Consider the following 249217-nt stretch of genomic DNA (forward strand, 5'->3'; position numbering starts at 1 on the left):
ATCAAAGGATTAAAAATCAAGGTCTTGGATGAGAAAGAAGCTATGATCGGAAGGTATGAGAAATACACACTTTTTTTAGCCAACATTTTTCTACTCCATCAAAAAAGAGCTTTTCTCCTAGGCAAAATCCAAAAACTCAATTGTGCAAAGTTCTGAAACCTCTCAGACCATTTTTGAGTGTTATTAAATTACATTCTAGAGCTGTAAAAAATGGTATTCTTGGATCAAAATTGACCATTTTTAGGCTTCTTGTAGCATCCCTAATATTATGCTAAGATGGAAAAAAAAATTGATTTATCAATTAAACATTTTTTACATCTTGTTGTTAATCATGTAAGGGATCTAATACGTGTACAATGATTTGTAGTTTCCTTTGTTTTATTAAACATACAGAGCGGTCCATTACAATCAGAACACTTTGAATTTTAAACTAACAATATAATTTCAAAAAATCTATACTATAAATAGATCTGTGTCTGAGCTCTCTTAATCATTAGTGTAATCCCTATTTGAAGCAATAATAGCTTCCAGGCGTGGGAAGCCCTTGCACACACTTCAGATATAGTCATCTGTCATGGTGCCTCAGTGTTGGAGGAAGGTTGCTTTAAGCGCCTCAGTGTTTGGATGACGGACACGGCAGATCTTCCCCTTGATATAGACCCAAAAGTTTTAGTCGAAGGGGTCAGTATCAGACCTGTAGAGAGGTCAAAAGTGTCAAAATACAATTTAAAAGAGTCTTGCAAGTAAGGAGATGGGTTTTTTTTATTCCTGATGTCAAAAATGGCTTCTCCATTCTCACAAAGCTCTTTCCATTTACTTTTTTGATAGTTCTCTAGACAGTTTGCTATATTACCCTGAGATCTCTTGCATGGGGGTTTCGGACTTGCCGACGTTGTAGAAAGTGGTATTGGAGACGCTCAACTGCTAAAAGAATGGAAATTCGTTGATTACGTTCAAGTGAATTAATTTAAATAACTCAACCTTTTTTAATTATTGAATAAGCCAGTTTCATCAATTCAATGGGCCGCCAGATAACACGAGATAATATTCTTTATTTTTGTTCAACAACTAATTTTTTCAACTATGGTTAAACTTTGATTTCCTGTGCTAGATAAAATCATTCAGCACGTCATAGGCCTGACCCTTAAATGATTTGATTAAAAACAAAATGTCATTTAGGGTGTTTTATTTTCGACTTTTTTCGTGGTTCGATTACAGCTACTACGGGAAAGCTGTGATATGGTATGAAAGTAATAATTATATTGTCCTAATTGGTCGCACATCTCAAGCAAATTATGAAAAAAAAGGCAACAACTCTTTAATTAGTCAATATAGATACTAGAAGGACATTTTTGTTATTTTGTATTTAATAGTTTTAATAAATTTGATTTCTCACCTATAAAAAGTGTTTACAAGTTTTTTTCTAGTATCGTCAACAAAAAGAGAAAAAAGTTTGAAAAAATTCATGAAACATGTATAGCGCGCATATCCTATTTTATTTTCTATTTATAGTCAATAGGGTAGCTTTAAGGGGAATTAAAATCTTTAGAATAATGTCTATATAATTAATTAACACAAAATAATGCGTATATTTTAATCATTTTAGACAAAATAAAGAACTTTTGTCTCCTTTCAAACTTTAAACAAGATATATTGTACATAAAGATGACACCGTAGGAAAGTAAACTTTGCATAGTTCATTTTTTAACACATAATAACTTTTCCAAACTTGCTCTAATTGAAAATGAAAATAAATAAATAGAAAGCAAGCCATATTAATGTAGAATGTGTTTAACTGATGGACCGAATAGTAAAATATACAAAGTACATCTTTTCATTCATGGTATCATATTTTGGGGAGTACAAGAGACGTACAGATGACCTATTTGGATTCAATGATACTATTTTGTTCCAAACTAAAATGATCTGTACCCCACCACAATTGGAATAAAAAGGACTCAAACTTCCCCAAGTTTGTACTTGATCCTAGTAGAAAAGCTCTTCCTGCAGGGGGAGTCAAATATCAATCCGAAAAAAGGAGTGTACATACATTTACCCAAAAATATGTAAATATAATTAATGTTTTCTTTAGATACAAGATGTTAGATCACGAGCCAGCTGTTCCGGATGAGCATCGATTACAAAGACTTGCTCATGCAATTGCTGATATGCCATTATCAGGCCTAAATAGTCTCCATTTTAAATTGATAGCCAAGAAGGAAGAACTCTTATATTCTAATATAACCGTTGATCTCCTCTTTTCGGAAAGTAATTAAAATGCTTCAGGAAGGCTCAATTAGTTGTAGAATAAAACTAAATGCAAATTTGATGACCTGACTTTCCACACAATACAAAATAAACATTTTCTAAACGTAGACCGCTTACATCCCACACACTTATTTTGTTATTTTGAGATAGGGGCGTTTCGCTCAGTCCTGTAACCAGGCCATTGACACTGGAATATACAACGGTGGTCTAAAAAGGTTCAAAACTGTTAAAATAGGAGCATTCGGAATTAAAGGACTCAAAGGAAACAGCGGACCGACAAAAACTTAACGACAACAACAAAAATATAAGAGAAAGAAATAAAGTCTTCATCTACAGCTATTGGACCGATCGATACATAATTGTTATTTTCTCATGATTCATATTTTAAAATGTTTATTTTTTATTATTATAAATAGTTGTTAATACTTTGTTTTATGATCTCAATTAAAGAATGTAATTAGAATTTTATTTTTTTAAATTAATATAAAGTTCAAAAAGAACTTAATATACTTTTTATTATTAGATACTTAAGTGAATTTTACAATATCAAGTTTTAAATAACATTTATAGGAAATCATAAATTTAATTAAGTCATTACCTATAACTAAATATGGCCAATAATCATGACATGAATGCACTATTTCATGCATACTTGCACTTTTTCTAGACCGGACATTACTCCTCAGTCTACTTTTTCTAGACCGGACATTACTCCTCAGTCTACTTTCTCTGTTCGTCTCATTTGAGAAATTTATGTGTGTATCTTAACTCAAACTTGGAAATCATTTCGAATAATTTTTTTCTTAATGTTTTGACAATTAGGTGGGGATATATTTGTTACTTTTTTTCAAGTAGATTTTGCAGGATTTTGTTTATACTCCTTATATAATTAATTGTTTTAATATCGTTACAATAATATCGCTTCTCGGCTTTAATAAATATATATTTTTAAAGACTTCCCTGATACACGTGCCTAAAGATTGGCCAGTATAATCTTTTAGATCAAGGAGTTTTGAATATAGATCTATATAACTGGTGTCCAAAATAAAAAAACAGGGACAGTAAAAAAAACAGACATATGTCTTAATTTTGTTTAAAATATAGCCATCAATATAATATAAAATATCAGTTTGTGGTTTAGACAACACAGTATCTTCTTGTTGAAGAGAAGTTGTTTATTGAAGAAAGGAGGCATTATCCACTTCGTCTGAATTATGTCTACCTTCTTTTAAATCATCTAAGAAATCGCTAAAATAATGGCCATCATCATATTGATAAGTTGAAGATCCCTTCTTCTTCATGAACTGACTTAAATAAATTATTCTAAAATTATTATGAGCCTCTAATCATGTTGTTGTTGGGCTCTTGTACCGAATAAGACTGAAGAAATTTTCGACGCATATTGCCTAAATATTCCAGTTAAAATGAATTAAAATCCTTCATGAAGGAGTTGAATGTTCCACTGAAGGATATAATTTAATTTTCACGTCTCTCACACAGTAAAAAATAGTTGATTATGCAAACTCTTAAGTCTTTGGTGGGAGTCCCATTGGCACGTTTGATGAGATTGATCCACAACTTCCTTCGATTGATGTCGCTAGGAAAATTAAACATTTTCATGTGCGATAAGCCTGGAGGTTCTTTACTCGAAGTTGATCTATTATTATAATACACTGCAGTACATGATGTCAATATAAAAATATATTGCAATTAATAAGTATTGGCTATTTTTGATAAATATTTAAAACTAAGCACACAAAATAGTATATAAATTGCCTTCAAAACCTTTAAAATATATCTAATGACAGCGGAAAATTTGAAACCAATCAGCAAACAGAAGGAAAAAACATATTTTTCTTCTACTGAGTGTCCACATTTCCCCTTGAGTCCACATCTATCTAGCATTTGTTGCCAGTTATTCATCAATTTTGGACGTGGAACTGTTATGTGTGAGTCGTTTGAATGGATTGATATGAGTGTTTTTATGAAAATGAGGAAAACCAAGTATTCAGCTGTCTTTAAATATTTGTTTTCGAAAGTGTAATCTTTCAACAGATTCATATAATCGCAAACATACAAACGCTTGTTAAATTAAATCCACCCAATATTAAGCCAATCCAACTTGAAGTAATTGAGCAAAAAACAAAAAGTTTCATATGAAAAAACGCCGTACTGTTTGGAAGGGTTTACTGAGATGGGGGCGTCGCTGGGAGAAGTGTTTGTAGAGTTATTAGGGGACAATGTTGGAAAATTAAAATAAAAAGCCAGAAAAATGGTTATATCTTTGTTAGGGCGGTCACTTTAGAGACCAGCCTCGTATGCACAAATTATTTAATTATGAGGTCATCAAGTAAGTATTAGGAAGGATTGGGTATGTTTGGCCTTTTTTACGACAATGACACAGTCCTATATTCTAGTAGGGAGAATAGCTGTCATTATTATATTTGTTTGTAGGCTGAATAGCTTGAGATTACATTTTATTTAGTAATTATTGTAATTTTTTGATGAAATTATTAATGATAGAAATTATGTAAATTTCTATCATTAATAATCTCATTTTCCATGCCTAAATATTGGTTTTATTTTATGGAATAAAGCAGAGCAATTTTGATATACTTTTTAGTAATAAACTAATATAACTTTTAGTGATATACAGAGTGGGGATCTAAAACTTGCAGTAGTTTGACTAAATTACAGAAATTCTAATTTTTACGGAATCAAAAAAAAAAAAAACTCAAAACAAATTTGTGATATGTTTAAATATTATATTTACTTGCCCCCTGGAGTGTCCGTCATCCAAACCACTGTCAGCCAGTACTGGGACACCATGACAGAGGACTACATCCAGTGGGTGTCAGGCCTTCCACCAGGAAGTTATCATTCCACTAAGGGCGGCAACACTAAGGATTAACTGAGTTCAGAGACACATTTACTTACAGTATACGTAGGCTCCTTTATATATTTCTGGCCTAATAATGAAAATGTGAATATTTATCATGAAAATGGTTGTATTGTTTTTCAAAGTATTCTCCAGCATGATTTGTACACTTTTGCATGCGGTCAAACCAATTGTCGAAGCCCTTTTTCCACTCCGATTGAGACACCTTCAAAACATGGTTTCTAAAGGTTTCAACAGCATCTTCTGGCAACAAAAATCGTTGACCACGCATTTTTTCTTGATGTGCAGTAATAAAAAGAAGTCATTGGGTGCTAAGTCAGGGTTGTACGGCGGATGACCCATCAATTTGACGTTTTGGCTTGTATGAAAGATCGCATTGTCATGATGTCACGTATATTTTGTTGAAATTTTATTGTTAATTAATAAATTATTGTTTCTTTCAGTTGAAAATTCAAAGTGTTCAAATTTAAATACACTACTTGGAAGATCAATTGGCTTGCAAGATCTTATAAGTTTAATTAGGGGTCTCAAGACAATTGTTATTCAAATTCATACAAAAGAGGAGCTTAGGTTGTCGACCTGGATTGAGTAACACATTTAAAATCTATTTTGAAGTTTTACAAAATTAGGTTATTTTACATAACAAATTATTTAAATCTGATCCTAAAAACATGAAAAATATTAATTTTCATAATAAACCTATTTATATTAGTATTGATTTGGGAATGTTCATAATTTTTGGGGCTAAGGTTCCTGTTCAGTAGCCTGTTTCCCTTACAAAAAGTTTTCTTTAGGCCTTCTTAATGACATTACTATTACATAAAATGGCAACATATTTTTTTCTGAGCAAAATTTAGCGAAATTGTAATTTTTAAAAGAAGTATAGACAATATTATAGACACTTGCTCCACTCAATTTTGTACTACTAGGAATAAACTACCGTTGCTAATATGACAATATTACAACAATTATAAAAAATATTTTTTTGTATGGTAAAAAACTATTTAAAAATATAGTTTATTTTCCGGGTGTATTAAAACTATTTCCCAATGACATTAAAAAAAGCTAATATTTAAAGGTTGCGTTGCCCAATTTCAAAAAGTTCCGACGAGAGTTGACATGCTGGGTTCAAGATTTCCTTGATTTGGTTATCGGCCGGGTACAGGCTCAAGGCGGCATACTAAACTATGCAGTTAAGGTTCAAGTTGATCCTATGGGTCAAGACCGTCTTCCTTAACCATAATGTGGTTGTCCAACAGGATAGAGTACCCGCACATACCTCAATAGTGACCCAATCCTTTCTCCAGAAGAATATGGCTTTTTTGGACAAGACAATGGGGTCACCATAATCACTAGACGTAACCCTGTTGGATGTGCCTTCTGAATAATGATAATGAAGAACAAGGGCATTGTCAAACACAACCCCAACACTGACCCCCTGAAAACCTCGGTCAATGAAATTTTGGACAATGCGGAGAAGAATTTACTGGAGGTATTGCTTTGTATTTAGACCCAAATAATGATTATTTTTCTACGGCCCATTTCTTTTACCTACTTCCCTGCATAGCAGCTGGACTATACATATATTGATAACATAATTCTATATATTTAAGCCATCCTAGCTTTAATCTTATTAAGTTGTTAGATCACCTTCTGTCTCTGAAAACTTCTAGGATAACTTTATGAAGTCTTCAGTGATACATCCTTCATCTTTTTTTACGATCTCCATTAATTTTTGCAACTAATCTAACGTTATAGAAAAAAAAATATGTTGAACTTCTTTACTTAAGTTTCTGTTTTAATTACAATCTTAGTTTGAATATAGGTATATCACTAAGTTGATAAAAGATTTCCTTTCAATGAGACTTCCCTCAAAAGTTGTAATATCAATATCTAATTTTGTATTTATGTTACTTATTCATAAATTAAATTTTCCTTTCAGGTCATATAAAAAAATTATCGATCCAATTTGGAAACTGTATAGTATTAGATCCAAAACATATTTTTTCCTAATCTTTTACGTTTGATAAATAGTTAAATATACAAGCTTATAGATAAGAGTAATCAATAACATGTTTTATATTGTTTTTTTGTCCCTAACATTGTAATCTAGGTTTACACAATACACGTCACTCACTTAGGAGGCGCCTCGAAAACTATTTTGATGGAGTCTAATCATTTCATGACAGATAAGGGTATCTCCTCTCAAAAATTCTTCTAATTGTCCATATTGATTTTCTGTTAATTACTAGATGAAGGTGGCTTTGAGGGCCTCGGTGTTTGGATGGCGGACACTACAGACCTGCCCCATGACATACACCCAAAAGTTTTAGTCGAAGGGGTTGGTATCAGGGTATATGGGGGCCAAAAGTTTGAAAATACAATTCAAAAGAGTGGCAATGATTGCTTCCAGGTAGAAGGTCTGACACCTGCAATGGTTTTATTTCATTGCTGGTGCCAAAATGTTGCTTCTCAACACTCATAAGACTATTTTTACTCCCTTTTTTTATGGCTCTTTGGACAGTCTGGTGTGAAATCCCAAGATCTCTTGCATGTACTCTCATGGACTTTAGGGGATTGGCTTGGTATGTTTTTATTTACTCCTTTGTATCCAGTTCTACCTCTATGAGTGAGCCCTTCTTCTTCTCCAACGTTTCAGACTTGCTGACGGAGTAGACGGTGGCCTTAGAGACGCCAAACTGCTTGGAGTGCATGAATGGAAATTCGTCAATCACGTTCAACTGCCATTTTCTATGCTTGTACGTAAGCATGTTTATTTTGTTTTGTAGCTAAAGGTTTTTGCTTTAAAATTTCGAAATATTAATTAATTTCAATCACTCAACCTTAATTAATTATTGAATAAGTAAGTGTTCAGATTTCAATGGACTCCCAGTATAACCATAATAAAAAACAATAAGTCGAATTTCATTTTGTTGTTTCCTATATATATTCTATGCATCCTTTTCTTTCAGGAATTCATTCACAGACTGTGTATATAGCCTGAAGATTAGGGAGTTTTTTATTTTTTGTAAATGTCCAAATGGCCAATTTCAAGTCAATTATTTTGTTAAGAAACACAATTGACTAAGTTTGTAGACAATTGAACAATGCTTAAAGGTAATACAAGGGTCGTAAACTTTTAAGAATTGCTCATTTTTCGAGAAAAATGACTTGTTCCTTGATTATTGCGGAAACCTTTCACAATCCAACTATATTTGTTCTACAACTTCTAAAAGATGACTTTCTTTACTCTTTGAATTATTTCTTTCTTTCTGAGAAAAAAAAATATTTATAATTTGCATTACAATTCATAATACTTGAAAAATAATTGAGTACTTGTAGAATTTGTTGCGGGCAATATTTTTACATATTACTCATTTCCATCCTGTGAAACATAACTATGTCTTTTAGATTTATCAATCCTTAATTTGGGAAGTACAGGCGGTCCATTGCAATCTAAACACTTACTAATTCAATAATAAATGAAGGTTCAATGATTTAAATTAATTCATATTTCTATATATTAAGGCATAAATAATTAGTTACAAGACAAAATAAACTCAAGCTCTCTAGCTTACGTACAAGTCAAGAAGATGACACTTGAATGTGATTGACGAATTTCCATTCGCGCACCCCAAGCAGTTGGGTGTCTACAGGATCCCAGTCTACGCCGTCAGCAAGTCTGAAACGTTGGAGAGGAAGAGGGGCTCTATCAAAATGGCCAAACTAGACCAGGAAGAGTGAAAGAAAATATCCTAGGTACATCCCCTCAAGTATATGAGGGTCCATGCAAGAGATCTTGGGGATTCATACCTAACTGTCCATAGGGATATCAAAAAGGGGTGGAAAAAGCCTTGTAAGGGTGGAAAGGCCACTTTTGACACCATCAATGAAAAATACCTTATCTTATCCGTTGTACGACTCTTTTGAATTAGTCTATGAATTCTTTTGAACTCTTTTTTTGAAACTTTTAGCCCTACTACAGCCATGATACTATCCCCTCGACTACATCTTTTTTGGTGCAAGTCGAGGGGAAGGCCTACAGTCTCTGTCATCCAAACACCAAGGACAGAACTGAAACACCATGATATTGGCCTTCATCTGGAGCAGGTGTCAGAGGTTCCTTCCCCTCCTGGAAGCAAGAATTTTCGTGAAGGGCAGCTACATAAATGATTAATAGAGCTTAGCCACACATCTATTCATAATATTAATTTTGTTGAAATTCTATCGTTAGTTAATAAATTATCTATTTTTGAAGCTTAAAGGTCAATTGGTATAGATTTTAATGGATCACTTAGTAAAATATGTACCAGTTAACACTCCTTTATGGGTGTCTCGAATTTCAAACCCCCCTATTGTAGATCCATTTCAGCCTCATAACAGGAACCTTGAATCCCTTGACATTCTTAGAATAAAACATGATATGTTTTATTTTTTAAGTTTTCTGTTAGTCACATAATATGTAGTTATACATGCCTATTGCTTGCATATGTAGTTACAAATGAAGATGCGGGAGGTGATATTGAATTGTTTTACTAAAAAGTGTCTGTACACAGTCACTAATTAAGGTGAAATACACATTAATCATTTTGCACTCCCAATTGCAAGAAACAATGAGGCTTAGACAGTTGGAGGGGGAAACATTGGATAATGAATCAAACGTTATACATTCAAGACAGAATGAAAATATTCATAAAATCAGAAATACAGTGTAGAAAATAAATGATACATGGTTTGGTCGTACATCACACTATTCTCTATATCTCGAAAGTTGACAACAGCGGCAGCGGATGGATACAATTCAAACCTGCCAAACATTTAATAATAAATAAATAACTTCGTAGTGCAAATAATATATTATTGCTTTGTTAAACATAGGGAAGTTAGTTCCTGACTGTTAAAAGGTTGTCATACTTGAATTTCAACTATTTTGCTGTTGCAATCTCCAATTTCGAGATAGAAAGAGAAAGTATGAGGTTTTGACAAACTTATACAATGTACCAGAAAAAAATTATTTCATCACTTTCCGAATTTTTTAGTTTGACCACTGACACGAAAAAAACAGACTAAAAATGTAACGATAGGTTAATTTTAACAGTGAGAGACATTATATGTAAATGCTTTGTAAACGAAAAATCTTAAATATAAGCCCTAGAACATCATCCCCACTGTCAACACCCCCTCCTTTATTGCATCACGTAACCTTTCATTAAAAAAGATACAGATAAATAGTCCAAAATCAGTTGGTAGTTGGCAAATTATTCTGAACAATGTAACTTTTATTCAATAATTGTTGGGGACAGCTTAATATGAAGTAATTCGTAACTAATCAATCTTTCAATTTCTTTATTTTTTATGCAAAAAAACATTTTTCAACCATATCCACATGACATTTCAAAATTATAAGATAAAAAACAGTCAAATATACTTGCATATGGAGGTTATAAATAAGAAACATTGAATAGTATTATCAACTACTTAGAATGTTATATAGAAGGTTCATACTTAGAGCTGTAAATATATCACATTAGACAAGCACGGGACTTTTTATATTTGCAACCTGAAAAGTGTTTTTTCTTTACCCTGAGCTTTAATTATTATTTTTTTTATTCTTGAAGAGAGTATTTCTAATTACAGAGGGGTTCAATTAAAAGGAACTGTTGTACAAATGAATTGAAAACAATAATCGAATTTATATACAAGCGTAGAATCCGAAACTAATCTCCGTTTTTCTTTCAGTCAGCTGAATTCTCAAGTATCTGGGAATATTGTTTTTCGTGACTATTATCATTCAGAGTGATTTTACCCATAAAACATCACCCACATTAAAAATAAGATTAATGAAAATGATGTAAAAGTGTTTTGTTTTGTTTAAAAGTGTTTTTATTGATTCTGAATCTTGATCTGAACTAGATATATTTCCATTTTTAGGGTGAAAAATGATGAAAAAAAACACTCCTATTTATACCTTTATAACTTATTCATAATACAAAGGGATCCCATATTTTAAGGGGATATATTTTCAAATAATAGTAGTAAGGAACGTCATAGTTTTTATCATAATAAAATATTCAGTTTATAATTAAAAAAAAGATCTAGTTTATAAATTTAAGGATGTTTGTTCCATTTTGTATTTTTAAAATGATACCATTTTGTATTTTTAAAATGATACCATTTTGTAATATTTAAATTCTCTACTCATCCTGAACGGATTGCTATATTCTTTCGATCCTGGGATCTTATTCTCAAGGATGGGTGTTCACTCTACTCCCTTATAAGGTTTGATAGTTTTCCTATGATAAATTATCCTCATGTCGTCCCTCGTGGAATTCAGAATCTGAATTCGAAAATTTCTTGTGATGAATGATTAAGTGTGATCTTCGATGTCCTCAATCTTCCTTGAAATGACATTGAAATGGGGGAAAATATAATGATAAGGTTGAATATTTGCTAGTACACCTCAATAAAATATGGGATCACTACAAAATAGAACAAAAACCCTTGGAGATGCATATTTATTTAATAGATCTTTTTTAAATACTATACAAGTATAGTGTATACATATATATGGATATGCTAAAGCTTACAGAAAAGGAGAGAATGAAGGTACATACCAACAGGCACATATGTGTTTTTTCATTAAAGAATACTCTTATTTTATCAATTTTTAATGTAATTCATAAATGTAAAGATTTATCGGATTGAACTTAAAAGTGTAAACTCAGCCTTGAAATATTTATGGGTTCACATATAATGTAATGAAATATTTAAAGTACAAATTTGACTTTAAGTTTATCTGTAAAGGATTTTGAATAAGTATTCTCCCCCCTTATACGATATTAAAGTTTGTTTAATTATATGTAGGTAGATTATATTTGTAAATAAATTGAGAGTAATTAGGATATTTAGAATCTCATTATCATTTAAAAATAAGAAATGTTATTTATCATAAATTTGCATACATTTATTAAACAATTATTTGGTATCCATTTATGTGGATAACGTGAGGTAATATCTTCTGGTCTGGGCTATATTTTAATCTTATTTAATGATATCAGGCTGGTAAAATATTCTAATAATCAAAAGGTAAACAAAAGGTATTATCTTAACTTGTCTTTATTTTTAAGACACTAAAAATAAAATTTAAACGAGAGGTTTTGTGAGGACAATTATTTGACCAAATCATTTAAAATTAGTGTTGGCACAACTTTTATAAAATACTTGAGGCCTCAACTCTAATCATTTCCTCGTTATAAGGCCTTGACTATGTAGTAAGACTCTCGCTTTGTCCATATCTTCTTGATGAAACCTTCTAGAGACTGGACAATCTGTGTGAGGAGTAGCACACACCCTCCCCTCCATACCCACACATTTCTGACAGATAGCTACATTTTTTATTACTTACCATGCTAAGACTGCTTCAATAGCTGAAAAAAACAAACATCCATAAACTGAATAATTATTCTTAGAAATAAGAAGTTAATGTAAATATGTCTTAGTTTTAAAATAAAAACAACAGCTTGAGAAAATAAAAATAAAACATTGTTTAAGTTCCAAATATTAAATAAACTTATATTTACAACTCTCCTTGTAAAGAATGTTTAATATACAACAATGTCTGCTAGCTGTTGTTTTGATAGTAAAGAAATGCCCTTAATATTTTCCTTATCAGCAGATTTAGTACAACTGGGGCATTTTAATTAAACTGTGGTTCGAGAATATTAGCCACTGACAAAACAAGATGTTCTTTCAATCTTAGAAAATAGTCTTCCCTCTCAGTCATACTGTTGAAAGACAATATTAATATAATGTTTTCTTCCTGGAGCTTAATTTTCTCAGAATACTAGTATAAATTGATGATTTTCAGTAATGGAATAGTTTTAGGTACATAATTCTTACGGTTGGTGGGTTAATAGAGTCTGATTCTGGCATTTTTCACCAAATAATGGGTTAGAGAAAAAGTAATTTCGATTTTTTTGCTTTTTTCAATGCATATAAGAAATGTTACATCATTTGATTTAAGTCAAGTATGCCCCGTTCAGTTTCGTAAATTGTTGCCAACGAGACTCCAACTTCATAATACCCTTCCTATAGAAGTCCTAGTCCCTATTGGCAAAAAAATCAGACAACCATTTTAAAGACCCCTCTGTTGAGGCCAAATTTGTACACCCAAGCGCGTTAGCTATAGGTACAGGTGGTAGTCACTTGGTGTCAGGTCCGAACTGCGCGATGGATGCATAAAATTTAATTTAGGAACGTCTGGCGCGTTCTCAAAGATGTGTGTGGCATGGCGATGTTTACTCACTGAACCTTTAGAGCAATGTGTACATGTTATTCCAGGATGTAGGAACATTGGTGTAAGATGACAGGAATTTGAAAATGTGAATAGAAATTGTATTTCACGTGCAAGTATCATTTTCTCGCCTTGTACGTAAGCTAAAGGTTCAGGTTTACTTTGTAACTAGTTGTTTATGAAAATAGTTTTTATTGTACTGGTACTTTAACTGTCAATCATGTGTAATTTTGTTTCTTGGATTCCTAATGTTGATGCCAAAGATGTAGTACGATCTGAAGGGCCAATTGTTGAATGGATACCATAATGGAAATTGTAGAGTCCCACCATAAAAAAATAACTTTTTTGATTCCAAAGGAGATAAATGTTAATGAAGATATATATTAACTAGATATGCTGAATAATTAACATAAATTAGTGTTACTTCCATTTACCAATATATTTTGCCAGTGAAATAAATCGAGTATGAATGAAATGTCACTGAAAGATGTGCAAATAAATTTAGCATACATATTATTTTTATCTAAATGAACTACAAACTAATTCTCTAGTAGAAATATAAGATAAAATATATATATATATATTTCAATCCTCTCAACCATAAAAAAGCTACACTAAAAGCAAATAAAATCCCTTTGACCTTTGAACTTGCAAAATATGTATATACATATAATATTGCACAAAGACTTGAGACATAACTAATATTTAATTTAGGTAACATCATTGAATTAGAGGAAGAAGGGTAACCTTGACATCAGCCAATGTACTATCTTTTTAATTCAAACTAGTAGCGTAGTTTGAATTACATTGGCTCTAAAATTATGTAGTTACAATGTAGAAAAGTAATTAAATAAAATTATGGTTCGTTTTTTTAAAATTATTATTATATAATGTAACTAAATTTTGTTTTACTTGTCGTTGTACCTGGCATTGACAGAATTTTTAAGGATCGTCGATCAGACAAATTTTGCTCTTATAATATACAAGGGCTTCCAGCATTTTTATCAACACCAAAATATAATTACCTTTATAAATACATAGATTTATTTTTAAATATGTAATAAAATTTATGAGGGTGGCTTCAGAAACGTTTGGGATTGTTTAAGACGGGACTGTAAAATCTGAGTCTGGAGCTTTTTTTGTTGTTGATAGAATCAGAGTCGGGAAATGTGTACCGACTCTGGCTACGATGTAATTATTATTCATGTAATTATAATTTATTTAAAATTTAAGGCTTACATTAAGTCTTTCTAAAGTAGTGTTTATCATCTATGGTTATAAACTATGAGTTAGTATTTATTAAATACTATTAATTTATTACACTAAAAATTTAAAACTAATTTATAAGCTCACTTTACGAATTTGTGCTCCATAGTCTATACAATCACGATTCCTGAACACTTGTTAAGTTTAAATTGTTACGTTACGTCGAGCGTAGGGAGTAGATATAGAAGTTGATAATTTATTATTGTGAATGGTCAATGTCATCAGTCACAAGTGTAGCTTTGCAGTGAGAGGCTGTGTGTGTTGTTGATCCTGCTTACGAGTGCATAAATTAGGTTAAGAAAATTATGAATGAATAAGTAATAAATATAAGTCAGATTACTTTTGATCCATTTCATTTGTTGATCATCCTGTTAAATATCTTTTATTCCCAATATTTTTTTCATTCCTGCTACATTAATTTTATAATATAGAAGATAACTCCTCAAGAAATCCTGTGTGGTACTTATCATTTTTACTTAATACTTACATGTTCTCTTTTCGAGAATGAAAAATAATAATACCAGCTTTTAAAAAAAAGATGTTATGATCGAGTTAGTACTTTTATCTGTAAAGGACTACCTGATTCAGTTTTAACTAAAAAAGCTTGTTGCTTTATCTCATCTGACGTCACATTCATTATTTTTTTTATTGTACTTCTTTTCTTTTTAGATATGACGCACAAGCAGATGCTACAGGGAAAACGGCTAAAAGTTTTATTTATATGACTTCATTTTTATTTTGTTTGTAGGTCAAAACGTCGACCGACAAATATCTTAACTTATAAAAAAAATTTCTACGATATTTTACTCCAGACATTTCCCGCCCGCCCTAGATATTTACACCAACACCCCTTCATAAACTACAGTAAGGAACCCTACCAAACCCCCATTTATAATGTCTGCTGTCATTGCGCAAAACATGTATTCTGAAGTATATATAAAAATGTTTTGAAGGGCCAAAATATTGATGGCTCCAAAAAATTTATGATATTCTTTTTTTAGGTGTTGCAACATTTACTCTTCAGATATTTCCCGTTCAAAACATTCCCCCACCCCTTCATCTACAAAAGTAATTACCCCTCAATCCCCCCATTTAAATCCGGAAAGTTGGGATGCTTTGATGAATCGCTTGGTTACATAAGGGTGAATCCAACATCTGTCAGATAAGTTACCTTCAAAGGCCTCTCATAACACATCAATTTATACCCAAAAAGTTGGGGCTGCTTCAGGTACCGTGCCAGTCCCCCAAACGAGAGTATAAAAATTAAAGTTCTAAACTGAATGATGATATCCGATTTTTAACAAATAAAGAGAATGGCAGCTAAGAATGTAGAAACTGATAGAAAAAAAGCTAAATTTCAATCAAAATCTTCTGACTTGTAGACTTGGACCAATTTTGTACTTTTTGATTGTGCCTTTTCTTTTTATATGTTTTTAATGTTTATTTTGATTAAAGTACTAATAAAATGCAATTTCTCTTACAAATATATAACCTCATTTTTGTTATTTTCCCTAGCAAAATACTTTTAAAAACTCTTTGTTTTGGAGCAAACCACTATAAGAAAGCCATTCCATATAGAATAAACTAGGACCCATATTGGAAACGCGTGAGCGCAGTGTCTGTCCTACTTACAGGAGTCCTTGGTTTGAATGCTACAGTGATTGAAGCACCAATCTGTTCTCCCTTTATTTTCACAATTTTTGTGATCTCTTTTTTACTCTTTTACTTGTACGTTTTAGAGTCCTTTGCACTTGTTTTTCTTTGAATTGACGGTAGTGCAAAGGAACCGTCCTTATTTTTAGGACAAGTTATTGAAGAATGATTTTGATTTTGCATTTCCTTTACATTTATGGCATTCTTTAAAAGAATTGTAATCAGGTATGAATGGATCCAGACACTTAAAACAACACTTGTTGGCTATGCAAACTTTATTAAATTCCATTTCTGTGATCCCAAATGCACTGGTACATTTGTAAATAGTATGTTCTTTTTTACATAATTTGTAATTTAATTTTTGAGATATAGCAATTTATTTGCCGTAGATGTCTTTTCTGGACCTTTTATATTAGGAACTCTAGTCCTATATAGGTTTATCCATGTATTAAAAGAGTTCAAGTTCTTCACTCTTCCTGAAGTCCATAGAGGTAATTGAGCTTCAGAACTTTTGTTCTTTTCAAAGTCATAAGAGTATTCTTGTTTTACTTTGAATTTATAGCCTTTCCAATCTGCTTGCATACTAGGGGAAATGACTCCAAAGAAAGAATGCATCAAGGAAAACTCAAACATGTCTACTTCTTGACTTGTCAATTCTTCTTTTAGCACTTTGAGTGCTTTAGATACTTTTAAATAGAGTCAACCGTAGATTTTTGTCTTGTGAAGGGTCTACTGCCTTTCGTAAGTATGATTTCGCCAACTTAATAGGATCCTCGAATACTGATGTTAGGCATTTGATGACTTCCCATATGCCATGGAGGAAGAGGTGGAAAATACCGACACTAATGATAAAGCTGATTCCACAAGGGACTCTTTTAATTTTGAAAGAGAATAGCGTCAGTATATCCTGGCATATCTCTCATGTCTTTGGCCAAATTTTCCATGGACGATTTCGGATTTGAAAATTTAAAAGAACGTACGGGTCTTGTGGATCTCCGTGAAATTTATTTATAAGACCTTTAGTATTAAACTGTATAGTACTTCTTTTAGGCTGAAGAAAAGTTACGGTTGTGTTGGATGTATCATCGACATTTTTATGAGATCATTTTTGTCTAATACAGGTCGGAATGAAACTTTGCATTTCCATCTAGAAGTTTCAACAATTCAAGAATTCTTCAAAAATATCAGAATATTTTTCCGTGAAGGGATATTTTGTAGGTTTATACTAGAGATTTGATGTTCGTAAAAAAAAGAAACTTGAACTTTCTTAGGCAGGGACGAATCCCAATTCTGAGTCAATTTCGTGATTACTCGACCATTTATTTCTACACTCGTGTCATTTTTAGCCTTGTTTTCTAATATTTCCCTGTGATTGTTCACTTGTGACAAAAAGCTGCATGTTCATTTGAATGTCCTGTCTCAGAAGTCTTTCAAAACGCCATCTTTTCGTTATCTTTTCCTTCGATACGAACATTTCTGCAGCGAATTTAGCCTCTAAGACTGCTTCCTCATTCTGCGGTTCTTCATCTTTGAAATAGCGTTGCCATGACGAAAGGAGGGATTCTAGCTCTTTCTCTACAGCTATTTCTTATTCTGGAGATCTCTTTTTGTACAGTTATTTCTTCCTCTGGAGATGGAATAACAAGTTCCGTTAATTGGGAAGGATCAAATTTAGATCCAACCTTACTGAAATGTATAATTATAATTAATTTATAATTACATTTGTAATGGCTTAGTGAGTTTTACTCTGAACTGCCGTATTAAACTTAGTTAATCTTTTACTAGTTATAATTAACTACACTCAAGTAGTTATAATATAAGAACAGAATAATTTTTTAGTCAGAATTAATTATTATCAGACACTTAAATATGTTAAACAAATATTATTTAATATGAATATTTGTGACGAATTGTGTTCTGAGTGTTTGTGTGTAAATATAAATGTATTATCTCTATGTAGAAACCTTAAGAGTAAAGTCTTAAACGTTAAACTCCCCAATCTATAAGATTACCAACCTCTTGTTAACTATGTAACTATCATGAAAGCTACCCTTTGACTGAACTAATGTTCAAACGACAACAAACGGTCTTTTTATAATTACTTGTGTCTAAATAGAAATAAATATAAGTAGAAACCGTAAGAGTAAAATCTTTCTCCTTGGATTTTCAGACCTATAAGACTACCAACCACCTGTTAATTAGGCTACTATCACGATGGCCTCTCCTTGGTTGTCCAATTGTTCAAAAGACAACAAAAAGATCAGTAAATATGATATAGAAATCGAAAAAAAATAGGTAATATATTCAAAAAAATTGAATTTGTGAACGTCAATTTTATTCTTATTTCTCGTAATGTTTCTTTAATTGTGTCTAAATAAAAATATATCTAAGTAGAAACCAGAAGAATAAAGTCTCTATCGTTGGACTTCCCAACATACAACACTACCAACCGATTTTTAACTACGTAACTATCACGATGGTTACCTTTTGGTTGTCCCGATAAATATTTTTCAAAGACACCATGAAAGATCAGCCAAATACGATATGGAAATAAAAAAATATCAGGTCAATCCTTCAGTATATCAAGAACCCACAATCCAATCTTAGGTTCTAAGTTGGCTGAAGGACCATGTGAGGGTCTAGGACTCTCAATAACCAAGAATGATAATAAGTGGACTGTAATAACTTTTTAATTAAATATAAGACGCAAAATAATAACAATGGACGTGCATATAGTTTAAGCTTTATATTTAGATTGATTTGTACAATAAAAATAAAATAAAAAAGTCTTCCTTTTGGAGGGAAAAAAAAAAGTTGAATATAATCAGTATTGCCAATAGCTGTTTATATGACCAGATATACAAAAGACTCAGACTCCAACAGGGGTCATATATACATAAGAATAGTGATTTTTAGGAGTTTAAGAATCCCATTGCATTATAAGTGACGGAAGAAGCAGTAGTTGCTCTTAATTTAAATGTTCTTTACATATTTTGTCATCAGTTCTTGTAAGGAAAAAGTCTGTATCGTATCTTTTCAGCCACAACCAGATTTCACTGGTTTCAATCTCAGTTGTAAACACAGTTAGCTTTGTGCCTAGATTACTGCATGTCTTACAAGAAGTAACATTAAACTTGTTGAGAGTTCTTAAACAATTTCCAGCAAAATATTGTAATTCTTGATTCTCTGCAACACATAAAGATGTGGACAATATTTACAGATTTGAGCCATGATATCTGATCAACAATTAAGTTGCACACTCGATTCTTTTATTCTAAAGTGTTACATCCCAATATCCTTAGCAAATTAAGACAGAACCCTTCATTCACGTGGAACTTTGGGCCTGTATTGATGAAACAGCAGGTAGTTTGAACTTAACCGAGAGAAATCTATAGTACGATGAACTTTTGTAGCAGACACTGACAGCAAAAGTCTTGAATTTATTTGTAGGAGCATTCGGTCTTTCTGACTGCATCACGCGGCTGATGTTGCAGTTTAGAAAGGTATGGCTGCATTGAAGAGAATATGTGTTTCACATTTGTCAGAGGGGCTAGTTTTGCCTTTTTTCATGCTGCTTTATTTTTATTGCCCCATTTTTTAGATAGGTATATTGTCTGAAATTTAGCATGAGAGAAAGTTGTATGGATTTACCGGGAGCAGAGACCATGCAAATGTTATCTGCAAACAAATGTTTTTTGAAAGCTCTATATCTTCTCATAAGTATGTATATATCATAATCATACCTACTGAATGGCTTTCAAGTAAAGTCAAAGCTTTGGGCTCTTATCTTGAATAAGTCTAAGACTAACGTTGTATGACTCCCTCAGTCTTCCTTTTAAATTGTCTAAACGAGAATTCATCTTCTGCAGATATCATCGTTAAAAAAATTATCTGAAGAAATGCAAACTGCTGGTTTTTCAATTGTTGCAAAAATTTATCGACGCACAATAAGTTCTTCATTTTTAATTAAGACATTGAAATGTAGATGACCTAACCCTTCTTTGTTGATGTAAAGAAATGCTTTATCCAGGCATTAAAATGTGGAAGCGATATTAAAGTGTCTTTTAAGGGACTTAAAGTTTATTATAACCAACTTACCAATTAATGTTCGTTGAAATATAATTTTTTGAAGATTTATTTACTTATCTGCCTTGTTGATACACAACAAACGTTTGGAGAGTATCGACTGTCGCATATTATCCAATAGCACTTGTCTCTATATGCTCGGCGCCTAATATAATTTATATTTTGAATTGAAATTATTTAGTGCATCATTTATCCTTTAATCTTTTTTTTTTTTTTTTGAGGGGGGCAAGGATACTGATTTGGATATAATTTGTTGGAAGACAACTTTGTATAAACTATTTTCCTTAATGACGGTATGGAAAAACTTCCAAGGTGAAGGGTTCTGGCACTTTATGGAAGACTGAAAAGCCATATGCCAAGAATCTAATAAGTTATTTGTTCCAGGTAAACCTACTTCCGATCTTATATTCATATTCCATAATGTTGTTCTATATTTTGGCTCTCTTCATGTTTTTCCCATATATCTACCGATGCAATTATCTTAAAATTTGTCTAAATCCTATGGAAATATTTCGGGGAGGATCTCAAAAGCATTTATAATTCTATCAGGAGGCAGGAAAGATAATGCAATAAAAATCATTATTTTAGTTAGTATATCTTTGTTTCCAATATAAATTTTGTCGTAGCCTTGACTTTTGAACTTGCCTCCACAACGACTGATCGAAATGAAAAAAAAACATGCTACATCCTTAGTTTTGGAAATGGCGTTTAGTTCAAAATCAACAAATACACTGGTTGAATTATATGTAACCTCATTAATCCAACCCAAAATCTACTGGATGTCTCACAAATTTTGTTTGAAAGAAGGGCATATACATATGAAGTGACTGTGTCCATGACTTGTACGTCTACCGTAAATATTCGAAAAAATATAATAGGATTCACATTAAAAGTTATATTCACAAACCAATATTAGTATCTCCTCATTATTTCCATACCCTTTTTGATTGAATAAATAATTATTCGATTTTCATCCATCAATCCAGAATCAAAAAATAAAATTGATTCTACTGAGTTTGTAACTCTAAGGTTGGGTGGGGTTTCAAATTCACGCATAGACAATAGCGATGGAGAAGTACTGTTCTCTCTACTTATTCGCCTTTTGGTTTGCAATAAATTTATAATTTTTTATAAGGAAGTGGAAGCATCATCTCCGATATTTTGATCAGTACCCTTTATATGTCCCAAGGTAGAAATATTTCAAAAAACTAAGCACCCAAGATATAATCCTGCAGACCCCCCTGATATTGCAAATCATTCAATTATTCTACATTTGATAAATAATTAAAAATATTATTTTGTCAAATTATGATTGTCATTTAAGTATAGTATTTTTAAATTTTTGTCATATTCGAATTTATAAGCCTTCTTAATGAGTAATTCCTAGGTAAAAAAAGATGAATAGAACCTGAAGAAATTTTTTGAAAGTGCTAATTTGTATAACTCAATAGCTCTTAAAATTTGGAAAACCTAAATAAATCATTTTTTGTCTTCTTAGCTATTCCCCATTATTTTAGATGCAAGTTCCGTTTTACAAGCGCCTGATGCATTCTTTTATTTGGATATCAAATCAATATAAAATTGAGAATGGGTTCTATTGGCAGCAGAGTACAAGAAAATAAACCCTGAATTGATTATTGCAATCTTGAAAAATACATGTATAATTCACGACAAAGCATATTGAGCTTTTCTATAAATTGAAGATAAAAAAAAGTAATACAGTAATACTTCGAATTAAGGAAACCATTGAGGCAAAGCCATCAGTCCGTGATTGAACAATTATTCACGGAGAAACCGGATTACTTGGGGTTCGCTGGGAAAGTGGACAAAACTTAGGTAACAACCGATGTATCTAACTATGAATGCAATGTACAAATATCCAGCAGCAATGTTGGAAATATCAATAAAGGCACATTGTTGGAAAATTCACGAGAAGTGAAAAAAAATTTATAACGAAATGGATAAATTAAGTTTTGCGAAGGTCATTGAGAATGTTATTCCTGAATGGAATCCTTTCATTTTGGAAAATAGAAACAAAAGAGGAGTCTTAACATTTGAAGATACTTTAATCAATGGATTTTTTTTTGTCATTACTAAATTCTCTAATGAGGATATATTGCCTCATCTCGTCAAATTTTATAATTATTATTATGTAAAATACATATAAAATCAGCTATGACTAAAATTTTGATTTCCTTGGTGTATTTGGTAATAGAAGTATAATTTTCTTAGTAGGGTCAATTCATTTCGAGGGTTGTGTATCATTTCACAACTTCATCAGAAGATGTAATCAAAAAGGAAGTACTTGGTCATTTTTGTTAGATGTTTCAGTATCCTTACATATTATTTTCTGCTGCCATAGGTTTATTGTGCCTGAGAATAAATATATAAATATTTTATATCGCACTGTGTTACATTAAAATTATTATTTACTAAATTATTTTATTTCAGTAAGTTTGATAAGCTTGATTACAGGGAATTTTACTTACATACACTTTACAATACAAACTTCCCTATGAGGAAAGATCATTATTATACCATGAATAGATCTTAATTTGTAAAAAATTATGTGACGCATAACTTAATTCATATTTTTAAAATTATATATTCTCTAATTTATTATTGGTTCTGTCACACTGGGGAACACAAATTTTCAATTATGAAACTAGCCAAGAATATAATTTATCTTTAAACATAAAATCCAAACTGGATCTCAGTTTTTCTTTGAGTCGTCCGGTTTCATAAATATTTGAGATTATAGTAATTATAGACTATTATCATTCAAAAATATTGTACAAAAAACAGGGCACATACTCAATTACTATTATTACCTATTAAAAACTATAATAATACCCTAAACTAAAAATAAAGTGATTCTAGAATATGACTACACATAGTGTAAACAAAACTGTCGACATAATAGTATCTCTGAGCATTGCTAAAAGATTTGAACGTATCTTAATTCTACATAAGTTTTCAAGAAGTTCATTTCTTGTTGAAGTTATTACGATAACTAACGGTAGTTGAGTATTTACTTTTATTATTTTCCTGATTTAAGGTCATATCATAATTATATATTTTTAGAGATATGCAGACATAGTAAGTTTTGTATAATGATTGTGATATATATCCGACAATATAAATACTATTATTTGCTGGTGTTGAAGATCCTTTAGAGAAAGCTATATAGCAGGGAGATTTCCCCATAATGTTCTCAATTTGCATATCATATTGATCTACTTTCAGGGATAAGATTTTAGAAATTATTCTTTCTTCGGCTTTGTATGGATCGACTTGAACAAGTTGAATTGTGTCCTATAAGGAAACTATTTGCGTTTCAGTAGTTTACTTTGAATATTTGTTAAATTAACAATTTTTCACTGAAATATAACTAAGTATATTCACTAATTTATTTTTTTTGATATAGGAATCATAGATTGATAAGATATTTCAAGCTCCCTGAGGAACCCCACATTCATCATGTTGTTCTTTGAATGGGGTTTTCTGAGTTCATCCCTCCTCATGTACCCAACTTGTGGTCTTTTTATATTGAGAACGTTCCAGTGGTTTCTTACGTACTCAGCAAACTTAGCAGTTTCCATGAACTCTGTTTTCTCATGGGAGTATAAGTTGAGTGGCCCAATGGTGGACTCATAGAAAATGGCATCTACAAGTTTGACACTAGTCTTTTCGATGGACTCCATGGATTTAGGATTGAGTGCCATGAAAAGAAAGCTTGTGAGCTTGTTTCACTTTAATTGTGGATTCTAACGTATGAATTTCTCTGATGTGGGCAAAGTTGGGCGCAGAGGTGGTGATCCAGGAAAGTAAATATTTGTACATACCAAGTTCTGAAAACAATTATAAATGTTCTTAAAATTGTGGACCATATCGGTGAGGAGATGAACTCGCTTTGAACTATCTTGAGGGTGAGGAATTGAGGTCTGAAGGTTACCTCCACACAGATTATAGATGTATAACTTTCTATTTACTGTGTGATTGTCAACAGATAATGCCACAATAGTGAAACCTACTCTCCAAAAAGTCATCATGATGGGATAATACTTATTAAACAGGAACTCCGCTGTTAAGTTTACCACTGGGATGAGAGCAACAATGTCCATGTATTTACTCGAGGCTGACTTGATCATGAAGGGGAGGACAGTTTTAGAAGTTTGATTATTTGTAGTTCCCACAAATTTTCCTCCAACAAACTCTACTCTTTGGGCCGAATTAATCTCGTCCATCATCAGTGTGAAATTTTTTTCTATGCTCTTCAAGCCTCTAATTCGTGCTTTTAAGTACTTTGTCGTCGATGAAGGTAATCCTGTTTTTACCGTAATTACACTGGATTCGTATCTAAGATATCTTGGAGTCAGGAGTGACAGAACATTGGACCTATATATTTGCTCGTAGAGGCCAGAACTGACATTGTGGAATATTAAAGCAACGGATAGGAGTCCAGAAGAATATCTTCTACCTTTAAGCTGTTTGAAGAGATGAAACATTTGCTCTGTTATGAAAGCAAACATGGAAGATTGAATTTGCTACATTTCTGCGAAGTTAGAAAAATTAAGGAGCTGTTCACATATGTTGTCAAAATGTCTCTTTCTCGGTCTGACCGTCCGTGGAAACCAGAAAAGCGGCAATGTTGATGGCTTCAGTGACAGAGTTAATTTTATTTTCTGAATTTATGCAATGTGATACTCAGATATTATTTAGCTCGATGTTGTTACAAAAATTTCTAAAGAAGAGGTCTTCTTTCACCTCCAGGCAAGAGCAATGTCTAGCTCTTTCATATCTGTTTGTTTGATTTTTAAAAATACAACTTTTGGAGATTTAAGCAACAAGAACCCCGTGGGCAATGATTTCTGAAGAGAATTTGTTATAGAAATCTTGTGCTGAAAGAACGATCTGAAATGCATACTTCAGAGCTTTATGTCTTTCATTCTCCAAATGCACTCTATTGGTGCTAGTTGATGCCTGTGTTGGTCTTGGAGGTGGTAAGGGTGATGAGAAGTAGCTTGCCAGATTCGGCCACTTTGATGGGAGGGCTTCCTCTTTCAACTGCCTCGGAATATATATCTTTTTTAAATATTATTGATTTCTGAAATTACAAGGGAAGAAGTTGCAATATTATATTAAAGTGCATAATTTAGAATTTGAAGGAAATGCTTCTGAATTAAGCTATAATTTCGTTTTCCAGACATTTGACAAGCATTGGACAGTGCTTTAAAAATATTTGATAGGAAATTTAGCAAAATCAAGCCGTCTCTGATATTCACAAGCAACTTCAAATGCAAGGAATTCTTATAATGCAACATGTGTCGCATTTGATGAGAGTTTCTGGAGAGTTCACTGTCAGCACTTGCATTAATAATGCCACGATTAAATATCTGAAATGTAGAAGTGAAAATTTTAATCCGATACAGAAAAATGAATATCTATTAATTGACGAAATTCACACAGCAAAGTAAGGGGACTATCGTAACGGTATATTATATGGATTGAATGAAGATCTTGTAAACTTTTCGACAATTACAGTGCAAACCACAAATTTGTATTCGAAAAATTACTTTCCGATTCGCCATTGATTTATTATATTCACTGTATAGAAGGAGAATCTTTGAACTTTTAAGAACATATCAAATAATTTCGTAAATAAAAAAATTTCGAAATGTTATAAATTCCACGGAATTGGATCACCAAAGCTTAAAAATCTTGAGTCTCTATACAACATTGAAGTCGGCAAGTGAATTAAATATGCCTACAAATTGACGGATAAAGTGCTCCGTCTAAGTGCAATCGAAAAAATTAGTGTCAAGTTAGCTGATTCTCTGTTTCATCACTATTGATGCCCTGAAGATGTACTCTAAAATACATGCTCATTTCTTGAAACAATACCTTTTCTAAAACTGATTCGTAATTATTGGAGCATATTGAATTTGAGATTACCCGTGGTTGATTGTGGGAAAAGGGTTAACCTTCAAAATCCCATACAATGTATGGACGATGTACAAATCAAATTTTTGAATGATTTTGAAGATTGGATAAAGACATGGGAGTTGAGTAAAAAACCAGGACTTTCGAGGGAAATTTTCATTGCTGTGAATTACTCAACTTTCGCTTATATAGAGCTTACTCAGGAATTTCTATGGTTTTCAATTTGTCATTTTAGGTGTTATTAAAAGTGACTTCACTAAAACAAGATTTAGAAGGTATAAACAGTTGTCTAGTGCAAATTACTTTTTGTCTGTGAAGAATTGCTTAGAAGGAAAAAAAAAATATTCGAGTGAAGTCACTTATCAAAATCTCTAAAATGAAAATAAGGGATATTAAGGAAGTGTTGGTTAAAGTAGATCCAACCCATAGTAAGAAAAATTCGATAAAGCTTCTGTATATGTTAGACAGGTTATTTTAATGGAATGTAATTAACTTGATTCAAATTTATTATTTTTATAAGTGGGGATGTAGCTCGAAACCTCAAGAAATGTGTTTCATGCAACTGTTGTCAATCCAAATTTTGTTCACTTCAAGAAATTCTCAACAATAATTTTCAAGAAAAATTTAAGGATAATTAATCTCAAATAGTCAAAGATTCTTCCATCAATATGATAAATCGAGGAGGCCTTGTGTATCTTTCAGGTTCTATTTATTTAATCCGTATCGTTTCCTGGAATCTATATGAAGCAATTACACAAAATACAGACGCCAGAGCAATATTTTTAAATTGTGCTAATCAAAAAGATATATTTGTATCCATGATAGAAATTATTTATCATGAAAACTGTGAGTCTTTTGATAATATTAAATTTATGTGTAATGTTTGCACCAATAATTTAGACTGCTATATTACCTAAATTTTTGGCACTATGTTTAATATTTTATAAAAAATTTTAAAAATGAATATTATATCGTAATTCATAAAACTAAAAAAAGAAACCCATTGGCCTTAAACAAAAATAACTCACACAAAAAAATAGCAAACATAAATTAGAATTATACATATTATTATAGGATTATTTAAATGATTTAGAGAAAATTGTTCAATAAAGTATAATATGGCCTACTACTATTTTTTTGAGTCATTTTATATTAATAATACAACTTCACTACATATGATTTTGGCCCAAACATGCATGAGTTAAAAGATAACGCTCGTTTCATATACATAACAACAAATGAATATTATATGTCCTCAAAAGCAGGAGCGGGTTTTTAAAGTTGGTAATCCTTATAACACTAGAGCTGTTATCATAATTTTTTCATTCTTGAGGAGAAAACATGTAAAAATTCATGATCATTAATCATATATAAATAAGTTACCTGTAACTACGAACTAAGTATTGATTATTTTTATAAGTTTTTGAAACGTGTAAAGTTGATTCGTGATGAAGTTTGAGATAAAGTATTGACTTCAGATTTGGTTTATGTAATAATTCATTACGTTTCTTGTGATGTGTTCGTTGGTCCTTTAGATGGTTATTTTTTGGGTCGTCCTTATCTCATTAATTTGCAAAATATTACCAAAGCCGACAATAAAACTATTACAAATGTGACCATAAAAAGTATCAGCAACGTTCTTGGCTCAGATTTAAGAGGCGAAAGACTGAAAATATTCATTATACATCAAGGATACATCGAATTGAGAGAATTGACACCTAAAACTATCAATCACGATGGCGATTTTTTTAATACAAAAACACTCCTATTGTTAACTGTGATTATGAGAGAGTTTTTAGTGTGATGTCAGACATAGATATACCAAAAAGGTCCTGTTTGACGGAGGGTCATGTCAAGGATATTATGATAGTGAAATGGAACATTGATTTATGAAGATAGGTAAATGTTATCATAAATCATACAAGTATTATTATTATTTACGTAGTTTTATCTAATTAATTTCTTATATTTTTAAGTAGTTAAATTTTAAAATGGAATCGTCTTAAAATGATGGATTTAAATGTAATAGGTATGTATAATTAAAAAATTAAAGTAAATTTTTTAAATATTATATTTAGAAATAATGAAATATTTCAACTATCCTCATAGTTAATAACAATGTTCCATTTGATTATCATATTCTTGACGTGAGCCTTCATCAGAAAAGATTTTTTTCTGGTACATTTATGTACGACATCACGTTGGAAAACCTCACGGAATGAAATTAACGATAGAATTGTTTTAGTATGCTAAAAACTCTATATCGTGATTGATAGTTTATGGTGCCAGTTTTCTAAATTTGATGTATCCCTATAATCTACAGACATTAATTTTGAAAGGTTCAAGTGTAATATTTTGGCATAGATTTTCTACGATAATTACACTTGGGAGTAGCGATAAATTATCTTTCAAAGCTTTATTGGTTACCTGGATTGGATTTAAATTGTGTTGGATATACATTATTTCATATAAAAGTGGATCATTCTTCAAAACATCTTTTGTTTTATAGATGGCATCATAGTTTCTATACATCACATTCATATACTCTTTCACTGAATTGAAGTGCTTGGCGTAGTAATCACCTGAATTAAATAAATATATATTCACTTCAGAGATGATAGTGTTTGTATTTTAAAAGAAATCAGGTCAGAGCGCTGTTATCCTGTTCAACCTATGAGCAAGACAAGTCATTAAACAACATCATTGGAAAATGTTGTTTAAGGTTTTGGATTGCTTTAATACAATATGAAGCTCCGTTGGTAATGAAAACCTTCAGTCTTTCGGCTCTGAAATAAGAGGCAAGAACCTTGCCAATACTTTTTATAGCAACACTTGTTATCATTGAATACCTTCCAAATTAATGAGATAAGGACGATCCAAAAATTAACCATATAAAGTACCAACCAACACTGCAGTCGTGGACCGCTGTCGAGTGTCAGTAGTTTCGTCCAATACAAGAAATATTTCCTTCCCCTCAAGCTCTTTAAAATCTTGGCCAACAATACTTTACTTTGAGAATCCATTGACTTGGTGATGGAGAAGAGAGAGGAAATTTCTTTTCCAGTGTAGATTCTCATAAACTTAACAAAATTTGGATGATTATAGGGAGGGAATATTGAAGGAGACAAGCATTTTGGTTATATCTTCTGTAAAATTGGAATGTTCATAATTGGAATTAATTATATGACTTGAATACAGTTCCAAATTCATTTCGTGAATTTGGATTTTACTGAGTTGTTCTACTTTGAACATCTTCTGGACTATAATTACAAGGATGGCATGCCCAAAAATCTAGAATCCTCGTCGTAACTCCATATATTTTTACATAAATTATCAGCGATCAAATAATATTTATCTATTAATTTACCCTTTAAAAGCTATTATATAAATATGAAATAATTTTGAAATAAAATATTGTTAACTAATTATTTGGACTTTTATTTTAAACAAATTATACTTTCTTCAATAGAAAAATAACTAATATTGGACTTGTAAGTACAATGAAAAGTGCCTTTGAATAAATACAACTGATATATATCGGTAGCTGCCTAAATCCGAGGACTAATTTTTAAACACTTATATCTCTAGGTTCCGTGATCGTAAATAAAAAATTCTACCACAAGTAACTCGGTAAATCTTTTGGCTTTGCTTTTGTTTTTCTTACAAGCATTACACAAAGTCGTTTAAGATGAATGACTAGCCAAACGTCATATGGTTGCCACTCTCCTCTGCGCCGGTAGGTCTGTCAAGGAGCTAATCAAGGACACTGGACTATCCAGGACTACTGTGTTCAAGGTCCAGAAGCTTGTCAAGGACGGAAAAGATCTCAAGGAGGGTGTTCGGACCGGCAGACCACGGAAAATCAATGTGGATGAAGTGAAGGAGGCCTTCACAAAAACATTTGGCCACCTCAATCACCTGATTTGAATCCCCTTTACTACAGTGTGTGGTGGCAAAATTGAGAAGAAGGCCTGTGCTACCCGCCACCGGAATTTGGACTCATTGAAGGCCAGCGTCAATGAGCAATGGACAGCCATGGAAAACCATTACATCATCAATGTGTGCAAGGCCTTCTGCGGGCGCTTGGAGGGTGTCATAGCAGCTGATGGCGGTTATATTCAGTAGTTATATTAAATTTTATACCAGAATAAGTTTTCTATTTTATAATTCTCAAAAAAAATACGACATACGAATTTTATTACACATTTAATTATTTGCCACAAATAGTCCGCGTATTTATGCAACTACCTGTATATATATATTTTTTTTTTTTTTGAAAATATATGTATTAGTGGCATTATACGATAACATTTTATAATTATTTTAACATGCGTAAAGGAGGATTACAAACTATCAAATTAACATAAGATATATTTTTAACTAGTACAATAAACAATTTATGTTTAAATTATGAAACTCGAGTAAATATGCGACATGAATAAAAATTTCAATAACGTTTTTATAATTTTGTTTGTCCAAACGATGACAATGGATATTATTTCTTCATAATATTGAATCCGATTCTTGGCAATAACAATTTTTCAATTAAGAAGAACTAAATTATTAATGGTATTAACGCAAATTATGTAACAAAAACGTGCCGATGACTTAGGATTCCATAGATAAATTGTAAATAACAGTTTCTTGTGAATAAGATCAACTCTCTGCATACCTTTGTTCAGAGCTTTGCCATTATACATGAATTACTAGATAAATGGATGAGTGGAAATTTTATAAGTCAGCAAAATCTCAGAAGCTCACCTTTTTCTATTAATAACAACGAAGGAAAAATATGTTAACTCTTTAGTAGTCCTACATAAATATATTGAATGATGACATAAATAAATAGCTGTATTTGAATTTTTAAACAGGGAGTGAGCTATAAGTCTGACATAGGAATATTTTGGATTTAAAAAATTAATGCAAATATTTATAAACAATATAAGTATAACTGACTATAATTATCTGTTTAAGACTTCTAAATTAATTTTATACTAAATTGTATAACAGTATTTTTATTAAAAAAATAGAATAGAATAGAACATGAATAGTTATATCTTATAAAATTGGAAAAGTTGCTTGAAAATATGTTAAAGAGATTTTCTTATTCTCTTTTCATCGATTTCCTAGCAAAAATGGAGAGCTTTGGAAGTAGAAATTTATGTATTGTTTTAAATAATAATATTAAAAGTTAAATTATTAAAAAAACTTTATTACACAATAACTATGAAACACAACCAACAAGAAATTTTAACAATATATTTCAGTTTTTAAAAATTGTATTATAAATGTATAAAAAATAATTATCACTATATCATACACAAATTTCTTTATTTCGTTAGGTTTTGCGGTTTAAAATCAAATAATCAGAGACTATTTAGAACAGAATATGTAAATAGTAGGTTTATAGTTGAATGAATATAATATTAACATTTTTAAAATGACAATACGTTTCGTTTAATTGGATTCTATCCCCTTGTTCCGATCGTGTATAATAGGTATCTATATTTCTCAGTAGTTGGATTCTGAATTGGCATCTAACTTTCCTGAAATATTGATGAAGCAAAGTCATAGCAAGTTTCTTAATAACTATGAAGTTCAAGCAAGCAATTAAATTTACCTGTCACAATGTCTATTATTTTAGATGAAGATTTCAGAAACCCTAAATCTGGAATGTAATAATCATCTTAATACAATAACTCAAATTAAGGAGCTCACAAATACCATAATCTGATAACCTTCAGTAATGGATTTTGCGTTTTATCTTAAGCTTAAATTCTATACTATTTGAAAAAGTTGAAATGTCAAATTTATAGATTATCTATCAAGACGTTCCGACTCATAAGATACATCCATATGAGGCTTATGCCCTGTCAATGATGGCATCAACAGTAAAGGAAACGAAAAAAGGAGTTGCCATATGAACGTTGAGTTTTAAAAGTTTTTGGAGTCATGGCCAAAGGATGAAAGTAAGGTTTGGAATGAAAGGGAAAATAACTTAGGAGGAGTAATTGAGAGGCTTATTTCATTTGTGGCCAGGGAAACCATCCCGCCGGACCATCGGGAAATCCCTATAACTTTAAAAGGCTATATATGAATAGAATATGATATATCTTCGTACGCTTATGCTGATAACTCTTCCTTCGTACGCTTATGCTGATAACTCTTCCTTAAAACCCTCAATGTGTTTGATCATTTATAAGATACAGTAGATATAATCATATATGTTGACGTTATAGTATACAAATTAGGAAAACTCGTGCACTAATCATCCTGAAATGTATCCAGCTACATAGATTATTTTATCCCTCCTTGATGAATTTTAAGGTCAAAAAAGAACATCCAAATTAATGAGGGATCAGATTGTTGTTTTTTATCTTCCTCTCATTTAAGTCTTTCCCTAAGGAGGAGATATCCTCCGCCACTATAACTAAGGAAATACACTTGCTGTCAAGTAGTAACATTTGACATCTTGAATCCCATATGACGACAACGAAGTAGATACTTGTCCACCTCGTGATCTGAAGAAGAAATAAGGACTTCCCAAGACTTGCTGCTGTTCAGGAACTAATTCATTTACTTTTTAAGAGTCATACACATATAATTAATGGCATCATAAAGTCCTAAGCGTCACAACAGTAATAAACAATATCTTTTGAATAACTAACTGAAAAAGGTGAGCTTCAGAGGTTGCGTGATACGGAGTATGATTTGTGTTTTCTTTCTTTCTTGCCGACTCTCTCATAGCTGCTCATAGCTAATCTAATAAAACGTCATGACAGCTAAGCTACTCTACTTTCAAAAATTCTTCAAATTGTGAGGGTTACCACGTTTATTTTCGGTTTCTTTTTTATATAAAATACCGGCGGCACATTGAATATTCATCACTGTAAATAACGTACTCTTTGCGTCAACTCACTTTAAATATTATTATTTTGGATGTACACAAATGGTTCTGGAAGTATAGTTAAAAAAAAAGTTAAATCCATATCCAAAAAACCCCCTATCATAACTTTTAAATCTGACACATTCAAATATAAACATTGCATGATTTTAGTTACCCATTAATTATTCCCTTTTTGCAGGGTGGACTATCTTATTTTTCTTGGAAATGTGTACATAATTTAAAGGAGTATTTCGTCTATGGATATCCGTTGCTTATATTAATTGAAAATTGAAGTAAATAAGAATAAATTAATATAGATTCTGGAGCCGAATTCAACAACGGTAATGAGAACAGTTTAACTTCTACTGTCTGTTTGTGTTTATTTGTTGAAATTTCGATCTATTTCCAAGAATATATTTGCTTGCTTTATAGCAGAGGTGGGACTAAGTCCATATACAGATTGCAAGTCCACGTTTTTGCCCAAATTCCAAGTCCTTTAATATTTTGATCGACCCCCCAAATTATGAATTTTTTTGTTAAAAACGGTCATAAATCCATTAAAAGCTCAAATTTTAGCTTTCAAATTCAAGTCAATTTGCAGGTCTTTCATTGTCAGATCAATCGAGTCACAAATTTTCAAAATATGGACTCAAGTTTGATTTGCAAGTAGCGAGTTCAAGTCTGTACATAAGGAGTGAAGATTATGTATTGGAATAATACTTTACATTTTACATATTTATACTTAATGAATTAGTTAAGATTCATAATATAATTCATGTAATTATATCACTCATGAATATAATTTGTTATAATTCATCATTCAACTAAATGTATTTTAGGCTAAATATTGATACAATGTAGTCCAGATTAATAGTTATAGGATAACCTCAGGATACCTCTAAAAGTCCTCCCAATCCTGAAGGACATAATCAAATACTCTTCCATGACTCTAATAATACTTTGGCTGTTATGACTAATCCATTATACCCATGAATATACATAGTCTAATTTTCATTCAAGGTATGCTTCGCCCCAAAATCATGTACCCCAATGTTCTTTATGTTATCTATTATTACGTAAAACTGTAAATGGTTGAGTTGGAAGAAATAGTTGAAGTACTAAATAAATTCAGCAATGAGGTCTCACATGTCAAAAGAGGTTAGCCATATCTTCAATTGCAAATCTGGCTGGAACTTGTTGGTGCTTCCTGGCGAATGATCAATATTTTTGCATCATTTAATGATATCGTTTTATAAATCGAAACTTAAGGATACATGGATATTCGTCCTCATTTTTTGGTTGAAGGTCGATATGTTCATTGTCTCAGTGCAGACTAAAATCCAATTTTACTGTATAAATCAAAATGGGGAATTGATATTAATAGTAAAAGTATTACTTTGTCTTCTTTTGATGAAAATGAGTATTGAATCCATAACCTTGACCTCTTCCTCAAATCACTGGATTGAAAAACAAAAGGTAAACATTTTCTTTGATAATATTGGATATAGGTCCATCGATAAAATAAATCTGACGATCATCTCCTTTAGCACATCTTCAGATACTCATAGCAAAAATTTAATGTTTAATGAGAATATGGCATCCTTGCCCTATTTTCTCTTGTCTACATTTTCTTTTATTTATAAATTTGATATACTTTTAACTTGTAACTTTTTTGTCAGCTACAACTCTCTGTAAAAAAATGAGAGTCCAATGTCTTGGACTATTTCCTTAGAAACTTTGTTCCTGGAATTTTTAAATGAGTAGGCAATGTAATTTTGACATTTTCTGTTTACATTTAAAGAATAATATTTTTCGTCAAAATTTACTTTCACCACCAGTAGTTTTAGTAATCTGTGTACGACACTAAAATTTCTCAACTACTGAGATATCCTTTCTAAGAGGACTCCCTTTGTACGTAATACATGAACACATTATGTACATAAAATTATTATTGTGACTTTTCATATTTTTTCTCAGATATGAATAATTTTTTTAACAATTCCTCATTTATTGATATTAGTTTTTACTCATATCCTATATCCGGCATTGCCCCAAGTAATAAAATACATATTTTACTTTAATAATTAAGAAGATTACTCCCCCAACAAATCCTCAGTGTTATTCTCCGTTTTTCATGAGCAAGCTCACACGTAGCACTCAATACTTACATGTTCTTTTCTCAAAAAGAAAATAATAATAAAAATAGATTCAAATTTTTTTTTCAATTTGACGTGAGGAACCAGGGAATACTTTAGTCTTTAGAGGACTGCCCGGATGGATGAGCTTTAAATAAACACATTTGTTGTTAAAAATGAGTCCTAAACTCTTTTTTAAGATACACTAAAAAGGACTGTAAATAAAAAACAAACATACAAACTTTGCTTTATAAAGACATATGATATAGTGATAAAAATCATATGTATGATAGGCATGTAAAAAAAAGAAACCAAAAACAACATGATAACCCCAACAATTTGAAGAGATCAGCTACAATCAGCTGCGACAAGGGAGAAGGAAATAAACAATTTCATTGGCAAGAATTACTCCGATGTCAATTCCCAATTCTACTGAGTCTAACAAGGACTCACAATTATAACTCCCCAACTAATCATCAGGGTTACATCTATTTAGGAAAGGATGTTCACTACTAAGGAATTGAATAATCAGGCTTGTGAACGAAACACAAAATTGAACGGAGTTCCATGGAACGTACGTTCAATGAACGGAACATTTTTTTTTTTGAACGATGAAAGCTAAAAGTGAGATTTTAGCGTTCCTGATATTAATATTCGTGTATATGGGAATTAACCACTCTAAAAAAGTACATAATTATTATTTATATCCCTTTTATGCAGTAATTATTTAATTTCTCTTATACTCAATGAAACGAATTCTCACGCTCTTAGTTTTTTATTTATTGTTGTAAGATTTCGTAGGAAATTAAAGTACTTCACATTGAGTGGATATTTGAGTTAGATATTATGTTTAACGTTACTGGTTCCAATCAAGGGCAATAATATTTCTATTCATCTTGTCTGCAATGTATTTTTTAGAATAAAAAACTATTTACTTTTATCAAAAATGCACGAATCATATATACAAAAGTTCAATCATTTATAAAATTTATAAAAAAATGACAGGCAATATTTCAAAGAGATATTACGGTCAATTATAGCCATTGAATTCAAATTTCTGAGATAAATTGAAATACCCAAGATTGTGAACTGTAGTTTTCTCTACCTGACTTAGTTTGGCCCAATTTTGTCTTAGGCATATAATTAATTAATTTCCTAGTTCTATAAATGTGGCGGTGAATTTTGGCTATTTTCAGTACAATTAGCAGTGCCTTAAAAGGATCAGAATCATTTGTTCGTTAAAATGAGCTATAATTTGTTGGAAAATTTATTTAATGTTCCATTATGAGAAAAATTATTCTAACTTCCTTTTGGGTTGACGTGCTACAAATATACAATTTAATTACAATGGCTCAGTATTATTAAGAGTTGGTCATAAGTTAAATATAATAGATTTTATTAATTAATTATGACTTAATGCATCTATACTTACATATGGGATTAATAGGAAATCGATATGAATCAAAACGGACAAAGCTATTCTACTTCTATGAAAATAAAAGATTGTTATTTTAGTCGGTCTTTTGAACTTTAGTTCGATTTTTTTTTTTTTTATGGTTCCCATTGACATTTTTGACAAAAAAGCTTTGGCACTCCAATCATACATGAAAGCGTTCACGTTTTTCTACATTCAATTTAATCAATCAATTTCATTTGGAGTATCCGACTTTTTTATGCCTCTAAAGCTCTACAGCTTCCTTTAACGAGTGCTCTAGTGTATATATGTATACTGTACAAGCCTCGTACTACCTAATAATTGGAACGCGGAACGGAACGAAAATAATGACTGAACAATGAACGCTGAACAAAACAAGAAAAATGAACGGAACGCCAAAATAGCGGAACGCTTACAAGCCTGTATATAATAATGACAAATGATAGGAAAATAAAATTCATTCTTCAGATTACAAATTCCAAAAAAATTGCCCATCTAAAAAATTCTATAAATTTATATTACTATGTATATATTAGAAGAGATTAACATTGTTATTTCTTAGAACAAAAATGACTACATATTACATCCTATTTTTTACTCTCTAGATGGCTCTAGAAGTTGAATCAATGTTACTTTTTAAAATTACTAAATTTAGTTATGTTGATGGTTAAATTTTGATTGTTGTTTATTATCTTATAGTTTTTAATAATAAAAAATTTACTATGATCCTCCTTTATTATTAAATTGTATTTAATTTTATATTTTTTAATTATTAGCGAAAATCCCTTTACAGTTTATTAAACTAATGAGACCAGGTTTTTTGCACTATCATGTTCTCTTTTTACATTCTGAAAATCGACTTAACCAAAAAAAATACCCTGGACATTTTATGTTAGTATTAAAAAAGTACCCCGGACTTTTTGGATGAAAGGTTGCATGAGACAACAAATGTAACGCCGTAACCGCTTATCTTCGTATATTAGATATTATGTAGAATGCAGACGCTGTTTACGCTCATAAGAGTTAAAATTTTATCCAAAAATTTGGATGAATAATTTAGGATACTTGTGATGGTGATAATGTAAATATTGAATATTTCATATATGGTCGGTCAATAAATGTATTTTTGATTAAAATTATGATTTCATAAGCATTTTGTTGTACATGAGATAATCCAAGGCTACACAGTTCCATTACTTCTAAATATATATAAAAAATTTGGAGATTTTTAGGGATGAAAATGAAACATTAGTTAAATTAATAGTTGGTAATTCAATAAATAATGTTGTCATTATATAAAATGTAAAGAGGTCTACAAATTGTAACTACAATAATATAAAAAGTAATTTAACCATAAAAGTCAGAGACAAGATGGCAGGAAGGGTAATTTCTAATATACCTAGCAATAATAACGTTAAATTTTTAAGGTTATTTAGTACATTAGTTGCCCGTCAACACAAAAATAAGCTAAAACGATCTTTTAAAATTCAAAATTATATTTATACTCCCTCAAAACTCAAAAGAAATATTACTCCAGATAAGATCACCATTCACCCTACAGAACGCTGATCATCTCAAATCCATAATGGAGGACGCATTAGTTCAGATGTCAAGGGACATAACCTTACAGGCAGCATTTAACAGCAAGACCCTAGTGGATTTTTGGATTTCGCTAGCGAGGGAATACACACAGCTGCCACAGACCACTCCTGATTCCATTTGGCTCCACTTACTTGTGCCAGTGACCTACGTAAAAAAACCTGAGGACGAATATCCATGTATCCTTAAGTTTCGATTTATAAAACGATATCATTAATTGATGCAAAAATATTTATCATTCGCCAGGAAGCACCAACAAGTTCCAGCCAGATTTGCAATTGAAGATATGGCTAACCTCTTTTGACATGTGAGACCTCATTGCTGAATTTATTTAGTACTTCAACTATTTCTTCCAACTCAACCATTTACAGTTTTACGTAATAATAGATAACATAAAGAACATTGGGGTACATGATTTTGGGGCGAAGCATACCTTGAATGAAAATTAGACTATGTATATTCATGGGTATAATGGATTAGTCATAACAGCCAAAGTATTATTAGAGTCATGGAAGAGTATTTGATTATGTCCTTCAGGATTGGGAGGACTTTTAGAGGTATCCTGAGGTTATCCTATAACTATTAATCTGGACTACATTGTATCAATATTTAGCCTAAAATACATTTAGTTGAATGATGAATTATAACAAATTATATTCATGAGTGATATAATTACATGAATTATATTATGAATCTTAACTAATTCATTAAGTATAAATATGTAAAATGTAAAGTATTATTCCAATACATAATCTTCACTCCTTATGTACAGACTTGAACTCGCTACTTGCAAATCAAACTTGAGTCCATATTTTGAAAATTTGTGACTCGATTGATCTGACAATGAAAGACCTGCAAATTGACTTGAATTTGAAAGCTAAAATTTGAGCTTTTAATGGATTTATGACCGTTTTTAACAAAAAATTTCATAATTTGGGGATCGATCAAAATATTAAAGGACTTGGAATTTGAGCAACACGTTGACTTCCAATCTGTACATGGACTTATACATATTCTTGGAATCACTACTGGTTAACGGAGGTCTTCGGGGCATCAATATTCGGGTAGCAGACTTTGCAGACCTTTTTCTCTATTTGCCACCAAATGGAGTAATTCAGTGGGTTCAAATCTGGGCTCTGAGGGGTTCAAAGGTTCTTGGACCAGAAGTTTATGTTACTACCCATCCACTATTGTACAATATTAGCAGTATAGGCCGGAGCCCTGTCCTGCTGAAATTCATACGTGGGATTGTAGGACTTCTTCTATGGAACCACATTTTCCTCCAACACCATGAAGTAGTCAGCCGTGGGTAACCTATATCCAACAAAAAACCAAGTTGGAGACATTTTTTCACTAGTTGATTCCACAACACCCAACATAATAACAGAGGCCGAATGTTTGGTCTTGGTGACTGTCCCGATACTGTTGTAAACCTTGCCAAAGCATACCACCGACCATTTTGCTTGTTGTAGATGGGATCACCAGTATAGGTCTTTTCATCAGAGAAAAAAATTACTTGGTTGCTGTTGTTCTTCTGATCATTTAAAAGTTGTTGACATCGCTAAAGACAGTTTTTTTTTACTTTGGGATAGAAGTAGCCTCTCAATTCTTCTAAGCGACCTTCCTCCAGCCTTTTGGATGGCCCTGCCAACACTAGACCGATGCACCTTGTTATTTTTGGTGTACTCCGTCATCTTCATCATTGGGTTTACCTTAAAGGCCTCTATGATACCTTCAGGCTTCACTTGTGGGTCTTCCACTCTTTGGGCTGTCGTTAAGGTTGTCCCCATGAGCCAAACTATTTCTATCTAACAGACTGTGGCCTTGCTGATTTTTAAGGCATTGATGATGTCCGAAATGGTTCTCCGGGCGTTGATTAAATTGCCAATGATTGCTTTTCTTGCCTCCATCGCATTATATACATAATTTTTGTTTTGAAAATGGACATCAATCAAAGGCTTAGAATTTTAACTATTCAAAAATAGTCGAAACTTTGAGATTTAATCAACAACACCCATTAAAAACTGTATTTTTAAATGTCTCATTACTTTTTCTACAACCGGTAAATATATACGAAAAAATTTTACTTTTTATTTTGGTTAATATGCACGTCTAATCAAAAACAAAAAGTTTCTCCTTTTTTCCTATCCAATTTACATTATTAATTATCTAGAGCACGATATGAAAATGTTAATCCCACGAGCAGTTTTTCTTGTGCTGTTCTCAACGAGTTTTTATGGATAAAGTTGGTCGAGGGAAGAGACGAAGATAGGGAGAGAGGAAAACAATAAAGTAAACTATCTTTACAAGTGTGAAGACTCGAGTTCTACGAATAAAAAATCATTTATTAACCAACCTTCGGATTAAAAAACTGAATCATCTCATATATCTTTCTTTATTCTCTTTTCTTATGAGAACAATGTTACTGAGACGAAATATTATATCAAAGTTACATATTAATTAGTTTATAGTACACAAGGGAACAATTAGTGGGTCAAAATTACCACCAACGATATTAAGCCAATATTATAATTTATCTTTGAGAGCAAAGTCGAAAACTGATCTCCGTTTTTCTCTGGGTTGTCAGTTTCAGAAATATTTGAGATTATAGTAATTCGAGACTATTATTTTTCAGAGACATTTTTCATCAAGACAATCACCAAATTGAAGTAAGATGAATAAAACTGATGTAAAAAGGTACTTTATGATTATAAAAGTCGGTATCCCCTACTGAACTCGACATATTTCCATTTTTAGGCTGAAAAATTATGAAAAACGACACTCTTCTTGAGACCATTATAACTTATTCATCATTCATAGTGATAAGGAGTAACATAGCTCATCTTATAAATAAATATTTCATCTTTTATTTAAAAAGATAAGGATCTCTAAGGACTTAAGTTAGATTTGGTATTTTTTGAGTGATTTCATTTATTAGGGGGGTGAACTAGCAAATCAAAAAAATGATCTTAATATTGTTTACGATTTTAATGTTCTCATATTGACGTCAAATCCCGTAATAATAATATAAATATGATACCATAATACCGCACTTCGCACAAATTCAAATAAAATAATTATTAATGAGGTATATTTTGAATATCAAAATTATCTACTCATCATAAATGGAACTCTTCACTCATAGCTGACTCTATGCGACTCATACCTTTTTTCTGCGAGCGTATTGAGCCATTTTCAGCCTTAATATATTCTTTTCAGCTTACTAAGTAGATCCCCTTTTAAACTCTGGGCATCTCAGTCGTGCTTATCAGCCTCCCACATGCAACAGGGAAGCTGCCATCTAAAAACCAAGCCAACCAATCTACTTGTATAGGCCCCTTCAATGGTCTGGTTCAGGGAAGGCTGGGATTGCCTGTCCATGGCAGGACAATAAAAACAATAAGTCATGATTCATGAATGACATAACTGCCCCATATAGCTATGTGTTTGTCACCCTAGTTACTTTGCACACTTAAGGGTGGGACTAGTACTGAGCTGGTATTACTGATTATTTTTATATGCCCTCCTCCCGGTTCTGTTCATGGTCGGGCTATAGTATCCCATCTTAAATTTAAAAACTGCAATTTTTTATTTCTCTTGAATTCTTAAATAAAAATATACATTTTTATTTATATATATACATGTATATTAAAATATATCTTTGTCTTCATATTATAAATTTTCTTGCCTATTAACTCAAAATAAAAAGATCATTAAAAAGTTACATGTAAGTGATAAAATATGTATGCTGAATCGGTAAATGTCAAATCATACATCCTCTTCGAGATACTACAATTCTAATTGAATAAAACAAAAGACTGTATGTGACATATGGAATTATAATTAAGTAAAATATTTAGGTGTTACCCCAACATGAATATTATACATAAGCTACAATTATAAAATTTAAATATATTAAAAATAATAGTAAAAAATATTTGAGCAAATGGAGGGAAAAATTATAAATATTAAAGTGCTTTTCATTTGCTTAGATTGATCTTCATTAATTAAAGACAAAAATTTCTCTATGAATTAGGACAAAAGAAGAGACTGGAGATACTTTATTCTCAACAAGAGAGGCTCAAATTCCAATATCTACGTGAGTGTAACAGTACGAAAATTTAGCTGAAGAAGTAAGCCGAACAAAACTAAGCTTCATACTAGAGTAGAATCCACTCTTTATTTTGGTGGGAATCTAACCGTCCATATAGAACAATGAATATATTCAACGTTTGAAACTATGGCATGATCCATTTACTTTCAGTTTCAAATAAATTGCTCTAGATGTGAAATATGTATTAATAATTTGGTAATTAGGTACTACAACAATGAGAAGTTATAGCCATAAAACTAAAATGTACTACAATTTGAAATTTAAACACAATTTTACTTTGGCAATTTTTGAAACCCTACGATTCATTCATGAATACCTGAAGAAGTGGACTTTTTCATTCTCCAAAGAAGATACTTCTAACATGTTCATCCATCTTAAGAAATGCCCTTGGTCTTATTCGGAACTCCGTATTCTACGAGAAACGACGAGATGAAAATTCCTCCGAGAAAAACTATAAAACTTCATAAAAAAGTAGAGGACTCCTTCATTGGGAAACAGAATTCCAGGATATAAGCAATGAAGAGATCCATTGGAAGCGCGGTATTATGGTATCATATTTATATTATTATTACGGGCTTTGACGTCAATATGAAAACACTGAAATCGTAAACAATATTATGATAATTTTGTCGATTTGCTAGTTCACCCCCCCCCAATAAATGAGATCACTCAAAAAATACCAAATCCAACGAAGTCCTTGAATATCCTTATTTTTTTAAATAATAGATGAATTATTTGTTGAAATAGTCTCCAAAAGAGTGTCGTTTTTCATCATTTTTCAGCCTAAAAATAGAAATATGTCAAGTTCAGATAGGATACATACTTTTATAATCATAAAATACCTTTTTAAATCAGTTTTATACATCTTATTTCAATTTGGTGATTGTCTTGATGATGAAAAATGTCTCTGAACGATAATAGTCTCGAATTACTATAATCCCAACTATTTCTGAAACCTACCGACCCAGAGAAAAACTGAGATCAGTTTTGGACTTTCCTCTTTAAGATAAATTATATTCTTGACTTAATTTCAATGGTGAAAATTTGTATTCCCCTGTGTTAATCATGTTTTTACTTCAAAATATTATAACAATCCTTATATTAGTTTTCTTAGTTTAAATTGATTGGAATTATGAATTGTTTATAAAGGGGTTTTCAATAGGGACGCTCACATTTTGCGTTGATAGATTTCGAAAACGACGTCATATTTGTTATTGTTTCTTTGACAGCTGTGCTTAAAAATAGTTGTAGTTTTATCATGGAGCAGTACACCATCGAGCAACGCTCGCAAATTATTAAAATTTATTACAAAAGTGGCGAGTCTTTGATCCAAACTTTAAGAGCGTTAACGCCAATTTATGGTCAACGTAATCGACCCGCAAAATCAACAATTCAACGTTTTGTGAAAAAAATGGAGTACACATACACACTAAATAATGTTCCTGTGACAGTGAGACAAAGAAATGCACGAAGTGTAAAAAATATTCCTGCCGCAAGCGCATCAATTCAAGAAGACCCAAATTTGTTCTCGATCGTTGGGCATCTCTGTGACATCGTTGTAGCGAATTTTGCGAAAAGATTTTTACCTACACCCGTATAAGATCAAGTTGACACAAGAACTGAAGCCGCTTGACCACTTCAAACGTCGGGAATTCGTAAAATGGGCTAAAGGAAAATTAAAAAATGATCCTGATTTTCAACGTAAAATCCTCTTCAGCGATGAGGCACGTTTTTGACTCAATGGCCTTGTTAACAACCAAAATATGCGCTATTGGGCTGGGAGAACCCACACGTGATTCATGAGGAGCCATTACATCCCCAAAAAATTACTGTTTGGTGTGGATTGCATGCTGGCGGTGTCATTGGGCCGTACTTTTTCGTCGACGATGACAATCGCCACGTTACTGTGAATGGAAATCGTTACCGTGCCATGATAACGATTTTTTTGGCCTGAATTGGAAGATATGGACTTGGACGATATGTGGTTTCAACAAGACTCACACACAGCAAATGTTACAATCGATTTATTGAAGAGTAAGTTTGGTGAGAGTCTTATCTCCAGAAATGGACCAGTCAATTGGCCGCCTCACTCGTGCAATTTAACACCTCTAGACTATTTTCTTTCAGGTCACGTGAAAGCCTTGGTCTACACCAATAATCCAAGAGCTCAGAACAAATATTCAATGCGAAATTGCTGCAGTTTCAGCTAATTTATGCGGAAAAGTAGTCGAAAATTGGGTTCAACGATTGAACTTCGTAAAACGTGCACGTGGTGGTCATTCAAACAACATCGAATTTTATTCATAAATTAACTTCAATGTATTTTAACGGCAAATAAAGAAATCGTCGATATCTTAAACTGTTTTCGTTATATGAATAACAAAAATATATCAGCGCTGTTAATGAAAAACCCTTTATATATATATATTAAGACAATCAAAATATTGCCATATTTTGAGAGTGAATAATAATCATAAAAATAAGTAGTTATAATATTAATATCTATTATAAAAATTCAGCAGTTGTATGACATATTCCAACACCAACTTCAACAGTTGACATGCCACTCGATTAATATTACCATATATTGTTCTAAAAACTCAAAGGAAAACTATTTACGTTTCCCTTATTTTTTTCAGGATTTCCATCATTGATCCAACTTTATCTTGGAGACTATGAACATTTAGCGATGTGATAATCCTTAATTCGAAAAATTAGTTAAATTAATTTTATGAATATTAGAATAGATCAATAACTTACCTCTTTTTTACAGATGACGCTCCTCTTTGATGACAACTATATACAATTTTTATCAAAAACCAAAGCAAGAGTTAATTGAATACTCATAAAAACAAAAAAATTATATTTATAGTATTAGCTACTTTTATATCTATCATGTTAATCAAATAAAGACAACCCAGAAAATGGTAATCCAAAGGATCTATAAATATAGCTGACATTGACAATTCCCAATTGTCTTAAGTCTATGAAAATATCTTTATCCCTAATATTTGTATTAATTTTGGAGATTTCCTTTTTGCGTACAGCCTCTATAAATCTAATTTGAGTACGGTTAGATACGGTTTTACTGGCATATTTCTCCAAAAATTTCGAGATATTAGGGTACTCAACGGTAGAAAAATCATCTTTAAGAGGTCTGCGTTACGGTTGGAGTAGCCTCCATCATCATGAATCAAATGCTGTTTTAATACATTCATGAAATGGGACGACCGCATTGAGTTACGATATATTATAAGAAAAACAAAGTCTTATACAAAAGGTAATTTCAAACTTCCTGGCCACCATTAATTCCAATCCAGATGTAGTTGGAAATTTTTATCACAACAATGATTTGGCATAGAATAAAAATAAATTGAAAAAAAGACAACCGTACAAACTTTTTTTAATTATCTAATCCCAAAACTGGTATTTTTCTCGTCGTTTCCCCAAGTTATAGTCACAAAAGACATGCTCCTAGGATTATTTTTAGTATCAATCCACCCATCAAAGATAAGAACCATTCCACAGAATACTTATATCTCTAAAAAACGAACAACTACATAAACTAGAATCCTAAACAGACTGAAAATGCAATAATGGTAGTTTTATTAAATTTGAATCTATGATACATTTTAAGTTTCAATAAAGATCCACAAATTTGTACTGAAAATCAATTATTACTAGTCTGTTTTTCTGTTTTCAAAATTTGCGAAGGTTCTGAAATAGATAGATCAGGTGCATTTAAATTTTTAACTTTAGCAACCGAAACATTATTAGTAGATGATAAATCTTGGGATCGTGAAACTGTTGATGGTATTGTATGATATAAGCCACCTGGACTTAATTGAGGATAGCATTGTATTTCTACATCATCTGGTTTCTGTATTAATCCCGAGACACAGGTCAAGGGATAAGATTCTGGGGGAGATATATGGACTATAGTATTCTCAGAACTAATTTCTTCATAACAAGTTCCATTTGAAGGGACAACTGAAATATCCATACGGTCAAATTGTTCATTTGATAGATTAGTCAGAACCATTTGCCCTCCTGGTAGAACGAGTAAAGCTTTAAAAGAACCACAGAATTGTTCCGAACTAACCATCGTTCTTGAATTTGAAATCGTATTATGATCAATTGATAACGAATTTGATTGGTCAAATTGAGATATTAATTGTTGATTTTCTCCGCTCAGTGTCACAGGAATTAAGTTATCAATTGACGTCTGTTCACATTCTAACTGTACTATCGATGATTTCTCAACTGGCACAACGGGCAATTGAAGAGGAAACCCATCTTTATTTATTAAAATTCCAGTATTATGATCTAAAATGAATTCTTCCGTCATCTCGCTATTACTTGCCATAGCATCATTAGACATATTATTAAAATTAAGACCATCTGTCACTTTCTTTATCCTTCTTTTTTCTTCTTTACTTGATAAATGCCGACATTCTTTTTTCTTCCGAAAGCAATAATGAAGTTTTCCATTGTTGGTTGACGTTTTAATTAAACTATATCCATTAGGTATAAAAGCTTTCAATCCATTTGGAAAATGGGGATTGTTCTGTATTGGCCCTGTTAAATATTTTTCAGATTTATCTACTTCATATGAAGGAAGAATCTTAAAAGGTAAAATTGATAGACCAGGAGGAAGTTTTTTATCACTAATTCCTGACTTAGATTTAGAAATAGGGGGAAGTGATTTTTGACATGAATAATATTCTTCATATGAGGAAAACAAATTTTTATTAGAATGCCCTAGAATATTGTAGGACATAAATTCTGACTGGACTTCATCACCAAGAAGGCCATCTTCAACAGCGTTTAACAAAGTAGTAGTACAACGATTTTTCCCCAATTCTATTGTGTTGTTTTTCAAAATAGGAGACTCAAAGCAAAAACCTGGTAATATAAGATGAAATTAATTGATTCAACATTTAAAAAAGTTATCATAAGCATAAAACTATCATTTACATTATAAAATAGTAACTTAAAATATGATAATTGATTTACTTGTTAACTTAACATGTTTTTTACGTATAAAGACCAAAATTATTTCTCAAGAAGCAAAAAGATACTTATTTTCGTCCCATAATAACAATTCACATTTGAAACGAATATATTAAACTAAACTCTTAAACATAGAATGCACAATCGGTTGTTTTTTTTGGTTTTTTAAATATTGAAAGCTATTTTTTCTATCTTGCTGTTAGTTAGATAGTTGATAATAAAGGTTGAATTAAAACAATCATATAATGAATGACTAAGGATTTAAAATAATTTGTTAACTTAAATATTTTTTATTTATTGTTAGAATAACAATTAATAAATGAAGTTCTTTTAAGACCTAAATTAAGTGCATTTCCTAGTTGTTCCAGAAACACTCTTCTCTTGTGGCTCTTGTGAGACATCCAGTTCGGATTGATCTCTCTCCTAATTACAAAGAGGAAACGTCAAGGATATTGTGAAAGATGGACAGGGGCCAGCAGGCAATCATCCTTCTGCAATTGTATGCTCCAATTACCATGTCTAGATTTCCACACCTCCTTTGTTTCGTTTGTAGTCCATAATTATGATTGGCTTTCTATCTTCACGATCACTAATGCTCCCGTCTCTGTGCAGTGTGCTTAGAATAACTACATTTTTTCTTAGGTAAATAAGAAACTAAAGTGGTAGTGGGTGTGAAGGCAAATTTTGATGAGAAGACTTCTCTCTTTTTTTTATGCAAGCAGTGCGGGTGGGACCTCAGGCTTGTTTTTACGAACCGTACCAACCATGGTAATCTTCCTCTTCAGGAGCTGTGGTCCGAGTTGATAAGAGGTAAACAAATTATCACAAGTCACATTGTGACCCCTCAGTCCCTCGGTCAGATCAAGTACAACACGCATTCCTTGGTTTTTTTCTGGGTGTCCATCGGCCAACTTTCTTGTATATACCTGGATTTTCCTAGCATAACTTGATTTGGCATCGCAAGCCACCCTCCTCCAGCCGTCATCTCCTTCCAGTTCAGAACCAGTTTTCCTCAAGAATGAGATCGAAATCTTCTTCAGAAATATCACGCACACGCATATTGAAAAAATGTAAATGCAGTGAATTTTAAAAAACCAACCACCTTTATACCCCCTTGAAATGCACAGACAAAGAACAAATATTGCATTGTCATTATGTTATTACGCATAAGAAATTGCATATTAGAGAGACTAATCAAACAAAGAAACCTTTTTTATTACGTAACTACTTTTGTAAGTTTCAATTATGTTAAAATTTTATCATGGGTCATTTTGACCCGGAAGACAATCTTTGAGCATTTTTTCGTACTGCTTACACAGAAATGTTTCTGGGAATTTTTTTTTAACTTTTTAAATATTCGGGACAAGTTAGGAAAAGTCAAAAAAAATCAGGCCGAAAAAACGTTATTTTATTGGTTTTTATGGTTAGTTAAACTATGCGATGGGTCATTTTGACCCGAAGACAACAGGAGGGTTAACTGAAATATCTGTCATTTTCAGATTTTTAAAAGAAATGCCACAAAACATTTTAGACATAAAATTAGATACTCTCAATGATTTGAGAAATATTTTCAACTTCCGGAACATTTTTTTACATAATTTTTGCAATCTTGGCAAAAATGAATCAGTTATCGATGATTATTTTTTCTACAACATTATTCTTCATAACTTTTTTGTTTTTGAAAGTATGAAAAAAAATATTGGTAGGTTCGTGTTTCTTTTACGCTTCCGATAATGCTATTAATTTTTTTTTCCAAAATTAGTGCAAAAAAATTTCTTTGCAAGTTATTTCCCTCTCCCTCCTTAGCCCGAGCAACGCCAAGTAATCCTTAGCTAGTAGTCTTATAAGTCTGGTTGATTAATTTTGAATTTTAATTAACTGTGAGAGAAGAACGAGGATTGCAAAATTATGTGTTTTATAGTACGAATGTGTATAAAACTTTGGGGCAATGCATCTAAGACCTCGGACGTAATTTACAATGCCATTAATTTAATCATGTCATTAATAAAATAATCAACAATTAATAGTCAAATTTCCAAACCAATATCATGCAAACATTCCAGACATTCATGGTACTTGTCAGAAGAACTTGTAATCTCACTTTTATTATGGTCAAGTAAGTTTGTCATCCAAAAGAGGATGCTGAGTTCTTTAAAAATAAATAATAGTGAGCAACAACAGTTCTATGAAAAAGATGTTAACAAAAATTTAGAAAACTTTATCACAGATAAGACAATAAGATTTATGAAAATTATGGAGCTTCTTTATGGATTTTTAGAAGCTGATCCTGCATTATGGAATGATAGGGATTATTTCAAGCAAGCATCAAAAACAATTGGGCCTATCAATGTTATTAATGAGCTTGTCAAAAGGGGAGTTGCGCTCATACAATAATTAATGACTATTTAACAGATGATGAATCCCAGCTGCAATTTCTTTTAAGTAGTTGAATTTCATAGAAGATTGTATCCTAACTCAAAGAAGAAAACTTTAAAAATATACGTTAACTTTTTTTTAATATGAAATAATTATGAAAATATTAATATTCTATTACTTGAAAAAAAAACACTTGTAAAATTACCGTATGAATATTTTTGATTTGTTATTAAATCATTAAATATAAGACAATCTGACACATTGCAATATTATTTATTAACTTAAAAATATATATTTCTATTCGTAACCCGTCTTTGTTCTCGGGCACAATCATCTAGTCTGCCTTCGTTGGAGTTAGACCAAACTCCTTTAGGATGATTTCCTTGACTTTGCTTCTGAATAAAGTTGTCCTATCACCCTCATAAAATATATGTAGCGAGGTTTGCCTCTCTTTGCAACAAAAGGAAAATGTCCTCTCTTATTCGTTCTTTTTAGACTTGTTTATAAAATTAATTCCTACTAAATTTTCATTGTACAAACACTTTTCTTTATTTATTTTATAAAACTTGGATATATAGATGTTTTTCCTCAAAAAAAAAAAAAATCATTTAGGTTAAGGTCATCAAAATGGTAACTTGTTTTTGTTAATCTAAGTAAAGAAAAACGTATTAGCAATTTTTTTAGATATCAGTAGCCGCTCATTGGCTATGATAAGCAAGTGAACTAACAAATAGGCAAAAATTCATTTTAATATCTTTTTTGTTCTTTAAGACACGTAAAAAATGATTTATCATAAACATTTATAAAAAACATTTGATAGAAGTTTAACTTAACTAAATTAATTAATTTTACTAATAAAATATAATGTGTAGTATACGGATAATATTTAAATAAAATCACGTTTTTCCCAAAAATATGTAAAATTTCAGAACTTTAGGGGCGTTGACCTACCTCTAAATATTCATAGAAATTGTTTAACCTTCGTCAATCGTATTTTTTTTTTTTTTTTAAAGGAACGCATTTGACTCATCAATTTTTTACTTTAACGCAAAGTGATTTAATTGCCAACCAAATGGTCTTTTTTTCAACTTTTTATATAAATATAATGTTAGAAGTACTTAATAGAAATAATTCCATCTCAATCTATTTTCTTTACTTTATGACACTTTCGATCAATACTTTCCTTGTACATGTCTTCAGCCACATCCAAGTCGACACAAACTATTTAGTTGCAACTATCCTATTTCCCTATTAACTATGGTTCTTTTAACTACTAATACATATCCGCTGACAATTCATTTATATTCAAAATTGAAAGAAAAAAATTGAACTATCTTTTCATATATTCTAATAAGATTTTTCGTGGAATTCGTACTTGTTCAAATTACGATCGGGTTTCTTGAAGTTTAGATTCTTACGTTTTAATCCTTTGATCTTTTCATTGTCTTTCTCGTCTAGTCTCATAAATAAAAATTTAAATTAAAGGGTGAGGACTCAAAAATTAGAATATTCTACGCCGTCTACCCTCATTTCTAAAAGTATGACAATTATGTATTTGGTACCATTTAAATGAACTAACAACAAGCTACAATTTTATGTTTGTTTTGTTTTTGTGCGATAAAAAATGTCCGAGCAATAAGCAAAACGGCAGAGGATGTTCGATCTCCTCCGTGCACTAGTCGATCTCCAACAAGAAAAACAGCCCCAATTCAAGAAGAAAAAAGCACTTTTTCATCACTTTGTCACAAATCACTGATAACAATGGCAAAATTGCTTGGATTAGGCTACGAATTGCTTTCCCATCCACAGTAATCTTTAGATCTGGATCTCAATGACTCAAAAGAATGCTCAGTGTAAAAAATGCAAAGATGATCGCCGAAACTATATTTTAATATATAGAGAAATTGTACCATGAAATGGCATTACTTCTATAATCTTTTTATTGCCCCAAAGATAACTACATTGAATAAATAAATCGAATTTCGCTATATTTATCTGTTTTAATATGTTTTGAGCTAACCTGGTACACTTATTTTCTTGGACTAAAGGCTTATCTATATTTCAATTTAATAGTAAGCTGACAATGAAATTATTGAAATCAATAACAAATATATATATACGTCCACCAAAACAAAAAGATAAGAAAATTTAATCAAATAGATGGAATATTCTAAACTTCATATATCACGCAAAAATAAAAATATAAACTTATCAAAAATACTGAATTGCAGAGTTTTTTTATAAAAGGACTAACTTTTTTAAAATATGAAGATGAAGTTTTGCAACAGATAAAACACCGGAGGTTTCATAGTCTAAAGAAGCACGTTTCACATAAAAAATATTATAAACATTTGCAATAGCTGCGTTAACAATCTTCTCCATTTTTCCAGAGTGAAAGGATCAGAAATCATCTTTCTTAATGTTATAAAAAAAACCCATATGTTCCATTATAAGTTCGCCGAGGCAGTATATACTGGACAGAGAGTCTCGAATTCAAGAGAAAGTGATCAATCCTCTCGTCCTTGGTTCGACAAAAGTTACCCTTTTCAGTAAGATTTGAGAGATTTCCATAAAATATTAGAAAGACATGACGGAAACACAGTCCTATTTCAGAGGATTATCTTCACCGATATATTTTTTTCGACCTCATACACTTATTTTTCTATTCAACGTATCCTCCTGCAGTTCCAATAACGACTTCTAATCGGTGACTGAGTGCACATCACATGCTAATGATGTACTGGCTATTTATAGTCTCCAAATAACATTTAATTGTCTGATTTATGGCGTTGATATTCTTGTAACGTCGTCAACGGGCCTTGGACTGGATTAGTGGCCAAAAAGAATAATCTAGCGTGTTCAGGTCTGAGCTGATACATTTTCATCAAGTAAATACATGGTAGGCCATGTCCTGTTGCAGAACGTAGTTTCCAACTGGGACAATCAATCTTACTATGTACTTTGATCTTCATTTTTCCTAATATTGAAAGAACCATATTAGAGGCATGATATGGTTTTTGATGATTTAGAGGGTCTAGAATGACTAAACAATATCTCCATTCATACTCAAGTAGATATCTTTCCTTCTGTTCCTACATGGTCATCTTCCCCCAGATCAGGAAAAGATTATTATTTGTCGAAATGACTACTCGAGCTTCTTTAAATAGTAGTAGTCTTTATCAACGTTGCAGACGAGTTGTTTTTATAGCTGATGACAGAAGTGGATCCTTCTTCTTCCTTTTTAACCGAACTTAAGACAGTGGAAAACGCCACTCCCAACCTTGAGGAGTATGTCCAAATGGACACATTCGGGTTCGTCCTATAGAGAATATACATAAGTAAAGACTACTCTCCTCTTTACTGGACTATCAGAGAACGACATATGAAAAGAGGAAGAGGAATTAATTTGAAACTAAGCGCTTTAATAAATAATAATCTATTGATTATTTTACTTAAGTGGAACAAGCCAAAATGGTTCGAAGTTGCTGTGCAATAAAATGTAGTAATTGCCATGGATCGGACAGGGTGTAATTAAACCATATTTTATTTTATCGGATTCCACAAGATCCTCAATTAAGAATTGAATGGCTACGGGTAATTTGCTGTGAAATTTTTAAGCCATCACTATACACCTATTTGTGTTGAGAACATTTTAAGGAGTCGGACTTTGTTCGTGTTGGTGTTATACAAAATAATTGTCGCAAACAAGGAGGTATTCCGTCAGTATTCCCAGGTATTACGGATAGACTATACCCTCCTAGTCCAAAAAGACGCCGACTTCTAGTTCGTAATGCTCAGAATGAGAGAAAGACGAATGAAGATATGCAATGCAATTCAAATGTTCCAGAATCAAATAAAATCATTGAAGTAATGTAGTTGTCTATTTATATATATATCTTTGAATATACATTGCATACGTATTAAAAACTTGAAAATCTCATGCTTACATATTTTACGTTTTTTTTCCTAGGATTTATATAAACATATCTTACACCAAATTGTATGTAAAGACCACTCCTATGCTTTCCACCAGATACAACGCAAGAATATATACATCTTGAATGCGATCGCTTAAAAACTATATTAACGACTAAAAGCAAGATTTAAGAAAACATTCGCAATCGTTTGAGTCGTACAAATAAAGCGAATCGGGAATTGAGAGATGTAAGGGTAGATTTGCAGAAAAATAATTTATTATCTTCAGAGGGAGTAGTAGGTTTGACTCATTTTGATGATTTAAGACTTCCGGCAGTGAAGGAGATAGTTGAAAATCACAGAAAATATCACCATTATTCCAGCATGCTCAAGATTTTGCACTAACTATAGTCATTTTCAAATTACTATATAGATAAAAAAAACGGCTTTTGAATACTGCAGCATTTCAAACATACATTTTTTTTCTTTTACACCAAAATACTACCAAGATATGTCGTCATTAGAAAAATGGGCTAAAAATGAATAGGCTGTTTTGATAAATTTACACGTTTACATAAAACTAAGAAGCATAGCCAGTCGCATTATGCCAATAAAAATATTAAGTATGCTTGGACCACTTAGAAACAAATTTGAGACAAGATCATATTCATATATGCTACCTGTACAAGGCAAACAATATTACATTAATTCAAAATAAAAGGCACAAATTGACTCAGATCTAAGAGTTGTTATTCTTTGCATTTATAAAGATACCTAATATTTTGTTTCGCGGTACCAATTACCAGTGATGCTAATCGGGAGCATTTTGGGTATGTTAAAAAAAGAAAACTAAAATAAACACTGACATTGTCAGGATGACAATTTGCAGAATGTTTTTGAGGAGAGCAGCTTATCTGTCATGACGTTTGAATAGATCAGCTACAATCAGCTGTGACGAGAGAGGAGGGGGAGAAGAAAATAAACAAGGACAAAAACAAGAATTACTCCTATTTTGATTCTCAATTTTACTCAGAACCATACAAGGAGTTACAATTTTAACTCTGCCGCAAATCCTCGAGGTTACTCAACATCTTTTATGAACACAAGCAAATTCTCAATCCGGTTTCGTAAATATCAATGATTTATTGGATACAGTAGACAAAAAAAACTTCACTCCTCAGGAATTAAATATTAATAACAACAGCTTAGGAAAAGAAAATCCAACCTACAGTTTACCAACTCCAAAATAACACACGAGCTATAAAAAAATAACCAAATTTTCATCACTACAAATTTTTATAGAGTAATTATTTTTAACAGGATATTTTGATAACGCTGTGGAACAAAATTGAGGCCTTAGATCAATCATCGGCTAAAATCCAATTTTTTTTTTCGTTATTTAATCCGTAGAATATTTGAGTAACAAAACTATAAAGTTCGATACTCTAATATGAACTTAAAAGTGAACACTTAGATATTTTAGTGTGTGATAATTTTAAGATAGTTCGTCTGTATTTGGTTATATTAGAACAAGGATTACTAAATAATCAGGAATTTCCCTGCTACAAGAGTTGTATTTTGAATTTTATCCACACAAGAAATTAACATTCAAAACAACTTTTGCACTCGTATGTATATTTTTTTTTCAATATTTTTCCTATTTCATGGTGTTCGAAATTAAAAATACTAATTTGAAACTTGTCCGAATTTATGAATTTAGGGCGTTTTCTGACTGTGTTATTAAATCTTTAGTAACCTCTTTATTCGATGTTTCAATGAAAATATTATGATACACACTTCTTGATAACATATTTTTCAATGTTTTTATATAAAAAATCTCAAATATATGCACTATGTCTAAAAAAAAGTACATGAACGAAAACAACACTGTGATGTGTCAGACAATGCGTAACTTACCTTATCCTGTAAAAATATAGTATATGAAGGCAAGAAGATTAAAACCATTAAATTGGTTTCCAATTTCCTGGTTTTAATCTTCTTGCCTCTAAAATATTAATTCATTATTACAACTAGTAAAATAATCGACTTAATTAAATTAAATTTCGAAGCATTTTTCAAGAAACCTTACATTTTTTACTTAATAAATATGTATTTCGTGAGAAAGTTATAAGTTAAAATTTATCCAAATCTACCTTTTTTAAGGCATTTTTTTAAATTAAGGTTTATTATTTAGTTATAGGTATAATATTAAAAAATATTAACTTTCAAATAAGATCCTTCGATCTTTTAGAAATTTGTTATCATGATAATATTAATTTCTTATATACTGCAATGTTTTTATCAAATGATTTTAACTTTTATTTTAACCTAAATATTTATTTCACGTCGAAATATGGTTCTGAATTGAAATTACACTGAAAAAAAACATGATTTTTTTAAGAAGGATCTAACGGGGCAAACTTTGTCGATTGAAGATTTTAATGGTCCTTTTCGTGTTTTACGACATAAATGACAATAATAACTTAAGTTTTCGCAGATAGGCAAAAAAGCTGTTGCATAGTATTATAATTAACCTTAATTAGTGTATTTTAAAAACGATTAATTGAAATATTTATTTAATATAAATTGCAAGGACCAAAGAATAGTAAACTGAATTCATCTGAAGAACAGTCGTACATGCATTTCTTGTTTTCATCTCATATTTATGTATGCAATAAAAAAATTAAAAACAAACTGAAAAAATTAAATTATCATGATTAATTCTTTAATTTTAGCTATAATATAAAGTAGTTAAAAAATATTAGCTTCTAAATAAGATTCTTCAATTAAATCGATTATTTTTATTGAAGACATTTTTCAGGAATTGTAATCAAGATAGCTTAATACAATATCCATTTCAAATGCTGCAATGTTTTTTTATCATGTGTTATTAGCTTTATTTTTTATCAATATAGTTCTTGCACGTCGAAATATGGCTCTGAATTAAACTGTAAAAAATTGATTTCTTGAAAAAGGCTCTTAAGGTCTAACCTATTTCTAGAGATTAAATAGCAATACAATATATGGTCTTTAGTTCGCGGGCGTTCCAAAACTTGAATTTTATTACAGTGTTTTCATACTTTAATTTTACTAGAGTGTGGAGAAAAAAAACACATCCTTCCTACTTCTTGAGGAAATGCATCTGCTCAGTTTTATAATTATAACCTTACCTGACGTGTTATCAACTTTCTCCAAATACAGATCCTTAGATACTTTTTCATAACAATTGTAAGTTCTTCCCTTTTTTGCTTCTAGACTATATACATTATTCATTTGACTGTCCTTGCCAAACGGTTTCTTCTTGGCATGAACACTAGCGAAATACACACTTTCCATTTCAACATGAGAATAAGGTTCAAACATATTAAGTTTCTTATAATCGACTGAATTCCTAAGTTTAAAAATGTAACAATTTTAAACATATATATATAATTGCACAAATTCTTTAACTTAGTGTTAAAGATAAAATTCAGGTTTATGACAAGTTTTTTTAACTATATGAAGACTTAAAAATTAATAGAAAAAAAATCACCTGGGTTTGGTGTTCCTTGAGGTACCATCAGTTATCCTATTTAAAATGACTTTTGGGATAAGCCATCCTCTAGACAATTGTTCCTTAACTATATCGAAGTTATTACTCTTTAAGAATTGTGAGCAATTATTGATATCATTACCCATATTATAACTCTCAGTCAAAATATTGTCATCATAATATTTGATACAGTTTTCAGAACGTTGACAACTACATAAATTCAAATGATCGCATTGAGCGTAATGAAATTTGTCTACTTGAGTCGACTTTACATCTTGTATGACTGTGAGAGTTTGAGTTCCTTGGTCATTCATATACTCGTATAACTGTTTCTTATGTAGAGGAGTGTAATCTTTTACATTTTTATGGAACTCAACACCCAGTTCAACTAGGTCATTAGCTTCTTGAGTAGAAATTATTTCATTATGATCACAAATAGAGTGAAAACACTTTTTAAGTGGAATAATATTTTCAGTAAAATCTGTCTGAGTAGATTTAGCACTCCCAACAGAAAAAACAGATGCATTGTTATCTCTAGGATCAGGTGCCATATGAGATAATTGTATTTTGAGATTCTTTGATATAATTTCTTGATATTTGGAAATACAATATTCGTCTTCTTCACAATTTAATTTTTCTCTTATTACAAGCATGAATTTATCATTTTCCTTCCTCTTAACCGAACCTTGGTCAAGAAAGAAAAGTTTTTTGACTTGACTAAAATCCAGCATTTTTTGGGCTGCTTTAATCCAAATGGATTTTGTATCCGGTGGAAGGTTACACCATTCATCGTATATATTGTGCCTCAAATCTGAAAGAGAGGAAAAGGCTCGGGTCATTGAATCCTCATTGGGGGCAGCCCTACCCTGGTCCGGGATACCACTCCGGCACAGTAGCCTTTCCAGGCTTGATGTCCATAAGAGCAGGCCCAGGGAAGACCTCTTTGCACCACACACGTCTCTCCCCTCAAACACACGCCCTCCGCCCTCATAAATGCAATCCACAAGGAAGTCCATCACAATCTCCACTCCTCTTCTTCACACACTCCCCATTCGCAAAACAACTCACACTCTACTCAAACTCAATACTTCCCCACCACCACAGATTTCCCAAACAATTCCAAAATAAGAGAATCCAAAACCTAAAAAAGGGAAAAAGAAACTTCATCCAACGAGTTCTAATAATATCTGGAGTGAGCAAGGCTTAGTCACTCAACCTCCTATAGAAGTTAGGGATGCTAAATCGTTTCAATGAAAAAGCTCTTAATCCAACATTTAAGGATAAAAACAAATGTGAAACTTTGTGACATCATATTTCATGACAGTACAACAAGTGGCATGCAGTATTATTATGGAAAAGGGCAACGTGAATTTAAATATACTCTTCATTTTTTTTTAATCATAAGGAAGTGCTGGAATATTATAAATGTTAGGAGCTCCAGATCTGGAAAACGCCAGGAAGACTGGACTCGAGAGCCTTTCACATCAACAGACTGTGAACAGCTCAAATTTCTCAGAAAATTTGTATCATGGATTCAATTCTGGTTTGAGGAGTCAAAGAAAATAAAATTAAAAATTTTTGACTAAAGAAACATTTCAGGCAATCTATCAAACTTCCTCATATTTGGATGCTGCTGCATGCTACTTACTAGAGAAAAAAGGGTTTGAATTTGTTTTGTACGGGAAATTCCTGAGTGATTGCATTGAGCAGAGATTTTTCCAATATAGAAGCATGAGTGCCTGCCATTTCTATATTACAATCCTACAATTACTTCAATCAGAAAAGACCATCAGACTTAGGGACATTGTGAAGTACACTTCGTTGTCGATTCGAGACCTTAAAAAACATCGGAAGAGGCTATAAATATAGCTTCGTCAAAATGTATAGAAGATATTGCTGTTTTTCTTGAATATTTGGATGACATGGTAATTCCTATAACAATCAAAGCCGAATAAAAAAATATATACTTTATTGTTTATTGCCAGATTCTCCTTCAGATTCTTTAGATCTAATTGTAATAGTTATTAATATTTTTTATCATACTATTATGATCCACCAAATCCTTTACAATATCTTAATCAATTCTGAGAAAATTCAAGAATGATTGTCAAATAGGATCTGCTTTTATAAATTCGATGTATATTTTAAATTTAATATGTATTAATAAAAATTTGATGATAGAAAAATAACCATTTGACTTCATTTCAGACCATTAGATGATACAAAAAAAATGTATTAGGTGTTAGGGATGCTTCTTTTGAAGGTGAGATTTCAACTTAGGGGGCCAGTCAAAAATCTGGGGTGGCAAATTAAAAGAATATAATTTCTTATCCATTTTGAATTTAATAAAATAATTATTTCCTTATTTTTATATATAAATTTTCATTTGGCCAATAAGTAACACCACTGCCTTTGTCGTCTTATGTAACCTACTATAGGTGTTTATTTATAATAAATAATTCTTTATATTCTCTTCTACTTATTTAGGTACGTTTCTTTTTGTTATGACGGCTCTTGTACGCCTCCTCTTTTAACGCGTAGTCCTTTTAATCATATAATCCTAGACTATATATATATAATTTCAAACTAATATAATAAGAAGAAACTCGTAAATGTCGATATCATGAAAGCTCTTTAATACTTAAAGCAACAGTCATATAATATTTTAAGTTAGTAAAGTCTAGTTTTAAAGTCAGAGGTCACAGAAAAAGTAAACTTCTTCTAATTTTTTATTTTAATTTGTGTACTGGGGTGTCCTACTTTTAGGGTTACCTATTAATTCGATTTTCTGTTATATTTTGATGAAAAAGTAAGGTTTGTAAAGTTTCAAAGAGCGTTTTTTTTTTACCTCTGTAGCCCCTTGGAAAAAAAAATTGATAGTTATGAGTCAAGAAATACTTGGAAATTTACAACAAAATATTAAAACATCAATATTTTCTTCCATTGCACAAAAGATCAGAGGGCACCAATTAACTTAATACTTATATTTTTATGAAATGTTTGCAAATAAATTCTTGATAGATGTTATCGTTGCTATTATTTATGAGCTAGAACGTAATTACTCCGAATAAAAATTAATTTGTCTTTCTTCCAATCCAATCCTCATTCAAAACGATAAAAGCTCATCACATTCTTCATTAATCGTTCTTTTGATTAAGGAACCCTATTCCGAGGTTTGCACTTCTTCTACATTAGCATCTATTTGAAGATGATGAAGTCACTCAAAACCCATCTTGCAACTCTTTCCGAAGAAATAGGAAAACTGAAACTAGGAGACCCATACAATTTATTTTGATGCACAGCCAAGTCTTGGTTATCTTTCAAAGTACAAATGCCTTGATCCCCTCTGCTGCGTAAAAACTCATTTAGTAAATTATATAGAGAATAATTAAAAATATTAAATATCTGACAAATATTTAGAACAGGTCATTTACTTCGACTTTAAATGATTTGTATTAAACATATCATTGGACTTATTCTTAATGAAACATTAGTTATGAATGACGGTAATTAAATATGATTAAATTAAAAATAGAATTTTACTCTACAAAAATTTTGTTTAGAATAAAATAGTAACCTCCCTTAATTCATGTATATTCTATATCAATCGAGCTTAAGGCATCATTACAGGATACTTGCTATCAATTCCCACTTTAAACAGCTGTTACATTGCCACTGGCTATAAAATACAACTTCAAGTATAACTTCATTTTTTAATTGTGATATATTTAATACATTTTTTTTTTAATTCTCTATTTTGAGCTTGACTAAAAAAGTTTAATTGATGGAATAACACTTTTTAGATATATTGACTAAGAGAAAGTCTGCAATGTATCAGATATTCCCTTTTGCACCTGTGATGCATTATTTTTCTAAGAGGATCCATGGTGATTAGTGTAGGTCGATTTTGAAATTAGGTCATTGGACAGGCCTAGAAAGTAGGCTATTGATATTGAAAAAATAGCTATCTACTTTTCCCTTTTCATTATGAAGTCATCATTTGAGGAATATCAAAAGATTACGACAAGAGTAATCCTCGATCCTTAGAATAATTTAAGCTATCGGAGCTTTAAAAAAACTCAATTCTCGAAACCTCAATTTTTCTAGTAAAAATATTTAAGAATATTAAATAATGAATAATTAACGATGCAAATGTTAAATGATACAGAAAATAAACAAATGTAAACCCTCACGGATGCTTCATTCTGTATTGTGTTTTAAGAATGTATAGACATTTCAAAATAAAATGGTAAGAAAAAGAAATACGCTAACTAGAAGTGAAAGTTTAAAAAAGTTCGGTGGTCATCCTAATCCTCTTGATAAGACAGATACTCCTACCCTCCGTCAAGTTATTCAAAAGGAAACTTCTAATTAGGAGCTGTAGATAAAAAAACAGCAAAAAAGACCAAAGACGTGCAATTAATAATCAAAAATTGCAAGACCAGATTCAAAGGCCACAGAATGATTGTTCGGACACTTTTGAGGGTACTTCATCACAAGATACTGAATTAGAAGATGAAATTTTTTAGCTATTGAAAGTGAGGAATATAAGCCTTTGAAAAGTCCAAGTGGAGCGTATAGTCTGTTGAAAGTTTTTAGGTATACCTTGGAGCTGATCAGGGGAGATGTCATCTCCAATCTAGGAGCAAGTCTGGCTAATATATTTTTGCTAGATCTTAAAGTTAGTGGTTTATTGAAGGAAGAAGATGATGTCAAACATTTTTTGTTAGACAAATCAAAAATTGACCAAGGAAAGACGGGTGTTGAAACCAGAAGTGATGAGAGGCAAAAAATAGATATAGAAAAAGTAATATGCATCGGAGTAAATGGAAAAATTGATCAATACACTTTAACATATGAAGAGGTTTACGATAATAGTGGAGAGTTTAAGCTAAAAAAATGTAGTAGGCCTGAACACTATCTTACATTTACTATAGAGTCCAACCAACAAAAAGATTACAAAAATTGATACAGAAGCTGAACACTGGTCATATCTAATCGATTTATCACAGCAAGGTATTTGTGAACCATCTTAAACTGGGAGTTTGACAGATAAAAAAATTAGAGAGGCTCTCTTAGAAGGGTCAATACTTAAAGCATCTCATTCTGTGTATGGGAAGAATCTAGACATAAACATATACTTGTCAAACAATTAGGCTGTCAGATGAGAAATTTTTTTACTTCTAAGGGCCACTACAAAGAGAATTATAACATTATGGAATTTTAAATATTATATTAATAATCTAAAAATAAAATACAATATGTATTGTAAGCTGTTTTACATGAAGACTTTATTACCATTTAAATTTAGGTAAATTATTAAAACTTATTACGAGTTTAAAATCTTAACACAAATTCTCTCAAAACAGATTTTTTTTAATATAGCTGATATTACAAATGTTAAAATATATAATTCAAATAGTGTTATACATATATTCTTCAAGGTATCACAAATAGATGGATGCAAATTACCTATTACAACATATATATAATTTCTTTCCACTTTTCATATATTTCAATAATACATATTTCCTTGATTAAAGGATAAATATAGCCGATCCTTAAGGGAATTTCCTCAAAAAAACTATTTGAATTATGGATTAATTTTTTTTTCTTCGTTATCATATGAGCAAACTCTCACTATCAGGGCATGTCCAAAATCGAAATTTTAAAAAAAAGGTAAAATCGACCAACCCTAATGGTGATATGATAGCATTAATATTCATTATCTTCATTCAGAAGGGATAACCCCTCATCTAGCCTAGGTCCTTGGACGTACCAAATTGTATATAAAGCGATTATTCTGCAAAAAAAGTTATTTCATATGGTAGTCAACTGATAGTTACAATGTAACTTTGATCGACTGCATTCAAGTCATTTATCGTTTACCTCGCTAACACAAAAATACCAACTGCATTTTGTTGTCAGCTGTTGATTCCCTCCTCTTCCTTGACACGTCATGGCTATTTCATAATCTATTCTTTTGGATAAATAAACAAAGTAATTAGTTACTCTATACGTATGCTCCGTTTCTTAAGGAACAGTTTCTTGTTGAACCCTCGTCGTTTATAATGTAAATATATTGCCAATTTTATTATTTATATGAAGAAATTTTGGCTATCATATAGAAATACAAATTTATAGCTACACTTATAATACAAATATTACTAAGCAATATTATAATACGCTAATACAGTATAGAATAAACTACAATGTATATTTTGATATTACGAAATATACATAAATAATACCAATTAAAAATGGTGAATAAGTAATATGACGGTGATAGTCTGGGAGTCATCAGATCCCTATAAGAATAAAAGAGATATAGCAATTGGTATGATTGACTTATTTTGCTAACTACTGTATGATTTTGGGCCTTTTTCTGTTTCTTTTCAGAGTGAAGGTTGCGCAATACAATAAAGGTAACGACGTGTTATGAATATGTTCAATATATGAACATAATTTTTTTCATAATAGGTATATTTTTGTAACAAAAAGTTCATCAAAATAGTAGAGAAATAAGTAATATATTAGGATTAGTTGGATATTATGTAATAATCATTAAATGATCATGTGAAAAACAAACTAATAATATGATCTTAATTTGTCATTTATCCTGAATATAATAAATATAGTATTCAAAATAATGATCGTGCTAACAAAACTGAATATGATGTCTTAAGTAAGCCTTATAATTTTGACTATTATTTCTTTTGAGATATATATTTTGGCAAATATTTAAATGATACTCAGGAAATAAAATTTTCTAAAGCATCCCTATATTTATATTGCTTGAACGGTTTGTACCACAGACCAATAATACTTCTACAACTGATAAGATTAAGAATTTTGATTACTCGCATGAAATAGTATTTGGCTGTCAAAATAAAGTTGAAGGAATCAATAAGATACAAAAATAAAACAACGGATAACTTATAAATAGGGAATTACATTTTGGGGAATATCGTTTATGTTTTAATTTATTTGTCCAACCCAATCGTATTATTATTTTGTGACATTTTAACTAATTTCTGTCATAAAAGACATTATAATTAGCTCTTATGAAAAACATAAAGAAGACAATCTTATGATAAATATTAAATATAATAAAACACATTTCTCTTAACTCTATTAATTTAGTTTCTTGCAAATTAAGAATTTATTGATGAAATAGAATGCACTGTTCTTAACCAATATAATTTGGCATATTGTTTAAATTTATGTTGTTGATATCGTAACAACTACTTGAATGCAGCACTATAAGCATAAGACACATCATTACTCCAATCACGATGCTAATGATTGTTATACTAATATAATTAATAATTTAAAAATATATAATTAAAGTAATTATTCATTACCAGGGTGGTATCCGTTCACCCTTTTTTCGTTTCAATCGTTCATTTTTGAATTATTTATTTATTCATTAAATATTTATCTAGTATAAAAAGTCCAACCTACAAAATACTCACTAATATATAAACAACTGTTTGTTTTTAAAAATATAAAAATGAGCCTCAAGGACGTAGATTATCAAAAGCAAAACATGTAATCTCAGGGGTCTTGAAATGTATAGGGCTCCAATGTACTTGTAAAAATGATGCTCTCAATTTTTATGAAAGGGTGTTCAATTTATTATTGATATATATTTTTTTTCACAACCTCAAAATAGCCTCCCGGGAGGGCAGGCTCAAAAATTGTTTTCATACATTATTTTTATTCAAGGCAACCTCCAATTATTTTTTAAACCATCCTCCTTCAAAAACAACTTAACAGACATATTTGTCCAGAATAATAATATTTACTAGCAAGGCCGATCCGTAACATAGACAATATAGGCAAATGCTAAGGGTGCCGTTCATTCAGGGGGTACCATAACGGGTGCAAATAAAAAAAATATATTATAATTAATGCTTATTTATGATAACAGTGTACTAAGGAGTCAAATGGGTCGAGTCTTAAGGATCACAGACCGTTCATTCTATTGATTTTCTTTTTTTTTTACCCTGACGAAAAAAATTCTACTGCAATGCGTAAATTCTTTGGATTTTTTTTACCTAGGCGCCCCTGTGGATTGTCCAAGGTTAGTAGAAATACTAGGTTATTCCATAACGCTTTTCCCACATTTTTCAATTTGAATTGAACATATTCATAACAGAGTGACCGTAATAAATAATTATCAAACAAGATTATCTATTTCACAACTAATCCTAGAGACCTTCTAGATACTTCCTAATCAACCTTTCAATTCATTCATACAGAATTGTAAAAGTCCTTGCTCTAGTTATTGTCTAACTAACAGGAGGATTTTATATATACAGTGTATATGTATTGAGAATTGATGTGAACAGAAAATTGATCATATCTAACCAAAAGAAGTTCAGAAATTTATTAATTGATTCCTTAAACAAATCATCATGAAATACAATTTCAAAGGCCCTTAACAGTTATATAAAGGAAACAATCAATGAAATTGAAAACTGTTTTTTTATTTTATCGATCTCCTATACATTGAGAGGAGAATATAAATAAGCTGGAACCACTAAATTATTCTGAGGCATGCTCCTATTTTGAAACCTACGTATTAGAATTAAGGTTTAAAGAATTGTGATTGTTAGCTTGATTAAATTTTCTATTTAATTTCTCAAAGTTGGAATACAACGTAAAAACTCAACTAACAAATATATAACTAAGAAGAAGTAGTAATCCCTCAATAATTATCCAAGGCAAAAAAGTCAAGACAAAACACTATAAAGCGAAAACGGCCCAAGGCGATATTGTTAGAAGGCGAAAGCGTCACACGGCTAAAACGTCTCAATCTGAAAGTGTGACATGGCAAAAGCGTCATAAGGCTAAAACGTCTCAATCTGAAAGCGTGACATGCCGAAAGCCTTAAAAGTTTAGTACGTACAAGGCAAATTGTAAAATACAAAAACGTTCAAGGCAAATCCTCCTAGAACCGTACTCAAGTATATCTGTAGTAGGGTCGTGTAATGATTTCAAGGCTTATACATCAACTTATTAAATAATGCCAAGTCTCAATGATAACTCTAAAGATCTACACAAATTTCATGACGAGGTCATGCTCATACAAAGATCTCTAAGGGGCAACAATGCTTGTATTTATAACAAAGATACAAGAAAATTCATTCTGCCAATTTTGGAAATTAGAATCTCCAGGTATTTTAGATACAAATGGGAGAATTTTGTTGAAAATAACTCTGAGAAGGAGGTTACTATTGAAGAATTTTTACATTAAGTAATGATCTCAGCAAGGGTCACTGAGCATTAAGATCCAAAAATGGAATATGATTCCAAATATTTTAGGTCAAGAGAAGTGCCAAATAGTAATTTTTTGTCAAAACTGTGCAAGTAATTCATATAGGTAAGGTACATGTGAGGCTTTTAAAGAAAAGTAAATAGATAAATGCAAGCGGCAAGTATATGACGAAGATGCTTGTCTCAATTATCTTAGTTTGGGACACTCGGAGAGTCAATGTCAATCTTATGGAAGGTGTTCCAAGTGAAACTCAAGGCATTTTGTTCCTCTAGAAAATAATCAAAATTTAGGACACTGTTCTGATGAGAAAGTGTGTTAATGACAGCTCGAACTATTGTATTACATCAGGGGTCTTAATTTGGGGTTCGAGTTATATTTGATGAAGGTTCCCAAGTAAGTCTAATTTTAAACAGTGTCATTAAGGCTCTATGCCTGAAAGGTCAAGAACTTTAAAAGCCAAACCACCCTTTGCCTTCTTTGACACGTTTTACAATTGCAGAGCCTTCACCCCCTGCATTGCTTACTATGGTGCGTAGTGGTGCTTCTAAGGCAGTTTTCATAATGTTCTTGCCTTTTTCTATAAGTGGTGTAGATAACATGACTGGTCAAATTAATAAATATTATCGACATGAATTCACAGTTTTGACAATTTTCTGCATACGAAGTAAACAATTTGTCTGATTATCATATGGAAATACAAAGAGTGGCCGTAGACTGACCACATTTAATAAAATTACCTCTAGCAAATAATATCAATTGACCTGGAAAATTGGATATATGAAATAATATGATGTTTTTATTTTTGGTGAATAGCTCCACAAGATTTGGTACTCATAATTAACAAAATGGGAGAAATTCGAGGCTTGCCTGGGTAATTGGTAGCTATTTTCTTAGAAATAAATGTGAAAGACATAACAAAATGAAACGATGATCCTAATTTAAGGCGTATCTGGGGGACGGAAGAATTTGGAGTGAATCAAAGGATTTACTAACCATTAATGAAAAACGAGTTGAAGATATTTTTGAAAAAAGAGTTAAAAGGCTCGTAGACAGAAGAATAGAGGCTCCCTTACCTCTGAAAGAAAATATAGGTTTAATTGGTGATTCGAGACACCAGGTCTTTAAAAGATATAATTTGTTGGAGTCTAGATTTTGAAAAAATAGAAAATTGTGTGAAGAACATCATAATGTTATGAAAAAGTCCATTGATATTGGTTTCGTGGAGAAGGTTCCTTATGAAGAATTAATGAATAAAAATCGGGTTTTTTACGTCCCACATCATGCTGTAATAAAGGAGTCATCGTTAACGATTAAACTTAGATTAGTTTTTAAAGGCTCAATTAAATTTGATTCAGAACTTTCACTGAATTATGGTTCATAAAGGACCAACCAGACAATTAGATCTCATTGATTTACTTTTTAAGTAGTCCTTTCATAAAATTGATCTAGTGTCAGATATTACAAAAATGTATAGCAAATGGGATCTCGATTTACTGAGGTTTTTTTGGAGAGAAAATTATAATGGTCCTATAAAAGAATTTAGGCATACATGTCATGTGTTTGGAACGGCAAGTGCAGCCCATTCTGCATTTTGGGCAGTTCAGTGGAATTAAATTAAATATAAAACAAAATTTAAGGATGCTTTTAAGATAATTGTAGAGTATATGTATGTTGATGACTTTTTAACCGGGTTAAATAGTACTACAGAAGGCCAGAAGTTGGTTGCTGATTTGATGGAATTGAATCAAAGTGGTCAGTTTGTACTTAGAAAATGGCAGAGTAATTCAGAAGATATTTTGAGTTTTTTAGATGAAAAGTTAATTACTAATAAAGACCGTAGGTTGTCGATGAATATTTCTATAATATTAGAATATATTTGGGATCCGAAAGTAGATACACTTTTTCTTAATATTGAGGAATTTATTCGAAATAAAAACTTACTAAACGCATCATCTTATCAAAATAGGCTAAATTTTATGACCCAAAGGGATTTGTTAACCCAGTATTATTTTCGGCAGAGGTCATACTTCAATTTCTATGGAAAGGAAATTATGATTCTGATACAGAAATTCCTGTGGAGATATAAAAGAAATGGAATATTTTGAAAGACGATTTAAAAAAAAACTCAGAAATTTAGCATGCCCAGAAGTGTATCTACAAACATAGATAAAAACACTAAACTCGATATTTGCATCTTCTGTGATGCGTCAAATAAAAGCTATGGAGCTATTTCATATCTTAGAGTGCGTGGTTTAAACGAATAAGTTCATATTCACTTTATTGTTAGTCATACAAGACTAAGGCATGTCAAGGAAGTTACTATTCCTATGGTCGAACTCGAAGTGGCAGTTTTGTCTTCAAAAATTATCGATCACTCTTTTTTACCAATAATTCCATATAAGGCTGATAAAGTGGATACTTGAACTGACTCTACTGTTGTTTGGCACTGGCTGCAATCTGAGCCAGACACATGGAAGACGTATGTGGCCAACAGAGTGAAAATGGAATTCAGGAAAGAATTCCAACATTATGTTGGAACCATGTCTCTGGAGTTGATAATCCAGCAGATATGGCTAGCAGAGAGATGTTGCAGGTTGGTTTACCAAAAGAACATTGGCCTACTTCATAAAAACAGTGAAATCAGAAGAAAAAGATGTATCAAATATCATATATTATTGAAGAAGATTATAAAGACTATACCGACTTATATATTATTTTATTTCTTGGACAAAGCTTTATAGAGCATTGTCCTGGATTATTCGATTCAAGTCTTACCTAATATCAAATAAAAAATTAAACGTTGGAGTTTTAAGTATAGATGAGCTTAGAGAAGGAAAATTTGTTTTGTTGCGTCATCCAAGGTTAGAAGGACTAGTTTCTAGGATTAATAGTTTGTAATTTTCCAGGTTCTGATAGATTAGTAAGAAGCGTTAAAATTAAGAATTCTAATGATAAAGTATACCACAGACCCTCAAATATGTTGGTATTAATATTATCTGCTGATTATAACTAAAGATTTGCTCATTCCAGGGTTGATGTTACTCGTAAACGAGTGAGTGTTTTGTAGGGTAGGGTTTGTGTATATATATATATGTATGGCAGCACTGGGTTGTAATTGGAAGAACATTAAAATGTATTCTCTTCACTTCTCTGGCATTAGCGAGTATATTTATCAATGTGCAAATTGACTCCTGTATGATAAAAAGAGAATATAATTTATCTAAAAATAATATTGCATATTATTAATTAATCAACGTTCTACCCAAAAGAAAGGATGTAAAGCAGGCGAACATGCTCTAACAGTAAACATCCAGGAATTTTTAATATCAAATAGAACACAAAGAGTTATATATTAACACACTATAGGTACTCGAGTCAAAGAGAGAGATAAATACATACGTACATAACATGAACACTTAGTATCATTATAGCCTCTTCATGTAAACATCCACGAATATCAAATACCAGATAGCACAAAAATTTGATGTGATGAGACAAATCTATGTATATATTCAAAATTAACATGCCCAATTCTTTAAGAATCCGTTGTCAAAGTCCATGGAAGAAGAAAAAAAATGAAATTTTGTTAACCAGTGCGATTACAAACTATTTAAAGCCATATGAAAGTGGAGATGTTTTAAATAACTTGATTTCCCGAGTATTATTCAAATATTTACTAAAACATGTATCTCTCAGAAGAGAATAGTATCAATCACAAAGAAACATAGGCTTATTCAATGGATCATATTTGGTTTTACACCGAACTCCATATTTAAGATAAATGACAAATTAAGATATTATTGTAAGTTTATGTTTTTCACATGAGAATTTCATGTATTGTCCATAACATTCACTTATTCTTTATTTATTATTGATTTCTTCGCTATACTGATGGTATTCTTTATTAGAAAAATATACCTAATATTCTCTAACTAAAGAAAATTGAATTATTCTCTTAAACGATTTAAATACAGTTTTTTAATGTTACAAACCAACTAATAGTTATCCCATCATGTAATCCGGCTAGTTAGAATTTTCAATTTGATGTACCATACCTTCTGCTACACAAGACAGACAGATATGATTTCAAAGAGAAACACAGCGATACTCTAATAGTATTAGTCAAGAACGCGATATATTGTAATAGTTCTACTCTTTGAAGTCACTATTAAAGAGCGTGGTGGAAGTCAAACATTTTTAGGAAAAGCGTATCCTCTTTTTTCATACCTACAGGGCTATAGTAGTCCCAGACATGAGTTATTAATTATTATTAGACTTACGATTTTTTGGGCCAAAATGAGCACCCAAAATTTCAAAATTGAGCAATTTCTATTTAAAGAAAAATACAGTTTTTTAACAGTAATTTAAAGTAATTTGTCTTATTTTATATTAATCTTAATTTATTCATAATTTTTTTTATACTATATTGACATTTAACCAAGATTTTAGAAAGATTTTCATTGAGTAATTTTTGCCTTCCATCAGTATTGGTAGTTTTAAACACGGTAAAATATGTCCACATTAGTAGTTGAAGGAAATTTGATGTTGGCAAAATCTTCAAAGTCTTGTTAGACGGTTACATCTCATCATCACTGCTACTTATATTACGTCCAACCTGCTGCATAAATGGAAGATCAGGTTTAGCAGTTTGGTGCAAAAATATTTTCCATTTGTTGCAAGATTCAATGGAGATTATTAAACAACCAATTTTGGGCCAAATTTAGCCTTATTCTAATTGGCTGTTGTCCGAATATGGATCCATAACATATGTCATCATGTAATCATAACCTTGGTTTCATTAAATACATATTTTACCATTCATATTGAATGATAAAGCTTCTGTACCACACCTCTCAATATACAAAAAAGAGTTTGTTATAAAATCCTAAAACATAAAAAGTTACTCGAACTGTACTCAACAATTCCTTGACTGCTCATTTTTGCCTTCCCACTCTATACACTATGCAAACAATTTCATTATAGGAAAACAAAGTGCATCATGGAAAGGGATGATGATGATTGCAGTAGTTCTTGAAAAATTGAAAGAAAAATACATCTAAAAAAGTCAAAAAATCTAGCTACTACATATAACCTTTCCATTCTCTATTTACGAGTCATTAACAGACCTACCCATTTTATGTGTAATATATTAGTAAGCAGGGAAGTCCACGTCCTTCTAGAGGAGGGACGGGAACTTCCATCATAAAGAAGGCCAAAAAATTTCATGACTATCATTGGAGGACACATGACCACGCACTTCAAATAACTGGATATGATTGACACTACAAATGATTCTCAATAAGAACACATATTATATGTAGTTATATCTATATCTTTATTACACAAACATAAACTATTTTCTACATATAAATGCAGTTTTATATGTCCTGAATAAGCAACAAAGACAAATATTTGCTTAAAAAAGTGCAAAAAAGAATTTTAACTCCTTCATATAAAAAAGTTTGCTTTAAAAAAAAAGTGCAAATAGCTGACATTCAATAATAGCAACAATAAATGAAAATAATGAGAGACCTATGGTTTGGTTAGCTGGCTCACAATGGATTGCATGTCAATGTTAATTTTTGTGGTACCAATTTGCATTAATTGAAATAGAGTATTTTACCTCGACATGATCGTGGATGCCAAAAATCCCGTGTGTTACTATGCGTCTGGACAAAGACATAGCTTCAAAGTATTTAACCATGTTATTGTCATCAAATGCTTTGGCCATTTTCACTGCGCACGTCTTAACCACTTCCCCATCCAACAGCTGCTTCGTTACCTTTGTAAGTTCGAGTGCCACATGATAACACGCTGTGATGGCTAACTCTTGAAAGGTCGTGACTTTTGTGAATATGTCCTGCTCTTGACATACTTTAGAATGGAGTTCTGCTACTGTAACGGCTCTGGCAGCTCCAGTGTCCTTCTCAAATTTAAGTCTATGCAAGGTATTGTAATGGCGATTTAAGTTGTAATCTTTTAGGCCTGTTAATGTCTCCTTGAAATCTAGATAAATATATCCCATTGTTTCCCTTTGAACTTTGTGAAGAGGTACTCTTTTCCCCCTTTTGGCTGAAAAATACGATTTCCTCATTCAAATTTTCTTTTTTTCCTGGTGCTAGTGGACACGACTCTTGAATTTTTTCTTCTCATATCCTAAAGATAGTCTGGGCCCTAATATTGTTTGCATAGGGCACCCTCTATCAGTTATAATAACAACTTTTTTTTTCTTAATTATTATTGATCTATTTGCCGGCCATACAGAGTAAGGACGAGGGTCGTATACGGCCCCGGGCCGCCAGTTCCAAATCACTGTTCTAGAGTTATTCCTAGATGATAATAGACATCCTTGAAAATATTTTTATATTCTTGATGATTGTTGTTGCTTGAAGGTTCTTCATAGTGAACGTGAGATGAAGCTATATCCAAATATTCCAAGTTAATATGCTTCCAGATTTCATAACAAATTATCTTTGGAGTCCAGTCCATTAAAGTTATAGACACCATAAAATTTGAATTAACCATTCATTTTTCATTGATGAAAAAAATCCGGAAACCTTCACTTCTTCATACATAGATGGAAATATACAATACGAATTCCAAAAATGGTTCAATTCGACTACAAAACTTATTCAAACAATTGTGATCGATAAAATTATAACTCAATTCAGTGATACTTAATTATACTATATATTAGGACATGGATTACTTAACATCTGGATAAACAATTCACATTTAAAATCACGCATATCTCCATTACAAGTATTCATTACAACATTCTTTTATCGTTAATTTGTTATTGATAAATATTTTTGCATATAAATTGATTATTCTTCCTCCACGTGAAATATGCCTTCAAATTGTGGTGTTCCTTGTTGCCACATTGGTGAAATATCTGATCGAAAGCTTAAGATGAATAAAATCAGAACTTCTTTGCATAAAGTTCGATATCATACTTGGAAATTCTTAATAAATGGAAATCAGCTATTCCAATAAATTAGATACCTCGTAAAAAATACTATATATATATTTTAATGATATTTGATGTGTGTTTATAGGTATACAATTATTATTTTATGTTTATATAGATGGTAAGTTCGTTGATAGCTCTAAAATAGTTGTTTTTTCTTCATTTTAAACATGAAGATTTTTAAACAGAAACTAAATGAAAAAATGGAGAACTAAAAAGACGTATATTAAGAACAATTACTATACCATCTCTAGGACTAAAAACAAAAGTGACAATAAAACAAAGGACCAGTATAATGGCAATAGCTGAGGTGAGGCGTAAACGAAAAGTGATGAAATAAAATTAAAGGGCCCAAAAAATTTTAAGAAAAGATTAATTTTCAAATTTGTTGGAGCTCAAACAAAAATTGGATATCAATTATGTGCCTACAAAAGTAAGAGTAGATTGAATGGAAGATGAAGTTCAATTTCTGTAAATATAATTTTGGTAAAGAATACATAAGCGTGCGAGGAGAAGAGAATAAATACTTATGGCATCATTGATTAAATAATATACATCTTCTTCTATCAAGTACGTTATCATTCCCGCCTTTATTATTCAATATTAATATAATATTAGATGCTGATAGTCGATAAAAAACTGAATGAAATACCTAAAATAACGTCACCTTCTGTCTGGATTTCTGAAAATGGCGGCCGATTAATTTGGAAAATACTTACCGGATGAGAAACAGATGGCTTGTTGGATTTGTCGATATAAATGTGACTTTAGTCCCCGATCTAGAATGACACGCCACTCATTATCCTTATCTTATATCGAGAGTATGGATATTCATTTATAAAATCAAATTAATAAATAAATACATCATGTCAGACTTTAACTTTGATCTCACAAAGATGCATATTTCATTTGATGTAACCTTATCCATTGTTAATCATCCTACGTTCAAAAAATTTATGGAAAAATACACGGGTAAACCCCTCCCTTCCCGAGAGACCATCATTAAATTAATGGAGGATGTTGGTAATGATGTAATTTATAGAAATACCACCATGGTAAATTAGTTAATATAATTTTCAGCATATTTAGAGTCATCTATACCAAATTACGAAACGGAACTCTGAATTTTGTACCCTCTAACAGTAAGTATTCATGTTTTTTTAAATATAATCATAAAATATGATTCTATTTTAGCCAAAATTATCAAGAATAGTGATACACAACTCATTAAATGGCAAAAACAAGTGCTTAAATGTTCACAAAAACGGGAGTAGTAGCTTTGGATGGTTCGTAACTAGTTTGTCTGACATTAGTTTCTTCACTTAAAGACTTGTGTATTATCATTAGGTTTTCCAATATTACATAGTCAATAAATATTACTTGTTTATCACTTAAGGATTAGTTATGGTTGATAAGCCCCAAGAAATGGTGTTCAGAAAACATGTTATTAGTTATATGATTCCAATTGTTTAATGTTGTATATTTAACATAAATGCATGATGGTATATTTTTTAGTATGTAGATTAAATTTAATTAAAGCCTTAGTTTTTAAACTTGGAACTTCAAATATATTTCGAACTACTCTACATTGTCGTTTCATTAGCTATTATTCTGAGAATATGGTTCATAATGAATTACAATTTCATGGAGTGTGACGTTTTCAAATCTACTGTAACGGATAAAAAATGTCTCAGTCATTTATACGAAGTATATCTTCATTAAACATTTCGCTAATAAATACTTTCGTTATACCCTCAAAAATCATAATAAAGCAGGCAGCTGATAATCACATCAGTATTTTGAACAATGATACCATAAGTATTTCTCCCAAGGGGCGATAAAGGTTGAGTAATATACTCCAGCTTACAGTCAGCATATGTTCAAGGAAATGATACGGAAATATTATACGGGTGATGTCTTAGATTAGAGGTATCATGACTAACTCATCTCGGAGCATGAGGAATTGAACTCAGAAGCATGATTACTTTTTTTGAAAAAAATATGTGCTAAGAATCTCTCTGCGACTGGGATGATAAGAATAGTGTATTACATGCGTAGGAAGAGGTCAATTAATATGTAAATAGATATTTGTATGTATATTATGTCAATCAGGAGATAATTATGGCCTTAAGGTATTATAACGCATATTTCAGTCAGTTTTTTGTTCGGAAATTGAGGAAATGACTATATTGATAGGAATATTGAGAGGAAATGACTATATGGTAAAGTGATATATGTTTGATTTAGTTTGTAAAGTGATAGAATCGTCTCCATGTATTGCTATGAAGTTGGATACCGTATGATTAATCTGATAAAATAGCAGGAGGACACGAAGGCATGGTAACTTGGTACCTGGGAATCTTTAGTTATGACTTAAACTCGAGAAAGATTGACTCTACTACAGCACATGATATTAAATTCAAATGAAGGAATGTTCTGTTTTGATCATCTAAGGAATTAATATTATTAAGTCAAGAAGAACATCATTTTCTTCTCCAGTGTCGTATTTTAACAGCAATTTTAGTATTCATATTAATGAATGACACAAGTTTGATTTAGGAAGAGTATTGAACTGAAATGATCAAGCAAACGGCTATAATGAAACGTTTATATATTTATTCATCATATATTTTAATAATAAAAATTAAATATTTTAGAGATATCAGATACCAACTACTTATTCAAGAGTTTATTTAGAAAGTTTCTTTATTCATCTTTTACTGGTGGATTATTGTTTGATAACTCATCATGGAGCTCAAGACTTGCTATAAAAGATGGTTGAAATTAAAGTTTTTGTTTTCCAACAAAATTGAACGAGAAGTATTCACAGAACTGTAAAAACAATATTCTTAATTTATTTTAATTCCGAAAATTGAAAATTGGCGTCCTTTAACCATCGTCAGCGAATCTTACAGAATATTCGCTTGAGTTCTAGCAATGCAAGTGAAACCTTTCCTCAACAAAAGAGTGAACGTTGAGAAATAAAGCTTTTCAAAAAAAAAGGAACAAATCACCAATATTTCTAGAAATATTTAAACTGCTATGGACTCAACGAGGAAGAAGAATGTTCATAATTCATCGGGGCTATCTCAACCGAAAGGATGGCAGCTCACAGAGTCAAGTGGAGTAAATTGCCTACCTACGACTCAAACAGTACTGGAAATATTATTAGACAAAAATATTTAAAAAAACTCTTCTAGCACCTGAAGAGTTAGAACGATTTTCATTGAGGGATGAAGTCATGACACTACATGACATGAGTCCAGATATTTTTTTTTTTTTTACTCCAAGGTTTATTTTTTCTCTGCAAAATAAGGCAGCATTACATCTGCCCCTTGTCCCTTGGCATTTAAAATGTAATTTTAAGCCACTTGGACCTGTTGATACAACAACGATTTGTACTATTATATCTCCAAACTAGGCGTACCACAAAAATGGAGAATAATGGTATTAAGGTCATTACGTGGTATCTATGATGGAATGAAGTTTACCTAACAATTTCAGATTTCAACGAGAACAATCAAATTTTTTTATCCCTGTAAAGATTGCGGCAAATTATTTAATGACGAAGTGTATGCTTTTGTAGACTGCCCTGCATTGGAAATCTTGAGGGAACTGATAAGGTTAAGCATAAAAGTTACTGACAAGGGCAGCTAAAAGGCCACGGCGTTGCTTGGGGTGGAATTGAGGAAAAGTATATTATATGCTGCATCGAGATACACTGCATTCTCATTGAAGATTCCACGACTGCAGGACTCGGGGTGGGAATATTCCGGTGATCTAATTAAATATTTTCCTTCTGCCTCAAAACGACACTTTAAAACCGTGGAATTTATTATCAGGCAAGACAAACATCATCGTAGTAAGGTTATGAAATGATCACTTTTCTTAGGGATTTGTGGTATCCTTTTTTTGGAATGACTGCATCAAGACTTTTACATGGAAATTTTGTCTCTGGGTCAACATCCTTTGCTTTTATGTTATTTCTATATGTCTACTTTTAAATCATTTTTACGATATTTTCGTTGAGTGTTCCTGTTTTGTTTTAATTTCTATATAATTATAATTATATGTACTGCATGCCTTCGATTTTAGTTGTTGTCTCAACTATATAACTATTAGCTGGATTTTCGTCGTGATCAATGTTTGTGTGTGCTATATATATATATATATATTTATATTAAGTCATATCCCTGATGAGGTGTTTATATTAGAGGTCTAAAAAAGGAAATTAACTGTAAGCTATAATGCTTCCTTATGTTGTATATGAATGCAAATTTTGTTTTTTTTTATTTACTTATTTGTGTATGTAAGTATACGTGTAATGTGGATGAATAAATACCTTGAAAAAAAATTAAGAAATCATAATCATCCCAAAAAGAAAGTCATGACATTAAGATTCACGTTTCTTTCTAACTGATTTTATATTTAAAATTTGTTTCAGTCACCTTGTATGCATCAATTTGATTTCTTTGACTTCCATATTAATAAATCTTATAATAAATTACATTAAATTTGATAAGAACAGCTTTGTATTTTAATTTCCTTAAGTTTATCAGTGCATTCTTGAGTGGTGTGATAATTCAGGTGCATCACTATATTGATGTACCCCTACTAGTTACTTTTATGTTCTTATGGATGGGTAAACAAAGAAAGAATGTGTTGTTTCTTTGTTTACTAAAGTAATGATCTCTATATATAGGATACCTGGTTCTTGTCTAAATTATTCTGTAAGCTTTGTATAATTGTTAATTTATATACCATATTATTATTAAATGTACTTATTTTATTTGTTGATTGTCCACTCGACAAATGTTAATTAAAGTTAACTGTTTGGTATCTTAGTCTACTCTTACGATAATTTATTTAACATTTGCAAACATGGAAAAATACTTGAAGTCGGAACATTTAAACGACAATCTAAGCTCATCAAAGGCAGACCAAGAATGGGAATATTAGATTAAAACTTTCACGTGCGAACGTCCAAACTTGCCTTAAAGTTGGAAATACTCAATAATTATATAACCCCAAAAAATATTTCTCTTATATATCCGAATTCGAAATATATAAAGCGGCGTTTGGAACATTAAAGTCAATTTTTGTGAAAAATAAAACTTTCTCAAGATACCTCTTATCTACCCGAAAATAGAATCTGGGTTAATATATAGGTTTTGAAGCTTTTGAGTCAAAATTGTGAATTGAAAGATGTTAGTGCCGAAAAATCATAGAACAATTTTCTAAGAGATGTATTTGTCAATGGTATTTCTTCACTTCACATTCGACAACGGTTGTTAGAAAATGATAAAACTTGTGAACAAGCAAAGTCATTAAGAATGACCGAGGGACATGCTAGTTATTATCTAAAATCAATTACTACTCCCATAATAAATGCAGTTTTCGAAAATGAGGAAGAAGAATTTACTCCTACAGTGGCTGCCGCTGTTATGGAATCTTTTATGATTTGTGGCTACTCAAAGTATCCTCGTTATAATTGTCCTTGGTTATACCATAACACTTTTCCCATTGATGTTTGACTTCCACCATGCTTTTTAATAGTAATGTCAAATAGTATATACTATTATCTGTCTATTAATAATATAATTTCTAGTATTATATGGTGTTAATATACTGTTTTATTCTCTATGATGTCACAATCTGTCTGTCTTGCCCAGCAGTCGGTATGGTACATCAAATTATTAATTATAGCAAGCCTGATTACATGATAGCTTAACCTTGTATTTCTATTAATCTTCGTCTAACCTTTTATTTCTATTAACGTTGGGTATGTCTAAAGCATTTAGGTATACCCACAGAGATTATAACGGAAAGAGGCGTCATGTATATCAATCAATAATTTTTTTTCTTATCTCTAATTCTGATTCGTCTAAAACTTCTGTATGTGCTCTCTTTTCATCTCTTGTGCAGTTCATTGTTATTACGTCTCTTATAACATTAATTATAAATCAATTTAATTTATCTCATTATAAGGGTGATGTATTTTGTCTTTAATTACATGAATGAGTGTGAAATCTACAAATTAACTTCAAGTTTTACTCCTCCAAGAATGGCTTCCTTTAGAAAGGCAAAATTCGGCGAAAGTTGTCAGTTAGAGCTGCTAAACTTCCAAAATGTACTACTACGGATCATTCAAGACATTTCAAATAAGAATTCCTGCTAAATTCAATGTTTACTTGAATAACAATAATACTGTTTCAGGCTCACTTTGAAGATAATATGTTTCATCGTAGACACTTAAAAAGACGATGAATTCTAAAAATTATAAAAGTTATTTTAAAACAAAACTAAATAATTTTCTATGTTTTTGGATTGAGGTTATGTGAATCCTAAACATAATTAATATACATAGTTTTTGTTTTCTTAATATTGGAACCATCTTGCCTCCTCTTTCCCATTTAGTTTAGACATACTTTGAAGCATGTGTTTTGGAGTCCACTGTCCATGTATAGAGATGTCCTTGCATTGAGCGGTCCATACTATTCCATGCGTAGGGCTGGTCTGAGAAAGAGAAGGAGAAGAGGAAGGTGAAGTAAGAGGAAAGTGAAGTGAGAGGAGGGAGGAAGGAGGAAGGAGGAAGAGAGGATTGGCTACTGGCTATTGTGAATTGTGGAGTGGGTGAATTGTATGAGCTGTGATCCCTTGGGTTTGTTATTGTGAGAGGAGAGGAGAGGAAGAGAACTAAGTGTTTGGAAATGTCCTCATCGGAGACGATCTCCGAGGAAGTGGGCTACCCTTCCAGGGCCATGAGACCATCGGTTGGGGAGAAGACTTTGGGAGGTCATTACTTCGTAGATGAGAGCACTGGACAATATTACTACCAGGAAGTGGGAGGAGAGGGATTGTCGGTCGTGGAGGAGGAGGAGGAAGAGGAGGGTGCCTCGGGTTCCGTGTCTGGTTCGGCAGACAAGAGTGGGTCGAGTGGGGCAAGTGTAATGCTCAACGCGGGTGGGGATCAGTACCAGACGGTGACGATCGTTCCCTCAGACACGAACCCTGGAGAGGTGTCCTACGTGCTGATTGTGCAGCAACCCCAAGAGGAGGAAAGAGTGGAGGCGGAGCTCAAGGAGGAGGAGGAGCTCAAGGAGGAGGAGGAGGAGGAGTCAAAGAAGGGAGGAAAGGCATTTCCTTCCGTCTCAAGCGGAGAGAAGCAGAAGAAGAAGGTTGTTGCTCTCTCTTCTCTTGCTTCTCTTGTTCCACTAGCTGCTCCTCGGGTTATGTTGAGCGAGTGTGGAGAGGGTTCTGTGGGTCCTGGTGTATACGACTTTGATGAGGGGAACGAGTTTGGAGGGAGTGGAGTGTTGGAGAGTGGGCAAGAGGGGGAGGAGGGAGGGGTGGAGCTGGAGGTAGAGACTGTGTCGGATGGGAAGAGGAAGAGCCTCAAAGTAAATAAGCGTTCCCAGTGTGTGTCCCAGGCTCACATGTGCAACTACTGCAACTACACCACTCCTAAGCGTTATTTACTTTCTCGACATATGAAATCCCACTCAGAAGAACGTCCTCACAAATGCTCAGTCTGTGAACGAGGTTTTAAAACTCTTGCATCCCTACAAAACCATGTCAACACGCATACTGGCACTAAACCTCATAAGTGTAAATTTTGTGAGTCTTGCTTTACAACTTCGGGGGAGTTAGTGCGTCATGTAAGATATCGTCATACTCACGAAAAGCCTCACAAGTGCTCTGAATGCGGATATAAGAGTGTTGAATTAAGCAAGCTTAAGAGACATATGAGATGTCACACGGGAGAACGGCCATTTCAGTGTCCTCATTGTACATATGCCTCACCTGACACCTTTAAACTGAAAAGGCATCTGCGAATACACACTGGAGAGAAACCCTACGAGTGTGACATATGCCATGCACGATTTACACAGAGTAATTCGCTCAAAGCTCATAGGTATATCACTTGCCATTTATCATCTTTCACGCTTATTTACATCTGTGACTTTCAGATATTTGTAGGTTATTATGGGATTAATTCGTAATAGCCATGAATAATGTGATATCTTTTCTTTTTAATCTTATGGAAGGAGTCCGTTTTCCTTACTTATAGTTTTTAGCATTAGTGGTGAAAATCGTTTAAACCTTAAGTTTGTCTACAAAGTTTTTATACCTTCTTTTAAATTTTTTTTTTTTTTTGGGATAATCACTTAACTATGCAAACAAATTCTCCTAAAATTCCAATATCTTTAGTTTTCAAATATTATTAATATTAAAAATTACGACTATTATATGTTCGAGATCAAGCTAAATGTCTTGTTAATATTTAAATTAATATTTATTTTACTGATGTAATAGATTATATATCAATCTCAATTACGGTAATGAAACAATATGGAGATACGTTACAAAAAAATCAAAAATAACTCTAAGGGTACTTGCAATGTATATTGAGTGTGGAATTTTATTAATAAATTTAAAATGGTATCTGGGCGGGGAAAAAATTAATTAAAAAGGAATACCCTTCTAAATTTATATATGTTGTGCCCCTAACTATATACTGTCACACTACCTTTCGGAATATATATATATACATATATTTAGTTTCCTCGTGCCCCTTTGTATAAGATTTTTAAAATGCTCAAAATGAAGTAGTAATAATTAAATACTAAATAAATATCAACTTTTATTAAATGTCATGACCAATAAGATATTAATTACTTCTTATTAATATAAAGGAATTGTGTTGAGGATTTTAAAAATTTGAAGTATTATAATGATGATATTTCCTTAATGCTTATATTTTAAAAGTGTTTGAAATCAATAATATTTTTTTATGTAACCTTGTCTTATCTTTTTAGATTAATACATACAGGTGATAAACCTGTGTTTCAATGTGAATTTTGTCCTACTACTTGTGGTCGTAAAACAGATCTTCGCCTTCATGTACAGAAACTTCATACCTCTGAAATCCCGATGCATTGTAAAATGTGCGGTAAAATGTTCCCTGACCGCTATACTCTCAAAGTTCATAAAAAGACTCATGACGGAGAAAAATGCTTTAAATGTGATTTGTGCCCGTATTCTTCAATATCACAACGGCATCTTGAATCTCATATGCTCATTCATACTGATCAAAAGCCCTATTTATGCGATCAGTGTGATCAATCTTTTCGTCAGAAACAACTATTAAAACGCCACCAGAATTTATATCATAATCCTAACTATGTACCTCCTGAACCTAAAGAGAAAACTCACGAGTGTCATGAATGTGGTAGATCTTTTCGTCATAAAGGTAATTTGATTAGACACATGGCACTTCACGATCCTGAGAGTTCTGCTCAAGAAAAAGCTCTTGCGCTTAAGATGGGCCGCCAAAGACGAATTCAAATTATAGATGGACAACAAGTTGAAGTACTTACTGGAGATGAAGACGACGAAGTAGGAGAAGATGATGTTGAAGCAGTTGATTCAGAAGAAAGTGATAAAGTCATGTCAGTAGAGAGTCATGATGGTTCTCAGTATGTTGTTTTGGAAGTTATTCAATTAGGAAATAGCAAGTCTCATAGTGAAAGTAACAGTTCAATAAAAATTATAGAAGGTAAAACAGCAGCTATACAAGACAGCAACATTTGTGATGTATCAAGCTTGAGGGCCCCGAATGAGGAATATTCTAATTTAGCGAAGAAAAGAAACGACATGGCTACTTGCTTCGGATTTGACGATGTAATTTTTCTTATTCATATATATTGTTCTTCTTCAGGAGATCCATACCTTAAACTAATATAATATTATTTATTTATTTTAGGATGAAGATGATTAAGGTCGAAATTTGTTCTTGGGAATTAAGGCTCGTTTTGACCTTTCGGCGTCTCGTAATTTTTGGGAACTATTCTAGAGTCATCAATACAAGGCGTTTTTCAAAGTTTCATTCTTGTAACAATCTTTTTCGTAAACAATTAACATCAGTTTACACAAAATCTCCTATTTTGAAAAGAAAAATGTGATTGTGTGGATTAAAATATAGTCATTAAAAACATTTCCTTTGGGCATTTCCAAAAAATAAAAACGCAACGCTGATTGATGTGGAAATGAGTTTATAATATATAGCTCTTAATTTTAACTTAAATATATATTTTTTAATTACAAATACATATGCAGATGGGTAGTCTTAAGTGTTATGCTAATTCGTTCATGTTGAGTACAATTTTTTATTATGACAGAACGAAAAATAAGGACATAGATATCTTCTTTTTATACATAGTTATTTATCTTACGTTTTTATTTTTGAATGATAAGTGGTAAGTATTATTTTTTATCAGAAAGATTGTTCAATATATTTATTTACTGTCGAAATTGTTGAATTTTGTACAAGATAATTAGTTTACAAAGAGATGGATAGCGTGATTAAAGATTACATTGGATCATTTGGGAGGTGGCAGTTTATTACCTTTTTCGGGGCATCAGTTGTTTCAATTGTTGGAAGTATGAGTACATTTCTTCTCTCCTTCACTGCTTTCTTGCCGCATAATTACAGATGTCTAATTCCTGAGTGTGAAACCGTTGAAAGTAATCTATTCACAGTTTTCTTAACTTGTATTATACATGTACTTATATAGATACACAATATAATTTGAGTTTTGCTAAGTTTGCTATACCGGAATGGGAAGACAAATATAACGTTAAAGAGCGACGGTGCAATCGTTATCGATCTTATTCTAACAGTTGTGAATATAGCAACTTCGATACATCAAACTCATATGCCTGTATGCAACATGTTTTTGATAACTCACAATATCACAATTCTATCATAATGGAGTTTGATATTCCTCCTTGTCTTGATATACCTGATCATTGGCCTCTTAAACCTTCTATTAGTAGAATACAATTTCTGGGGTTCGCTTTTATGTTCGGTTTATTGATCGGTTCAGTATTAATGGGGGTTATATCTGATAAATTTGGAAGGAAGAAAACAATTTTTGGAAGCTTAGTTATATCAAGTCTTCTAATAATTGGTGGATATTGGTCTAAGGATCTGGAGTCATATTTTATATTAAGGCTACTTAATGGGATTTTTAACGTATCATTGTTCACGAATAGTTTTATCATTCTGATTGAGATGGCAGATCCGTCAGAACGGGCATTTTATGGAATAATTTTGAATGTGAGTAAAATATTAGGTTATATTATGCCGTTGTGCTAAAGATGCGTTACTAACCTTTCACTTTTAACCTAGCATATTTATTTGATACTTTAATTATCTAACAGATACCGTTTGCTGGAGGTGAAATGTTGCTGTCTTTTTTTGCTTTCTTTATACAAGAATGGCGTTATTTACACATTTTTGTAGGAATTCTTACAGGTATGGCAATAATGTGTTGGTTTATCATCCCCGAATCTCCTCGTTGGTTACTTTCTTTGGGTAAAAAAAATGATGCAATTAATATTCTACTGAATGGTGCCATATTGAATGGCAAAACAACATCATACAAGACATTGGATAACATAAAATGGTATGACGAAATTACTCGAGATAAACTTGAGTTGAAAGAAATTTCGAAGAGCGTTACTGTGATAAAAATATCTCTCAGTGAGTACATAATTCTACGATACTGAAATAATTTTCCCCCCTAATTTTCTTTTTTTAGTCATGTTTTACAATTGGTTCAGTATTACTATGGTTTATTATGGACTATCATTGATATCTGTTAACTTAGGAGGAAATATTTATATAAACTTCTTCTTATCTGGTTTGGTGGAAATTCCGTCTTATATAATTACTTTTCTTCTGTTAAGTCGTTTAGGACGTAGGTGGCTGCTTGTAGTATATAGTTTTATGAGTGGAGTTATGTGTATATGCGCCGGTCTATTTGAATATGGAATTATTATGTCAATATTTTCACTTTTCGGCAAATTTTGTGTCTCTGGTTCCTTTTCAATTTTATATCTTTATACGGCTGAGTTGTATCCCACAGAATTACGTAATACTGTTGTGGGTATAGCTTCAATGTGTGGTCGTATAGGTGGAATATGCGCTCCTTTTATTGCTTCTTTGCAAGATATTTCAATGTATCTTCCATTTATTCTCATGGGTTTTTTGGCTATTATTAGTGGATTAGCGTCATTTTTCCTTCCGGAAACATTGGGATCTAAACTTCCAGAGTGTATTAATGATATTAAAGAGTTATACAGTAATTCTTTGCGCAATAGTTGTGTATTTAAGCCAAAGAGAGAAATAATCTGTAATGATGAAAAACATTACGAGATTGAAAGATCTATTATCAGCAAAACTCGTGTGCCAGATATATATGTTGAGGCACCTACTCCAAAAAAGACTATTCATAGCAGAGATCGGTGTTTAAAAATTTATAAAGAAGATCGGTTACAGGGCCACTTAGCTAAAGATTCGTATTTATCAAGAAGTAATTCCCCTTTAACCTTGATTCATAGAGAGGAAATAGATGGTATGACTAAAAAACAAATTTCTATTGGTGGGTTTAGTGAGAATACTTTCATTGGTTCGAAACCATTTTTATTTACCACTGAGAAAGATGGTGCAGTACACAAGAATATTGCTGGCCCTACGTTAGTTTTGCCGAAGGGCGCTAGTCGTAAATTTAGTCAACTCTCTCCTGCGCCCATTGATAGTCCTGATGCGAAGCGAATAGGTTGTTTTGTTATGATACCAACATTAAAAAGTTGTTAGATTTATCAATTATTTATTATTACTTTTAAAAAAAATTATAATGAATTCCTCATAATGCATATTTTATATTATTTGTCTAAAAACATGAGACTGCGTTGAAGTAGCACCTCCAATAAACTTTTCCATTTACTGTCCCTCTTCTTTGCACGCCATTCTGAAAAAATCGAAATATATTTGTAAGAGAGCATTTAATTACGTATCAATTTCATAATCATATTCAAACAAGTGTAATATAATTAATTATTTGTTTATAGTACTGATTAAGTCTGGGGTAGAAAGTGTTACATGTAGGGGTGGAAATCCTAAGAGTTTTTTGGGGTAAGTTTTGTTGTTGTTGTGTAATGTTCTACGAACACCACCAACAGACGGAAGTAACGGACCGGAGTAAAGTCAATAAGAACACCTTTGGATTGGGGGTACGATCATACACTAAAACATATATTCAATAAGGGATTACATTTAAAAGGATGTACATACATATGACTATTAAATATACCAACTCGTAAAACCGAAGGTACATTACTATCTATTTAAAAAAAAATCCCTACGTCATGATCTAAAAGTAAATAAAAGACAATACTTAACATGGTGGTAGCCTGATTAGTTTTTATTATTTTCTAAAGCTATTATCATTATTCTTGAGGAGAAAATATCTAAATATGAAGTGCAACAACTAGTGTGTGCTCATAAATGAATGGCAGGGAGTAAAGCTGAGAAGTTTAAAGAATAAATCTTTGTTGTAGATTTAAGGATTGAAAATGGAGTAATTCCTGCCAATGTACATACTGGATTCAGAGAAGGACTTGTGTTTATTTCCTTCATCTCACGGCTGCTCCTCAAATATTTTTCAAATTTTCTGGGGGGGGTAGTTATAGCAAAAATATTTACGATTTACAGCCCTATTAATATCTGTTTGGAGGGGGCAAGGGGAATTTTAGAGAAACATGTAGTCGGGGTTGCTAGAATTTTCAATCTGATGTATTGTACCAACTGATGAGCAAGACGACTTTGACAAAACACGAAACCACTCATTTACTATGACTTCAATATTAAAAGTGTGGTGGAAGTCAAACATATGTCGTAGATACCTTATGGTATAACTTTGTATTTCTATTAACTTGGGTTCTACTAAATTATATTTATGAGCATATTTAAAATATCAACAAAAGTTCTCTTAGGTAATGGTGTTTCATATCACTTTATTCATGCCAATAATTTTTTTTATAATAACATAGGTATTAAATCAGGTGTTTTATGAACTTTTTCCCTTTAGTACATATTCTTTTACATTAAGTAAGGTGACGAAAACTGCAGGGGGCAATAGCTGAAATAGAAGTGTTTATTGAGTTGAAAAAAAAACAAATATACTTTCTACCAAGATTAATAAAAATACAAGGTTATTCGATAACGCATGTACATGTGATGTTTGACTTCCACCATGCTTTTAATATCGACATCTTAGTAAATGAGTGGTTACGTGTTTTGTCAAAATCTGCCTGTCTTGCCCAGCAGTCGGTACAATACATCTATTGAAAGTTCTAGCATGCCCAATTACATGATGGTCTAGCCTTGAATTTATATTAACCTTGCTCTCTGCTAAGTTTTTTTGTAAAAATTTTCATTCAATTTTTTAATATAAATTACATCTTAAATAATTTAACTTTGTAAATAATAGTCTCATTTATTTAATGACTAATGAGTTCAAACCAAAGACAAAATAGGTAATTTCAAGGACTACTAGAAGAAAAGGACTAGAGACAGAAATAAATCGGCAGACAGCTGCAGTCCCATATTCATGTTCTATTCTTGTGAAGTTATACTTTACTGATGGAATTGTGTATGTTTTTTGGACCATGGAAACTTGTACATTATTATTCTTAGCCTAAAATTCTAGAGAAGATTACACGAACGAAGACTGAAATGAGGATAGGATTATTCTTCAGAGTCCTCATACAAAGGAGGGATTCAATAAGTTAAATTTAACTCCCAAGTCCCAGGCATGAAACAAAATTCATTTCAAAGGTAGAGGATCCCGTTTAAGAGGGAAATCTCTCGTATCTTCATACTTTGGGGTTATAGTCAAGTCTTTGTGTGTGGATTCCGTTGGATTGTAATAATATAAAGAGATATCGGGATAATAATTGTTCATACTGAGACTTCATTTAATCAACTAAAACAAAAGAGTTATTATGTACATACACACTACGCAGGTAGCAACAAGAGAATTAATATAAACAGGAACAAATAATATATAAGAACAACAACAATATAAAACTATAATCATATTTACACAGATTCATATTGACATAATAATAATCTAAAAGATTTGGAAGAAGAATCTAAATATAGATTTAAAAAAAACACGCCAGCAATAAGAATGGAAGAAGTCCTAATCACTTAATTATCCGTTATCAACTATATTAGTTTTTAGAAATTATGGATTATTCATATTGGAAAAGATTCATGGATAGACGAAAAAGCATAACGTTAGATTAGGTAAGAGCAGTGATTTCCACTTTGTAATGAGGCAGGATTTATCAAAACAAGAGGCAGGTTGTATGTGTTGAAACACATCACTGAGAGGATTCGGGAGGCACTCAAAGGTTGGATCGTTGGAGAAAACGAGGAAATGAGAGATGTAAGCGAGGAAAACTGTAAAGCTCACTACACTTGGAGGAATAATGGTCTTTATGTTTCTATTACCAATATACACGCAAATCTTTGAAAATTAATTGACTATTTAAAATAAAAGAAGAATTGGTCAGGGGAAAAATAGTGACATAACTAGGAGATATTATACCGATAAAAAAATAATCAATAAAAATCGAATGAAATTTATCTATTATTAATAAATAATACCTATTTTGTCTCTGGTCCGAACTCATTAGTAATTACATAAGTGAGATTATTATTTACATTAAATAAAGAAAGGCGGGTTTTTCGCTTAGTGAGCTTGTAGATGCAGCAGAAACCCCATTCCAATTAATTTGGAATATGTAATCGCTAAAGAACTCGACGTTTTGGCAAATTTCTACGAAAATGGTCGTCAATTCAGACTTTTAAATATTTGAATTAAAAAAATGAAAAATGTGAAAAAATATCATAATCAGTTATATAATAAGATAAGATAAAAAAAAAAAAATCTAACTAATCCCATTAGGATAAATTGGTGAAACTTTGAGTGTCAAGAAAGCTCACATTGGAAAATTTGCCTTACGAAAATTTGCACGTGATTAATCGGCCTGAAAAAAATCGCCTTGGATAAAGCTTACCGGGCGGAAGAATCGGTTTCCTTCATTTATTGTATATAATAATTTCATTAAAGTTATGAGTTGGGCCTCCCTTTTTGTTGTTGTGTACATTTGTTTCCGACCCATTCTTATGTGAATTAAACGCAACCTTTCAACTTTTATGTTTGAATGTTTGGAAGCCCACCTTCCCGTTTATTCTAAAGCTTGAGTTCTCCAACGGTGGTATTATTAAGGACTGAATAGTATTCATTAGTTCATTAGCTGTGTTGCAATCATCCATACGCACAAGTATTATTCTGGGCATGGACTTTCTATATACTAATTTGACATCTTGAATTATACTGCATCCATAGATTGTAGATGGGAAGGGGCGTTTGTGGGGGAAGAACACTGGCTTTACATTGGAGAGTCTTATTGGTGGATGAGATCCACAGTTGTCCATAAATAACATTATATTTTTATTTTGCATTTTGTAGCTCAGATAGTTCAATCAGCACAGAAATATGTCGGTGGTAATTCAGGTTTTTTTGTTGGATTCATACTTGACCTGTCTCTTACTTCTGGAACGTTGCAAGAAGTATCCTGGATTTAGAATTTTTCCTATCACTAAAGGTTGCAGCTTCTCACCTGACATGGAAGCTGTGATGCGATATTTGGCCATTTCCCCATTTTTTGCGCCTTCTTTTTGTGGCCATAATAGTGGCTTCGAAGTGTTCAGAAAAAAGTCCAGTTTCGTCACAATTGAACGCATATTTAGCTTGATAGCCTTCCAAGAGTACAGACAGATTCTTTTTTCATTCTTCAATATTCTCTGGTTGAACTTCCACCCCTTCACCACACAAAACAGCACTGCTGAGTTGGTTCCTTGAGAAAAACTTCTGCAGCCATCCCTGAGACGGTTCAAAGTCATTCAACCCCATATCAAAGCGAAAGTAGCTGCCTTTTCCCTAATGAGAGGTCCAGTTAGTGGAAATTTTTTGAACGACAGGCCATAAAACATTCTATTACTCTTTTATTTAAGGAACAGTATTTTGAACGACGATCCACGAGTAGTTTACGCTTACCAGATAGAGTACCAGAATTAGAATCACTTAGGATTTTCTCTTTATTTTTTAGCGTTTCGCCAACACCAAGAATGTTTTGAATTTTTGTAACCTTAAGATAATATAAAATACATTCATATTCTTTATTAAACTACCTATGTATTGTGTGCTCTACAAACTTTGTGACCCTCTTCATTCAGTTTGATGCACTTCAATCGTTGTTCGACCGTCAATACAATCATCTTTTGTGTATTCTTTAACGACATTTTTCTAAATTCTAAACAATTTTCTAAGTAAACTTTATGTGTAGACTTTATATAAATATTTATGAAACAAACAACAAGCTCATGGGGTGCTGTATCATGTTATCTGTATTAACTAGTTGATGCCAAACTAGATACATAAATATGTGTTGTTTATGCATCTCATATTACGGTTTTATATATACATATGTACTTAAAATTACTCTTCTGGGGAGACATAATTTCAGTATATCGAATGGGTTTTGACCATATTGTACCTCAAAAGGCTTCAGGATTAAGGATAAAGGAATTTCTGTTGTACGAAGTTAAAATTGATATAAAAAAGAAGTCAAATAATTTAATGCAAGAGAGTTTCTTCCACGTAACGGAATTTTCGTTTTAGAGAATTGCGTAGTTCGGAATATTTACTGTATATTAAGGTTTGAAGAATTGTTATTGTCTAGCTTGTTTACATTTTTGTTTCTAATTTCTCAAAGCTAGAATGCAACGCTAAAAACTCAAAAAAATATATAACTAAGAAGAAGTAGTATTCCTTCTATTATTATCCAAAGTAAAAAAGTATTTAGGAGAAAACGATGCAAGCCAAAACAATACTTTGCGAAAACGTCTTAAGGCGAGAACGTCACAAGCTGAAAGCTTTACAATGCAAATACGTACAAAGGAAAAACAGAAACGACGATAATGTTCAAGGCGAATCCTCATGAGACGGAGTATTATAGCCAGATATGCAAAATACTCAGATTCCAACAACCCCAGCTACATCTTTGAGTGAATTTAAAGAATTAATTTTAAATTATTGTTGCACATTTATCACAAATAGAATGTATTTTTTTCTAATACACTACTAATTATGCTATTAGTATATAAAGCAAAATTAATCAAAAAATGAAAATGGTATGGACACAATATTTTATAATATAATATTAATATTACCAATAAATTAATCACCTTTCATCACTTAGATCCTGTAGTTATCTTTCTTAATTAATTTTGTATTAAAAAATACTTTATATATATTGTACATCCTTTGTCAAAAATATGACTCCTAACTTTAATGAATAAAATGTTCAATCTAAATTCATATTATATTATTCATTGTTGTGTTTTCTACTTATAATATTTTATCATTATTCATTGTTTTGTTTCCTACTTCCATCCATTTTGTGTTAAATAAAGCCTACATTTGGTAACTTAAGTCATTTTCTTGTTTCTCTAAACTTTATTTTTGGTAATTTCATTGTAATTTACATGTCGAAAAATGTTTAAGGTAATATCTGCAGTAATCCCAGGTTGAAATGCAAGTTTTTTTTTAATCAAAAACTTTTTTATTCCAATTCAAAAATGAGGTTTTTGTGGAAGAGATATTAAATGTAGTACGTGACTTGGCAAAGATTATCTGATGATGATGGAATAAAAATGGTATAATAATATACAAAGTCAATTAGGTTTTGCCATTTGATTCTAACGTATAAAAAATACACTTTCCCCAAGGTTAATAGAAATACAAGGTTAGACCATCATGTAATCGTTCTTGCTTTTATTTTCAATATGATTTATTGTACAGACTGCGTTGCAAAAAAGGCCGATTTTGACAAAATACGCAACCACTCTTTTACTATGATGTCAATATTAAAAGCGTGGTAGAAGTCAAAGATCTGCTGTGCATGTGTTATAGTATAACCTTGTATTTCTATTAACCTTGACTTTCCCCTACATGAGGATATGAGATTGACCACAGAGAAAATACATACATGGTAATAATCTATGTGATTTACCCTTGGTCCAGTGCAGATATTAGTAAAACTCATTTGAATCACCTTTGATTGTTTAGTCATTGGTACTTGAAAAAAACAATTTCTAGTCTTTCGAACGGGATGCAAGGATCAGTCTTCAAAGAGGATAATTACTTATCAGAGAAACTGTAATAAATAATTATCAAACAAGATCCTCTATTGCGCAATAAATCCTAGATATCTTCTGGATACTTTCTAGTCAACCTTCCAATTAATTAATAAGGAATTGTAAAAGTCCTTGATCCAGGTATTATCTAACTAACAGAAGGATTTTTTTTGACACATGGTATATGTCTGAAGATTTGATGCTTGTGTGTAAAGTAATAAGTAATCGTTCCTATGTATTTTTATCAAGCTGGATACCACCCAAGCCGGCATATTCGTCTAATTTTATTATAGACTTCCACTCTGAGTCTTATGAATAAGGGTGATAATTTTGGTAAGAATAGAAAAGCGTGCGAGGAGAAGAGAAGAAATACTTATGGCATCATTGATTAAATAATATACATTTTCTTCTATCAATCATCAACGTTATCATTCCCGCCTTTATTATTCAATATTAATATAGAGATACTGAATAAAATGGCAAAAAAACGTCGCCTTCTGTCTGGATTTCTGAAAATGGAGGCCTAGGAATTTGGAAAATACTTACCGGATGAGAAACAGATGGTTTGTCGGATTTGTCGATATAAATGTGCCTTTAGTCCCCTGTCTAGAATTACACGCCACTCATTATCCTCATCTCATAACAAGAGTATGGATATTCATCTATAAAATCAATTTAACGATGAATACATCAAGTCAGGCTTTAACTTTGATCTCACAACAATGCTTATTGCATGTAATATAACCTTATCCATTGCTAATCATCTACGTTCAAAAAATTTATGGAGAAATACAAGGGTAAACATATCCCTTCCCGAGGAACCATCATTAAATTAATGGAGGATGTTGTTACTGATGTCATTTATAGAAATACATATAAAAATGTTTTCAGTCATCCACACCAAATGACGATCAAGTTATCAGTAAAAAGTATTTACGAATATCAAAATGGAACTCTGAATTTTGTACTATCTCGCAGTAAGTATTCAATTATTTTTTAAATCTAACCATAAAATATGATTCTATTTTAGCTAAACATATCAAGAATTATGATACACAACTCAGTAAAGGGCAAAAACAACTGCTTAAATGGTCACAACAACGGGGGTAGTAGCTTTGGATGGTTTGCAACCAGTTTGTCTGAGACTACTTACTTTGCTTTAAGACTTGGGTATGATAATTAGGTTTTCCAATATTACATAGTCAATAAATATTACTTTTTTATCACTTAAGGTTGATGGGCTCCAAGAAATGGTGTTCAGAAAACTCATAAAAGGCAAAAACAGCTGTTTAAATGGTCACTACAACGAGGGTAGTTACATTGGGTGTTGCATTATAATTAATAATTGTGTATATCCTTCATGATAACAGTATGTTGTTATATAAGCATAAATAACGGGGAAAATATCTGTTTTGATGCTCATAATAAGGAGTAATATCGCCGGACATTACTACATAATTAGCTTTTGCTCTAAATCTTTACGATGAATTTATTTATAACATTTTTTTATTAATATATTTATTGTCTAATTTTATGATATTGACATTTACTTTATTATTAATAATTAGTTAGATCTCATAGGTAGAGATATATCTATCCTGTGCACAATTGTATATAGCAACTTCTACATGAAGAAGAGGGGTGATTATCTTTTTGATTAAACTCCACGTCTCGCTCGTGTATTGCAACCTAAAGTTATGACATATTTAACTGAATTCCGAAGTTAGAACAAGAAAAAATTATCTGGATCAATCAATTATTTCAATATTCTGTATTTATAATTTATTATTATTAATAGTTATATGATTTAATGGTTTAATTTTGTATATTTAACTTTAATGTTTAATGGTTTATTTTTTAGTATGTAGATTATATTTAATTAAAGCCTTCTTTTTTAAACTTTGAGCTTCAAATACTCTACTTTGTCGTTTCATTAGCTATTATTCTGAGAATAAGGTTCATAATGAATTACAATTTCATGGAGTGTGACGTTTTCAAATCTACTGTAACGGATAAAAAAACGTCGAAGTCAATTATACGTAGTATATCTTCATTAAACATTTTGCTAATAAATACATTCGTTATACCCTCAAAAATCATAATAAAGCAGGCAGATGATAATCACATCAGTATTTTAAACAATGATACCATATGTCTTTTTCCCCCCTTCTCCTTGCACGCGTTTTTCTCTACAATATTATCAACTATACTTATGAATCACACTTAACTCGGACAAAAAAATCATAAGGACTTTAGAGTAATCCCGGAATCGTCAGACAAACTTAAGTTCTGAAAAAGGGGATTCCACAACAACAAATTATATAATATTCACATGAAGGAGTGTTCTGATATATGTGCTTTGGTCTTTTAAAGATTTATGTGTATAAAGTAAAGAAAAATATCGTTATCGCCTCTACTCTATTGTTCGAGATATATCGCATTTGTGAAATATCCGCCAATATGGTAGAGTATATTTTCTACCCCTTCAACTTGACTACTATTTAACAATTCCAAATTTGATATCATACGAAGAAATACTCTTTTATCAACTTGAATGATATTTGTGTCTACCACCCTTTTGTTGTACAATAAAGTATCCCGGAGAGAAGAAAATTACTAGATATTAGTCACCAATAAACAGTTGATTCTGATTTTCTTTTCGCTTTCAAGAAATTGTCCACAACTTAAGAAATACTTTCCTCTGCAAGTGTCTATACCATCCAAAGCGCCTATCAAGTGGGTCACAATTGATCTTCCGTAATAAAATAAACTTGGATTCTGTCTCATTTAAAAGATCCAGGGCAATAAAATATACTAGCTTCATGATTCCATGGAGAAATATAATACATTTATATGAATTGATCTCGCCGATAATAAACGTTTCGTGGCTAAACCAATTAAAACAAGGAGTTTTATTTCCAAAAGTATCCAAAGGTCCTAGAAAACAAGAACAACCATTTTTGATGGACATTTAAATTCCTTCCTCTTCTTCCACATCTACAACGTGAAATGATGCATTTCTATAGTCGTATCTCAGAGATATCGCTAACAAATGAAGATGAAATCGGGGAACTCATGATAATATTAAATATAACTAATCAACAGAATGATGGAATCTAAGAATTGAACAATATTATAAACTAAGATCTTGATTTTTAGAAAACCCAGTGAAGAAACTAACCATACCAACATCAGTTGGGATTCTTTCATATAATGCAATTTCATCCTTTGTCATCTTTGAGAGACTATATCGGCTTCATCGATACATTAACCTTTATCAAATATCCATTTAAATTAAACTAAAGATTCTATTCAATAATAGCATGTCCTGCTTTTGTGAAATTTTTGAGAAAAAGTAATAAAATTTATGATTAAAAGAATATTATTTTCTTTATTATGAAAAAAAAATAGTTATAAAAATAAAAATCAACTTTTCTTCTTTCCTTCTATTTCTTTTGCATTTTCATTTTTTTATAATCACAAACATTATGAATGATATCATTTATGTGCATCTACCCAAGGAAATCTTCATTTAGAGAGAGGGACATCTTTTTTTACTCAAGACCAATGGATTTGAAAAAGAAAAATTCAACTGTTGATTCTTATACTATTTAACTTCTAAAAATCACTTCATCCTAATATTTTCCTTATTTTTTATGAGGCCTTAGAGGTATCATGACTTAGACCCATATCAGACTCGGAGTATTGGGTATTGGACTGTGAAAAAGTATGTGCTATACCCGTCTGAAGATATATTTGCCATCGCATGGTTGATGTATTACGTGCATGGCAAGAGGTCGATTCGTGGGTGAATAGATCTTTGTATATATATTAAGTGAAGAAGGAGATAATTACGATCTCAGAGCGATAAAAGAATAACAAAGCCTAAAGCTGTGGTGACATGGTTCAAAATCTTTACAATATCCTGCAAACATACCCACGCGCAAAATACTTCTGCATAGAGAGGCATGATAAGTTAGTTGACTACTTGGACTTGAAGTTACGCCGTTCAGGAGTGCAGGTTTTTAAAAACTAATTATAAAAAATAGGGGAGAAAATATTAAAACCAGATCTTGTATTAGTACAAGAAGGGAATGTGCACATCTTGGACCCAACAATTGGTGGGAATACAACTGATTTAGTCTCGGCCAGTAGGGTAAAAAGGAATTTTTTTTTGTCAAATGACTTACTGGAATCTATTCAGCTAAAATACTCTCTGGAGAATGTAGTTATTGGTGAAGTAGGAGGGATTGTCATGAATTGGAATGGAATCCTACTGATCAACTCGAAAGAGTTACTTAAGAGATTTGGCATGTCAAAAAGGGAAATTGATATCATGGTAGCCAGAGGCATGAGGAAAATTAGATCTATCGTTAAAATATATTTTGTTAACTAATTGATAATAAATATTGTATTATCCAATTGATAATAAATATTGTATTATCCAATTGATAATAAATATTGTATTATCTAAACAAAAAGTATATCCTAATCTATCAGATTAATAAATTTATCATTTCTAATTATAAGACTATATACTTCTAATATTCCCTATCGTTCTGCAATGCGATCCTCCCATTTAACTTTTATATGTGGCAATTATATGAGACTAGTTTCATTAACAGTCTGGATGTAGTAAGTCAGTAAATTTGTATTTAAAAAAAGTAAGAAATTAAGCCAGATTAAATATCCACTATTCATTTATAGGATATATAGAAGAAAAAAAATTATTTTCTGAACCTCAAATTTGCTAATAGGCAAAATTCATACCTATTTAAGTTAAAAAACAATTCATCAAACATTTCAAAATTTTACTTTCAACTATCAATTTATAAATAAACAAGTGAATTATTTATGAATTAAACTCTGAAAGCTAAATTATATTTTGAAAATATAAATAAAAACAATATCATGCCTTGAAAAACGACACATTTTAAATTATATTTTTTGTAAATAGTGTCAGATTTTGGGCCAAAACACTTTGATATATGGGAATTCTGTTATTATTACAATATTTATCAGAGAAAACATAAGAATATTTCTATTTCATAATCCATAAATGCGGATTGCATTAGGTATTTTCTTCTTGTATGACAGGATATTATTTTAAGTCAAAATCATAGGATCCTGGAAGATACAGTAATATGCAAATATTATGTGTCTCAATTATTTAGGGAACTTGAAAGAAAAAAGAGTTACGCAAGTAGATACTTCCTGTCAGAAAGCTAAATAGAATTTAACAGAACTGGGAAAAATCCTTTAATATTAATCAAAGTCCTTGAATATTTTGTTCATTTATGTTTTGATAACAGTTCAAGTCCATAATTATAATATAGCGTCCAAAGAGTTTAAGCTTTTAGTGAGTTCAGTATAAAATAGTTTTCCAGTCGCTAGTCTTAGCTATTGAGACCAAGTCCAGTCTTGAGTCTTTGACTGTGAGATCTAGTCGAGTTGCAAGTCTTTAAAATATGGACTTAAGTTCAACTCGAGTCCCAGGGGTCCCTCTAGTATTCAATTAATTCACATCATAATGAAAAGCCACAAATTAATATAATTGAACAATGGATTTGAGTTTCGGTGGAGATTGAGTTTTTTCTCTTGAAATCATTTCTAAAGCTTTTTTATTCCTCGCACTTAAAGAAGCCCTTCCATTAAATGTGGTAGTACCAATTACGATATCTTAACTTTCCTTTAAATTAGTGGGATATTATCATAATAGTTAACCTTAAATATCGGGATTTTCAGTAGAATAATTGAAGGATTTATCAAATACAAATTGCAGAGCAATAAAAATGAATATAAAACTGCCCTTGGTTTATTTAAAGGAGAAAATTTCCTATGGTCTTTTCTTGTATTCACACACAAATTATATAATATTGAAATATACGTCAGATAACGAGTATTGGAAGTGACAAATAATGTAGAAAATCAACTTTGTACAGTCCATAATTAGAATTCGTGGAGATCCAAAGTATTAACTGACCAATGTATTATCACTCGAGGTGGGAAAATGACTCAAGACTTTGGACTCAACTTGGACTTCAGTTCATATTTTAAAGAATTTGTGACTCGACTTGACCTTAGTGTTAAAGACTCGCGACTCAACTTGGACTCAAATGCTAAGTTATAATGAACTAAATAAACACCTTAATGCTATAGACCTTATATTAAAAATATGTACTTGAAATGTCTTAAATTAGCTTGAAAGAAATCCGGCAATTTGAATTAAACTCGATAAAAAGATTCCAGAAATTTGAATTCTTAGCAAACACTTGAGACTAGACTTCCAGTATAAGGACCGTTTCCCAACTTATATAGTTATTACTGCATGAAAAAATCAGGTATAGGAAAGCTGGCCTACGGAAAATTTGTCTTGGAAAAGTTTGCCTGAGATTATTTGGCCTGGGAAAATTCGTCTTAGATAAAGCTCACCAAGCGGAATACAAGCTTTCCTCTACTTAATGTACATAATAATTTCCCTTATGTAACGACCAATGAGTTGAAATTTGACAAAATAAGATATAACAACAAGTATAAGATTAAATGAAAATAAACAAATATGATAGTAATTCCAATTGAATAAATACTAATCACTTAATGATCCGTTATCAATTATAGTTAGACTATAGACAATGATGGATTATTCATATTGGAAAGACTCATGGATAGACGACAAACATAATATCAGACTAGGCAAAAGCAGTGATTTCCTCTTCTATATTAGCTAAGATGTATCAGTAGAAGAAACAGTTGGATGTGGTGAGGAAAATCACTGAGAGGATTCGAGGAGGCATTCAAAGGTCAAGTCGTAAGAGAGCACGAGGAAATGAAATATGTAATCGAGGAAAACTATACAGCTCAGTACATTTGAAGCAACCTAGAATTAAGGTGGAATGTTCTTCGTTTCTTCATGAACCTTCTTTCTTAGTCGAAGAGTATGAAACATACTGGATTACGTTGTCCCTCTAAGGACTGGAATCCTCAGAGTTTTATATCTAGAACTGGGAATTCATACCTCCAATGGATCTCAAGCCAAGTTATGAGAACCGAGACGAGTGACTTATAGACTCCTTCATTGAATTTTGGTGGTTTTTTTTTGATAATATCATACAATGACATTGGAATCTGTAATAATAGTCTTCAGTGATATTTATTGAAGTATATTAATAATACAACTTTAGATATTAATTCATTCCAATTCAGAATGGCAACGCTACTCCCACTTCATCAATTTGTATAACTAATATTAATATTCATTCCTTTCTCAATGTTTTATTCCACTGATTAGTTTATTTATTTTAATAAATGTAAATATATATTTGATGACTAGAAAATCGACCCTAATTTTTTTATTCCAATGTTCATGTAGTTAATTAATTTGGTTAATTGTGGTACCAATGGTTGGGGAAGGTTCTAGCTCCTCCTACATATCAGGCGCTTTATATTTCTCTTAACGGTATTGCATTTTTAAATTGTCCTGATTCTATGACTACGATACTTTTTAGAAATAATTCCCATAAATTTTTGATGATATTCTAAGAACTATTTTCTTAATATTTGAGTATAATGTCACGTGATATAGTAATATGCTTCCATAAATATTCAAATAATAAATGTAGTTGAAGACACATTTAAATTAGATATGATCCACGTTGGAAGTACTTCATTGTGTTTTATTTAATAAATAATTATTTACTCACATATATATAAGGTAATATTAAATATTAATACATAACTAAAAATAATGTAAATTCCAATATATGGATTATATAAGTTATATTGAGATGTGACTCTTTGAAATATTTTATTACGGTTTTATTTACTAGTTTCATTGCTGTAATATTGCCTCCTTCTATATCACTTTTTTCCAAAGCTATTCTATATTGTTAAATAAATAAGACTGGGACAACATGCAAGTAAAACTCTCGATATAACAATGATTTTATTAAAATAAATATCTCACTAAACAAACATTAAGTAATCGAACATTAGTGATGTAACGGTAATTGTACGGAATACTACAACTCCCCATTGAAGCCTTTAAGTCCTAAAAAAATGAGGATTCTGAGCTTTACGCCGACTTTTCCTCGATTCATGAGTTTCACAATCGGACACTTCATCTAATTTTTTTTTCTAGACTTTGAATACGTTTCTTTGAGAATCTTAGGTTTCTCAAGTATGTTCCTCCATTTGTTCACTAGACGATGTAGGTTCTACCATTCTTCCTCACTGATTTGACGATGCCAGTAGTATCACATTCTCTTGAGATTAGATTTTGAATTGCAACACATTCACCCATTTCTAATTCAGGAAGGAGTCATACATCAACAGGATATAATCTCTGTTGGCTTTAGATTTATCGTTGAACACTTGTCTTGCGTTTGTCGATTTCTTAAAGTTATAAACTCCAATACGATTGTATTATGATTTATGGGCAGGAATAAATGTTCTAATTTTCCTTTCGAACAACCACTCTGCTGATGAGATTCTATCTTGCCTGTGAGTATTTCTCCACTCCAATAAATCACTATGGAAATTGTCTGTCTCCAACTTTCCATTTTTCAAAAAAAGAAAGAAGTTACTAGTCTTTTCATCGGTTTAACTGCAGCTTCTACGTGTTCCTTACTCTGGGGATAAAGAACACTCAATGTCTCATGAATTATATTAAAACTTTTACAAAATTCGTTGAACACCACAGAATTATACTGTGGTCTGCCTTGCGTCATTATTATATTAGGTATACCAAATATTGACATATGACTTTTAAGAGAATTTACAATATCTTCTGAAGAGGGAGATCTTCTGTATTGTGTAAGCGATGGGCAACCACTGTATCTATCAATGTATACATGGAAGAAATTGTTACCATATTCAAAGAGATCTGCTGAAGTTGATTCATATGCACGAGGACACTCATCTGTCTATTTTATTGCTTCTCGGGTTTGACTAGCACTATAATTTTTTGACATTGTTTACATGCTTGGACTACCAGCTTGATCTCAGTTTGGAACCCTGTCCAATAGAAAAGAGATTGAATCCTCCCCACCGTTCTAGTCATTCCTTGATGACTGCTGTGGACACTTTGTCTAACTTTTGATCTTAAATTCTTAGGTATAACCAAACGATTTGCATTGAATAATGTGATCCATCCTTTATCATTCTCCTCCTAGTATAAGTGATCCCAGACTCTTACATATAGATTTGTATAATAATCTTGAGGAATCTTCTTGAGAGGCTTTGACTTTTTCATCATCTTGTAAACTCATTGATAACTCTCGTTCTCTCTTGCAGCTTTGTAAATGGCTTCAATGTCGATATCTTCTACTTTTTTGCTATCCGCATAACTTTGTTTTTTGCATTTCTTTTCCTCCCATAAGGATGAATTCTTCCACATTGAATACAGTTTTGTATTTTTCCCCAAATTTGCTGTGCATTCCTCCCATTCTGAAGTCCTATTCTCATGTGGTAGCTCAAATTCAGTAAGTATATCTCTAGCTTCCTCATAATGTGAATACAGGAAGTCTTTGTGTATAATTGCTACGTTGACTAACAGGTACAGCGACATATTAGTTCGTTAACATGAGGAGTTACATAAGCAAAACAATTGACTTGCCTGATCTGAATCTTAATTGATAGATTCACGATTCCTTCAAATTTTAATATGATATTTCCAGGAGCTACTATTCCTACTTTCTTTTGTTGATCGATATTCAAACCAATTTCCCTTATCATGTTCAACGGGACCAGTGACTCGGTTGCTCATGTATAAGGAATCACATCAACGTATATAAATTTACCACTCTCATTCTTTTTTTTTGGACCGAAACTAACTTTGATAGATAGTGCAGCTCTTTTTCGTAGTGACATATAGTGTTAAAAAAATGAAGTAATACACAAAATAAAAATAAAAAATCTTGGCCACACCATTACACCCATAAGCTCATTAACAATGTAGCATTAAAAATAATTTGTAAGTCCAACTTTATAAGTGTCAATTCAAACTCCCCGAGAGCCACTCCTCTATTTTTGGTGAAGGTCATACACCCCTTAAACACACTTTAGAGATAAGAGTCTGGAGCTTGCACATAAACTTCCACACCAATCGTAGTCCCTCGTTGGTTCTTTGGAAGCCGTATAGAAGCTCATCTGGATCAGGGTGTCTTCCTATTTTCTCCCCTACACCCTTCCTCACATTCTGAAAGATGTCCTGTAATGTTCCACAGTCTCGGAATATATGAGAGATTATCTTGACTTGCTTACATTCCACACAGTTCGCATGAGCGTCATTAAAATGCCTCCTTGTAAAGCAAACCCTCGACGTTATCCGATATTTCAGGTACATTTCCGTTGGATTGTGGACCGTGTCCCAAATTGTCTAGAGATTTTATCTATATTTTCCGTCTTCACCGTTACCATAGTAAACTTATTTCTGAAATCGTCCTTCGCCAAATTGATCCTCATCTTTCTATTTAGGATGTTGCCTTGCCATGGAAATGAGAAAAAGTAGCGGACATAATGGAACCTATTTCCAATCTCATTTTCGGACCACCCTTTATATCTATAGTCGACTATTCACCATCTAATATATTACTCACTGCAGCGCAAAATATCTCAGGAAATTTTCTTTTCGTAATATCTTCCATTATAAAGAAATGCTTTATCGAGTCGAAAGCTTTCTCTAAATCTAAGCATATCAGCGCCAATTCATCTCCATTTTTTTTCACCTGTCCTACTATTGATCTCAAAGACATGGTTACATCTTCCATTTGGTGCTCGGAACGAAAACCAAATTGTGTGTTGGGAAAGAGGTTTTTTTTAATAATTGGTTTTAATCTTTCACATAAACAACCAGAATAAATTTTATATAATATTTCCAGCAATGTAATTGGTCCCCAATTTCTTATATTTATTTTATCTTTTCCTGCCTTCAGATGTAGTATAATTAACTCTCATTTTTTCTCTCTCGACAAACCTCTTCCGAAGAAGTTATGATTAAAAAGTTCTGTAAAAAACCAAACGAGTTCTGGGAACTCTATAAAATTTTGCTGTTAATCCTGAAAGAGCGGGCATCTCATCAGTTTTAAGCTTTTTGTTATAAGCTTCCATATTTCTGATGGTCTAAAAATCTTAGTCAGTTCCTTCCTGTCTTCGTCTAAAATGTCTCTGGCATATGCTAAAATGGGATGTAAATAGATCTTAATGAAACTTACCAACAGACCCAACTCTCTTATTTATATTCGCATCATTATTATTCTCTATCTTGATCTCACTTATAATAGTAATTCATAGTAGTCATGGTAATTTGTTTTCTCTACATGTTTTAAGAGATTTAAATTTTCAGATTTTTTATTTCTATGTAAATTTCTTGCTCGTACTCGCGCGCCTTCAGTTTTGAATTCGATTTGTCTTTGTAGTTTATTGCAATTTCTAGTCCTCTTTGTTCTCAATAAGTATCCGCAGATGTTTTTCTCTGTCTCTTCTCCTTCCACTTGCCATTCTCCCAGCGTGTATCAATATATTTTTCATTGCCTCTCGAACTGTCCATCCAGCCTCTATATCTGTTGGATACCCTATATTACACATTTGATAGCATTTTTTACCTCTTCAATGTGCAGTGGTTTGGCATTCAGTTTCCATCTCTGTGGTTTCCTCTGATTTTCACGTTCTATTAAAACTACCTCTAAGAAAAAATTATCTGAAAAGCCATTTGGTGTTAATCTTTTCATCTGATATTTATTAGAAAGCTTCAGAGATATAGACATGGTCTATTCTGATCCTTGATAACCTTTTGCATTTTGCCTAATGAAGGTTGGCTAGTAGTTGCCCGTTACATCCACAACATCATTAAATTCATTTGATATCTTCCATGCTATAAATTTGTTTCCGTTTGAGAAACCGTATTCAGACGTAAAATCCCTTGAGTTTTTTCTACCACATTCAAATCTCCAGCTATTATAACTTTTCTCGGTTTTTGTATTGCATCTTAATTCGGTTAGCAAAGTTTTAAAGAATTATGTGTCCCCAGATGGCATATAGATAGCTAATACCTCAAAGGGCATTTCCCAAAAGTGCACTTTTGTGACTACATAATTTCCCTTTTTATCTTCATCAACCAGCGTTGCCGAGATATTTGTTCTTACAAGTATTGTAGTACCAATTGTTGGGTAATTTTCTCGAGTTAAAACCGCATTGCAAGAGTAAATTTCATAATAGCTTTTAATAAAGGACTACTCACCTGCACTTCGCAGCCTTGTATAATCTAAAAAGACCACCTCAGGGAGATCGATTGCAATCAAATACTTTAGTGAACTATTCTTCTTTTTTGTTGTTGGATGAGAGCCCATTAATATTGGCTGCAATATTCGTAGGCCTGTAGTTTTTTTTTGATACATCCATATCGGTATTATATAGATTGTCGTGCTTTTTTACTTTCCTTTTTTGAGGGGGTGGTCCCTTCGTTCGACGATTGTTTATCCCTTCTCTTTTGTGTTTTTGAGTTAAGTGTCGGATTTATTCGAGGCTCCTTGTCATTTTCCCCTTGTTCAATGTGAGTTTCATATATTTTTCGGCTGATTAGCAAAACTTTTTGCCTCTTCCTCTGTATTCCTGCTTCCAAACTATTCTTTGCTTCATGTAAGGTATCCTTGCTTGATTCTTTAGGCATTCTTGAGATAGCTGGCTCCTCTTTTTCCTTCTCCATATCTTTTGGTGTTTTATGTTCATCTTGGATTTCGTTTTCCTTTACGGATAAAAGCATCATATATTCTGGTTTTCTGATGATTATTTTGCAAAATACTCGAATCGTCTGAATATACAGTATGTGGGATTTTCTCTCCCTTTTTATTCTTCGTACCAACCATTTTCTATATTCAGGTGGTAATTTTGGTTTATTACAATATTATTTTGCAAAGTGACCAAAGACATAACAGTTGGCACACTGCTTGACTTTTCCTCTAAATCTAAGGGTATAATAGGTTGGTTAATCAGCAGATAACACGGGATATTTTTTGGCCATCCTGTAACATTCATAACTATGTGCGGAGTTTGAGATGTGGTTCTTTCCTTTATTTCTTCTAGCCAATCTTTTACAAAATCAGAGTTTGATTCCACAAAGTTATCTTCTGTCTTAGTCTTTCATTCGATTCAACCTCAGCAAATAGACCCAGGCAGTGCTTCCCCACATCTGAAGCAATAAATCCTTTGACTTCGGGAACTCTAATCTCAAAAGAGATCAGGGTATCCATTGTTCTCATTATTTCTCTCGATTCTACACTGGCCTCATATGACCTTCCATTTTTATTAAATAAACTATTATTACAAGGTAATTTAAATTTAGAAAGAAGTTCTTCCTTTTTTATTCCATGTCTGCTGGATCCAATCCTAGTACCTTTGTCCACAGCATACTATAGGTCATGTCATTTTATGTAATTCTATGATCGTCTCCTATTTGGGATACATAGAGTGGGATCATAAACCATCCTCTTTCATTGTTGACTTCGTCCTCTTTGGATGGCTTGGAGTTTTTGATTGGGAAAGGATTCAATTCCTGTAGTCCTTTTCCAGTCACAGACATATAGGATTGTTTTGCTACCATTATGGGTAGATTATCCTTCGGGGTTTCCAATGAGACTAGTAGCTCATATATTTTTGGTTGTCCATTACTATTTAATACGACCAATTCCAGGAGTTTTTTCAACTTTGGCGGCTTTGTTTGGTGGTTCTCCTTTACTGGAGTTCGCCCCCCTGTTATAGTGGCAGGGTGTTTGCTTTTTCTATTTCTCATATGGAATTAATTAGTTTTCGCTTCGAAAGGTTGTGTGAATTGCCAGTAGCAATAATAAACATTGTTCAGATTACCAACTTCAAAAAACATTGCAAGCGTTTGAGCTGATATTTTCTGTAACTCTAATTGCTCCATTCATAGACATTTAATAAGAGGAGAAGGGGATCAACACAAAATGAAGATAATTTAAGAATATTTACTAATTATAAAATTTTGCATTATTTATTGTAAATTATTGTATTATTCAAGGGCTAACCTTCAATAAAGAAAACATCTAGGATCAACGGAACATGTAGATCCATTATTATATTAATGGATAGCTTCATTAATTTATTAGCCACCTACACCAGCTAGGCTCTTTGGACCACAACTTTGAATCGTAATGCAATTTTTGGGAGCTTCTCTTTTTACATAATAATATGATGTAAAAACTAAATATAAGGTAGTTCAATTGTATATCACTAAATTAGGATTCTCTAGACATTTATATACTTCGGGCTGAGGACTACATAAAAGTATTTGACTTCTATTAAACGGACGGAAACGTATGCGTTTTGGATTAAAGCATATCTATTATTAATTTAAAATGAACATAAATTCAATCTATCAACAAAATAAAATCGTGGATACTCAAAGAAAAATGGTTCAATTGTAATGGTTTGCATAGACCTACCAATATTTGCACAATTTGATATGACAAAGGAACTATTTTTTAATTTCATTGAAAGAAATGAACGAGTTAAGATTCAAATCAATGCAATTAGTTTTGATTTAGGGAATGGAACATTTGTGTCCAATTGTTTCATTTAACAGCCCCATGGATCCTAGACTTCAAATTTATTCATTTTCAGATTACCTTATTTGCGCAAATTGTTTACTTGATCATGGCTAGAGCATTTTTTGGCCATCAGGACTCATTCATAATTAAAAGTAATTTTCTAAGCGCCTCAACCGAAGACAGGTACAGATTAATCTTTTATACTATTTTATACATCCATTTGAGTACATTTGTGTTTTTGTAGTTCTGCCAAAGTTACCCGTAAACTAGTTTCCATGAGCAATTCTTTTTACTCTTGTTTCTGTCTTCCAATGGGTTCTATCTTTGTCTGAATTTCAGAGTACTCTAATAGTTTGGCCATCAAATATTTTCTTTCTCTATTTTTCATTCGTTGATCTCTATCAGAACCCTTTTCACTAGGACTATTTAGATTCCCTGGAATATTGTACGATAGAAATACATCCTTCATCAATTTTTTTTTGGATTTTACGTTTAGATGCTCATCCTTTAAATTTATTTAAAAAATCCTCAGAATAAATGTTTATATCACATATCCTAGCATTTTTTTAATTGATTTTGTCAGAATTCCAATATTTCGATATCCCAAGTCACTAAAACCTCAGATTTTTATTTGGAATACAAAGATATTGTTTACTAAATTTATACAAATATCAACAACACAAGCACGTTTTTTACCTCTCCGAAAACCTATAATCCTTAGGAAACTACAAAATAATTAATATTGAAATATAAATTTGACTCCAACAACATCACGACAACTGACACATCTGAATGCCTTTGATACTTATAATTAACACACCACAAATATAGTCTTTTGGAGAATACATTGCATTTTAAAGGTATATATAAGAGCTCAATTATAAAAACTTACAGTTCCTTTTAAAGCAGAGGTTCTTAAGCCTTTTACTCTAATTCCCCCACTTTTTAGTGTGCCAACTCTTCATTTCCCACCACAATATCGGTTTTTGACAAATTTGATTTTAACCCATACACTGTTCAGTACGTCATTATACAGTTGGTTTTTTTATGAGCAATTTCATGGCCTTAAGTTTTGTTTGTATATGTCATATTTTTTAGTAATAGTTATCATATGGAAATAAAATACATATGAAAAGATTCATTATGTTTTTTCCACAATTTATTTGGCCCCTAAAAAATATACCAACAAGGAAATTCTAAAAAATCACAGGTTAATTAGATATTTGCATTTTTTATCTTGACAAGTGTCTCAATGTTCGGTTGCACTATTGAAATGGCAGAGTACAAGTCAGAATCAAGGTCAATCAGGCAGTATCCGCGATTTGATTTTGATCCTAACCAACTGCTCGAAAACGCCCACTCGCACATGTACGTGTAGGTAAATTCAATCAGAGTGTGAGCCCCGCACACTAACACGAGGATACGAACCTTGCATAGTAGCCCAAAATGCCTTCAGGCTTTTCTCCGTAAAAGCAGTCTTTTGAAGTAGGGAAAATAATGCTGAAAATCTTGCTACAGGCTGTTGGGGTTGATGATGGCTTCGTTGTTGTGGACATTGCTAACGCCCACAGCAGTCTCACTTATTCGTTGTCGATGTTGTAAAAGTCGTTGAACTGCGGCCAGTCTCAAACCTTCTTCAGATGCATTTCGCGTTCATTCACAAATCTTAACCCTTAACATACAAAATCATGAAAACACACTCACACTAAATAGAATAACAATAATAATTCATACATATATGAGTAATTACATAATAGTACGAGCACTGTTACCCAATTGTTACACCAAGGAGAGACACAACATGAGTGAGTTTACCAGGAGCCGCTGTTGACATTTCAAACCCAAAAGTATAGTCACTTTTACACAAATATGACTTACAATACCTCATATATTGTTTGTTTTTGTTATTAACATGGTCTGTAAAGGGTTGGGATTTGAAATTGAGGACGCTTCTCATTCTCTCTTTAGGGAAGCAGCTTCATCAGTCAAATACCATAAATGATCACTAAGTTTTTTCAGGTAGTTTTTCGTATTGTTTTGTCCATTTTTTTGTAAGCTTTTAATGATTTTAACAAGTATAAATTATTATATGGTGTATTGACTGTTAAATTACATTGAAAGCAATGCTTAACGTATATTGAAACATTAAATAAAGATATATCTAATAACGCTATTTTATCGTCTTTATTAATTTTAAGCTTGTAACTTAACAAGGATTTTTTTAAAGAGTGTAATTGCTCTGGCCATCCAATGAGCTTGGTGCATGGCACCTGTAGGTCTATTTTTTCTTTACCACTGTTTCCACTTAAAAATATAATACATAGTTCTATGAGCTCCATGTAATCATTTTCCATAATTTCTTTTCATAGGTCACTTCGATAATATTCAATAAACATTCACCTTCTAAAAGTGATAGGTTACTTTGTACTAATGATCGCAAGGAGTCCATTTGAAGGAACCTATATTATTCTAATAACCTTTTAATTTTTGAAGAAAATTAATATTTGCACTTGTTATTACATTTTTTATTTTCACTTGGAAAACAGTTTTTTAAATCAATTCATGAAGATGTAGACGACCAGTAAGTAAAAACGTTTATGTTTAAAAAATTTCCTCCAGCAGCATAACAGTAACATTAAGACGAACATTGTTTAAACCTGTGGTATCACAACAAAGAACTTGCACATTTTCTTTGAGTTCCCAGTCTAGGATTGCTTTCCATATGTAAAGAAAATCGGCAAACTTTCTTCTTTCATCTTCCAGTTATTCAATCCAGGTAGTAATTTTGCATCCGAAAGTAAAGCTACAAAATCTGGTACTTTGTCTTTAAAATCAATTTTTATGTCGATCTCCAATCTTTTCCTCTATCACTCCTTATCGTTTGGATAGAAGACTTACTAATAGTAACTGTATTATTATACACATTGTATACATACATTTTATGTTTTATAGGTACTATATTATAATGTTTGACCCCACCGAAGGGGTCTAAACATTCAGGTCTATCTCAGGGAGGACAGACACTTTGATCTTCTTGTCCCTTTTTTTCTTAGAATCATGAAAATGCAGTTGCCGAGTTTGTGAAAATTCTTAAGCATTTTGGGTACCACTACAGTGGTATGTTGATTTCTTAGATAACTGTTGACTGCCGCTTTCTTGCTTTTGTAACAAAGCCCTGTTCTCTATGGGGATACTGTCCTTCAATAGAACCTCCATTTGCAATCGAACTGGCATCACACCATAGTTGGAACTCTCAATTCTGTGAAACATTCCATCTTCCTATCACTCGATCGTCTGTTTTAATTCATGCTAGGACTTCTCTGAGCATCTTCATTGACACAGCTCCTGACGAACCTCAACATGCTTCCCCCTGAAAACACCTCTTTATAAAACTAGTTGCGGTCCTAAACCTTCCAGCAACAGGATGGTGTCCTACTAGTCGACCACATATTGAAAACAGTTTATGCTTCGTCAGTTCGTTGCTATTGATGTTGATGTCTTCTCCCTTAGCCTTCTCTAAGTGAATCCGTTCCTTCTTTTTTCATATCGGAGTCCCGGGACTGTTCCATTCTCGAAAGGTACGTCCCCTTTACCCTTAAGGCCGTATTTTTCAATCTGGTCACAAACGTTCTCTATCTTCACCTTTCAAACGTCCATAATTCTATCATCACAATAGCTATTTGTATCCTCTTCTATCACCTGGTTTCCTGTACAACTGCTTTCATGATCTCTGGGACACAATTGAGCCCCAACCCCTCCCTCGAGAGCTTATATGTTCGATATTTCACTTGGACTATCAAATAATTCTTGCACGACTCATCTTCAGTTATTTTAATGTATGCATCCTTAAAATCCAGCATCACACAGTCAGGGGACCATTTGCGCCAGAGTCTTATCTTATCGTCATAAACATCTGCATCTATGCCACAAATACATTAGGTTTCTATATGCTGTTCCATCTAAGAATATTTGAATATATGGAACACATGATCTAAGGGTTTTAGTTTCTTTATTCCTTCAAATATATTATTCAGTCCTTATGGTTGTATCTATGTAGTAGACGTTCTTGGCTTAATACAGCTTCATTTCAAGGTTATAACAAACACCGTCAAAGTCTATGAGTTTTTTAAATACTTCCCTCCCCACAAGCTTATGGAGTTGAGACAAAATCTGGCGAAAGCCTCAGTTGCTCCTTTAAAAAGCTAAAGGAGCATCCTGGAAGTAAGAAATAAAGATAAAAATAATCACATTAACTTACTAATTACCTAATATTAATAATAATTTTCATATAATATTAATAATTTTCATCTTAATAATAATATTAACCTTATTTCACTTATTGTGCCTTTCCTTTTTTACAAACTTTACTTTCACAAGCACCTTAATTTTTTCGTTAATAATAGTCATATAAAAATATTAAAGAGGAATCACGTCTAATAGTTATGTCATTCATCTTCAAATGTTTAGTTTATGAGAATGTCTCTGAACTGAACTACACTTACAAGAAGCATGCCTGAATACATCTATGCTCAAATAAGTGTCGTTAAAGGGACACTTGATGAAAATATTATTGCTCAAATGAATACATCCCTATATAAGTATATTTTTCAACACAATTCTGCTTCTTATATTTTTCAAATTCATAAAGCACAATTTACCTAAACCCTTGAATTCTTTCTCTGGAATATTTGTTGCAACCTCTCCTTTTTTTTCTTTAAGCACGAACTTACCTCAATAAACAAAAAATTACTCTGTATTTTGTTGTCATTTTCTATTCTAATAATTAATTTGTGTTCTGAACATTGATTGGTTGGGTTGTAATTATGCTCGGAAAATATTGGCATATTTGTGAATTTTGGAACTTATTCAGATTTTTTAAAGTTAATATAAATTAATCAATTATTCATTTTATATTTTTATTTATAATAATTGGTTTGAAGTACATTAAATTAAAATATCATGTAGATTGTTGAAGGTCTTAAAAATAATTGTCCAAAAATGAATTTGCCTGCCACAAATTATAAATTTGGTTTTTTAATACCTTTTTTTGTGTTGTTCTCGAGGTAAAAATAATAATAACCACACAATTTGAATCTGGGTAACAATTTGTGTACTAGGTTAATCATGGTATTGATTATAGTGTATATATTTCTGATATATTTATTCAAAAAATAAATTTATAACTAAATGAAATTGATATTAAAATGTAGAAACAAATATCATTAGGTCATGTATTTTCCACATTTAACAGATAAATTAAAAATATTACTACGTATATCCAATCATTTGTAGCAATGTATATAGAAATATATATTGCATTTCATGTTATATTTTTCTATTTGAAAAATATCACAATTTAAATTAAGCTTTTTTTATATATTCAATCTTTTACATATAAAATTATAGATAATGTCTTTATAGTTACCCCAGAATAGTTCGAATAATTTAAAGGCCCTTGTACTTGATGCATATTATTCTTTGGAATAATATTTTCCATATTATCTACATTTTTAATATTTTCCAATGATATTCTTTTGTTGTTTACAGCTCTTTGCAATGCAAAAAGAATTTTATCTAATAGCAATGTTGACCTCTTATTTGATTTTATCATTCTCTTTTCAAATATGTTTTCGGTGTTTCTTTCATGGATGTCCTTCTAAAGAATTAAAAAACACATGTATTTATACCAAAAATAATATGTAAAAATAAATTATTGATATCTTATAATTATTTTCTCCTTTATTGACATGCATTAAGAACATTTACATTTCATATATAACAATATACCATACCTTAAAAACATAGAATCCGATTTATAAGTTATCCAAAACGTTAAGAAAACAAGAAAAATAAAAAGGATGATAAGAAGCAAAGGACGTAAAAGCTAAAAATCATAGAAAAAAACAAAGTTTTTTTTTTTTTTGTTGTTGTGAGACGTGCGTGAAATACAAAAAAATTAATTTACTCGTTTAACTATAATCTAAAGACCATCTGCATCTGTTGAAGAATAAGATTTATTTTAATGCTACCAGTGGAGGACTTTAATCTTCTTTTGCCCTTCTACATTTATTTTGATTGATTCTGCCCGTAGCACAAATATTCCCCTTCAGGTGGGAAAGATGGTAGTAGGATATATAATTCAAACGATAACATTGAAACTTTTCTCGGATGAGAACCCAACGACAATATCTTATATTGCAAATAGAAGCTGAAGGCTACTTAATTTATGAAGAAGTGATTATCTGTACTTTGACGAGGCAGAATTAGCCATTCCAGAGAATGATCTCTCCCGCCTCAGCTCTGAAATAAGCCCTGAAAGGGAACTCATAGACTTAAAAATGCCTCTCGACATTACGGTAAAATTCAAGGATATTTTACTTCCTTTGAAATGCCATTAAATATCCTTTGATAAAATCTTTCTAGTAGATATGAAAGTTTTTAAAATACCATAACCCTCAGTCGCTCTAAATCTTTGCACCAATAATCCCAAAAACGTACAGTTAAAGTATCTGAAACTGACTTATTGGACACATTGTGGAGTTTTATTTACTTGGTCCAGAAAATGAACATAATGTGAAGATAAATAGTGTTGCTGTTTATCCTACTAATAAAGGGCTTGAAAACACCTTTGGATCTGGATCAATAACATATCAATTTAAAAATAACTCGATAAAAAATCCTGCTCTAGTTCTAGTAAAGGATTCAATAATAGAGCTCAGTTTTCTAAAGATTAAAAAAATAATGCTCAAATTACTTATGTAAATGCTATGAATTCGTTCCTCCTTGTTACTACCTTCGTAAAAATACGACAGTGATGTCTTTTCCCACTCATCAGTAGAAAAATAACCAAAATTTACCTAGAGGTAGACTTTTGTACTCTATTTTCTACGTAGATGACATTTCCATTTGTACAGTTGGTTCTACAAAATAAATTACAGGTGCCTTTGACGAAATTGGAAGCGTTTTGAAGAAAATTGGCAACAAATATGACTTCAAGATCAATATCAACAAATCTGAGATACTCTGTCCCATCAATAACACCCATAAAACTCAATTATATCCTTCAGATAAGTTGATACTTTAAATCTCCTTGAATTCAACATATTAACTTTACATAAGGCCCACTTCTTAAAAGATAACTACAACATCATGGTAGTTACTAAGCTAAAGAGGCTACAAAAGTGGGTCGAACTTATCTTTCCATGGATAATAAACATCATAGGTTTGTGCCATTTGGAACTAATTAAAAGATAGATAAACTTAATGAATTCTGTATTTTTTTATGGTAAAAAAGATACATCTATCAAGATGAAATTGTCGGACCCAATCAAAGCTGAATATTTGATGAATAGATACTGAATCAATGAAGAAGTCCTTCATTTTTAAAGTTGGCTCAAGAAAATCATTAAAAGTCGGGACCACTAAGCCAATAGTAATTGAGGATAATTTTACGAGTTAGAGAAGGCAGGTAGTTTGCAACAGGATATTCTAAGTCTACCAGAGCACGTCAGTATAGCCAAGAAAGTGGAACTCCACTTTTCTTCTAGATTCCAAGAACTCCCAAACTATGATTCGCGTATCAACTCAAGGGGCATGTTTCTAACTGTATGCCATATAAATTCATTTGGAAAATTACAAACTTAGAAATAATAAAAAAGAAATTATCTTAATTTCACATTAAAGGCCAAACATTGCTCAAATATGGAGTAGCCACTTACTCTATACTTAGGAAAAAAATTGTTGTGGGCTTGACTATGAGCACTTTATACAAAAAGGACATAGATCTCTTGATATATGTTTTATATTCATGTCCCTTTGTCATTCATCATAGTTAGATTTGGATAAATTCTTGATAATTTACAAATCTCCAACCCCACGAAACCAAGATACAGGCAAAAGAAGACAAGTCTGTGAAGGCATATGAGTATGAATAGTTAAGTATAATGTTATTAGCGTTTTTTGGTATATACCTTTAGTGAGCTATTTCCCACAATAAATACTTTGGATTAAAAATAGCTTAAAGTATGCATAAAGGTTAATTGTACACTTTAAAAAAGTTTTTTAATAGTTTCTCTGTTTTGTGAAGCCAGTTGTGAGTTATAGTGTTCCAAAATGGAAGTTTCTTAAGAGAAAGTTCTATACATTCATCAGTATCACTACGACGAAGGTAAAAAGGCGGAGCAAGTAGCCAAAAAATTATACTATTTATGTACCCAATACAGTATCGAATGAAAGAGCAAAGCGGTAATTCCAACGATTCCGTTCAGTTAATATGGACGTCGAAGATTAGGCACACTTTAGTAAGCAAATCATCGAAAATGTCGATAAAATAATGGAAATCGTCGAGCTGGACTGGCATGTGAACACTTATTCAATTGTTCAGGAACTGAAAATTAGCCAGGATATCGTTTAAAATCATTCGCACATGGCTGGCCTGAAAAAGATGCTCGATGTATGGATCCCGCACGAATAGGAGTAAAATAATCTTTTGGATGGGATTGATGTTTGCGACTCTTTGCTAAAACGTAACGAAATTGATCCATTTTTTAAGTGTATGGTGACCGGCCATGAAAGTTAGATTACATACGAGAACAACAGCCAAGAAATATCATAGTTAAAGTACGGTGAGGTGGGTCAGATGATTGCCAAGCTCGGATTAACGACCAATAAGGTAAAAATTTTTTTTGGTGGAATTGGAAAGGAATCATCCTTTTTGACCTGCTTCCATAGGGCAGAATACTCAATTCAGACTTAAATTGTCGACAACTGATGAGATTGAAGCAGTCGATTGACCTGAAGTGGCCAGAATTGACCAATAGAAAGGGCATTGTATTCCATCAAGACAACAACAGTTCACACACATCTTTAACGACGCGTCAGAAGGTCTGAGAGTTTGCATGGGAGGTTCTATTGCACCTGCTGTATAGTCTAGATCTGACTCCAAGCGGTTATTACCTTTTCAAGCAGTTGCATAATATACATGAAGATACAAAATTGGCCTCAAGCGAGACTTGTGAACATGAGCTGATCGATTTTTTTACCAATAGGGATGAAGACTTCTTTAATCGTGGAATTATGAAGTTACTTTCAAAATAGACAAAAGTTATCCAACAAAACGGTCCATATTTGTTCCAAATCGGATAATCCTATCTGTACTAATTTTATCGTGAAAATAAAGCAAAAAAACGCTCAGAACTTTTTACTTCACCTATTATTTATATATATATATATATATACACAAGTATATGATGTGATATTCATGCTACCCATACTTGGTGTTAAAAATGAGTTATAACCGGACAACAAATAGAAAAATCTTGTTTTATATTAATAAATACTAAATGAGGAAGAAGGATCACGATGAAGGAAGGAAAAAAATAAAGAAATCAGAAAATATTTCTCTATATATGAAACTTGAAAAATTGTTATTTACTCAGTTATTTATTTTCGTATATGATATATATAAATAGAAATAAGTGATTTAAATTTAAAAAAAAACAAAAAACAACACACACACTAAGATGTAATTTGATTTTTTGTGTTGTATGAATCATACAGCATTTGAAGATCTGCAAGCTATTGTCTTCACCCTAAAAGTGGCTTTCGCAGGAAAAGGTTAACTTTCAGGATCCTCGAAACGCGCCCGTAACACACTAAAGTGAGGAAATAGTAAAAAAGGTAAAGTAGATAAAATTGATTAATATTTCAGAGCAAGACTAAACTTTTTTTTTTATGTGTTCAAAGGTTCTCTTTAGGAATGCAGTCCTCATCGATATCCTTTGCTTAACAAAGAACAACAATCAGTCCTTTTCATCATTAGTTGGAGAGACAATAAATAAAGAAAGATGCGACACAGAGCATTAAAGTTATCAAGAATAAATATTTACTGTTTCCTTATAAATAGTGTTGTGTCGATCCTTATCTATTTGGTTCTGTCAAGTCCTAGAACCGGTCCTATCGGTCTTTAGGACTATTTATTATAGGGATTTTTCATAAAATATCGAGGGTTTATTTAGTGAAATAAGATAAATGAAATATATATTAAGGTTATTGAACATATTTTTCATTTTTTTTTCATTGTAAATATAAATATAAAAGGGACCTATTATATTGTTACTTAGTTATATAATTTATTTTATTATATAAGGGAGTTATAAACAAGGAAAACCATCCTCATTGATATCACGAGGGATCGATTTTACCTTCTTTAAGGACCAACAAGTGGGATTTGACTAGATGTCCTCGGTCCCAAATAATGACTTATAAATGGATGAAGAATCGCCTCCTTCATGAATTATAGAAAAATTGAAATCCGCCTTCTTCGTTTCCCTCAAGTCTTCACCAATATTTTCCATAGGATAAAATTCTTGTAGGTCCTTTTTGTAAGCTTTAAGGAAAACGAACTCAAATAAATTTAAAATTCGTAAATAAACTGACTATACTAAATTTTAGATGGTTATCTGTTTCACATGTATAATATGTGTTTTTCCTTGTGCTTTTAAAAACATACTTAAATATCTGTTAATATATTACATGTATGTAATAGATTTTTCCGTTAAATTCTAGTCAACCCCCCCCTTAAGAATCTTCCAGTGTAAAAGTAAGTATGTAGTATAAAGATATTCAAGATATTTATATCATTAATGCGAACATCCAACGAGGAATACAAGGCTAGTCTACAATGAGAGTAAGTTGCACCCCCGTTGTGTCTTCAATTTTATTTTTATGTTCAAGTTCTATCGTAAGAAGAAAGAAAAAGAAAAGGGAAGAGACAACAAAAATGCCCCTTTCTCTTTTTTTAAGTCTTGTTTTGTCGGTTCTTGGAGGATTCACACTGAACATTTTTGCCTTGAACGTGTTGCCTTATACTTATTCGTCTTTTAACGCTTTTGCCTTGGGTTCTAGCATCCCACGGAGAAGATTCTCTTGAGGTCTTGGGAAAATTAGTTGACCATTTGTACGATTTCCTTAAGTTCCTTATAATTTCGTAGTAGCCGATGCTCAATGTCCCATCCTAGTCATGAACTCTCTAAGTTTTTATGAGTTTGAAATTGACTGTGAAATAATAATTATACTTAGTATTATATAAGTATATGATGTTCCAACTTAAAACCTGAAACTGTGAAGATCTGCTTATCCTATTCAATTCTCAAAGCTCAACAACTCTATAAATCAATTGGGCTCTTGTATTTACTCGTTATTAACAACTAAAAAGGATGCTGTATTTCAGAAAGGGCCTTGAAACTATCCTTTTCTTCCATTTGTTTGGATCCAAAATCTTCACAGTAGTAGAAAGATGGATCATTGCAACATGGAATCACAAAAAGCACACAAGATATTAAAACACAAGATTGCAAGATAATTTACTCCTGAGGTGGAAAGCACAAGTGAAGTATCGAAGAGAGCACAGCAAAATCTATGATTGTGATAACTATTAAGTTAATGAAATATGTTATATAAATATATCATAATCACAAATGCATGTAGGCGTTAATGGATGAGGTCCTCATCTTGATCTATAGCTCTAGTACAATCTTTGATGTAGTTATAGATTTCAGTATCTCTTCATGACTTATTGATGAACAAATGGGCTACACATGAATGCCAATGATTGTTCACATTGGACCGTAGAATTAGTATTCCGTCATTGCTTCCCTATGCTTGAAACCTACGTACTAAATTTTGAAGAATTGTCATTGTCTAGCTTGTTTACCTCATTGTTTCTAATTTCTCAAATCTGAAATACAACGGTAAAAATTCGACTAACAATAAAATAAATAAGAAGAAGTAGTATTCCTTTTTATTATCATCCAAGACAAAAAAGTCTCAGGACGAAAAAGTTCCAAGACAAAACAGTTCAAAAGTGAAACCGTCTGAAGGCGAAAGCGTCACAACGCGAAAACTTTTGAAGGCAAAAATGTTCAACGTGCTTTGTGTTCCTCATTGGATGTTCTTAATAATTAATTAAGTTATGCAACACCATTCTGGCCCGCCGTCTGAAACTTACAATTGTTATTATTATTTAAGCTGTAGAACACGAAATTGGTCAATAAAACCTTTAACTAATATAGGTTTAGCCTTTACAGTCCTTTTAAAAAAATCACATTTTTGAGTATAATTTCGATTCATAACTATATTTCGGCGTGAAAGAACTAAATAAATAAATAAAAATTAAGATCAAATTGAAAAATCATTGCAGCATATTAAAGATTAATTAATATAATTTTTGACTTTATTTCCTAAACAATGTGTATACTAATTACAAAATGAGTAAAATAAGGATTTTATTTGATAGTATATATATATTTTTTTCAATATTGTAACATTATAGCTAAAAATAGAGAATAACTCTTTTATAAATACTTAAATTTTTACCATATAACTGATTTAAATTTACTTTTACAGTTCATCTATAAATTTTAATATGGAATTTTTCATAAAGAAGTAATTTAAGGTTGTACAAAAAATGCCCCAAAATAAAAGGTAAGTAAGTCAATTATTTGAATAACTGTAATATTAAAAAGTATAGGAATATTTGACACAAAATCTTATTTAATTTGAATATAAGGTCTATTTTTTAGTTTACATATAATGTAAAGTAATTAAACAAAGATATCATCTTTCAAATGCCTTTATTTTACTTTATTTTGTATTTTTTAAGAATTGTAATTACGCTAACATCGATAGACTTTATCTTAATTTTGATTTATAAAAATTTTTCAGTTCAAAACATTTTTATTATAATCTTAATTATTATTTTAAAAAAGACCAAACTTATGTAAGCTGGAAGTTGTAGTTGTCATTTTCGTATTTCACGGCTTAAATAACAATAAAAAATGTTGGTTTAGGTTGTTGGGCACTTGTTTCAAGGTGTTTTATCTTACTTCATCTTTACCTCAGACAAGTGTAATCTCTTTATTTACTATAACATAACTGAAATCAAATACAAAAGAAACAAGGAAGGGATATCTTTTAATAAGCAAAAGAGAGTTTTTTTTCGCTCGCCTAGAATCGTTCGCACTTCCGCTCATGAAACTTGAGTGCTTCTCTCGTAGACTTTTTTGGTACCCCATTGTGACAATCCTTTAATATCATAATTAAGGTTATGGCAATCATTTACGCTGCTACTTACAGCAATATTTTCTTTCTGTCAGGTCTCGCCAGTTACGTCAATTAAATTATACAGCCCAGCCAACACATTACGTAATATTAACGAAAGAATATGGTTAAATAAAGGTTGGTTAGAGCTTTACCAGAAATTTATGTTATATTTACGTTGACTCATGGTTATATGTAAATATAACGAATAGATTCGTTATTTTGATAACCATGAGACAACTTAATATTAACATTCCCCGATCATACTTAAGTTAGTATGACGTTGTTTCACGGTTATGAAAATAACAAAAAGCTAAGTTATTATAACTTTGTATCATGATTATTAAAGTATCTAACCCAAAATCGATGATATGATTACCAACGATTACACAAGTATATGATGCTCAATTGCACATTTCCTAAAAACTATTGTAATTTACTCATTTTTTACCCTGAATCCAAATCTGGCATCCATTTTTTGATTTGAGGAGCCAATTTGGAGAAAATTGTACCTATACAAATTTAGAAATTTGTCCTATTATTGTATGATTATGTGCTTGGGTGAAAGATAGAGGAAAAATTATTAGAATGACTTTTCTACACTAATTCAGGGAAAAATTATCAGTTTCTTATCCTTCCGTTGATTGAAATCAAGAATAATATTTTTAAAAAAGAACGTAAAACGTCGAAAGGGAAATGCTCATAATTTAGGATTCATTCGTCTTTGATAATTATCAAAGTTAATTCTTTAGCAGATTTTAATATTAGTAAATAATATTTAATTCTAATAATTGTCAAAATAAACTTCAATCATCGGAACCGGTTTAATAAACTTCTGCACCCACCCCCACCCTGGGTTGTAAGTTTGTAAATAGATATATGTTTGTCGATGAACAGGATAGCAGAAACAGGTTAAACCTCTTTCTAGGCAAACATGTTGTTACCTAAATATATTATTTTCTTTGATTGAAACACACAGACCAATAGACGAACAAATGTATTTGGTACACAAAAACTCTACGGGTGTTCGTCCGAACTTTCCAGCAATGAGTCAGAAGTGGTTAGCCAGACAAGCCACAGCAAGAAGTGGAAGAGTGTTTGCCAATAGATGGAATCTGTGCGAAATGAAATGAGAAGATAAATACTACAAGAAAACAATGTACTCAACGTTGAACAGCTTGAACCGAAGCAACAAGAATTTGGGACTCTAATAATGAGGATTCCTTATTGTTATTGACAGATACTGAGCCTGAGAATAGGATGACAATTTGAATAACATTAAGTAAAAGTGTTTTTCCTGAGATTATTGAAGATATAAATACTATTGAGTTCCCTAAACTCTACCGTTAAGAATAGTGAAGTGCAAAACTCTCTCAAGAACTTCTTACAACACTGGGCTTTGAAACACAATACTAAACACCCGGTACTTGATTATTTTCTTGATATTTCTTATTTATATTATATTAATATATATATGTGTTATTCTTTTATGAATACTTAAGTTTTAATTATTTCAGTCTTGGTGTTATATGTACTTGTATATAATGTTAATATTTTCAATTTAATAAAATATAATATTGTGGTACGTAATATTTCGTGTATTAGAAAGTGTTTTCATTACAATAGGGTTATTAAGGAGATGAGCTCTACCATTAAATATGTAAGTGATAACGTTAGATCAACGTTATTTGAAAGTTGTTTTTAACCACCAACCAAACAACTATGATATAACGTTCGATCAACGTTATTTGAATATTGGTTTTATCATTAGATAACGTTAATACAACGCTTATACAGCTTTCCTGCGCCAACCATGTATTAACCATAGAACAACTAAAATTAACGTTTTCACGGCGTTCATACAACTTAAGGGTTACGTTAATCCAACGTTATATCAACACTAAATTGTTGCTTGGGAGCTATGTATATAAGTTTAAGGTTGGAGAATCTTAAATTATAAATCCTTTTGTTTTTGAAAATGTTAATTACGAACAAGTTTTTTTATATTTTTTAACAATAATTGTCGGTTTTGGACTCTTCATTATCATTAATGTTAGTTTATTTAACCTGTTTCCTTGATATTTTTCTTCAAATTGTATATTACTCGCTTTTAACATTTCTAATCTTTAATATCTAAATGTACTATTAACAAATAAATATTGGTGTTAAAAAAAAAGTAAAGGAAAAGTAAAAATAAATGAGGTTGTGTTAAAAGGGGTGTCCATAAAAAATGGAAGGGGAAAAATGGCAGGAAAAAAAGAAAAAAAGTGACTTAGTGGAAAAAGTGACAAAATTCGTTTAAACTAATAAAATCCATGTCACCAATATAATATATATTATGACAGGGAGCACTATATGAATGGAGAGTGCACTCATTTTCAGAAAATACATAGGGTGACATAAATAATCATCTTTAGTATATCTACGCCAATCAAACGCCAAGTAGACATAATAAAGGTGCTTGTGTATGTCAATCCAAGGTAACTAGAAATACAAGGTAAGTCAATTATGCATATTTGGATTGATGTCACGTCGCTATTTTTATTGTATCATGCAAACTTTCAGCCAAAAAGAAACAGAAAATATGCCCGAAATCATCTGTAGTTAGCCAAATAAGTTAATCATACCAACTGTTATTTATCTCTTTTATGCTCGCAGACTATCACTGTCATATTATTTTTTAACCATCTTTAAAATAAATTACATATTATTAAAATCTAAATAGTATTTTATTCGATACTGTATTATAATATTGCTTAATAATATTTATAAAAAGAGTAGTTATGATAAGTTATTATACCATTTCTATGAAGAAATAGCCAATCAAATGGTCATAATACCGGCAAATATATTGTACTACTTGACTATAATTTTTATTGATTAGTATACTGAACGTCATTGAAGCAAATGTTTAAAGAAACAAAAACTAGTACATATTTATATATTGAAACTTAAATTTAGGTCATGGTTAAGTATACACGACAGCAAAATGAAAAAAATATCCACCAACTTAACAACTTTTTGGACTTATCTCTAAAAATCTTGAAATTGTTTGCTCAATTTGTGTTCCGATATAGAGAGTTCAACATACATTCTGCCACGATATGAAATAATTTTGTGAGTAAATATATTAAAATAATGCTAAGAAATCCAACTTTATTAACCTCGTTTATCGAGGGTCTTCTATATTAAACACAAATCTAACTGATTGGAATATCATATATACCAAATAAAACTTTTTAAATCTGAAAGCAAGAAACTGTTTCCTCGCGTTTTTAATATATTTCATGAAAAGATAATTGTTTTTTTGGTTATATAAATGTTCAGGAGTTGATGATTGAATCACAATGATACAAAATGAACCCCTGGAGTTATAAAATAGAACTTCTTATACGTTGACATCATTATGGATAGGTAAACTGGACGTTACCCCGTTCTTGATCATATATTCATGTATAAATTCACTTTTGCAATACTAAAAAAAAGTATGTTAAGTTATCCAATTTATACAAAGGCGTCTGATAGCTTAGGACTACGATTGATCCTGATGTTAATCGGTCTCGAAATATGACAAATAAAAAAGCTGGAAATATGTACCTTGATTTAACTGCAAAATATTTTGGAATTGATTATTTCTTACTAGTGATATGTTAAATAGAATGGCTGAGAGATAAAAAACTAATTTAGGAAATGTTGATACGATTTTTTTTTCAAGTTCTCCTTTCATTGACATAAATTTTTGCTTCTTGTTCTCCGATTGGAGGATCTTAGAAGTTTCCTGAAGATGCTGATTTTTTTTCCTAAGAGATTTGAGTTCTTGAGTCAGGATACCTTTTTTTTCCCATTGTTGATCTAGATATTTTTAAAGTCAGGGATCTGCACACTTGTATGTATTAATCGTTCGTTTTCCCTGTATAAGTTTGAGTCGACAAGTGGTATATTTTTACTTTGCTACGAAACGATGTGTTGAACTAAGGCTTTTACAAATTTAAGCTCAACATCAAGAACAAGAGCAAAATAATTGGGAATTGGAGTTGTTTCTTCATTTGCCTTCAAAACGAAATCGACAAAATCCTTTCTTTTCTTCTTTGCTTCACTTTTGGTTGGTATCGACAGATGTTTTTCTCATGGTACAAGATTTTCGGAAGGAATAGCATTCGATTTTAATTTTTTTTGTTAAAGGCAAGCCCAATAGTTTATTCCTTAATTCTCTCTCATAGTCGTTTTCTTCAAAATGATTTTCACAAATTCTGGGTGTCTTTCCAATGCAACTCTTTCGATGGCAGGCTCTTTCCCAAATTTTTATCCTTAAGCAATGCTTAGGGAAATCGTGGTAAACCACAATATTAGGTGAGCCACAAATGGTAACTGTACAAACCCAAGTTTTATTGCAGGACTCCATTGCCAGTTACAATATAAATTTATAAATGTAATATAATAGTAGTTTATTACTAATTACTATTAAAACGATAACTAAACAATATATTATTATCGAATCTGACGTCACAAAAACAATTCTTCTATTTAGGTTGACTAGCGGTCGTTACCGTACAACAGTTTGAAAAGGAGTGCTGGCCCGATGTATGTTTATGATGTACCTTGTATTTCTAGTTACCTTGTGTCAACTTATGTATAAGAAGTGCACTCTCCATGTATATAGTGCTCCCTGATTAAGATCAAAGAAAAGTAAACAAATGCGACAGTGGTGCGAATGGAAGATGGGCTAAACCCTTAATTCTCCTGTTACTCATGGATTGGCAAACAAGCATTTGTATAATATTAGACAAGAGCAGTGTTTCCACTTTGTTATAATCCAGGATACATCAGAACAAGAGGCGGTTGGCTGCAGTGCAAGAAACCACTGAGAGGATGCGGGAAGGCAGTCAAAGGTGGAGTTGCTGGAGATTGCGAGGAAAGTTGTAAAGCTCAGTACAATTGGAGCAATCTGAAAGTGTAATAGAATGTAGGTAAAAAGTAAAAGTCTAAAGAACGAAACTGACTGCATTACGTAGTTAACTAAAGGAATCGAATGCTTAAAGTTGGATATCTAGGACTGTGAATTCATACTTGCAATATATCAAACAAAAGTTAAGAGAACCATAACTTATGACTTATAGACTGTTTCATCGAATTTTTATGTATATTTTTCTAGTATGAACCATGACATTTATATGAATATTATAGTTCTTTACATTAATTCATTTCAATTTAGAATAAGAATCCGGCTCCAACTTAATTAATATTTAATCCTTTCTTTTATTTCCATCAATTAATATGATTATTGATTACATGGAAATATATATTTAATGACGTCAAAAATGGCTCTAAAATAATTATTCGACACTCATTCAAATATTTAAATTGATTAACAGCAGTATGAATGGTTGGGGGCTAAATTTATGGGAAGGTTTCAGAACCTCAAAGGTTTTTTTATATTTCTCTTAACTGTATTGTAGTTTAAAAGTTGGACATTTGTGAAATTGTTTTATCTATCTAACTCAAGACAATAATAGAAAAATACAATTTTATTTATTTATTTTGATCATGATGGGTATTAGTCCATTTCCGGTTATCTTAAATTCACTAATTAAGGCGTTTAAAATGTTGTTTTATAAATAAAATATATATTATCAAATTAGTGATTTCCTAATTATGGATGTTTGAAAAATGCGTAACTTTCAACAAATTTAGATAAAATATAAATCCATCCAAAAAAATCAAAAAAGTTGCTAAAGAGAATCATAAAAGTTACATGTATCAATTTGTGATAAAATAGATATGTTGAATTGGTCGATGTCTAATCATACGCCCACTTCCAGACATTACAATTTTAATGGATTAAAATAACTTAATTGATATCCTACATGTAAACATAATAAAGTAAAATATGTTTATTAGGATTATCACAACATGAATATTATACATCAGTTATTATCTTAATGTTGAAACATATCAAACACAAACATTTGGATAAATGAAGTGACATATTTTTAATTTAGATGTGCATCTCATAGGCATAGATCAATTTTAATTCATTAAAGACAGAAATAATTCCATGTTCTATAAGAATTAGGAGAAAAGAAGAGATTGGAGATCATTTATCCTCAACAAGAGATGCTCAATTTGAGATTTCGATGATGTTGGAATGAAAATTTATCCTAAGAAGTCAACCAAACTAAGCTAAGCCTCATACGAGAGTAGAGTGGATTCCTTCTTAGGGTAAGGATCTATGCATCTATATATAATAATGAATATATTGAAGGGGTGTAAGTATGACGGGATCCATTCACTTTCAGATTAATATATAAGGCTCTGAATGTGAAATATGAAATGTTAATTACAAATACTAATAGGTACTACAACAATTTGAAGATATTACCATAAAACTATAATGTATCAAAATAACTCAATTGAACCATTCTAAGATTGACAAATTTGATATTTAGAATTGCTTTTAATTTGACAATTGCTAAGGCATAAAATTATTACTCAATCATTGACACCGGAAGAAGTGGACTTCTATGTTCTCCAAGAGTTAGCACCAAAAGAAGATAGAGGAAATCGTAGTAAGATCGTTAGGAGATTGTTATTTGACTTTAATAGATAAAAGCATGGATTACCAGGGCTGCCAAAAAGTATTGATATCATAAGGTATTACGATACAATATCAATGCATATTGGTATTGATATTCAAAGAAAATATCGATACAGATTAAAACTGGTTATTACGAGGAGTTATTGAAAATAAGTGACGGAATAGATCATTTTTATGTGATATGTGTTTTATGTGATTTTATGGACCAGCTAACATTGAGAAAGATGTTAAGTAGTAATAGCATAATTATTAGTAATAACTTAATTAGGTATTATCAACAATTAATTTAAGTAGACTCCGATTGCTTTTATAATGGAAATTCGAAATTTGATTTTTTTTGCGTAAGTTGGATAAGGCATGGATTACTATTCGCTTTTAAAATCATGCAACCTCTTTATTAGAAGTATTTCTATTTGGATTCAATAATTTATATAAATATATTCTTTTAACATCAATCAGCTATAAATAAATATAATTTTGCATAGAAATTGATTATTCTTCCTAGGTGTTAAATATGCCTTCAAATTGTGTGGTTCCTAGTTGTCACACTGGTAAAATATCTGATCGAAAGCTCAATGATAATAAAATAAGAAATTATTTGCAAAAAGTTCAAATATCAAGCATGGATATTCTTAATAAATAGAAATCAGCCATATCAATAAATTAGATACCTGGTAAAAAATACTATATATTTAATTTAAAAACATTTGATGAGTGTTTATATACAATTATTATTGTTTATATAGATGGTAAATACGTTGATAACTCTAAAAAAGTTTGTTTTTTCTTCTTTTTATACATGAAGATTTTGAAACATAAACTAAATGAATAAATGGGGAACTTAAAGTACGTTTCTTAAAAAAAAGTGTTATACCATCTTTAAAAACAAAAGTGACAATTAAACAAAGGACCTGTATAATGTCAATGACCAATGAGAGGCGTAAACGGAAAAGTGATCATATAGAATTAAGGGCGCAAAAGTTTTTAAGACAAGATGATATTTCTAATTTTTCGAAGCTAAAACAAAAATTAGATATCAATTGTGTGTCTAAGGAGTAGATTGAATGGAAGATGAAGTTCGATTTAGGAACATAACAATTTCAGATTAAGGCATTTTACACAACACACAAAATTAGTGAAATGATAACTCTGTTTTTGTGAAAATAATTAATTATTATTTTGGTTTAATAACTATATTTTTATTTAATTAATGATTGATAACTAGTTTTAATTCATTTTAGGTTGCCCTTTTCTTGGATTTTGTGTAATAATTCAAAGAGACTAAAATATCAAATGTGGAATACTGCAGATAAGATTTTAATTAATGAAATAAGTCATTGGTGGTTGTAGAGTGAATAAATACATGTAGGTAAGTTCTAAATTTACTTGCTTTTTTGAAGACTAAGTATGAGGATATTACCAAACGAGATGCAATTATTATAATTAACAGCTTCATTCAAATAATTTCTGATATAGCTCAATTGCTTACTTATGAAAAAATATTATTTATTTCCAAACAATACATGATAGGATTTTCAAATAAAAATAATAATTATAGAACTGAGCAAGAAGTAAGTTTATTTGTTACTTTATAGGTGAATTACTCCACATCGAGTGATAAATGTAATCATGAGTTATTCCAATTAAAGATTCAAAGTATTCATATCCAAAAATACTGTAATACATAAGCATCCAGAAATAAAAGATGAACTTGCTGTCCCAATAAATCATCAGAATCAATATGAAATTAAATAAATATCAACTCAACTTCATTATGTGCCATATTTTTAGTTTGAGTAGTGGCGATAATTACGATTTGTTGCATTAAAATAAGCAAAATATGGACTAACGTATGCTTAACATGTTGAATAATTCGCACTTAAGTTCTGTACCCATAATATAAGTTAAAAATTCCTGAGGTTAAATGTACATATTCACATAGAAATTGTCTATATATTTATACAGGATGAAGCATCCTCTATAATAAACACTTCAAAAATGAACTACAAACATAATCATCTAGGAAATCAAATCAGAAACACTATTTTCAAAGTATTAGAAAGGGAAGATCAAATCCAAACACAAGAGGTGAGACGAGAATTACTTAATGTGAAGCCCTCTTTTCCAATACAAGAGAAATATGAGAGAGATATTCCTTCAAAAATTTATCGCTTCGATATGGTTTAATACGAGTTCCTTCCTCCATACTCACTAATAAAGGAAATCTTTTATAAAAAATTAGCACTCCTTCGACAGGGTTGAATCATACTTGATCATTGCTTTTAGAGGACTCTTTCACGTTTCACCACCAAAAAATGAAATTTTTGACAAAATCTTTCACCAAACGATCCACAATTATATGCTTCATTACTTCAATCACAAATGAGGGTTTTCAATGGACGATCCCTGCGTTCATGATTCATCACTTTTTTCCAAGAATTAATTATTTTCTTCTACAATTGCTATTTAATAGAAGAATTGTATATTATTTATTTTCAAAATTCTAATAATGAGGTTGCGTGGGTTGTGTATATCCAAATATTAAGCAATCCATGGATAATGTGAGTTTTCAAATAATGGGTTGAAGGAGGTCGTAGGTCACAAATAGTCTAATTATTAATTATTCATTACTTTTATTTTTTACTCTTTCTTTTTTATATTGTTGGTGACATCCCCGTTTGATGAGAATTAAATAAGCACTCCTGCATTAATGCCCGTTAAAGTACAAAAAGAAAGACTTAATTTTGACCATATGTAAAAAAGCGAAGATCAAATAATTAAATCGAAATAGACTGAGAATAATTTAGTATCATGAGGGATTCACTAATAACCTATCGGCTATTTCTATTTAGTATTAAAAGTTCCATGGGACAATTTTGTAAATTTTTCGGATTTCTGAGCTCATTTAAAAACAGGAGGGCGTATTTTTTAATCAAGTTTCTAGATGATATGTGATGCAATTACAATAAATCAACTTTAAAAAAATATATATATGTAAAAAGGAGAAAAGCTGGTTTTTCTATTTCTATCTATTTTTGTTTCATGAGAAAATATAAGTTTATTTTTGTCACATAAAATTTGACAACTTTTAGAAAAAAGTTCTAAAAACTTTGTAAAACCCCCGTATTGTTTAATTGTAATTCATTTTTTTAAAGTATAATACTATAGAGGAGCTGCAATAACCTCTTAAAGATTGTACAGCATTCAATTAGATTATATGACAGAATAAAAATTTATTTTGGTAGGATTAGGTTCTTAAGCAGGTGATCTGAATTTATAATTCTTCTTATATTTTCAATTTTTTGACCCATTGTTTTAGTGATATAATATATTTTCATCATGAATTTTCCGATCTATTCTTAATCTATTGACGATATCCCTGATATCCGAACTTCACCGAACAGAGACGTCACATTTGGTGATTTGGATATAGAAGGAGGACATAGAATTGAAACGTATCTCAAAAATGATTGTTCTTGTTCTTTGGGACTATTGGATCCATTAGGAAACAAAACTCCATGTTTTAATAGATTTGATTACGAATGTGTTTCTTATCGCTGAATATATGTCTTTTTTATTCCCCCATTGATTCATAAAGGGTATGTGTTTGGACATATTGATGTCCTGGATAGGGAAGATCAAAATTCGAAAGTAGTCAATGAGTGAATGTATAATCCACCCCTTTTCTATAATCAGAGACTCATCTTGGAATTTTGATTGTACAAATAACTTATCAATCCATTTTGATCTAGAACAAGGATTCTAGCACGAATCTACACCTGATGTCTTTAGATCACGTGAAAAAAGAAAGAAACTATGTTTTAATGTGAAGGGTGTGATTTGTACAGTAAATATTTGAAGGTATTAATTTTAAGGAAATGGGATTCGGGATACTTTATTTTATATGAAGGAAATAAAGTGTATAAGACAAATACTACAATCAATTTTTCTATTGTTATTTTTGTTGTGATGTCAACAAAAGGAAAGTTTTATTATATATTTATGTTATTTAACTTTTATCATATAAAATATAATATTAAGTTGTAATCAATAATAAACCTAACATTAATTAATTTATAGTTGTTTTATTTTGAAATTTATATTTAATTTTTGTTTTATTTTGAAATTCATGTGTAATTTTTGTTTTAATCGAACAATATACTTATTCAGAGATGTGAAATACTCCTTAATGAGTATTTAATCTAGGTCAATTTAGTTTTGTACCTAAAGGTGGGGAAATTTCAATTATATACCATACTAAAAAAATTATGTAAATTAACTTTGCACAAGATTGCAGATACTTTCTGTTCTAGGCACAGCTATATTCTATTAATTCCAAACCAAATGACTTAGCACAAATTTAATTGACGAATTTGAACAATTTTGGTGAAATTTCAGATGTTTTATAGGGCAGGTCAACTTAAATCTAACATGTCTTGTTGTTATTCCTCGCATTTATAGTTAAACCTCCCATTTCGTTCAGCTGTACCAATTATTATAGCTGTATTATTTTGTTTATAATTTCCATAATTTGCGCACTTGGCAGTCGGTTAATTAAAATATTTATATAATAGAAATTACAGAGTACTATGCAAAGAATAGTAAACTAACATCATCTCAATATTAAGAAAAATAATTGTTTTTTGTTTTATTGTAATTGCATCAAATATACAAATAAAAAACTTAATTAGTTATATAAATCTTAATTTTTAGGTACTACAAGAGACAATGTGCTAATAATAATCGGGTAGTTCGAGCAAATCCATTCATTTATGATATTCCCTCGTTCATGTGTACCGGATTATGAAGTTTTTTGAATAAATAAGATGTATTTAGGTTATAAAGACCTTTTTTTTATAGAAAAAAGGTCAGAAGATACAAATTTAGGGTAAATTAACCTGTTTTGTGTATTTAAAGTAATAAATTTGCCATTGTTTATGATTTTGGACACATAAAATTGTAAATATGGATGATATTTTTTTTAATAGCGGATAGATAGACATTTTGCAAAAAATGCATTCATGGGAATATTTGCTCTTTTTGAACAATTACAATCAAACCTTAGAAAAAATTATAATATTTCTTGGATTGTAAATTTATTGTGTTATAAAGTTTGTTGTAACACAAAAAGTTTAGTTGATATTAAGCTCAAAATACTTTTTTTTTTAAATCGTAAAATTTCAAAACTTTGGAGCCATTGAACCACCTTAAATATTTTTCAAAACCGTTCAAAATTTATATACAATCTTCACCCAAAAAGGAAAAATTTGCAACCCTCGCAACTCCACGTTTCTGAAATTTAAAAAATAAGCTCCATCTCAAGGTTAATATAAATACAAGGTTATAACACAACCCGTGTACGACTTATATTTGACTTCCAGCAAGTTTTTAATATTGACGTCATAGTAGATAAGTGGTTGCATGTTCAATCAAAATCTTTTTTTTCTTGCAAGCAGAGGTACGATAAATTAAATTGAAAATCCTAGCAATAATGATATCATAGCATATGGGTGGTAATGTGTTATGTCAAAATCTGCCTATCTTGCCTAGCAGTCGGTACAATACAACACATTAAAAATTTTAGCAAGCCCGATGACATGATGGTCTAACCTTGTTCCACTTCAGCTCGTACACTTATACACTTTTAAATGATGGCCCTTTATACGAAAATGGTGTACTATAAACATGTGTGGACTGAAAGCAATCATCAATTCTTCATCTTCTTGCGAAGAACTAATGAATAATGAATAAGGTTGATAATTTTGGGTAAGAATAGAAAAGCGTGCGTGGAGAAATAAATAAATACGCATGACATCATTGATAGAGGATAATATACGTCTTCCTCTATCAACAACGTTATCAATTCCCACCTTTATTATTCAATATTAATATAATATTAGATACTGATAGTCGATAGAGAACTGAATAAAATGCCTAAATTAACGTCTCCTTCTGTCTCGATTTCTGGAAATGGAGGCCCAGGAATTTGGAAATACTTACCGTACGAGAAATATATGGCTTGTCAGATTTGTCGATATAAATGTGCCTTTAGTCCCCTGTCTAGAATTAAACGGCACTCATTATCCTCACCTCATATCAAGAGCATGGATATTCATCTATAAAATCACGTTAATGATGAATACATCAAGTCAGACTTTAACTCTGATCTCACAAAGATGCTTATTGCATGTAATATACCCTTATCCATTGCTAATCATCCTACGTTCAAAAGTTTATGGAGAAATACACGGGTAAACCCGTCCCTTCCCGAGGAAATATCATTAAATTAATGGAGGATGTTGGTAATGATGTAATTTATAGAAGTACCCCCTTTGTAAATTGTGAAGTTGAGATAATTTCCAGCATGTTTTGAGTCATCCACACCAAATTGCGATCAAATCTATCATTAAAAAGTATAAAATATTTACTAATTTCCAAATGGAATTGTGAATTTTGTACCATCTAACAGTAAGTATTCTTTTTTTTTTAAATCTAACAATAAAATATGATCTTATTTTAGCTAAAAATATCAAGAATTATGATACACAACTCATTAAATGGCAAAAACAATGGAGGTAGTATTTTTGAATGGTTTGCAACTAGTTTGCCTGACACTAGTTTCTTCATTTAAAGACTTGGGTATGATCATTAGGGTTGCCAAGATTACATAGTCATTAAATATTACTTTTTTATCACTTAAGGATTAGCTATTGTTGATAATTCCAAGAAATGGTGTTCAGAAAACTCCTTAAAGGCAAAAACAACTGCTTAAATGGCCCCAATAACGGAAGCAGTTGCATTGGGTGTAGCATTATAATTGGCAATTGTGTGTATTCTTCATGATAATAGTATGTTGTTATTTAAGCATAAATAAGGGGGGATATTTTTTGATGCTCTTAATGAGGAGTAATTTCGCCGGACATTACTAGATAATTAGCTTTTGCTCTAAATCTTTACGTTGGATTTAATTATAAATTTTTTATTAGTATATTTATTGTCTAATTTTATGATTTTGATATTTACTTTATTATTAATAATTATTTAATGAATACCGATGTCAGACCAAGAAAATATTATTTGGACCAATCTATTATTTCAATATTCTGTGTTTATAATTAATTGTTATTATCAGTTATAATAATTTCTTTATTTTTGTATATTTAACTTAAATGTATGATGGTTTATTTTTTAGTATGTAGATTATATTTAATTTAAGCCTTCTTTTTTAAACTTGGAGCTTCAAATATACTTCGAAATACTTTACTTTGTTGTTTCATTAGTTATTATTCTGAGAATATGGTTCATTATTAATACAAGTGTAACATTTTCAAATATACTGTAACGGATAAAAAACGTCTAAGTCAATTATACGTAGTATATCTTTATTTATTTATTTATTTTCTTTGACAAATATCACTTAGTATTTTAGTAAAATTTAATTAATTACATTAACCGAGGCTGTATTTGAGTCCATTTTTTCCAAGTCTTTATATTCAGAGGCCAAGTCAAGTAAAAACCCACGTTCAGAGTCCAGACTCAGATAAAATATTTTTTTAACTATAGAAACATTTTTTTTAAACAAAGCAATCTTAAAAAGAAAAAGAAAAAAGGGAGTCGAGAAAAAAACAACAACAACCTCACCTATAATACATAATAATAAAAATAAAAGATATCATCTGACTAATTTGTATAAAATATCTAATTAAAAATACAATCACAACACGCGTGATAAAAACCGACATTCATTAAGGGCAGCGTAGGCTATATTTTTGTGAAGTTTAATGTTTTCATAATGTGACCTTGCAATCATGTTGTGCAATTTCGCATTGGATTTGGATCCAATTCTGAACGGAAGAGCCATGTTGTTGAAGCCATAAATTTTCTCCCTAGGTAGTGAGTCAGTCGTTTAGCCATTACAAACCATATTCCTTCTAAATATTTACAGTCACAAAATGCATGGGCGAGCGTTTTATTTTTGTTGCAGTCTTTGGAAGGTGTGTCTCCCTATATAATACACTCCAAAGGCGACCCGGTATCTCAGGTAGGACGGTTTAAGAGTGAGTTATGGATCAAATAATGACCTCACATATTGTTTCTGGATCATTCTATCCTTTATTATATCTATATTAAATTTTTTTGCTAATAAATACATTCGTTTTACCCTCAAAAATCATAATAAAGCAGGCAAATGATAATCACATCAGTATTTTTAACAATTATACCATAAGTCTTTCTCCCCCTCCCCACCCCTTCTCCTTGCACGCTTACCTATTAAGAATCATTGACCTAGTGTAAAGGACTCTATGTAAAAAGTGGACGCTCAAGGTAAGGAAGGTAGGATTTAGTAGTTTTCAATTCTGATTGGCTTAAAATTAGAAGCTGCTACATGTTCCTTCATCTAGGTACGCAGCCAGTGGGGAGGGTGTGTGTGTGTGTGTGAAGGAGTGAGTCTCCCCCCTAGTGAATAGAGAAGAATAAGGGCGACTAAGCTAGGAACATATTCTTCCTTGTGTTTTAGATTGAATTGTTTAATCTTTCCTTGACTGCTCTTTCTCTAGAGTCTTTTAGCCTAGCTAAGGACTCTTGTAAGCAGGACCGGGCACGCGCAAACATGAATTCAAATACGCGTGCAACATGGGTCCACTGAAAAAAAAAACAATGCAACGTGTTTGGTAAGATAATAAGTAATAACTATTATTTACTTTGTGGACTCCATCTTTATTGTGTTTTGTAATTCCAATCATGGCCACTAAGTGTTGTGCTCCAGGGTGTAGAACGGGCTATGTCAACGAACCACAACAGTCTGGTGTTATGATCCATCTGTGGACAAACTAAGAGAGAACCCCGGACTTGATACTGTTTGGCTGAGAGCCATTCCAAGAGAAATAGATCTGAAGAAGACAAATAAGGGACCATCCAAAAGTACATAGCTGTGTTCCCTACATTTCAACGACTCTGATTTCATCTGTGAGTCTAAAAGAAGTCAGACCCTTTACAAGGCTCTAAAGAAGAGGTAAGACAGCTGCTCACTTTTGATGTCTATGCTAATAACTGTCCTTCTTTTACAGGTACCTCAAACCAGATGTAGTACCATCCCTATGGCCAAACTGTCCCAACTACCTCTCAACTCCTACAGCGTCATCAAGGCTAACTCAAGCTGCTACCACGTCACGTAGGGCTCAACAGTTCAATGAACTACAACAGCATGCTGTGTTTCACGAATCATCAATTGGAGCACTTAAGTACTACTCTAAAGAAGACAACAGACCGGAGTTTAAAGACACAGCCGAATTTTCAGAGTTAGTCAGAACTATGTAGAATATCCTAAACGTCAAGACACCTGGAGTTGGCTACGAAAAGAGTGATGAGATTCGGGAACCAATCTCTGAGAAGAACAAACTTAGCCTCTCTTTCTTAGGAGGTTTTAGTCGACTTTCTCATCGAGTGGTAAAACAGTAAATCACTTGGCCTCAGAAACGTTCCTAGTAACAAAGCAGACGTGTCTTGCTGCAGCAGATCTGGCAGAGTATCTTTTCCTAGATGAAGACTTATGTTTCAAACAAAATCTTCTGACTTTTAGACTTGGACCAACTTTGTACTTTTTGATACTGCCTTTTCTTTTTATATGTTTTAAATGTTTATTTTGATTAAAGTACTAATAAAATACCACTTCTATAGAAATATATAACCTCATTTTTATTATTTTGATGATTTTCCCTAGTAAAATACTTTTAAAAACTCTTTATTTTGTAGCAAAACAGGGAGACATTCCATATATGATATAGTTATAGAATGAGCAAAGACCCGTATTGGAAACGCGTGATCGCAGTGTCCTGTCCTTCTTACAGGAGTCCTTGGCCTAGCGTATCATATGATACTTTGTATTTTCAATCTTTGTACATAACACGCCCGATTTATTCAATACTTAAATATTGTTTTATTATACATTGCAGGTATTATTACAGCCCCATGATACACAAGATATACATGGGTCGTCATAATATCTGATAAAGTTAATTATCATGTACAATTTAAAAAAAAATTGTAATCCTCTAAAATGCCTGCTTAATATATATACTTTATCACTTGAATATACTATGAATGGATAAATTAATATATTATTAAGAGCTTTTCACATAAAAAAATTATTAAATTTTGTACTTTAATTTTTATGTAGATGCCAGACTGTTTTATTGTCCGGATGTAAAACAGATAATCTTTGTAATGAAAAAACGAATAATATATTAAGTTAAACAATAATAAAATAAAAAATGAATATCGTTAGTATTCGTTGTACAATCATAAGTTCCCATCAACTCTTAAGGAGAAATAAATAGATTAAGGCCATCAATAAAAGTTTGAGACAATTAGACTTATCCTTCAAAAACTCCTCTAATGCTGAATTCCTTAAAATATGTAATAGACGTAGGTCTCCTCTCATAGGTACCAGGAATGTCATATATAGTAGTTTTATTTCTAATCAACTTATATGAAGAAGTTTGGAAAAATGATATCCACATTATTAAATGGAAGCCTGTAAAGGTATCAATATTTATTAAGTGCTTCCATTACTTAATAATGCCTTTAAAAGACTAAATAAATGTAATTGTCAAAGAAAAATACAAATTTGGTAATATTTTCCGTAACGCCTCTAGCGAATAAATAATTAAAGTAAGCTTTGTTTATTTTGGTAAATAATTTAGTAAACAGTGATTATGTTTGGTATTGAAATACGTTTTAAAATCACGGGAAGTGAGGAACGTCACTTTATTCATAATCTATGACTGCTCTTAGATATTGGAACACATTTCGATTATTATTCATCCAAGCATGGTTCAATTTTTTAAAGAAACAAAAATGTAATGTATTTTCCATTCAGGCGTTTTCATTAATTTTCTTTAGTTGAGTCCCGTACAATTTAAAGCAGTTGAGTCTCCGTATTATGAACTAAAAAAGGATATTGTATAAGATTTGCATTTTGATATTGATATAAATCAATCAAGGCCCTTCATTTAGAATTCATGTCATTTGATACTCAGTCAATGAATATAATAATTAATAACTATTATCTAAATAATAATTTACAGTTGGCAACTAATATATCTTAATTTATGGTTTCTTCAAATTTTTCCCTTCCCTCTTGACATTCGAGTTTGTGAGTGGATAGAATAACTAGTCGTGAAGTTACACATCTTTCTTTAAAATAAATGTAGAATTTAAGGCTAAATTTATGAAGGATATTCTGATCGTGTGATTGATCGCTATAATTATCCATAAGATTCATTCTTCTGCCTCTTCAACACTCAACAAAATTATTCGTATCATTATGTATTCCTACAAGAGAAATTATTGAATTACTGGTGAATGAAAAATGTTTATTAAAATTATCAATGAATCTAGAATCCCTTAATACGTCCAATTACCGATCCCATAACGTCATAGTTAACTTTGTCTTTAAGAATAGGAATAAAGATGTTAAATATAAGGAAAAAAGTGTACATTAACTATGTTTCTTGTATTAATGTCGTATTTTATTAAGAATGTAGATGCTAGATATAAATTTATTGAAATACAGAAATGCAGAAAAAGTTTTAAATTAAAAATGAATAATTTAGAAAATGGATGAAAATCATTATTTATTTTTAATGTAAATTATGTTCATAACTACTAATCAATAAAGTAAGAAGAAATATAATATTTAAAAACAATGTATCTTAGCATAATTAAATAACAACCGGATGTATTTAATATTATATTTTTAGCATTAACTATAAAGAGTTTACTTACGAAAAATATATATCTTATTTTAAATTTTTAGATGTTCTATTTTGTAAAATAAATTATTATAGAATGAGTTGAAATTGTTGATAATTATAGTGTTTTATTAAGTTGACTTTTTGTCGGTCTCCTCATTAACAGATTCTTTTAACTAAAGTAGCGAGTTCTTGCTCATAGATCTTTTTTAACAAAAGTTTTATAGCACAAATCGTCATTACAATTATAAGGAACATTTATATAATATAATTTATGAATTGTTACAATTGCTCTTGTATCTGTTTATAATTATATTATAAGAACAATACAAGGAAGAAATGTTTAAAAGAAGGAGGTTTAATGGAATATTACGCTAATGTTAATATTGAAATAAATGGAAACATGAAAAAAATCTAAAAATTGTATTACTTCATCAAAATATTCAAAATGAAATCATTAAAGAATATACAATATTAACATTAATTTGAACGATAAAATTCCTTTCTTCAAGTCTTAGATCATTCGAACGTTGTATTAAGAATCTTTGCATTTCTCAAAAATTATGAAAAATGGCAATTACATCAATTAAAATCAGAGTATTAGCAATATTTAATGTTATACACTATTCGATGCACTGAAACTTACTTTTTGAGTATCAAAATAGTCTATCAATTCCCCTTGCAGTTCTGTGACTAGGATTATATATTTTTCTGATTTTTTTCTTTTGGATATTTAATATAGCAAATTGAGATAGAGTCGACATTGATAGCCACTGTCTCCAAGAAGATGACCTTCGTACCTGTGATCCTCAAAGAGAGTAAAAAGTCTATAATTATCCAAAATTATGTTGTCACGCGTAGATTCAGGCTAACGTGCTAGGATATGAGTTTTCAAATTTCATAATAGCATGCCACTTGTAAATTGATAAAGAAATATCCCATGCAATTACGAAATAATTCTATTGCATACAATACACCTGGAAATCATGTGCATTCAAGAAATTGATATAAAGTGAGTGATGTAAATTGTATGTATTTTTTAGCTGGTCTGTGCATTTGGAATTGGTAATTGACAGAATGAATTTTCTTATCCTTATCTGATGTCATTATCATTTTACTCATGATTAATGAAATTCCTTGCCTACAACATTAAATTATATACAATATTGAATTTACATTCTTGTATGATCATAAAAGACGGAGAGTAACCTTGAGGGTTGGTTGCTTAGTTAGAATTTTAAGTCCTTAATGGACTCAGAGTAGAATCAAGGATTGACGTCGGAGTAATTCTTCTCAATGTCCTTATTTATTTTTCTTCTCCCTTGCCACAATTAGTTGTAGCAAATCTAATGAAACGCAATGGCAGCCAAGCTGCTCCCATCCAAAACATTCTTCAAATTGTCAGGGTTACCAAGTCGATTTTCAGCTTCTTTTTTCATACACACAATTTTCATCGTTATGCCTAGTTATTAGTTTTCAATGTGGGATTAAACTCAATTAATTGTTTATTAATTGGCGCAAGGGTAAACAGCCCTCTTTTGACTATCCGACAAACAGTAGATTTATGACTTCCAAATAACTCTCTATCCCTCTCTGATAGATGCCAGTTGCATAGAAACGTAGATTAATCAAAATTTATATTATATGTGAAACAGTTCCATTCGTATCACTTCTATATTCTACAATATTTTCTATTATATAAAATCTCAACAATTTCTTTTGAAAATCCATATCAAATAGTAAATTTATTATTGTCATAAAGTTTAAAAGGATTTACCCTATCTCGAATTCTACGACGATGAAAAATTACATTTTCACTTCAAACTTCCACCATTATAATTAAATCTGATATACTAGCTAGGTATATTTGAAATATGTTCTTATTGAGCTAAGAGAAAGAAGTAGACTTGCTTACTTCTGTCTGAAAAATAACATTTCCCTTTCTGAGTGGAAAGACACTTAGAAGATTTAGAAAAAGTGAATGGTAACATATTTTAAATTTTGTTCTCCTAAAAGCTGTATGTATCAAGTATTTTCGAAATTACCTTTGTTTCTCAATAATGTCACAAACAAAGTCACCATACTGAAATAGGAGTGAACAAACACTTAAATACTGAAATGGCGCTTTAACTAAGAATAACTCATAGCCAGAACTTCGAGTATTCATCCTGAGAGAAAGAATGAAGTGATGTAGAGGTATTCTTTGATTCAGTTAAATAACCAGAATATAAATTAGAAAGCGTAGGGAAATATAGGGAATTTTAGTGGGAGGCCTGTACTTTTATTTCGAGAGATAAGGACGATTCGTGATGCTTTTTCCACAACGGAAAGTTTGTTATTTAAACGTTTCCGGCTGTCTGAGATGAAACAGGGAGCGGGGAAGCCTATAGAAGACTATGTAACTCTGTTACGTGGCCAGCTAACATTTGCCCGATTTTCGTGAAGAAGTTGTAAAGTCTCGTTCGATGACGAAATTATTAACGACGTGTTGGTCAAAAACGCTTCCTCCCCACGTCACCACGAAACTATCTTTGAGAGGGGCAGCATAAAGTTGACATACGTGCTGCAAATAGAAAAGTAGTTGGAAAGTTTCATCAATTATGTCAAAGAAATGGGATCGATTGAATCTGTCATGGCATCCGAATATAAGTGCCAAAAGGTATCTGTCGCTCCAAAAGGATGTGGTATACTTCCAAGGCTAATCCAATAATAGATGGAAGAAATTGCAAGCTTTATGGAAGAAACCATGTCTTCCAGAAGTCACAATGTCTTGCATTTGGTAAGGAGTGTACCAAGTGTGGCAAACTGGGTCCTTTTATGGTATGCTGTCCGTCATCTGTGCCTTCCAGTTAAATGGAGTAGGGGATAGAGCCTATTCTTTCTTTATGGGAGAAGAATGTAATTTTTACTGGACGTTGGATCGAAGGTTAATATTTTACCTAAATATCTTGTGGAAATGTCAAAGGTGGTTAAGAATACTGGTCCAATATAGGTCTTTGGTTGTGGAAAAGTCAAGAGTCTTGGCTCTGTGAGATTACTTGTTTCCTTAAATGGTTGTAATTTTGTTCGTCGTAATTTTATTGCATCTCCTAATGGGCAGATAATACTAGGTTTTTGAGATTGCTAGGATTTAGGTTCGGTTAAGCTACTCAATTCTCCTAACGCATACAATGAGGTTGATTCTATGGAATCCATACAAATGAAAAAAATATATAGGGTTATATTCGATTATTCGAAGGGAGGTAAATTGAGGCATACTCAAGCGGTGGTTCACCTTCAAGAAAAAATGCTCGTTCACGGTATATTAGAGCCCGTTAAGTACCGCTGGATATTCGAGAGATAAAGAAGTGTTGTTCTATTTCCAAGATTAATCATTCAGAATGGCCCTCCCCAATTTTTCTGTCCTCAAACCGGATTGAAGAGTTCGAGTTTGTGCCAACTTTACCCAAGCTATATATCCAGTAGTGAACAAGATGTTGCAACTACTCCCTTATCCAGAAGAATTGTTAGCAGACATTGCTCAGGCCCGATTCTTCATGAAATTTGATTTTGGAAGATGTTATCAGTATTTTGAGTCGGAAGAAAAATCAAAGAAGTTTTTGTTATTAATACTAAATTAGGACTTTATAAAAAAATGTCTTACTATATGGTCTTGCCTCGCCTCATGCTAATGTACAGGTAGCTCAAGAGAGCCTATTGAGGGGTATTCGAGGTCTGAAGATTTAAATAGATAATGTCCTCATATTCTTCAAAAGTAAGGAGGAACACTTTCAAATTTTAAATGAAGTGTTCTGTCGAATCTCTAATGTTGGAGGTCGTCTGAAGCCTAGCAAGTATATTTTGATGGGTGAGGAATTAACTCATTTAGGGTTTCACATATTGAAAGTGACCAATCCCTGGATCCAGAATATTTGACCGGTTCTGGACTTCCCTTTTTCTGTGCTGAGGTTTCATTCTTGGGCCTCGTATAATAATATCGTCATTTTTTGCCAGATCTATCAGTGAAAGCTTCACCGATTTACTAGCTGACGATAAAGGACGTGGTCTTCTCTTGGTCTGAAAAAAGACAGGTGAGTTTCCAAAATATAAAGTCTGTTATCACTCACCTGTTCCCACTCATTATCACCCGCCTCTTCCGTTGGTATTGTCAACCAATGTCTCACTTGTTGGTCATGGGGCCATTTTAGTACAGTTGGAAAATGGTAAACGCCTTGTATCGTTTGATTCCAGAAAACTTTTAAAATGTAAAGCCAATTACTCGCAGAATTGACAAAAAAACAAGTGCAATTATTTATGGGGCAAAGAAGTTTGAACAGTATTTGGTATAGACAATTCAAAATAAGACGGCCCACAAACCATTACAATGCATCATCAACCCATGTAAAGACTTGCCAAGTATTGTCTCTACCCCTTTGGCTAGGTGGCTAGGTTTTTGATCTCGTTGTTGGCGTTTAATTATACAATCGAGCATGTGAAAGGCATTATTCATTTCCTCACTGATGCTTTTTTTAAATTTATTGGGTTCTTTCATATTAATTTATATTTAAACAAAAAGATAATATAAATATAATAATATGAATTCCAGGACAATTACGTACAGATACATAAAAAACATTGCTGTTTTAATGTAGTACCCTGGAGTTGACCCATATCTTCTATAAATATACATGCGGAACAGATTGACTAAAACGAACTAAAATATCCCAATTATGCGCAATACATAAAATTAAATCAGTAAAATATAATACTATGACAAGATTTTCCTAAAATTCTAGATTATTCTGTTAAAAACTATTCCTTTATTGGATCCCATAGATGGAATAAACTTGATCATTTATGATGCTGTCGACCATGTATCTGTTCCTATGTTTGGAATTTTCAGCGATAAGGCCACATATGTATCTCGCAGATGCGTCCAAAATTATGGCCCTCATTTCTTCCACAACAATCGGTTCAGATGACGTCCCCCTGCATACTATAAGAGTTATTGAGTTTAGCAGAGTAAAGTCAATTGCATTGGTCTCTGTAAAGTTCCTTTCTTCCTAAGTGATAGTCGAAACAGCAAAATCGCTTTCTGAAACTTTTCATCTCCACCCATCAAATCTTTTACATTTAATTTTACAAATTGCTTAGAATGCTTAAAGACCATCTACAAAAGGATAGATTGTGTCATTGAATATCTTACCACAGTCCTTACAGTGGCTGGAGAAAAAAGTACAATTAGTGGAAATCTGTAATTGGACTGTGATTTTTTTCTGTCATTTATTGCACTCCCCGATGACTTGATTCTACTCTTCCAGTTTTCAGGGAGCCTCAATTGTCTTCTATGTAGATCTCATAGTATATCCGTCTCACCTTCGAATTAGGCATTGCCATTTTGAAATTCCAAGGGCATGCTTATATATAAAACCTGAAGTCCTCTCAAGAGGAAACTTGAACCTCCCGTCATTGAATAGATCTGGGGAGTGAATATCGTGTCTAGGTAAAATTTCGTTGCCAATAGCATATTTTTCCAAAATAGATGGATCCTTTAACTTTCTAAAAAAAACTTCTTACTCAGATTTTTCCGAACAATATCTACTGTTGAGTCGTCATTAAAAATATGAGCATTGGTACAAATAACTCGTTGAGACCCACCCAATACTTCAGGTAGTGCCGTCGTTCATCTTTGGGAAGATAGGTTCACATCATCAGCCTTTCATATATTCTGTTTTCAGTAATTGTCCTTCTCCATTCCAGCGAGGGATTCCCCGACATGTCTACAAAAGTTTTACTGCATATTCGCGGAAGGATAATTGATAAATAGCATGTGCCTCCTTGCAGATGAGAATTTGGTTTTTTTATTACCTTGATTTAGTTTTAAAGAAAATTCTACCAAGCCTATCTCCATAATCGCCTTTTCTGCAACTAAAGGATTTGTTGTAGCTTTATAAATTGCTGTAGGAATAACACGAGTATTGTATAGGTCTATTCTTTTTTTGTATATTTAGTTTCCTCCAGAAGTTTATTTATTGATTTACTGTTGACTTAATTTGGTTCCAGTTATCTTCATAGATACCATTACTCTCCCATGTGATGCCTAATATATCAATCTTCTTTTTTATATTGCAGGTCCCAACTTTGAGCTCTGAAGCAGGATTCCATGAACCGATAGGCATAATATCAGTTTTAATCCAATTGAACTCCTGACCAAACCTCTTCCTAACTTTTCTAAAGAAATTTAATAGTACTTCCAGCTTCTTTATTAATTGAGCCTCCAAGCTGCCCCAATATGAAAGTAATATCATTCCCATGTAAATCGATGAGATGCTTACCTCCCTCAAAACATATTATAAACCCACCATACTTTTTTGATATCTCTACTACAAGCTCCTCAATCTTAGCAATAAATAGAAATGGAGCAGATGGACATCCCTGCCTTCAGCTTTTATTCAATTTAACTGGTTTACTCTCCACTCCATCTATTGAAATTGATGACATGCTATTAAATAGTAGTGCCCAAACTGGATTAAAAAACCGCTTTGAAACCAAAACCCTGACCACTCTAAGAATTTGCTGATGAGAAATCGAATCAAAAGCTTTATAAAAATCAACAGCTAAGCCCGTGCTTTTTCCATTGCACCAGTCGACTGTTGTCCGTGTCTGGATGATTCCACAGAGTTACTAAAGTATAGATCTATATTCATCTCAAGCTCCTCTGAATCGTCCGTCCTATCCGCTTTCCATGGGGCCAAGAGCTTTGCAGTGCTATCTTGGCTACCTAATGATGTATGGACAGAGCAATCTTCAAGGCCTACTCCCAAATAAATTACCATTGGTCTCTCAGAAATGCCTTGTTATTTTGGGATCTCCACCTTATCGCCCCTCTTCCCTTGAGAAGAAAATTTGTCGAAGAGTTGCATTTGACATATCGAGGCGTCTTAAAAGTGAAGCTGGTTCGAAGTGTGATTTGGTTGCCCAATTTGGATGATAATATTCCAGATTTTGTATCAGTATGTCACACATGTCAGGAGAAGGGGTGTGCCCAAGCATCCCAGTTCACTCCCTTTTTGCTTGTGAATGAATGGGAGATAATTCACGTTGGTTATGTGAAAATAAAATAGTAAATGTGTTGTGGAAGATTGAAACCCCGAAAGACATATTTAAAAGGAACGTGACTCAACTCGTGTGAGAAGTTGAATGAGAGGCCGTGTTGTTTATCATCATTGTTTAATTTACTTTTATTAATATCACGTAAATATTAGTTTTAGCTATAGTAAATCAATGTACCTTTATAGAAGAAATGTCTACTTGTACCTACATTTTATTATCGTATTTTTTTGTATATCCTTTTAACTTCTAGTCCTCGACAAATATAGGTTAGTATATGATTGTATTTCCAATCGAATCGTCTATTTTATTAGTTCTTCCTCCTGTCTATTACTGACATACATACCTAGCGTTATTGGAACACTACAGGTAGTTGCTTGGAGATTCTCCTTTTAATAATTTATTTTTTTGATTTTCACATTAATTAACGGCTAATTAGTAGTACAAAAAAATGTATATTATGCAATCGACGTTCTGAAAACAAAAACACTAGCAAATAAATACTAAAATACTGTTTTATTTTTTACTTCAGACTTCAATCTTTATACATCTAACTTGTTGTTTTGCAATTTTTCCCTGAATTCATAGTCTGTCCATAGAACCTCTTTTTTCCCAGAAACAACTAAAATAGTATTTAGTAAATATATTTTTACTTCATAGTAAGTTCAATATCATAATGTTCGTTAGATTTGTATGTCTTTTTAAGCAATTGTATTTATCTTGTTATTATTATTTATAGTCACTTATAATTTTTCCAATGCTAAATTAAACATATTTTCCCTCAACATAGATTATATTATTAACGTAATATAATTACTTTTATCTCTCAAATTCAATAAATGAACTAATTTCAAATCAGTTTTCGGATTTTCAACAGTTTTCTGTGATATGGCTGGCAAAGTGAAATCCAAAGTTTATAAGCATTTCCTTGAATCCAGAAGAAAATTTATTTGCCATATTGCAGCTGATGAAAAGATCTGTTTTGCAGAAATTGCTGGTGACTTGGGTAACACTGCATCCAATTTAAAGAGGCACTTGAAATCAAAACATCCTCAGAATTTTCTAATTTAGAAGTTTTGTATGAAAAAAGAGATCATCTAGATATATAAGGGCATCACATTCTCAAACAAAATCAATTAAAATTATTTTGACTTAAGAATCCTTCAATTACCATGTTGTTGATCTAGTAAGTAATGAAGGAGTCTCTCGTCTCATTTTTTATTAGTTTAGAATGCGAGGACTCTTAAAACCGATTGTTGATCAGGTTGGAGTTGAACTATCAGGAGAAACAGAAAGGACTTATGGAAAGGTATATAAAAAAAACTAAGCTAATTGACAATATAAAAGATAAATTAATTTTTGGAATGGTGGATGGCGCCACACGCCACCTAAAGAATATCCTGGGTATAAATATCCACTGCCCAAGGAAAATGGGTTGAAGGGTGAGGGAATAAAAGTGTATACACTTGGAATTGTTGACATGAAAGGGAACCATACAAGCCACCACACACAAATTATAGTGGAAAATATGATGAAATAATTTTTCATATACTCAAACAAAAGTTGTTGGTTATCGTTACCGATAATGCCTCAGCTATGATAAATACAGTTCGTTTCCTAAAGGAAGACATCGGAAGTATGGTTGAAGACGACAAAGAACAACAAGATTGTGATGACGAAGAATTTACTATGAGTATAGTCCCCACAGTCCCCCACATGCGATGTAGCGTTCATATAATCCAGTTTGCAGTGAAAGATGGAGTGAAGCGGGAAGGAAATTCTGTCATTCTTAATCTTATTCGGTATCTTGTCAAAAATATGAAGAGCTCCAACGTTCTGGCTTTCATTCGCAAAAAGACAAATAAATTACCAATATTAGATTATGTGACGAGAGGGGGAGCACAAAGTTCATGCTGGATAGGCTCATTGAGCTCTGAAGAATTATGGATGATTTAGCAGCGGCGTCTAAGGATTTCTACATGCCAGAATCTATTTGGACTTGAATTACAAAATCGAATCGCATACGTGAACTTCCATATTTAGCTAGAGTAAAAATCCGAGCAGAAAATTTGAAACCTGCTTTATATTCTATAACTTCAAGTAGGAAAAAAACACTTGAAGAGAAAATAAAAAAGAAAAGTTTCTAATTAAGGTCCTTCATTTTTCTCGATTTTTTAAAATTGTTATATACATTTTTATTAATTGTAATCCAGATAAAGTAATAAATAATTCATTTTTTAAATCCTAAAATGTTTGTATAAATTTATATGTACTTTTATTTTCATCTAAATAGTTCTTTCATGTAGAAATATGTCACTGAATCTTAGTTATACACTAAAATTTTTTAGAGCCTTTAAAATATAAACTGGTATACTTTGCAAGTTTTTAGGGTCATATTCGTTTTCTACAGCTTAAATAATAATAATTAATGTGGGTTTCAGCCTGCAGGTGCTCCAAGACATTCATTCTTTTGCATAGTGTAATAATATAAAAAAGAGTATACTTTTTGAAATAATCACAACGATGTAAGTTGAACACAATGTAGATATTTAGTGAAACACTCTCAAAAATAGGTTCTCACTTAAGCAAAGATAAATTACAATTGAAATACCGGCACAGAGCAAATGCTTACTATGCGCTGAGTGAGAAAAAAAGAACGCATGTGTATTTCCCCTGCTTAGAGGCTTCTCAGCCACATTGTAAGTGTACACCGACTAAGTAGATATGCGAAGAAAAACATACAAGATTATACTTGTAATAATGCTAACTTGGGTTGTATCAAGGTATATTATGCTAAATTGATAGATTTTGGATAACCATTTTAATATTTTTCATCGAATACTAACAAATTCTGTTATCACTAGAAAAGTTGTACTAAAATTGATTTTGCTCATTTTCATTAATTAACACCCATCCATCCATTCCCACTAGTCAAAAGGTTTAGAACATGAATATAATTTAATCTTGAGAAGTTTTAGTAAACTTCATGCAAAAGTTACGTTAATAAAAAAGAACATCTGATTGTTTACCTTTTGAATGCTTTATTAGCCAAGTATCTTGGATGAATATTAACGAAAAGGGAGCAGAAATGGCAAAAAGTAACTCGTTTAGTATTTGCCGGATTTACCATTCATATTGTAACGACCCTTAATGTCTGCAGAACTACCATCTGGAGGGCCAAAGTTAAGCTAAACAATGGCGAAAACTCCAGTGATTGTCATAGAAGCGGAAAAACTAATCAAATTTAAGCTTGAAATTAAAAAAAAGAAGCTTTTTTGGAAAAATTGGAAGATGACAACGACGGTGAGCCGTTCCATGGAGTCCAATGGCGTAAAAAAAGACTGGTGGCAAGCCTCTCCGACATATTGAACCATCCTTGTTCACTTAAAAAGAATTGTGATTTGAAGCTTTACAATGCCTGAGATATTACTGAAACCAAATTTTGTTAATCTTTGACGAGAATACATTATAATTTGATCATGTATACAATAGGCAAAATGCTCGGCCTTATGTTTTGGTTAAGTCAACTGTAACGACATTGTTTAATCTGAAGGTAACAAAATGATGTCAATTTGGCTCCCCGTTTGCTAAATATTGACTAATAAGGATTACTGGATGATTTTGCAAGCAAAAGTACTTCCCTACCTTTGCAAGTTTACAAAGTAATGAACGAAAGCCGATTATTGCTTTCAACAGGAAGGGGCTCCTGCAAATACGACAAAATCGTGCAGGATTGGACATTAAAAAAAATGAAGTTCTGCCCGAAGGACTTATGGCTACCGTAGTGCCCCGAACTGAATCTCTTTGATTACAGCATCTGGTGACAAATTTAAAGCAAGGCCTGTCAACAACGTCACAGCAGTATTATGTCCCTAACACAATCAGTTGAGAAAGAATAGCGATCAATGTCTAAGTACTACGTTGTCAACGTGTCCAAAGCGTTCTGTGGTCGCGTAGAGCGTGTGATTGAGGATGAAGGTGCCCAAACTCATAAATAATGTTGTCTAATCAGTAATATACACGTTACAATTTAAAAAAATAAATATAGAATTTCATTTAAAGTTGCTAGGTGTATTTAATTGTTCTACGTTCATTATGTTCCAAGACTTTTTGACGTCCCGGTACTTCAAATATTTTTTTAGAAAGTAATTGGACCATTTTTAAATATATGCTTGAGTCTGACAATATGGATATAAATGATAATAATCTTTAGATATTGAACAATATCATTTTCCAATATCGAAAGTAAAACTTATTGTCAGTTCTATTTGCATGTTCAACAGTTTCAATTTCCTAAACAATCAAAGAGAAACTCTATAAAAATAATTTTAAATACATGTGTAACTAAAGAGCTTAATATGAGGAATCAAACTGCAAAGTAGTGAATATTTATTCAGCTCCTTATACAGTGTAGATGGTGGCAGGAAAAAATGGCAACGGGAAAAATGGCAAGATAAAAAAAAGGAAAAGTGAAAAATGGCAAGATTATTTTAAACTGATTTAATATCTCTTACTAATGTAATAGATAATACAAGAAAAGAAAAATAAACAAACAAGACATTAGTTCCAATAAAAGGAGTGCTAATCACTTAATTCTCCGTTATTAATTACAACATCATTAGATATGACGGACTATTCATATGGACAAGATTTTCCACCCAAGCAAGGAGACGACTCTTCTCTTTGGAGACTTAGCTTGGTTTGGTTTTCTTCTTCTTATAAAGTTTCAATCTGCCATCATTTCCGTAAAAATTGAAATTCAATCATCTCCCGTTGAGGATAAAGTATCTCGAATCCCTTCTTTGTACTAACTCTTAGAGAACATCGAAGTATTTCTGTCTTTAATTAATGAAGATCGATCTAAGCATATGAAAAACACTTCTAAATTAAAAATGTGTCGCTTCATTTATCGAATCGTTTGTTTGTATTATGTTGGATATGTTTCAACATTAAAATAATAACTAATGTATCATATTCATGCTGTGATAATCCTAATTAAATATATTTATTTTTTCTCAAATTGATAGATTGTAAAACAAATATTAATGTAAACTACTTTGTTAATGTTTAAATCCATCAATTAATTTATTTATTGAATACATGTAAATACATATTTTATGACGGCAGAAACGGCTCTAAAAAATTTTATTCGACGCTCATGTAATTATCTAATTTGTTTAATTTAGGTACGGATAATTAGAGCCACGTCAATGGGAAGGTTTTAGGGCCTCAAAGATTTCATGTGCCGTATATTTCTTTTAACTATATTTTATTTTAAAAGTTTGGCATTTTTGAAACTGTTGTGTCTATTTAACTCAGGTTTACCTTTCAATTACAGAAAAGTACAATTTTTTCTTATTTCTTTTGATCATGATGGGTATTAATCTACTTCTGTTGATCATAATTACATTAATATTTTTTCAAAGGCCCTTAAAAAGTTCGTTTTATGAATTAAATATATATCAGCAAATTAGTAATTTCAATCGTTATTTTCGGCTTATGGATGTTTAAAAAATGCCTAACTTTCAAGTAATTTAGATCTTATTGTGTGGGAAAAAATCAATAAATAATCATGAAAGTTACATCTATCAATTTGTGATAAAATCAATCTCATATATTTTGAGATACATTTTTTTCTAGGTCAACTGTCATTCACTTTTTCCAAAAAATCACATAGGTTCTAGAACAAATACTGCATACCTATAAGAGACGGTGGGATCAAAATTAATCCTATCTATCTCTGTTTTAACTTCGTATAAAGTCATTGTACTTGAAAAAACATATTTTATATTGTAAAAAAATTATCTGTAAAATTGGTCTATACCATTTTTTTTTTGGGACTGAACAAGACTGAATTATTATATGAAACCTGCCCTGACCGAGCTTTTTTGTTAACTGAATTAGTTCAGTTCAACAAAAAATATAATAGTCTCAGACCGATCTTGGATTTCCAGACCGAAACCTAATACTAATATACACATCATAATTCAATCTTTCTTAAGTAATATTGTAACTGTTCATTGAATAATAATAAACAAAAAATCTTCAAAAGTATAAAATGAATAATAGACAGTTAATAATCTTTCAAACTCTTCTTGTGTTTATCATCCGTCACTACGTGTCAAGGAATAATTCATTCATTCTAAGTCTGTTGAAAAATTATCATCCGAAATGGTAAGACCTATTCACTTTCTTCATAAGTCATTCCTTGGTCACTAAAGAAACCTATTCTGAGGTATTTTCTTCTTTTATATTCACATCTAAGGTAAGATGAGGAGAGCCAGTCCAAACTTAACTTAGAATCCTTTCATTAGGAGACGAATAGAGGGATTACTTTTTGGCAAACGAACTTTTATCATGAATACATCAGATAGATTCCCAAATATAAAGTCGTTTTTGAAATAAGTAATTAAAAAACTACCCATGGCCATAATCTGATAAAATCAAAGAGTTTTAAACCACGTAGAAATACTAAAGAGGATTGTTAATGCTATCTATTTGTTTCCAGCGTGAACTCTCTAAGTATATAGTGCTCCCTGGATGAATGTAACGATGAGCTACGAAAAGATTCATTTAATTCCGGCAGAGGATCATAATTAAATTTCAATCGATTTGAGTAATCAGTAATGTATTTGTTTTTCTTCTACGTTTTTCATATAACGTAACTGTGGTGATTGTATTTAATTGCCTTATAATGACATGGTTCGAACTTGTGACTAAATCACACTTATTCGAATGAGTCTATGAGACCGTTTCAATTTAATCTGCGCGTTATCTTTAAGACTAATTTCGTTTAATTTTTCTTTTCTGGAAAGAGAAGAAATCATAAAAAAATTATTGAAAAAGGAGAAGTTTGGCAAAAAGTTCTGAAAAATGGAACGAGCTATTGTTGTAAAGATGGACTGAAATATAATAAAAATAAGAAGGAAGAATAAATGCCTGCTAAACTGTGCGTAAGTACTTCAGTGAGCCCAACTTTACAGTCAAGACAATTCGTTTTTTATTTTTCATCATGATCTTTCTGTCGAAGATATTAAGTCCCATCCCTCAAAAGTCAATTTAATAACAGATTTCCCTTTACCTGCTACTCATCTTGAGCCTCAACGTTTTTAAGGAAAGATATACTATTGTCACTGCTTCGTTCCACTTGTACAGTGTACATGGATAATTTATGTATTTCTTCACGTGAGAGAACGCCTTGTTTTTCATAGTTAAGTTAAAATGGTTTTATTTGCGAAAAAGTTGTACTTTTTATGTTCATTAATATCTGAAAATACATTTAAGGTCAGGGGATCGTGTAAAGGTCTACAACTTTTAATAACAAGGAGTTGACCACAACTCAATTCACTCATATTATTACTCCATTAGTAATAAAAAAATGGAAAAACTACAAAGATCAAGATATTTTCTATTTTACAACTAAAATTAAAAATGATAAAAGAATCACCAGCTGACCCTCACCTTCCTGATACAGCTAGACCCCTTTTGGGGAATAGATGATATTATTTCAAGATATTTCCCAGCTTATTGTGCCTATATATTTATTTCTCTGTGGTCTATACTTATAGGATTTTTGAAATTGATGAAGAAGAAATTGACAAATTGATATTGAATCAAACTCCTGTCTGAGATTGAATCAAACTCCTGTCTGAGATTGAAAAAACTTATAAGATCACTAAAATTATTGATAATGTGAAAATATATTTAGGGACTCAGGATATGTCACAATGTTTCCAAATAGATTTTCTATTGTCGAGCTCTTGTATACTCGCAATTTTATGTCCTATAAACAACAAAGTTATCATTATTGGAGTGAAATATGGAGCAAACGTCAAAACTGAGGCTAATTTGAGCTCTCTAAACGTTAAGAATATCAATAAAGTCAATAAGCGGAGAAATTTCAGCTTTCTGAGTCTTAAATAACTCTATAATGTGTAGATTGCTTTGTATATAACAACAGTCTTTACTAAAATAGATGATACAGATTTTCAAAAAGAAAGAAATTGGTGGTTCGATCTCTACCATAATTCTTATATTTATGTCCTAAGTAGACATAGCAATAATTTAGGGCGTGGTGTCGCACTTATTATAACGATTCATTAAAAAATTAAAAAAAAAAGTTTTAATTGGTCTTTCACAAAATCAGATATGGAGTGGAGATCAGTTTCTTCAAGCTCATAAGTTTATAAATGAATAATGTTGAGTTGGATATTTTTAATAGTTTCTGATAACCGTGGACTTAAAAATGGAACATCCAGCGACTGAATTAGGTGAAAAGATTATATAACATATATTTAAATTTCTAAGCTTTCTTACTCTTGGCAAAGTCGAATTCTAAAAGCTCTAACTGATATATCTGATAGTAGGAAGTTCGCGAATCACATTTTCAATGACTGCGGCAAATTATTTACCACAGAATTTATACGGGTAAACTTAAAGGAAATATCTGAAAAGAAAGTCTTTCCAATTCCATTGTTTGTATTTCCTTCAAGATTTTAAAATACTCTTATCACGTAAAAAATAATGAAATAAAAAGTTTTAAAAGTGGGTCATTTTAAAAATAAAATCTACTTTTTTTTTTTGGCTTTTACAAATGTTAAACAACATTTAATAAACAAACTACAAAAAAACATAAGAACTTTCCATCTTCGTCTGTCTCCTTTCTACCAATTTCAATCTCTCTAATAAAACATTTTTTTGACTCTCCAAATATTTTTCAATCTGTTCAACTTTTTACTCAATAAATAGGATTTTCATTTAAGAAATCAATTTTGATAGCATGTTCTTCCACTACCAGTCAATACTGCTCCTCATCCCTTAAATGCTGTCTTTCCAAGACAATTTTCAGCTGCATCAACCTAGAGACATCTTTCCGAATTTGCTTTTTTTTTATCGTGTTTTCGTTGAGCATTTTAACCATTTATACTTGGTTCATCTTCTCCAGCTTGCCCTTGGCAAGTATCCTTCCTTGAAACATATTTTCTCACATATCATAAGTAGATTGCTTACTGATTTTACTATTATTACTAGCGAGAGTACCTGGCATTGGCTGAAGTTCTTAGGGGTCAAAGAATAGATTTTCTTTAATGATATAAATAATAACTCCCAAACCAATACTCAGTGTCACTCTACGTAATTACTTAATTCTTAAATATTTTCTCCTCAAGAATAAAAAAATAATAATAAGAGCTTGAGATATTCTTAAATATGATTTGATGGGAGTACTTTAGTTCGCTGGTAAATCCAATCCAAAGTCAAATTTATATTTTATTTACATAAAGTACTTCCCATTTTTTTTTTTTTTTTTTAATTATCAATTGACCTAAGCGCCTGCAAGATTTCATTCATTTTAACACACCGTTATTATATAACTCTAACAATTACTTTTTTTCTCTCATTAAAAGTGCACGGTCGATAGTATAGATACTTCTTAAATCAAATATCTACACAGAAAAATGATTTTTTTCTACATATAGACAAACTTTACGTTATTAATATAGATTTTACAAGTACTGGCATGAAGTTTTTATTTACATTTCTATCTCTGACGTTCCAGAAATTGCTATTTATAAGTTAGAGATTCTATCCTACAGTATATTATTTTGGAACTAGGTAAGTGATGGGAGAGAAAAAAATAAATTTGATTTTCACTGTTAATATTCATTTTTTTGTATCTATTAATGAAATTAATAAGCTTTTTTTGAATATTGAAGAAAGGATTTCTTGGTTTATAGAACCTATCAGGTCTTGATGGACATTAAAAAATATTGGAGTATTTTTCAATTTCTCTAATATTCAATATCAACTTCTAAAATTTCTCAAGGAGTTATTACGTAGCATGGTAAAAGATAATACAATTAAACATTAGAATTAAAAAAAAAAATTAAAAATCCACTTGTTGAAAGGTAACATAAGGTGAGAAATATGCTTTAGAAAATAGATGATTTTGTGTGTAATAAATTTATCATTGTGAATTATAAATTTTAGAGAGGTTGACTTACGTCACAAAACCTTCATTAATTTGTTCTGTGTATTGTTATGGAAGGGAGGGGATTATTGTTGTAACAGAAAGTTTAGAGTAGTGTTAACAAAATATTATACTAGCCACGTGCTACTACTTGTTCGAGTATTGAATATTATGACGAGAAGTTGATGTGAATTATGATGTGAAGTTTCGAACTCCTAAATTTTTTTAAACCTATCTAAGGCAAATATGCCCAACTGAATGAAACATAAGAACTTGCCAAATCTCTACGAAACGTGTTTTATAACCCTTGGTAATCACTAAAAAAACCATATCAATCTTATAAGCTAACCTATGTTGCAGCCTAGGGATCCAGAATTGAATTAAAATAGATAACGTCGGAGACCTTAGAAATTTAGAGCTCAGTATCACTTAAAACTGTTCAGAATAAAAAACAAAGTCATTCACCCTCTGTTAGTGAACATCCTTTTTATAACGCGGTTTTTATAATGGATAAAAATTTACCCCAAAAATAAAACGTATTTAACTTCATAATAAACAGTTGAACGATTATAATAGTTACGTCCTTAAAATTTGGTGTCATTTTTTAAAACTATTTCATCGATTTTACACTCGTAAATACAAGTTAAAATGCGAAAATGCTTTTATGAATATAATATATCCATAAATAATACATTTATATTTTAAATAATCAAAACAATATGAGCTCGGGGTTCATCAATATATTTTTTGTTATTATCCTTCACTTATATATTTGAAAAAAAAAAAATCTATTTTCTTTACTTTATGCGAATATTGGGAATCAAATTAGTAACCATCAGGTTTTCATGAGGTTGCGTTTACTATATAAAAGAATATCAAATATATTATAATTTTGGAGCTACAATAGTACGTTTCAGTCTCATATTAAAGAATATAATAATAATTTAAGAAATCCCAAGGAAAAACAAAGGAACTATTTTTAAGAAAGACAGTTAATTATATTCCCCAAACCTCAATTAAAAATTGTTGAAATTAAGAATAAATCCTAAACAAGGTAATATCAAGATAAATAAAGAATGGAAGGAACCAGATTTAATGTTTCTTGACCATAATGAAAAGTATTGACGATAAAATGTAGATTCAAAAGGATAAGAAACATTTTTAAATTTCAGGCTGTATAATATTACAGTTAACTAACTAAGGGTTATAGTGATGCACTACAGATGACAGGAAAAAAGTGAATTACAAAATTGTTCCCTTTGGAAGTACAAATATCAGTGGCAGAAAAAATATGTTGGACTGAGCTACTCCTCGCGAGAGGATAATATTTATTGGGCCACCTGTCTCAGGTTTAATAAAATAAAAAGGGTCGACCTTATCTTCCTTAATAAGAGGTTACAGAACTGAAGAATGCCGTTGGAGAAAAAAGAGGCATTATTCTAACTGTTAATCATTTATAAGAACACCAAATAAACACATAGTTAGCTGATAGTTGCATTTCATCATTGAAGGAAAGAAAGTAAGATATTAAATATTTTATATAATATGATAAGGGGGAATAATATGATAAGGAGTAATAATATTTTCTAAATAGCTGTGAACATATATTTATATCAAGGACTATTTATTATTTTTTTTTTAAGAGAGTGGCAACAGAAGGAATAAGAATTGAATCCAAACAAGTTGATATAATTTAATTTTGAACTTTACTTAGTAAAAATGGCATCATTTTCATATAATGAATCATTGAGATCCTTTTTATTTTTTATATAAATAAAAATTAAATCACTAAAATGCTGAAAATGTGATGTGCGCTACAATGTGATAGTTTAAGAAAATAAAATTCTTAGCAAAAAATATTGATTCATAAATTTTCGAAAGAAAACCCTTCAAACAATATATGGATTCGAAGACTACACCGAGAATTAAGTTAAACGCCATCAAAATATTTCGTCGTTTGTTTTAAGCATTTTAAAGAAGAAGATTTCATTAAAGAGAGTCGATATTCTCATACTCAAAGGAAGGGGAAAAGAAATACAACAGCTTTGTGTCGAATAATTTAAAAAAAGAAATGCTTATCCCTATATCCCTCAAGCCTTCCTTCCTAAATATCGCATAAAATAAATCTTCGTACTTTCTCAAAAGGAAAGTCAAGTACTTCAAAATAAACAGAATCATGAATGTTTGATGCAGAATAATTTCAATGATCTGGATTAAGCTCTTAAAAAGATTTAAAATAAATTCATTTCCAGAAGATTTTTTAATTATAAAACATAAAGACACTCTCATTCTCATTTATTTAGATGATAATCTAGACATTCCCAAACTATTGTCTAGTCTAGTAATTAAATCTGACCTTACTTTTTCTTTAGTATATAGAGGAGAAAAAAATTAATAACAAAGAAGTCAAACACCTATGTGAAGAAGAAGAACTTTCTCAAGTCTGTTCAATTTTAAATACTTTTTCGTTTTTAAAATCTTAGAAAGAATCTCCTTCATCCAACTATATTTTTCTAATGCCAATCTTAAATAAATTAGAAGATATAACATTTTTCATGAATTATGAAAAGCTTCAATTTCACATATCCTTTTTATAGAGCAAATCCTTGTGGCAAGTAGACCCCAAAGCAATCGTTACTATTCATCATTTGTTCTTGGAACTTCATCAATTTTGCAATGGCTACCTACTTTTTTATATCGGAAATTGATTACGTCAAGATTGCTATGTCTTCCCTAAATATCATATCTACGTAGAATCAAAGGAAAATCGACTGTAGATCTTGGACTAAGTCAAAGCAAGATTAATAGAAATACAAGGTTATACCGAGATACATGTACAACTGATGTTTGACTTCCACCACGCTTTTTAATATTTACGCCATTAGTGGTTGCGTGTTTGGTCAAAAACTGTCCTTCTTGCCCAACAGTCGGTACAATAGATCAAATTCAAAATTCTAGCAATAGTGACGTCATAGACTATGATTAGTTCCGTGTTTTGTCAAAATCTGCCTGTCTTGCCCAGTAGTTGGTACGATACCTCAAATTGAAAATTCTAGCAAGCCCCATTACACGATGGTCTAACCTTGTATTTCTATTAACCTTGAGTCAAAGTATCTTTTATTATTTAAAAAAGCGAATTCAATCGTCAACATCTTGTTAATATATTTCATATTCTATTTCAAAGGGGGAAAAAATGCTTCAGTTGTCTAGAAATGTTATATTCAAAAGATAAAATACGATTAGATTACATGGAATCCCCAATTCTACATATATTTGAGAATTAAGAAGACTATCAGAATATGGTTTCAAGAGGTGGGCTCAATCGTTCCTTCAACCTTATTTATCCACTAGGATTTTTATTTATAGTGCGTTCATTTTAATTGTGCAGAATAATCTTTCTAAGAAATTCTTACACAATTCGAAAATCCATGAGTTTTTTTTTCTAAGTTCATTCTCGAAAATATTAAGGAGACCAATGACTTAGAAAATCTGTTATATATGAAATGTAATTATTCGATTTTATAAATATGTAAGACAATGTCATACGATTTTTTTAATTGTTTCATAATTTTTTTTTTTTATTCTTTTTTTGCCAATCATAATAGTCACGTAAGAAATAGTAAAAGAAACTTTATTCAAAATAATCTATTTATAAAAAAAAATTATCTTCTTCATCAAAATGACGGAACCTTTTAATGACTTCTATAATATTAACTCATTGTCTAGTTATATTTTCTTATATTGTTTTTAGATAATATTAAAAATCAATATGTATACAAAAATGCGTATTAAACATTTTTATTTGTCCTTGATATGTATTGTTGAGATTATTCCGTGTATCGAACCAACGCACATTGAATTCAATTGCATAACTTCTCCCGATTGCCTTGTCCATTAAGCTTCATTGCTTCATTACAATGAATTAATTTGGTATTTTTGGGATATGCATTTTGCATTCTTGACAGTAGTCTCCAGTTCTTACTTGATTGCAGTGTCCAACTGTGATTTCTAGTTTTGTAAAAGTAGAAAAATAAATAGTCTTATATTTAAACTCAAAATAGGTTCTGTTAAACTTATTATAACACAGTAAATAATTTCTATAGGTAACACGTTTCTTCTATTAGATTAGATTACAAAACAAAAACATTCGAATTATTATATTTAGGGATTTATCAGTAATACACTGAGTACAAATTTTACCACATCCAGTTTACAAACTGGTAAAAATTTCGATTTTATTGATTTATTTCCAGTTCCCTCGAAGGAGCACCCTTCTTTGCCTTAGAATACCTTTGACGGAGAGTACAGGCTTACAGTTATTCATGACCATATCATTACATTATTTCCTGATAACGTATTTGATATCTTCTTTTTTTTTCATTGTATCATGACATTCAATTTTCAGCTATTCCTTTGCTATCTGCTGTTATTCTGAAAACATATGCTTTCGGATCATTCATTTTATCTTATAAACAACATTGTTTCTGTCAGTAAGGAAGCCAAGGTTCGACTGTTTTACTTTATTAAGACAGAATCAAGTGATATATTTAATAGGTAAGGCTGGACACCCTAGGTCAAATAAATTACTTTTTGAAATTCGTAATGGAAAACGGTTGTTACATCTCCTCTTTCTTCGTTCTTAATTTTCATTTGATTATTTACTAATAATTATTTTACAAAAAGTTCCCTATAATAAAGACCGTAGCTTGCCGCTTATCTTATTGCAATATTGAATATAATTAATTTTATAGTAAAATGCCTTAAAAAGTTTCTCCTTTCGCCTAGATTGCAATTAATTAGATCTCCATCTATCCATTTTTTCTTGAAATTCATATTTTTTCCATTTGGATATCCTAGCCACACGCATTCTGATTCTTTCTTCATGCTGCGTTCAAGGGATCTCGTCTCGTTTGCATTACTAATTAGACCTCATCTTCTTTCCTGCCTTAATACACTGCGAAGATGCCCCTTCCCATCAAGGCTTATGATAATTACTTCTGACCTCGTGAATCATTTCCTCTCTGCTCAAAAATCATAAATTCCTTCCAATCTTCTAAAAAATAATCGTATACTACTATAACAACTAATAAGCTCCATAAAAAGTCAGAATAATTGACTGAAATCCCCCCCCCAAAAAAAAAAAGAGTTATCATCCTCTATCCACTGCTCCTTCATTGAAATTCAGAATTCGTTCTTCTTCTTAAGTCAACCCTACTTCACTTCTTATTCTAAGAAAAATATTTCCTTGATAAGAGTTCTTCAGTTTTCTTGATGCACAGGGTTCGGAAGAAAACGTGGACTCAATGACTGATTTTAGAAAAATGTCAATAATTTTATTTTTTGAAAAATAATTTTGAATTTTTTTTTTTAGAATTTTTTTGAGACACGACCTTTGTGAACATGTTCACCCATATGGCCGTCCTCAGGAGCAATCACAGCCCCCACACGGCGGTGGAAAGCCTTGTAGGAGCTGATTATTTATTCCACTCCTTGACAAAGGCGACCTTCAGGGAGTCCATGTTGAGGTGATAAGTCTGGTTAGTCTCCCTCACAATGTGTTCAACAAACGGGTTCAAATCTGGCGAAGATGATATCCACATGTCCTTGGGCCAAAAATCAGCCATGCTGTTGGCACAGAACTTCTGGGATTTGGCCGATGTGTGTGAGAGGGCACCATCTTGGGTCCACACATAGTTGTACTCTGGGTAGGTCGTCTTGAGCCATGGCAGTATGATGAACCTCAGCACCTTGTAGTAGGCCTCCAGGCCGATTTTCTCCCCAGCCTTAAAAAAGAAGGGAGGCATCTTCTTGCCGTCGGACGCCACGACCTCCAGGACCATTGTTTGGACCGGATGTTTTGTACAGAACACCCCTTTGACCTCCTTTGGTGATCGCTCAAGCTAACGGTCGTTCCAAAGGTTGTAGACCTCGTCCACGTAAAACTCGTTATAAAGGCGATTCATGGATTTGAGGGCGGGGGGGGGGTCCTCCTTAATCTTCTTGTTTAGGTCCCCCAGAAACTTAGAATCCCTTTTGAAGTTGTGTATCCCACTTCCTTCTTCCCTTGAGAGGTTTTCGTATCTTTTTTCATCTTGGCCACCTTGAAAATGAGGCTCCTGGAGCACTTCTCAATGACCATAATCTCAAATCCTCTGCTTTTTGCTCCTTGCTTACTCACGATGAAAGATTTGAGAAATTTATTATAGTTTACTTATGCAGAAAGAATAGAAGATTCGGAATATGTATGAAAAAATTACAAAACCTCTCTATTTTAATTACATAATTCGTATTTATTAACAGTCCACGTTTTGCCTAAGTAATATTATTATGTTATACTAATCTAAATCCTTTTAAGCAACTATATTTGCAGTTAATTGCTTAGACAACTCTATCATTTGAAAAAAATCACAATATTCGTCCCGAATTACTGTAAGCCAAAATATCTCAGAAACCAGAGGATTGAAAGAATACTAAGATAAGTTTTTGATTTAGCAATAAAATATGAATTCCTTCTTTTCTTAATTCCAATGGAAAAAAACGTATTCCCTCGTGTTAGTTATATGAAAGTATGGCTAAACAACAACCCAATAAAATTTTTGACTAAACAGGGTAAATAAAAGTATGTGAGGAAGCATCCACACCTCTATTTAGAACTGAGTACACCATGTTTAAAAAAGTGAATACACAACTACATACTTTTTTAAGGAAATGTTATCACATACATATTTACTTTAAATATAGTAAAATTTATAACTATAGACGTGACTTGCAAATTATATGTACAATAAACATGAAGTTAATAACAAATTATGAATTATTTTTACTTAAGCAATAGTAGGCCACATGTTAAGTTATCTTAATTACTTACCTTTTAACTTGATCCTACTTTTTTAAATTTTATGTGTATAAAGTTATAGTTAAATTAGCCACTACTTCATATCTTAATTTTGAAATATAACAAAAATATGAAATTTGTTTTGTTAAAAATTGATCTTTTTTTTTATTACTAATGCGAAAAACTTATGATTTAAATATTAAATTACTGAAGTAATTATAGATAAAATAATGTGATCGCTTAAGGGATAACGAATGAAAAAAACAAGTAAAAATCTTAAAATATTAATAACAATGATTTGAAACAAAAAAAAAAACAATTTGAATTGTTAGTTAAACATAATTTCCCTTAACAAACTTTTTTTTTCATTTATAAATTTTGAATATATGATGTATTAATAATTCCTCTTTGAAATGTTTACTGCTCATATTTGTCCTCCTTGGTTAGTTAACATTTCTAGTCATGATAAAACCCTCTCTGAATCACAGTTTACAATCGGAACATTTATATAATCAGGAAAACAAGTATTGTTGTTATTTATTCCATATCCAATGTCTCGTAAATTCATTTATCCTCCTTTTTTTCTATAATCGTTATTCATGACCTTGTTCTTTATCCTGAACTGGTCAACAGGATGCTGACAGAATGAACTTTCCATTTCTAAATATTCAAACAACTAAGAGTATTTGGCGAGACACTCAAAGGTCATGTCGTCGGCAGAGCTCAAAGAAATGAGAGACGTTAACGAGGAAATCTGTAAAGCTCAGTAAAGTTGGAGCAATCTGGAATCTGAATAGAAAGATGAGAACAACGAACTTTGTCTCTTCGTGTACCTTTTTTTTACACAAAGAGTACAAAAGAGGCTGCATTACGTAGTAACTCAATGGACGAGAATCCTCGGAGTTGTGTATCTAGGACAAACCGGAAAACAATTGAAAAAGTTATCTATTTCATGGATGAAAAATATTTTTTATTAATCATACTAGTATTCCACGTTTGTTGATTTTACTGCGTTGGAAATTTCAAGAAATTTATTTTATTTAAGTTATTTAACATTTTAAAGAGTCTAAACTTAACATTAAGTCTACCAACAAAATGGTGGATTTCGAAAAGTAATATTAAAAGCAGTTAGTGAAACTTTCCCGACTTCTAACATCACTGGTTGTCTTTGATACGGCCAAAAATTTGTATCGGGACATTATAGATCTGAACTTAAAAGTGAGATATCTAACCTATTCAAATTTTAATAATAAAGTTAAGTGCTTTACAGCCTTTTAATTTCTTCAAGTCATTGATGTAATTGAAGGGATTTATGGAATTCACCGATGACGATGATATACCGCAAGAATTTGTTTGTTACTTTGAAACTAGTTACATTGGAAGAGAACAAGATTGTAGAGAAAACTGATGGATAGTACAACTTTCATATCCTTTTAAAATTTGGAATATGTACGAAAGGACTCAAGCTATGACGATTCGAACGATTAATAGTGTAGAAAGATTTCACAATGTTTTAAAAAGCTCTATTACTAGTATTACTTCCAACATTTGGAAAGTAATAGACGCTCTTAAGAAGGAAGAAAGCCTTGGTAGAAAAAAATGATTTAGACAGGGGTGAAATAATATTGATATCCAAAAAATATTCAAGTATAAATAGAAGCATCTACAACCTTACTCTTGATTATAATCCAAACGAAAAAATGTAATATTTAAAAAATATAGCTTGAAATTCTCAAACGTTTTTAGATATATTCATCGTTATGCATTATTTATGATATATTTCATATTTTGTTAAGCACTTCATTGCCTTCATTACATTTAAAAAAAGTTATAGAAATAAATCATCATAATATATCATTTGTTGGCATAATTTAGTTTCAACAGCTCTTCTCTTCAGTCGCATAGTAGTTTGCAGGATTCTTTTGATCACTTATTTTAACCTGGTCTTGAATGGCACTTCCTTCATATCTTGAGTCATACTTTCTACTATGGTGAGGCTGGTAAATAGAGGCAATCTTTCCTCACGTTATTGCCAAAGGTATTTGACGAAGATTTTCTGGTATAAATACGACTTCTTCTCTTAAGAAATCATTATTAATTACTTCTTGTTGCTCTTCTGGTTGCAGGGTTCCAGGCTGTTTAAATATTCTCTGAAGACGTCGAAGTGAAGTGTTAGTACTCCACTGCTTTTAACCAAGTTCCCTATCTTGTTATAATTGGTGATGGAGAGAGGGGAATTTCGTACAAAGCAGTAAATACTCTCTTTCTTCTTCCATAATTCAAAAACATCTTCGGCACATTGGAAATAAGCTCGCTCGTTAGAGGAAACTTTTGGTCAACCATATTCTACAGCTCTATGTAATCCATGAGTAATACATCTAATGTGAATCAATTCCGGGAATTTTTTTTTAAAGATCTTCTCCTGCTTTGAGACAATACGAGGCGGTATCAGTGATGAAAACTTTAAGTCTAAACGGGACAAAATCTTCTCTCAATAACTTATAAACTGAGCATATGGCGATGTTCTTTACATTGTCTGCGTTTACAATCTCACTATCAATCAAGTCAATAAGGTAAGGTCTCCCACAGAAGTACCCGTCCAAAGGCCAATCAAAATTGCCTTCCTTGACCTCCCTTGATGATCTCTTGTCTCATCTAGTGCAACGAAAATATCATTTTCTTTCACCTCTTTCATTCTATTCAAAACTCCTTGACATACTTCCCCAATTAAGTTGTTAACGACCCATCGACCTGGATAATTTTTTCCAGTATATTTTTCGATAAAATTGGAGAAATTGGGATGATCCAGAACATTTAAAGGGATGTTACACGACACAAATAACTTTGCTACATCCAAATTGAATGATGAACCGTTTAAGTCTTCTTCGTCTCCTTGAACCTTGTGTTTCATGAAGACTTTTAAGTTGTTGATGTGATGGGAGGTTTTGGAGAGGTGGATTACTTGCCATAAAGAACGAGAGGGACACGAGAAACTTCAAAAACGGCAAGATATACTTTTATTTTCCAAATCATAATTCAAAACATCAGTTTTTAGAAACCCATGAAAAAAGGCACGTTTTCTTCGGCATGATGATAATGCACGTGAGAGAGCAGTAAGGGCAGTTTCTGTGTTGTGCTGATGATTAGTACAATACTAAGGAAAAGTTGTTTAGAAGATGCAAGGTTACCAACGTGTTTTATTCCTTTTTCTCATATAATATCTTTCGACCAATCAAATTAGTTATTTTTCAACGATTCCAAAAACCCTAGTTATATGTATATTCAAAGAAGGGAAGGGAAGGTTTAATAATTATAATATGCAAACTCTACTCTGTTTCATATATTGAAACATTAATGATTGTTTTTATTTATGTTATGTTTTCTTCTGAAGTGTTTTTAACCGTATTACGAAAAATGTATTAACTTATATGTTTCGAGTATTATGTTGTAGGGTAAATTAGTATAAAAATAACTATACGACTTTACTATTCAACTTTCTGTTATTAACTATAAATTGGCGCTCTTTTTCCTCCTACCTAAGCATCAAACAAATCAAAATACGTAACAACCTTTCTTTGAAGCATCCTCACAATTAAATTAATCAATTAATTATTAAACACTTGATTACTGCAATTTGTGACAAATAGAGTTCATTCGGCAAATTGTACGTTCCACAAAATGGCTTTCGGCAATGTCTCCACGCATACAAAAATTTTACCAATGTTATCTGTTTTAATCTAAAACTGGGGCTTTAGACTGCAATTTAGGTTAGCCTATTAAGTTGATCTGTTTCTGTCAATGTTTACGATACCTTACACAGCACATTTCATGAAGATGTTGCAAGTTTTTATGTTTTATTCAGTTGATCATATTTGGTGTTGAAAAAAATCTCGAAAAAAATGATAATTAACAGACCTTGCTGACCTCAAAACTAGTTACACCCCAAAACCCGACCACGACATTATATTCAATAATCGAACCAATAAATGTACGTGGATTCTCCAATATTTTCATAAGATTACTGAATTTATAAACATCAATTTCAACAAATATAGTCAAAGATAAGGACCTAACTAAAAATACACCCTGGTGCGTCTAAAATAATAATAACAAGTGCTGCCAGTATGTAAGACAAAAAAAAAAAAAAAAAAAAAATAGTTATGATGTAGCGCTAATAGTTTAATGTTTTGAGTGAAGGGGTAATGCAGATTACCAACCATTTTTTTATTATTTTATACGCACCGGGAACAAGATTTTATAAACAACTCTAATTAAAGGAATTCCTACTTTTTAGGGTAAGAGTCATCTCTATGTTTCTTGACAGTTAATTTAAAAAGTGAACGTATAAACTAACATCAATAGGAAGAGTCAACTTTAAATCTTGGTAATATTTTTATTAAATACAAAGTTATTTGGTTATTTATGTTCATATTATTGATATATTATTTTTTTTTCAAGATTTTTTTTTAATTTTAAAAGTGTATGCTAACTTCATTTAAACAAATTCCCACTAAATATATAACTTACCCATTGATGACTAATTCTTTCTGTTAGCCCTATTTCAGGAAGTAGTTGAACAATTTCTCCCGTTCTTCTCATTCTTTGGGAAACATTGAAGAAAGGATGATAATAGTCTATAGAACTACACCCTATTGAAGTTAGAGAGAGTATAGAAAGGCTCTTCAATGTAATTAAACAGTTGGTCATCTCAATATTATTTTCCTAGAAGATAATTGTGATATGAATCTTTTTGCAAACATTTTATAATTTTTAACACATAAACATTAATAATAAATGTTAAAATAATAAAACGTAGCTATGAAAGGAACAAGTTGTTGCGTCCCCAATATAAATTAAACATTAATTACAGAAACATTATTTTTGACACTATTGATTAGGGATATAAAAATTGAGTAAATCCTTCTGAGTTTAAATAGTCTGTTAACGAGTTGACAATTAAATGATAACAAAACATTCATTCCATTTTGTGATTAACAATAACTTATAAACTGAGCTTATTACTATGTTCTTTACATTGTTTGCGTTTGCAATCTGAATGTCAATAAGGTAAGGTCTCCCACAGAAATGTCCGTCCAATGAGCCAATCAAAATTGCCGTCATTGACCTCCCTTGATGATCTCTTGTCTCATCTAGTGGAACGAAAATATCCTTTTCTTCCGCTTCTTCTTTTATTCTATTCAAAACTCCTTGATAACCTCCCACAACCAAGTTGTTAACGACCCATCGACCTAGAGAAGTTTTTCCAGTATATTTTTAAATAAACTTGGAGAAATTGGGATGATCCAGAACATTTAAAGGGATGTTACAATCGGTTTCAAGACTAAAGATTATCCTTTTTGTAATTAAGATATGACATCGGGGATATCAGCATTATCCAAACGAGGACTGACAAAACGTACAAATTTCTTCCTCACTCAGATAAAAAAAATTGATGCAATCTTTGGAGCATATCATGGACAGGAAATATCGAGCCAACCTAATGTTATTGAGACTTTAATATCAATAGTTCAAAGTTGAGCTCCAAATTTCCGCCAAGATATTATTAGAAGAAACTCTCGTCTAAGAACATTTAAAAGAATTAAGGCCCTAAATATTAGAATAAATTATCACAAAAATAATCAAATTTGTAGAAAATTAAAGAAGTTATCCCATAATATTTTTTTTTGTTATAATAAAAACCCTTTAATTCGTAAAACTCTGTATTACTATCTTTATTAGGAAATGATATTAATAAAACTACTTTAATTTAACTTGAACTTTTATTTCAAAAAATTAGAATTACTTATAATATACGAATTTTTTCGACGAAATGTGACTCTGAATTAAACGTATTTTCATCACTACACTTCAGAGTTCAATCAACAGTCAGTCTACGTGATGTGATGTAAATTTTGTATATTTTTTCACTGGTCTGTTTCTTTGAAATTAATCATTTGAAGAATAAATTTACTTTTCTTTAGCAGTTGTCATTACAGTTAATTTCCTTTCCTACTACATTCAATTATATTCAAACCTTGAATGAACATTTATGTGTGCCCGTAAAAGACGAAGAGTAACCATGAAGATTGGTTTCATTGTTATAATTGTAAGTCCTTGTTGGATTCAGAGTAAAATTGATGATCACCTTGGGAGTATCCAATAATTAAATCGAATTTTACAAAATGAATGTGTTTAACTATGTTAGTCTATGAACTTTTCAGTCGATCTGTTATCATCAAAAGATTAGTACCCAAAGAAAAAAGGAAGTAGGACACGAGGCAGAGGGGATTCCGTGACCAATCCCCTCAAAAACCAAGATGTCCCTTATGTTAATGGCGTCATTCAAGCAGAAACAATTGGTAAAAACAAAAATATTGATGTTAAAATTAGATGGGAATTTGTCAATTTGTTTAGTGAGAAACAGGGATCATAATAAAAACAAAAGTAACTGGTAAAATATCAAAACAATTGTTTACAGATTCGAAAGATATTTAATTGTATCTATTAATAAACTGCAGAATTTGCCTTGTTAGTACAAAAAAAAATGAACCCTTTTTTTAAGTCTATTAAATTTATCCTATTTAATAACAATGATAAGAACCTTAGTTTATTTTTAGGCGAGGAGACAAAACTTCATTTAAAAAAACATATATTCATATACTAAAAATTATTTAAGATGTATTGCTATCGGTTATGATACCACCATAGAAATTGGAGGTCTCACTCAATCAAAAAAATGAAATAAATACAACCAAGATTCTACAACTTATTTACAAAAAAAAACCATTTACCGTTTTATTCTACTTGATAGTATCTGTTGAGGATGTCGCCTACCTGTACCAAAAACTTCTGTGACCATGTAATAATGGGTTTGAGTGAATTGTTTTTGGGTTGATTGCTTCTTCTTCCATATTCAGGTTCTTCCAAAGCTTTTTGGGAAACAAACTTGGTGTTGATTTTTTTTTTTTGATTTTTTAGTCATGATTTTTATGTTATTTTTTTTCACTTCCTCTCTGCCAATTCCTATAAAGAATGGGATTGGTAGGCGTGGTTCTAGTAAATTAGCAATACAACTCCAGGAAGTAACTCGTGCATGAAAAATCCACTCAGCCATGTTTTCTCGGATCTTTTCAACTTGCCCGTTGATGTTAGGGTAATTTATAATATTGATCGATAGCTCTAAGGTGAGGGTAATCATTGAGGGATTCATCAGAATCTAAGGCAATGCGAGTACCAACGATCGAACTTTTCCAAGAAACTACCGTTGTATTCCAATAATTACCGAAAGTCTTTATTACTTTGAAAACTTCATCTAACGCCCTTCTTTACTGTAATCGGTATGAAAGTGGTATGACATAAGTGCAAAAAAGACTTTATGGTGAAACCCAAAACCAATGGCAATCTGCTGTAGACGATAAGTCGGATCAGCAAAATCATAGAATTGATAGTAACATAGTACCTTATAGATCACTGAAACCCCATATTAATACCAAGAAGATTTTAATTCGTCAAAAAGATTTCAATTTGCAGGGAATAGGGATCGTTCTGTATCTGATAATTCTCATAAAAAAATTAAAAAAAACACAACTAAGTCTCCAAAGACGTAACTAGTATTTCTTGAAAAGTTGATAACTTATCAAGAAAAAATAATTTGTAATAATGCTTTTCAGTTGAAAACCAACGCTATATTAAGAAAAGTAAGGGTATTAGTAAGTTGATTTCATTAAATGTTCGAGGTGGATAGGAGTGTAAGTCTCGTCACGCTCTCATGAATCGTTTAATATCAATGAAGGCCGATGTAATATATCTACAGGATGTAAAAACTGCTTTCGCAACAACTTGTAACTTTTCCTTCCCAATGTCTCTCCCTTAGAATTTTAAAAGTTATTTAAACGGTTCAGATAAGAAAAGGAGTGTTTTAACATTAGTGCCAAAAAGATTAATTGAGTCTTCTGATCTAAAGGAAGTGTATCAGTCTAGTGATGAGCAAAACATTTAGGTATTTAATGCTGATTACTATTTCTCAATATTAACCACTTACAGACCTATCGAGAAATTGGCAACTTTTTTTCAGTCAATTATTAATAATCAAATAAATAATGACATTCCTCTACTACTTGTTAGTAACTTGAATATGGGTCCGGACAAGTAGGATTGATACTACACAAATAAGCTCATACTAAATAATCTTATCCTGCAACGTAACTTAGTAAATGTTATGTAGGTAACATTTTCAGAGGAAACAGTTTCCTGGAAGAGGGGTTTACATTCTTCAAGAACTGATCATGCTCTCGTCTCACCTTCATATTTTCATAATATAAAAACTTCTAAGTATCGTCTTGAACCTATTTCAGGTCATAAAATAGATGAAATGAATTCTAAAGCCTTTTGAGAACTTGAAGTTTCAAAATGGCAAAATAAATTCTTCAAGAATAGGGGTTTCACAGGACCATGAAAAAAAAACTTTTCGGCTCTTTTGATTGAAAAGTTTCTGCCAAGTAAGCGACTAAAAAAATAAATTAATATGATTACTAATTTATCATTATTTAAATACATTTGAGATACAAGGCTGTATTAACACAGTTTCAAAAAGTTGTGGAAGATGTTTTAGATGATCAGACATGTTTGCTCTTTTGATGTTTCTCCCATGCATGCAAGCGATAAAATGTCTATCAGGATTGTTCAATTATCATCATGTAATTATAATAGAGATACATGTGATGCAGTAATGCAGCTTACAAAAAATCTGGATGATATTTTGGATATTAGGTCCCTTTTTTGAAAAACTAAACGACAGACTTAATAAATACTTATCCAATATCAAAAATTTATGTAGAGGATATGGAAAATAATATGTTGAAAGAAAATAGCCACACTTAGCGTATGAAAACTTGAAGAGGAAAGAAAACATTATGGCATCATGAATTAACAAAGTTATATATAATAAAAATAATTTATGAAAACAGCAGGCATCCCAATTGCATTTTACGATTTTTTCTAATCCTTAGCTCGTAGACATCTACAATCACCTTGGATGGTCTTGAAAGGGATCCAATTCTTCATAAAAGAAGCTACAGACAGGGATGCCAGTTATTTCACCGAAGTTATGTTCAGAATCTAAAGAGGAAAAGAAGACAAATTCTCTTCGGTTTGACATTTCTCCCAAAGATTATTTTACAATGTATGCCTCGGCTTCTATTATGAACATTATTTGTCAGTTTAAAAAAAAGGTGTTCTTTAGACCTGTTGACGCCAAATTAGTCTAAGATTGAGGCCCTTTCATAATAAATTTTAACAATACATGATATGATCACAATACAAGAGTCAAGGGTTAAGTCAGGAAAATTTGATTACCCTCTGCACAGGGCAGGTAAATTTTATAAATCACCTATAGCTTGGCATTAAAAGATGGTACTTCAGCTTCGCTCCAAACATAACGCAAAGAAAATTTGTCATGCATATATTGATCTTCTTAACCGGCCATAAACGTGGGAAAAGTTAAGTATGGAGTACTTCACTTTTGTCAAGAAGTATAGGAAATTTACGGCTCTGTTCCAAATTTTGACGGGCTTTATTTATTTCAACTTGCTCTGCAAGAACTGTTGAAAGATTTTAAACTTAATCATCCATGCATTTGCAAGATACACAGAACTATTTGCTCTTCTATACTTATTCGAGATGAATATTTATATTTTTAATTTGAATGACCACCTTCCCCAGTATATGTTTACTCACATTTTTTTGGAATTCCCAAAGGGAAGAAAAAGTATTCCCAGAAACTAGGGCTAACTGCTTTGCTTCAGGTAGAGTTAAAGCGTATATAGCTGCCTCACTTCTGGGTGTCCAATAAGCTTTCTCTCTCTGAGGAAAATTTCCATTGCTTCTGCAGCAAGATATGCAGCCTTTTCCTTAAGGATTCCCCGTTACGAGGATAGAGAATGGAACTACGCTGCAGACATTGTTAAGTTATTTCCGGAATGCTCATGTAACTTTTACTCAGTACTTAAATGTTTAGTAAGTTGATACCTGATTATGAGGACCAGAATATTAAAAATATGGTTATTGTTTGTTTGTATGTTTAAATTTTAAAATTTTCGTATTTTATAGACACATATCTTGTAGTGGTGGACTTTGGTACATTTTTAAATCGTCTGTAAAAAAACGTAAGTGGTTAATACTAAAAGGTTGGTCTTTGATCTTGAGGGTTAACTTTAAGCCATAACGTTGATTTATAATAAATTTTTTAGCAAATTCTCTTGATAAGAAAAAGGAAATTCATCAAGTATGATGAATTGCAGATAATTGCGCTAATGAGTACCAAAGTAAGAGGAGTCTTATTTTAATATACTTACCTTGATGATATTACTTCAATCGTGGAACGTGATGAGATGGTGAGTCAACTAATAATTATGTAGATGGATGCAGTGGGATCGAAGGATGTATACTAAAAAGTCTATGATGTTTTTAAGGCAAATTTGAGCAGAAATATTATATTTTATTGGCGATCAAAAAGAAATTAGGAGCATATCTTACTGTTGTAGTGAGTTGATGAGAAAGGAAACACGACAACCCAAGGACTTGGACTAGAATTGGAACTGTCCTCTTGAACTAGCCACTTGAACAGAGCAGTAGATTGTTTAATAAAAATTATAAGAAAACTTTTAAACTGACTTATGTTTTTTAATATGTTAGGATAACTTTAGATTAATGGTGTACAATATTGTGCAAAAAATAACTGATATTGTTAATTCCAGGTTATTATTTTCTACTAATTCTGCTTATCCTTTAAACAAATATGGATTCATTACACCTAACAGTCTATTAAATGAAGAAAGAACTTTGGTAGAACCAGGGTCAGTTTTAAGGCTGGAAACGCTTTCTTAGGCCATACGCTTGACGGGGGTTCGTACTGAATATAAAATATATATACACAAAGAGTCCATGTTTTAAAAAGAACCAAATAAAATATGACTTTTAAAAAACCGTTTTCAAAATAGAAAGCAATATTATATTTTATATAGCTAGTAGCATATCTGCACCCCTGCCCCTGCCTTCGGGAAGCGCAGGGAGAGAGGAATAGGAAGCTGTGTTTTAATACAAATGATGCATTTTTAGTACTAATTAATAAATGTTAATGACAAATGTGTCAGTGTATATATAATGGGACAAGGGAGGAAATCACAAGCTGTCACGGCCATGGCGGTGGTAAAGATTATGGATATTATACCGAGGTAAGATCGATGTGGAGATACAAAAATATGCATCTGTTAAGCTGAGTTGACAATGAAACTACATAAAATTAGCGATATGGCCGAGGAAAATCCAATGTTCCTCGATGGAAGAGCATTTAATATGTACGACCAACTCAACGAACCGAATGAAACAAAGAGGATCGCATTTACAAAGTATTTATTGAGGCAATTTCTACCTAATAATGCTTTATTGCATTATACAGACACATAATGGGGTGTTTAAAAGTCTTAAGCGTCTTAAATTTGGCGGGAAACATTTTGGCGGTAAAGTATACCACTTGTAATCTGAATTATTTTAATGGATTCTGAGTTCAATCCCTCTTTTCTGATACAAAAAGTTTAACAGTCTTCATCCTGCTGGAAGGTTCCCAGACAGTTTTGTATCTAAATCTTTTCTGTCTCCATATAGTCTAAAAACGGACTAAATGGAGACGGCACACTACTTAAATATAACAACTAGTTCGAACTTATCGTCATATTGCTTGCTAGATGAATGATTTAATTCTAGTGAAGTTTTGGCTTTGTTATGTTTTCGTCTTGTAATGCGTTTGACTTGTCCGCTTTTGCCTTGCAACATTTTCGGGTTCTACCGTTTTTGCATTGACACTTTTTTGCCTTTGATAATAATTAAGTGAATATTACGTATAATATGTTTATGAAATTAGAAAAAAAGAAAAAAAAGAAGAAGTAAACAAGACCCAATTGTTCAAACTTTAATACGTAGGTTTCAAAGCATTTGGAAGGAATCCTGGAATTACTACTGGTATGGTCCATTGCGAAGAATCATCGTCATTCGTATGCCGTTCATTTCTTCATCAAAATACCGTGAAAAGATATTGAAATCTTTAATTGGATTAAGGATTGTACTCGTACCAGAGTTATAGGCATAGATCAAGATGTGGACCTCATCCATGAACGTCTACATGAATTTGTGTATATTATATATCAGTTAATTATTTGTATATGTATTTTGTTTTTATACCTGTGTACCAACTCGTTAACTCGTGGCAATTATCCATCTACCTATTACTGTGAGGATTTTAGATCCGAACGAAAGGAAAAAAAAACATAGTTTCCAGATCCTACCGAAATAAAACATCCTTTGTAGTGGTTGATAAATACAATTTATTAGTTGAGTTGTCAAGATTTGACGATTGAATAAGATAAGAAATCATCACAGTTTGACGTTTAAAGCTGGAATATATTTTATTATTAAAATTGGTTTATCATTAAAAATAACATTTAATGAATCCTCTACATTAGGACGGACTCCTCTGCTAGCTGCTCTCTCGACTTCACCGAATTGTTTGTAGTCCATGGACTTTAAACCTTCCAAAATATAAATTGCATGGTATGGATCCAGCTAAAAGACGCTTCCTTCTTCGTCTATTTTCATAGTTGATGTTATGATCGCTGAATTGTTCAAAATATAGCACATGAGAATCTTTTCTTTCTTTTCAAGACACGTATCTAAGTCTTCCTTTATTCAGACTCCATTGGAAAACGATATATCAGGGCCAGGGAACTGTCCAGGGATTCAAGTGATTTTGCAACCCAACAAAGAGCAAGCAGGCATTCTTACAAAATAATTAACAACTCAGCTCAATTCACTATTGACCCTTACATAAGCTTAAGTTATTATTGTCACAATTCAGACTCTCCTACTCGTGGGCCCTAGGACCTATAAAAGAATATCCTCAAAATGGCAATAGAACTTTATTACTTGGTGTACAATTTATTCACGCGTTGGGGATATCATTTGTTGGAAAGGAGACTGGTTACATATGTAGGAAGTCATCCAACCAGGCGCAAGAGACTCTTTACAAGATCTAGGGATACTGTGAATGTGTACATCAAGTCATGAAAAATTAATCTTGGGGTTATCTTCTAACCATAGTCCACCTACCACACGAAGTCTGTTCCGATTTAAAGCAGGAATCCGTCAAAATATTTCATATATAATATTTGTATTATTTTTCTTTTCACATATTTTTTTCCTTTTTAGGAAAAACGGTCCTAACTTCTAATTTTATCGAAAATGACTCCAAAAAGTCTGCAGTCTCCATATATTCAGTTCATGGACTTTATGGAGAAAGTAATTTTATTGGCTGTCTCAATATAGTCCACTGTCTTCATAAAGTACGGCTACCGTGCTGGCAAATCCTCCTTTCAAATTTATAAGATACTTGAGACCTACAATCCGTCTCAGTTCTCTGAAATATAACGTTAAAAAGATTCAAAAGGCTAGAAATGGTTATGATAAACCAAGAAGTTTACTCCAAAGGTCTGCTCCGAATCCGAATAACGTTCGGAAATGTAAATTAAAAATATACAGAAACCCTATGCAATTCAATGGTAAAAATGACTTTAAGAGATCAACGTGTCAAGGACTTCAATGAATTGTATCATCCATAACGACATAAGGATGGTATCTCTGAAGTTACGATACGGTCATAATCTCATGGATGAAGCAGATCCAAAGAAGTAAAATGTTATTTAACTTTGTAATATTTGAAATATTGTCTTTTCGGGTGAGAAGAAATGGGACCTGGATTAAAAACTTAACTTTCAAAACGACCGAATCCTGGGGGGCATGATCAAAATATGTATCCTTAGGCCAAAGAACAATTCCGAAACGGGTTAATAGCTGATCTTTTTTTGTTTGGGTATGGATTTCAACTAAAGGAGATAAGTTTCCTTCGGTTTTTGTTCCAAAGGGGCTCCGTATGTAGACGGGTGACTACATTTCATATGTTTTGGAGCCTGTAGTCCTTCCGCAGTTTAAAGCCAATTCATTTAAAATGAGTAAGGCTACCATTTAGCAAGATGAAGCTTCAATACATACCAGCATTCAACGCCAAGAGTTACTTAAAGCAAGTATTCCTTTTTGGGACGAATCTATGTGGCCGCTTTTGAGTCCAGATCTTAACCTTTCAACAACTTTATGAAAGATTATCTCGAGTCGAAGGTAAATTCTCGTCAATATTTAAATTTGGAAGATCTCCGGTCCGCAATTCATATGGAATAGGTAAAACTTCCTAAATATATGGTGCACGCAGCATGTAAAGCATTTTAATTACGTCTAAGGGAGGTAGTCGATAAAAGAGGTAGTTATATTGAATAATTAATCAAATATAGACTGAAATTGAATAAATTTTCTAACATATTTAGTTACAGTGCTTTTCTTTGCGATCAATATATCACTCAAATATAAAATTTTAAATGATTTAAAACTTATTGCCACCCTTGTATATGCAAATTGTAGCTAATAAAAGTTGCTCCAAAGAAACACAAATAAGATATGGTCAAATCAATATGAACTAACCTGTTCAGGATTCTGTTTCAATTATGCTCCCTCTCAGCAGATAAGGTTGTCCCAGATTTTACAGATCATTATTTTGATGGCATCATCATCAATTTAGGGACAGTAGACGTCAATAGGGTTGTGGAATTACGGAAGAAGTATGATGTCATTTCAGCTCAATAGCCCACGGAGAGGTGCTGGTTAAATATGGAGAGATAGTTGAAGATTGTGCATGGATACAGAAATAGGACAACAGGATCCATATAAATTAAGCTGAACAGAACACAGTTGTTAAGGGTGTGAATATGGGGGTCAAAGAAATCTTGATCAAATCTGACAAAGAAAATATACTCTCATGGCTCTCAAAAAAGAAAATAAGAAATTTGAAATGTCGGGAATTTAAGATAAAATAGCAAAAAGAAGGGTGGGACTGTTAAGTGAGGTTCTGAATAAATATGGACTAAGATGGAATGTCGAGCAGGTTATAAGTGAAAAGAACATAGCAGACTCCCTCACAAGAGTTCCAAAGGCTTGGCTGTTAGGATTGAAGAGCGGCCAAAATGGCAAGGACGAAATTGTGCGAAGTAATTCACTTCCTCATAGAAGCATTAACACTACATTACACTTCACAAAAGAAACCAGTAAGGATGTACTTTGAAAGTAGTCAAATAAGTCATGAAAAGATTTCATGTATGTTATTCAATAGACCCAGCACCTAAGGAGAGAGAAGGGGGATCGTTATTAGTATACATGAATTTGAAAAGATTTGCAGTAGACGTTATCTATGTAGGAACAATAAAGTTTTTTACTATTATTGATTGTATAGGTTTAGCATACTGAGGGCATTGGAAAGTGAAAGTGCGGAGGTAGTGTATCATAAGGTGGGAGAACTATTTTCTCAAATGGGACCCCGAAGAATTATTTTGTGACTTTAGGTCTAGAGTATTTAGTGTAACCCTCAGTAATTGTAGGAAAAGTCTCATATTTCGATGCATCTAAAGAACATCAGGCAACAGAATCGTCAAACGAAACCACCATACAATCAAGGGCATGGCGTACAGAGAAGATAGTTAGTAAACTATTGTGTCTTCCAGTATAATATTTGTACTCGGAACAAGGACAGTGTAAACATATTCAGATGCAAATTGAGAGATCCGTTTCTTGATCCTCCTAAAGATGCCAACTCCAAGGTCGGAAAGAAAAGAGTTAAAAAATGGAGACAAAGTTTTGGTGAAATCAGTTAGTAGGAGATGCACAGATAAATGTAAAGATGGTATTGTAACTGTTGTTAATAGCGATCTGAACATCGACGTTGATGGGGTTCCGAGGGACATAAAGGATCTGAGGAGAATAAATCATGAAACAGATCGGGATCACTGCAAGACACCTATGAATCTTCCTCTTCCCAGAAGACTGAAAACAATTATAAAATCCAGCCGATTCGAGGATTTTGAGTGATAGGGATATCATGGTATTATGTAGCTGCAAGTATATCGGCACCCTCCCGCCTTAGGGAGGGTAGGGAGAGGGGAAAAATGTTGTGTTTGTAATTTAATATGAATGATGCATATTATTAAGACCTTAAAATGAGAAGTGTGTCTGTGTATATTAATGGGACAAGGGAGGAAATCACATTCTAAAAATGCAAGTAAAAAATATGGACACAGTTTCATAAAATAAACTATTAGAAACTTTGGACTCTCCTAAAAAGAGCGTCATTCCACAAATATTATAAGAAAAATACACACGAAAATACTCACTTTTTTTTTTGAAAGAAATATCTTTTCCTAAACTTTGCTGATGTTAATACTGACCCATAGTGGAACAACTAGAGAATGCAGAATCTAATTTTTTCAAAGTAGTTGCCCACTTATTGAAAGAAAAACTTATAAGTTTTCTAAATTTAATCTAAGTCCTCAGAATTTGTAAATATTTTATGAAAAAAAATCAATGCTATTATAAGCCATTCATATATCACAAAGAATCAATTGTAGCTTAATTCGTAAAAAGAAAATTTAAAGAGGATTAAGTTCTTGTTGTATTAGATTTTTCTGAAAACTACAATTTCATTCTTCAAGATGCAATTCATTGATATTATTGGAATAAAAATCAATAAACTGTACATCCATTAATGAAATATCATATTGAAAATGGTAAAACAAAAAGAATATCACTGTATTCTTTTTTTCAGACGACATGATGTACGATTATGCTTTTGTTTACAAAGTAATTGAATTTTCAAACCAATTTATAAACAGTAAAGTTCCAAATGATAATGACAAAGTGCATTATTTCTCAGATAAACCTGGATGACGTTATATGAATAAAAATTACTTTTATAATCTTGTAAACAATTAAGAGCACTTTATTTAGAAATATAACTGGATTTTTTTCCCTAATAGCCATGGCAAGTTACAATGTGATGGAATAAGTGCTACTGTTAAAATATTAGCAACAAAAACCAGCATACAAACACCAAACAAAGATCTAATATTAACATCCATAGATTTGGATAACTTTTGAAAAAATAATATACATGGGACTACTTTTTGTAGTTGATAAAAACCAAAATAATATTCTAAGATCATTTTTTAAATAACTGCACATTAAATTCAAAAGATTGTAGGAAACAAAAATACATCATCAATTTTGTGAAATTAACAAACAAAAAATTGGCTTAAAAATAACATCCAATGAAGATGGAAATTATGGGTTTGTTTTTCAATCTTGATTTTTTTTGTATGTATGTATAGGGTTATTCAAAAGTTTTAAACCTCTTTATTAACGCAATAATTAATTTATTAATAAAAATATCTAAATTTAGTTTATATAAAAGTCTACATGTATATTTATAGTAATAATATTTATTATTGCCTTATTCTAAATATTTGCCATCATTCGAAAATATTGGTGATAATCGACGTTGAAATTAGTTGAATACTACACGGATGATTTTTTCATGGTAGTGTGTCCCATGCAGCTTTGACTCTAGATACCCCTATACAAAATAATCGCATCTGGACTTGAAGGTGGCCTTATTGATGTATCCAAATTGAATGTGCTGTTCAAACCAGTCTTGAGTTCGGCGTCCAGTGTGTATTATACCTTATATTATACTATTATAACCTTGCTGCACAACGAACAAAGGGTTACTTTTAAACCAAGGAAGCACCATAAGTTCTAAAATCCTTTAGTTACCTGGAAGTTTTCATTTCTACGCGATGACAAAATTGGTGTTCCTATTTCACCTCCCATTTTGGACATCTAAATATTACTTTGTTTGATAAATTAATATAAAACCAACATAAATTCTTATGTAAAGATTCTTCCCAAAGACATAACTGTGACCCAATGTCTTCAACCACTTTAATTATCACAGGACACATTCGAGTTTACTTAAATCATATATTTGTGTAATCTAAGTCTACATTGAACAACTTCACCTGTTACTTTGTTTTATCTTAGGTTGTCCTTTTACCCACGTGCTATTTTTGAACACAAGATGCTTTCAAGAAGAACTTAGTGTTAAAATTTGAAGTACACAACCCCCAAATTATTGTTTTTGTATACTCGTGATACTATCCTGTTACCTTCACTCCTCCATTTTCTCGAACATTCCAATCACTCTCTATGATGTATATTATTCAATTCCCAGTATTCTTCAGTGAATAGTTGAAATACATCTTTACACTGGGGTTATTTTTCGAAGAGTACGGACTGTTCCTGGTTCTGATCCATATCCAACTGGATTCAATCATTTGAACGGGGTGGGAGAGTATTTTTTATCCATATCAGAAATTGTGATTATTTCTTTGAGTGACCTCGGTTATATAGACCTGTTAATATTACGATCCGAATGACTTCGTCATTATAACCGACATTTCTTTCATATTCACACTCCATTGAAAACTCACACCCATTTGCCTTAATTAGGAGATGCATTGCAAATAATTTTATGGACGTGTTGTGAAAATATGTACTACCAAAGGTATGAAAGTCTTACCATCTTTGTTGGACTTTTGGCATCTTAAAGACTAAATTTCTTACATTAGTGTTCAACATTATCAAAATATTTATATAAATCTATTTAAATCATATAATCAAAATGCATTTTGCTGTACAATAAATTTAAATTGATATAATAGAAATTAAACTAACTTAAAACAGAAAAAGAGATTCTTTTTGCAGGAGAAATGTAATAGTTTTCTACTTATTAATCCTCTCTAATGTCAAAGGATATCTATTTAATAAGTGTGCGTCTTCTATAATTATGTAAAATTGATGCATGCTTAAAAAAGCGAATACATAATACTGGTGGCCAATGGAGCATGAGTGTTTGCTAACTTATAATAGTTTATAAGAAAAGGGGCAGAAAGTAAAGAAAAGGGCGCCGTCTTGAAGTAAAATAATAAAACTCCCGGTATGGTCATATTTATTTAATAGAAATATATAATACATAAGAAGCACTGTGAAAGTTCTTTTCAGCATTCGCCATTTTTTTAAATCAAGCTACTCTATGTAGTCATTAGTAAGATCTACCTTCTAAAATACTTTTTCCGATCTCTCTTACTTTCACATTTACCTAATTTTGTTAACTATATTTTTGGCGTCCACTACTGTTTTTATTTGAGGAGATGGGAATAATATATTTGCTCGAAGAATGGTCCAGGTCATCACATAGACTTTAAACTTTACTAATCTTAAGTTCAATGTAAACTTATCAAGTGCGCTCAAAATTATAAAATTCTGAAACATGAGTGGCAGATTCATATCGAATATTTTATTTAATTTCTAACCTCAATATTTAGGGGTGCTGTACTCCAGCAGAACCACCTAGAATCTGTCACTAACAATTTCTGAAAAGTAACAGCGGGCTTACACATTTATCTTGCGTATACACGTCTAAGTGTATCTATCGGTATACGATTATATATATACACTATGACGTCAACACGCTCAATAGATGTGGTAACCAATATTAACACTTTCCTTACTTTGGGTACATTTTCACATATTTTTATTTGTTCCCTGATTAGTACCACTGTGTAATAGCATATGTACCCGAGAATTAAAAAGGTCGTTTTCTGTTAGAATTTTTGCTCAAAACACAAAAAAACGTCTTATTCCTGTGAGACTTTGTCTGATGAGTTAAAAAATTATTTTTCTGAAATGCCACTTTTTTACATATTCAGTGTCTTTTTGCACCTCTAAAAAAAGAAAATTGGATACAAATATAAAAATTAGAATAACTAGTAAAACTTATTAAGATTTAAAAAAATTTATAATTCCTCATGAACTTTTTTTCTGAGTTATAAGACAATGACTTGTAAGTTCCAAAGAATAACCCCATTTTTGGTGGCCTGTTGCTTTTACATTTTTTTTAAATAATGATTTGCAAAAGTGTTGCTATAAATATTTAGAATTTATAATAACTTGAAGACACTGGACATACACATTGAGGAATTCAATCAAATATTTTTGTTAGAAACATATGCCATTTGAATGCAATAGAGAACTTTATCATACGATTTTTTGAAAAAATTGTCGTTTTTAACACCTTATAATGTTAATTTGTATTTTAAAAAAACAAAAAATTCTAGAAAAAGGGAATCTTATTACTACATTACTACAAAAAACTTTATTAAACTTAATATTGATAAAACTTAGAAAAAGGCACCCAAAAAAAGGCTTGACTTTTTAGGAAATAAACCATTATTGTCGAAAAAAAGGCATTCGATTAAAAATTAACAAAAGAATTTTTTTTAAGAAAAAAAATTAAAAGGCCCATATCTTATTCAATAATGTCACCTCATATTAAAGTAGGATAAGTTTAGATTTCAGCTGAAAATGATTACTAATTATGAAAGTTAGTAGAATTTAGTAGATACATTTGAAAATTATCTATTTAAACGAAAAAGAATGAAGAAATTTAGTATCTTTAATATGTTTATATCTAAGTTTCCTTTGAATTGTTTTTTATCAATTATTAGTTATTGGTCCAATACCCCATAGAGCTCATCAAAATTGTTCATGGGACACGTAATTCTATATTTTGAACATTTCGTCCAATTACATAAGTAGAGATATTTAAGGGCGTACTGTTTTTCAACTTTCTTTTGTGTTTCGATTACGGCTATGTAGGAAAAGCTGTAATAAGGTTTTTATAAAAAAACCCTATACGACGTTTTATTGCAATATGATATCATTTTTAGGTAACACATCTTTTTTAAAGTTTAAAGGAGACAAAAATTATGTATTTACTCAATAAAGATTAAAATAAACCATTAATCATTATTTTGTATCAATGTATTAGGATTTACATTATTCTAACCTATAAAAAAGATTAATAAGGTTTTTTTCTAAAGCTACCCTATGGAGCAAAAAGAGAGAATAACATAAGAAAAATCGTAACTTTCCTTCCTGAAAATGTAAAAAAGGGATTATCAAATTTTCCTAAATTTTTTAGTTCCATAGAAAAACTTTATAAGCACTTTTTATAGGTTAAAAAAATCTCTATCAAAATTATCTTATGCAAAATAACTAAAAATGTCTTCTTAGTATCTATATCTACTAAGTAAAAAAAATAATTTTTTTTTATATCATTTGATTGAGATGTGGTGAGACCTAATGATGAACTTCAAAAAAAGTAAAAAAAAAAGAAAAACCGCTCTAATGTTTACATTGATATGTGGAATAATGTTTTACTAGTTCATTTTAATTTCGAAAATGGTTATTTTATAAAAGAAATAAGGGAATGTTATAATATTCTAAGATTATTGATATGATTCTTTGAACAAGATTACATGATGTGTAGAATAGAATGATATAATATCAATTATATCTTCGAACGGATTTTAAATTTCATATACAATACTTTTATTTAAAATTAAAATAATAAATTAGTATACATATATGAATAAAGTTTATAAGTAAGCAAAATTTTATTTGTTAGAATTACTTTTTTAATATCAATAAAATTTTATCAAAATTGTACTCACAATAAAAATGTTTCAAGATGAAGAGTCGAAAAAGAAGTAAAATCCAAAAGTAATAAAAACGGTATATGAGAATTTCCCTTTTTATAGATTTAGTGTGTTTCTCCGCTTTTTTGTTTTTTTGTTATTCTTTAGATATCCCGCATTCTCTCCATCAAATATTAATTCATTGTAAATGAACAATACAAACAAAATTGATACTTGAAAAAAAACAAAAAAACTATTAACAAACGAAACCAACTTTTTAATGACTATATTTTTTCATTTATCTATATACACCATAGTAACTTTCTTTATTATCCCACATTACATATCGTATACATTTGTAATGAAAAAATATAAGAATCGAAAATAAAATTTTCTTGAAAAACACACAAAAATTATTTTTTTGTTTGAAATATTTTATATCAAATAAATATAGGTATTTTATGTCTTCATAAAATATTCTCAGCTAAATATTTAACATAATATTCAAAGGATAACTATTGATTTAATGTTGAATGAGGTTTTTATAGTTCATTGTTTGTTAGATTATCACAATAAATATATATGTTATATAAAATAAGTGCAAATTAAGACTGCTAAATCACATAACAAATCATCATATCAATTCCATTCGATTAAAAATATAATTAGATCAAAAATTATGAAATCTAGAGCAGTGTTATGTGAGAATCTTTCCTTCTTAAGGATTTGAAATTGTTGGGACTATGATTTTTACTAAAAAAATAATCATTTAAGTCCATCATTCATAAAAATATAATGACAGTCACTAAACAGTTTAAAAAACCTATTTTTACATTTTTTTAAATATTTATCAATACAAACCACTTAATAAATTGTTTAGATATTCTGTTATTTTACAATAATTTAACTAAAGAGTAATGCCATAAATTTTATACAAAAATTGATTAATTTTAACATGGTTATCACATGTCAGAATGAAATTAGAACCATATTAGTTATACATCTAATTCTCTTGTTTCAAATTTCAGGGCCTACTGTTGTAAAATCATTTTTGATCTTTTTGTTTTATAATATTATTACAATGCTTTTATGTGCAAAATTACTAGTCTCCTTCATATATATAAAAACCAAACTTACAATTTCTGAAAGGTTGAATTGTGTTTTTTTTTTAACTAACTTCGACAATTATAATTTTACTCCCTTAACAGACGGCATGGATACAATTGTTCCCTGATATGTTTTGGTTGAAATAGTTGTTGTTTAAAAAAAAAAGTTTAGTTATACGTTTTATTTAAAAATATAAGTTTTTGCTGCCTTTGTCACGGGTGCACATTATTTTACTCTTCTGTATTCATAATAAGATCCGGTCATATACTATTTAAAACTAAAAGTACTTCAACTTAGAAAAATGCTTTTTAAATGCATTTGTATCTAGTTTCTTTATATTGTATCTTTAAATTTTGGATTGAAAATAAGTTGTGCTGTGGGATATATTGACAGTGATGCAAAATCTATTCATAATAGTATAAGACCTCAACAGTTGAGGTAAGTATCATTTTGTGTCCAGTCTCTACTTTTGTTGTATTGTACAATGGACATACACATTTGATTTTGCATTGTTGACAATCAGATATCCGTCTGATATAATGAGAGATTTTAAGGATAAATTTTATTCTGAATATAAAGAAGACATATATGTTGCGTCCAATGTAGAAAACTATAAGCCATTATTTACGGTGGCACTAAAAAAAAGTAGGACATTGAGGAAGAAATGGTGATTGAACATGAAGGAGAAAATGTTTTTTTTTCAATTGGTTATTTAATTTGATTTTCATATATATCGTTTTTTCAAGTCGAAATATGCAACTGAATCTAAGTTATATCATAGAAACTCGATTTTATTAAAAAGGCTTTAAAGGCCAAACCTTTATGGATTGTAGGTTTTAATGGTCATATTTGTGTTCTAAAACTTAAACAATGATAATAAATGGGGGTTTCAGCTTGCAGGCGTTCCAAGACATTTATTTTGTTGCATAGTGTTAGTTATATTTTATATTGTGTTAGATTATATTATTTCGACTTGTTATGTATTGTTGTATCTCAAATAAGAGGATCTAGTATTTATCTAACTATTTCAGCAAGTTTATGCTCATGATATGTTTGTGTAGTATGTCAAAATGATCTTCTGGAAAGAAGTAATATAGACATTGTTTTAAACTAATTAAAAACTATATAACATATCATACAGAAAAATATAATACAGATAATTTATTTACAAACTATTAGTGCAGACAAGGCAAAATGACTTGTTAGAGGAAGTCCATTAAAGAAAAAAATAATTTTATTACTGTTTAAACAAAATATTTTCATAAATAGTCAAGGTCTAAAATAATATTATAATGGGTTTTTGTAGTTGCTACCTAAAAATATGTTAGGATTTTCCATAGCTATTTTCATTATTCCTGAAGACATAACACATAAGTATTAAGTAATCACTAGTGTTAATATGACGAAAAGTAACAGTGAGAATTTGCTGCAAAGTTATAAGTATAAGCCCCTGATTTACTCAGAGTAAAATTGATAATTTGCATCGAAGTAATTCCAGCTTATATTTCCTTGCAAAGTGGGATTTGTGTATATTTCCTTCCACTCACAGCTGCTTGCAGATGATTTAATACAACGTCATTATAGCTAAGCTACTTTCCTTACAAACATATTTCATATTGATGTCATATTTTAGCTTTTTTTTTTTTTTTTGAATATACCGGTAGATAATATTATTTTCTTCTATATAAATAACTTTAAAAAAAGTTGCTCATAGAAATGAATTATTATGTGTACTTTTCGTAATAACTTTTTCCTTCACCTAATTAAAACAATTAATATCTTGATAAAGTTTATCAATCACTCTTGTATGTAGATGGCAACCCAACTGTCTCTGCGGATACCTTAACAAGCTCGATCAAATAAGTATTTCTGACACTGGAGAGATTTAATAAAAACTCAGCACTCAAAGTTAATCGCGATAAAAACAGTCGTTCTCATATACCAAAAAATAACTCTTAACGCAAAATGTCCATATCTCAAGTGATCCATTTTGTCTTTGCTACGGAGTTTCAAAATTGAAACATCCCAACCATAGGGATCCCTAAAAATAAATGATTCATTAATTTTGTCCAAACTGGAAAACTTAAAAAAACTTATATATATATATCACTTCGCCTGAATCTTTCAGTTAAAATTTAGGTCTGGAACTTCATTATGATCGCAAAAGTATTTAATATTATGGAATACAATTCTTTTAGAGAGGATATTTGGAAAAAAAAAAAAAAATGAAGAGTATTCGAGAGGACTTCTTATGAAATAAAAAGATACCGTATATATCACAAAGCCGGGGATATACGACAGGGAACTAGGTTGCATAATTCCCAAAGCAAGCAGGAAATCATTGAATCTCTGTTGGTTCGATAGGTTCATTCTTGGTGAGGACTTCTGGGCACTTAGAATTTTAAAAAAATATTTCGACGAGCAATTGGGCAACCATCTAAAAGAACGACTCCACCTAGGTTAACGTTAGTTACGTAATTTACCAAATCAATTGACAAATTCTGGCAGAGCATGACTCCCCTACTCTTAGAACTCGATTCTCCCAATGGTTTTCTCGTTACTTGGTCCACATGAGTCTCTTAATTACAAGGATATGTTATTAAATCCAGATGAACTACTCATGTCTGACGGACTCACCTCTATCGGATAACTTATACAACATAGAAAACCAACTCTCACATCGTACCATTTCCTGTAAAGAAGTCATGAGTTGAAGATTTGGCAGAGTTTTAAAGATAAACAAAGCTGTTGGGAACCACACATTCCTGGTCTCTTGACCATTGTAAATATTCCGAGCAGATGAATTAAAATGGTAATACCTAGGAGTTTAAGGCATAATAAACCCAGAGGTTTGTTGAAGAAAGGGAAACTTTATAGATAAAGCATTATAATGAAGTAATCAAACGCTACTGTTTGCTTAAATAATGCAGTGTTTTAACATTTTTTCACAAGATGCCGTTTTTATATGACGTCCCTCAGTTATTTTTCTTACTGATGTAGATAATTAGTTTAAATTGTCCTGTAACCAACAAGGTTGCAGTGCCTGGGATTGAGTGAGGAAGAAATGGAGAAATAAGGGAACTAATTGGACTTTTCAAAACTTTTAAGTAGTTAATAAGGTTAGAAAATTGAGAAATTTAAACTTACAAAATCGTATTGATCTTTATAATCCTGTGTTGTTTCGCTTGTTTGAAAGTAAAGCAACATCCCTGCCTATACTAGTGGATAATGCTCTAAATGGAGAAAAGAAATGGTTGTCTTACCATTTCCATAAATATTATATTTTTGGTCAAAGTACACATAGAAATCAGATAAGGGGAGGCCTCGTTCCCTTTTTGAGCAATTCTTCGAAAAATTGATAAAAATCGAATTCATCTTTCATCTAAAGCAAACCAAGAGCTGAGAACAGTTGTCTCCAGCTCATCTTTTTATAAGTGGGTAATGATGGTTTCTGATCTCTCTAATTATTTTATTGAATCCTTTCCTCTACAGGAGCTCTGGTACAGAGGGTAGTTTAGAATGGTATACCAACCTATTACTTCAGTACCACAGTCGATATAATTACTAAAAATTGTAGAAAAAAGTATTATTTTAAAAACTTGATGGATTCAGTAAATTTGGAGATTGAAGCTCTCTCAAAAAATATCTTAAATATCTATGACATAACTGATAGATCTATTATCAATTGTGGTCGGTTTTTATTTCCTCAGAAAAGGTATGTGTGTTCTTATGGATTGCCATTACCCTGGTGTTTGATAATGGAACATCCAGCGGCAGATGTGGATAAGGTGAAGAAATTATGCGACATGTTTTTAGATGCCCTTTTGCTATCGCAGTCTTGGCAAAGTCGAATTTTAAAATTTCTTACTAATATAGTATATGGTAAGACGTTTACAGCACAACTTCAAATATCCTCAGGATGTATTTATTTCAATTCTCCCTATAAAGACTGTGGTAAGCTATTTAACTCTGTGATTTATAGTTTTAGTAATTTTCAGACTCTGCCGATACTGTAAGAGTTTGTTTTTCTCAATTTGAAGGGAATTACAGAATGAGCGGTAACTCCAACTCTCCTGTTTGGATAATGGAATAGAAAAGTTAATGCTCCCGAAAAAAACCCATAGCAATAGAGCATGTCATTTTAAATTGCAAGGCTATTTTTGCGGAGAAACTGACACATTTGAAACCTATAAACACGGAGGACTTAAGAGGGATTCTCATTGCTGCAGATTCTCGCTATACTGCTTTTACGATTCAAAATTCCAGATGAGAACATCTCAAATTGGAACTTTGCTGAAGATCTAATTAAATTCCATTCTTAATTTTCAGCAAAATACTTGATGGTTGCGTGTAAGATTATCCGCAATTTTAAAAGTTCAAATCGTTAAGCTCGAAATAGTCGTTTGCTTGTTGTGTTTCTTTCATTATTCTAGACAATTTTTTGTTAATTTTCAGGTTGCTTTTGAGGTTTCAGAAACTAGTTCTTGGCTTATTCATCGTTTTAAACGTGTGTATTAGAGTACATTGTAGTATTTTGCATTTTGTTGTTCTTACTTTCTATAAAAGTAATTTTTAGCTAAAAAGGTTTGTTTATATTCGTATGATGTAACTTTTTTAGATGAATAAAGAGGAAAAAAACGATTTAAGAAATAAATTAAATTTGCAAAATATGGATATATTATTTCAATTATTTATTAAATTGTAATATTATTTCTCTACAATTTTTAAAATTACTATATATATTTCCTAAAATTAAAAATCCTTGATATTATTTTATGCAAAAAAGAAATATATACAGTATGGCGTGGAATATTTGAAATACGGATATGTAAAAGCACCACTGAATCAACATCAACCTATGTGTTTTCTGTATGAGAAAGTGTTTTCAAACGAAACCATGAAACCCTACATACTTTTGGAACATTTGAGAAAAATACACTCTCATAAAATAGACAAAAATATTACATATGCTTGCTTCATACAACATATTTTTGATGATTGCTAGTTCTGGCAAGCCTCACACAATTGGGGAGGTTTTTCTGCATGCAGTAAGAGAGCTTCTGCACAATGTTGTACATAAGTCACCGGATCAAATAATGAAGTCTATATCTCTCAGTAATAATTCAGTTCAAATAAGAATAGATTAAGCGGCTGAAAACATTGAAGATAAATTGTGCAACATTCTTGCCGCAACCGAATTAAGTTTGCAATTAGATGAGTCCACCTTACCAGGAAGTGAATCCTTGATTTTTACTTATGTTCGTTTTGTCAAAGATGAAAGGTCGGTTGAAGAATTATTATTTCTTAGACAACTTATAACAAACACTAAATGAGAGTCGATATTTGACATAATTGATAATTTTTCAAAGATAAAAATATCCCTCCCGAGATATTTCATCTCTTGAGAGTATTGTATTGGTTGACCTCTCATTGAAAGGATTGGCCAAGGTGAAAGTGAATGTTTCGTTTTACGTGTTAAGACATTGACCACCAGCTAAGAGCTTGTTAAAAGTTGTACAAGCTAAAATATTTTTGATGATTGTTATATGAGTGTCAGACATCGTTCCATTAAAATCACAGAGAAGTCCTGGAGTGACCACTTTTTCAGGCTTTACCGATCGAACCACCCTAGAGACATCACCAATACTATCATATTGACTACAATATTCACTCCAGCTAAGATATTTCGACTTTAAAAAAAAAAAAAAAAAAAAAAATAGTATACTCCCTGCTTTTCTTCGTTAGAGCAAGCCAGAAGCATTGACAACATTTCCCTTTGCAAAACCGGTCGACACCTTTTCCCCGGCTTGAAAGGAGCATTGAAGTCTAGCACTACCTGAATAGCCCCTGTCCAAGTGTGGGAAGAAATCTCAAGGCTGTTAATCAGGGGGTTTGTGTATATCCATTATTTTTCCAGATATTAAATGGTCGAATCTTTGCCGGTCAGCTTTACTTAGGTTACAATATTTCTTCACGACTGGTTCGTAGCTACCTGTGGAATAATTTAGGTATGAGTGATCAGTATGTGAATACTCAATTCCCACCTGCCGATCAGTAACCTTCATAAGTTAGTTGAAGGTATTGTTTGTAATGTGATTTCAATCTGAGTTGAGCCACTTGAAGTTTGAAAAGTAGGAGTGGTTCCAATATTTTGAATACTTAAGTTAAATTCCTCAACCACCTCCTCAAGAGGTATAGGCATCGCACATATTTTAGCCTCATCGTTTTATAAGTCTTCTTGAAGAACAGCCTCTTCTATTTTCTTTCTTTCCTTCATACCCTTTAATGATAACCTCAATTCCGTACTAAAATAGGTTGGAAATTTAACAAATTTTGTTTTGTTAAGGGATGGGGACTTTGACTTTGTATGATTAAATTTCAAGCACTTAAAACATTGTATTGGCTGCATTTCAAAATTTAGTTCTACTTTTTTGCTCATAACCAGGATTATTGCTGGAAGTCTTTTCTTTGGCTTTATTTTAAATTTTCGTTTACCTGACACCATTTTGCTTAACTTTTCCAAATATTTAGCTTCCTTTTTATTCTCAGGAACATCTTCTATTTTAATAACGATTTCTCCATATTCTGCCATTATCTTCGTCAAACAAGGTAAATCTGTTTCGGAGCCGTTTTTAATAACCACTTAAATAGGTTTTTGTAGAGCTTTTAGATTTTGTAAGCCTCTCCCGCTACACATAACTCCATCTTCAACTTAAAATTTCCTTACAACGCCATTAAATTTAGTGATAATGTTTATCGGTTTTCTAAAGGTAATTACAATAAAACTAGCCCTACTCTTACAATCATTAACTCTAAGAACTTCGCTCTCACATATAGATAATTCCTCAAATATTTTTTTGTAACGCCTGGAGATTTTTATTTTTCAAATCCTGGTAAGTTTTTTCGCAAATGGGGTCAACTTGGATTTCATTTTTTTGATAATTTACTTTGAATTTGCTTGAGTAAAATGTTACCATTGGATATGAGTTTCCTACCCCATTATCTATTCTTTCTTGAATAAGGGTTTCCTTTAATATTTCTGAATCTCTCTTTTTTATTTTCTCTTATCTGCTAAGATATATTCATTTTGGCCATCAGGTAACTTGTCTGGAGGAAGTGTGATCATTCTCTTTTAAAGAAATCAAAATTCTTCTTTTTTTTAATATCTTATTACGATAGTTTTCACATCACTAAATACGTAATAATAATATGGAAGGGAGCCAATTTAAAAATCCAGAATATTAACAATTATACAGCCTCCTTCGAGTATGTTGTTAGGTCTCCAGGAGGATATCTATCCTCTAGATATCCAAGTCCAAACGCAAAGCTACTTAGATTCGGCTATATATCATTATTCCCTCTCAAGAAAGAACAACACCGCTTCTCACACGTTAAACATGTGCCTCTTTAATATTGATAGTTTATTCAGCCAAAAAATATATATGTAAAATAAGTATTAAGTTATTCTATATATCTTCTAAAAAATATCATTTTTTTCATTATAATACAATATAATACTAACATATTATATTGTTGCTTAGTTATATAAATTATTTTATTATATAACGGAAAAATTAAAAAAAGGAAAAACACCCTCGTTGACGACACGAGGGATCGATATTACCTTCTTAAATGACATACAATTAGGACGGGATGAGATCGTACTGGACCGGGGTCCTCAATAAAGACCGACAGAATACTAGTCTAGTATTCTATATGTCTCGTTCCCACCTTCTTCTCGTGTTCTTACTTTCGCGATATCTTATGTTTTTACTTCATTGATAAATGAAGATTGTATTAAATATATGAATTTATTAAATATCATTAATTATATTGGAAAATACAATTAAACAAGTGACATTTTTTTTTATACGTAGATAAATTACCTATATTCCTAATTATTATTTCCATGCTCACCATTCAATTTTTAAACCCTTTTCACTCTTTAGTTTTCATTTGAATAAAAGTTCTTTTATATTTTTGTTAATATTATCATTTACTTCCGAAAATAAATTTTTTCCCATGTACTTTAAACTATGACTAATAATCATAGTAAAAACATTTGATAACATCCAAGCTTGTAGATTGAAAATGAGCAGTTTTTAAACTGATTGGGCAAAAAAATAAACGCCGTTCATTTTTTATGGTTTCTAATGTATATTTTTTCTAAATATTACTACAATGTTTTTTTTCTTGATTATGGGTATAATTATTATAATCTTTCACCCCGCTTATGATAAAATAAATATCTATTGAAAAATTATTTTATAATTTTCAGTGTAAAATTATCGATTACTGTGTAAATTGATTACTTTCTAAGAAATGCCCCACAACACACCCTTTCCAATTCACTGGACTATAAAAATGGTCAAGTATGTAATAGGCATTCTATGTTAGGTAACAGTGCAATTTTCTACATGCCCATTCATTTCCTTTTTTATTGCTAAATACTTAAATGAAATTTGAGCTTTATTTAAGACAAGGTGGTGAACGAAGCGTAAAAATCCCGCATTTATGGGGATGCATTTACATATGTTTTTTGGTGCTCCTAAGTGATTGAAAACTCGTTTGCTTCGCCTCCTATTAATCATGTTTTCAAAAAACCTCCTCACAACACGTCCAAATTTACTAAATCTAAGGAGAAAAAAGATATCTGCTATTATCATTCTAAATTTGTAATGAACACAACTACTTGTTGAAGAGCTACTTGTCATTTTTATGTACTTGTTTCAAAAAACTAAATTGCCCTCGGTTGCACGGGACCGAGGTTGTAAATAAACCATCAAACTCCTTTATCATAAAAGACAATTCAAATTCGATTAACTTTCTGATAGATACTGGAGTGCAAGTGTTTGTTATTCCATTTAAAAAATGTAAAAGTCTTGTTCGAGAAAAACTCTCCCCTATTATTGGATATGGAGGAATCCTCGTTGATATTATTGGTACAACAACTTTAAACCTCAATCTAGGAGATTTCCAATTAAAATTTATTGTGGTACAAAGTGGTTGTCCAAGTTTGTGTCCAGATTTTTTATATAATATCAGATTTAGAATTAATATTTTCAATAAAAAGGTATTCCAGATTAACCGTAATTCATTACAGAACTATCGAAGACTCAAGAAATCAAATCTTAATATAATGAAGTCTTTGACAATAAAAGTTTTATTGAAACTTATCCAGCTCACGGAGTTGAAAACTATATCGAGACGAAATGCCCTCCTTGCTTTGCGAAATATTACAAGTTAGATAATGAGCAGTTACATTTTGTACGAGACGAAATCAACGAATTGTTGAAGGAAGGAATCCTACGATCGTCTTCTTCTAATTTTTCTTCGGCTGTTCACGTTGTTCCAAAACCAAAAGGAAGCTGGCGACTATCGTCAATTAAATAAGATGGTGGACCTTCATCGGTATCGCCTCCAAATATAAGAGTTTTGGTAGCTAATCTAAAAAGTATGACTGTTTTTATTAAAATGTATTTACACAGAGCATATAACCGAATAACCGTGAAGAACACTTCTATAATTAAAACTACAATCATTACGCCATTTGATTTATAAGAAATATTTGAGGATACCTTTTGGTCTTAAAAATGCTGCTCAGACATTTCAGAGACTCATCGATTCAATTTTATGTGTTTGTGTACCTTGATGATATTCTTGTCGCTTCGGAGTCGATGGATGAGCATTGGAAAACGTTGAACGGGGTTTTATCAAGACTTAAAATAGCTGGTATGATCCTCTCCCCCCCGAAAAATGTGAGTTTTTCATGAAATCGTTATACTCCCTTGAACATTCTATTTCATCGAAATTTTTAGGCCTCTATAATGTAAGGTAAAGGCAATCCAAAAAAGTACGAACTCGAAAATCAAAAGATGAACTGCATACATTTTTGGGCATGGCACAATATTACTCTCAGTTCATCGAAAGATTGTCTCAATGGACAGTTCATATGTACCCCTTGTGAAAGAAGAATGTAAAGTTTAATTGGAATACAGAACATGTACATGCCTTTCAAAGTATTAAAAATAGTTTGTCTAAAACTCCTCAACTTGCATTCAGAGATAGTGCATTGCCTTTAGCCCTTACGACTGATGCATCTGATACAGGAATGGGAGCTGTTATCGAGCAAAAGGTAAATGGACACAGGCAACCTTTAGCTTTTTGGTCTCGGGCTCTTTTAACGACACAACAGAAATATTCTACGATTTATAGGGAATTATTAAATATTAAGGAAATCATCTAACATTTTTTCTGGACTTTGGATGGATAAGTGTTTAAAGTTTCACAGACCAAAAACCTTTTGTCACTACGATTGACATTCGCAATCCCTCATGGACACCAAGACAGTTCCGTACTTTTGCATTCATAGCAGAATTCCATTTTGATATCGAACACGTACCTGGAAAATTAATCATACTGCAGACATTATTTTTAGAAGTATAAATAACATCACAATAGGCTCAATCTTCATTGAAGAAATAATTGAGGATCGGAAAAAACAGGATCCCGATTTATATAAGTTTAAGATTAAACCTTCTTTTAAACACATTGGAGTAACCCTACTTGCTGGTTTTGGCAATGTCGACGCATTCCGTGTGGCTGTGTCATCTCCAGAATTGCGTCAAAGAATCGTGCATTCTGTACACAAGGACAATCATCTGGGATTAAAAGTAACGCTAAGGAAGGTTTCACTTTTTTATGGTTGGCCTAATTTGTGAGTGGACTTCAAAAACTTCCCTAGAGAGTGTCTAGCGTGTAGAAAACCAAACCTTTGAGGACATCAAAACCAACGTCGTCTTTCGATCCTCCATCTGAAAGATTTTCCTTTATTCACGTGGACATAATCGGTCCATTACCACTAATTCAGGGACAACACTATCCCCTAACTATTATGGATCGTTTCACAAGGTGGCCAGAAGTGATGCCTATTCCAGATATAACCTCCAAGACAATAGTCAATAATTTTTTGAGTGGTTGGATTTCTATGTTTGGAGTTCCAGAACCAGTTCCAGTTAGTCTTTGTTGGACTCAGATTTGAATTGAGGATATTCATCAGAGTAATTTTTGTCTATGTCCTTACTTCTTCCTATGTATATACGGAGTATGATTTGTGTTTTCTTTCCATCTTTCTCAGGCCAGCTCACAGCTAATCGAATAAAACGCCATGACAGCTAAGCTACCCTACTCTAAAATATTCTTCAAATTGTGAGGGTTACCACGTTAATTTTTGGTTTCTTTTTTTAACATACTGGCGGGACATAAAATATTCATCACTGTATATAGGGGCATATATACATATATTACTGCTTAACCCTCCATCATAAAACATTCTAGATTTTGTCAATTTTGCAGATCACCCTCCCCCTCCTTCTTTGGACGTCATATAAATTATATGATATAATTTAATTTAAGGTATGTATATATACATATTGTGTACAAGTTGCAATTTTGTAGATGTTATAACTAGTACAAGCAAATAGTAAATATTTGCAACCATAAAATGAGATGTAATATTTTAGATAAGGATATTTAGGGATATCGGCTCCGAATCTGCAGGTATTTAAAAATTTAAGAATCTAAATCATAGATAAATATATATGTTCTCTGTGTTCCAAACCGACTCCGTGAGAAAAAAAGCTCGTAAGATTTTTCAGTAAGTATGAAAAAGATGATACAATAATTGGATTAGATAGTTATATATTAAAGGAGTAATAATATATTTATATTAAATTTGACTATTTTCATTATTGATTATTCCCATTTTGAGTTTGACTATTCCATTTTCAACTGGACTATTCCAATTTTGAATTGGACTATTCCATTTTGAATTGGTCTATTCCTATTTTGAATAGGGTGTGAGAGCTTTGAGTTTATAAACTATACTGTTTGATGTCACTACTGAGAAAGACCCTAATCAAAGTAAACTACAATTGTTATGAATATAATACTAATTCTAAATTAACTATTAGTTCTTGGTTGCTCAAGGACAAGTGTGTTCAAAAAAAAAAAAAATTGATAGGAACCTTTCTATGAAATGTTGGATTGACACGAAAAGAATTGACCCTTATATGGATTGTAAGCATAGACTTTGAAAACCATCGCCTACATCCATCATATCCAGGACCCACTTCCAGCCGGAGGATTTCCATGAACCAAAGGAAAGCTATGAAGTCTTTGGATGAAAATCAAAACTACATTTGAGACTTGAAATAGTTCCCACTAGCCACAATCTTTATCAAGAGAAGTTCAGTAATCAGGGCTTCTAATTGAATATGTGGAAAAACTCTGATTTCAGAGTTTTCCACAGATCACCAATTAGTAATCACCAATGTTAATATTGCTAAGATGATGGCTGGGGAAGGGCCTCCTCCTCGAAGGTAAAAAACATTGTCAAAAATTATTATAATATAACTAAATTAGAATTTTTAAGAGGCTTTCTCACCATTCTGTTATAAATATTTTTCACATTTTATTGTTTCATATTTTAGATTTTTTGCTATTTAAAAAACTCACTTGTCTATCTTAAGTCCACACAAATGAAATCAGCTATGAGTCTAATAATCTTGCATACTTTGACTCATAAAAACCCAGATAATTCAGCTAATGTTGCAGAATTGAACACTTGTAAGGATTGAGTCGTCTTGAGGTGATGATCCTTTGTCTTCAAGAAGATGACCACGTAGTTCAATACTGAGCCGTAAAAAGACTATTCTAGGAGGAGCAATAAGAAAACAAATTCTTGGGCTAGGAATGGGACATTATTAAAAGAAGACTAATTAGTAATTGTCAATTGAGCAAACTTACAGCACTGCGTCGATATAGACGATGAGTTTCATTATCTCCTCAAGGAGTTCTTCATCTGCAGCCTAGACAATTGCTGCTATGAAAGCGAGGATATACAGTAATAAGGCGTAGCACCTAAAGAATCCCAAATGAGTTTTGATGACTAGGAAAAATGATTCGACTCTTCGTAGCATGAATTGGATAAAATGTTTACCAAATGAGTTCCAACAATATCTGGAGGAGCACAAGCTCTAATCGAGCAACCTGTTTGGTTTAACCATCATTTTTGATAAGAATTCCAGTTGGTAAACTTATCTGAATTTTGTACAATTATAAAGCTGTAATATTTGTCGAAGTTGTAATAATTTCTTACCATCACGTGATATTTTAGGCAACTTTTTCATTTTGAGATAATATTTGAAATCCTAAAAAAAATGTTCTTAATCAAAAAATGATTGATTGACGTGATGTATAAAACTCAAAATCTAAGTAGATATATGTTAAAGAGTTTTCTAAAGTAAAATTTAAAAAAAAAAAGTATCAAACTAATCATTTAAATGGATGAATTTGCCTTTAAAAATTAATTTCAACTTGAGATCGTATTTGTACAAATTTTATGTAGTAAATTTTATTCAAATATTAAATCCTCCATTGATCTTTGAATAATAATTTAATTATTTCATAACGATGATTATGTATTTATATGTTAGTTACCGTACAGTAAGAGATAAAAAACTTCATACGGACTGTATCAATTCATATTCCCAATTCTTGAGTTTACAAGGGTAAAATAATGCAATTTTAAGTAATTACATTTAATTGAGCCAGGAGTTAGTAAAGTTTCATGTGTTTACGAAAGGAAATGAATGGATTTTGAATTATAATAAGTTTTGTTTAAATAATATGATATTCACCATTAATAATGTAATTAATTCATTGGGATGAACAAGATTCTTATATTTGGTTTCGAAATGGAACTAATTGGAAAAATCAGTGAGACTGTTTAGATTTTCTATATCCCCATTCCTGAGCTTAAAGTATCAAAATAATGTAATTTTTAGTAACTAATTCCCCTGAAGTAATAATTAGGTCTGACGAGCTTTTTTCTCACGGAGTCGGTTTGGAACACAGTGAATATATATATTTATCTATGATTTAGAGTCACAAATTTTAAAATACCTGCATATTTGGAGCCGGTATCCCTCAATATTATAATTCCAACCTCAAGAAACTATTCGAATCATACTCTAGAAATTAAATTTAAATTTTCAGTCCCTAAAATAATAAAGCAGCATAAATAATTTTATTAAAAATATACACATCTAATAATCAATTATCCTTAATTTACAGTTTGTAATAATATTTTGTGATCTTGGCTCTGAATCCAAACATTTGAATTATGCGACCCTTTTAATCTATAATAAACCCTGACCCACAGGTTGTATAGGTGAAGTGCTGGGCCCCCGGACAAGTTGAATTTATCCGCCGCCACTTCCTGGGGCATCAATATACCCTTCTTATTTCCCAAAATACGCCCCATTTCACAGGTTGTACAGGTGAAGGGCTGGGCCCCAAGATAGTTTTAACTACACCACCTCCACGTTTATATACACAAAGGAACACTTCTTACATGCTATAATATACATTGATACTCAGGGAAGCGGCGGCGGATAAATTCAACTTTACTCGGAGCCCAGTACTTCAGCCATACAGCCTGTCGGCCGGGGTATATTATAGCATGTTAGAAGGGTACTATCCTAGCATGTTTCTTCATCATTCAAAAGTTTTATCTTCCGAATATAATATAAATTGCAGCGAAATTACACATATTATTTTCTTGCAATGAAATTACTCATAATCATATTGCTTCGCGATGATATTACTCACAACGTTTTTGTCTCACAATGATAATGTACACAACGATATTAACTCAACGTTTTTGTCCGCAATCTTTTTCGCTATCATTTTACAGTGAACCAATTTAAATTATATTTAGAATGAGATTAATAACTTGCATCATACCTCATGTTACTCTTATGTCACAATTCTATACATGATGTATGGAATTGTGACGTAAGAAAGGGAATACTAAATACATGGAATAATCCATTTTTTTCTCTCAATACAGTCTTTAGGAATAAGAAATTCCTTTTTTCTTTTGTCACTATTTACTCTTCACCAAGGAATATATAATTACGGATTATATGTACCTTGTTGTTCAATGTTAAGGGATTACTTCTCTCTTCTCTTGCATATTGTATATAGACTCATTGAAATAGTTGCATGTTATGCCTTAGGAGGTTGCGCGAGTTAAAAAGTCATGTAGTTGTAAATTATCAATTGCCAAAATAAACATTAGATTGAATTCAATACTTCCTCATTGCGAAAGTGTTATAAATTATAATTAATAATTTTTAAACTTAAGAAGTAAGTGATAAAGTGAGCCGTGTTCGATAACTTCCGACATGTTAACTTTTTGTGTTCTGGGGTGTAGGACTGGGTACCCAGAGCCTAAAAAATAGAAAAATAAGAGTGAAGCTTCATCTACAAGCACAAAATGCGCTCTCCATTTATTTCCCAAAGATGAAGATTTGAAGAAACTGTGGTTGAGAGCAATACCTCGAGAAGATTTTTTTCCCTCCAAGCATTCTACAGATTGCAGTCGCCATTTCTATGAAGCTTCCTTCCAACTGAAGAAAAATGACTCAAACGTGTCTAGATTTAAAAACAAATCAACTACTTCAATGAAAATATCTATCCTTAAACCTGAGGCAGTCCCTACTATTTTCCCCGAAGCACCCAGTTATCTATCCGTACTTCCCACTCCTAAAAGAAAGACTTCCTTAGCTCTGTCTATCAACAGGTACTTCATCAAATTCAGAACTCCCTTATTTTTTAAACAAGAGTTCTGATCCTATTTGTTTTGAATTTCTACTTTCAGATGTGTGAAAGAAAGAAAAAGTGTTGAAGCCACTAAATCTGCATTTATTGATTCTGATATAATTGCTCGTTTTGAAGCAATCCAGGAAAAAATTGATAGATCATGATTGGTTCATGGAATTCACGAGAACTTTATTCAAGATTATGCAACATTTTTTGCTATTTCAAGCGAAAATGTGATACCTAAAATTATTTATGGGCTCTAAATCACAAAAGATTTATTTTATACTATGTTTTCCGATGGTGCTCCAGCTCTGTTTAAAGAAGTCAATCATATTTGCTCATCTGCCTTCATTCAACGATTCTCTGATATAAACAACATTCTGGCCTATTTGAAGAATAGATATGTCCAATCTTCCATATCAAACATATCCATTGCAAAAGCTCTTTTGGAATCTACATTAGAAGAATCTAGTCATAATGACCATATTAACTTCATCATTGAACAACTTCACCTACATTTGAGTTGTATTAAAGATAAAAGGTATTCTTCTAGACTTCTTGAAATATCTACATTATGGCAAAACATCCCTCCTTATATAATAAATTCTTGAATCAGAATGGATTATTTTGCCTAGTGTGAGCCATTTAAAAAAAACTATCAAGTGCCTTTAATGTTGATGAAGGAATTTACTCTTTTACTCCCAAATACCTCTCTACTAGAATTGAATTTATTGGAAGAAAAAAGAATAAAATTCATACTACTTCATAAATTCAACTCCGACCCGATTGATCGTAGATTTGGATGGTACAAGCAGCTTGGGGGTAGAAATTACAATATCAGTTGTCGCCAGTTCTTAGAAACGGAGAAGAAAGTTCGACTGTCTCAACTACTAAGAACGGAAATAGTATCATTATGCTACTTGAAAGAAGTGTTGCCATCCAACAAAGTCGAAAGTCCTGAATTAAAAAAAGGATATCAATAAAATTTTAACAGTTATACCTTCGGATTGTTTTTTTGGGTCTATATTTTCCTTCTAGATACCAAAATTTGAATTACTTCTTGAGTGGTTTCGCAGCTCATTCTATAAGTAGAAAGTTACATACAGAATGAAGCAAAATTTTACTTTCAACAACCGGTAAAATTAAGTTTGATGTAGAAAAAGATGATATAGATGTTAGCGTATTTTTTAACTGCATAAATAGAGGTGGCCTCAAAAGACCAAGTGATATTATGTTTTTATTGTGTAGTCATGTCTATCAACTTTTTTACTACAGCTTTAATAGTGAAGAAATACTTAGTTCTCTAATGGCAAAGTGTCATCTTCTATCTATTTTTATATAAGCCGACGGAGAACTATTTTTTTCTTCAATGAATTTGACTTGGCTAAATACTTTTTGTTGTGTTGACAAAACAATTTATTGGTTCATTTTTTCCTAATATATGTTCTTTTTTTTTTTTTACTATGCTCAGTAAAAACTTTGTTTGTGATTCTAATAACAAGATTAATTGTAATAGAAAAAGAAATTCATATTCTAAACAATCAAATAAAAAGATAAAAAAATTAAAATCTGAATAATAAATATTTGAAAATACTAAATATGTTGTTTTTATTCAGAGATATGTTGGTACTATAAGATTGTTCTTCTAAATCTCAGAAGTATGTGAATATTATTACTGAAAAGTGAATACTGATAAATGGGAACATGAGCAAATACTTTTCCTTCCTTTAGTACGTACAAAAAACAAGGGGGGAAGAGAAAAAAGAGAGTATTCCATGTATTTTGTATTCCCTGCGTAAGAATGTTAATTCAAGAGCGACATCTCGTATGAAAGAATGGCAACCCATGTACACTGAATTTTTACAGGCCAGATGCCTCGATGCGCTACTTTCTTAGTAAAATTGTAATTTGTCCTAGGAAAGAATAGGATAGTAATCTCTAATTCTGATTCGTCTAAAATATGTATATCCTCTATTAACTTCTCTTGCACAGTTAACTGTAATCACGTTCTTTGACTAAGATTCATCTCATGTAATTTAGATTTAACTAGAAACATAAACTATTTATCAATACCATAGTTCATAATTATGATTTTAAAAAGTATATAAGTTATTTTAAAACAAAAATACATCACTCTAATAATCTATGAAGGGTATTTATTTTCTGAATTTTTTGATCGGGGCATGGAAATCTAGAACATGGAACGGTCACGCCTTTTTATTCATTCCGGCATGAGTCTGAATGTTGAAAAAAAAGCAACAAAATTCAATTAAGAGAAAGAGAAGGTGGTAAAATTTTAACAAATATTATTTATTATTTTAAATAAATTTAAGAATTATTGACAAATATCATAATATAACAACAAGACACAACATACATATATATTGTACATTATTGGGAAGTAAGTTTAACAATTTTTTTATTCTGTTTACAAGATTTTACATTGCAGTGCAACCTTTTCAAATTAATTTTATCATTAATTTTTTTACACAAATTCTTGGTCATAATATTGAAAACTTGGCAACAAAAGCTAAAAAATAAATCTTTAAAAATATGACCATTAGAACAATTTTGATTAATTATAATTAATTCGTAATCTATGATCTAACAACATATTTTTGTTAATACTTTTCTTAAATTGTTGCATTGAAAAAAAAATAGATTTTGCATTTTCACTTGAAATAATTAAGTTATATAAACAATAAATTTGTGACAATCGAAAATAAGTCATCGCTAGGAGTGACTAGTCCTCCTCTATCAATTTTATCTAGGAGCTTGCTTTTCGAACACTCCTCAATTGATTTGTCCAAACCAACTTGAGGAAAACTTTTTTGAGAATACAAGTTTGGCATCGCATAAATTACATTTTAACTTTAAGGATTGAGATTAGGCTATATAGCCTGAGACAAAGAATAAAATCGATTTTTCGTCATTCTCTAATTCAAAACTAAACTGTAGATTGTAAAGTCGACAAAATTTTATCAATACAAATCTGTTCTTCTCGGTTGAAATCTTGTTTTTTATCAGTCAGAATGAATAATTTTTATGTCATGTCAAGGCCATCAAATTTTACAAGGAAAGAAATCCTTATTTTTTTTCTGCCTCCAGTACTTGGTGCACGGATACAAAATAGTTTGCACCAGACAATTGACGGTACCAACTAAATCGAGCTTCGATAAAACCGCTTTGTACCTGCCCTGGAAGGAAGTATTCGAAGCCACAATCTTATAGAAGAAATGTTGCAAGTTTTGTAGTAGCATCTGTAGTTAGGTTCACTGCAGAGAAAGTTTCTTTAGTGAGGCCCATTTTGTGAGAGGTAGATTCACACTTCCATGAATTTAACCACGCATGGAAATTTTAAAGAAATTGAAAATTTTCGTGATTTAATGACAGAGGCTCCCTCGATGAGCCTCTCTTTCTCTGTCCTGCGGAAGGCGTTTTACAATTTAGAATATTCCAGTATTTTCTAATGATAGAGAAAAAATATGCAGTTATTTTCCTATTAAGATTTTGATTAGAATAATAATTTAGGGCCGCAATTGTGCTTTCATGGAAAATACTATCTGCTAAAATTACATTGGTTTTTTCAATAGACGTGGGATACAAAGATTTTGTCGTTAGCTTATAAGCAATTTTAATAGCCTTGTCCTTCTCCATTTAAAAATATCAATAATATGCTGGAAATTGGGTTTTGACAACGGAACATCGATAAAGTTAGGGCACGTTAAAAAAAAATTTCTTTTAAAAAATTATAAATATTTTTTAAGTTATTTGTACTATCCAAAAGGAGGAATAGTTCCTTGGTTTCGTAAGACAACTTTACTGTGTATACTTCATCAACCATTAGAATAGCCTTCTTTAGATTGGGTGACTAATAACTTGAGTCTTACGGACAAGTAGTCAACGGGCGAAGATGAAAAGCCAACATTCATGGTAAATGCAGATGACCATTTTCTTAAGTGACTTAGAGAAGGAAGAGTCAAACCATCTTGAGATAATTGACGATATAAAGCTGGGCTGGTGTTATGCCATAACAGAGAAGTAGCTAATAATACAGGAGAATATCGTTTCTGTTTCGGTGTAGAGTCTTATCAAAGCAAATTGCTCTCTTATGAAAATCAACTATTTCCGTTTGTGAGAGTCTATATCCGTTTGATATAGATTTTCAACGATACTCTCAACTTCATTGATTAAGTGATTAATCAGATCTTTCATTGGAGGAAAAGGAATCCTCTTCATAAGAGCAAGGATGTTCTGGAGATGGCTTAGCGAGGTGATCTTTCTATTCGTTGTGAGGTGATTCACGCAGCTCCGATCTAGGTTGACATTCTTGTGGTATATATTGAATGTCAAATCACTATTTATCATCACTGAGAATTCGATTTCCACAAAATCAGAACACAGTTCAGATAGACAATAAAACTGAATTGAATCCTCCGTCCTCCTCAAATGAACATTCGTCGGGAATTTTTCCTCTCCACACCTAAGACACAAATCACTAAAGTCAATAACAGAATCTTTAAGGAATAATGATCGTTGAGCTTCAACGATAGCTTCATTTTCCTTAGAAATCCTGGCTGATGTGGTTGCTCTCGATGTAGGCCGCTGACTTTTTGTCGGATACTAAATATTTACTAGGCGCTTCAAAGGGTTTCAAATAACGTTTTTAAAGCTTATTATCTTCAACTCCATAAGAAGATTGATGTTTCCTCTTGTGGTCTGCGCTCTCATATACAAAGTCATCCTCGTCAAGTCCCATTCCTGTCCCGTGTTCAGGATTCACCCAGTGGAAAAGAATGGAGCGATAACCTTGCTATGCCTGTTTTTCCATCATATCCGGAGGAGCACTCATTAGGCATGATCTCGAATATATAGAGAAATTAGTAATCCCATATCCACAAGTGCTACAGGATATTTTACTTACTGTGCTCAAAAGTAGATCGTAGAAGACATAGAAAAGCCCACAATATCAAGTAATTCGCACGTTTTAATTACAATGAAGAAAGCTGTATTAAGTAAATACAATTGCCTCAGAAGTCAGAAGACACATGAATCACTTCCTTTTCTTTTCTTTTTCAAGGCGTGAGCGTTCACTTTCTTCTAGGTTATGTGAATTATTTCCTTTGCAGACTCTTTAGATGTGAGAAGGAGGAGAAGGAGGAGAAGGAGGAGGAGTCGTACTTGGTGCAGTTGATGTAGTTGTTGTACTCCTTAAGATGTCTAAAAAAGCTCCACCTCGGAAAGCGTCTCCCCCCACGTCCTGGAAATGAGTTGATTGAATTTACTTTTGAAAGCAAGTTAGCGGAAATAAGAAAACGGCGAAGTGATGGTCCATCGCTGGGTACGACAGTGAAGAAAGGAAATGGAGGCCTTTTGTTTGGAAGAAGGAGGATCTTAATCAATGGGAAGGCAGTCCTGGAGAAGAAGGGGGATTGGGCTCTCATGGAATCTAGGAAAAGTGGGAGGAGATATTATTTTAATATTGAGACGTGCCATAACCAGTGGGCTGAGCCTGAGGAGTGGAGGACTCTCTCGAAAGGGAGTGTTTCCTCCTTGGCGCCGTCGGCCTCCGCCTCGACTCCCAAGTTTCAAATGACCATAAAAAAGGCTCCGAATAAGGTGATTTCTTCCGTGACTTGCTCTGCCACAACTTTATGTTCTCTGAGTGAGGAGGAGAAGAAGGATTACTCGCTTCTCTCCTACAGAAGGAGTCGCTCTCGATCTTCGTCTTCTTCCAGACAAAGCATTTCTTCGCGCCGCTCCTCTTCGCCTCCCGCGCATCCTCCGCCAGTGCATACTTTACCCAACTTCTATGATACACCAACATGGATATCTGATTACAATTTTCCTGCGACCCTTAGTCGTTGTAAATTTCCCAAGGAATCTGAGGTTATTACTGAGCTCACTACTAATCGCTATAAGAAACGCAATCTTCATCCACTTCCATCTTTTCACACCCCCGCCAGCATTCTTCCTCTCGCCCTTTCAACTTGCCTTAGTCCTCGTCAATTGCAAAAAGAATTGTTTCTATCAGAACTTCGGACATCTAGTAATCGATATCGTTTACTTACGGATAAGCTTGGGCTGCTTGTATACAGAATTCCTGATGACCTGTGGGAAAGGTACTTTACTCGTTTCTCTGTTGAACTTTTTCCAGGATTAAATTTAGAATGTCGTCCTCATGGAATTACAGAATCTGGACAGCCAGTATATATGAGGACAGGAAAAGTTGCTAACATTCGTCCTTTTCCAGAAGATATCGTCAGATGTCATGCAGTAGTACAAGCCTTTGAAGTCGATACCTGCGCCCTAGTCTACGCTAATAAAAATTATGTTATCCAAAGAGATGACGGACAATGGAACGTAGATTTAGATGAGTGCAAAAAGTTTTTAAAATTTAACGGATTTTGAAATCTGTTAACAATTTCCTCTATAAATAAATATGTATAACTTAATTATATTATAATATAGTTACTAATTTTTGGATCAATGTCTACTGCTAGCATTTTAGTGGTTAGTGGTTACGCACTAAAGTATCAGTAGTATTACACTAACCTGAAACTTAACGATATATTATTTGTCAACCGTCTTTATTTTTCTAATCGTCCTATTATTGCCTCCCTTTAACCCAAATATCTATTGGTAGGATAATTATGCTGTGACAACCCACTCCGATCGTGTGGTTGGTTGTTCAATAGTGAACCATATTAGTTCATAAATATTTAATATATATTGATTATTATAAATAAGGTTAATCTTGGTGATAATTTTTTTATATAATTTTACACGCCTCTATATTTACATAAATAAGAATTAGTATAACTTCTTATTTGTTAATATTATTAATTCATCTGAGTTTAATAAATGGATCTAATATATCTCTTATTACAACTCAAACTACTGTCACAAGTCTGAAACATGATTCATTTTCAACTATTAAGTCCTTGACAAGATAAAAATTCATGAATTGGATCATCATTTACCAAAAAAAATAATATTTTCAAATCCATTATGGACTTAAATTTTTAATTTAACCTATGTCGTCTCTCCAGGGCTTACAAAAGAGGTAAAAGTTATTATACTATAATTTATTCATCTTATTCACATGGAATAGCACACAATATTAAACTATTGAGGTAGCTAAGTATCTCAAATGTTAAATCAAATGCGCCTTCAAGAATTTCAAATTTAAAAGGACATCTTAGCAGATTACATATGAATATCTTCAAACTAGTAGAGAAGTATTTAAGATCAATACTGCGTATAAAAAGAGCAAAGCATCCATATTAAATCCTCTAAAACCATAACTTTAATCTATAGTACCATATGTCTCGCTCCCGTGTTTCCCTCGCACTCGCTCGATGCCTAGCCCTACTAATAAGTGAGGTTGATAATTTTGGTAAAGATACAAAAGCGTGCGGAGGAGAAGGGAAGAAATACTTATGGCATCATTAATTAAAATAATAAAGATCAAGAACGTTATCTATTCTCGCCTTTATTATTCAGTATTAATATAATATTAGAGACTGATAGTCGATAGAGAACTGAATAAAATGCCTAAAATAACCTCGCCTTCTGTCTGGATTTCTGAAAATGGAGGCCCAGGAATTTGGAAAAAACTTACCGGATGAGAAACAGATGGTTTGTTGATACAAATGTGCCTTTAGTACCCTCTCTAGAATTACACGCCACTCATTATCCTCATCTCATATCAAGAGCATGGATATTCATCTAAAAAATCAAGTTAATGATGAATACATCAAGTCAGACATTAACTTTGATCTCACAAAGATGCTAATTGCATGTAATATCATCTTCTCCATTGCTAATCATCTATGTTCAAAAAATTTATGGAGAAATACCCGGGTAAATTCTTCCCTTCTAGAGGAACCATCATTAAATTAATGGAAGATGTTGCTAGTGATGTCATTTATAGAAATACTCCCATTGTTAATTGTGAAGTTGAGATAATTTTCAGCATGTTTAGAGTCATCCACACCAAACTACCAAATGGAACACTGAATTTTGTACCGTCTAACAGTAAGTCTTCATTTTTTTTTTAAATCTAATCATAAAATATGAATCTATTTTAGGGAAAATTATGAAGAATAATTATTTAGATCTCATCGGTAGAGATATATCTATCATGTGAACAATTGTATAAAGCAACTTCCACATTAGGAAAAAAGGGTGATGATCTTTTTGATTAAACTCCACGCCTGGCTTGTGTTTAGCAACTTAAAGTTATGACATATTTATTTGAATTCATGTCAGAACAAGAAAATATTATTTGGATTATTCTGTATTTATAATTTATTGTTATTATTAGTTATATGATTCTAATTTTAATTTGGTATATTTAACATAAATGTAGGATGTTTTATTTTTTATTATGTAGATTATATTTAATTTAAGCCTTCTTTTTAAATTTTGAACTTCAAATATATTTCGAAATACTCTACGTTGTCGTTTCATTAGTTATTATTCTGAGAATATTGTAATGTATTTCGTATTTCCTTCCCCCTTGTTCTTCTTCTTATCGTCTTGTATTTTTTTTTATATAAATATATGTATTAAAGTACTGTCTTTTAAATATAAATACTTTTAAGTATAAATAGTCGTATATTTTGTATATTAATTAGAGTAGGTTTTTGTATTATAGAAAATACTGATGATCTTATAAAAAAGGGTTTTACTCCTCCACGCATTCCTTCATCTCATTTGTCTCGCGGTCATCCTGGATTTCTTGGTATAAAGAGTTTCCTTCTCCTCACGCTCGTCGCCGATCACGTGACCTCCCTGCTGTGGGATCGTCGGCGAAGCTAGCCCTTCTGGAGTTGGGTAGCCCTTTTTCGTTGACAGGGAGAACGCTCGTTCGTCTGTGGAAGGCGGAGCAATATGGACTGTGCCTCAGTTTGGGCCTCGTGGAGGAAGGAAGAGAACCTTGGTCACTTACAAGAAGTGAAGTGTGTGTCCGTGTCGGGGACCACATCATTAAAAGTGGATTTAATCCTATGATGTTTTGGTTCTCTGTTGTTCCTACTCTCCCGTTCACATCATTGGATAATGAATGTGAAATGGTCTCTCCACTGGATCATCCAGAGTTGGATGAGGGTACATCGAGCAAGATCGATATGTCTCCCAGGGAAGAGCAGGGTGATTGGTATGTCTCCCGGGGACGAGCAGGGTGCTCGTGTCCCTAAAACCTCTAAGGGTGATCGATATGTCTCGCAGGGTGCTCGTGTCCCTTTAACCTCAATAAGTGTGAAGATTATGTCTCCCAGGGACGAGCAGGGTGCTCGTGTCTCTAAAACCTCTATGAGGAGTAGTGTTCTCCTTTCTCCGGTGCGCGTGCTGAGAGCACGGCAGGTCTATGGAGAAACATTTTATATACAAGAACGAATGGTTTGCCCGCGCCTGGACATGGATGGAGTGGATCAATAAGCTGCTATTCATGGAGTGGAACCTGTGTAAGCACCGTCATGGATTTGGTGCTTGGGGGGTGGTGTAATGTATTTCGTATTTCTTTCCCCCTTGTTCTTCTTATCGTTTTGTATTTTCTTTTATATAAATATATGTATTAAAATACTGTCTTTTACGTAGTGTAAATAGTCGTGTATTTTGTATATTAATTGGAATAGGGTTTTGTATTATAAAGAATACAGATGTTCCTTTAAATAAGTGTTATATTATTCCTCCACGTGATTCATTCATCTCATTTGTCTCTCGGTCATTCTGGATCTCTCCACCTATAAATAAGTTTGTGTCTCTCCCTCGTCAAGACATAGCAAATATGGTTCATAATAAATTACAATTTCATGGCGTGTGACGTTTTCAAATCTACTGTAACGGATAAAAAACGTCTAAGCCAATTATATGTAGTATATATTCATTAAACAATTTGCTAATAAATACTTTCGTTATACCTTCATAAATCATAATAAAGTAGGCAGCTGATAATCACATCAGTATATTAAACAATGATACCACAAGTCCCCCCCCCTTCTCATTGCACGCGCTTTTCTCTACAGAATTATCAACTTTACTTATCACTAAGGAACCTAATTATTCTTCAAACGTAGGAAAGGAGGATTATACTTTCTTTAAATGGCATCATTAATGCCTTGAAGTTCGCCTCCCAGTTTCATATATCGACTAGGTTGATTAGTTTTTCACAATATTGACTGTAGACGAATATACAACAATATCATACACGCGTTTGGTTACTGTTTAGTTCTGAAAACGATATAAGATTTTATCCTACTTAAATCTAAACATATTGTAGATTTTGAGGCAACATATTAGAAAGTGTTTCTGCTAATCAGTATTCCGACTAACAGGAAGCAGAGTTCATATTAGGAAAAACTATGTTTGCAGTTATCAGTAAATGTAAAGCATTTATTGCTCAACAGCTCACAGAAGATAGAGCGATCGACTAAATAAATCTGAGGAGTATCTTAATATTGGCTACCGCTAAATACACTTTCTTAACCATAAGAATTTCCCAACTATAAGACTCATCGTAGAATTACGCCACCTAAAGGAGTCTTAGACAAATTATTCATCGATATAAGAAGCTCAAGAAAGAAACTACAGACTGAGTTGTCTCTTTTGTTTTTTAAGTACATTAAGTTTTAAAAAATTATGACTTTTTTTTATATAATTTTGTATTTTAGTTCTTTTAACATGGGTCATAAAAAAGGAAAATTAATTTTGAACTAAAACGAGAAAAAAAAAATCGACATTCTTTATTTGGTTTATAGAACATACAAATATAAATAAACCGGAGCAATGGCGTAATAAGTACATAAATAAACATTTTAGTTTATACTGAATGCTCCGAGGTAGAATTTCAAGTAATATCTAAAAAAATAAATCTTTAAAAAAATAACAGTAAATATGCAAATCAACAATTATAATAAATATTTGTTAAAATTTCTTAACACTCTATGATATGATTATATGAAGTTGGGAAGGTACTGGATTGATTCTCCTGCGAATTTCTATGACTTACCTCCTGATTTAGGAATTTTCATTGTGAGAGAGACATAGCGGGCTGAAGCTGCCAAGAGAATACCTCTCAACTAATCTTCCCGAATATGCTGATAGTTAATCGGCTAGCCATGAGGGCTTGACAATTAAGAATTTCAAAGTCCAGACCCCTTTTTACCTCAGAAGTTCCACCCTTCTTCTTTGAAATTCAAAAAAGAACAAGAACTTTAACATATTTTTTCCCCCCATTCGTCAGCCCTTTTAGATTTATGGATACAAAATATTTGAGGATATAGATGGCAGGTCAGACCAAAAACGCATGAATTTATTATGAGTATGTTATTATATAGTTTTCCACAGTCAATACAAGGCATAGTATACATTCAATACAATGTGTGAAGATTTGTAACTAGACAGTAAACTTTTTATCATCATTTATTCCCCTCAGAGAAGACCTTATTTTTCTTTTTCAACCTATAGGGAGACCCAAACGTTTACTATGCAGCTCCCAGAGTCCATTCACAGCTACATCAAAGTTTAGGGGCCATCTTAACGTGCTATATGTATGGCATTAAATAATATTTTGAAGAATTAATAAGTAGATACTTAATTCTACCATCGACAATTCTTCTAAATTTAAATTATGAGCTGTTAAAATATCTCGTGTGATTGTGTGTTCTTCTAAAATTGAGTGGTCCTTTAAATTTCTAAGAAAATAACTTTTAATTTATATTTTGTTGAATCATATCAATGGCTTGTGTCATTTCTAAATGTAGAGACGAGTATCTAAATTATTTTCTGAGCTGACCCCCCAAACTAGAAAGATTAAAGATATAATTTTGTTGGCTAGATTAGTCCCCATCATAAGCCAGATGTACAGTTCTCGGTTCGTTACACTTCTTCTACTTTCTACTGCTGGATTACTTCATTTCTTTATAAGTTTTCTGAACACCATTTGTTTGAGCTTATCAACCATAGCTAATCCTTCAGTGATAAAAAAGTAATATGTATTAACTGTAATATTGGAAAACCTAATTATCATACCCAAGTCTTTAAGTGAAGAAACTAGTCTCAGACATACTAGTTGCGAACCATTCAAAGCTACTAGTCCCGTTGTTGTGACCATTTAAGCAATTTTTTTGCCACTGAATGAGTTGTGTAATATAATTCTTGATAATTTTGGCTAAAATAGAATCATATTTTAGGGTTAAATTTAAAAAAAATTGAATACTTACTGTTAGATAGTACAAAATTCAGTGTTCCATTTCGAAATTAGTAAATATTTTATGCTTTTTACTGATAACTTGATCGTCATTTGGGGTAGATGACTCAAATAATTTTTTTATGTATTTCTATAAATAACATCAGTACCAACATCCTCCATTAATTTAATGATGGTTCCTCGGGAAGTGAAAGGCTTACCCGTGTATTTCTCCATAAATTTTTTGAACATAGATGATTAGCAATGTATACGGATATATTACATGCAATAAGCATCTTTGTGAGACCAGAGTTAAAGTCTGACTTGATGTATTCATCATTAATTTGATATGAGATGAGGATAATGAGTGGCGTATAATTCTAGACAGGGAACTACAGGCACATTTATATCGACAAACCATCTGTTTCTCATCCGGTAAGTATTTTCCAAATTCTTGGGCCTCCATTTTCAGAAATCCGGACAGATGGCGACGTTATTTTAGACATTCAGTTCTCTATTGCCTATCACCATCTAATATTTCATTAATATTGAAATAAAGGCGGGAATGAAAACGTTCTTGATTGATAGAAGAAGATGTATAGTACTTAATCAATGATGCCATAAGTATTTCTTCTCTTCTCCTCGCACGCTTTTCTATTCTTACCAAAATTATCACCCTTAGTAATAACTATTACTTTCTTTGTGGACTCCCATCTTTATTGTGTTTCGTAATTCCAATCATACCCACTGAGTGTTGTGTTCTAGGGTGTACAACGGGCTATGGCAAAAAGCCACAACAGTCTGGTGTTACGATCCATCTGTGGCCAAACAAAGAGAGAATCTCTGGACTTGATACCGCCTGGGTGAGAATCATCCCAAGAGAAACAGAGATCTGAAGAAGACAGATTAGGCACCATCCAAAAGTACAAAGCTGTGTTCGCTGTATTTCAACGACTCTAATTTTATCTGTGAGTCTAAAAGAAGTCAGACCCTTGGCAAGGCTGTAAAGAAGAGGTAAGACAGCTGCTCACTTTTGATGCGTATAACTGTACATCTTTTACAGGTATCTCAAACCAGATGTAGTACTATCCCTATAGCTAAACTGCTTAATCAAGGCCAACTCAAGCTGCGACCACGTCACGTAGGGTTCAACAGTTCAATGAAATGAGTTCTGTGGAAGAACTTGTTGACAAATTGGCCATGGTGACACTCCCATCAAACTTCATCCTCATCACAAAGCCAAGTGTTGCCCTTTTGAAACTTTCCCATGCTGATAAATTGGGCCCCAAGTAGTAGCCAGCATCCAGTTTGAGACACATATGTCATTCAAAATGTACCACTCTGGTGTGTTGATTGACAAAAAAGGCAGTGTCACACATCACCTCAGAAGGCACGGTCAACACTATGATTCAAGCCATCAATTTGGCTTCCTTTCTGGGAGCAAAAGAAAAATTGAATCAAACAGAGACCTAGCAAGACACTTTCAACAAGTTAGTGAAGTTTTTCAACTCCTCAGAGATTGAACCTAGACAAGCTTTTAAGCTCTCTTTCATTCGTGAGCAAATTGCTCTCCTCTTCACCAGACCAACAGCAAGATAATATTCACCTTGTCTTCTTTCAACCGCACTCATGCGGAAGAATGTGAGCTCAGGACTATGTGGAATACCCTAAACGTCAAGACAGCTGGAGTTGGCTACGAAAAGAGAGATGAGCTTCGGGAACCAATCTCTGAGAAGAACAAAATTGGCCTCTCTTTCTTGAGAGATTTTGTCGACTTTCTCATCGAGTGGCAAAACAGTAAAGTACCTGGCCTCAGAAACCTTCCTAGAAACAAAGCAGCCGTGATTTGCTGCAGTAGATCTGGCAGAGTATCTTCTCCTAGATGAAGACTTCTCCTCTTTATTCCTCGGCATATTCCAGTCTGATCCCATCGAAAGAAGGTTTGGCTGGTACAGACAACTAGGTGGATGGATCTACTACATCAGAGTAGAGAAAATATTCGTATTCTGAGTTTTGTCACATTCTCAGGTAAATAAGATATTTGTATTACTTATTTTTACAATATAATAATATCATAACAATATTTGATTTTTTTAAATTTTCAGGTTTGACTACTTCAGAAATTAAAGGTCTGCTGGATGAAGACTTGGTCAAAGCTGAGCTCATTTTGACTAATGGGCAACCAGATGACCTCCAGGATCTAGCTTCCAAGGGATTGAGTAATGTTCTCTACTTAGTTGCTGGGTATATTGGTTTTTCTTGAAGAAGAAGATCACCTGTACATCATCCTAAGAGTTAATGGTCATCAGAGACACACCTCCGGACTCAATACCATTCGATATTCCAACCAATCAACATGTAGACCTGAAATTGTTCATCGACATAATGAGCAAAGGGGGGTCGTCGACTCCATCCGACCTTCTCTTGTCTTTATGCTTTATGTTCTCTTACATCATATCTACTCCTGAAGAGAAATACAGTTTACTTGGCACAACAAATCCTAGAGCTTCATTTGTTGCCACATTCATTGACAGGAGGCAGGACAGTTTAAACTTTGACATTATCGCCGTTGTGGGAGTGAAGAGCGATGAAGGACACTCCTGATCAGCTTTTCTTCAAAGAATTTCATTAACTTTTTTTTTGTTATTTAATGTCACGGGTAAAAATTTAATTGCTAAACTGAATGATGACATCCGATTTTTAACAAAAAAGAGAATGGCAGCTAATAATTCAGAAGCTAATAGAGAAATAGATAAATTTCAATCAAAATCTTCTTATTTGGACCAACTTTATACTTTTTGATAGTGCCTTTTCTTTTTTATAGGGTTTTAATGTTTAATTTGATTAAAGTACTACTAAAATAGCACTACTATTAGAAATATATAGCCTCATTTTTATTATTTTGATGATTTTCCCTGGCAAAACACTTTTAAAAACTCTATATTTTGTAGCAAAACACTTGAAGATAGACATTCCATATAGAATAAACAAATTCTAAATAAACAAAGCCCCATATTGGAAATACGTGAGCACAGTGTCCCGTCCTGGTTACAGGAGTCCTTGTTTGTACTTAGAGAGTAGGAACAAGGATCTGGATTTTATTGGTTAATTATTGTTATATTTTTATTTTAATGTTACTGATTGCCGTGGGGGCAAAGAAGAGGAAATGGGAGAGAAATAGGGATGTTACATCATTACGAGTCACTCATTAGTTAAAATCAATTATGAATCATAGCTAGGCCTTTTAAATTATTTATATTTGAGTTTTATGTCGTCCCTAAAAATTTGTGAAGATTGATTGTCGTGGAAAAAAAAAGAAAAGAAGAATGTTAACCATATGTTTGTATACTTACGCATATATTATTGTGTTTTTTTATAAAATTTAGTTTCAATTCAATCACGTGTAAAGTGGTATTTATTAATAAAGTTGTTAACTAAAAAAAAAAAATATATATATATAATCAGGAGGTTTATCGGGAAGTTTAGTGGGCATATTAAAACAATATTATGATCTTGTTCTACAAGTTGTTCATAAATCAGGATTACGAGTAATTGTTACACTTGTCGAAGACTACAGTGCAAACTGTAAATTTGCATTCGAAGAATTACTTTCTGCTTAGCCATTGAGCTATGACATTTACTCTTCTGAAGGAGAATCTTGGAAAAAATTCCCTATTTTTGATTGAACCCATAATTTTAAGAACTTATATAATAATTTCGTCAATAGAAGAATTTTGGAATGTCCTAAATTCCGTGGAATTTATATTGGATCTCCAAAGTTTGAATATCTTGAGTTTCTTTACAGCATTGGAGTCGGAAAGCCAAATAAGTATGCTCACAACTTGATTGATAAAGTGATCCGTCCAAGTGCAATCGAAAAAACTAATGTCAAGTTAGCACTATTGATGCCATGGAGATATACTCTAAAATCCATCCCCATTTTATTGAAACAATTCCTTTTCTAAAGCTGATTCGTAATGATTGGAACATATTGAATATGAGATCAACCTTCACTGCCTGTTGAGAGTGAGATCACCCTTCACTGGCTGTAGAGAGATAAAAAATAACGTTCTCTCCATATACATAAAGTACTCCTTGATTAATAATATACAACGCTTCCCTTAGGATGATCTCTATTCTAGGGGCTCACACACTACCATTGCGTCATTGCATAATATGATCTTCTTCCGCAGGAAGTATTAGTATTTAGAATATTAAGGGAAAGATCAAATTTAAGTTTATTTCTCCCATAGACGTAGATTGCCATGACATATTTGTTTTTATCTAAATGGTTTTAAGTTCCTATGTAAGGAATGAACGTCTTCAGCCTCATTTAAAAATTATTATAGTTTGTATTTAATTTACTCATATGTTATTTACGATTTGTTATATCCACCTTCTATATAAATATTTGTTACCTAACTTTTATGTTCTGACAATTAATAATATTTGAATCATACATTAAATTATAACTAACATTAAATAATTTCATCGATAATATTATTTTGATTGAATAGTACCAAGTAAGAGCTATATTTTGGTCAAGCAAAGATTCTTTGTGTAGTCAATTTTCAGATAAGTTGTAATGTAAAAAAAAATTATAATTGAGATATCTTATAAGTATTTTTGAAACTAACATTTGACCATCAACTATGTTTTATCATAAAAAATCTATGATTTTATGAATGAAGGTTTGTTTATACACCCTCAATCAATTTATCCTAGGATAATCCATAAAATTGGAGACAATTATATCTACTGGAGATAGCAGAGTTCTGTATTTTGTTGCTAAATATACAAGCGTCCAGTATACATCTTGCAGAAGATGTCCAGTCTTGAAAGATACTCATCCAGAGAATATAATCGGGTTTGAGTTTGAAATCAGAACAATAGAAAATTGAATTGAAAAGATTAATCTCACATGGCTGTATGCCTCCCCGTTATCTGATTTTATATTTTATCAGGAGGAATAAATTATGGTCACATTGTGTCATGGAAGTTACAAGACGGCCTCTTCAACAAAATCAGACAAGTGCTTTTCAATATTATGAGCAAGAATGTTATTGGCAAATTGAATGATTCAGATTATGAATAATTGTTCATATGATGTTCAGAGTAGAAAGAGTCTATCAGACAAACAAGCTATGAAATCTAGAAAAATATAAAAGCTCCAATCGTCATCAAAATTATATCTTGATTAAATATATATTAATCCTGAAGTATTTTTTGGTCATTTCTTCAACGGAATAATCGTATACTGCCATAAGAACTTATGAGTTCCATAAAAAGACGAATAATACTGAAATACCAAGTGAGGAACAGAAAAAGATTTTATCCTCCATTCACTGCTCCTTCATTGAAATACTGAACTCATTTCATGAACAGTCAACTCTGCTTCGTTTCTTCCTCTAAGAAAAATATTTCATTTTTAGGAATCCTTCAGATTCCTTTGTACATAACATAGGAATAACTTATCTCATTCATAATTCAACTTATAAGGTGGACTTTGTTATGTATAATCTATATAACCTTGGCCCTTGATTTCTTTATTACTTGTGAGCCTCTTTTATCATTGGAACAAGTGGAAGATAATTACCGAGTCTTAAGATAATGTGCCTCTCTTTTCTCGATAGTTTTGTCTGCATTGCCAATGCATATTCTATTCTTCTAAGAAGTATATTTATTTATGTATAAGAATGTATAATTTCATTTTGTACATGTATTTTGCTACTAATACAGTGTTTAATTGGATCTTGCTTCTCCATATTCATGGAACCTACTTTGAACTTTGGGAGATATGTTGAAACTATCAGCATCTCTATGCGTTCAATGTAGGCTCCAAATCTTTTATCTATACCATAGAAGAGTGTATCAATTAATGGTTAGCATTTAGGGGTCATTTCTCTCTCCTCGAGGAGATACATTTGATGGTATGAAATGGTGGGAAGCAGATAACTCAAAAAACAGCTTGATCACCCTGAAGGAAGTCTGGCACTTTAGCTACATGCCACATCACACTTGCCTATTGATCTATGAAGTTGTTATGATTCTCAGAGTGTTTAGGCAAATTGGCAGCCGTATGATTAGATCCAAAAGCTGACCTATTATTATCTCTGAGCTCATGGACTCTCTTAACCACGTCGTATGTGTATTTCCAGTGCACATTAGAGGCAGTAACAAGGAATTTGCTGCATTTTTCTTTCAATATATCTACCAACAAGCATGATTTGTTAAACTTATTCCATAACTTGCTAAGAATGTCGAAAACTTTATAGTATGATCAAGTATATTCCCCTATCCTTGTCTTCCGTACATGTTTGCTGTATGTAGCTGCGGTTAAATGTAAAGTATGGGAAGTACATCTCGAACAGAAATATGTTCAATAATTTGAATGTTATTACTTTTGATTCAGATTTGCATTGAAAAAAAAATGATTAATGATCATTCATGGAGAAAACTTCACTAAATTAAAATACATGGCAAGGTCCAGCAGCTCTTTATCTACCGACACTATGATATCCCCGAGATTAACATTGATACTTTCACCCTCTTATTCATGCTCTGGTTGAAGACTGAGTGGGTCATTCTCTTCAACAGATTTCTCCTTGATGGCCTTCAAAATGAAAAAAATAATTAAAGGATGAATTCGGAGAGCATGGAGAATGCATTATCACTTTTTTAAAATTTATGTATGTGTATCAACTATTAGATAACTACCTAGGACTGCCTGCCGTTGACATCGAAGGCCTTGACAAAATTCTCGGTATTATCCTTCAACCTATCCTACCGACTTCTATTGGATTCGCAGTCTTGAGAATACATTTTAGAACTTTGGCAACGTTATTGAAAGTATAACTTCCCTCCCTCCTTCTACAAGCGATGTTAAAGTTTTGCCGTTCCAGCTTTACGAGGTAGTATAGGGTGTAAAACCCATGAAAGATTAGCAATCATTGGAACCAGATATCTGCAGTAGTAGATACATAATCCTACCGCTTCTATTTCAGTGCAAATCTTGGTCTTTATAGCTTTAAACTCGGTTTACATTTTTCCAGGATCTTGTAGCGAGATGGAACTTCCTTTCCAATTGGATAGTTTTGGTTAGATCGACGAAACTAGGATCTTCGACAACTTGGAAGGCCTTCCCAATTTCTACTACAAACCTAATAATGGCATTATCTAGACTCTTTTGTGTCACCCAATGAGTCTTGCTTGGTCTGGACATAAAAGACAGAACAGAAGGTTTGGTTTCCTGGTCCACATAACTTATATTCTTTCTTTTCTTACTACTAAGAATAAGGAGGTTCTCCAAGGCTTCCTTACTAGAAGAATGGTGCCTGCTAATATGTCGCCTTAGATTACCCCTGGAAGAGGAAGAGGTGTGAGTATTAACCAATTCAGCTTTGCCCTTACAGAGGAGCTATTGAAACAGAGCGTTTGCCGTAATATTGGCTGACTAGAAAAGAAAATAGTCCTCAAAATAAGGCAACAGATTTGGAATATTATACTCAGCTTTATCTAAAGTTCTTGAGTTGGGACCAAACTCGGTCAATAAATCTTGACTGTTCAAATTGCTTGACCCAGGGGTGTCCTCATTATTATCCTGAATTATGGTGCTATTTTTGGGTGAGAATAAGGTTAAAAATAAAATAAAAGTTTGTTAAGTGTCCATGTAGGTACCATGTAAGATTAAACTGTAGAGTGCATATCATATTACGAGTGTGCAAGATATATTCCAGTACTATTAGTGAAATAATGCCTTACACAAACAATTTTAACTGTTTCCGCAAATATTTCATGAACTTTTTCTTTTCTTCGATTCTTCATAAATATTGAGATTTATTCATTTTTTTATTTTTTTTAGTACAAACCTGTTTCTAAATAAGCACCTACATTTAGTATCTTTATTCTTTTTGGTAGTCATTAATGCAAGGCAACAGGAAAAGATTATCTGTGGGAATGAAATAATGAAATGTAGACTTACAATCATTCATAATCCAAATTAGAGAATGGGGTGTACTTTAGGATTTCGTAGTGAAGCATATGAAGCTAAGTCTCACCCTCTCAAGAGGATCACTTCCCATAGTGTACTACAGCGTGGAACAGAGAAGACTCTCTGATTTCACACAAATCTATTGGGAAAAGGAAATAGAAGGCTTATTCAGTGTTAACTCTTTAGCCTTATTGTTATTAATTTTATCATTCAATCCGAGACCAAATGTACTCAATCCATATGTATATAATGAATTTGTATGACTGTCATTTGTTAGGGTGGCCATCAATTATCATAAGCCTTCTTCATCAATTAAAATATACTATATATAGACTCCTTGGTGAATGTGCAACAAAAGGTTTTGTAAGTTCGTCACTACAGGCATTAAAGAACAAATCACGGTGGAACATAACTACATACAGTGATAATGAATTTAAATTAACTGTAAACATTGTTTCAGTTTCATTCCACTCTTAATATATATAGTGAGATTTTTAAGTGATAAGGAGACATAAAAACCAACTATGTATAAGGATTGCTTGAAGCAAATAACTTTTACGATAAAATGCAGTTTTAAACTTTCTTAGTATGTATTGTTATCTAATGATTTAATTAAACTCAAGTATCTGAAAACTAATACTTCATTAATATTCAAATATAATTGATAAAAAATTTAAGATTATGAATGTAATTAAAAAAGTGGACCATGTAATAATTATCTCTTGCCATATTGTATGATGCTGTTTGCTTCATTGATTAAGTTTCTAGATTTAAATTTATTTTTACCAAGAGAGTCGATGCATCTATTAGAATTATTGGTACTTATCAATGTTCGGAAGGAAGCGACTATGACCAGGAAATGATATATGTGCTTGTAGAAGAGGATATCCCTGTATTTGAATTTAAAACATAAGACAATGTCCTCCAATATTACAAGCTTGGCATAAGAATAGAGGTATCATATACAATGTTTCTACATAAATAAATACTACAGTTTTTCCATAGTATAGACGTAACTAAAATCTTTAATGAGTACATTCTCCTCGGTTTTGTTTTTGATTTAGTGTTCAAATGTTCCGCTATAAGTTATTTTTCTTTGAAAATCATCTTCTTTGTTTTTTAAGGGGTTTAGAATTGTTAAAACCTGTTCAAGATTTTATTAAAGTATCTAAAGTATATGTTCTTTCAAATTTATAGTATTCCTGTCAAAAATGTTTGCTACATAATTGTAAATTTTTAACTCGTTCCTATTCTTTCCTACCATATTCATAACTTCTCAACCAATGTTGTATATCAATGAATGGTTACAATATTCTATTATCTATTATATTACTCAGTTTTTATCAAGTTTGAATGACTTGCCAAATGTTCAAATTTGATGAAAATAATTCAGTCCTGGATCATTTGTGTCCTAAAATGGCATTGTTTTCAATGATAAGAAATGATGATATGGATATTTTATAATTGCCATGTCCTCTAAATATTGAAACCATATTATTCCCTTAATTAAAAAATTGTCATTACTATGAATCGTATTCAATTATATGTAGGACGTCAAATAAGAATTCCTTCATCATCAAGACCAAAAAAAAAAAAAAAAAAAAAGAAGATAACCCAAACTGCTTACATGTATATTTGTCATGAAAATTTCCGAAGTTCGATTAAAAATTAAACAGAAAAGATGCCGAATTTAAAATGAAATTAATTTTATAGCTTGTAGTCTTTTTTTTTATGTAAGATAAAATAATAAAAAATATTTCCATTTGCATAAAATATACTGCCTATATTACATATATAGTTTAATTTTTTTCAATATATTCATTTTAAAACTTTTGTACCTACAATTCCAAGATTAATTACATTTCTTATGATGAATTCTAACACGTTTTAAACAAAATATTTTGCATCTAACAAGCACAAATAAATATAACAATTATATTTAATTTTCTAACATTAAATAATATTTAATTTAATATATAACTTTTAACAATAAATATAAATTTTATTTCTTTTTTGCCGATAATGAAGGAAAAAAGTCTAGATTTATGGCAAGGCTTTTAGAATTTTAGTCATGTGGCTTTTGTGAGCCAAGTTTTTAGAAAATTCGAACTTCAACAAAATAATAAAAGTCGTATTCACAATAATAATTTGAGATTTTATTCAAAGAATATAGTTGACTCAAGTCCTGATGCTTTTAATTTGATGTCGGATATGAACAAGATGTATGACTCTTGCAATTTCCCAGTACATATTGATAGTCAGCCAAATTTTGAAAAATTTATTGAAATTTGTAGTGGTAAAGCCTACGATATCTCTGGAGTAAAAATTTTATTCTTTATTCTGAAGAACGAGCATTTCAATTCAATCTCAATGGTATGGATGAAAACAGTGATGCAATCAATAAATCAACAACGATCACGTTATCCATTCATGGCAAATAAAACCTCTGTTATGGGAAGATTTGTTCGCACAACTTAAATGTGTACTGATGAATGATGCCAAAACACCTTTTCGTCGAGGTTATCATCAATAAAACCTACATCGTATAATCAATATAATGAACCAAATATTAAGATATAATACTATACTATCAACTTATATTCATAATTCTCATGAATATAGTGTTTTTGTATCTTCATTATAGACCCTCTATATATTCTATAAATAATGATTAATTACTCATTTAAAAAGGAACTCTAATTAAAGAAAAGAGGAAATATCTATTATATCCAATATTCCTATATGTATTTGAGTGCATCTTTTCAGTGTTGAGGTAAAGTCTGAGTTTTCATGCTTCGGGTCTTTCTCGTTTGAGTCCAAGATATGATGCCTCGGGTACATAACAAAATAAATAATATCTGGATCTACTATCTTAAATGTTTACTGATGAATGAGGGCGCTACAATTTTGGTCGAGGTTATCGTCAATAAAACTTACATTGTACAATCAATATAAGAAAGAAAGTATTAAGAGACATTTTTAATATTATACTCGTATCTACCTATATCCCTAATTCCCATTAATTATTTTGCATCTTCTTCTAGATCCTCTTCATATTCTTAATTACTCATTCTAAATATAATTAAAGAAAATAGTAAATATCCAACTGTCAGAGCTGTATTTGAAGGCAGGAAGGAGGTGAATTTAAAATGAGGAGATGGGATGTGGCTTCGAAATGTTCTACAGGCTGCTACGAAGTCTTTAGTGTCATTAGCTATGTTAGGCCACTATAGATTATATTGGGCAACAGATTTTATCTTCACGATTCCTCGGTGCAATAAATATAGTTTGTCGAGGAACTTGCCTGAGAGGGAAGAGGGTATGGTTAGACGGATTCCCCAAAATAGCAATCCATTTTTCAATGAAAAAGCATGACGGTTCTTTTTGTATGAATCTTTTGTTACCTTGGACCAATCACCTGTTCTTGCTGCTTCAATGGTTATGCAAAGAGATGCATCCTCCTTCACATCTCTTAGGAGTTCATTTTCGCTTGATATAGCAGAAGAAATGACCCGGTTCATTAACTCATCAGTAGCGTCAGGAGTTATGATTGGTTCAGGGTCGTCTAGAGTAGGGATTCTCAATCTTTTTTCAGTGACGTATCCCTTGTAAAATATTTTTTAAAATAACCCCCTAACCAGCACAAAATATATTTACATTGTAAAATAACGTAAAACACTCTATCAATACTCTCTGTGTTACTGATTATAAATTGCATTTTGTAGTGAGAAACATGATCTAGTGCTTCAATAAGGATATTTTTCAATCTTGGTGGCAGGGAGGCAACTGCTGTAATCAGGCTCTTTCCCTGGAGTCAGTTTGTTGCTCTGCTTTGTCTTTATGACATTCATTGCCGAGAAGGATGCTTCACATAAATATGTGGAGGCAAAGAATAGTAGCTTGTCTAAAGCTCTCACCCCCAAGCCAGGGTACTCCTACTTTACACACACCCTAAACTTTGTGAGTGTGGAGTTGGCACACTTCAAATGGAAGCCACAGTCATATGACACTTCTAAGAGTTCTTCCTGATCAGTGATTGGTAGCTTGCTTCTGTTTGCCTAAGACAAGAGAAATGGGTCTCTGACCCAATCCAGCTGTGCAGATTGCTTCTCTAAGTCAGGAAGGTAAGAATGGAAGTCTTGAATCAAATTGGTCAAATGTCCCACTATGATTGACTTGACTAGAGGTTTGTTCACTTCTGCATAACAGATAAAAGAATCCACATGGGGAAAGCAGGTGAAATTTCCATGTGGGGATACCCCTCTGAAAAAGTGAAAACCTTGTATACAAAAATACTCCAATTATATACTTCTCTATGCTTCCGAAGTCAGGTCAATTTGTTAGACGTAATCTTGAATATTCTTTCAAATAGAAGTTATATACTTGTAAATAAGGTCTAACGATTATTAGATATACTTTTTAAGCATTACCGAATGGTGGGTTTGATGTTCTCTAATTATATTTGGTGTTACGAGTAATAAGGAAATTTGGAGTGAGGCTTGAAGTATTCAAGATGTATCATTGTCCATATTTGCAGTACAGTATGAATTAAAACTTATGAATGGATTTGATATTTTTGATAGTAACTATTCATAGTAATGATTCGTGCGTTATTGACATTAAGAACAATAAAAGACTGTTATCAAGGAAAGGGTTTATTAAAACTAGGAGTTGACTTTAGGAGGATTGAATAAGAAGAGTTTCAATGGACGATTTTTGCGTGGATAATATATTTTTCCTCGAATATATTTTCTCTTTTATAATTTTACAGAATATAATATGCATTTATATATAGTTATTTATACGGAAAATATATATTAATATTATAGAAGACGTCCGTTACGATGATTTCGCTTTTAGGGGTTCACACATTACCATTGTGTCATTGCATAATATGATATTCTACTTCTTCATTGCGAACTATAAGTATTTTGACCAAAGTTAAGACTATTTCTCCCTTAGACTTAGCTTGTCCTGACAGATTTTTCTTCATCTAAATGGCATTACGTCCCCATGTAAGGAATGAACATCTACAGCCTCATGCAAAAATTATTATAGTTTGCATTTAATTTACTGACATTCTATTTACAATTTGTTATATCCACCTTTGCATATCGATATTCGTAACCCAAAGTTTTATATTATGACAATTAATATTTAATACTATATGTATCATACACTAAATTATAAATAACATTAAGATAATTTTTCTTGATAATATTATTTTGATCAAATAGTACCAAGTACATCTATATTTTGGCGAAAGAAAGCTTCTATGTCTAGTAAAGGTTCAGATAAGTTGTAATGTTAAAAAAAAGGATAATTGAAATATCTTATAAGTATGTTCGAAATTACCCATCGGCCATCAAGTATGATTTATGAATAAAGGTTTGTTTATGTCTGAAAGAAAACAGAGGAACCAGATAGTTAGTTATATTTTGCGGGCACGCTTGCGCAAAACATGATTCTCATAGCCCTAACAATAGTGTACTTGAGGACAGAGTTCATAGAAATAAAAGAGGAAAAGGAAAAACTGAACTGTCCTCCTTTAAGAAATTCTTGTGTGGGTATAGTCTGCAAAAATGTGAACATTTACATCTGGTTTTAGAAAATTGACTATAAGAGATACCCATTCAAAGGATTCGATTTTCTCCAGCGTACCACTTTTGATCATGTCTAAAATTTCTTTGTTGACCTTTTCCGGATAACGAGAGGGACAGGACGGGCACGTATATAGCAAGGTTTTGCCTTGTCTTTGATTTGGATGGTTGCTTTTGCATGATTGACAGTGTGGGCTCTAGAGTCCGGAAAATATGATTGAATTGAGTGTTGAGTCTCTTGAGGTCAGGCTCTGCAGGTTGGACTTGGTTCCAGAGGAAGGAAGGTTTATGAATGGATACAAGGCCAAGGTCCATATAGGCCTGTTATCGGATAATATTTTTGAGGTGAGTGCCCTTCAGACTGAGCGGAAGATAAACTAGGTCATGGGTAGAAATTTTCCTACCACCAAAAACGGCAACATGACCACCATATGCAGGGTTGACTTTGTCTGGCACGAGTCGAGTAGGGATGATGTTAACGTTGGCTCCCATATCGAGTAAGAAGGTGACCCATTTACCATCGAGCATTGCTTTGACAAATTTATCTTAGAGCTTTTAAGGTGAGAGAGTTTTTATAACATCCCCACGACCATATGCCTCTGCCCACTCCTGCAGCAAGTAGCGAATTGGGCAGGTCCCCCACACTTTGAACAGACCTTTCCGATAAGATTGAAGAGGAAGGTGCATCGAACTGCAAAAGTTACATTTTATAGTCTTCCTAGGAAGCTTATATGTGATTGGAGGTTTCCTAGGCCGTCAATTACCCTTGTGATCCTTATACTCGGAGACCAAGACAGAACTTTCTTTTCCCATTTCTCGAGAGTGATCCTCTGCAACTCGAGCGAACGTCCCAGTTGAACTACTCTGTCAAGCAAGGGGAACCCGTTCTCGAAGACGAGCTGCCTCAGTTTAGGTGAAGTCGTGTTATTAAGAATTGACACAACTATCGAATCTTCTTGGCACAGTTATTGCATGAGGAGGAAGCCACTTTGCAAAAGCATGCTTGAATATAAAGTTGAGTGAGAAAATCGTCTATGTACCCTCTCAGAGTTGTCTGGTTCCACTAAGACGATTCCTATCAAGAAGGATAGACTCTATAGGCGAAAAGGCGTCTTCCATCGTCCTAAGTAGAGCTGTATACGAGTTTTCTTTCCATACATGGGGACTTCCGGGGTCTTGCACCATTGCTGTACCTCTGGATCGGTACCGTGAAGGGGAGCGTAGTCTTACGTTCCCATAGAAGGTCACCAAAGAGAGACACGTATTGATAGAGAATATGTCTCCCATGATTATTCTAAGATTTTTATCCATGATAGAATCGGATAACACAATAATGGATTGATATTGTAACCAATCCTGGCTACACAACATTGGTTGAGAATTTATGACTACCGTTTGTTCGTATGAGAATTGAGCAAGTCCCTATCAAGAAGTTATCTCTGTACTTCTGTACCAGTATGGACGTACTGATACGGAACAGTCTGAATAAAATAATATTGACATACTGTATGGAATTCATCCAAATCGAATCCGTGCTGCCTACTTTTTTTAGAGAAGAAACTTTTTAATTTAGTTATCTTATGTTGATCAATATATTTATCTCTATTAATTTATAACTGGTTCTGGGGGGAAGATGGCATAAATACAATGAAGAGTATTTAGAAATAAAGAAAAAAAAATGTTTTTTTGATCACATCAGAAGAAAGTATTATTGAAGCGCCCAGTTTTTATAGTTTAATAAAAAAATGGATCTACGAATCTCAAAATTTGTACATAAATCCCCTTGTTATTCTAAAAATATATAGTATAACTAAAGAAGGGATTTGTATAATACCAAAAATCTAAGAAGAGCGATTAAGAAAGAAAATGGATCATGCAAGTTCACTCTTTTCACTTTTAATAAGTACTTGGGGAACTAAAATTTTCTTCTAAAGAAGTATTCTCGCTTATCTTTGGTGTAAATTTATTTAAAAATGAATAATAACAAATTTAACAAGGGTCTGAATTCATTAATACCATATGTCTCGCTCGCACATTCTCCTGGCACTCTTACTCAAATTTCATCTCTAAATATGGTATAAATAAAGTAAGGGGAACGCCCTTAATTTTTGTGTTCATGTACATATTACATTTTTCACTAACAGTTATCACATAGAGATAACAGACATATGACAATATTCAATCTGGTTTTTTATCAATTTATTTGTGGGAAATCACTGTTAACAGTTCTGACCCAACAGTGCTGCCACTTTTACCCAAACATGACTGAAAATACCTCATATGTGTTTCCCCCCTATTGAAACTGTGTGTAAATGGTTGTATTGTGAAATTTGGTTGAAAATGGGGAAAAATTGGTTGCAATTAAAATTGGCTGAATTTTGAAGCAGTGGTTCTTCTGTCTGACCGGTCATTCCCCAGATGTACGTCACCCATTTCTCAACAATGGCGAATCCCCTACAAATTAACTGATTTTGGTCATCGTGAACATCCTTAACAAAAACATATAAATTAAATATTTATAGAGAAATTCAATATATTAACTGGCCTAAAAAGTGGCTTTGAATAGTTTACTTATCGGGCTTAATGGGTTAATTGCCTACCAAACTTTGTAATCTGGTTTGGCGCCAGCATACAGTTATTTCAAATCTTTTTTCTCTATTAAGTAGGGCTGTCTAATCAAATTTAACTCAATGAATTTTAGTTCTTGGACACATGGGCAATTTTTTTATTCGCATTCCCCTGTGAGGAAATACCGCAGGGAATCATGGATACATAGAAGACCGTACAAGCACGCCTTCTTCTCGTCCAGCCAATGCTCTGTAGGCCATCTCTGACTCATAAGAGACCACTTAGGACGCAAGGAGTTTTCTTACATAGCGCAGTAAGTAAGTACCTGTTTGCATACAAGGATATTGAGGATGTGCCTCACTAGTATGGGTTTTGAATCTTCTCATGGCCACAGCCATTCAATTTTATCACAAGATAATCACCATCAAACATATTTTCAAGGAGAATCTGGACTTTCCTGATAATGTAAAGAATCAACTTCTGAAGGAATGGAAAGACAAATTCAAGAAAAGGCAGATGCTCCCAAGAGCTGAGAAGGTTGCAACTTCTGGGAAAAAGGAGGATGACACTGGTTATATGTGGTAGACCAGCCACACCACAGAGTACTAGTACAAGAGTTATCCCAAGGATATGCTAAGGGTGGAAGTCAACTGGTGTTCATAAATTCAGCCGAGCAGTTCCCAGAACGTACCCCCACATGATCTCCCCTTAGGAGTTTAATACAGTCTGGCTGGACTTGTTTGTCCTCATCTGCAGGCGTGAAGAGGGAATTTAGTGTGGTTCAGACTTTTGGCGGCAGAAAAGGTCTTCCCTTAACTTCCAGAATTTTGAAATTCTAGTTTTCATAAGAGAAAACTTAGACTTACTTTAAAAAAAGGAAGATGAAGTGTACATTGTATATGTTATTTTTGTATTCATCATTTCTGATTATAATATATATATATTTAATGTTATAGATTATTCATATTTTGTTCATTATTATTATTATCAATTTATAATTTTATATAGTAGAAGATAATTCTAGAAATAAAATTGTATTTTTCATTATTAAACTTGTTTTTAGAGGGTTTTTTAAATGTTAATTACTAGAATATCTTTGATTTGTAATACATAATTTGGTACGGTACTGAGGTACAAAGATACATGTTCGGGAACCAAAATTTAAAAAAAATGGTAAGGAGGTACGGATACATAACTACCTAATCTAATAATACGGAGGTACAGATACGGAACCAAAAAATTTAGTACACCTTCTAGCTACGGTTCTTATTGTATATTAAACAATCAAATAAATAAGAATATTTTAGAACATTTTGTGTACATAGTTATATAAGGAATGAAATTACAAATTAGTTAATATTTATTTAGCTATTTCTGGATATTAAGATACTCCAGTAAAATAATAAATTATTGAAAATAATTTATGAATGTTGTAAATTCGCTATTATTTAAGCATACACACTATAAGTCAATTTTTCGTAAGAAAAAGGATTTTTATTCCCTCTAATAAGTAATGTTTTTTTAAACAATAATAAATACAAAATTTTCAAATGTATGAAGTCAATCATGGCGCAGCTATTTATTTTAAAACTCTTATTAACCTTTAAATGCGTTGATCATTTGTTACTACGTATCAAGGAGTATATCTTCTTGAAAGATCATGATCCTAAACAATATGAGCTCTTCCATATTTGCGTGAGTCAGACCTTGTTCACTAAAGAGACAGATTACAAGTTGATCTTCTTTGGTATTACTATTTAAATGAAGAATAGAGCCTGTCAAAACTCATCTAGGAACATATAAGTGAATTCCTTTTGGCTAACGACCGTTTCTCATGAATATATGCAATAGATTCTCAAATAAAAAGTTTTTTGGTCAAATAATAAATTAAATCACTACCATAATCTAATGAATCAAAGAGTTTTCTAAGCCCTGTGGAAATAATAAAGATGAGTGTTTCGATTTTTCCTGAAAATGCGTGTACTCTAGTGCTCTTGGAGCAGAAGAACTATATTTCTTTCGAAGTATTATTGTCTTTCTTCTATTATAAGAGCTTTTTTACATATATAGTTTTCAGAAATCGAAATTGGTAATTCTTTAGAGGAAATTCGATTATTTAATAGCCTTAACAATTTAATTTCTTGACTTTTGGACAGCACCTCCATTCTTTAGACTGAAGGATGATCACAGAAGAGTATTGATATAATAATTTTTTTCCCGATGGAACCATTTACCTCCAGGTTTTGCAGACATAAAATTACCACTCTATTGGAAATTTTATAGATTTACCGGACATTTTACACATTGACTACTCTAACAGACATTTTATACTTTTGACCGGGCATTTAGCAAAATGTCTGATTTTCTACATTGCCCGTAACATATACATATTTAATTGAGTTTATGGTAAAGAACACATATAACAAAGAAGACCTAATACAATCCAATATATCGTCATTCGCTTCTTGAAATTACTAAAATAAAGGGACTCAAAAGTCAACTTCTGCAAGTCCCATACCAATTTTCATCACTGGTTATGTGTAGTTAATATCATATATCAGTGAAAGAAAAACTTTTGTCAACAATAAAAATCTAATATAATTAATTATCCAACATTGAGGGCATCAAGGAAATTATGAATGTAGAAACATCCTCCTAGGTGCATGAATATCACTTGAATTTAAGAATCACCGCCCTCCTCATCTTCCAAAGAGCAATTTGTGGTATATAACTATTATTTAATATTCCTCTGAATAATAGTACAATTAAATTCGTCAAAGACTAGAGAAAAAGTTTTAGTGAAGGGATTCAGAAGATTCATTGCAACTATTGTAAGGTATTGGGAAAAGAGGGACGAAAACAGTTAAGACTTTCGTATTATTACTTTTATTTCAAATTGTGAGTTGAAGTAGACTATAGTCAAAAGAGCTTGTCACTCTTTAATATCGACTAGGAACCTCAAATGATATAGGGAGAATGAGTAGTTTCTTTTAATAGAAATTTCCAAATTAGGTGTTGAATTGAAGATTAGAGAAGATATCAAAAATTATCGGAAATTGAAATAAAAAAATAATTGGGTTTTTTTTTCCTAATTTTGAGATATTTTCAATATTTTTTCTAAGTTGACGAACCGCAAATGATAAAGAAATTAAAACAGAGACACCATACTTTTTATTTATTTATTATTACCGTAAATTTTTGCAATCTATAAGTTATAATAACCAAATGAAAAAATAAATGATGAAAGGAAATGGAAGATAATTAGTTGAAGAGTACAAATCCATCCTACTCTTTTTTCAGAAAAAACCTTCCAGTGTAATTTCTAGTTGACTCACCACATGTCATTGTTTATTCTTAATCTATAGAGTATTTCCTTATTAAAAGTAATAAGTTTTGATAATTGGATATATGTGTATAGAGCATACAGTTTTTGTATATTCTCAATATCATTTTCTCCTCGGCAATATTTTCGTACGTGCATAACTTTCGCTATTTGCAGCAAAGAATAAATGAAGAACAAATGATTATGGTAAGTTTACTTCCCGATTTTTTTTCTTTTTTATGACATTATAGGAAATAAATTTGCAATAAGGCTGTATAAAAAGGTCCTTGTCTAATTCTAAACTTATTTGTCCTAATGAAGGTCTTAAGAAAATAACCAAAAGGAGAAACAAAATTGACAAAAACTTTAGTAGTAACTATAGTTGAATATTATCCTTTTTTCTTTCCAACTTTCTTTATGCTTTCTAAGCTTTTATTTTACTCTATTTTTTTTTTTTTTTTTCACATATTTTTTTTCTCCCTTCATTTTATGAAATAAATCCCAAGATAAAGGTTACATCAGTATTGAATATTGTTTTTGTTTTTATAAGTATGAGTAATAATAAGTCAAGTTCAAATTGTGATAATAATCAACAGGAAGATGGGTCCAAACAGCAATCTGAATAATTCCCATTTAATTCATCATATACAAATCAAGTTGGAAAAAGTTATTTCCAACATATGTTTACATAAGATTTTTTTAAGTATATGAATCTAACTATGGTTCCTTGCACAATAGCAATTCTGGTTATTCACCTACTACTTCTAAATCATCAAATTTAATTCAAGGGTTAACTGGTCCTGAGTTTCTTCTCAAATCAAAAGAAATGCGGCCTAAACAACCACTATCAAGTTCCCACAAAAAAGATGAAAATATGTTACTAGAAAAAAAAAAGAAAAAAAAGAGCTATATATATATTTCAATCAAATCGCCGCTGAAAAGATTAAAGGTATTGAGAACACGAAGATAGAAATCTATTTTATAAATACTAAACCTGAAATAATAAAAGACGTCAAGTTACAATTTCTTGACAGCCTAATTTCCAATGTAAGTAATTGGAATAAAATCATTAAAATATTAATTAGAATCAAGCAGTTAGCTGAGAAAATGAAAGAACTTCAATAGGTTAGAGTTCAAAAATCTAATTGAAACATAAAAAAATACATTACAAGTTCAGAAATTGAATAGGCTGAACTCTACATAATGAAAAAAGCTCAAGAAAAACACTTAAATAAAGAAATATCTAGTTTTAAAACAAAAAGTATAATTGCTGAAAGGAAAATATTAAACTAGCATCATTCTAGACTTCCTGCAAATCAAAAACAGACTTTTAATATTTTACGGCAAAAATATTGGGTTATAGGTAATTTAGCATACGTAAAATCAATTGTGAGATCATGTAAAACACCAAGATGTAGATATCGCATATATGAGTCACCTAGAATGTGTCTTCTTCCAACTATAGGAATAAATCTCCCAATACCATGGTACAATGTTGGAGTGGACTACTTAGGTCCTCACATTACTATGCATGATTGCGTCAGTGAGATGTCTGAATTGATGCCTACGAATAAAAAATGTCAAATGATCTGAAATGATGAAAAGTCAACAAAAATAAAATAATTAAGAAAAAAATGTATACATTCAAAGACAAGAAAAATTTGGTTTGTACTTTTTAATTGTTTCCATACAAGAGCAATGCATATAGAAATTGCACAATCTTGTTCAAAATTAGACTTCCCTGAAGCATTCAGACGATTTGAGGGAATATTTGGGAGACCATATAAATTTTATTCCGACAATGCCACAAAGTTTAAGAAAGCTAACGATCATCTAAAGGATTTGTTTGCTAATATAAAGGTCGATAAAATCAAATAGGAAACATTTAACGGAGACTTGCCCATACAATGGGAGTACTCAAAACCAAATTGACTATGGACAAATGGAGTTACAGAAAGGATGGTTGGCATATTTAAAAAACAATTCAGAATTATTGTTCAAAGATATCGATTTACTATCCGCCAAATAGAAATATTGGTTATAGAGCTAACGAGTGTTATTAATGATATACCTTTGGGAGCTATAGATCCAGACCAAACAGCCGCAACAGAAATAACTCCTAATTTATGGATTCACGGTCGTCAAAAAAGACAAATTATAACACCAAATGAATCAGTATTGTCTTCGTTACCTTACGGTGACATGTGTTTGTTCAGAAAGAGATTCTTAAAGACATTCTGGACAAAATGGAGACAAGAATACTTAAATGTATTAATAAAAAATGGTCATAACCTTTCACAAATCTAATTAAAGAAAGGGATATTGTAATTATAAAACCAGATTCACTAGAAAATAACTTATGTAAACTGGCAAGCTAAGTAAAAAAACTTAGTAAAATACGACCTATAGAGCATCTCAAATCATGCATGAGAAAATAAAAACTATTTTTCAGATAATAAAATAAATGACAAAAATATTATAAATAAATGGTAAAACTATCGTTTGGGATCTGATAGCCTTACAACATATCTTTCCAAACAAAACCTGGGTTACGAGTACTGGAGAAAATAAACGTGAAGGGAAAGTAACTTAGACACCCTAGCAAGAACACAATTAGTTAACCGTAATATATATATATATATATAAATCACCAATGCATAGTTTGACAATAACAATTGATCATATTGTTTCTCGAAGTCACACTTCACTCAACTAGTGAGGCTTCCTGGGAGGAATTACAGCCTGGGATTCCGTCAATTACAGTTGAAATTGAGTTGGATATGCAGGATCACCAGAAGCTGAAAAATGTCCTATTCCTCAAGAACCGCTATTTTCTGGGGGGTCTGTTGGAATCTGGCTCCCTCACATATCCGAACATGCATAGGATCATGAATGTGAGTGATTCATGCCCATAGTTTTCCACCAAGCAATACGTGGGTTTTTTCTATTGTTCTTCTTACCGGAGGATTTTTTCCTCCAGACTTCGCATGTATATTTTTCCCTTTGTTTCCCTACTTCACATAAGAAGGGTTTTTTAACACAAATGCTTTATAAGGGAAACATACGTTTACCTTATTCATATATTAATTCGAAATAAAACCATTATACTAGTCACACTATCTTTTGTTTAACGCATATTTATTTATTAGTAAGTTATACAGTCCACAATTATTACATTATCCTAGACTATTAGGAGATACCTCAATCCTTTATTGTTTATCTCGGAGCCATGGTGGTTCTTTGGAACCTACGTAGTTCTTCTTTGGGTCCTCCGAAGGTTCTCACACCATGTATGTACTAGATTCCTGTCTCCAGGTTTGATTTTGTACGAGTTTTATTTTTAGGAGGAGGTCACTAAGAAATGGAATTGAGTCAATCAAGCACAGAAAATTATGTGCATTCCTGGCCTCCTCTTATCTGGAGTCTAAAAATAAGAATGGGGCGCTCGACACTCTTCTCCTTCTAAGAAACAAAGGCATTCATATCAGGTTTTTAATCTTTCCATAATGTTGGGGCCAAATAACCCTCTTTTTCTTTCTCAGAAGATACCTTCTGGGTTGTATTAGTAGGAAATCTTCTCTTATCAGCCGACTTCATCCGCGGTTAACGCCACCTTCATTTCTGTAGAGGTTATATTTTGATCACCTTCTAAGTTCATTTTTAATAATGGTGGGTCCCCATTTAATTTTAACTTCATCAAAGTGTATCTTTCCACTAGTAAAGCGTTGGATCCTGACTCAAGTAATGCTCTAACTTTTTTAAATTGATGAGTTGATGGATTTATTAGGTAACATAGAATTGTACCTGAAATACCTTCATAAGATGAAACTTCACCTTTATTGATTTGATTTTAGTCAAACAAGCCCCTTTGTAATTTACCCCAATGAATGCTGTTATGTTGGGATGTATTTATAGGTTTATTTTTATTGATAATGTGAATATTTACAATACTAGACAGTTTTAGAAGATGTTATTTTAATTAAATCAAACTATTTTTGGTTGGACTTTCTTACCACATTTTTCTTTGTTGGAGGTTTGATGATCTTTGTCGCACAACTTGCATTTATTCTATGACTGTGATATAGCAAAGTTGTTAGCTGTTGCTGTGTTATTTGACTATGTGATAGTATCAGTAGGAGTCTTTGCTTTAAAGAGGCACAGCCAGATGTTGAAAAAAAGGCATATTTTCAACCATTCCCGCTGTCCATTTTGGGAGTGAGTCTCCTAAAGACAAGGAGTCATAGCAGGGGATAGTATTTTATGAAAGGCATGCATCGAGGCGATTTCATACATGTCAACTCCTTGTCTCTTGAAGGAATCTTTTAAACATTTAATTTTCTAGACGATCTTATCTTATAATGGATTATGCAAGGATATAGTCACTTTGAGACTTGTCTGTCGCTTTTGTGAGATAGCAATCTGCCAATTTAATTGGAGCATCATATGCTTCTGTCAATTTTCTCATGGCCTCGTCGTACGATTTCGGTGACATAGCAGAGTAGACAGATAGAAGAGATATGCTGGCTCTTCCATACAACCTTTTAGCTCTTGGAACGGGATTGTTTTGTCATATCCTGGCATCTCTTGCATGTCTTTAAATAAATTATTACAGGAAGATTTCCAATTGGAAAATTGTAATAAGACATTTTTGTTTTCAGAGTTCCCTTTAAATCCTTCAATAAGGTTTCCAGCATTGAATTGTATTATGCTAAGTATTTGCTGAATTAACGTGACTGCCTATTTGACAATTCAAACTCAACTGTAGCGTTTAATTTAAGATATCCTTCTGTAAGATCATAATATTGATGAAGAAATGGGTCTTCATTCGGTTCATACCAATAACAATTGACATTTTCGAATATAATTACCAATTTCTTTGAATGATCTCCCAACTGGATTTTGAATCATTCTTATTTCAATTTCCGCACTTGGGGCTGCCTTTTCTTTTTCTGCAAGTATATGAATAGCTCTTAGTATTTGAGTGACGAGTCTATTGGATGATCGAAATTCTTTTTGGAAATCTTTTTCTCCTTTCCATCTCATCCAAATTTTCTCTTTACCTTGGGTTAATTATTATGCTGAAACCCGCGCCTCTACTACGGTAGGATCTCCTTTGGGGTCTTCCTTTTCCATGTCGATTTTCCACAAACGATGAATTGACTCCACTTCTTTAGAAACAGTTTGAGTATCTTCCTCAATGTTATTGGATGAAAATCTATCTAAGGATGTCCAATTATTGGGCAATTCCTTATCCACGGTAGCAGAATGAACTATTTCGTTTCGTTCCATATTTCTAAATCTTAGGAACAAATATAATTTCAATTAAAATTATGTAAATAAATATATGTTGTTTTTTTTTTTTTCAATTTCAATTTCAATCTATTTCGTTAATATTTTCGTTAAGTGGATTACATCAAGTGATGTCCACGAATTAACTCTGATATGAAATCTAAAGTATTTCTATCAACTTAATAAGCTTCAAGGTACTTAAGGTATACAGAAAACTAAGATCCTATATTCAATGAGCTATTATAATAGTTTCCCTCCACATTTGAAGAGTCCAAAGTATTATCAACACAATCAACTTTTTGTTGTGAGTTCTTTTCTCTCATTCACTATACGTTTTTCTCGACGTTTTCTAGTAGAAAGATTATGGTTTCAAATACGGATATTCTGTTTTTCCTTCTTTTAAATATGTATATATTTAGAATTTGTGAACCTTAAAGGAGAAGCATTCACAGTTAAGATATTCTTTAAGATTATGAGCTGAATCACACGAGATTAATAACTATCACAGTGTCTCCCTCAAACTGTATTTAGTTCAAAAAGGAACGCAAATATAGAAATAAACGATCTGAAGGTATAAGGAATTAACACAATCAGAGATCATTTCAAATACGTGTGATATTACAAGATTAAGATCTATAGTCATAAAACCTCTACGGTGATAAACGCATCCGCGTATTCATACCGAAGATATCACGAAATCAGAGAATATCAATTTGATCTGTGAATACATGGAAAAACCACGATCCAATTTAGGTTCAAAGTTGACCGAAGGACCACTTGAGAACCTTCAGAGGACCTTATGAAGTACGTTGGAGGGCCCTGAGAAGAATTACGTGGGTTCCAAAAAGAACCACGATGGTTCCAAGATAAACAATAAAAGGATTGAGGTCTCTCCCAATACTCTAGGATAATGTAATAATTGTGGACTATATAACTTACCAATAAAAAAATATGCGTTAAACAAAAGATAGTGTGACTAGTATTATGGTGTATTTCGAATGAATATATGAATAAGGGGAAACGTATGCTTCCCTTAAAAAGCATGTTTGTAAAAAACCCTTCTTGCGTGAAGTAGGGAAAGAAAGGAAAAAATCTCCACGCGAAGTGTGGAGGAAAAAACCCTCCAGTAAGAAGAACAAATGAAAAAACACACTTATTTCTTGGTGGGAAAACTATGTGCATGATTCACTCACATTCATGATCCTATCCATGTTAGACATAACATATGGAGACAGGAATGTTCCAGTACATACCGGAAGACAGGAATGTTCTAGTAAGTCTCTGACAGTGGGCAGTTCACCACTTTAGTCCTTTCAGGGGGAGTTGGTTAGCAGTGTTTCAAGAACTTACTTTCTCTCTAAAATAACTCTTCAGAAATGACAAGTTGACAAGGTTTTAAATCAAACCATTCTTGGAAGACTCCAATACGTTAATCTTATTACTTGATATAATTTATGGTTCCAATAATATATATCTATACACGAATATATTCTAGTTTCTAGCTAGTAGATAAAGTATTTCAAGTTGTCAAAAGAAGTGGACAATAATCAAGAGAGCTTCTCAGTTTTTAATATCGAATGCAAACCTAAAAAGGATACAAAGATGATATTTCTTTCAATAAAGATTTCCAAATAAGGTGTTTCATTGAAGATCCGTGTTTCAAATGCTCACTTCATTATTAAATCCTAAATTTTTGGACTTGCAAAGATAATAAAACTAACTTGTGAAAAGTAATCGTAAATTAAAGTAAAAAAATAAATTTTGATTTAGGTTAAGCAAGAGTGCAGTTTTTACATACCCATTCATTTCTTATTCTTATTGCTAAATATTTTATTAAAATATAAATATAATTAAAGACAAGGTATTCAATCTAGTGTAAAGTCAGACACATTAATGGGATACTTATAAACAATAGGTAGGGTAGCATTTTTTGGAGCCCTGAAGTGATTGATCTCAGATTATGTATTTTCAGTGCTATGCTGTTAGAACCAAGAAGGGTGTAATGAATGACGTTTCGAAATTCTTTAAAATGCAATAAAACATTTTTGGTTCCTCTACTTCCGATCAACTTCTGAAGTCTGAACGAAAGATGATTCTATTTAACGTTATGATATATCAGTTCTAGACATAAGTTCCAAAATTCTACGAAAAATAATTATTTGTTATAGTTTCCAATTTATATTACTAATGATTTAAAAAAATTATAATAAGTAGTTTCTTTAAAGAATCATAAGTATAAGGCAAATCAACAGATGACCCTATTTCCAAAATTCCTTAATCTTATGAGAACCCTTAATTATTGGTTGGCTGATTAAATTCAAATTTTTATTGATAGTAACAATGGATGAAACTTTATATTATGAATTTTATTAAATTTAGTTCTAAATTGATAATGATGTAGCATCAGTGGTAGCATATAGGTAGCATATAACGGCCAATTTTTTTCCATAAAAACAATTTTGGAGCTCGAATCAGTTAAATAGTTGAGGTTACGCCACAGTCTCCCCTTTAGTAATAATAATTACAGATGTACCCTCTAATCAGGGAAATTGATACCATTTCAGCAAAAATACCATATAAGTAGAAACTACTAAGTATTACTCATTATGAACAGGGCTCTCAACCAACAGAGGCCCAGAGCGCAACTATATACATCTTTAGGGGAAACCTATTACAAGGCTTCTATATTTAATTTTAATACTATCTATATTAAAATCAAGCAAAATTTGTCCGTCTCCTTGCCTGTGAAGGACTCATTTTGGACAAGCATATGTAGCTAAAGCTCAGAATTTATTATTAAAAAAAAAAAAAAAAAGTACTTTTGTGGTGCCTCAACAAAAAAAGAGTTTTTAACAAAAATAAAGAAAAGGGAAAAATCCAAATTTATTTATTTACTTCAAATATGCATACAACCCAATATTTGAGGTAAATATTCGAAACCATTATAGGCTCTGTATTTCTATTTGTAGGATAAACTAAGATACATCATAGTTTTTGCTATGGTCATACTTTATTTGATTTAAAATATATATTGGTCCCGATATGGTCTTTCAAATAAAATCCTTACATTTTCATTATTACCAATTCTTTTTGCAACTTTAAGTCCAATTTGTAACACACCCTAAGGGCTAAGAATAATAATTTTTGAAAGAAATTGACAATTATGTACCAAAAAATGCAGATGTAATATACACTCAACTTTTAGAATATTCATTTTAGCTTGCATTTAATTTGACGAGTCTTATATTATATATATTAAAAAATGAATGTGACTTTAGTGCCAATCATGTGTTTTTAAAACTAAGTTCATTTACACATAATAAGTAATAATTCTGACCAATATAGGGTACTCCCACTAGTACATTTATATTTACAAGCTCTTACTTTATTGGATTTGTTGCCATGTAGTCGAGGGAATATTCAGTTTTAGAAGCTTATTCTTTCATGTTTGCTTTTTTGTAACTAAGCGCGCTTTTTATTCATTGAAATGAAATAAAGTACTTCTTATCCATTATTTGTATTTTAAATTAGTCGGAGATTCCATCATTGATGTATAATTTAATTATCCACATCTCAGTAATGTAAATTCTTCATTTAAATAATTCACCTTATTTCTTAGTTGCATCTTGTCCAAAACTTTAGTTGTACATGTCACAGTAAAAATTAAAATCCAGTAGAATTGTTGATTCTCCTAGTAGAGATCATGATCATAATCTCTACTCTGATCCTCAATTTCTATTTTGAGGGGAAAAAATTGTTGCTCAAATAACTATTTCGGATACATAAACGATCACAAACACTGTACTGACCTCCAAATTATATATATGGACAGGCTGTCAGAAATTTCTTCTATTTTATAATAAAGTAAATTGTGGTATATTTAACCTTTACTTCTATGAAATAATCTGTAGTAAATCATTGGAAGTAAATTGCTCAATATAAACAATTTTATCAAATATAAAACTTGGGACCTCATTCAGAATAATTTATTGTTCCACTTGATTTTTATTCAACTCTCAGTATCCAGAAAAAATAATGATTCAAACTAATATTTAAAACCTGTATTGAATCAATAAAGCCAATTTTTTAAGATTAAATTTTAACGTATTAAATATAAATTTATTTAATAAATATAAAATATACATTTAAAAAATATAATGCATCAGTGATTACTACCTTACGGTATTCACTTGGATCAAAGTACATTTAATCAAAATTAGTATTAAGGAATACAAGCTGGCTGACTTTAGTTGGGCTCAGTTCAACATTCCTTATATCATAAAAATTCCATATCGCATAAATAATGATATAACATTTTTAACTTGTTCCCTAGTTAACCCAATGTTAATGTAAGTGTTCATTTTAGTTGATAAATGGTTTTTACTTAAGAAAACCTGCAGAAAGGGTCGGCAGGGATGTATTTTTGGATATTATATGGGATTTATGATGTTCAGGGAAGTAGTTGTGAAGAATTTTTTCATTTAATAGTTAGAGTAGACTCAAGTGAACTGCTACCTGAATGTACAAAATACAAATAATCTGTGAAGGATTAAGTTCTTTTGTTAAATCAGTTATTTTGATGATGCAGTTTTTTTTAAAGATTCAGTTCATTTAGTGAGTCTGTTCTTTTGTTAAAACAGTTCAGTTGGTGATTTGGTGACTTTGCAGTTGCTCATATGCGCAAATTAGAGGGCACTCAAAGTAACATGCTAATTAACTACCTTACGATCCACAAATATAAACTTTTTCTCTTGAATGTATTCATATTTTATAATAACTTAATAAAAATGTCAAAGTGGATAGAAAAATTTGATTGAGGGTGAGTGATATATTATACATATGGGAAACTTACGGTATTAACGAACTAATCATTCATGCAACTGAGTAGGTTCATTTCTTCTAGTAGTCCTCAGTGCAGTACATTCACTAAAAAGATTCGTTAAAAAGAACGAATCGTTCGCAAAAGGACACAGTGGCAAATATGATGTACATGATTTAATATTACAAGCACGTACACTTATATTAAAAATGAAAAAGATTTATTTATATCGAACTTATTTATGTTAAAATTCTAAACTTAAGCGATTTACTATTAACTTTAATTATTTAAAAGGTAAATTAGAGGGTATGACTTGTCGTCATATTTTTGAAAACACGCAACTTCTTCAAATATTCAATGCTACTATCTCTCTCAGTAAAATTGTAATTTGTCCCAGGAGATAATAGAATCGTAATCTCTACTAGTTACATCATGACTGGAATCTGTCCTAGGACATACTACGATCATAATCTGTAATAGGAGAATCAACAATTCCACTGGGTTTCAATCTCTACTGTGACATACTCACTATTAATATATAAATACTCAAAAAAAATATTTATATATATTATTTTTGCATTTCGGTCTGGAAATCCCAAGCCGGTCTGAAACCTGTATGATTTTTAGAGGACTAAACTGATTTAATAATTTAGAAAAGTTCCGTCTGAAGTCTGAACTGGTCTCAAAGAAAAATTAATTTGGTCTGGATCTATCTTACAAAAAATTTAGTATTATGGAAATAAATGTTTTTCGTTAGTAGATATTTCGAAAATTTTCTTTTTGTCAGAACTACAACGAAATTAGATGATTATATTAAGTAGCAATTCTAGCACCAAAGAATCAATAAGTTGATAAAGTAGTTTAAAATCTTTTTGGTGAAAGTTCCGTAAGAACATATCAATCAGTTGAGCAGGTACTAGATACAAATAACAAAATATACTATCCAACAGAGATTCTGAATTCTACGTAGAATGCTTCCAAATAACTGGTTATTAAAATTTGGAATTTTAATATTATTATTGTTAAGAAATGGGGCTGCTTACAAACTTCGTATTGATACAAGATTGATTTTTAAAAAGATCATGCCTTATTTTTTTGAATGCAACCATAATTATGTGAAACTAAGCTCGATACATTTATCCATGCCTTCACCGTGTCAAACCGATTAGTTAAAACTTTTATGAAGCTTTAGTTTCCTCTGTTTTAAGTTTTTTTATTATTACCATTATTATTATTATTCATCTAGAAAAGTTGCATCATACAGACATAACTTTTGTATATGTTTTGAGTTTTGTAATGATCATCAATAAGGCCCATTTATAAAAGTTCAGAATTTACTGGATTTGTTGTTATGTAGTCGTGGGAATATTCATCTTTATCGTCTCCAAAAAGCTTTCTTCTTCTATGTTTCTTCTTTTGAAGTTAAAAACGAACAGAAAAAAAGTGAACGAATGAACGACGAACAAAAACTTTTCAGAAAATGAACGAACGAATGGAAAAAGGGCGAACGAATCAAGCCTGAATCTTGCGTATGGATTTTAAAAGGATTGCAGGATCCGTATCAAGGAAGATAATGATATCACCTGCCCATAGTCAATCAGTGTTTCCAAGATGAGGAATCTTCATATTGAGCATTCCATAAGGGACAGGGGAGGAAATAAAATTGGTCATATATCCATGTTATAAACTTCTTTTTCATTGGTTAACTTGTGAACAATTAGCGTTTCTGCATTTAAAATAGAATAATTAAGGCCTTACTTTTGTCTGAACTATTTAACGTAGGTCCAAATAATGGAAATGGTCCTGCAACTTTTCATTCATACAGTTCATATTTAAAATAACAAAAGTTTTAAAATCCTAATAGATGGGCAATCAGCGAATGCGTGCATGGTAGAATTGTATATTCTCCTATTGTCTTTTTAAAGAGAGTCAAAAAAAAAAAAAAAAAGTCCATTGGCAATTTGGAGCTGAGCCATGAATTGTCAACTGTCTGCGATTCGGTTCATTGAGCTTAAGATCCTCATCTTCCATGATTTCGGCAATTCCAAATTTTCAAATAATTTGATCGACCTCCTCTAGATTAACCACACCAATTTCCATTTTCAAGTGCCAAGGCATTGGCACGACATGCTTGTTTGCAGACCTTATGAACGGGAATATGATTTTTTTTACACCGAAATGGACTATTCTTATTGATATCAGGAATAGTGATTATGTTCCGACTTAATGCTAAAAACTTTAGTTGTCATGGGTCATGGGTCTTCAAAAATATTTCTTTTCAAAATTCCCTGAATGATATCAACAGTTGAGTCGCAGTGGAATCAAGAATTCGCCTTACATAAAATTCTTTGGCTAGCAACCTAGGAGGGAGACAAGTCTAAAACATATAAATTATTGTTGTCAGATCCTAACATCAACCATCCGTAAACTGGACTTTAAGATTTTGCCAAACGCTATTCAGTATTCTAATTTGATGTCAGGTTTATAAAAATCTTTTTGTAAATTTTATATAGAATTTTTTATATAATTGACAGCCCTCCTCCCATTTTAGATTTAGGCTTTTTTTCTGCTTCTATATACCTTCGATGAAACAACTTTCCTAGCCACTTTTCTTCTTCGTTCATTGCAACTTCTGCTAATCTGGATAGAGAAGTAGCCTTAAACTAACAATGGACACCAGGTTAGTGTAAAAATCGTTTCTTTTTTGTAAATTGAAGGATCTCAAACCTTTAATTTTTTATTGAATTGTTTGAGTCAGGGTAAACCAATTGGAGTCTGCGTTATCATCTTTTCCCCATATTATACCAAGTACTTCAATTTTATTTTTAATAGGGCATTCCATAATTTTTTCTGTTCTTTGTGGACACCATTCACCTAAAGGAAGAATGCTTGCTTTTTCTTTATTCATTTCCAGTCCTGATTTCTTTCCTAATTTTGTAAATAGGTTTTTCAATCCTTCTCAGAATTTGTTTCAAGCATAATGGGCATGTCATCTGCATATAAATCTGTAGTATTCTGTACAATTACCGTTACATAACTAATGTTCGAGTACTTAATGTTTGTTTAGTGAGATATTTAGTTTAATAAAATCAGTCATACTTCGAGAGTCTTACTAGAACGTTGTCCCAGTCTTATTCATTTAATAGTATAGAATATGGTGCAGTTAATAGTGTAAACTAATGTGGAGCTTAGTGTCGATCTGTACTTATCGACGATACATCAAAGCCCCTTGTAAAATAGTAGTAGTAGAACAAGAGGTAGTACATGTGGAAAGGAATGTCAACTAACTCAGAGAGGTCATGGGGGAATACGCTGAAGTCGAAGAACCTTCGTGTTAGGAGTTGACAGAGTCTACATACCATTAGGATTACTCTAAAGTTGAGGAGGATCTTACAACTCAGCGGAGAAAATTTGTGGAGCTCAGATACGAGTTCGAGAATGTAGCAAAAATCAGTGTCCAAAGTGCCTCCAATAGCGCCCTGGAGTCAGGAAGAAAAGTCGAGTAGATGCATTTCTAGAGCATAATACTACTTTAATTAATTTGAAGGAATAGCAAAAATATTCCCCCAGTATTACAATTTCAAACATACCTTGGAAATGGATAACTCCATAATTATCGAGATATGTATAGATACGCTAGATAAACACTACTAAGATAAATACAACAGAAGGGTCGACTTCTATAAATGCGTACAAAGATAATGAGAAGACTTGACTACGTTTTATAATAAAAATAAAACGTGATGCACCGAAGCCGAACTTGATAAACTTTCTACTGAAGACCAACTTGGCTTATGCTTAGTCTTGGGACTCATGGATAGAGAATGGATAGAAGGAAGTGTTAAAAATGTCTAATCTAATATTGAAGGACATAAAAGATAAATTCTTTCTTGGAATGCCACAGGAATAAAGTAAGATCACTTAGATTGTAAACACGAACACAGGCAAAGGATATCCCAAAAGGAGCCACGGTATTGGAAAAAAAAATTCCAAAGGTATATATTTGACAATATAGGACATTTAAATTTCGATGTAGTAAAATCAAGAACATTACACATATTCCTGCAAAGAATCAACGTGTGGAAGTAATCGAAGTAGCCAATATTTATGAAGCAAGAGGAAGAGTTAGAAGAGCTTTACCTACAGTCAAAGTTAGTATCGGTCCAAAAGAGAATGAGAGTGGTTAATTTATATACGTTGATGTGATTCCTGATACATGAGTAACCGAGTCACTGATCCGTTTGAACATGATAAGGGAAATAGGATTCAATATCGATCAACAAAAGAAAGTACGAATAGTAGCTGCTGGAAAGAACCTGTTAAAATGTAAAGGTATGCTGAATCTATCAATTAAGATTCAGGATAGACAAGTCAATTGTGTTGCTCACGTAACTCCTCACGTTAACGAATTCCTTATGTCGTGGCCCTGTTGATCAACATAAGAATTATACACAAAGATTTTCCGTATTCACATTATTAGAAAGCTAGAGCTAGACTTACTAAATTTGAGCTAGCAAATCAGAATAGGACTTCAGAATGGGAGTAATACAAAGCAAATTTGGTTAGAAATACAAAATTGTATTCAATGTGGAAGAATTCAGCCCTATGAAAGGAAAATAAATGTAAATTCACTTAAGGAAGAATATATATATTGTCCCTTGAAAAGTGTTAGTTTCAAGATCAATATCTCATGTGTATAGAAAGGCTACACTCAAAGAACTGAAACGGATGGAAAAACAAGGAATAATTGAAGATGCCGAGGTTCCGACAGAGTGGTCCAGTCCTATGCATATTGTACCCAAGAAAAACAAGGACGAAGTGTCAATATTAATAGACTACAGGTGTCTGAACGCTTTGGGAGACGAGTATTGCAAGAGAGGAGACATTGCACTTAGTGGGATCAAGAATATTTTCAAAGTTGTGGACGATATAATGGGGGAGGGGGGAAATCTTTTTTGATGCCCTTAATAAGAAGTAATATCGCCGGACATTACTACATAATTAGCCTTTGCACTAAATATTTACGATAAATTTAATTCTAACATTTTTTATATTAGTATATTTATTGTCTAATTTTATGATTTTGACATTTACTTTATTATTAATAATTATTTAGATCTCATGGGCAGAGATATATCTATCCTGTCCATAATTTTATATAGCAACTTCCACATGAAGAAAAAGGGATGATTATCTTTTTGATTAAACTACACGTCTGGCTTGTGCTTTGTGATCTAAAGTTATGACATATGTAACTGAATTCATGTCAGAACAAGAAATTATTATTTTGATCAATCTTTTATTTAATTATTCTGTATTTATAATTTATTGTTATTATTAGTTATATGATTACAATTGTTTATTCTGGTTTATTTTTTAGTATGTATTTTATATTTAATTTAAGCCTTCTTTTTTAAACTTGACGCTTCAAATATATTTCGAAATACTCTACTTTGTGGTTTCATTAGTTAGTATTCTGAGAATGTGGTTCATAATGAATTACAATTTCATGGAGTGTCACTTTTCAAATCTACTGTAACGGATAAAAAACGTCTAAGTCAATTATACGTAGGATATCTTCATTAAACATTTTGCTAATAAATACTTTCTTTATACCCTCCAAAATCATAATAAAGCAGGCCGCTGATAATCACATCAATATTTTAAACAATGATACCATAAGTGTTTCTCCCCCTTGTCCTTGTACGCGTTTTTCTCTACAGAATTATCAACATTAATAATGGGGTATGGAAAGGATTGGGAGAAGATTGAGGAAATTCTTGATCAGATCATGAAAGATGTCAGGATTATAGTATCAAACTCAACCCTAATAAGATTCGAATTGGGAGCCAAGTTAACTACGTATACTTCATAATTCATCGGTATGGCGTTCCAGCAGATCCATCGAAAATATCAGAGATACAAAATTTTCTTCCTCCTAAGAATATTTCAGCATTAAGATCTTACTTTGGGATGGCGAATCAGCTCACTTCATTTTCCAAGGATCTTCCTCAAGTTACGTGACCCCTACGAGGATTGCTCAGTAACAAAAATATATTTCTATGATGCAGCATTCAAGAAATCAAAAGACCCAATATTATACAAAGTGTCGATAGCAGTCATCGAGGAATGACTAGAACGATTGAATCGGTCACAATTGATTTAAAACTGTTCCATCTCCTCTTTTGGGAATTAATACAATTATACCCTTGGTGACACATTTTAGGAGAGGTCCATTTTTTCCATTGTTTGTCCCAAGTCTATCAACGAAAGAGTAATTTCCTCCCTGCAACAAGTGAAGATTTTTTTCAGTTACCATTATTTCTACATAATCTTTTATATTTTTTATCACACTTACTATGATAAAGTTTCTGACATTAACTGTTTCATGCGTTTAATCGTGTCATTTTCGGTTTTACTTTGCAAATATTATATGAAAGACACCTTATATATTAATT

General features: G+C 31.7%; 4 protein-coding genes and 14 long non-coding RNA genes across 25 annotated transcripts; 11 read left to right on the forward strand and 7 right to left on the reverse strand.

The window, feature by feature from the left end:
* On the forward strand, nucleotides 1–2782 carry LOC121127127 (uncharacterized). The gene is made up of 2 exons (XR_005867550.2): nucleotides 1–53; nucleotides 2093–2782. It is a non-coding gene; the product is annotated as an uncharacterized lncRNA (long non-coding RNA).
* Nucleotides 2783–25569: 22787 nt separating this feature from the next.
* On the reverse strand, nucleotides 25570–30262 carry LOC139906711 (uncharacterized). The gene is made up of 2 exons (XR_011782499.1): nucleotides 27792–30262; nucleotides 25570–27735 (listed from the first exon to the last, which is right to left on the reverse strand). It is a non-coding gene; the product is annotated as an uncharacterized lncRNA (long non-coding RNA).
* A 1391-nt stretch (nucleotides 30263–31653) lies between these two features.
* On the reverse strand, nucleotides 31654–35271 carry LOC121126672 (uncharacterized). Its single transcript, XR_005867071.2, has 2 exons — nucleotides 32029–35271; nucleotides 31654–31954 (listed from the first exon to the last, which is right to left on the reverse strand). It is a non-coding gene; the product is annotated as an uncharacterized lncRNA (long non-coding RNA).
* A 7017-nt stretch (nucleotides 35272–42288) lies between these two features.
* Nucleotides 42289–44191, reverse strand: LOC121126673 (uncharacterized). Its single transcript, XR_011782498.1, has 3 exons — nucleotides 43420–44191; nucleotides 42894–43360; nucleotides 42289–42743 (listed from the first exon to the last, which is right to left on the reverse strand). It is a non-coding gene; the product is annotated as an uncharacterized lncRNA (long non-coding RNA).
* Nucleotides 44192–46166: 1975 nt separating this feature from the next.
* Nucleotides 46167–58607, reverse strand: LOC121126597 (uncharacterized). 4 transcript variants are annotated; one of them, XM_071892010.1, is made up of 5 exons: nucleotides 58279–58602; nucleotides 57556–58224; nucleotides 57414–57501; nucleotides 57052–57272; nucleotides 46167–47482 (listed from the first exon to the last, which is right to left on the reverse strand). In XM_071892010.1, exons 1-5 carry the CDS (start codon nucleotides 58427–58429, stop codon nucleotides 46248–46250), a joined length of 2364 nt encoding a protein of 787 aa, XP_071748111.1. In that variant the 5' UTR covers nucleotides 58430–58602; the 3' UTR covers nucleotides 46167–46247. The 4 variants fall into 4 exon arrangements, with proteins under 4 accessions (XP_071748111.1, XP_040577819.1, XP_071748110.1 ...); XM_040721885.2 differs by having other exon boundaries at nucleotides 57414–58224; nucleotides 58279–58604; XM_071892009.1 differs by having other exon boundaries at nucleotides 57556–58576.
* A 20924-nt stretch (nucleotides 58608–79531) lies between these two features.
* LOC121127164 (uncharacterized) lies at nucleotides 79532–83811 on the forward strand. Its single transcript, XM_040722526.2, has 3 exons — nucleotides 79532–81581; nucleotides 82486–83350; nucleotides 83433–83811. Exons 1-3 carry the CDS (start codon nucleotides 80377–80379, stop codon nucleotides 83445–83447), a joined length of 2085 nt encoding a protein of 694 aa, XP_040578460.1. The 5' UTR covers nucleotides 79532–80376; the 3' UTR covers nucleotides 83448–83811.
* Nucleotides 83812–83969: 158 nt separating this feature from the next.
* Nucleotides 83970–86522, forward strand: LOC121127163 (organic cation transporter protein). The gene is made up of 4 exons (XM_040722523.1): nucleotides 83970–84193; nucleotides 84244–84788; nucleotides 84893–85214; nucleotides 85273–86522. Exons 1-4 carry the CDS (start codon nucleotides 84019–84021, stop codon nucleotides 86328–86330), a joined length of 2100 nt encoding a protein of 699 aa, XP_040578457.1. The 5' UTR covers nucleotides 83970–84018; the 3' UTR covers nucleotides 86331–86522.
* On the reverse strand, nucleotides 86324–200323 carry LOC121127167 (uncharacterized). Of its 4 annotated transcripts, none has more exons than XR_011782503.1 (8): nucleotides 199983–200322; nucleotides 198469–198520; nucleotides 198117–198410; nucleotides 197826–198056; nucleotides 184239–184435; nucleotides 167212–167406; nucleotides 112773–113003; nucleotides 86324–86484 (listed from the first exon to the last, which is right to left on the reverse strand). It is a non-coding gene; the product is annotated as an uncharacterized lncRNA (long non-coding RNA). The 4 variants fall into 4 exon arrangements; XR_011782501.1 differs by having other exon boundaries at nucleotides 199275–200322; XR_011782502.1 differs by having other exon boundaries at nucleotides 198117–198520; nucleotides 199983–200323.
* Nucleotides 92996–94318, forward strand: LOC139906713 (uncharacterized). The gene is made up of 3 exons (XR_011782504.1): nucleotides 92996–93763; nucleotides 93817–93956; nucleotides 94019–94318. It is a non-coding gene; the product is annotated as an uncharacterized lncRNA (long non-coding RNA).
* On the forward strand, nucleotides 116808–117458 carry LOC139906766 (uncharacterized). Its single transcript, XR_011782658.1, has 2 exons — nucleotides 116808–117025; nucleotides 117092–117458. It is a non-coding gene; the product is annotated as an uncharacterized lncRNA (long non-coding RNA).
* Nucleotides 132562–134303, forward strand: LOC139906712 (uncharacterized). The gene is made up of 2 exons (XR_011782500.1): nucleotides 132562–133508; nucleotides 133561–134303. It is a non-coding gene; the product is annotated as an uncharacterized lncRNA (long non-coding RNA).
* LOC121127166 (uncharacterized) lies at nucleotides 134928–136728 on the forward strand. Its single transcript, XR_005867595.2, has 2 exons — nucleotides 134928–136053; nucleotides 136109–136728. It is a non-coding gene; the product is annotated as an uncharacterized lncRNA (long non-coding RNA).
* LOC139906714 (uncharacterized) lies at nucleotides 163612–167406 on the forward strand. Its single transcript, XR_011782505.1, has 2 exons — nucleotides 163612–163902; nucleotides 163955–167406. It is a non-coding gene; the product is annotated as an uncharacterized lncRNA (long non-coding RNA).
* On the forward strand, nucleotides 169034–175129 carry LOC139906715 (uncharacterized). The gene is made up of 2 exons (XR_011782506.1): nucleotides 169034–172868; nucleotides 172932–175129. It is a non-coding gene; the product is annotated as an uncharacterized lncRNA (long non-coding RNA).
* LOC121127168 (uncharacterized) lies at nucleotides 192235–196487 on the forward strand. The gene is made up of 2 exons (XR_005867599.2): nucleotides 192235–192753; nucleotides 192851–196487. It is a non-coding gene; the product is annotated as an uncharacterized lncRNA (long non-coding RNA).
* Nucleotides 200324–201265: 942 nt separating the features above from the next.
* On the forward strand, nucleotides 201266–207549 carry LOC121127009 (uncharacterized). Its single transcript, XM_071892168.1, has 3 exons — nucleotides 201266–201503; nucleotides 206108–206118; nucleotides 206178–207549. The coding sequence occupies exons 1-3, from the start codon at nucleotides 201266–201268 to the stop codon at nucleotides 207387–207389; spliced, it is 1461 nt and encodes a 486-aa protein (XP_071748269.1). The 3' UTR covers nucleotides 207390–207549.
* An 8962-nt stretch (nucleotides 207550–216511) lies between these two features.
* LOC121127328 (uncharacterized) lies at nucleotides 216512–221048 on the reverse strand. Of its 2 annotated transcripts, XR_011782676.1 has the most exons (4): nucleotides 220849–221048; nucleotides 220456–220784; nucleotides 219889–220385; nucleotides 216512–219784 (listed from the first exon to the last, which is right to left on the reverse strand). It is a non-coding gene; the product is annotated as an uncharacterized lncRNA (long non-coding RNA). The 2 variants fall into 2 exon arrangements; XR_005867777.2 differs by having other exon boundaries at nucleotides 219889–220784.
* Nucleotides 221049–235772: 14724 nt separating this feature from the next.
* LOC121126951 (uncharacterized) lies at nucleotides 235773–239008 on the reverse strand. Its single transcript, XR_011782413.1, has 3 exons — nucleotides 238880–239008; nucleotides 237712–237950; nucleotides 235773–237600 (listed from the first exon to the last, which is right to left on the reverse strand). It is a non-coding gene; the product is annotated as an uncharacterized lncRNA (long non-coding RNA).
* Between the last annotated feature and the right edge of the window lie 10209 nt (nucleotides 239009–249217).

Source organism: Lepeophtheirus salmonis, chromosome 12 (assembly GCF_016086655.4).
Source record: "Lepeophtheirus salmonis chromosome 12, UVic_Lsal_1.4, whole genome shotgun sequence".
NCBI classification, from domain to species: domain Eukaryota; kingdom Metazoa; phylum Arthropoda; class Copepoda; order Siphonostomatoida; family Caligidae; genus Lepeophtheirus; species Lepeophtheirus salmonis.

Excerpts from the sequence above, each read along its gene's own strand:
- LOC121126597 (XM_040721884.2), bottom strand. The coding sequence starts at position 58,429 with ATGGACTTCCTTGTGGATTGCATTTATGAGGGCGGAGGGCGTGTGTTT. Across the intron at positions 57,273-57,413 it reads TCAAGGAACACCAAACCCAG|GAATTCAGTCGATTATAAGA; the intron begins GTGATTTTTTTT and ends TTTTAAACTTAG. Across the intron at positions 47,483-57,051 it reads GAAAGTTGATAACACGTCAG|GTTTTTGCTTTGAGTCTCCT; the intron begins GTAAGGTTATAA and ends TTATATTACCAG.
- LOC121127164 (XM_040722526.2), top strand. The coding sequence starts at position 80,377 with ATGTCCTCATCGGAGACGATCTCCGAGGAAGTGGGCTACCCTTCCAGG. Across the intron at positions 81,582-82,485 it reads AATTCGCTCAAAGCTCATAG|ATTAATACATACAGGTGATA; the intron begins GTATATCACTTG and ends TTATCTTTTTAG.
- LOC121127163 (XM_040722523.1), top strand. The coding sequence starts at position 84,019 with ATGGATAGCGTGATTAAAGATTACATTGGATCATTTGGGAGGTGGCAG. Across the intron at positions 84,789-84,892 it reads TTTATGGAATAATTTTGAAT|ATACCGTTTGCTGGAGGTGA; the intron begins GTGAGTAAAATA and ends ATTATCTAACAG. Across the intron at positions 85,215-85,272 it reads TGTGATAAAAATATCTCTCA|TCATGTTTTACAATTGGTTC; the intron begins GTGAGTACATAA and ends TTCTTTTTTTAG.
- LOC121127009 (XM_071892168.1), top strand. The coding sequence starts at position 201,266 with ATGTTTTCCGATGGTGCTCCAGCTCTGTTTAAAGAAGTCAATCATATT.